The following is a 233,698-nucleotide window of genomic DNA, read 5'->3' as shown; positions in this document are numbered from 1 at the left end:
GTGCCTCAATAAAGAGAGGTTGCAGACAGTGAGGTGTATAGATTTTCCGAATAGATAGTATGCAGGGAGCGTGGTGCATGATGTATGTCACAGTGTGTGTGTGAGTGTATTAGTAGTCGGAGCACTGGGCCCCGGAGGCAATTCCTGTGTGTGCTTGCGATAAAGGGGGAACTAGAGGAAGTGAAGGAGGGGTGAGGGGAGTGAGAGAGAACGAGATTTAGAGAGAGAAATTGTTAGAACAAGAGAAGGATGTGGGTTGGCAGAGGGGTAAGGAATCAGAGACACAGAGAAAAGGAGAAACAGAGAAAGAGAGAGAGAGAAGTTGTGGGGGAAAAACAGAGTGAACAACCAGCAGAGCTTGGAGCTTTTATGATGCTGTCAAGATTGCTGCATTCTGTCCCCATCGGGCTCTCTCTACACCCCCACTCTCTCTCTCTCTCTCTCTCTCTCTCTCTCTCTCTCTCTTTCTTTTCTCTCCCTCTATGCCCCTTCGCCTCACATGAAAAGAGGGGAAGAGTGTCTTGGCAGGGTAATTAAGAATGGCCTCTAAACACAGGAGTATGGCAGGAACACTCCAGATGAAAGTAAATGATTAAAATAATTACAGGCGCAGAACTGACGAGCTGGAGTGTGGGGTGGCCGCCGGACATTTGTCGGTAATTAGATAATTAATCTGAATGCAAATGATGAGTACTAACGAAGCAGTCAGGCTGAACCAGTGACAACTGCATAAAGAGAGGGAGAGACAGACTTTCATCACATGGATACACAATTTACCATCCAAAGAAATAACAAATGTTACAGTGAAAATACAGAAACATCTGCAGCTTATGATCAAATTGGTAAAGACTGTTCTCAGACAAAAAATAAAATAAAAAAATATTATACAGTGGGGTTCTCTTTTAAGAATGCTTCTCTATTGTGTTTTTCTCATTTTCTAATTATATGATCAGCATAACATTTTGAGTAAAAATTCAAATTGAAAAAATAACAGAAATTTCAGGATTTCTTGGTATTTGGTTTGTCCCCATTTTGTTTTAATGACAGCATGCACTTGAGCTGGCATGGACTCAACAAGTTTGTGCAAAACCTGATGATCCATGTTATCCCAGCATGATTTGAGAATGTTCCAAAGAGCATCTTGTGTTCTTCAGTGGAAGCAAGGAAATCTGACCTTTACTTATTTGATAAATTGAACCCCACTGTATGTCTCACTATAGAAACATCTAGCTAATTTTCAACAGCTTTAAGTGTGTTAATGGCTTAGAACACCACAGTATAAGAAAAGGGACACAAAGGAGCAAAAGTAATAAACGTGAATGGAAGTCACACTTGACAAGAAACGAGACTGGAGGTGTGGGTTATAGCTACTTTGACTTATAAAAAGCTCTCAACATTTTGAGTTTGCTATTCACAAGAAGTATCTTCTGATGTTGACCATGCCTTGCAAAAAAGAGATCTCGGAAGACCTACAATCAAGAATTGTTGTTTTGCATAAAGCTTGAAAGGGTTAAAGTTATCTTGAAGAGCTTCGATATTCATCTGTCCACAGTTAAACAAATTGTCTATAAATAGAGATGATTTAGTACTGTGGCTACTCTCCCTAGAAGTGGCCGTCCAGCCAAGATGACTCAAAGGGCACACCAAAGAATGCTCAATGAAGTAAAGAAAGAACCCTAGAGTGACAGCTAAAGACCTGAAGGAATCATTGTTACTGTTTAACATCTCTCCTTATGAGTGTAATATATGGAAAACATTAAACAGGCATGGTATCCAAGGCAGGACACCATGAAGGAAGCCTCTGCTTTCCAACAAAACATTGCTATGCACCTTGACACTCCACAATGCTACTGGGAAAATGTTTTGTGAACTGATGAAACTAATGATGAATAGTTTGGGAAGAACACACAGCACTATGTATGGCGTAAAAAGGGCACCACATACCATCATGAAAGCATCATCCCAGCAGTGAAGTATGGTGGAGGGAGCATAATGATTTGGGGCTGCATTGCTGCTTTGCGGCCTGGACCGCTTGCCATCATCGAGGGAAAAATTCATTCCCAGGTTTACAGGATAATGTCAGGGTGGCTGTGCTCCAGCTGAAGCTCAGTAGAAATTGAGTGATGCAGCAGGACAATGACACTAAACATCAAAATAAATCCACTACATAATGGTTTATAAAAAAAGAAAATCCACCTTTTGGAGTGGCCCAGTCAGAGCCCAGACCCAATAGAGATGCTGTGGAATGACCTCAAGAGAGACGTTCCACCAGATATCCTAAGAATATGGCTGAGCTGAAGCTGTTCTATAAGGAAGAATGGTCCAGAATTCCTTCTGAACTTTGTGCAGGTCTTATCCGCAGTTATCGGAAATGCTTGGCTGAGTTTATGGACCCTTTTCACACGTCCGCGTTCTCGAAGCGGAAGTCGTCATAGTTGGTTAAACATGAATGGGGGACCACAGCAAATTACATTTTTGCTTACCTGTTTGTTCCAACAGCAAAAGAAAAAAAATCTTACACTTTTACAGCTTTACAAAAGAAGATAGAAATATACAGCGCTGGATAACAGCAGTAAGAAGAGAGAAACAGGCTAAATTGTCTCTCACTCCCTCAGCAGCTGTGTGAACAGATTTTTAAAAACTTGTTCCAGGGTAATATAACAAAAAGTACAATGTTAAAAATTTATAAAATTGGAAATACAAAAGTTTGCTACATTTATGTTGTTAAAGAAGGCGGAAATGCATCATAACAGGTCTGTGGAAAGGGTCCATTGCTGCCAAAGGAGTATCGACCAGTTATTAAATCCAAGGGTTCACCTACTTTTTCCACAGCACTTTGAATGTTTAAAGGTGCACTCAGCGATTCCTGAGAAACACTGCTGATATTCGAACTCAACTGCCAAAACAAACACACCCCTCCCTTCAGTGCTCCTTTGCAAGCTCTGCTTCCCAAATTCATGCAGCGCATTGCTAAGGGAAGGACAGTAATAATTGAGTTTGCTGACCAAAAGAACCACCCCCTGTTGCTGACTGGCTGGAGTAGTATTGTGTGGATTGGTCTGATCCACTTTGTTTTGTCCCATTTACAGAGCCAGGGCTGTGTACAAATACTAGATTTATTTCAGCCCACCCACAGAATGGACAGCTAGCAGACTATGAGGAGATATTTGCAGAATTTGACAAAAAGTGTATTGGATTAGAATTATTGAGTGCACCTTTAATGGAATGTGTTCCATAAAGACATGAAATTTTATATTTGTTTGTGTGTTGTTAGCCTAAGCACATTGTGTCTGTCTATACCGGTGAGTTTGATGAAGTTGAGATCACATTTTATGACCAATTAATGCAGGAAACCAGCGAATTCCAAAGGGTTCACATACTTTTCTTGCCACTGTAGTAGCTATCTACTCTAACAAATGAATGAAAATTAATATATAGGTTCCCACACTTTTGCCAATTAATTTCCAGGACGGAATATGGATTTTCTTACAATATATATTTTTAATAGAGATTGCACTGTGAAAGAGCAATTTCCATGCGAATGGAATCCTGTAATGTTTTCGAAATATATCCAATAGTATTACAAACTGTCACTTTTTTTTTTTAGACTAGAGCCACATTCACGACCAGCTTGCGGTGTCCATAAACAGATTTGGATCACATGACAGTGGAGCGACCTATTGCCGCTTTTCTGATGACGTCTAAACAGTGCGCCGCTATTGACCTCCATTCAGCTTTTGCTGTGTAATATCTGATTGAGCTGCATTGCTACACCATTTACTAAACAGAGTGTATTTAAACGTTTATTTTAAACTGTAATCACAGCATGGAATACTTGATCGGGATTCAAGGACCAGACTTTGTTCTGGTTGCAGCAGATAATGTAGCAGCCAGCAGTATAATCAAGATGAAACACGGTGAGTTTGTCAGATGTGTATCAGCATATTAGCAGCGGGCTAACCGGTCTGACAGATATGTAAGTCGATACAAAAGTTTCAGATTATAAGTATTAACCACATTTACTCTTTATATATTTATCTCATATTTTAACCTAAATGTCTTCCCATTTTAAAATAGTTAGGAACTGTGAAGAAGTTTTAGCCGTGTTATCTGAGCTACTCTGTGCTAACACGGTTTGTGCCTTGAATTGATTTACATAGTATTTTATCTTAAGCCTTGTGCGACCTTCGGGACATTTTTGTCTTTTTAATTTTTTCCCGATCATTTTGCCTGTGTTAATGCCAACGGCATAATTTTTTTTTTTCCAAAGGTGTGTGTATTTTTTGAGGAATTTTGATATTTCAACCTCAGTTCATAAAATACATCAGTAATACACTGTGTACACAAAATAGCAATATTTGATCCCAGTGCCATTAAAGCATAAAATCATGAATTCTATGATATGCTTTCATTCCGGAGCCCTGGCTTCAAAATTTTAATATTTTTAAACAGATGGCGCCATTTTTATATATATGTACCCTATGGAGCAAATACATGCTTTTTTCCTATTTTCTGTTTGCTGTATTATAGAGCACTGCAGACCAATTGAATAAATGATGCAGCTAAAATTGTGTGGGTGTGTTGGTATGGATGTCAGAGTGTGTACTGAGAAGTGTGTGTGTGTGTGTGTGTGTGTGTGTGTGTGTGTGTGTGTAAAAAAAAAACAACAGTGGCATTATGTAAACAAACTGGCATTTAAAGGGTTAAAATCCTGAAAATGTATATTTGGTAGTCATGATCAGGACTGATGTTGGTTAAAAAATCTAATCAGTGAAAGTGGAAAATAATATGAAAATATAATATTTTTATGGCAGTTTTTTGACACTGACATTTTTGTCCTCAAAGGACCTCTGAGTAACTTTTTTTTTTTTTTATTGATGCACAAGGGTTAACGAGGGGTTCCTAGCCTGCTTAAGTTTATTTATTTTTCTATATTTTAACCTTAATTAGGAGTAAAATGTTAGTTGTTTTCTGTTTTTGTTCTCGAGTGTCAGTTATAAGTGGATGAGTTAGTGATTCTGTTTTGAAAGTGAAAGTATGAGCATGTCAAACCTCTCTGACATTACATTTACATAGAAAAATACAAAAATGAAGGATTTACCATAAGGAAACATTGTGTATCCATACGGTGATGTTATCACATTTAAACGTATCCTTACATCAATAATACTTAAGTCCAGCCCAAGTTGCCAAGTCTCTACCACTCATTTTCCATGTCAATATGTTGATGTTTTGAAGTAGACAACTTGCTGAATAATGTATAGAAAATTGCAAACGAATTGCAGCAGAGTGTATTCACATAATCATGCAAATAATCCTACTAAGTCATCTCTGGGAAAACTAATATCTTTAAACAAGACCACTAATACCTTGCAAATGAAATTGCTGTAGAGTATTTGCAGAAACTGACCATCTAGTAAACAAATGAGGATGTTAAGGTGACCTATATGTGTTTGACAGATTATGACAAGATGTTCAAGCTCAGTGAAAAGATCTTGCTGCTGTGTGTGGGTGAAGCTGGTGACACGGTACAGTTTGCAGAATACATTCAGAAAAATGTCCAGCTTTACAAAATGAGAAATGGTAAGCATTACTTTTTCCTCATTCCTGCTCAAGTATAACTGTTTTTAATTTATTAATTGTAGTGGAAAGTATGCTGTAATCTTTTTTTCCATTTCTTTTTTCTCTACATCATTTACATTATTTACCTGTGAAATTCAGTTTATTTCAGTGAGCCCATTCACATTCATGCCAATACGCTGATAACTCCCAAAATGAGCTTATTTTAAAAATAGGGCTGCAACTAACGATTATTTTCATAATCGATTAATCTAACGTTTATTAGAACGAATATTCGACTATTCGGCGATTATTGCAACGATTAATCATTAGCTCTTAACCGATTATTCAGCTTGTGCCTGACTTAAAAGGTTGTATTAAACGTGCTTACTAACAATAAAGATGACAAAAGCATCTTATAAAAATACCTTTAAATGACATTCACTGAATTAAAGGGGAAAAAAATACTTTTAAGTTTAATTCAGTAAAGAAATTCACTGCAAAACAATCCTCTTATCAAGTGTTTTTGTCTAAAAATCCTTAAAACAAGATACATTTACTTGAGAAGCAACATATAAGATATTTAGACTAGAGAATGTATCTTAAATATAAGTGTATTTTGTATATAAGTGTATTTTTTTCACTTCTGCAAGTGCAGTAAAGACAAAATATACTTATATTCAAGATCTATTCTCTAAAAGCAAGTCTAAATATCTTATATGCTGCTTCTCAGGTGAATGCATCTTTTTTTTTAAAGGAATTTTAGATATTTATATTGGGGGGAAAAAAAGCCAAAACAAATCAAAAATGTATTTTGTTGCAGTGTATAATGGGGTGAAGACTACCTCTCTCACTTTTTTGTTCACTTCAGTCCATCTTTAACTCATAAAAAACAAACTCTCTGTATTGCCAATTTTCTTCACGATAAGAAATGCACAGGGACACATTATGATTCAATAAATTGTGAGCCGTAATGTTATAATCTAGCTGATAACCTCAGCCAGGTGCAGTTTCAATCTTTCCCCCTTAGATCGGGACACTTCACGCAACTCATAAAAGAGGCGGTGACCGCACAGAGAAATGCCAGTTTCGGAGTTTGTAGTTATTTACATGATCTGCTTCTGTATTATTTGAACTTTAATAAAGCTATAACGCATTAAATATAACTGCATTAAAGATGTAATGCCGGGGTGTTTCCTTTAAAGAGCTCCTGCTCCACTTATTCCACAATGAGAGTGCTTCTGTATTTACTTATTTTGTATTTTTGCATTATAATTCCCTCATACTTTGCGATTTACATCACCTGAAGCTGTGAAAGTTTAGAGTACATCTTTTTTTTTTTTTTTTTTCCCAATTTGGAATGGCCAATTCCCAATGTGCTTTTAACGTAGTGATTCGCCACAGTCCGGGTGGCGGACTCCGCGTCTGAGATCGTCAACCCGCGCATCTTATCACGTGGCTTGTTGAGCGCGTTGCCGGAGACATAGTGCGTGTGGAGGCTTCGCACCACCCACCGTGGCATCCACGCTCAACTCACCACATGCCGCACCAAGAACGAACCGCATTATAGCGATCACGAGGAGGTTACCCCATGTGACTTTACCCTCCCTAGCAACCTGGCTGGAGTCACTCAGCACACCCTGGGATTCGAACTAGCAAACTCAGGGGTGGTAGCCAGCGTCTTTTACCACTGAGCTACCCAGGCACCCTTAGAGTGCATCTTTGATTGTGAGCTGTGTTTTCTTCCTCTCCTCAGTCAGGCGCGAACTGCAGTGCTGCTCTCGCGCATCATCATTAGAGTTTCATATGAGCTCATATTACATTAAATGAGATCAAACAACTATACGACAGTGAAAATTAACATCGACTAATCGTTTCAGCCCTATTTAAAAACCTGACAAAGCAAGAAAACCATGTTTACATGAGATTTGTAATAATCAAGTTATTCTCTGCTTTTGATGTCAAACCATGAAGAGGCATGCGCACAACACTTGCGTACATTGGATAAGCCAGTTAAAACGGTGGTAAATGTTTTTACATGCAGTGCGAAATCGGGGTAATGGGCAGAATTCTACCCATGTCGATCGGTTTATGCCGTTTGTGACACCGATAAAGTCATTTCATGCATCGATATGTCCACACACGTTGTCGGCTTACTAAGCATAATCATCTCAGTGTTGCAAATGTCTTGTGCATTTGAAAAGTTCTCATTACACTGAAGAAATGTATAGTTTTCATGTACTTTTTAAATTTTTTATTCTATAATACTATTGCATAGATTTTCTAAATCAAGGCTTCTATGGATAAGCACTCGCTCCGGCAGTTATGTCTGTTGTTTTATGGATTTATTCTGATTTAACCTTAAACTTTCCCTTTTATCAGGATATGAGCTCAGCCCAGCAGCTGCTGCAAACTTCACAAGGAAAAACCTTGCAGACTATCTGAGGAGTCGAGTGAGTACAGAACCTCTTATTTAACTTTTGCTAGCTTCATTTTTTACATTTTCATACTCTATCTATCTACAGATGAATCAATGCCACAAAGAAAATCCAATATTAGTTTTTCAATTAGATTTTTTTGCTAGTTGATCCTTACTCCATAAATGTTTGATATGACTGTAAAATATGTAGTATTGTCGTGGAAAATAGCAAATTACAGCCTGAATGACTGGGCTGTCTTAAAGGGATAGTTAACCCAAAAAATTAAAATTCTCTCATCATTTACTCATCCTTCCCAGATGTGTATGACTTTCTTCTGCTGAACACAAATGAAGATTTTTAGAAAACATTTTCAGCTCTGTAGGTCATACAATGCAAGTGAATAGGTGCCAACATTTTGAAGCTCGAAAAAGCACATAAAGGCAGCATGAAAGTAATTCATAAGACTTCAGTGGTTTAATATATGTCTTCAGAAGCGATATAAGTGTGGGTGTGAAACAGATAAATATTTAAGTCTGTTTTTGATGGGTGTGCTGAGTGACTCCAGCCAGGTCTCCTAAGCAACCAAATTGGCCCGTTTGCTAGGGAGGGTAGAGTCATGGGGTAACCTCCTCGTGGTCGCGATTAGTGGTTCTCGCTCTCAATGGGATGCGTGGTAAGTTATGTGTGGATCGCAGAGGGTAGCATGAGCCTACACATGCTGTGGGTCTCCGCGGTGTCATGCACAGCGAGCCACGTGATAAGATGTGCGGATTGACGGTCTCGGTAGCGGAGGCAACTGAGACTTGTCCTCCGCCACCCGAATTGAGGTGAGTAACCGCGCCACCACGAGGACCTACTAAGTAGTGGGAATTGGGCATTCCAAATTGGGAGAAATGGGGGAAAATAAAAAAAGTCTGTTTTTACTATAAATTCTCCTTCGTGCCCGGTAGGTGGCGAAGAATGCAAATTGCCAAAAACAAACAAAGAAAAATGTGAAAGTGGAGATTGATGGTAAAAAAGGACTTAATATTGATCTTTTTCTCATCCACACCTATCATATCTCTTAAGAAGACATGAATTTAACCACTGGAGTAAATATAGATTACTTTTATACTGACTTTATCTCCTTTTTGGAGCTTCAAAATTCTGGCCACCATTCACTTGTACATCTTTGTATCGTCTTACAGAGCTGAGATGTTCTTCTAAAAATCTTCGTTTGTGTTCTGCAGAAGAAAGAAAGTCATACACATCTGGGATGGGATGAGGGTGAGTAAATGATTAGAGAATTTTCATTATTGGGTGAACTATCCCTTTAAGGAAGCCCTGTTTAATTAGGTAGGTTTATAGTCTTGTCTGCCACACACTGATCAAATGTTTTCCTTAGCATGTTTTACAGTATGTTGACTGACAGATCCACAAATAAAGAGGCTAAATTACTTACCATTTATAGCACATTAACTATAATACTTCTCACCCAGAGACCTGCAGATTATGAACAATAACAAAAACTTCACTCACAGCTGGTGAATTGAAATCCAACAGTAATTGTTTTGAAACAATTTATTTTTGAAGGCAATTGATTCGTCACCTAAACAGTGCTTTAAGTGGATGAATTTAGAGATGGTACTTCTTGGAGAGGGTTTTAACATTCTGGCAATTAAAATAGCTACTGTTGGTAGCTTTCAGCTTGCTGAAACTCTTTCAGAGAAGTTGCATCTCTAAATTCATCACCTTAAAAACATGCTGCCAAAATTTTTTCAAACCTAGATAAACTCATAAGTCTACCTCACTAACCCATTAGTTAACAATTCTGATCCATCCCTGCTATGTAGACAGCAAAGGGTTGTGTGCCGCACAGTGTATGTGAACAAGTTCCCTCCCTGTAACTGGTGTGAATTGTGTTTGGAGACATATGCCAATATGTTTTGAATGACTAGTGGTGATATCAGAGTCTCAGAGGTCGTCGACACCTGCGCCTACTCTGTAATGTGAGCCTGCCTGTTTCAGACAACCTTTCTCCAAGGTGTGTGTGTGTGTGTGTGTGTGTGTGTGTGTGTGTGTGTGTGTGTGTGTGTGTGTGTGTGTGTGTTAAACTCAGGGCAACATAGAGTGCACCCATCTGTGTAAAAATGGGCTTGTCGCCATCTAAGCTTTTTTTGTCTAGTAGTGTGTGTTAATTTGTTAGGAAGAGTGTAACTGCCTCCTGTCACAATAGCAGAGTGGAGAAAATGATTACAAAAAACAATTAGTACAATCCAAAGGGGGGTGAGGGTGGAAGGGGATGTCTCTTGGGGATGAGGAAGTGCTTCAAGTTCATAAGTCAGCACGCTTTAGTTTGCCTCAGCCTACTTTTCCTTTCTTAACTTAAAAACTGCTTGCCCACAGAGCAAGAATAAATTAGTCCATTTCAATATTTTTTTTCTCTAATTTGCCTTAAAGCGGTGAATGTTTTGCTAGTAGATATCCTTTTATTCACATATTGATTCTTGGATACTGCTGTGATCCCTGATGTGGATAAATATTCAACAGAAGTGTTTTCTTTTTCTCAAATTCTTAAAATCTTATTTAAATGGAGAATGATAGGTAATCGTGCAACCTAATGCCACTTTTTTTATTATTAAGTGAGGATTTTAAGTATAGACCCATTTCACTCTTGTGCTTAAACCCTTTGGGATGTTTAAATGAGAGAGATGTCATGCATGCTTTAAGCACCAGGTTTCTAAAAAAACAACTGGGCCTCTGGGCCCCCCTGGAGTGTGAATTTTCCTCAGACGGATCTTTACTGAGAAAGAGAATGGTAGGGGCAAAAAAAGAAGGAAGAGGTAGGCTACATGAAACATTCTGATTAACCTGAGCCAGCTTCATTGTCCATGGTTGAATCCACATATGGGAGTTACTGTTCTAAACAGGCCCTTTACAGCCAACCCCAAATTTATGGTGGTCGTTTTATGTGTTTTGCTTTTGTTTTGAAATTACCACTGCGTCTGAGTTTCCTTGAAGCTATCCACAAAACAGTCTAGCAACAGTTTGCCTTTATTGGCACATGAGAAACATTATTGGCAGCTCATTCTCTCCCAGCACACTGGCACAAATAATTACTGATGCCATATTGCAAGGCATTCCCCTGTTCCGCTACAGATGAACAATTAATACGGCAGATTGGGCAGAGATTCCGAAGAGAAGAACATGTCCTGTGGCAGTGGGCAAGGGATGGGGAACACAGGAACAGAGGATAAAAGACAAAGGCAGGATGAATGATACAGTACTGTTATCAGTCTCGGTGCCCATCAGACAAAGCTTTTATTTGGTGCCCCTCTGATTTTTCTTTTTCAACGCTGGGACTAAGTTAAGAGGAAAGGCTGTTGTGTTTGAACTGTAGCTCATGAGGCAGGTGGAGAATGCATGAAACAGGTGTTGAGTTTATACAGATAAGGGTAGATGACACTCCGGGGAATTTCATACAAACTCAAATCTTGTCTTTCAACAAGCCCCCTGTTCCTGTAAACCCTCCCTACTGGGAGTGAAGCATATTGCACAGGTGAGCTTGTCTAGGGGGTGTTTACTCACCCAAACGTGCCCCCAAAGACCTGCGGAGAAAAGGGGACATCCCGGATCAGATTAAATCCTCTCAGGTGTGTTTGAAGTGGAGCTGCTTTAGTCTCAGCCATAGTGCAGGTAGAAACTGGACCTAGTGTAAAGGATTCATTTTTACTCTGCTTAAAAACCCTGGCATTAAATTCAAAATCAAAATTGAACCTATTTATTTTCCAATTACTTGTTCTTGATCTTATTGTAAATGATTCAATCTAGGGTTGCATGATTATGACAAATCTAAATGGTTGATTATTTTCCTTGGTACTGTAATTGCAATTGTTTTCAAATAATAGAATTTACATTGACATATTCATTAAATAGGATATTCATACAAAGAAAGCTGAGAACTGTGTTCCTGGATTACTTGAATTGCTGTTTAAACACTCACTGAGCACTTTATTAGGAACACTATGGTCCTAATAAAGTGCCCAATGTAATCTGCTGTTGTAGCCCATCTGCCTCAAGGCTCGACATGTTGTGCATTCTGCTCACTACAATTGTACAGAGTGGTTATCCGAGTTACCGTAGCCTTTCTGTCAGCTCGAACCAGTCTGGCCATTCTCTGTTGACCTCTCTTATCAACAAGGCATTTCCATCCACAGAACTGCCACTCACTGGAAGGTTTTTTTTTTTTTGCCACCATTCTGAGTAAACTCTAGAGACATGTGAAAATCCCAGTAAATCAGCAGTTACAGAAATACTCAAACCAGCCCGTCTGGCACAACAATCATGCCTCGGTCGAAATCACTAAGATAAAACGTTTCCCCCATTCTGATGGTTGATGTGAACATTAGCTGAAGCTCCTGACCCGTATTTGCATGATTTTATGCTGTGCTCTGCTGCCAAATGATTGGCTGATTAGATAATCGTATGAATAATTAGGTGTACAGGTGTTCCTAATAAAGTGCTCAGTGAATATATATATATATTAGTAAATCAAAACAGTGTCTTCACATTGGCCCTCTTGCATGATAAACAGAACTGTTATTCAAATGTGGAATAAATTATACACAAAACGGTCAACTGACTTAACCGGTTACAATGCGGAATTGGTGAAAAGAAAAATGCATAAATGGGACATTTTGTCTAACAAAGGAGTCACTAACAAGCAGTGTTGAGTAAGTTACTCAAAATAAGTAATCCCCTACAAATTACTAATTAATTTTCTAAAATGTAATCATATTGCTTTACTAATTATTTAATCTATAAAGTAATCACATGACTAATTATTTTACTTTTAAGTTATTTCTTAAATCACTTTTCCAAGAAAAGTTTTTATTTTTCCGCTCAAATTCAAAATGTCTGTATTTCCTCCTCATTCATTGTCACACACCCTTCAGATTTTACAGAAACGCTAACTAACATACATATGAATTAATCAAATTAGTAATTACTTTCATTGAAAGTCAGTAACTGTAAGCTGATTAAAAGAATTTATACTGTAATGTTACACTACTTTTTTGACTAAAGTAATTAGAATACAGTAACTAATTACTTTGTAATTGGATACACCAAACACTGCTAACGAGTAGACCTAAATGGAATGCTGTAATTGACACGTTCACAATTAGTTAATTCTTACCGCTCTATTAATATCTCAGCACTAATTCAATCTTCATAATCTTTCATCAAAATGTAATAACTTTCTCTGCCTCTGAAACGACTTTTTTTTTCGGATGACATCACAAAGCACAAATCCTGTCAGATTGAGGCCACTTTTCACAATGCTATCAATTTCCAATAAATAAAATCATTTTGCGCCCTACATTAGATTTTTTTGGTCAAATATCTTTTCACTCAGAAATACATCAAGTCGTTTGTGAACGATTTCATGTCAACTTTAATTTTTCCGCCACTAGAGTCACCAAACCCAGTGGCAAAAACAGTGACTGTTTTCAAACACCATTCTCCAATTTGCTATTGGTCAAACAAACAGATAGTGCCACCTCAGTCTCACACCATTGGTTGAACCAGAAGTTGATTCATTGGACTGCTCAAATAGAGCAATATTTTGATAGTGCCAAAACTGCCTGGTCATTTCTGCACAAACTGGGGTAAAGTATTTTAGCTTCAAAAATTTGATATACCTCACCTTTAAAGATACCCGATAACACAAAAGCTTAGCTGATTGCAGTGGAGGTGGATTGAAATCTCAGATTCTGAGAGCTATGCCGACTGAGTACGTGCGGGAGAGGGAATGTAGTTTTAGCTGAACAGAGTTTTTTATGTAGAGATAGAGAGAGCGAGATAGACGGAGGAAAAGGACTAAAAGAAGTTTTAATGAGAGCTGGCACTGCTCCAGGGCATCAGGGTGAGGACGGGAGACGGAGGGGAGGAGAGAGGAGGTGGGTAGGTGCTCGCGGCAGCAGGGGTGCCGTCTTCCTGCAGATGTCACACTGCTGGTGACACCAGCGACCCCCTTCAGACCGCTCCACACTCCCCTCCCTCCCCCTTGCTCCCATTCGCTCCCCTTTCTCGCCTGTTTCACACCCCTCCCTTTGCTCTCCTCTCTCTCTTTCTCTCTCTTCTTACTTGCTCTCTCCATCTTACCCTTCTACTGCAGCATCCGGTGATAACTTGATACAGTTGTTGGTGTTTTCAGATTGAGTCTATGATTTAATTTTGAATCGCTGTAATCACATTTGCAACAATTAGAGTAAATGTTTGTTGAGTTTGGGTGTGCAATATGTTTATTTTCCATTCAATACCATTGTCCTTTTTTTAAAATTTTATTTTTTTTATTACACCGCTCTCTGGAATACTTGATTCTGATTGGTCAATTGCGAAATTATGTGGCCAAATACATTTATATAATGGCCGCTAAATTGTGTCATTGACCATTGTCTCAGGCAACCGATTTCGTACATAGCTGTGCCGGTTTCTCATATCACTCCGTGGTCTCTTTCTACTCGCATAATAAAATAATTTCAGCTCAAATCAGTATGTCATGTCCATTTATTTATTTTAAATAGCTGTGGAATAAGCAGGATTATGTACTGTCAGTCGATCATTATTGCAAAATAAGTCCCTTTAGGGTGATACAAGATGCATTCCCTTCATTTCGGGGTTTATTTTGTGAAAATGACAGTCTGACTGTATATTATCCCTCACGTATTGGATTTATTGAATGAATTTGTTAAGTTGTTGATAAAGTGGTAAAATTCAAAGTTCTTTCTCTTTTTCAGACTCCATACCATGTGAACCTGCTTCTGGCAGGATATGATGAGACTGATGGTCCAGGACTGTACTACATGGACTACCTGTCAGCACTTGCCAAAGCCCCCTTCGCTGCACATGGATACGGTGCCTTCCTCACTCTCTCCATCCTGGACCGATACTACAGACCAGGTGAATCTACACTTTCACTAGAGAGGGTCAAATTATTGTAGATTTCTTTTGTTTTGAACCCTGAACCTTCTTCTGTTTTCTCTCTTTTTTTTTCTTTTTTTTTTTTATATATACTACAGATCTGACTCGTGAGGAGGCTATGGATCTGCTGAAAAAGTGTTTAGAGGAGGTAAGATGCAGTCTATATGTACTGGTCTATTCATCCACATTGTTGAGTTCATAACTCCTCTCATTCTAGTTAGCAGGTCTTAAATTCATCTGTACAACTAACACATCATTCACACCTAAAGCCAAAATGTTTTAAGTTGTGCACACAACCTTTTGAATGTGGCCCGTATCAGATACTGGTCTAAACAGTTGACAAAATGAATTATATCATCAAAAGCCAGCTTTACACTGCAAAGGAAGCACAGAAGCTGCATCTGAAGTGGCATGTATTCCAAGAAAATTTGTCTTTACACAGACTGTTTAATGCTGCTCAGAGGTGTCATGAATGTATTTATACAGCAATTACAATTGCATTAATAATGTTATGAGATTAATGTTTTAAATATAAAATGATGACTATAGAAAAATCAAGTGAGTGAAAATATACATTTTCACTTTTAAATAAGAAATTATACTATGCTCCATCATGACGACAACTAAGTTTAAGGCTGTTGTGATGCTTCATTTTATTTAGACAGAACCAAAGCAGCATCAGAACTACCTTTGATACTAAGGGATGAGGTGGGTCAGAGTAGGCATAATTTAGTCTGTCTTTTATGTGGTATTGCAAATTTACACCGAATTTTAAGCAAAAACTGCTACGAAGAGCATTTTGTTTTTCATGGAAATGTAACAAAAAAAAATGTCCTTTCCCCTGAAAGATGTTAATGAAATAAGTGTTGTGAGATATCTCAACGGTCTCTGTGACAGCACTAGACTCTGTAAACAGCAAACAAAAATGTGTCCGCGGTCTCTGACGTTTTCTGCCTGCCAATCATTTTGCGCGTTTTCATAATATTGTAGTTGCAGTGAATTAATGAGGCTTAAAGGGTTAGTTCACCCAAAAATGAAAATCTTCTCATGATTTACTTACCTTTAAGCCATCCCAAATGTGTATGACTTTCCTTCTTCAGCAGAACTGAAGTGAAGATTTTTATAAGCACATTTCAGCTCTTTTTATCCATACAGTGCAAGTAAACACACACAACTCGATCAATTAATGTCTTCTGAAGCAAATTGATAGGTTGGTGTAAGAATTTTTTTATAATTAAAATGTTTTTAACTTTAAATTGTTGCTTTGGCCAGTGCTGGATTGCTGTTTGAAATGACCTAACTCTCGCATTACGTTCATTCCTTTGTTGTATACATCTCATATCTCGCATGAAAGCGCCATTGTGTTTAAGCCACTGATGCGTCAACTGCTGGAAGCGATTTTTTTTTATTTATTTATTTTTTTATATAAAGTTAATAAAGTTTTAATTATCTATGTATTTTTTACACAAACCTATCGATTTGCTTCAGAAGACGATAATTGATTGACTGGAGTTGTGTGGATTACATTTATGCTGCCTAAATATGCCTTTTGGACTGTCAAATAGCCAGCAGTCAAATGGCACCTGTTTACTTGTGTTGTATGGACAAAAAGAGCTGAAATGTGCTTATAAAAAATTTCACTTCAGTTCTGCTAGAAAAGGAAAGTCATAAACATCTGGGATGGCTTAAAAGTAAGTAAATCATGAGAGGATTTACTTTTTTGGGTGAACTAACCCTTTAATGCCATTTTTCTGCCATTTTTCTCATAACAGTTGTCAGTTGAGGGCGCTATTTTGCTGCTGTTGTTTTTGACAACCACTTCTGCTCGGTGTCTGATAATAAAGCTCATTTGGTATCTTTTGAGTGTGAGATTTTGGAAAGAGGGGGTGTGGCTAATCCAATGGCTCAGCTTGTGGAAATTCCAGAACGGCTCAAATCACTTCCAGCATCTTTAACCCGGCTGTGTAAAGACACCTCAATATAATATCATGTTTTGTTGTTATGTGAACATTCAAATAATTTTGAACTTTTAGGCCACATCCACACTAATCTGTTTTCAATTGTTTTCACTGTTTTCAGTTTCCTAACACCATCGTTTACCAAATTGTGCAGTAATGGAGAGTTTTTTTAAATGCTCCATTTTCGGTGGATGAAAACACTGTTCTAGTGTGGGTGAAAGTCGTAAACATAGTAAAATTAACATTTAAAAAAAAAAAAATTTAAACAAAAATGTATTATTGTGTATGAGGCCTTAGTTTTAAATCTATGGATCATTAGTATTACAATTTTAACTTCACTCATCAATATTCAAAGCAAGTGTTGAGAGCTAATTAATCAATATATTATTTTTTATATATATTTTGCACCTTTTTGACTAATAATATAGTGCATTTCCTTACGTTACCAAGGGTAAATCAAGTACGCAATTATGACAAATATTGAGTTGGATTGAATTCTGACTGGACTGATACATACGCAATATTTATTTTTATTTTTTTTTATTTTCTCCCCTTTTCTCCCCAATTTGGCATGCCCAATTCCCAATGTGCTCTAAGTCCTCGTGGCGACGTAGTGACTCGCCTCAATCCTGGTGACTCGCCTCAACCCATTTGCCTCCGCATCTGAGATGGTCAATCCACGCATCTTATCATGTGGCTTGTTGAGCGCGTTACTGTGGAGGCTTCACGTTATTCGCCACGGCATCCACGCAAAACTGACCACGTGCCCCACTGAGTGCGAGAACCATATTATAGTGACCATGAGGAGTTTATCCCAGCGTGACTCTACCCACCCTAGCAACCGGGCCAATTGGTTGCTTAGAAAGCCTGACTGGAGTCACTCAGCACGCCCTGGATTCGAACTTGCGACTCCAAGTGTGGTAGTCAGCATCTTCACTTGCTGAGATACGCAGGCCCCCACATATGCAACATATGAAAGTGGTCCAGATTGTAATTGAAAAGACTACTATCATCTGCGGTGTGAAATGAAATTGATTAAAGGAAGTTTTAGTTGGGTAAATGATGTCTATCTTTGAGCTGTTTTTTTTTTCTTTTTTTTTTCTTTTTTTTTCTGTATATGGTCTTGTGTATAACCTTTAGTAACTGTTTCTATATATTTTTCTCCGACAGCTCAACAAACGTTTCATCCTGAACCTGCCTTCATTCACTGTCCGTTTGATCGACAAGGATGGCATCCATGACATGGAGAAGCTTCTCGTGGGCCCCAAATGAGCAACTACTGTTATTCCCCTCTAGCCACACTCTTTTGTACTGCAAATGTAACCCTCTGTGCTCTAATAAAACATCGATCCCCTGTTCGTTATATGCTCTTCTTATTGTGTTTCTTCTTTCATTTTTAAAGGGATAGTTCAGCCAAAAGTGAAAATTGTCATGATGTTCCAAATAGAATGTTATTCTCAGTCACTTTCTTTACATGGAAAAAAGATGCAATGAAAGTGAATGGTGACTGAGGCTAAGATTCTGCCTAACTTCTCTTTTTGTGTTCCACAGAAGAAAGTCATTGAATTTTCATTTATGTCTGAACTATCCTTTTAATGAGTTCAACATTAAGTAATTTCTTTAGATTCAATTCGATTTTGTAGATTTAACCACTGTTTGCACTTTGCCATACAAAAACAATCTCTCAAGTTTGTTGGATCTGTTTGTGGAGTACAGATGTACTCCACAAACAGAGATGTGCACTTATGCTATCTTTGGATGTGTACTTGTTTCCACACTCCTTTGTACACACGTGTTTTACACTTGATTTGTGTGCATTTGCATGTACTCTCTCTCCCCTCCACATACAGGTGATTAATAAACATTAAACAATCCCTCTATCCTGAACACACCGGAATCTAAAGGGGCGAGCAGCATATGTTCGCCTGCAGGCAGAGAGAAATGCAGAGCAGCCCTGCTGAGTGTCAGAGAGATGAAGAGAGGGAGGGGGATCATGGAGAGGGGGAGCGGGGAATTGACACTCAGGATGGTATGTGTGTTTGTGTGTGAGTGAGAGCCGGCAGGGGGGCAGGTATGGAGATGTAGGCCCCTAAGCAGACGAAGAAAGGTAGAGTGACAGATGGGGTGAGAGGAGACTGAAATGGTAAAAGAGAGACTTGCAACTGTTTAGATGCATTCGGCAACTGTAGTGATTGTCAAGCCCCTGGGGGTTAGTGGTGTGGTCTGTTTTATCTCAGAGGTAATTCTGCTGGTTTTGCCACTGTGTCACATTGAGGTTTCGGTTTGGTTAATGTCACCCTGCCTTTAGCAAATGGGGCTGGAAATTTCAAACATCCCCCTGGGTGTTCAATTTGTATCACACTAATTTTGTAATCATGCTAGATTTGTACCACACCAGCAAGTCCGTTTATACACGGTAAAAACAACCTAGGTATTTAGGAAAATATTCTCAAGTCATGTTGAGATAACTGATCAAGTTTTGCACAAACCTGTCTATGCTAGCTTTAGTGTAAACACATTTTTCAGTTACACTTTTCACTCAAATTGTTATGATGATAACGCATTGATTTTGCATATGTTTAAACCTCTCATCCACACTGGAACAGCGTTTTCGGAAAATAAAATGTTTTGAAAATGCTCTCCGTTACCACATACTTTGAAAACGATGACGTTAGGAAACTGAAAACGGATTAGTGTGGATGTGCCTTAGACTTTTGGACACCGCTGTAAGTTTAAAATTCACATTCTAGGGCAGTTGCATACATTTGTTTGTTTTGCTTTAATAATATATTACATTTACATTGCAATACAGCAATAAGAATAACAGTAACATTGATAATAAACATACAACATGAAGTACAAAATGAAATTTTCAAATTAATTTGTCAAAACCTAATTTACTTTACCACCCCCATTCTTAATTGTCTGTCCCATCTTTCTTTTCATTTGATTGGTTTCTGGGCTGCAGTCTCCAGAGAACACACAGAGACCCCATGTAGGCCTCGTACAAGTCAGTCATCTCGTAACCAAAGATCCAGAGGGAGTTTGTTGTCCACATGTGGCACGTATCAAGAATTGTGGCATTTTCTGCAGCTCTCAAGAGACCCCAGATTTCATCAGACAAATAAAACTAGTCCATACAAGCTTGTGTCTCGAAATCTTGTGGAGGACTGATAAATGAGCCCAGAAAAGCACACATTCATACACATAAATACGCTCATACACTCCTAAAAGTGAGGGAGGACTGTCTCTCTCCGAATTGTTCATTTACGGTGCTTCAGTTCTTTGTCGTGGTGGCCCTTCCCTCCTCCCTCTCCTTTATCCAGCAGTTTTAGGGCCTCTAGCAAGTAACTCTGGAAGGCTGACAGGGCAGCGCAGATGGCGGGAGTGCCGAAACCATGGGTGAGGAGACTGAAGTGGGTCAGGCTGCTCTGCACCCCAGGCTCCAAGCAGGGGGTGGGGCGACTACCACCCAACGGCGACCTGTCCTGTGACATCAGGTCCACAAACTCCTTGCAAATCTCCCTGTAGACATGGAAAGAGAAGTGAGAGTGTGTACGTCACTGCAATACCCCAAAATCACCATTAAACTGGTGGTTATATATAACAAAGCAATTATTATTGCATGTTGAAAGATGGTCTGCTAATGATTTGCAAGCGCATAAGTGGTAATTAGAGAACTGAAAACAGATTCTGTGCCATTAAGTAGTCCTGAGTTATTTTACTATAGCCTATATCATCTGCAATTTCTTCTTTTTGTTGATTCAAGTAAGTGGGATATCAAAACACCAACTTCCTGATCTTATTGTGCACAATTCTTCAGTAGATGTATTGTACAAGAAACATTTTTTTGTCTTTGTAATCTTCATCAAAATGTAATAACTTGACCCACCTCTGAAAAGATTTTCGTTTTCGGACTTTCCTTGGCATTATGAATATGAATAGTAATATGAATAATTATAATAATAATATAAATACCTGTATATCTAAATAATATATATATATATTAGTTGAATACTGTTGCACTCGGAAATATGTCATATTATGGTAGTAAAATAGGTTGGAGATGTCGTTTCATATTGAGTTTAAATACTGTTTCGTGACATTAAAAGATGTCAGTATTTAAGAGGGCTTGCTTAAGGGTTTTTCTATTTAAATAATCTAAACATTCAAATATGTCTCTAGGATATCATTTAAATTACTTAATGCAAATAAAAAAGGTTTTTCTTCCTCTTAAGCTTTCTAACAGCAGCACACAACATTTTGCTTTATAGAGAAATCCTATTCCTTCCATCCCTAAAAAAAAAAAAAAAACCCTGAGTAAGTAAAACTAACTGTGATATAACCCCAACCACTATCACTAGTACTCACTTTGTGGCCAGCAGCATACTGTGTCGTGTGGGCAACTGATCTGGGTCTGTCTGTCTGCACAGATATTCTGCTGTGGCCCGGGCAGGAAACTCTGTCTCGCACACATATCCAAAGTCCCGTGCGAGGTGAACTGCCTCACCTGAGAAAAGATCGTGAAGATAGATAAATTAAACTTCAACATGCTAACTGAAACCTTGAGGTGATAATGGGCTCTAACATTTGAAAATGACTCCTTGCATTGTGTTACAATTTATATTTATAAGTTAACACTCCCTGGGAGGTTATGATTTCGCATTTACATTAACATCTACATCTGCTTACCAAAGTGACTGATAATGTAGTGCATATGCTGTGTTTGACAAAATTACTGCAGCAGGTATGAGGCAGTATGTCAGCAGTAGAGATAATCTGATAATGAATGTGTCTGTATTTTATTAAATGTTTCGTTACCTTCCACCAGAGCTGTGAGGAGTGTGACATTGGCTGCCTTCCGGCGACCGGCGGGCAGATTGAGACCGATCTTCTCCAGACGTTCTCGCAGACAGCGGCCTCCATTTTTTGATTTGGCTCTGAGGGAAGAGAAGTAAAAAGATTAACACCTCACAGATGTATCCTAAACATCTGCTATGCCTTTAGGCAGCACACCTATATCCTTACACCATCAAAATAGAGACCTTAATAGGCCTAATATTTAGATCTGGGAAGTTTTACCACACATTTCTGCAATATTTGAAAACATTACTGTTTCAAAGACTATCCTTACTTGTTTAAAGTAGCTCTGGTAATCATTTGACTGAGCAAATTTTATTTTATTATTCTTCTTTTCTTTATTTTTTTTTAAGAAAACCATAAATGCAACAAAACAAAACAACAGTCCTACCTAGTGCTAATCTACGTACGTTTACATTGTAAAAGACCTGTGTGGTTTTACCTCACTTTTGTGCAATATTTGCAAAATGCTACTTTAAAAGGATAGTTTATCCTGTCATCTTTAATTCATCATTTTCCTCAGTTCCTATTCACTTTCATTGTATGGAAAAAGACTGAGGCTAACATTCTGCCAAACATCTCCTGTTGTGTTCCACAGAATAAAGAAAGTCAAATGGGTTTGGAACAACATGAGAAAGAGATAATGAAAGATTTTTAATTTTTGGGTGAACTATCCCTTGTTTCTGTGAATTACACATGTTTGTAATATAAATGTATACATGTATATGTATGTTATAAATGTTTATAATACATGTGTTATAAATGACTATATTATACATTTGGGACTCATTGCTGATAATGAGACTGAAAATTGTATTAGTTGTGTCTGATGCCCTTAGATAATATTATTTCATAATTTGCATATGAGTGACCCTGCGCATTATTCCCAGAGCTCTCTCTCTCTCTCTCTGTCTTTCTGCCTGACTTATCCTCCTTCCTCCCTTCCATTTACCTGCGCAGGACTCCTCCAAGCAGCGAGGCATTGAGGCATTCAGGTGGGGCCAGGCGTCTCTGCACCTCTCCGACTGTGACCTTGTACTTGGAGGTGGAGCTAAGGAGGGACAGGCGACCAGGAACAGAGCAGAAAACTTCCGCAGGGTTGGACACACCACCCAAGCCAAGTCCATCTTTAGTGAAGGACAAGGCAGAGACCACTGAGCCATTTAACTTAGAAGGGACAGGAACTGTAGAAAGAGATAAAAAGTAATATAGGTACAATGTTGGGTAAGTTACTTAGAAAAGTAATCCACTACAAATTACTTACTACTACTCTAAAATAATAATCTGATTACTTTACTGATTACTTCATTGAAAACATAATCACATTACTAATTACTTTACTTTTAAGTTACTTTCCAAAACACTGTCACAAACATTGTTTTGTTTTTCCGCTCAAAAAATTCAAAATAATGTATATTTTGTCATTGTCGCACACCCTTCAGCTGTCACAGAAACGCAAACAGATGTAAAAATAAATTCCTATTTTAATTGTATGACACATAAATTTTAGGCTATATTTTTTAGAAATATTTGTAACCCACGTAATGTACTTAAAAGTACTTTCATTGAGAGTCAGTAACTGTAATTTGATTACAGTAAATTAAAATGTAATGGATTACACTACTTTTTGTGCCCTAAAAGTAAAAAGATTTCAGTAACTAAATACTTTGTAATCCAATTACACCAAACACTGCTTAGGTATGTGTGCCAGAATTATCTTATTTAAAACAAAAGTGATGGGATTTATAAAAATGTGATAATTTGTGCTTTTGGGTTCAGCCTTCTGTTATAGAAACCTTTTTAGTCGCAAGACTCTGTAGGATAGTTGTGCGCTCTCCCACAGGTTGACATCTGTTGTCTCAGTGACAGTGTTTAATTTCTGTTTCTCACTCTTATTTTCAAACGTGTGTTGCATTACCATTGGGGAAAAGCTTTATTTCATCTGTTGGGCACACAAACATTTTGATGTTTTGTTACACTTGTGATTTAAGTTTTCTGCCTCCTTTTAAATGAAGCCAAAGATTCTAATGTAGAAAATAGCTAATTTTCTTAAGGAAAATCAAAACAGAAAATGATGCTTTTAGCTATTTTAGCTATTTAACTGTTTTTAAGCGGATTGTAGCCATAACCATTACCTTTAATAAAGATTTTTTCAGCCGTTCAATGTTTTTTACTCTCCAAAATATATTAAGACATAAACCTTCATTGAAACTCTAATAATGATTAGTAGTCACAGAATAACAGAGTTCCATTGGCTTTTAATTTGAGCTCAAACATCTTTGTTACATCCATCCCAAAAAAACTTAATTTGTTTTTATGAGATTAGCCCGTGTGTAGCCGCTTAATCGCCTCTTTTCGTATCTGTGTGGGCTGGATTTCCAAGCGCACTTCAATAGCAATAGTGAAAATGCAGTTTACGCGTGTATTAGGAAAATCAGCTGCATGGGTGTACATGCATGAATTTTACTGTGTGCACAGAGCATATCTCCTCCCCCTTTCTGTGGATTGGCACATGACGCATGGTGTTACTGTTTATATCATCTATATCTCTTATTGTAGAGGTAAAATGCTCTGTAGTGTTGGCTTTCTACTCTCCGTGGGCAGTGTGGGCGTCTTCGCTACGCCCTGCTGTGCAGCACTGATTTGCGGACACAAACGGGCTCCAAGCGCACTGCTGCGGAGCTGGATGCGTCTCATATAAGCTCCGAGAGCAGATCCGCTTATTCATGTGGGCTTTGGTTTGTTCTCGACAGAGAAATCTCCATATACCCATGAGCATCCAATTGATCCATTCTGTTGCTTGCTAAATACGCGTTATTCTTATGGGGCTACTGCTCTAAAATCAATGCAAAGGTAATTGATGAAAGCATGCTGTACTGCACTGAGTCAGAACAAAGTGTTTTTAAATAGCAATTCTTATTAACTATCCACTGACTGTATTAAAAAATATATATTTTTCTTTTAAAGTGGAAAGAAATAGTGATGCTTTGAATTCTTCATAACTTTATTATCTGCCCTCTTCCTCCACCTCCCTTTCATCTGTCTCTAATCCCTCTCTTTCTCTCATATGACCATGAACAGTTCATTAACAGCAACTGCCTTAAGGGTGAAGGCAGAGGCAGAGAGTGCTACAGGATTTCTTGACTTCAAATGAAATTGCAGAGCTGAATTATTTTGTATGTTTGTGTGTGTTTGACTGAATCCTTTAATGTATCATGGCTGAGCACCACTACATAAAATCCTTTTTTAGCTGCAGAGGTCACCCTCTCTTTATGAACCACAAACTCTCACCTTTCTTAATAACAGAATGGTCCAGGATTCCCAAAGCTGACGCTTCTTCCATACCCTGTTAAAACAAAATAGCTTGCCATTGGTTCTTAGCGTTTTATGATTTTCAGTCATTCTTCAGCGGCAGAGTAACTAGCAATTTGTTAAATTATCACTTTTACATGAGGGCATTTGAGACTGAGATATGAGGTGAATATGGGTAAGACTCGGTAAAGTATAAAATATTTCCATCAAAGTACTGACTATGAACATGTAACATGTGTATGCCCATTATTAGACTCATAAATCATATAGCACTTATAGGCTACTGAATCCTGTTGTGCAGAAAATATCATTTTTAAAGCAAATTTATGTGAGTTTTAGAGGACAAAATATTATATATATTTTCATGATTTTAAAGACAAAATAATGATTAAAATATGATAGCCGACAATGTGTTCCTTTGTTTAACCTAAAAAAAAAAAAAAAAAAAGCACTGCTAGTTTTGCAAACATAATTATAATTATCTGAATAGAATGGATGATAGCCTACATATGTGTACAGCTGGTCTACTAGATTTTCTTTTAAATCACATTATACTGTAACATAAAATAACTGTTTGAGTAAAACAATAGGCTGTATAATAGCCTACCCTTCGATTTGTTGCCAATATTTGTCGCATCTGAAGTCGCAGAACTGACCGAGTAATAATAGGTTATACGCTTATTTGCATCTTATTTATGGCGAGTTAAACTATGACACTTGTTCCCGTCTAAACTCAGTTCTCGGAAATGCTGCTGCATATCATCAAAGGGAGTCGAGTTGTTTGTTGAATAATTGGCCGTGGAAACCGATTGGACGCGCTATTAGTTTCCTGACAGATAGAGTGTATTAACTCATTCTGCACCTGCCTACTACAGTGAAAGAACAACCATAATTCATAAAGCAACAGCTTAAAATCAATTGAATTAAATCTGAATCTGATGCTGAATCTTTTAGGCTTCACGTTGTTGTCTGTAATTTTCTTTCTTGATTTCACAGGATCTGTGATTAAGTCTTTCTAATAACGGGGTTTTTGTTCTATTGGTGCCTTGTTTCATTTATCTTTTATTTTATTTATTTTATTTTTTTACCAGCTTTTTGAAGACTAAACACAAAATTCGCGAAATATTTTATCCGCCATCGTGCGCAAAAATATGTTATTTTAAACTGAAAAATGTATTTTATAGCATATAGGGGAAAACCATTTAGTAACCGTTTTAAAGAACGCATATTAAATAAAATTATAAAATACATTATTAGCCTATTTTTTAGCTTTAAATATTTATTAACCGTTTCATGTAGGCCTAATTGACATTTTATGAAAACTTATCATTTATTATTTTCCATTTATTTTTTTATTTTATTTTATTTTTTTGAACACGCAGATAGTCTTTTAAGAAAAAGTTACATGAATAATCTATTTAAATAAAAATAAATAGCCTAAATACATAAAATAGGTATATTATAAAAAAAAAGCTAAATCTAATCTGTGCAGCTTTAAAATAATAGGCTAAAGATCTTAAAATTTGTTGAATTACTAATATGCCACTTAAACAAATTTATACATAATAATATTATAACAACTTCCGACATTCTTTGACTTTTTTTTTTTTTTTTTATCACAACAACACAAGTAATTCCAGGATTTACTAGTTTGTGTTTTGATAGAACGATATTTTTGTCTAGCTCGTGACATAGTTGACATTATCGTCTGTTAAACAGGAGACATTTCCAGATGAAAGTGGTTAAACTCACTTGAATGTCGTCCAGACCGTGATGACCCACTGTGTGCATTCCCAGAGGGCCTTCTCCCAGCCCAGCTGCTCCTTCACCCAGTCCATGATGATGGAGCAGCCGCGGTACGCCCGGATACTCCCGCCGCGGGTCTAAACCCAGCGCCCGGTGTGACTGAGACAGAAGCCCCGCGTCCTCCGAGCGCGAGCGCTGAGAGTGCCACGCTGCCTGCTGGTGCTGATGGAGAGAGTTGATGGACGGATAGGGATCCGTTAAGTGCGGATATCCAGTGTCTTGACTCTGGGAGTAAGAGAGAGAGGATTGGGGGTATGGAGGTGGAAAGTAGGGTGGCTGGAAGTCAGAGGCCGGAGCGTGGCAGAGAGGGGGAGCCGAGGAATAGGCAGCCTGGTTTAGCGAGGAAAGCTGAGAGAGACGGCCGCTCGGAGAGGAGCTCGACAGCCCGTCGGCACGGTCCTGTAGGGAGAAAAGACATTTAGTTATCACGGAAATGTCGATATAATGTCCACCATAACACTGTCAACCTGTAGCTCACCAATTAGTCTATACAACCGTAGCTGTAAATTACTCAATGAAAGTAAGCCTACTGCCCCATTGAGTTATACAAATTACATTTATGTCTTTAGTGGAGCTACTTTCAAATACCGTTAGCCACTGTTATTACCACCTGCTATTTTTTGACCTACATGAAGGCTAATATGTGTGACATATTTTGTAATGTCAAGTGTTACCGGAAAGATTAGCCCACTACAATTGTTTTGTATATTAATTTAATTTAATATACGGCCTATAATTTAGTTTAATTGTTGTTAAATAAACAAGCCTATATGAGTATTCATTACAACAATTATAAAAAAGAAAAAAATATAATTAATTTCTTAATAGATTGACTCTTTCGTGTCATGCTTTTATGCTTAGTTACACAAATACAAAATGAAATATTGTTTTATAGGATTATGATAGATGGAAATAAGACACTTAGGCCTATAACAATGTTTCTGTTTGTACTTCTAATTTATCAGCTATAGGCTATTTTAAGTACAACAGCATCATTTAAACAACTGAAACCCTATAACAAAATAATGTGAGACTTCTTTATTTTCTCATGTTTATATCCAGTGTAGCATTTTATTATGTTGTCACATATAGGCCAATATTCTATTATTTATTTATTTGCAGCTATAGGTCAAAAAATCAATTTGGCACAAACTATTAGCTTTTCAGCTTCTGACTGAGAGAAGCATCATCACGTGTGGTAATAATAAATAAATAAAGTGTCTGTCATGCTTTTTTTTTTTTTTTTTTTTTTTTTTCAGTAACAGAGTTTAATGATTCTCTTTGTTAAAAACGCAACATATAACGCACAAGTCATTGCAAAACAAAGACTAGTCTGTTATCTCAGTTTAAACCAATGGCAGCATGTGACATATTTCTAATGACACACTCCAGCACAGTTTAGTTCTTCCATATTATGCACACACTTAACACTGACCCCGATTACACTTACCAGTAAACGCTTGATGCATCGCATATATGAGCTTTCAACCTCAGCTAATATCACATGACAATGATCTTAATGAAGAGTCAAACACATCAGACCGGAGTAACTTTGCATCATTGTTAAACTCACCATGGTCGAGTAGGTGTGGACTAACATCTGGAAATATGAGTCCGAACTCCAATATACTTATAGCCTCTTTAAAATCTATCAGAACATAAAAGTTTTCTCATAGATGTAGTATAACGTGAACGTGATCCGCTCTGTAGATGCTCTATATCAGAGTGTCCCCGTTAATCACACTCCAGCGCTCTTATAGCTCCACACTATGGGGGAGGGGTTGAGAAGACCACCTTAAAGGGACATTAATTAATCCCTTTAAATTAATTCATCCACTTCATTTATTTAAAAACAAAAAACAAACAAACAAACAAACAAACAAAAAAAACTCTTTATGTGCAGTATTATTCTTTTCTGGTTTGTTGAAACATTTTAATGGTTCAGTAACTTTATTGTTAATTTTGGAAGATTTCAAATAATTTATTGATATTTCCAGTTGTAGCCTATGATTTTGTGATATTTTGGAATAATAACGTTACTTTGTCTGTTGTTTTACCATTTCTGATAATGAATGAAAACACAGATGCAACTGTTTCTACATACATATGTATATTTTATAGTATATATTGGAGTAGCTTTATTATAAACTCCAAAACACAAAAACTTCCTTAGCTTAACTACTAAAATATAACCAGAAAAAATATTTTCATTAGGTATTAATAAAACAAGATCCACTGCATGCAAAACCAAAGCAAAAGGTAACAATTTACAACAAGATTTTATTTGTTTACATTAGTAAAGGCATTAATTATCATGCACTAACAATACTTTTTTACAGCATTTATTAATTTTGATAAATTGTTAATTTATGAAAACACTGTTGTTCATTGTTAGTTCATAATGCATTGCCTAATGTTTACATACACAACTTATATAAAATAATAATAATAATAATAATGCATTAGTAGCTTATATGTTGAAATGAACATGAACCAAGATTAATAAATGCTGAAAAAGTATTGTTCATTGTTAGTTCATATTAACTAATGTTAAGGAAAACAAGTAAAGTTATGAAACTTTCAACTGAAAATACAAGCCTACCTGTAAGCAATAAGGTTCTGTCTTTGTCCGTGATTTCCACAACATGTTTTTGGATAAAGTAATTCTTGAACTCAAGACAGGAGAGAGCAGACTATTCGCGCTGCGAGCGGAGAGAGGTGCGGGAGAGACACTGGAGTTTTATTGACAAAAAGAGATACAAGAGTTGAGTGAGAGAGAGAGAAAGACGTAGGCTGATGGGCGGAGGATCAACTGATGCAGTCTGGGAGACAAAAAAGTGGGGGCAAAAACCAAATGCGATCCTGATTTTGGGTGGCAAAGCGCGTTGAGAAGAGTATACGCGCAGACAACGGCTGTGTCTAAAAACCTAGTGAACTGTATATAGCCTACAACGATTTTGGGCATCATGGGGGCGTGCAGCACTTTTGATAATGATGACCAAATCGATGCCCAAAGAATGCTGCAGGCGCCTATACACTCAAAATAGTAGGCTACCATGATAGTAGGCCTGCCATGTTTTTTGGACATGGTGCCATGGTAGTACCATAATATTCTTTGAAAAATACTTGGAGCACAATTAAAATGCATTGGTACATGAATGTGGCAATCATTCAGTACCATGGTATAGGCTATGTCAAAGTATTGAAATAAAGTGCATTCAGAAAGTATTCAGACCCCTTAATTATTTTCCACATTTTGTTATGTTGCAGCCTTATGCTAAAATGTTTTAAATTATTGATTTTTTTCACATCAATCTACACTGCATACCCCATAATGACAAAGCAAAAATCTGATTTTTGATAGCTTTGCAAATTAATTAAAAAGAAAAAACCTGAAATATCACATTGATGTAAGTATTCAGATGTTTCTACACTTTGATTGGAGTCCACCTGTGGCAAATTCAACTGATTGGACATGATTTGGAAAGGCACATACCTGTCTATATAAGGTCACGCAGCTGAAAATGCATATCAGAACAAAAACCAAGCCATGAGGTGAAAGGAACTGCCTGCAGAGCTCAGAGACAGGATTGTGTCAAGGCACAGTTCTGGGGAAGGCTAAAAAAAATGTTTGGCTGCATTGAAGATCCCAAGAGTGCAGTGGCATCCATAATTCTTAAATGGAAGAAGTCTGGAAAAACCAGGACTCTTCCTAGAGCTGGCCGCCTCGCCAAACTGAGCAATCGGGGGAGAAGGGCCTTGGTAAGAGAGGTGACCAAGAACCTGATGGTCACTCTGGTTGAGCTCCAGAGATCATGTGTGGAGATGGGAGAATCTTGCAGAAGGACAACCATCACTGCAACGTTCCACTGATCTGGGCTTTTTGGCAGAGTGGCCAGACGGAAGCCTCTCCTCAGTGCAAAACACATAAAAAAGTACCTAAAGGACTCTCAGACTGTGAGAAACAAGATTCTCTGGTCTGATGAAACAAACTGTTTGGCCTCAATTCCAAGCGTCATGTCTGGAGGAAACCAGGCACCGCTCATCACGTGTGCTGCGCAATACCATCCCAACGGTGAAGCATGGTGGTGGTAGCATCATGCTGTGGGGGTGTTTTTCAGCAGCAGGGACTGGGCAGGGTTGAAGCAAAGCTGAACGCAGCAAAATACAGAGATATCCTTAATGAAAATCTGGTCCAGAGTGCTTAGGACCTCAGACTGGGCCAAAGGTTCACTTTCCAACAGGACAATGACCCTAAGCACACAGCCAAGACAACAATAGTGGCTTAGGGACAACTCTGTGAATGTCCTTGAGTGGCCCAGCCAGAGCCTGGACATGAACCCAATCGAACATCTCTGGAGAGACCTGAAAATGGCTGTCCACCGATGGTCCCCATCAAACCTGACAGAGCTTGAGAAGATCTGCAGAGAAGAATGGTCGAAAATCCCCAAATCCAGGTGTGCAAAGCTTTTTGCATCATACCCATAAAAATTTGAGGCTGTAATCGCTGCCAAAGGTGCTTCAACTAAGTTCTGAGTTAAGGGTCTGAATTCTTATGTCAATGTGATATTTCAGTTTTTTCTTTTTCATAAATTTGCTTTGTCATTATGGTGTATGGAGTGTAGAGTGATGTGATAAAACTAAAATAAAGCATTTCAACATAAGGCTGCAACATAACAAAATGTGAAAAAAAATGAAGGGGTCTGAATACTTTCTGAATGCACTATATACTGTATACATAGCCTATAGGTAGTCCAGAGCTCACTAGGTTTAACAAATATGAACTGAGCACATCTTTTGAGCTATACACTATTTTCTCGGTTTCTTTGTCTATGGCATTCAGTACCTCCAGTTTTCAGAAGGACCCAAATGGCAGGTGACCACAAGTCTGCTAAAAGGCTAAAAGTGTGTGACAGATAATGGGAAGTTAACATGACATTTCAAGCGGTGACAGCAGTGCATACCTATTTTAAACAACATTTTAAATTAAAATAATGTAATTATTAGTTTTTTATGATATACTTATGAGACTATACAGAATATTTGTACTTTGAAAATGCATGTCACACCATGCATGTATAGGTGGTGGGAGAAACAAAAGAAAAAAAGCATTAAATGATTGTGTCTATGGAATGTTAAAGGAATAGTTCACCCAAAAATGTAAATTCTCTCATTTACTCACCCTCATGCCATCCCAGATGTGTATGACTTTCCTCCTTCTGCAGAACACAAAGATTTTTAGAAGAATATCTCAGCTCTGTTGGTCCTTACAATTCAAATGAATGGTGACCAGACCTTTGAAGCTAAAAAAAAAAAAAAAATCACAAAGGCAGTATAAAAGCAATCCATAAGACTCTAGTTGTTAAATCAATATTTAAGTCCTTTTTTACTATAAATCTCCACTTTCACTTTTTGAAATATAACTTAAATATTATTTCTGAAGACATATATTACACCACTGAAGTCCTGTGGATTATTTTTATGCTGCCTTTATGGAGCTTCAGAGTATTGGTCACCATTCACTTGCATTGTATGGACCTACAGAGCTGAGATATTCTTCTAAATATGTTCGTTTGTGTTCTGCTGAAGAAAGACAATCACACACATCTGGGATGGCATGAGGGTGAGTAAATGATGAGAGAATTTTCATTTTTGGGTGAACTATCCATTTAACAGTATGTAAAAAGAAATGTATTGTGTTGGAGGAAGGACACAAACTCACAAAGTATAAAAAATGGTTTTAACAGCACCTAAAATATACTTTCTCTTATACATACATATAAAGTTTAAACTAAAATCTTAATGCTAAAAAAAAAAAAAAAAAAAAAAAAAAAGTTCATAGACATAGTATTTGTCATCTACCCTTTGTCTGCTTTTGAATAATTAAATTGATGTAAGGACGCCACCTAGTGTACATACAAAAACACGACATTGAGAGGTGGATGCAGATAAAAATAGAGTAATTAATAAAATAGTAATAAATCACTTCAACAGCAAAAATATTTGTATTCCATAGTCCGATTTACACTTTGTCCACCTAAGGCATTTGTTAAAATTTTTTTTGCATGTTTAATATCACAAAAAGGCAACATAGTAAGGGCTTTGTCAGTCTTTTTAACAAAGGGAATCATACAAATGTTAGTCCACCAAAATTCTGCTTAGCTGTGGCATAAACTGAAGAGATCCACAACCTGCACTCTTCAAAAATCCACTAATGTCCTGACGACACAGTGCTTTGCAATAGCACACAGGACCTCTTCTAGAGCATCTTGTGAATGTTGGTCTGAGAGTTTTCCACTGGATGCTAGCAAAGTGAAGATGTTCTGCAGCCATCCTTCATCCCTGATAAGGGTGGCTGTCCAGGGCTGAGCCCTAACACAGCCACCCAGAGCCTGCAGACTGAGCATCCAGAGCCCTCCGGTCTCCTCCCAGTGTTCCCCCCAGAGAGCGCTGATCTGTGCTGGGTTAGAAGCCTGTTCTGCCTGCATAGCACTCAGGAGAAAAGACAGAGCCGAGGACAAGAAACGGCACTGACCAGGTTCTACAGAGTCTGCAAAGATTTAGGAAACCCATCATTAAGACAGCAACAATAAAATAAATAAATAAATAAATCAGAATTCATAAGATTATTGGTTGTTATGGGTTTTTCAATGGCCCATTTAACTGAAGAAAATGAAATGTATAGTTGTTAGTCTACACATGCTATAAAATGCAGCATCCTGCTGACCTAGTAGTCCTATGCGAAAAGCATACGCTACATAACATGCCAGGTTTCATGCCAGGCCAGTGGGTGTACCTGCAGAAGCTGGTTTGAGTCTGAAAATCATGAGACCCAAAGTGCAACAGTTGGCTGCTAACACCAATAGGCATGGCTTATAAAGTAGAACAGGTAGTGCCTCGCTCAGCATGGTCTCCAGAGCAACATAACAAGGACTGCTCCTGAGAGGGGAGGAGAAACAGTGCATCAAGTTGGTTGTTTAGGAAATAACATATGCTGTGTTAAACTGTGCAATTCACAAGGTTTGGCTTGTGTGTACCTGACTCGTTCTGGCTCAGTGATGGCAAAGTTGAGTAAAGCAGAGCATACAGTTTCCAGACTGGGGTCTCCCGTCACTGTTTTCCCACTCTGACCTCTTAAAGACCCCCAACCCTTGCTCAAAAAATCCACTAGCAGGGATGGAGTATCCAGAGAGAGAAGAACCTTCCTCGGCCCATCTTCAGCGGAGAGGTGACAAAGAGCAGGGAGAAGATATCTAAGAGGAAGAAAGAACGTATAAGTGAAACTTTACCACATTCAGAAGGTTGCTGGTTTGATCTCCATATCACCATTGTGGCTTTGAGCAAGGCACCTAACTTAAGGTTACTTGCACATTTTATGGCAACATCGAATAAAATGTAATGAAAAACAAAACAAAACTCTGGTCCTGATTGTGTGACAATAAATAAAGATTCAAGATTTTAAAGTCTTACCAAAGAGCAGCTTTTCTGGGCCATGTCCCATCATGTGAACTGTTGGTGATGGACATCTTTGACATCCAATCAGCAAGCCCCTTGCCTTTTCTCCATCCCTTGAAGTGACTTTTGGCATAGCCAATGAGAAAAGGCAGGAGGTCAATAACATCCTCTTTGAGACATGAGGATTCTTCAGCAAGCCAAGCACAGAGGGAGCGGAAAGTGGCAAACACAAATGGGTCATCATGGCGGGTCTGGTCCACCTAAAAGGGACAAATTCCTATTTATGATTCCATGAAAGGAAAAGATGAGTCCCATTCAATTAAAGCAATTAAACATGGAATAATTGTAATATTTATATTTAAGGACCCCATGAAATGACTTGAGTTGAGTTGTGTTTAGTTTAGACCACAGCCGTGAATCATGTTTTTGTACTTGCTATTGCTAGTCGGTGGCAGGTGGTTATTAGAGGGCAGGAACATTCTGTAAATCAGAATATCTGTTAAAAGTTAATTTTGTCAACGTTTAGGAGTACACTCTCATATAGATGCCCTAAAGCTAACAGATATTGGCTAAAAGCCACAAAACTCACATTTTGCCATTGCAGTCTCTAGGCACGATCATGATTTCAAGCTAGATAGTGCTAGCAATTTAAATCAAGCTTGAAATCATGATCACCAAGGAGACTGCAGATGTCAAGATGTACAGTGAAAAAGGAGTTATATTTTGGTCTGTTCTCACCCAAAACTGACTGGATCGCCTCAGAAGACATAGATTAAACCACTGGAGTCGTGTGGATTACTTTTATGCTGCCTTTGTGTGCTTTTTGGAGCTTTAAAATGTTGGTCACCCTTCACTTGCATTGTAGGGAACTACAGAGCTGAAATATTCTTTTAAAAATCTTTGTGTTCAGCAGAAGAATGAAAGTCACACACCTGGGATGGCTTGAGGGTGAGAAAATGATGAGAGAATTTTTGGGCGAACCATCCCTTTCAACAGTTTATGAGCTTACCCTGATAAAGGAAAGGCATTTAAATGACCTTTCACATTGTCTGCTTATTAAACATAATTGGTGTAAGATTGTGCATGTCTAAATGCTGAATGCTGGTACTGAGGACAATCTCACTTGTTTCAGGTAATAGATTACTGCTGAGAAGGCTTCCTCCAGAACCCCTAGGACCTGCCTGCTCTGCTGAAGACTCAGCCCGGTGATGGTTGTCTGTAACTGGGCAGAATTCGGGACCACCTCCTGGCTGCATGCTTGCTCCATAGCAGCCTCCATGATGCGATAGCAGGCAGTAAGTGTGTGCTGCTGCTGGGGGGAAAGCTCAGTTCCAAGTGGCTCTTCTAGACCCATCCTTACCTCCACACATGCCCGGTTCATCAGCAAGCAACAGAAATTTGGAGGTCCCACAGAATCCCAGCCATTTAGATCCAACAGGCAAGCAGATAATACCAAAACTGGGCTGAGCTGCTCTTTGCTAAGTTTACTCTGAACCAAGGGACGCAGGGAAGCCCATAGATTAGCTACAATCTCCTTATGCTCTTGGCTTTCTGATTCACCCCCTGGTGGAGGAAGGAACTGTGGTATCTGAGAACACATCGCTAATCTATCTTGATTTGAAGCTCTGGAGAAGTTCTGAGAGACAGAACCCAAGAGTGACAAAAGATCAGAAGAGTATCTGGTCCAAGCCCGCTCTCTTATGTTGGAAGACAAGAGGTGACCCAGCAGTGGAAGACCTTTTTCACAGCTAAGCGTCTGTTTCTTGAGTACGGCTCTAGATATAGCCGGAACCGCACTGTGGGTAAGCAGCTGCTCTGGGCCTTGCGGTAAACCAAACACAGCGCTGAGAACTTAGTAGCAGTCATGTGCTAAAAGCCTCATCCAGCCTAGATGTACAGGTTTGACCCAGCCCCTCTGCTTTGGTTGCTGCAGAGGAATCTGTGCATGCTTCTTTGTCCAATGAAGAGCTCTGGTTTGTCTCTCTGATATTGGCAAACCACATCATGATTGGTGTGAATGGTTTGAGATGCAGAGTCCTTCCCCAGTGTTTGTGTCTCGCTGTCTGTCAAGTTGGGTCCATTCTCCAGCATGCTCAGGATCAGAGGGATTGTGCTGAGGAGTTGTGGATGAGCAGCCATGTGTGGGTCTGTGCTAAGGGCTGCAAGCAGAGCCATGGCCAAAGAGATTAATTCCTCCGGGTGCAACACAGAGGTGTCGCTACCCTGGAATGCTGTTACCAGGAACAGTGTGGGCAGATTAAAGCCCACTGCTTCAAAAATCCAGTGTAAAGTCACGTTATCCAGCTGGTCTGCTGGACACAACCTTGTGATCTACAAAAGATATAAATGAGCAGATTATTGCACTGGAGCTTACAAATCAGAGCCTGGTTGCAAAAACAAAAACAAAAAGTTTCTCACTCTTAAACTGAGAAGATCCTTCGTTATAATCAGAGGGGAATTATAACTAAGGGTTTTCTTAAATTATGGGCTTTGTTGCAACCGGTTGCGGGGCGGCCTGTCAAACCTGTCGGTCCAGTGGCTCAGAGCTTTCCTTGCCCTGCCAGCATTTTTTACTTTTTTTTACAGCCAAGACAAATATGATAAATGTTTTTTTTTGGGACACACTTTTTTATAAACTAAATACTAAACTAAATCTAAATACTAAACCTTTATCTAACTAAATATCAGCTATAAATTGCCAGGAAATAATGGCACATGGTGCAAATCTTTACTTACTGTATTTATTCATAATTTTTGACCCAGTCTAGCTATTGTTTCCAAGACTATCACAAGTCAACATATATATATATATACTTAGATATACAGTGCATCCGGAAAGTATTCACAGCGCTTCAATTTTTCCACATTTTGTTATGTTACAGCCTTATTCCAAAATGGATTAAATTCATTATTTTCTCCAAATTCTACAAACAATACCCCATAATGACAACGTGAAAGAAGTTTGTTTGAAATCTTTGCAAATTTATAAAAAATAAATAAATAAATAAAATAAAATCACATGTACATAAGTATTCACATCCTTTGCCATGACACTCAAAATTGAGCTCAGGTGCATCCTGTTTCCACTGATCATCCTTGAGATGTTTCTACAACTTGATTGGAGCACACCTGTGGTAAATACAGCCTTTGCTCAATACTTTGTTGAAGCACCTTTGGCACCAATTACAGCCTCAAGTCTTTTTGAGTATGATGCTACAAGCTTGGCACACCTATTTTTGGGCAGTTTCTCCCATTCTTCTTTGCAGGACCTCTCAAGCTCCATCAGGTTGGATGGGGAGCGTCGGTGCACAGCCATTTTCAGATTTCTCCAGAGATGTTCAATCGGGTTCAAGTCTGGGCTCTGGCTGGGCCACTCAAAGACATTCATTGAGTTGTCCCGTAGCCACTCCTTTGTTATCTTGGCTGTGTGCTTAGGGTCGTTGTCCTGTTGGAAGATGAACCTTTGCCCCAGTCTGAGGTCCAGAGCACTCTGGAGCAGGTTTTCATCAAGGATGTCTCTGTACATTGCTGCATTCATCTTTCCCTCAATCCTGACTAGTCTCCCAGTTCCTGCCACTGAAAAACATCCCCACAGCATGATGTTGCCACCACCATGCTTCACTGTAGGGATGGTATTGGCCAGGTGATGAGCGGTGCCTGGTTTCCTCCAGACATGACGCTTGCCATTCAGGACAAAGAGCTCAATCTTTGTTTCTCATGGTCTGAGAGTCCTCCAGGCAGGCTGTCATGTGCCTTTTACTGAGGAGTGGCTTCCGTCTGGCCACTCTATCATACAGGCCTGATTGGTGGAGTGCTGCAGAGATGGTTGTTCTTCTGGAAGTTTCTCCTCTCACCACAGAGAAATGCTGGAGCTCTGTCAGAGTGACCATCGGGTTCTTGGTCACCTCCCTGACTAAGGCCCTTCTCCCCCGATCGCTCAGTTTGGCTGGGCGGCCAGCTCTAGGAAGAGTCCTGGTGGTTCCAAACTTCTTCCATTTACGGATGGAGGCCACTGTGCTCATTGGGACCTTCAATGCTGCAGAAATTTTCTGTACCCTTCACCAGATCTGTACCTCGATACAATCCTCTCTCGGAGGTCTACAGACAACTCCTTGGACTTCATGGCTTGGTTTGTGCTCTGACATGCACTGTTAACTGTGGGACCTTATATAGACAGGTGTGTGCCTTTCCAAATCATGTCCAATCAGCTGAATTTATCACAGGTGGACTCCAATCAAGTTGCAGAAACATCAAGGATGATCAGTGGAAAGAGGATGCACCTGAGCTCAATTTTGAGTGTCATGGCGAAGGCTGTGAATACTTATGTACATGTGATTTTTTTTTTCATTTTTTATTTTTAATAAATTTGCAAAGATTTCAAACAAACTTCTTTCACGTTGTCATTATGGGGTATTGTTTGTAGAATTTTGAGGAAAATAATGAATTTAATCCATTTTGGAATAAGGCTGTAACATAACAATATGTGGAAAAAGTGAAGCGCTGTGAATACTTTCCAGATGCACTGTACCTATAATCAACAACTTTAAATCAATATATTATATTTTAATTTGATTACATCATTTGCAATGCTTCATGGGATTGTAGTTCATGCTCTCCCGAAAGACGGCAAGTACACGATTTTGAACTTTTGTCTTTTTGTCCAGTTTTCAAATACTTCTCTGCTTCAAATCAAAGTTTGTAATGGTGTGATTCACCTCTGAGCTGGTTGGTTTGGTTCATGGCTTAGAACTATTTTATGAAGGATTTTATGAAATCCCTATTGAAAAAATGAATGGGAAAAATATTTCCGGAATCAAGATGGCTGAAAAAATGGATGGGCACTGCTGCACTCTATTGTTGAGCCATGATAAAGATTTAAAGGGGTCATGTCATGAGGAATCAAATTTTTCTTAATATTTTGACATTTATAGTAGAATTACACATTTTGTCATTCTACTATTAAAACATACTGTAAATTTCAGAACTCAAAACTTAATCCCCAATGCAATAAAAGCACTTATAGAAACCAAGCTGCAAAAACGTCAACTCTTCTCCTTACGTGACTTCCCTATTTCACTAGGGGGCTCATTCATTCATGACCACCTCTACAGCAACAACATCAACACCTACTTTACAGCATAAAGTAGGTGTTGATGTTAACAGAGAGAGAGAGAGCAGGACAGACAGGCCTAGTGTGGCCTACTAACTATTCCAGAATAACAAAGGAGACCCATCTGTACTATTATTTTTGCATATAAACATGCACTAGACAGACGTCTTTGACCGTTGTCATGACTCGTGTCGCTTTTAAGACGCTGTGTCAAGTTACAACTCTGAAAAGGAGACGCCATTCTGTTTCATTTAGCTGAGCTATTCTTGCTGTTTGAGCACGTCCTGGATGTCTTCTTGCGCCCATCTACGCTATTTTTAAATGGTGATGTATGAATACATGCACTAGTGACCTTTATGATACGTTTCCGGCGATGTGCACTTCAGTGTAGGATGATACTGTATGTGTGTGCTTCTAGTTCACCGTGCTTTGGACTTTGTGTGTGTGTGCGTTTCTTTCGGCTCATATCATCGTGGATTGCTTGTGAACCAGTCATAATACGATTCAGGCTTTGCAAAGGAACTGTTATAGAAGGATGGGGCAGTTAAACTGGACTTGATCGCAAAACCGTAGGTAAACAGTTTCATTCATGAATATTTCAAATGTCATTACTGTTTGATAGTTAATGGCTCTGCTGTGCTTGAGTGAACAGTTTAATATATTCGGATGCAATGTGTTGGATGTGCGTTGTGTGTAAACCCTGAAATTTAGTTTTATAATGTTGAGGCTTATGTCACAATTGTAACCGGTGTGATTAAATGGGTTAATGACAGTGCAGATTACCTGTAGGGTTCCAGCAATGTCTCCAACTGCTGCATTGGCTAGTGCACTATCAAACAGAGACGATGTGACAGAACCTTGGAGATAGCAGCAGGGCTTCTGTTAGCCGGTAATCAGTACCTCCGCTCCCTATACGCATATTACGCAGTCTGCGTAAGGCACCAACTCCCTAGGGTGGCACCAGAAACTCCACCTGCTACTCGCACATTATATGTTATTCAAGGACCCGGTAGCAGTCACGGAACACAGACGATCGCCTCACGCTCGCACCGCACCTCGCAGTGCAAGGCTGGTGTTCAAATGGCAGCTATCTTGCCGCTGCAATGATGTTACAATGTTAGGAGCTCTATCTGTGCTTTGCGTTTATGTTCTACTGCTATGCTACATAAAAGACTTGGCGCAGGTCTCAGCATCATGTCTCCCACCATCTGTTTTCCCGACGGTAATGCATGTGACATTGGCGGGTTTTGCGTGAATTGACTCGCTTCTCATGAACTACGGTTTATTCACAGGGTCATATTACGCATTAAAACAAATTATTGCGTTAAACAAATTTTGCTTAACTTAGACAGCACTAATACATATACATATATATATATATATATACACACACACACACATATATAATTGTGCCACCATATTAATTTAATTACAAAACTTTACTAAAATTTAATTAAAACAAAAAATTGAAAATTGATGACTTGGACCAAATAATAAAGAAAAGCAGCCAATAGGTGCCCAACATAGATGGAAACTCCTTCAATACTGTTTAAAAAGCATCCCAGGGTGATACCTCAAGAAGTTAGTTGAGAAAATGTCAAGAGTACATGTCTGCAAATTCTAGGCAAAGGGTGACTTTGAAGATGCTAAAACAGGACCAAGTTTTGATTTATTTTGGATTTAATAATAATTTGGATTGAACATAATTCCCATAGTTCCATTTATGTGATTCCATAGTTTTGATGACTTTACTATTATACTAAAATGTGAAAAAAAAAAAAAAAGAAATTATAATAAAGAATAAGTGTTTCAAAACTTTTGACCGGTAGCGTATATATATATAGTTGAAGTCAGAAGTTTACATACACCTTAGCCAAATACATTTAAACTCAGTTTTTCACAATTCCTGACATTTAATCGTAGAAAACATTCCCTGTCTTAGGTCAGTTAGGATCACTACTTTATTTTAAGAATGTGAAATATCAGAATAATAGTACAGAGAATTATTTATTTCAGCTTTTATTTAATTCATCACATTCCCAGTGAGTCAGAAGTTTACATCCACTTTGTTAGTATTTGGTAGCATTGTCTTTAAATTGTTTAACATGGGTCAAACGTATTGGGTAGCCTTCCAGAAGCTTCTCACAATAATTTGCTGGAATTTTGGCCCATTCCTCCAGACAGAACTGGTGTAACTGAGCCAGGTTTGTAGGCCTCCTTGCTCGCACATGCTTTTTCAGTTCTGCCAATAAATTTTCTATCGGATTGAGGTCAGGGCATTGTGATGGCCACTCCAATACCTTGACTTTGTTATCCTTAAGCCATTTTGCCACAACTTTGGAGGTATTCTTGGGGACACTGGCCACTTGGATGACCCATTTGCGACCGAGCTTTAACTTCCTGGCTGATGTCTTGAGATGTTGCTTCAATAAATCCACATAATTTTCCTTCCTCATGATGTCATCTATTTTGTGAAGTGCACAGTCCCTCCTGCAGCAAAGCACCCCCACAACATGATGCTGTCACCCCATGCTTCACGGTTGGGATGGTGTTCTTCAGCTTGCAAGCCTCACCCTTTATCCTCCAAACATAACGATGGTCATTATGGCCAAACAGTTCAATTTTAGTTCAAAAAGTAAGATCTTTGTCCCCATGTGCACTTGCAAACTGTAGTCTAGCTTTTTTATGGCGGTTTTGGAGCAGTGGCTGCTTCCTTGCTGAGCAGCTTTTTAGGTTATGTCGATATAGGACTCGTTTTACTGTGGATATAGATACTTGTCTACCTGATTCCTCCAGCATCTTCACAAGGTCCTATGCTGTTGTTCTGGGATTGATTTGCATTTTTCACACCAAACTACGTTCATCCCTAGGAGACAGAATGCGTCTCCTTCCTGAGCGGTATGATGGCTGCGTGGTCCCATGGTGTTTATACTTGCATACTATTGTTTGTACAGATGAACGTGGCAACTTTGGGTGTTTGGAAATTGCTCCCAAGGGTGAACCAGACATGTGGAGTTCCACAATTTTTTTTTTCTGAGGTCTTGGCTGATTTCTTTTGATTTTCTCATGATGTCAAGCAAAGATGCACTGAGTTTGAAGGTAGGCCTTAAAATACATCCACAGGTATACCTCTAATTGACTCCAATTAGCCAATTATCCTATCAGAAGCTAATTGGCCAATTGCCTAAAGGCTTGACATCATTTTCTAGAATTTTCCAAGCCGTTTAAAGACACAGTTAACTTAGTGTATGTAAACTTCTGACCCACTGGAATTGTGATATAGTCAATTAAAAGTGAAACAATCTGTCTGAAAACAATTGTTGGAAAAATTACTCATGTCATGCAAAAAGTAGATGTCCTAAACAACTCGCCGAAATGATAGTTTGCTAATATGAAATCTGTGGAGTGGTTAAAAAATGAGTTTTAATGACTTCAACCTATGTGTATGTTAACTTCTGACTTCAACTGTGTGTTTGTGTATACATACACACAAACAATTTTGCTCTTATGGAAATAAATTGGTACTTTTATTCACCAAAGTGGCATTCAACTGATCACAATGTATAGTCAGGACATTAATAACGTGAAAAATTACTATTACATTTTGAATGTGCAGCAATGACAGCTTTGCAGATCCTTGGCATTCTAGCTGTCAGTATGCCCAGATACTCAGGTGGCATTTCACCCCACGCTTCCTGTAGCACTTGCCATAGATGTGGCTGTCTTGTCGGGCACTTTTCATGCATCTAACATTCTAGCTGATCCCACAAAAGCTCAATGGGGTTAAGATCCATAACACTCTTTTCCAATTATCTGATGCCCAATGTCTGTGTTTCTTTGCCCACTCTAACCTTTTCTATCTGTTTTTCTGTTTCAAAAGTGTCTTTTTCTTTGCAATTCTTCCCAAAAGACCTGCACCCCTGAGTCTTCTCTTTACTGTTGTACATGAAACTGATGTTGAGCAGGTAGAATTCAATGAAGCTGTCAGCTGAGGACATGTGAGGCATCTATTTCTCAAACTAGAGACTCTGATGCACTTATTCTCTTGTTTAGTTGTACTTCTGGGCCTTCCACATCTCTTTCTGTCCTTGTTAGAGCCAGTTGTCTTTGAAGTCTTTGAAGACTGTAGTGTACACCTTTGTATGAAATCTTCAGTTTTTTGGCAATTTTAAGCATTGTATAGCCTTCATTCCTCAAAACAATGATTGACTGATGAGTTTCTAGAGAAAGCTGTTTCTTTTTTGCCATTTTTGACCTTATATTGACCTTAAGACATGCCAGTCTATTGCATAATGTGGCAACTCAAAAACAAACACAAAGACAATGTTAAGCTTCATTTAACGAACCAAATATCTTTCAGCAGTGTTTGATATAATGGCAAGTGATTTTCTGTTTTTTACATCAGTAATGTCCTGACTAAACTTTGTGATCAGTTGAATGCCACTTTGGAGAATTAAAGTACCAATTTCCTTCCGAAACAGCAAAATCTGTACATTATTCCAAACTTTTGGCTGCCAGTGTATATATATATATATATATATATATATATATATATATATATATATATATATATATATATATATATAAAAGAGTATGTCATGACCCTTTTAATTATTCACACTTAATCTAGCATATAACATACAGTTTTGGTGGTATAATATAGATGAGGAGGATAAGCTATTAAAGATTACCAGAAGTAGCGCTGCCAAAGTATGGCTGTCATTCTTGACATGAGTGAGAGCATGCAGACAGTGCTCCAGAACCTCACTCTGAGAGGCAGACAGGCCACAGGATCCAGGTGCAGAACTGGACCCATCTGCTCCATACTGGTTGGAAGCTTCTGGGTAGAGACCTCCTCTAGGCTGAGATGACACCCAGTCTCTGCCATCTTTAGTGCCAACCTATAAACAGGCATACTTGGGAATCAGAAGCTATGCTATTATTATTATTATTATTATTATTATTATCTACTTCAGGCTCTATTCCAAATACATCCTCATGGTGCCTAAAGTTTAGTTCAGTGTCAGACAGACACTTATGGGCAGCAAAACACATATGACAACACGAGAGAACCATCGGCTTAAATCACATGTCTACTTCATATTCAAGCAACGTATTTACAAGTTCACATGTTAAATGACTGTTGCTTTCATTCTAACGTGATTTTATTGTAGTAAGAAGAACTAATCTGTTAGTCAGGAATTGGACGTTTAGGGTGCAAACAAGCGACTCAAAGTTAAATACATCATTAAAATCATTTTCAAGAGATATGAATGACCTACATTGTAGGCTAGTGCAAAACAAATCTAAAGTCTTAAATGTATACAATATGTAGTGAACAAACCTGGAGCCAGGATGGATTTACGCAAACACACGTTGAAGCTATGTGGAGACTGCACGGCAAATCTCGCGAGACATTATTAATCCTAAATAGAATGCATAATTTCAAAATAGCAGTATTCAATCAAAGAATAAAAGAAAGAATTTGTAACACACAAAACACACAAAACTCTTTCTGTTGTCTATACTGTTTGAAACTTTTAGAAATTTCAAGTCTCACTATGTGTGTATTTCAGTGAATGTTAGCCTACACATTAAACAGAAAATAATATATTTCTATGACGATTCTGCTTTGTGACTTGGTTTTAAAAGTACCTTTATCTACCACAAACAGGAAGTGACGAAACAAGTGATTGATAAACGGTCCACTGTTTGAAACTGAAAGCGAGCGAGTGGAGAAATTCTCGTGTTCTTTTAGCAGTTTTTGCTGTTATCTGCTAGAATTAAACTACGCAAGGCAAGGAACAAAAACAATAAGCGCAGTGAGTATCTACACAGACCGCAGAGTAAATACAGTACACGGATTTTGAAGAAAACAATGGGTGGTGTTGACAGTTCGTTCATTTCCTCAGCTGTCCAGTTTACAGTACTGAATAAGAGCGCATACTTAAAATGTTATTTCTTCTCTTTATTGCTCATTAAATCACAATAAAATGGTAATTTATTTCAGACGAGTTTGAAAATCAGAAAAGCACACCCAGCTTTCTTTATTTTGACTAAAATAAATAAATAATGTGTGTGTGTATATATATATATATATATATATATATATATATATACACACACAGTTGAAGTCAGAAGTTTACATAAACTTAGGTTGAAGTCATTAAAACTCAATTTTTTAACCACGCCACAGATTTAATATTAGCAGACTATAGTTTTGGCAAGTCGTTTAGGACATCTGCTTTGTGCATGACACAAGTTATTTTGCCACCAATTGTTTACTGACAGATTGTTTTACTTTTAATTGACTATATCACAATTCCAGTGGGTCAGAAGTTTACAAACACAAAGTTAACTGTACCTTTAAGCAGCTTGGAAAATTCCATAAAATGATGTCAAGCCTTTAGACAATTAGCCAATTAGCTTCTGATAGGAGGTGTACTTAATTGGAGGTGTACCTCTGGATGTATTTTAAGGCCTACCTTCAAACTCAGTGCCTCTTTGCTTGACATCATGGGAAAATAAAAAAAAAAAATCAGCCAAGACCTCAGAAAAAAAATTGTGGACCTCCACAAGTCTGGTTCATCCATGGGAGCAATTTCCAAATGCCTGAAGGTACCACGTTCATCTGTACAAACAAGAGTACGCAAGTATAAACACCATGGGACCACGCAGCCATCATACCGCTCAGGAAGGAGATGCATTCTGTCTCCTTGAGATGAACGTAGTTTGGTGCGAAAAGTGCAAATCAGTCCCAGAACAACAGCAAAGAACCTTGTGAAGATGCTGGAGGAGACTGGTAGACAAGTATCTATATCCACAGTAAAACGAGTCCTATATCAACATAACCTGAAAGGCTGCTCAGCAAGGAAGAAGCCACTGCTCCAAAACCACCATAAAAAAGCCAGACTACAGTTTACAAGTGCACATGGGGACAAAGATCTTACCTTTTGGAGAAATGTCCTCCTGGTCTGATGAAACTAAAATTGAATTGTTTGGCCATAATGACCATCTTTATGTTTGGTGGAAAAAGGGTGAGGCTTGCAAGCCGAAGAACACCATCCCAACCGTGAAGCATGGGGGTGGCAGCATCATGTTGTGGGGGTGCTTTGCTGCAGGAGGGACAGGTGCACTTCACAAAATAGATGGAATCATGAGGAAGGAAAATAAAGCATATAATGAAGCAACATCTCAAGACATCAACCAGGAAGTTAAAACTCAGTCACATATTGGTCTTCCAAATGGACAATGACCCCAAGCATACCTCCAAAGTTTTGGCAAAATGGCTTAAGGACAACAAAGTCAAGGTATTGGAGTGGCCATCGCCAAGCACTGACCTCAGTCTGATAGAAAATATGTGGCAGAACTGAAAAAACATGTGTGAGCAAGGAGGCTTACAAACCTGGCTCAGTTACACCAGTTCTGTCTGGAGAAATGGGCCCAAATTCCAGCAACTTATTGTGAGAAGCTTGTGGAAGGCTACCCGAAATGTTGACCCAAGTTAAACAATTTAAAGGCAATGCTACCAAATACTAACAAAGTGTATGTAAACTTCTGATCCACTGGCAATGTGATGAAAGAAATAAAAACTGAAATAAATGATATTTCACGTTCTTAAAATAGTGATCCTAACTGACCTAAGACAGGGAATGTTTTCTACGATTAAATGTCAGGAATTGTGAAAAACTGAATTTAAATGTATTTGGCTAAGGTGTATGTAAACTTCTGACTTCAACTGTATATACACACAGATGAGCCAAAACATAATGACCTCCTGCCTAATATGATGTTGGTCCTAACGCTTGCCACCAAAACAGCGCTGACATGCCAAGGCATGGACTATACAAGACCCCTGAAGGTTTCCTGTGGTATCTGGCACCAAGATATTCGCAGCAGATCCTTCAAGTCCTGTAAGTTGCGAGGTGGAGCCTCCGTCGATCGGAATTCCCACAGATGCTCAATCAAATTGATGTCTGGGAAATTTGGATTTCAGGGCAACACCTTGAACTCTTCATCATGTTCCTTAAACCATTCCCTAACAATGTGTGCAGTGTGGCAGGGCGCATTATCCTGCTGAAAGACCATTGCCATGAAGGTGTGTACCTGGTCTGCAACGATGTTTAGGTAGGTGGCACGTGTCAAACTGACGTCCACATGATTGGCCGGACCCAAGGTTTCCCAGTAGAACGTTGCCCAGATCATCACACTCCCTCCACCGGCTTGTCTTCTTCCCACAGTGCATCCTGGTGCCATCACTTCCCCAGGTAAATGGCACATATATACATGGTCATCCACGTGATGTAAAAGAAAACAGGACTCATCGGACCAGGCAACCATCTTCCACTGCTCCAAAGTCCAGTTCCAATGTTCGTGTGCCCATTGTAGGTGCTTTCGACGGTGGACAGGGGTCATCATGGGCACACTGATCGGTCTGCAGCTATGCAGCCCCATATGCAGCAGGGTGCAATGCACTGTGTGTTGTGACGCATTCCTCCCCATACCCATCCTTAAAATTTTCTGTTACTTGTGCCACAGTAGACTTTCTGTCGGTTCGGACCAGACGGGATAGACTTTGTTGCCCTCGTGCATCGATGAGCCTTGGGTCAAGTCGCTCAGGTCTTTATTTCTGCCCATTTCTCCTACATTCAACACATTGACTATGAGAACTGATTCATTTGTTTTTTATTATTTATATTATCTATTGATAGCTATGGTTGTGAAGGGTGATGTTTCCTACACTCTTATAAGTTTGTTTCATCTTGTTATCCCTGAAAATCAGTAAAACTATACATTAACATTTTAGATTAACAGAAACGCAGGTGCAATTTTGTTCTAAGTAAAGTTGTTTCAGTAATTTTCTCTGTTTTTAGATGTCTGCTTCAATCCCTCTGAAGGGAATGGGTCAGAGTATGCCTGTCATGCCCCTTCAACAGCAGCCGCAGGCACACATGATCCCTGGCCTTGGCCCTGCGCAGCCGGGAATGCCTCCACAAGGTGCCCTGCGGGAAATCTCTCCAGTTTACCTGTGCCGCATCGGTCAGGAGACTGTCCAGGACATTGTCACACGCACAATGGAGATCTTCCAGATCACACGAGCCACTCAAGTGGGTTTGTGTTCTGTGTTTTTTAATATACAGCATGTGGCATCTATACTTAGCCAGATTGAGATCTCTACTGCAAAACATGACTTGTAGACAGTTATTCTAGTCAACTGGATGTGTTTCTCATTTGCTTAAGGTGTTTTGACTAATCCAAGTGGCTTCTTTAAGGGATGACCTAGATATATGATGACCTGGATAACATGCCATTTGAGAGGCATGTTTTCATAAAGACTGAGGCCATCTTTTCCTGCAAAAATCTGGGTTACAGTGAGGAAATTACAATGGAAGTGAATGGGGCCAATCCTTAAACATTAAACATACTCACTGTTTCAAAAATATAGACACAAGACATAAACAATGTGTTAACATGATTTTAGTGTGATAAAATCGCTTACTAAGCTTTTCTGTGTAAAGTTATAGCCAATTTTACCACTTTGTTGCTATGACGATGTAATGTCAAAAACCCCTAAAATGACGATTTAAACAACTTTACAGCTCAAATAATTTTAACAGAAGAGTTTTAACAGAAGAGTTAATGTAAGTGGTTTTATAAAATTATAAGCTTCACATTTCTGCCTTTTAAACCCTCCAAAAATTGGCCCTATTCACTTCCATTGTAAGTGCTTCACTGTAACTTTAAGATAAAAACCAAGAAGGCAGATCACTTTTTTATTCCCACTGCAATTAGGACACTGAATTTCAAGAGGAAAAAACACTCAGTCTAAATTTGTATTACTTTAACAGTTCACTCAAAAATCATCATTTACTCTCCCTCATGTTGTTCCAAACCCATATGACTTTCTTATGTGGAACACAAAAGTAGATATTTGGCAGTGCTGTAGTTGGGTCGTTAGGGTTTGTAAGAACATATAAGTGAGTATGATGACAAAAGTTTCGTTTTTACATGAACTGTGCATTTAAATGTCAAAATTCATGTTTTTATTTTTTTTTAATTATTTTTTTTAATGTATTTCCTTATTTATGGAGTCTTAAAAAAAGGTTTGACTTAACTGAGAATCTTCACAGACTAGTTAATTTGAGGAATTGGCATACTTGAGTTGGGTGTTTTTTTTTTTTTCTTTTTTTCTGAACAATGTGGTTTGGTCTCCTCAAGCTGCCCAACGGTGTGACACAGAGCCATGCAGCATATCAGGACCGCTTTGGGAAACTGCAGGAGCATCTTCGGCAGCTGACACTGCTTTTCCGTAAGCTGCGTCTACTGTATGAGCGCTGTGTAGAGATGACAACCGACCTCCAAGAGTCTCCAGCTGAAGTAAGTCTGCCTGATCTGTCTTTATAAGACTAAATGTATTCATGTAAAATACAGCTTCTTCTATTTTTTTGTACAACTCTTGTGGTAGACACAAGATGGCAAACCCAGCCCATGGTTTAAATGTAAATTTAGGTGTCCTTCTGTGAATGCTATGCTATGGTGGCCTGCTTTTTGCAAAAATTATTTGTTATTGACATAATGGATTAACTGTTTATTTAGAGTCACTAAGTTAGGAATGATATCTATAGTCATAGTGTGTCACTACTAGCATATAGTAAGGATTTGAGTGGCCTCATAAGTCATGACTGAATATACATATCATAAAAACGTTATTTAAAATATTTGGTGCCTGTGTATAGTTACAGGTACTGTTAGATGTGTTTTTATACAATCAAGGAATTATTTTGGGAATTATCAATATATAAGCCAAATGGTAGTTTAACTGCTCTTTGGAACACAAAATAAAGAGTCAAATTGGCAAGAGGAAGATTCTGTTATGAAGCTTGTAGAATGACTTGACTTAAGACAGTACTTACCATCTGCAGCCAGCAGAAAGAGTCTTGCTATTAGCTTTACTATTATTGTACAATTATTAATTAGCTGCTAGACTCAACATAAAACCTTAAAGGGATAGTTAACCCAAAAATGAATATTATCATTTACATATATGTGTATGACTTTCTTTTTTCTGCTGAACATAAACAAAGATTTTTAGAAGAATATCTCAGCGCTGTAATTCCATACAATGCAAATGAATCATGACCAAACTTTTGAAGCTCCAAAAAGCACATAAAGGCAGCATAAAAGTAATCCATAAGACTCCAGTAGTTTAATCCATGTCTTCTGAAGCGATCTAATCGATTTTGGGTGTGAACAGAAAAAAATAAATAATTTTTCACTGTACATCTTGCTGTTGCAGTCTCTTGACACAAACATGATTTCAAGCTTGATTGCACTTCATAGAGCTTGATGCATGCACAGAGCGCTTGATGGTGCTGTAATCGATCTTGAAAATCATTATCACCAAGGAGACTGCAGATGCCACAATTTAATGTGAATTTAAAAAAAAAGATTTTGTCTGTTATCATCCAAAACTGATTGGATCGCTTCAGAAGACATGGATTAAACCAATGGAGTCATTTGGATGACGTTTATGATGCCTTTATGTGCTTTTTGGAGCTTCAAAGTTTTGCTCACCATTCACTTGCATTGTGTGGACCTACAGACCTGGGATATTCTTCTAAAAATCTTTGTGTTCTGCAGAAAAAAAAGAAAGACATCTGGGATGTCATGAGGGTGAGTAAATGATCAGATCATTTTCCTTTTTGGGTGAACTATCCCTTTAAACTTATTTAATTAATCTCATGATTTAACATTTTAACATTGGCAGCCCTTATTTGACACCATCTGATCAATGCTCTGTTTCCTTTGATGCATTTTTATTTTGTGGATATGACTGCCACTCATTAACACCCACATACTGGACTTTTGCATATCATTAAAACAATGTGTGTGTTTCCATCCTTGTGCTTTGTTCCAGCTGGTTCCTTATGTGGGAGATGAGATTGCTCCTGTGAGGGTGGAGCCATGCAGCCCAGTGGTTATTCAGGAAAGACAGGAAGTTCTTGAGGTTTGTTTTATACAGTAAATACTTTCAGTGAACATAATATTGGTGTTATTCCAATGCTATTATGCATAGTATATTTGTGATATACCTACCATGCTCTTTCATTTTTTTGGTAGAACATACTGTATGCTCAAAGTTCATATTGTGTGTTTTTTAACAGAAAGTGAGGCAGAAGAATCAAGAGATGAAGGTGATAATGGACCAGATGAGGAACCTCCTGTGGGACATCAATGCCATGCTCACCATGCGAAAATGACAGCAATACACTTCCCAGAAAACAGATGACCAACTTCTTCAACCATTCTCACTTTGTCTTCCTACACAAGTTCTGGTGCTCTCACACAGGCAGCAGAGAATAGTAGATTGTCTTCTGTTCACTGCTAATGTCACATAATAATTCTTCTTGACAAATGAGATTCGACTCAGCAGCTCTTTGCGGTCTTGCCTCATTTACAGTGTTAAATCCCAAAACACTGATTAATAACTGGCTTATCATAGCACTGAAAGAGGATCAGTTTGAGCAGACTGGCAGTAATGTGAATACCATTCTAATGGGGCGAGGTAGTTTAGTCAATTGTTGGCATGATAAATGAGCAGCACAGACCTAGTTACTGTAAAAACAGTAATAGTGCTTATACTATGGTCCTTTGTGTTTTGATCTGCGTGATATTACACACTCTTGGTCCTTGACAGAAACATACTCGGGTTGATGTGTGTTTAAGGGTTAGGGAGTGTGATTGTAGTTTCTTTGAGTTCTGTATTACACTTCTGATTCTTCCTTCAGGGTCAGAGGATGTAGGATTGTAGTTTTTATTTTATTTTGTAAACTAAAGTTTAATGCCTGTTTTTATAAAAAAAGAAAAAAAAAAGAAAGAAAAACAACTTTTTTGTCCTCTGTCAATTTTTAAAGGAAACATAAAACTGATTCCATATGGGTAGTTAACATAAAATGACTCTGTATGTATGTATCAGTATGATGCAGTTGCTAGGGTTGTCAATGAATCAGAATATTTAATAATGAACAATATCACTTATTTTTGAAGTTAATTATAATTAATCTCAAATTTTTAATGTAATTTGCCTCTAATCATTTCATTTAGAAATGATAGACCACCATCTATAAATATACACTTTCCCTTTGACATTCATATATATATATATATATTTCTAATACAGAAATACTCAAACCAGCTCATCTGGCACCAACAGTCATCCATACGATTATCTAATCAGCCAATACTTTGGCAGCAGTGCAGTGCATAAAATCATGCAGATACGGGTCAGGAGCTTCAGTTAATGTTCACATCAACCATCAGAATGGGGAAAAAATTTGATCTCAGTGATTTGGACCATGGCATGATTGTTGGTGCCAGATGGGCTGGTTTGAGTATTTCTGTAACTGCTGATCTCCTGGGATTTTCATGCACAACAGTCTCTAGAATTTACTCTGAATGGTGCCAAAAACAAAAAACATCCAGTGAGTGGCAGTTCTGTGGACAGAAATGCCTTGTTGATGAGAGAGGTCAACAGAGAATGGCCAGACTGGTTCGAACTGACAAAGTCTACGGTAAATCGGATAACTGCTCTGTACAACTGTGGTGAGAAGAATATAATCTCAGAATGCTATTCTGAGATGTGGGTTGGTGCTGTTTTGGTGGCACGAGGGGGACCTACACAATATTTTGCAGGTGGTTTTAATGTGGCTGATCGGAGTGTATGTGTGTGTATTATATATACAGTATCTCACAGAAGTGAGTACACCCCTCACATTTTAGTAAATATTTTATTATATCTTTTCATGTGACAACACTGAAGAAATGACACTTTGCTACAATGTAAAGTAGTGAGTGTACAGCTTGTATAACAGTGTAAATTTGCTGTCCCCTCAAAATAACTCAACACACAGCCATTAATGTCTAAATCGCTGGCAAAAAAAGTGAGTACACCCCTAAATGAAAATGTCCAAATTGGGCACAATTAGCCATTTTCCCTCCCCGGTGTCATGTGATTCGTTAGTGTTACAAGGTCTCAGGTGTGAATGGGGAGCAGGAGTGTTAAATTTGGTGTTACCGCTTTCACTCTCTCCTACTGGTCACTGGAAGTTCAACATGGCACCTCATGGCAAAGAACTCTCTGAGGATCTGAAAAAAAGAATTGTTGCTCTACATAAAGATGGCCTAGGCTATAAGAAGATTGCCAAGACCCTGAAACTGAGCTGCAGCACGGTGGCCAAGACCATACAGCGGTTTAACAGGACAGGTTCCACTCAGAACAGGCCTCGCCATGGTTGACCAAAGAAGTTGAGTGCACGTGCTCAGCGTCATATCCAGAGGTTGTCTTTGGGAAATAGACGTATGAGTGCTGCCAGCATTGCTGCAGAGGTTGAAGGGGTGGGGGGTCAGCCTGTCAGTGCTCAGACCGTACGCCGCACACTGCATCAAATTGGTCTGCATGGCTATCGTCCCAGAAGGAAGCCTCTTCTAAAGATGATGCACAAGAAAGCCCGCAAACAGTTTGCTGAAGACAAGCAGACTAAGGACGTGGATTACTGGAACCATGTCCTATGGTCTGATGAGACCAAGATAAACTTATTTGGTTCAGATGGTGTCAAGCGTGAGTGGCGGCAACCAGGTGAGGAGCACAAAGACAAGTGTGTCTTGCCTACAGTCAAGCATGGTGGTGGGAGTGTCATGGTCTGGGGCTGCATGAGTGCTGCCGGCACTGGGGAGCTACAGTTCATTAAGGGAACCATGAATGTCAACATGTACTGTGACATACCGAAGCAGAGCATGATCCCCTCCCTTCGGAGACTGGGCCGCAGGGCAATATTCCAACATGTTAACGACCCCAAACACACCTCCAAGACGACAACTGCCTTGCTAAAGAAGCTGAGGGTAAAGGTGATGGACTGGCCAAGCATGTCTCCAGACCTAAACCCTATTGAGCATCTGTGGGGCATCCTCAAACAGAAGGTGGAGGAGCGCAAGGTCTCTAACATCCACCAGCTCCGTGATGTCGTCATGGAGGAGTGGAAGAGGACTCCAGTGGCAACCTGTGAAGCTCTGGTGAACTCCATGCCCAACAGGGTTAAGGCAGTGCTGGAAAATAATGGTGGCCACACAAAATATTGACACTTTGGGCCCAATTTGGACATTTTCACTTAGGGGTGTACTCACTTTTTTTGCCAGCGATTTAGACATTAATGGCTGTGTGTTGAGTTATTTTGAGGGGACAGCAAATTTACACTGTTATACAAGCTGTACACTCACTACTTTACATTGTAGCAAAGTGTCATTTCTTCAGTGTTGTCACATGAAAAGATATAATAAAATATTTACTAAAATGTGAGGGGTGTACTCACTTCTGTGAGATACTGTATATATATATATATATTAGTATGCATATTTATAATTCCTTTTTTTCTATATTTTTTTTCATGTTTTTTTTGGTATTGTTAACCTCAAAATAAAAGTTTCTTTACAAATTCAGCCAAACAGTTTGCATTACAGAATTACTTTATTGGTCATGTAGTTTCCACATCATATAGGCAGTCAGTTGCTTGGTGACAACTCTTGCTTGTTGAAAATCCACAGAACTGTTAGCTACCTACTAGTCACCCACAGCTCTACAAACTTTTCTCCAGTAAAACTGCAGCTGGAATGATTGACAGATCTGCTTTGTTTTCACTCTTGAGTGAATAAGTCCATGAAGCTGTCAGTCATATTTTGAGAACTGGCCTTTAGAGATAAATACCCCTCTCCTGTCCACTGATCGGCCACCACAAGCCATAAGCGGTGGTCATCAGACTATTTCTGTGTTAGTGAATGATTTTCCACCAATGTCAGTCTCAGTCTGTTCGGACTGTTGAGCTGTCAGCTTGGCTCAGACACGCTCCAGGTCTTTGTACTTCTTGCGCAGGACAGACACATGGTCCTTGAAGAGTACAGGGTCCAGACGAAATTGAGAGTGCACTAGAGGCATGTAACCAAACCAGTTTGCAAAGGTGTTGACACACTCCTGCCTCTGGGTAAAGTGCTCAGGGTTCGCCCATGGGGCCATCTTAGTGCCCTAGTAGAAGACAGAAAAAAAGAAGTTGAAAAATACATCCATGACACTAGCTGAGTGTGAATAGTGCATTTTTACAATGACATCGGGAACTAAGAACTTCAGTATTCACGTGGTGCTGCATCTATGCCAACAGGTGTCAGCGCAACAAAAACACATTTTGCCTCGAACAGCCCTGTGTCTTTCTGCGTGGACATTGTGTTTTGTCTTCGATATACGCAATGTGAGTCGTGCAAAACAACATAGTGCTGATCTCAGCGGAGTTCGATCTTTGGGAGAAATGTCAACAAGACTACATCTGGTTAGAAACCTCATTAAGTTTTTACATTGAATCCTGTTTGAATAAAAAGATTAAAGTCTCTAGTTTCATCTGATGTGCAGTTTTGAAAATCTTAGCGATTTATCGTGAAACAGCACGCTGTTAAACACAATGACTACTTACGAGGACTTTAGGACTTGTTTTCCCTTAGAAATCCTATATTTACTGTGCATTATCACACTGAGAATCAATGGTTCATACAAAAGCTGAAAAGTGTTGCTTTCAGAGGCTTTATATGGAGTTACGATGAAAATAAGGTGCATTTTGAACTGTTCTAAGACCAGTGCAGACAGACAGCACACTGGAGATTAAGTCATTCACTAAATAGGGAGCATCCTATAGCTTTCCTATGCAGAAGTGCATTCACTCCTAAAATCAAACCAAAAGTTCAGTTTCAGGCTGCAGATGATTTTTAGACTACCCAACATGGTTGGCAGATATGGGACAATGATAATCAGTACATAGATTCAGAATTTATAATGTGGAATTTTTAACATGTTTGGAAAGTGATTGGACGATGCTGGCCGTTACTTGTATCAGAATAAATGATGCTAATTTCTAATTGGTAAAATGCTTCAACTCTGGCCATCATCAGTTTGTTTGAATGTGCAAAGAGTGAACATTAAGATTTTTTTGCCAAATCAAGTCAAATAATTTTTACTTGTATAGTTTTTTATTTGTGCTTTCCCAATACACATTGTTCCAAAGCCGCTTTACAGAAAATCAGCAGTAATGTGTGTAATGTCTCAAAAACATGAAACATGACTTTCTATAGCTTGGTATTATTTAAAATTTCACAACTTAGTCCCGCTGTCCGCATATGTGGACATACATTTTTAGGAAAACCTTTTGCTCTAAATGTTTATTAGGTGACAAATGCACACAGCATTCACGCTTGGGTCTCAGGAGGATAAATGTCCAAAGTGTATGCAGCGCAGTTCACTCAAAATTAGCTTTGTGAATAAACTTCGAGTTCATTTTATTTAGACTTTGGCGTATATATTTGGCCATTATAAATTATTATACAAAGTGAATGACTTGCAAATACACCAGGATGCAGTTTGTAGACACAGGAATTTTTCTCCTGCTGTCACCAAACAGAGCATGCACAACTAAGGCAAAGTGATGATCCAAGAATAGTTGACACAGACCCAACATGCCAACTGGTGGCAGAAATTATCGATAAATTGAGTAGTTGGTGCAACCCCAAAAAGTTTCATCCACATATGGTCAATGTGAATTGAAGAACAAAATTAACTTGGGCTCTGGTCTCACCTGCAGAGCGGGCATCTCTTTGTACTGCTTCCTCTGTGCCACTTTAATGGGTGGCAGGTGCGTCACAGAGGAGACCAGGAAATTCATCAGGATATCCTCACAGTTAGAGTTGCGATCCACCAGTGCTCGCAGAGAGGAGGGCAGATAGTTAGAGAACAGGTGATGGTAGTACCTGTGAGACACAAAGACTTTAGCACATAATCAAGAGCACAGTCTCCACATATGATTTTTGATGGCTTAATCAAGCAGGAGAGAAAAGATGTCCAAACATGGTGTCTTGTAACGGTATGTCAGCCGATGCCAATTACCTGTGATAGAACGCTGCTCCGGTGAGGACGATGGAGTACTCGTTGGTCCATTTAGAGGTGTAGCCCCAGGCCCTTTTCATGGGGTCCCAAAAATGGCTTCTGGGAGGGTAGCCAACAATCCGCTCTGGGAAGCTCCGCCACACATGGAAAGCAAAATTGATCTGGAAGTGTGAGATTAGAAAGGAAAAACACAAATTACTACATGACTTGGCCATACTTGACCACTTTTATCAGTATTGATTTCTCTCTGGAAAACTCTGCCACATATGGAAAGCAAAATTGTTCTGCTAGTGTCTGCAAATTGATCTGTAGGGTGCTCTGGGTGCTTACGTACTTACTGAGTGGTAAGACAAAATTGTTCACCCCAAAGTCTCTATGATATTCTGGACCCTAGATATGGCTCGGGTCCATCCTTCAATGTAAGTGTAAAGGATTATTTCACCTGTTTTATCATCCACCAGTCTGATCGCATAGAAAAGTGATATCACACCTTTCCTCAAAAAGCAGCACGATTTGAGGTATAGTTTATGTCTGAAGCACAAAGCTTAATACATGGTGTAAAGGGGTTTGTTCAAATCCTTAAACCTAAATATAAGCCACAGTAATGGTGAGGCTTACCTTAGCAAGCACCACTAATTAATAGGACAAACGCTCTAGATTTATTTTAGTAGCACCTACAAGCAAAAGGTGATTGGATTTACACTCTACCTCACTGGTCAACAGAACTGTGTCTTCATCCAGGCTCAAAACTGCCTCTGTCTCAATGGCAGCATGAGGCAGGAATCGACTGCTCGTCTGTGAACAGAGAAGGTGGCAGAGAAAAGAACTGAGCAAGACGTGAGAGGGAGAGAAAGAGCGTGAGATCTTGCCACTGCTCACAGACACAGCTTGGCTGCACTCTAATTTTAAATACTCACTTTCCTTCTGCCATCTGTGACGATAAGGGGCACTGGCATAGGTGGCCATTTACTCCGGTTAGGGGGTGACTTCTCACTGTTCCAAAGAATAATGATCTGACAAGAAACCCAAACAAGAAAACACAATATCACAGCAGGCACTCCACACTGACTGATGTGACTTTTTGTTGGCTTTTGTCATGGTCTAACTACATTAATACTTGATCTGGAACTGCATTAATATAATTGTACGTTTTTTTTTTTTAATGTAATATTTTTGGTACATTTTTTATTAATTAATAAATCCTTTTAAATTATTATTAACAACAATAATAATAAAATTAAACAGAAAATTATTAATGAATTATACATTTTTACAAATGATTAAATATAAAAAAAACTTGTTAAATATCTAAAAATATTAATGAAGTTCCATATCAATTAAGTATTCATGTAATAATAATAACAAAAATAATAATACAATTAAACAGAACATTATTAATGAATTTGTTTTTACAAATGATTAAAAATGAAAAAAAATATTATTTATTATAATAATATTATCATTAATAAAACTATTAATGAATTTACATATCAATTAAGTATTAATGTAATAATTATTGTAATAATAATAAAATTAAACGGAACATTATTAATGAATTAAAAATGTTTACAAATGACTAAATATTAAAAATCTTATTAAATATCTAAATAAATATTAATGAAGTTCCATATAAATTAAGTATTAATGTTATAATTATTAATGTAGTAGTAATAATAATAATTATTATAATAATTAAATTAAACAGAACATTATTAATGAATTAAATGCTTAAAAATATAAAATATTATAAACGTATTAAATATCTCAAAAGTTCCATGTCAGTAAGTACTAATGTAATAAGAATTCATGTAGCAATAATCATAATAATGATAAGTTTAATATTTAATACAATTCTTCTATAGTGGTGCAAAATGCCATTTTAAGTTGATAAAAAGACACATTACTCTATATGCATGGACAATTAAGGTTAGGTTGAAAAAGGGTGTGTAGAAGCCAATAATGTAATAACTACCGTTAATGTAATAACTGCCAATAATGTAATACATTTTTTATTATTTTTTTATTAACCCAGCCAATAATGTAATAGCCAGCCAATAATGTAAGAACTTATTACATTATGGGCAAAAAGTTATTACGTTATTGGTTCAGAAATGTTATTACATTATTGGTAAGTTATTACATTATTGACTTTTATTACATTAAGAATGGAAAATGTATATGTTATTGCCAGTTATTACATTATTGGCTGCTACAGGGTGCAAACTTTTTTTTTTATTTTTTTTTTTATAATTATTTACCTGTGAGCAGTATTTTGATTTGGAGACAACCTGTAGAAGCTTCATGACTGGCTGAGACTGGGAAATCAGAGGTGAGGTGGCATGAATTACAGCAGTGAACTCCTGACCTGGCCTGATCCCTAAATCAACAGAGAAAAGAGTCAGAGACATCCTTGCCATGAAGGTACAATGCATTCTACACTGTTCTATACTTATACATAGTATACTAATATATATTTTATAGTACACAATGGCTTGTTTGGAATAACGATACCATACTACTCATTCTATTGTATTGCAGCCCATCTCATGTTATTGCCTGCTTAGGATGAAGTCGCTTTGGATATAAGTGTCTGCTAAATGATTAATGCAAATGTAAATAATTAAATGTAATGTAAATGTACTATTCTTGTAGTGTGTAGTATTTATAGTGGGAAAGTTGCAATTTTTCTGTATGCGTGGCATACCCAGATGACCTATTATATTTTCCAAAAATATACTTGACCTTCTATAATGAACTGGAAACATATCAAGCATGTGTTTTAACAGCTCTTTCTTGACTTTGTATTTGATCGGACTGCCAAAAGTTGATAAATTCTTGGATAAAAATGCAAAATATAATTTATTTATTTCCGAGATCATAACTGGACACCACTCTCGGAATTAAAAATGCAATATTATAAGGTAAGGTGACAACAATGTAGCAATGCAGCTGTTTGAAACATTTATTGTTTCATATTATACCTCAAAAAATTAGTATACAGGCAATATTCACATACACTACACATATACACATATACATATACTAGTACACTAGTATTTTATTCCACGCATAGCCAACACATTAAATACAACATACTAAAAATTATTTTCAACACTATACATCGCATCCCTGATACACAATTACTTTTAAAGTGTATAGGCTTACCAAGGTTTAAATAATAGAACGGGTAGTGAGCCAGATGTGTAGAGTACTCGGGCAGAACCAGCAGCCCTCCAGGTAAGGCATTCCACATGAATTTATTTCTAGAGATGTGGGAGTACACTCTGTCCTTTATGATCTGTCAGACAAATAGGCAGCAGAGTTAAATATAATGATCACATCAAATCTCTGTTAATGAACTGTTAAGCAGACACATTTGTTCCCATGATACAAACTGATCCGTTTCACAGCTCATTTTAATATCAGCAGATAGTTCTAATATTGGCCAGCAGGGGGCGGACCTACGCTATCATTTTCTACAAAATCGACATTTCATTTACCAATTAACCTAAGGCCAGGGGACACAGTGTGCACTAATGATGTATGGCTTCCTGTGCTTGTTTAATTTACCGGACGAACTTTCCTCTCTGTCAGACACGCTACCGTATACACATCTAAGCTGACACAGCTCTCACCTCTAGTGTGGTGAGTACGATCTTATCCACGGAGGAGAAGTATGCCTCCCAGAGCATCTGTGTGCGTTGTCGTAGAGCCAGCACCCTGTCAATGCCCACAGCTCGCACTGTAGACGGTACCTGAGGAAACAAAGTCACATAATTCACCGGCAAGGCTAATGGGTGTACCTGTAATAATGCTTTGAATTTCTACCTTTTGGGCAGAACAACGACAAACAGAGACAAAAAGACCACACAAGTGCTGTTCACAAGACATGCCACTGCAGGTTAACATACTATTTGTCAACTAAAACTATTTAAACAGTATTTTATGATTATTATAAAAGCAGTTTTAAGATGCTCTGGAATACTTGATTCTAATCGGTCATTCGCTGCACACTGATGTCAAATATGTTTGTACATTGACCGCTAAACTGTATAATTGACCACTGTCAAGAAACCGATTTCCTTCATAGCTGTGCTTGATTCTTTTTTTTTTGTATAAGGCTACATCCACATTGATCAGTTTTAGTTTTAAAATGTTTTCAACTTCCTAAACATCAATGTTTTCCAAAGTATGCATTAATGGGGAGCGTTTTTGAAAGGCACTGTGAATAAACTTAGCAAAGTCAATACATTTTCAAATGAAAATGTGTGGCCGTGGCCTCACTCTGGGTCTCTTTCTTCTCACATAATTAAATACTTTCAACTTAAATTAGTATTTCCATTTTTTTCAATTTATTTAATTAGTAAGTAGCCATGTAGTAAGTTTAATAATGTACAACTGAACTGATCAAATATGCAAATTTCCCTGTCTTGGTTTTACTTTGCACTGAAGGAATAGTTCACCCCAAAATGAAAATTCTCTCATTTTTTACTCACCCTCATGCCATCCCAGATGTGTATGATTTTCTTTCTTCTCCTGAACATAAATGAAGATTTTTAGAAGAATATCTCAGCTCTGTAGGTCATTTCAATGCAAGAGAATGGTGACCAGACCTTTCAAGCTTCAAATATCACATAACGTCAGCATAAAAGTAATACATAAGACTCCAGTGGTGTAATCTATGTCTGTCGAAGTGATGCAATCACTTTGGGTGGGAAACAGATTAATATTTAAATCATTTTTTTACTATAAATGTCCACTTTTACTTTCATGTAAAAGTGAAAGTGAAGATTTATAGTAAAAAAGGACTTAAATATTGATCTGTTTTTCACCCACACCTATCACATTGCTTCAGAAGACATAGATTTAACCACTGGAGTCATTTGGGTTACTTTTATGTGGACTTTATGTGATATTCTGGAGCTTAAAAAGGTCTCATCACCATTCACTTGCATTGAAAGGACCTACAGAGCTGAGATATTCTTCTAAAAATCGTCATTTGCGTTCAGGAGAAGAAAGAAAGTAATACACATCTGGAATAGCATGAAGGTGAGTAAATAATGAGAGAATTTTAATTTTTGGGTGAACTGTCCCTTTAATAATGTACCGTCTGACCGTACATTATCCCTATCATATTAATTGAGAGACCTAAAAATTTGTGTTTTAACTATTTAAAGGAATAGTTCATCCATAAATGAAAATGTATTCACTTGTTCTTAAGCCCATATGACTTTCATTCTTCCGTGGTACACAGATGGAGATGTTAGAAAGAATGATTCAGTTTCATTGTATGGAAAAAAAAATATGCAATGAAAATGAATGGTAACTGAGGCTAACATTCTTCCTAACATCTCCTTTTCTGTTCCATTGAAGAAAGAATGTCATACGAGTTTGGATGATGATGACGACAGCATTGTCATTTCTGAGTGAACTATCCCTTTAACTACTTAGGTAAAATGAAAAAATGACTATTTGAAAGGACTATTTAAGAAAAGGTGATTCAATATTTAAATGGTGAAAGTCACAGCATCTAAAAGGTATACACTTTCCTTTATACATTCATCTACATTTTAATCCATAATCTTGATATTGACAAAACAAAACACATAAATATAATTTGTTTAGTACCCATATATGTTTTAATTATCGGCTTCTTCCATTCCCAGAAAGAAAACCCATTTCCACTACTTTTAGCATAAAGTCCCCAACGGGAAGGCGTGTTACCTGTAGCAACAGTCTCTCATCGCCCTCGATGACTGCCTGGTTCCATTGGATGACATCAGAGAACGGTAACTCCCAGCCATTACTGAGTAACACTGGAATACAAGCAGCCTGCGAGACAGAGAAAGTGTCATATACTATCATTTGCATCAGTACAATCCATTGATCTAATGAAAAAAGCACAAGCAAAATAGAACAAGCTAACCCCAAATGCACTTAAATATAGATACAGTGCATGTTATTTTTCCCTTCAGGGAAGGTTATGAGATAGAATATAGTGTGTGATAAAAAGTAACTGCTTGGATGTGCACAAAGTCTCAGGGGGGTCTGTGCATGACTCACTCCTACCATCCAGCGATTTTATCAGAGATCCAGCCAGACAGAAGTGCACCCCCCCCCCCCCAAGCTTTAGGGGTGGTAGAAGAGGAGAATTTGGTAGGAGAGGAGCAGGGGTCCATGATTTATTGAAGTGGAGTTTGGCACTCACCTTCCCTCTTGTTTACTACTCCGTTTTGATGTTGCTCTATTTTCGCTCCCAGATTCCTTGTTTGCCTTTTTCTTCTTCATTTTGCCATTCAGCCCATATTCTGGTCTGATTTTTAATTAAATCACAAGAGAGTGCGATCCTGAGATCAAACATAGCCCCTCCAGCAGATTTGCAGCCCAGCTTTCATCCTTAACAGGCTTTAGAGGACACATGGGCGGACGGCAACAAATTGCTTCAGGTGACTGATTGCTACCTTAGCCTGCTGAGCCCACAGAGACCCAGGAGCTCGAGATGATAGCTTTAAGGTCATCTGACTAGCATGGATCCCTCTTGGCAAGGATCCATTCCATGGTTGCTTGTTCAGCCCTTTTTTTTTTTGCAAGGAGTGTGTCTAGGAGACAGTACTAGAGAGATAGAGGGTGTGAGATAAGAGAGAAAGCAGTAATGTCTAGATGAAAGGGGTTGGAGGATGATCTAGAATGTTGGTTCTCAACTCAATCTAGGTCTAATCTGATTGAGTCACAGACAGCAGGGATAAAACAATGCTGAATGCAAATACTAAAATGCAACCAACCAAATAATTGTGCATATTTAGAAAAATAAATAGGCTTATCAACTTTTAAAGGGAGAAAATACTTCAGATATGTTACGTATGTGACTGCATGGGCACCTGCAGGATTTGAGGGTATGCACAGAAACCTGACTAGCAATCTTTATTTGTAGGGGGTCCGGTGGGCATGCTCTCCTAGGAGATTATTATTTTTTATTTATTTTTTTGCAAAAACAACACAGAAGTGTTCAATTCTGGTGACTTTGAGAGAAATATTTATACATTTTCTTGAGGTGAATGCACAGCCAAGTCTGAGTCTGCTCCAGGGCATGTCACAGCCAAGTCTGAGTCTGCTCCAGGGCATGTTGCAGCCAAGTCTGAGTCTATTCCACGCCATGTCACAGCCAAGTCCGAGTCTGCTCCATGCCAGGTAAAAGCCAAGTCTGAGTCTGCTCCACGCCATGTCACAGCCAAGTTTGAGTCTGCTCCATGCCTTGTCACAGTCACGCCTAAGTCTGCTCCGTGCCTTGTCACAGCCACACCTGAATCTGCTCCGTGCCTTGTCACAGCCACGCCTGAATCTGCTCCACGCCATGTCACAGCTACGCCTGAATCTTCTCCATGCCTTGTCACAGCCACGCCTGAGTCTGCTCCGTGCCTTGTCACAGCCATGCCATAGTCTGCTCCGTGCCTTGTCACAGCCACGCCTGAGTCTGCTCCACGCCATGTCACAGTCAAGTCTGAGTCTGCTCCATGCCAGGTCACAGTTACACATGAGACTGCTCCATGCCATGTCACAGCCACTCCAGAGTCTGCTCCATGCCATTTCACAGCCACCACTGAGTCTGCTCCATGCCATGTCACAGCCACGCCTGAGTCTGCTCCACGCCATGTCATAGCCAAGCCTCCCACAGCTCCTTGCTCCAAGCCTCCCGCGGCTTCTTGCTCCAAGCCTCCCGTGGCTCCTTGCTCCAAGCTTCCCGTGGCTTCTTGCTCCAAGCCTCCCATGGCTCCTTGCTCCAAGCTTCCCGTGGCTCCTTGCTCCAAGCCTCCCGTGGCTCCTTGCTCCAAGCCACCCATGGCTCCTTGCTCCAAGCCTCCCATGGCTCCTTGTCCAAGCCTCCAAGGCTAACGAGCCAACGCCCAGGCAAAAACACGTTCGGTGTGAACAGCCCTTTATTCTCATGACACAGCACTAGCTTAAGTTTTTTACTTTATCCAGCGCTGTTTGTTCTGTGTTCATAAATATGCTGATACTGTTTTGCTGTGTGAGAAACAGCTCCAAATGATTCAGTGAGAGAGCGGTCTGAACAAATTGTCCTGAATCACAAACTGATTCAGACTGTTTTACAAGCCCGTTTGGCCAATAACCGACTAAAAAGACTGATTTATTCATGAATCGAGCATTGCTGGATCTTTTAAACAGTTAACAAAATATAGGACACACTTCATGATTACTGAAATATTCTCCGGGAAAATCAGTCAGAGCACTCATGGTACGCACAGTGCGTACGGCTGTAGTGTAAAAGGTGTGACTGTAAAAGGGCCTCCACATGACTCACATTGAGGCATCAATGCACTTATCAACACCGGTGTTATGCACAACTTTGACCTTCAAATGACAAGCCTTGCAGATGGTGTCACTGAGGAGTGATTTTATAAGTTTGCCAGGCCAGAAAATGGGAGGTATTCACAATAAACATTAAAAACATGCATTTGGAGAAGTGAAAAAGTCCTTGTAATTGCTTTGATACATTAATTGTAATAAGAGGACTTGTTTATGTTAGAATGTTCTTGGTGAATTTAAACTGAGATCTCATCTCTGAATGCTCAGAAATAACAGGAAAATATTTAAAGAGGAAAAGAAATGATGAAACATTAAATATCTCTTCTACAGTTTTTAAAGTTCAACAGTTTTACATATTTCGGTCACACTTTATTTTACAGTGTTCATGTTACTGTGTAATTACATAGATAATTATTGATTACTACTAATCAGCTACATGTATTTGATGTGTAATTATTTTTCAGAGCTGCTTTTACTTACATGTTGTTATTGTTACTACTATAGAAATTAATAATAGTAAAATAAAATAAAGTGTTACCCCTATTTCTTGTTTCTTTGTCTGGTAAAAGACATCATATGTGATGTAAAAATGTGTGTCAAAATAAAGTTGGAACTGTCATTGCAAAGACAGACTTTGCATATATGCAAATTGCCCGCCTGGTTATCATTGGCTGCCGTATCGAAAGGTCAGTGGCAATGGGATCAATGGGGGGCAAAGCTAATGCTTCACTCCATAGATTTCAATGTGTTTGGCAATGCCGATACAAGTCATGTGGAAGCCCCTAAATTTAATCCAATCTTTATTTTGACACAAAATAAACTTTGTAATGGTTAATACTAATATTATATTTGGACCAATGTTAATTGCCAATTAACATGCAACTTTATGGCCCATAAAAATACTCGCAGAGACTTCAACTTCTACTGACTCCAAAGAAGGAGGCGGCGGGCGAGTTACGACATGCGACGTGAGCATATCCCACCCTGGCAGTTTATGTACGGCACAGTTGCTGTGTTGTCCGTCCGGACCAACACGTGCTTGCCCTGAATCTATGGCTGACCAAGGACTGAAAGTTTGATGGCACCGTGCGGTGACAGTCATGCACTTGGTGCCGTGGTGCCATGCCCACCTTGGGACTGGAGTCTGTAGCCAGTGCTGGAGCAGTCTCATATGCATCAATCCGAGGGGGAGTACCACCACCGAGGATGCCATATGCCCCAGAAGCTATGAAATTGTTTCACCGGGACTGCTACCTTCTGCCTGAAGGTTCTCAGGCAGGCCAGCACCGACTGTGCATGCTCGTTCATAAGGCGTGCCATCAGGGTGACCGAGTCCAACTCCATACCTAGAAAAGAGATGCTCTGCACCGAGGAAAGCTTGCTCTTTTCCCAGTTGACCTGAAGCCCCAGTCGGTTGAGGTGCCCAAGCACAAGGTCCCTGTGTGCACACAATCGATCTCGCGAGTGAACTAGGATCAGCCAGTCGTTGAGATAATTGAGAATGCAAATGCCCTTCTCCCTTAGCGGGGCCAGGGCCACCTCTGCGACTTTGGTAAAGACACGAGGAGACAGGGACAGACCAAAAGGGAGGACCTTGTACTGGTATGCTTGTCCCTCGAAGGCAAACCGAAGAAAGGGTCTGTGTCGAGGAAGGATCAATACGTGAAAGTACGTGTCCTTCAGGTCGATGGCCACGAACCAATCCTGATGTCATACAGACGTCAGGATGTGCTTCTGCGTCAACATCTTGAACGGAAGCCTGTGTAAGGCTCTGTTCAAGGCACGCAGATCCAGGATTGGGTGCAACCCCCCCTGGGACCGATAAAATAAGGGCTGTAAAAGCCCTTGTGCGACTTGGCTAAGGGGACGGGTTCTATCGCTCCCTTCGCCAGAAGGGTGGTGACCTCTGCCTAAAGGACCGAGGCATCCTCGTACTGCAGTGGAGAGGACACCACTGAACCTGGGCGGCCATCTGGCGAACTGGATCACGTAGCCAAGCCGGATCGTCCTGATGAGCCATCGCGACAGGCTGGAAAGCACTAAGGACTGCTTCGAAGCTCATCCGGGGTTCTTGGCGGCCAGCTGCCGGGCAGCCAAGAACGGGTTCCGATGGTGGGGGAGCTGGGGCCGGCACCACAGGAGGACGTCCCTGGCGAGAGGCAGACGGGGCACGGGACTTTGGAGGCCTATAGCCGAGTCGTGCCGCATCAGGATATGTTTTATGGCCTCCATCTGCTTCTTCACCATCGTGAACTGATGAGCGAAATCCTCGACAGTGTCGCCAAAGAGCCCCCCTTGGGAGATAGGTGCATAGAGAAATCGGACCTTCTCGGCATCATGCATCTCCGCAAGGTTGAGCCACATGTGCCGCTCTTGGACCACAAAGGTGGACATCGTCTGGCCCAGGGCACGCACCGTGACTTTCGTTGCCCGTAGAGCAAAGTTGGTCACAGTACGCAGTTCCTGCATAAGCCCTGGGTCGGTCCTACCCTCGTGCAGATCTCTGGTGCCTTGGCCTGGTGGACCTGCAGGATGGCCATGGTGTGCAGGGCGGAGGCGGCCTGACCCGCGGCGTTGTAAGCCTGCACCTTAAATGCACCGCAACGGCGTGCTCTACCTGGGGAAGCTTGACATATCCCTTAGCCGCTTCGCCATCGAAGATAGTTAGGGTGGATGAGCCGGCGAAGCGTGTATGGGCAGAGAAAGGTGCCTTCCACGACTTCGTGAGCTCCTTGTGCCCTTCTGGGAAGAAAGGCACTGGGGTGGAGCGCGGCCGTGAGTCACGCTCTGAGCCCAGAAATCAATCATCCATCCGCGAACACTCAGGGCAGGGTGGAGGGTTCCACTCAAGCCCAATGTTCGCAACTGCCCGGGCAAGCACGGCTGCCAACTCAGCGTCCACCTCATGCTGAGCTCTACTGCCCGGGAGCGGGAGCTCAGAAGATTCATCCGCTTCCGTAAGCAGAAACCCACCCTCTGATGCTGCAACTGATAACTCATCCTCATCGTGAGCTCCGAACGAGATATTAAATCCACACTGAGGTGGACCACCTACCTTGCTTGTGAACTCTACCGGGCAGAACAAGCATACTGGGAGCTGGGAGGTCCACAGGGACTGAGCCAGCAGGAACACTCCCATATCCACATCCAGATTGCCCGCGGCGCTCGCCGACGCAGCCGACTGACTCTCCAGGACGGACCGGGTTGGCTCTGCTTCAAGAAGAAGGAAGAGAGCCATGACCGCAACTTTCTCATGGGCATGTTCTCGCAGTGAGAACATGACCCCTCCTCGAAAGCTGCCTCGGCGTGCTGGTGAACCAAGCACTCGAGACAGATCTCATGGCCATCCGGTGGGGAGAGATAGCGGCCACACCCAGTAGCACAAATGCGAAAGGACATCTTTAAAAAGACACCAATCATTTGTACGAGCTCTTTTAGAGAAAATATACTCTTTTGGAATATACCCTTTTAACACCTGTGGACTCAGCCGCCGAAGCACAACACTCAATCGTGTGAGATGACTGCTGATATGCGCCGTAAATTCCAGCAGCAGAAGGTAAGGTGACGGGATGAACACACATGCGCTTGGCTCCGAAGAACAAGTCTGAATGAGTGGTGCACGCCATCTCATTTTATACCCATATGTCCGGGGCGGAGAGTGGCATGCAAATTCTACTCGCCAATTTTCATTGGTCTATTCTGAATAGAGCAAAGGTGATTGGGGCTCTCAAGAGCGAACCCCTAGTGTCACTACATCGACGCAATGTCGAGTGAGTGACAGACAGGGAACTGAAATGATCAGCAAAATAGGCGAGATATTGTTCCGTTTGGCCTGAATATAGTATGCATCTAGATGTTTTCAATTTTGAGCATGGTATCAATAATGTAACCAGACTGAATGTGTTCCAAGTACTTCTGAAAAAAGTTTTAAGATCAAACATCAAAATATATTGTGGCAGTGGGGGCATGGTCAAGCATCTCTCCGGAGAGAGAGAAAGCGGTAAGGGCGCTTACACCTGAGCTAAATTATGTCTAACACCTGTCTCTAATTTCAGTGAGCACGGGGAGAGCGGCATAAATAGAGACACACCGCAAATAGAAGAGAGGGAGAGCCTGGGCACCACAGACCCGAACAAGAAGCAAAGAGTTTTTATTACAAATGATGAGAGTTTATTTTGTGAAGCGGTGTGTGATTGTAGATTAACTTAGTGCATAACTCAAACACTGTGAGACTGTAATTTTGCTGCAGACAGAGAAAATAAATCCTTACCTGAACCAGGAAAGCTGCTTCTCGCCTCCTCCTTACATATATTTACTGTTAATGTATTTGAATTGGCCTGCAAAATTTGCATATTAACATTTTCAATTACACTACAATCGAACAAACAGACAGTCTTGCCTAAATACCTGCCATTGGTTGAGCCAATTTAGCTTTGTCGGACTTCTGAAACACACAGAGCAATTTTTATAGCACCACAGAGACACAGTATTTACAGTTTTCAAGGAAATCAACCTACGAATGGCTTATTGTTGTCTCTGCATATTAAGCTGGAATAGGAGAAATTATTTAACATTGAAAAAGTTACACTCTTCAGCTTTAATCTCAAAGAAATGTCAGTTTTCTCCTTGCAGAAACGGATGTTCTGATTTGATCAAAGTTGGTGCTTGGCCTTAAAAGTTTGAGAACCACTGTTCTGGAACTTTTCCTCAATGCTCGTAATTGCCAGCTCTTTCTGTGGCTTTGGCTGCCTCAAAGAGAAAAGATCTACGAAACTCAAAGAGAGGACTTATATGGAAAAGCATGAAGGGAGAACAGAAAGAGCGAGTGTCGAAGAATCAGTGTTAGGGCTGAGCTGGCTGCCAAACCCACTGTTTTGAGGATTTATCCATTCAGCACAACTCAGCAGAGTCCTGGGCACCCTGTGCGAGCTTCCGGCCCTATCATTCACACTGCTGGGACGTCCAAGAATATATGCGCCTGGGAAGTTTTTCCACTCCACGGCTAATGTGCTGTTTATCTGGGAGACTCCAAGACCTGACTGTTTTCATAATCCACCTCGTGCAGCTGACCATTTCTTGCTTCGCTAAAAAGTTCTGTCAGCTTGTGGAAGCATTCTTGACTGTTTTCAGTTGTTGTTTAGAAAGAGGTCACTTTTTAATGTCTTACCTGCAAAGACTCTAAGAAACGGAATGACCCCAAGCGCCGGCCACGAGGAACAAGGCAGAAGGTGGAGTTGTGGAGCAGCTCTTGATAGTCAAATCTACAAAGGAAAACAAACAAAATGGGAGTTAAAACTGGGAAAAAGATGGAACGGTTAGTGCACAAAATCCGCCAGGGAGAAGACCTTGGTGAAAAAAAAATGCTTAAACCACCCTAAGCTGTTTTTCTGATCTTAGCTGGTTTAAGCTGGTCTAGTTAGTCTTCCAGCCTGGCCAAGCTGACAAGTGCCCCAAACCCCTTTAAAACCAGAAAACCAGAGCAGCTTTAAAGACTACACCAGCAAACCAGTTTAGGCTGGTTCAAGCTATTATGTTGAGCAAGGGAGTGGGTACAGGGATCTGGAAATGATCATGCTTTGGCATATAGAGTTGCGGTGTTCATGCGTATTGCACACAACTCATTTTACGTGAGTTCGAATTTGGCTTGCAACAATCATTTTCTGTCTATTTCTCTCTGTTCCATAAATAAACGTGGCAAAAATTGCAAATTTACAGTTTAAAAAGCCAAAAAAATAAATAAAATAAGTGGACCTTTTACCACACTGCAAATAAATAAATAAATGGAACCGTCCAAGATCCATTTAAAGAAAGCCTCAATGCTCTTGGAGACCTACACTGGCACTGTTCAAAATGCAGCCATGCTAGGAGAAGTGTTTTGATCCAAACAAGCCATCGTCTTTGCCTCAAGTTGTCCATGGCAACCATTTATGGTTTCTAAGAATACATTGAATCCAGAAGCTTTGTGTGATTGCCACCCCTGGATGATAAGTGAGAGTGAAGGTGGGAAAAATGTGGTTGACCCACAGTGTGTTAATGAGTATGCAAATTGGGTATTGTACAACAGGTCTGATCCCAGATAGATGTTCTGTCAGCTCAGGACACAGCAAGCCATGAGATGCCATTTGCCCTGCATTGAGAATTCAGCAAAACCCAGAAAAACATTTCGTTGATGCTGCCTAACATATTCAGTGTTAATTAGCTGCTGTAAGTCACAGTGAAAGTGAAAAAAGAATTAGATAACGTTAACTATCTCTCAAAGACATTTCGAAGTCACCAAAGTAACTTAAGACTTGCAGTAGTGTTCAAAAGTCCACTTATGAAAAAGCTTCAATTTTCCTTTTTTTGTATCACAAATTATATTATGAGCATAACAATTTGAGTTTGTGAAAAACTTGATCCATGTTATCCCAACTTGATTTGAGAATGAGCATCTTGTGTGCTGCAATGGAAGCAAAGAAATCAGACCTTTTGTACAAAGTTACATTTTTCTTATTTATTGTACCTCACAATGTTTATTTGTTTTACATTTTTTTAATCTTAAAACATTCTTTTCCAGGTTTAAATTTGATTTTGAATCCCAGACGTTCAATATGGACCTTTGAATTCCACAGTATTTCTGAGAACATTTCACCCAATGATTGTTGAGACTGCAAATGCAGGTGTAACTCTCCTAACAATTAGTTTAAACTATTGTGGTTAGTAGTACTTGAGAAGCTGTTTATATCAAGCTCTATCTTTGTATATTCTCAATTTCAACAACTCGCACACATACACACTGCTGTGCCAATAAACTTCTCATAGACACAAACATTTGTTGCCTCTAATTCAGGTGCTTGAGCTGTGTGTTTGTGTGTGCCACTTGGCTGCTTGCTGGATATAATCTGAGTCTTGTTTTCACTGTAAAACCCCTCATTTTGCTTGGCCCCATGTCATCCCTGTGTGGGTAGAACCGTTACAACCCTGAAAGAGCCCAATGTTCCCCCATCAGCCCAGCAGAGCAAGTCCGCTGCGCCTGGCTTGCATAAAACCTTCGACAGAAATGCAAACACGCTTGTATAAAAGCGCCTCTATCTCCATTTAGCAGGAGATGTGTATTTTTACAGGAGAGCCAGTAGAGTAAACACCGCTACCATCCATCTTTGCTTTCTTGGCACCTCCATTAAAGCACTCTGAGAATTAATCCACCGTTTTTCCTTGGCATACATTTGAGTATCAGTTTTCCCAACATGCAAGATCTCTGAGCATCCATCTACACAGTATTTTCACAAATGAATAAATATTACATACAGTAGGGTGCCTATATACTATAGCAGTCCTGAATACAGTTAGACTTTCGTCTGCAGTTTCTTCTGGACTTATTTTGTAATAATGACCAACTGACTGACTGTAGATTATCCAGTTTATTACCACAGCTACAAGAGATGTGAAACTAACACAGCTATGTAGGAAATCAGTTGCTTAACAACGGTCTGTTGCAAAGTTTATTGTTCATCGGGGTCCAACTTCTGAAGAGCATGCGAGTCGACACATCGTGTCACCACAAAAAACGTGGTTGCTTCAGCCACACATTGTTTTTATAACACTATCAGTTAGGTTTAGGGTAGGGAGGTAGGTTTTGTTGATTTAAAAATCGAAAGAGCATTCAATTTAAAAACCACATCTGTATGGGAGAAATTGTAACTCGCTTTCAGCACCACACAGTGGACATTTCACCACGTAATATTATTTTGCAAAAATGTTGCCACAGTCTTGCAATTTTCATGAGACCAGGCTGAGCATAAAGGCCCCGATCTGCTTCATACGAAATCAAAGAACAACATTTCAAACAAAATCTGCCCAAAAAGGTGTTTTTGAGTTTGTTTTCGATGGTTCATAACAGCTCGCCATGGGGAACTTTTAGGAAAACTTCTTACCGTCTGCTAAACACCTTACTGCCATTGGTCCACATCATCGGAAGCTCCACCTACCTTGAGGCCGACAGCTAATTCTATTTACCTTGTTCAGTCAGTCAAAATCAGTCAACATGAACACACCGGCATGCAGCGTTATTACCGAGGTGGTGCAAATTTACCTACATCTGTACGATTGTTTGTGTGGAGACATTTTCCAAGACAATGTCGTGATTTTTTTTCATTTAATTAGTCTACAAAAGGAATCAAATCTACTCAAATACTCTCAAGTGTCCTTTCACTCATGTGCCATCTGCAGGAAAAGTCATTCACACATCTGCCTCTCTTATCATTCATTTGTCTGTATTTTGCCCATTAACACTCTTCTATACACCCATCTTTGCAGTAGTATCAGTGTAATCATAAATTACAATAACAGAGTGTAATCGGCACATATCATGGCCATGTATATTGTGTTAGCTCAATAGCTCCATGAATTCAGAATGTAATCAAGACAAATATTTATTTATTTATTTATTTATTTTTTTTACAGCATATATAGCTATTACTTTAAATCATCATTGAGTGGTTAAAACAGCGTATTTTATTGACCTCATGTGAATTCTACATGTGAGGCATAAAGTAATTGAAAACACATTTTAATGTCACATTAGTTAAGGTTTCACATGTTGGCTTGAGCATCCTCATATTTAAATGTACCTCTAAACACCTCCCACAGTGGTGTGGTGGGTGTCTGAATGTTTGCAGACATAATACAGTTGCTCAGTTGTTTCAAACTTTCTTGTACCTCTGAACGAAGAACGAAGAACTTCTCTGGAATTATATCGGGACCTTAAACCAGCCTGGAAATTTGCTCTGATCTATGCTAGTCTTTTCAGCAGGGAAGACTCCATGGCTGCAATAGCAGTCCAATACAGGGTGTGCAATGTGTGGTTGTTTACCCAGCAATCATAAGAGCTCTTTGTGCACTTAGCCCCTGTAGAAAGGCTGTATTGTTAGGAGCTCTAATCTGCTCTTTTGTTTACTACCTGTTGAAAGAAGTATGCAGTATTCAACAGAACTTATTATTGCGTGGAATACAGTATCAATGCAATGCAAATGCAGTGCGTTTGATTGATCTTTCATTTTCGAAATGCTGAAAAACAGATGGAAAAAAGGCACAATGGCACAATGGCCAAAGACATCCCTGTAACGCATTATTACATAGAAAAACAATGGAAAAAGAGTGAAGACGGACACAAAAACGCATTCGGTGTGAACGACCCTTCATAATGCAAAATAACCATTTTCATTTCCAGAATAATAAGTGGACACCACTTGCTGAATTAAACATGCAACGTGATGAAATAATGTGAGAACGATGTAGCATATTACTGTTTAAAATGTTTAACGTGGAATAAGTATAGCCAGTGGGCAGTATAGCCTACAGACTATCCTGTACAGTTTTCAGTAAGTAATAAACTAGGTTTCCATTTGTGTGTGAATATCTTTGATTCTGTGAGAGAGAAAAAGAGGGAGGACTAGTTTAGATGCACAGTGTGTTTACAATCACGTGTATGGATGTGTTTGTATGCAGTAGCTTTGGCTCACTGCCGTCCCCCACTGTGTGTGTTCTTCCTCTGTCTGCTCCAGTGTATTTTAATGAAGTCATTTACTCACAAATAGTGGAACAAATAAATCATTTATACAGTGTTTTGTCTTCAAGCGCTTATAAACTGCATTGCTGGGATATCTATTTGTTTGTATGTGAATGTTTGTTTATCTTAATAATGTGATCATGTGAAAACAAGACATCAAATGTAGCCTTGGCAGACCATATATACTATATATAAAGAATAAAGATTTTTACTGAATAGCAATGTTCCCTCTTTGTTCTTGCAGAGCAAATCCTATTTCTATTGGGCAGATGCTTTGGCCACCTGAGCAAAATATTATATATACTGTATACTGTATATATACACACACTACCGGTCAAATGTTTGAAACACTTGACTGAAATGTTTCTCATGATCTTAAAAATCTTTTGATCTGAAGGCGTATGCTTAAATGTTTGAAAAAAGTTTGGCCAAACTTTTGGCCACCAGTGTGTGTATATATATATATATATATATATATATATATATATATATATATATATATATATATATATATACATACACACACACACACTGGTGGCCAAAAGTTTGGAATAATGTACAGATTTAGCTGTTTCGGAAGGAAATTGGTACTTTAATTCACCAAAGTGGCATTCAACTGATCACAAAGTATAGTCAGGACATTACTGATGTAAAAAACAGCACCATCACTATTTGAAAAAAGTCATTTTTGATCAAATCTAGACAGGCCCCATTTCCAGCAGCCATCACTCCAACACCTTATTCTTGAGTAATCGTGCTAAATTGCTAATTTGGTACTAGAAAATCACTTGCCATTATTATATCAAACACAGTTGAAAGCTATTTGGTTCGTTAAATGAAGCTTAACATTGTCTTTGTGTTTGTTTTTGAGTCAGTATGCAATAGACTGCATGTCTTAGGTCAAAAATAGCAAAAAAGAAACAGCTTTCTCTAGAAACTCATCAGTCAATCCCAAATCAATGATTGACTGATGAGTTTCTAGAGAAAGCTGTTTAATCATTGTAAAATTGCCAAAAAAAATGGAAGATTTCATACTAAGGTGTACACTACAGTCTTCAAAGACAAAGGACAACTGGCTCTAACAAGGACAGAAAGAGATGTGGAAGGCCAGATGTACAACTAAACAAGAGGATAAGTACATCAGAGTCTCTAGTTTGAGAAATAGACGCCTCGCATGTCCTCAGCTGACAGCTTCATTGAATTCTACCCGCTCAACACCAGTTTCATGTACAACAGTAAAGAGAAGACTCAGGGGTGCAGGCCTTATGGGAAGAACTGCAAAGAAAAAGCCACTTTTGAAACAGAAAAACAAAAAGAAAAGGTTAGAGTGGGCAAAGAAACACAGACATTGGACAACAGATAACTGGAAAAGAGTGTTATGGATCTTAATCACCATTGAGCTTTTGTGGGATCAGCTAGACTGTAAGGTGCGTGAGAAGTGTCCAACAAGACAGCCACATCTATGGCAAGTGCTACAGGAAGCGTGGGGTGAAATGTCACCTGAGTATCTGGACAAACTGACAGCTAGAATGCCAAGGATCTGCAAAGCTGTCATTGCTGCATGTGGAGGATTTATAGTTATATTTCAGTGATTATTATCATCATTATAATTACTATGCTTACATTTATAATTGTTTTTAGATCTTAATTTGTATTAGTAATTTTCTGCCTGTTGTTATAGATGTATACTTGTGTGACAGTAAAGGGAAAGGTGGTTATATATGATTTTTTCTTTTTTTTATTGCTTTTTCGTTTCATTTGAAGTGCAATTTGAATTTAGAAATGTCTTTGGTTTAAGTTTTTCGTTTTTTAAATAAATTACATTTTCAATGCAAAATCACTAAAGCAAGAATATTCACCGGTCCCTCAGCCGGGGGGTTGACGATGTAATTGACGATGTAATTGGATACTGTGATATTTTTGTTTTTTTAATAGAAACATCATGAACATATTTCTTGCATATCGCCCAGCCCTAGGAGGGAAAAAAAACAAATTTATTCACACACAATCAAAGTCATTACCCTTCCGAAGCAGCTAAACTGGGTCCTGGGATGAAAGTTAATAAAATACCAACATTAAACCCGCAACAACCCACAATAAGTGATATATTTGCCCGGACAACGAAATACCTGACTCATAGCCCATGATGGAGAGAATGCACAGATGAAGTAGGCTCGTTGCCAAAGAGATGTTGCCCTTCACAACTGTTGAAAAGCCATCTTTCAAAAAGTTGAACAACACACATTTTAATTGCACTTTTTTTTTATTGCACTTTTTAAATTAAATTTTCTTCAGTTTCATTAGAATTTTTAGTTCAAATATATAAAAAATAAAGTTAAAAGTTTGAAATCAAGCTGCCTTGCGATATTGTGTAGGCAATTGCTTAACCACTTAGTGTTCAACCAGCGGTAATAGCGGTTAGTCGGTTTGAACGTGAACACCGCACCGGTGTGAAAATTATGATAATGTGGCAAGTCTGCTTGACGGTGTCTGTCCGCATTCACTTTCATTATGGAAAAGAGCTGCCAGGACATTTAGCAAAAAAAATTCTTTGTGTTCCAAGGAAGAAAGAAAGAAAGTCATACGGGTTTGGATCGACATAAGGATGAGTAAATTATAATTTTTTAAATAAGTTTTGGGTGAATTATGCCTTTAATGGATTGTGTGCACTTATTTAAATTTTTAACCAGTATGAACTGAATAATTTATGTTAATGAATCCAGATCCTGCAAAATGAGGTTGTTTGTTAAAGACACAGATAGCAAAGCAATATCCACAATGTCAAAGGGTCTTTGAGTCTGACCATGTGTGTGATTGTGTTTGGGTGCCCCTGCTAAGTCAATTCAGGCACATGCCACACTCAGTTAAATACAGATGCCTGTAGGTGAGTGTCTGCTGTAATCTGTGTTCATTTATAGCACACACTGTGTGTGCGTGTGTTTGTGTATGCGCACAGACATATGCCTACTACAGCGTGACCTGCAGACGCTTCGTAGACACACTTCCGATATCTCCCATCTCCTGGGGGAAAATTGCGTAAAATATTTGAGATGGAATATGGAGAAAATCCTTGTAGAGGAACTAATCGAGCAGATTCTTGCCAGAGACATCCTGGGTGAACTGTCCATAAACCTCTCACTTTTTCTCCTTCATTTGCTCTATTTTTCCTGTATCCTGTGTCAGGGTGAAAGATGTTAAAAATCATGGCTGAAATTACTTTGGTTCATTCATCACCCTGGAAATGGAAAGTAAAGTCAAGCTGCAGAAATCAAAAGAGTAGCATAGTAGTATGTTATTGGAACATAACCTCACTGTCTCTGTCATTGAGAGCAGTGAGGGGGCAGCTGTTGTGCTCTCTGTGCTGAACATTCCCCGGCTGCTCAGCCATCATCAGCGTCTGTGGACCGGAGACCTCTGAGTGAGTGTCTGTGTGTGTGTGTGTGTGTGTGTGTGTATATATATATATATATATATATATATATATATATATATATATATATATATATATATAAGAACCAGTGTGTGAATGAGTGTGGATGAAAGAGAGGCTGTTTGAACTGGAAGTGGTGAGTGTGAAAGATAGTATTCATACTGGTGAACGTTATGGCGCAGATTATTTGAACCTAGACTTCTTTAATGTGCATTTATGCACTGTATACTTAGTTAAAGGTGCGCTTAGTATTTTTTCCTCATTAAAAAGGTTTTGCATGTAAATAAATGTACAGGACTTTTGAAAAATATTTAAAAATGTTGTACACTCACACAAGACTTCAGTTATATCTGTAGCCTAATAAAATCTGTTTTTATTCTACATAGGGTGGGTCACCTCATGGTGAGCGACATTTTGAGATGACATGACCAGCAAAATACTACTCACTGTTATCTATCTACAGTATCTATCTCTACAGTTTCTATCTATCTATCTATCTATCTATCTATCTATCTATCTATCTATCTATCCGGAAGTATAAACAGCTATATAGAGAACACACTCTACATCTTGCCTTGGGCTGTCTCTGTGCTGCAGATATTGATGCTTATAAACAACTGATGCAGTGACTAGACAGACTGAAACCGTCTCACACACATCTTCTTTGACAGACAGCCACGAGTGGACAGCTCATCTTCATCACTCAATCTCACTTCCTCTCTCTCCCTCTCTCCCTCTTCCACACACCCTCTGTCCATCTTTTGCTGTTTGCGGGATTAGATGTTTAATCCAGCTTGTGTTGGCCGTGCGTATGTATCAGCATACAATGCAGCTCAGGCACAAAACCTTTCAATTAAAATCTTCCATGAGAGAGAGAGAGAGAGAGAGAGGGGGTGGGGGCAGCGTTGGGTGAGGCGGAAGGATATTTTAGATCTCCATTCAAAAGATTAAAAACTATAATTTCAAATAATCTAGAAGTACTGAATCCAAGAACACATGTAGGAAGTTTTAAATATCAACAAGCCTTTATTCTGACAAGAGCTGTTATTTTCACATCCTGGTCTAAAATGAAGCTTAGTGAATTTTTAAAGCAGACAATTTTCTCCATGATTTTCTTTCAGGCGATATTATAAGTCCTTCCATTAAAGCGTGATTACACAGGAGACCAAAATAAAAACACATACCCACAATGGAAATGTATAAGGACACTGGGTATGTCTCGTAAAGTTATTTCTGGTCCTTTGGCCCTACAATCTATTATTATCAGCTCCAATGTATTGTGAACCATTGTGACCAAATGTTACTCAGTTTACATCTCCTTACTCACTTTAAGTGAAGCAAGAAAGTTAGCAGCACAGTTTGTCTCTGCCTGATACAGCATAAGGGACAGTGAGTGATCTGCCTTCTTCCTGTGTCCCTTTCACTCAACAAACTTTTATCAAGTATTACTATAGATAAATTGACTGTTCACAAACACTCAGCGAAAATACTTTAGACACCCTGGAAAAGAGCTGTTTTAGATTAAAGCTTCATTCAACTTAACCTGAAAATGACCAAAATTGCTGCAGGGAGGGAGCTGAAACACCCCGTTTCTAAAAGATTAGGGTTAGGGTCATTTCTGATGGATCAGGACTTGACACAATTTATGGACCCTGCATATAATCACCTCACAGATTAAATCACACATTAAAATGCATCCGGATGTGCCCAGTTCATGATATACATCCAAAGATAAACATGTGCAATTTTTATTGGTTTATTAAACAATTATTAGTCAAGCAAGTTTTGAATCTGTGATTTCTCCAACATGGTCACACAGGAAATCAACCTGCTGCTTCCAAATGTTCATTAACCCTTAAATCGACCCGCATCTCCCAAATTACTGACAAGCGCCATTCCCATCAGACATTTTTTCTCGTTGTGCAAGCAATCTCTGCAACATGGGTTCTGGTCCTTTTGGAAACAGGAAGTAATCATGTTCACATAAACAATAGTCAGCATGATTTGGAGGTTGCATTTTTGCTCTAAAATTACATTTTACTCCATTGATGATTAGATTTATGGTTGGGGTTTGAGTAAGGGAGTAGGGATAAAATATACATTCCTGTTGACTGTATTATGTAATTTACAACTAAAAATACAACTCGCTTTTGGCCCAATTCGGTGGGCATTTCACCTCAACAACACTTCCATCTTCTGCCACTGAGGGCAATGTTTCAAATTACGGCTGCACAATTAATCGAAATAAAATTGAATTCGCGATATAACCTTGTGCAATTATTAAACTGCAAAGGGCTGCGATTTAAGACTTTCGTCTGTGTTCCGCAACTGCTATCAGGTCCTTGAATAACATAAAAATTGCGAGGAAGGGCAGCCGGTGGGCAGCCGGAGCGGCGGTATTGTTGACAGGGTTCCAAAAAATAATGATGATGGACAAGTACAATGTGAATATGAAGAAGACAGGGTTTGTTTTCTCTGTTTCACTGTTTTACTTATAATTTGTTTGTTTGTTTCTGGCTGAAGTGAAAAAGGTCAAATTTTGTTTCTTTTTAAGAGGACTCAAGTGTGACCCCTCTAAGAGAGGGCTTAGTCTAAGAACATGGACAAAATATCACAAAATTTTGGTTGAAATAAAACAGTAATTTATTTTTTGTTGACAATATCGCAGTTTAAATCACAAACGCAATATATTTCAAAATAATCGCAATATGACTTTTTGTCAAAAAAGACTGATTTGAGCAGAACTTTTGACCTAACTATAGTAAAATTCACAGTGTGGTCAGTCTGACTTCTCAAGCTAAAAACAGTAAACATACCTACAGATCAATAAATCCCAGAGATTTCTCTGGGGCTCAGCTGTCTAGAATAGTCCCTCAGTGGCATAAAATATGAAATTATCCTCTTACAGAAAAGTAGTAGAAGGAAAAAGGGATGGAAGGATGGGAAGGAAGGGATATTGGGATGAGAGGAAAAGAAAACGTGAGAAACAAAAACATCAGTAGGCCAGTGAAAAAATCATTAAAAGAAAATGAATTATTATTGCAGTAACTAGATCCCTAGTCTGTAACATAGAGAAACATACACACAATAATTCACTCTTTCTGTTGTCGTTCCTCAATTTTAAAGGAATATTCTGGGTTCAATAAAAGTTAGGCTCAATCGACAGCATATATGTTATAATGTTGATTAGACCAAAAGAAAAAAAAAAAAGGAAAAAAAAAGAAATAATCAAGGTTACAGCGAGGCACTTACAATGAAATTGAATGGGGACAATTTCTGGAGGTTTTGAAGGCAGAAATGGGAAGCTTGTAATTTTATAAAAACATATTTTGTTAAAACTTATGTATTGTGCTGAGTGACTCCAGCCAGGAGTCAACCAAATTGGCCTGGTTGCTAGGGAGGGTAGAGTCACATGGGGTAACCACCTCGTGGTCACGATTAGTGGTACTTGCTCTCAATGGGGTGTGTGGTAAGTTGTGTGTGGATCGCGGAGAGTAGCATGAGCCTCCACATGCGGCGTCTCTGCGGTGTCATGCACAACGAGCCATGTGATAAGATGCACGGATTGACTGTTTCAGAAGCGGAGGCAACTGAGACTTGTCCTCCACCACCTGGATTGAGGTGAGTAACTGTGCCACCACGAGGACCTACTAAGTAGTGGGAATTGGGTATTACAAATTGGGAGAAAAGGGGAGAAAAAATAAATAAAAATAATAATAATAATAAAAAAAACGTATGTATTATTTGAGCTGTAAAGTTGTTTAAATCGTCATTTTTACTGTCATTTGAGGGTTTTAGGGTTTATGGCGTTAAGTCGTCATGGCAACAAAGCTGTAAAATTGGATATAATTTTTTTTTAACAGAAAAGTTTATAAAGCGATTTTATCACACTAAAATCATGTTATCACGGATATTGCTTAAATCTTGTGGCTATACTTTTGAAACAGTGAGTATTTTAATATTTACGGATTGGCCCCATTCACTTCCATTGTAAGTGCCTCACTGGAACCTAGATTTTTGCTTTTCTTAAGAAATAAAATAACAAGTTGAAAAATGAGGTTATCAACATTATTCCATAAATGCTGTTGACTAAGCGTAGCTTGAATTGAACCCGGAATATTCCTTTAATATTCCCGTGTACACTTTGTTTCTGCTGCGGCAAACCCTGAACAATTTGGTTTGTGTGTGAGTGTGTCCACGTAGATGTTTTATTCTGATTGTACATCTTTTTACTACACAACAGCATGACGAGCCTCTTACGTTCTGTCTGTCAGTCTCTCTCTCTCTCTCTCTCTCTCTCACACACACACACACAAACAAACACTGGATGGAGTCCCAGAGCCCTGTGTGAACACACACCTTTCACCCCTCAACCTTTATGAGTCATGCAGCAATGCAGTGACACTGAGAGCAGTCATATTAGCTCCTGCTGCTAAGACCTTCATCTGTTATCAGCCTGCAGCACACATTTACACCACCACTATCTGCTCCTGTTCACTGCGTGTTTTATCATGGAAAACTGGATTTTCTCTTGCTATTTTGAAATAAAAGAGTTCGATATACTATGAGATATTCTCTTACATTCATAATGCAAAGCTCCCTTACCAGTCCACCTCAGAACAGATCATTTACAGAAAACAAACATCTATTAACATCTATTATCAATGTTGTTAGCCAATCATAAAAAAGGTAATTTACATATAGAAGTCTTAAAGGTACAGTAGCAAAAACACCCTGTTTATTTCTAAGGGTAAAAAAAAAAGTTGTGTAAAATAGTTAAGCTGCACTATGTAACATTGTGCTCTCTAGTGACATCTGTGGTTTAAACTTAAAATTGCAAGCAATTTGCGGAAGCACACTTTACGTCAGTCGTGTTTCGGCACTGCTCTTCTGGCAGATGAATCTCATGATTTGAGCTTACCTGGACATCGTGTGTGATCATGACTAGGAGATATTCAGAGCTGGAATCATAATGTGCTATTTTTATGTTGATATTATGTTATATAATTAAACATTTAAAACTGAAATATTACGTGCTTTGATGAAGATAAAAAACACTCCTATATACATATTTTGAATTAATTAACTTTACACTTATACATCCATCCAGACTGCAGTGCTGCTTTTCTGAATGGTGTTAGTGTGACTGACTGAATTGAACGTAGTTTCTTTCTTCTTCTTCTTTCTTCTTTTTAACTGTGGCTAGCAAACTAAAATAGTGCATTACCACCATCTACTGTTAACTTGGGAACATAGTTTCTCCAGCTGGAACACGAGACAGCCGGTTCTTCTTTCCTATGTTTACGGACATAATGTTATAATGCAAGGATGTACGTCATAAGCCAGCAATTTCATGCCAAATCTGACCCGACAGCCCAAAATACAAATAACACACATTTATAATATGGACTCTTTAAACTTTATTACAATTGTGTAAGTTTGCAATTATTTTGACACCAATCTCATGCTATTACCGCTCTCCTCCCTGATGTGTGAATATCTGGGGTGGTTTTATACTGGTTTGTTTCCTACTGTTCGAATAAGAAATTTGCAATGTCTGTTAGTGATAAGATGTCCTCCACAAGGTTCCCTGTTAGGGCCAATATAGTTCTCACTGTATATGTTATCGCTTGGTTGTTTGATTCGACAAAATAACATTAATTTTCATTGCAATGCAGATGACTTTTAATTGTATTTGTCTTTAAATCCCAATGATCTAATTAGTTTGAATGTTCTTCAAGCAGTTATAAAAATGTTGTATGAAATTTTCTTTAATTAAATACTGATAAATCAGAGGTTGTTATATTCGGTCACGGTTTAAAAAAAGTCAGATTGAGTCAGCACTTAGGCAGGTGGTCCCAGATATTCAGCAGGTTTAGAGAAATTTGGGTGTCTGTTTTGAACAAATTAAAATGTTGAATACCACATCAGGCAGTCAGTTTAGTCTTGTTTTTATCAGTTAAGGAACATTTCCAAGGTTAGACATGTCTTATGTTTAAGAGATACAGAGAAGCTTATACATGCTTTTATTTCGACTCACATAGATTATTATTAGATTATTCAATTCTCAACTAGATTATTCAATTTTGAATCAACACACTTTAGCAAGGCTAACATCAGTGGAAAATGCAGCAGCTACACTTTTGACACAAACTAGGCATTCAAACATTTTACTCCAGTTTTAGCTTCTTTGCATTGGTTACCAATTAGTTTAGGGTTAATAGGGTTAATTTTAAGATTTTATTAATTACATATAAAGCATTACATGGTTTGGCAGAATATTTAGCAGAACTACTAAAACCTTACGAAACAGTTAGACCTCTTAGAGATCTTCTTGTGTAAACTGTTGGCTGTTCCAAGATCCAGATACAAAACTAAAGGTAAATGAGCTTTTATAGTGAAGGCACCACGATTGTGGAACAGGCTGCCCTGGGAGATTAGATCTGCTGAATCTGTGTCTGTTTTTAAGTCTCATCTTAAAAACACATTTGTATAGACTTGCTTTTACAACTATGTGAATGTGTTGTGTTTTATTGATTGTGTTTTGATGTTATGGTTTGTGAAGCACTTTGTGCTAAATTGCTATAAAAATAAATTAGTTATTATTATTATTATTATGAGTGCATTAGTTTGCATATGTGTGTTTATGAAGTTGTGAGTTTGAGTCCTACACAAAAAACTGCATGGCTCAATCTAGCACTGTTCCACTATTAGTCCTGGATATTGACCAGAGGCTTCCCACAAAGTGGGAAAAAGGGGGCTCAGAGCAAAAATGCCACCAAAAATGCCCCCACAATTAAAAAAAATGCCATTTGTCATTAATTCTTGTTTATTTTATTTGTAATACCCAATACAGTTCTTAATATTCTATTACAATCATCGTTATACATATTATGGCATAAAATGAGTTGATGTATTGAAAATTTGTATTAATGGATTGAATAAATTGAAGTCAACGGATGAGACACACTTTGTTTTAAAAGGTAAAAAATGCCCCTGAAAATCAAATCCAGGGGCAAATAGGCCTCTTAATATAAACATTTTTGACACCGATACAGGCTCTTTTTTATGTGTGCATACAACTCTTTCCTTCCTCTTACTCTCTTGTAAAGCTTCTATTCTTCTGTCTTCTTTCGTTTATCCAAAGCCTATATGTTTTCTCTCTCTCTCTCAATTGAGGTAGGATTTGAATGAAGATCCTAAGCTCTGTGAAAACTTAGACATAGAGGCAGAAAATAAACAGAGAGAGGGAGAAAGGAGTGAAGGGATGTTTCACAACATCTCAGTTCTTACTGGTAAAAAACACTGTTGAATTATTTATTGTGAATTTACACATCAATGTCTGTATCTCTCCCTCTTCTTCCATATTGCTCTTTTCTCACATCAAAATTGATGTTGATTCTCAAATCTGTTTTCTGAGGGGCTGAGCGTGGGCCTGAGGATTGGTTTATATGGCTGTGGGAGTGTGTAAGAGAGCCTGCTGAATGTACTGTGTATATATATATATATATATATATAGAGATATATATAGAGAGAGAGAGAGAGAGAGAGAGAGACCATATTTGTATTGTAAATTGTAATGTAGTGGGGTGTGAAAATTCTTCTATTTAGAATTTTTCTAATTTCATAAAAAGACATCATGCACTCGAGCTTAGACAGCATGCATTCGAGCTGGTATGGACTCCAAAGGTTTGTGCAAAACCTGATGTTCCATGTTATCCCAGCATGATTTTAAAATGTTCCAAAGAGCATCAATCTGTGCTTCAATCTGACATTTTGTACAGAGGAGTTAACATAGTCATATTGCAAATTTGCTTATTAGATTAGTGACCTATAAATAGTGCAGAATATTAAATACTTCCTCTTTTTACATTTTTAAAAAAACTACATACTTTGTTTATTTTCAGGTTTAAATTAGATTTTGAATCCCAGATTTTCAATCTGGACTTTTGAACACCTCTGCAGTTTCTGTATTTTTGTGCTTCCTTCAGCATCAAAAGAACGGCAAATATCAAAGCTAGACAAACTGTTCTTTCATCCCTCTGCTTTGGGCCGACCAAGCTGTGCACTCCATTAAAAAACCACTCACCACTAACAACCTGCATTCATTGTAAAACAAACACTTATTCTCTCATTACTTTACATTGGCTTACGACTCACTCCATTCCCCAATAATACGTCAGTTCATCCATCTTGAAATATTCATTTAACTGTTTTTGAGCTTAAACAAACAGACACAGGTGTGTTTTGAACATTAGCAGCTGAGCTAACATGAGAGCTCCACTCCCATTCACAGGTGTAGGTAGAACAGAGATAGAACAGAATCAGCTGTTCTTTCTTGTCTTGCCCTCCCTCTTGATCTTCCCTTTTTTCATCTCAGTCTGCTTCTGTATTCTCTTTTATTCTGTTGATCTTTGACTTGTCTCTTTTGGCATGTGTCTGTGTTTTAAAATCCAGCATGATTTATCATTCATGCGCTTTACTTTTGGCCATTTTGCTGCCTTAATTAATGTTTATTTTCTGTAATCCCTAACTAAAACGTCACCAAAGTGCAAATAATGAGATCAGAAAGAATTCAAACGAGAGAAGGAGGGAAAAGCAGAAATGATGTGTGGTTGAAGAATATATGCCTTTCATATGTCTCGGATGTCAAGTGGAAGAGGAGGATGAAGAGAGAGAGAGAGAGAGAGAGAGAGAGAGATTAAATATCCTGTTTTCAGAAGATGAACACGTAGGATAATATATCACCTAAAGCGTCTGACAGGTAATTCACAATACTGCTTGTGTTTTATAGGCCTGACACAGCTACAACCTGTGTCCCTTAATCATCGCATGCATGTATACAATATATGAATGTGCCTTTGCACTTGCACTTTGCGCCACTGCTGTCTGTGGTATTTCAACACTGGTGGGGGTAATTCACTAAGAATTAATTGTGCACAGAAAAGTGCAGTCTTTTGCATGCGTTGTCTGCACTGATTTAGGGCAAGATTCACTAAGGGATTTGTACAAATCAGGCAATGGTGCAAATGCACCCACAAATTCTGAGCTGAACACAATTTGCACAGAGCGATTCTGATCTTGCGGGCTGGTTCTGAGCGAGAATATTGAGGATGCAGCAGCAGACCACCGCAATCTGGCTCACTCTGCCACAACTGTACAGCATCGCTCCACAACTGTGATTCAGACACCTAAATCATCTCTTTAACATGCTGAAAGTTGGTTTGACTACACCGCACATCTGGATATATGCCAGGTTTTAATGCTATTCTCCATCATTAAATCATTACTTGATGAATTACTACGACCATGATCAATGAAAATACACACCAACAGCTCTTTTGAATAAAAGTCAATTTACCGCCTGCTCTCCTCAGGTGGTAATAGTGCGACGTTAATTGCACTGGGCAAATTGCACAGAGTTTAGTGAATCTACAAAGAGCATAATTTACATTGAAAGGAGGCATGTTTGCATGGAAAGGAATGACCATTACTTAATTTAAATACTCAAGACGCAGCGCTATTTCAGCACTGATTGCGCCTGCTTAAATAAAATTGCGTGTGTTTAGTGAATAAGACAGAGCTGTTTGTGCTAAAATATAACATGCAAAAGTTGCAAAACAGTTTAGTGAATTCCCCTCGATGTCTTATTCATGAAACAGCCACAATACAGTTTAAAATAAATGCTCTGGAATAGTGCTGCACCATATTAAAAGGAATAGTTTACCCAAAAATGAAAATTCTGTCATTATGTTTGATGTTATTAACATAGCCGACATATTTGATTTACAGAGTTGATCTGAGAGTAAATAATGACTTTAATTTTGTCATAAGAGTTGTATCAATTACTTTTACTGTGGTTTTATGGTGTTATTTTTTTATTTATTTTTGTTTACCTTTTTCGTGCTTGACAGACCAGAGTCACTATTCACTCTAAATATACACTCACTTAGCTCTTTATTTATTAAGGAACAATATGGTCCCAATAAAGTGCCTGATGTGGTCTTCTTCTGTGGTAGCCCATCCGGTTCGACGTGTTCTGCATTCTGAGATGCTATTCTGCTCACTACAATAGAACAGTGTGGCTATCTGAGTTACCGCAGCCTTTCTGTCAGCTCAAACCATTCTGGCCATTCTCCGTTGACCTCTCTCATGAACAAGGGGTTTCCGTCTGCAGAACTGCCGCAAACTGGATGTTTTTTGCTTTTGCCACTATTCTGAGTAAACTCTAGAGACTGTTGTGTGTGAAAATCCCAGGAGATCAGTAGTTAAAGAAATAATCAAACTAGCCTGCCTGGCAACCTGAAGCTCCTGACCCATATCTGCATGATATTATGCATTGCACTGCTGCCACACGATTGGCTGATTAAATAATCGCATGAACAAGAAGGTGTACAGGTGTTTCTAATAAAGTGCTCAGTGAGTGTATAGCAAATACAAATTCACCTTTTGTGCTCCACAGAATAAAGAAAGTCTTTGGTGAAACATTAGGGTATGTAAATAATAACAGAATCTTAATTTTTGGGTGAACTATACCTTTAAATTGAGTAACTGTCATTCTTTTCAGTGGAAACATGCCTCATTTCCATGCAAAAGACGCATATTATTGAATGCTCCATATTTAGAAAAGTCAGCGCTATTTGCCTGGCACAAATAATGTTGCTCTATTAACACCTGAGGAAAGGGAGTTTTATTTAAAGGAGATGCTTGTGTATGTTTTGTAGTGATGATGGCAGCAGTAATTCATCAAATGATGATCAAAAGATGGAAGAGCCTTATAACCAGGAATATATCAAAACACACAGTGTAGTCGAGGCATTTCAAAGAGCATATTCAGGTTTTTGGATAATAGTGGTGGAGAGATACTGTACAGTTCCAGGAAAGTATGGCAGATCGCTGTTAGTCTGCAAGATGCGGTGTGGAAACCACACCGTTTATTTGTGTGTTTGCGCCATTATCTTTTTTCTATTTGCATAAGGTGCAATTTGCCAATTTACCCATTAACTATTTGCATAATTCCTTCAGGTAATTGCATGCTAAAACAACACAGAGAGCATGTGCAAATAATCAAAAACAATTGATCGCAGGTTTGAAGCAAATAAACAGTTATTGCCAGGGAACATTTTTGATGGCACTCTTGCAATAAGTTAACTGGCGACTACCTTGTGATTAAGCCTCTGAAATATGTATGCTATCCTCATAAGAATCACAATCATTTCTCTCAGCGGATTATTGAGTTCCCGCTTGAGTAATCACGCTGATGCCCACAGCTCCAGAAAATTACTGTAATAGTACAGCCTGGCAGGATATGATCCTTTTACTGGTCACGTGACACCTTTGTGCTCCTGTAGACTTTGGATCATGGTTGTGGACATATCCCTAAAATGCTAATGGCAATTTGTTTCTTGGCCATTTTTGCCACAGCTGTTTGGTGTGCTGCTGTGCATAGAGACAATGTGTATATCAAGTGTGTGACACCTGTGTAAACATATTGAATAGATACATAATTCTATTAGAGGTCAAGACAAGGAGAAGTGTGTGTGTGCTTGGATGTCGTTTATTGCTTTGAAGAAAGAATGCATGATAGCAGTGTGATCTTGCACTGGATGTCCATCATGACCGTCATCCATCAACCTATATTGGTTCTACATACACACACACATGCTCTCTCCAGTAAGAATGTAAAGAATTCTCTTTCATTATATATGAGGCAGACGGTGAGTCTGACCCTCTGGCTGGACTCAACTGGAGAGAAGCAGGACGAAATTTTTTATCCAGCTGCTCAAATATTCAGAACCAACATCTGAAACATTCTGAACCTGCTCACCTCCTGTCCTGCAAACAGTTACGGGTCTGGGGTAAAGGGCTCTGATGATGCACTCTGAGCTTATAATGGAGACCAAAGTAGATATATTTACTTGAGAAACAACACTGCGTTAGATATTTAGACTTGTTTTCTAAGAATACATATTTAATATACACTACCGGTCAAAAGTTTTGAAACACTTACTCATTCTTTATTATAATTTTTTTTTTCACATTTTAGAATAATAGTAAAATCATCAAAACTATGGAATAACATAAATGGAACTATGGGAATTATGTTGTGACTAAACAAAATCCAAAATAAATCAAAACTGTGTTATATTTTAGCATCTTCAAAGTAGTCACCCTTTGCCTAGAATTTTCAGAAATGTACTCTTGACATTTTCTCAACCAACTTCTTGAGGTGTCACCCTGGGATGCTTTTTAAACAGCATTGAAGGTGTTCCCATCTATATGCTGGGCACTTATTGACTGCTTTTCTTTATTATTTGGTCCAAGTCATCAATTAAAAAAAAAAAAAAAATTTATTACATTTTAGATTTATAATGAAATAAATTAATATGGTGGCACAATTATATTTTTGTCTACAAAACTAATTTCAAACATTTAAGCATACGCCTTCAGATCAAAAGATTTTTAAGACTATTGGAAACATGAAAAAAAATTAAATATATATATATAACTATATATAACTATATATATATATATATATATATATATATATATATATATATATATATATATATATATATATATATATATATATATATATATATATATATATATATAAATATATATAATATATATATATATATATATATATATATATATATATACCACCTACTCAATTTCCTGCAAAAAACATGCCACTTTAAAATATGTATTGTTTGTATTGAGCCAAGTGGTCAATCTGTGACATGTTGAACCTCTATTGGTAACACATCTTCATGTGTTGGTCCTTATAATGCAAGTGACTGGTGACCAGACCTTTGAAGCTCCAAAAAGCACATAAAGGCAGCATAAAAGTAATCCATAAGACTCCTCTGGGGTCTAAGGGTGTTTTTGGGCCCTAGAGAAGTTTTGACATGCCTTGACATTTGTGCTTTTTTCAGTTGCTTTAAAACATATTAATGGCTAAAGTCTGATAACACTGTATTCAGCACAATCTGGGCTACAATAATATGTGAGCAGCACGTATGTGTACAAAATACATGTTTGTATTTTGGAGAAAATAACGTTTATGCATGGTTTTTGAAAAAACAAACATTTTAAGTGACAGAAAAAAGGCCATATAACACATACTAAACATTTGTTCACAAGACTTTTGAGAACTGGATCTTGTAGCCTAGAGTTTTTGCTACAAAATGATGTGAAAACCATCCTGATCACTCATTCATACAAAACAACATAGTCATTTAACTTTTGTTAGACACTTTAAGTGTAAGAAAGGCCATATGTGAGGAGGCGTGAATGATCATGAATACTGATATGATTCACACCTGAGGAGACAAAGACCCCTCCCCTGGGAACAGGATAAAATGTAACATCTGATATAGGGCATATACACAATATATACATTTTTTTTTTCAGGATTCTTTGATGAATAGAAAGTTTAAAATAACAGCATTTATCTGAAATAGAAAGCTTTTTAACATTATAAATGTCTTTACTGTCACTTTTGATCAATATAATGCATGCTTGCTGAATAAAAGTATTAATTTCTTTCCAAAAAAAAAAAATAAATAAATAAAAATTAATTCTTACTGACCCCAAACGTTTGAACGGTAGTGTATAATGTTACAAAAGCTTTCTATTTCAGATAAATGCTGTTATTTTGAACTTTCTATTCATCAAAGAATCCTGATTTTATATATATATATATATATATTGTGTATATGCCCTATATCAGATATTACAGCAAATCAGCATATTAGAATGATTTCTGAAGGGTCATGTGACACTGAAGACTGGAGTAATGATGCTGAAAATTCAGCTTTACATCACAGGAATAAATTGCATTTTAATATATATATATATAAAACTTGCCTCGGGGGCGTTTACCATTTGCATTGATCGTCTCAGCACTTTACCGTATGAATAGTGCCCTCTGCATGTCGGTGTGATCACATTAGGGATAATTAGCTGAGCCAGGAGAACCTGTACATCACTTTGTTTCATACAGATTACATTGCAGGAGAATATTTGTTTTAAATTTGAATTGTATTATTTAAAAGTAGACATTTTAAGCTTTCTTTAGACATATGTTTCATGTTTGTCTGATAAGTATTCGCGGAGTTTCAGTTCATTTTTGTGATGTGTTTCAGAAAAATGCTCTCGGAGACAGACGGCTGAAAGTGCACCCTGTATTTTCTTTATTTTACAAAAGGAAAATAAAGAAATTTATTTTGACCCAGGAAAACCCCTGAATAACTTACAGATTTTTGTTATTTTAATATTTCTTTGTGAATGAAAAGATATGTGGCAAATTGCAGTTTAGCTTTCTGCTTTGCCCTCTGTTTTTGTTTTGAAGATGCTGATTCCATGAATACAGTTTTCTTTACAACATTTATTGTTCATTTTACTGTACTTAATTGTGTTATTATTATGCCAAATATTATGCATAGTCCATCGCCTTACAGCACAAAATAAACACAGAAATGAGTTGGCTAGGTTTTTTTCCAATTTGTCCGGTAAACTTTATAATTCCCGGACACGTTGGCCGGCACCAAAATTTCTTAGCACTTAGTACTTTGTTGGTGGTGGGAAAGTACATATTTTGACATTATCTAGTTAGACTGTATAGCAGAATTAGGGCATACTGCCACATCATAACATTGCAAGTGAACTTTTACCATTTAGCTAAAATTAATTTCTTTATGTTCACACAGGCAGAAAAAATCAGATTTTTTGGCTAATCTGACTCAAATCCGTTTAGGTTTTTGTAGTCTGAACAGGACAAAAAAACAAAAAATCTGATTTTTACAAGCCTGATCCAAACCACATTCGTAGGTGGTTTGGAATCCGATTAAAATCAGATTTTTCTTAATGCGTCTCAGTCTGAACGGTCAGATCAGATTTCATGTGTTTTTTTTCCATCATTCGTTGTGCGTAACAGCTTTTTTCGTCAGATGTTGTGATGAGAAGACATGTACTGCACTGCAAACGGCATAAACGATTCCTTCACAGGAAATTTTGAAGGAAAAACAATAATGATGGCCATGCTGTAGGATTGTTCAAAGAGAATTTTCAATAAAAATGACTTTTGATTGGAACGCACCCATATGTCATACTGTATATATTGTATGTTCCAGGGCAGCAAAGCAGTGCAAACCTCTTTTAAAATAATACAGACATTGGCTTTACTCATCCAAAGAGATGCGCTAAGGTGTGGTAACACACAGCGTGATGAGGTTGAATGTCTCACGTGAATACAGGACGCTTGTGCATTTTGAGCGCTTTAATACAGGACGGGGGTCCTCTTCAAAAGTCTCACTGTCCAACTCTTTAGTGCTTCAATATGGGACACAAAGTCTTCAATATAAGGGCTGTTTTGCTACCCACTAAAATAATAGGCGCGTCACGTTTGGGAAAATGTACAGGATGTCTGGCAAAAATGGGACAGTTGTAAAACCTAGCAGCAATAAACATTGAATATGCCACCTCTCCCAGAGTATACAATATGCCATTTTCTGTGAAGAATGTGTTAATATTTGGATGCCCTCATGAAAAACATCCACTGATAAATACTCACGCATGGTGAACATTCGCAAGTTTGCATCGCTACTACGACAACTAATGTAGACTTGCTAGCAAAAGCGATTGCAGTCTGAACAGCAAAAAATCCGATCTGTCCACATATAGCCTGCAGTTTGAACAGTCAGTCTCAAGAATCGGATTTGAGAAAAAACAGATTTTTCCTGCAGTGTGAACCAAGCCATTAAATTCATTATTAGGTCCATTTAAAAGCTACTGTGGCAGCCTCAGCCTCACATTTTTCTACAGCTTGAAAGAGAACTGCCATTCTCTTCTGTGGCCCAAGGCATTGTGGGTAGTATCAGGGCCGGGCAGTTTGAATTTAAACAACAACATTGGGTAATATCAGACCTAAAAGCATGTGCGGATGTATACTCCAACAATCCTCTGGAAATAGAATGCCATTCGTACACATTTGGCATAATATTTTTAAAGTACTATAATTTGGAACACACTAATCTCAGTCTTGCATAGTATATAGTATGGATAGTATGTGAATTGGAATAGAGCCTCATACTCTCATTCTGTTTGTTCAGTATGATCATGAGGGAGCAGAACTAGATACATTCCATTCACAAGTGAACATAATTTATAATGCCACAACCCTGCCAAAATATGAGTAAGTGTTTGTGAGTGTGTATTTGTAATAGCTGACAGATGGAAGAAAATCCTCGCTATTTGCAATTAACAGAGACCTTCTCATTATCATTATAATTATCACTATGGTTACAGAACAAATTCATCTAATACCACCACATCTGTCCAACTCTGATACATTCTTGCCACGGTATGACTCTCTCTCTCTCTCTCTCTCTCTCTCTCTCTCTCTCTCTCTCTCTCACACACACACACACACACACACACACACACACACACACTGGCATTGGTACTCATATCATTATGAGGACTCTCCATAGACATAATGATTTTTATACTGTACAAACTATATATTCTTTCCCCTAACCCTACACCTACACCTACCCCTAAACCTAACCCTCACAGAAACCTTTTAGCATTTTTACATAAAAAAATAAATAAATAAATAAATAAATAAATATTGAATTACAGGAACAATAGGGGTGTCCTCATAAACCACATTTATAGCATAATATCATCATAATTACTAGTTTGTAACCTAAAAAAATGTCCTCATTAACCATAAAAACCAACTCACACACACACTGAAGGTGTATTGGCTTTAATTCATCTCTGTCGTTTGCAGTCTGAGACACTGATCGACTGCTCTCCTCCGCCGCTTGCCCTCACTTTGTCTTTCAATCAAGTGTGAGAAAGATGTTCCATTTTAACAATAGAGTTGTGTTCCTTCTCTAATACACCCACTCTTCCCTAGCACGCTTCCTATAAACAAACATGCACAACCCGTAGTTGTTGAGGTAACAATTAGAGGTAGCGTTAATTAGATGTGGGGCTCAGTGAAATTAAGGCCACGTCCACACTAATACGTTTTCGTTTGAAAACGCATTAATTTCGCTATGTTTTGTCCTTCCATCTACACTGAGATGGTGTTTTTGTCCAGTGAAAACTGAGCTTTTCAAAAACGCTCTACCAAGTGGATAAATTTGAAAATGCCGTCTTTGCTTTGCAGTGTGGACAGGGAAAACAGAGATATTTGAAACTGATGATGTATTTGTTGACTTGTGACGCAGGCATGTGATCTATTCAACCCAAAACTATCAAGATGGCGGCTCATGTTGTAGCGGCGTTGTTGTGCCTGCTATCCACTTTGAAAGCATTGTTAAAAATAAATGTTACTTAGTACAACCGTCACATTGAATTTCTTCAAAGGTGATGGGAAGTTTACACAGAATTGTTGTCTGGTGGCAGAACACAGGGACAACTGCGTTTCAGACCGTACATGGAAATGATTCAGGGCCACACTTCTTATGTTTTTGTTCCCCGTATGTGCATTAAGGCGATTTAAACATTTTCAGATGTTTCAGTGTGGACGAGCAATTTGTAGAAAATGTTTGAAACGGAAACGGTTTGGATGGAAAGGGTTTTGAAAACAAAACGCTGTTTCAAATTTATCTGGATTAATGTGTACGTAGCCCAGCTCCATCCCACACAGTTTTGGATGGTGTCCTCCCCCTTAAAGGGATAGTTCACCGCAAAAAAGAAAAAAAAAGATAAAGAAAAAAAGAAGAAATTTCTGTCATGTTCCATATAAGAAAGAGAGTCAGTGGGTTTGGAATGGCATGAGGGTGAGTAAATGATGAAAGACCTTAATTTTTAGGTGAACTATCACTTTAACATGCTGTCTGCTTATCGGAATGCTCTCTTCTGGCACAGTCGCTATAACGTCCATACAACTATCAATTGCCAACCTGCTGCAAGCATACCGTCTCTTTTTTTCCCTACATTTCCTTCCAGAGACAGCCTTGCAATGCTTTCTTTCCATATGGACACTCCTACACATACACAAGGAGACATATGTCAACATGGCATCACAGCTCTGCTCATCTCCACATCAAATGCGTTGAGTCATTGAGGTCAGAAGATGCTGACGACACACAACACATACAACAACAAACAAACCACAAAAATCCTCTTTTGTGAGCAAACATTAACCTCAATTAACAAATGCTACGATACTTGCCTGGGGAAGCTTACATTTTGTGCAGGTATTCAATAGGAAAGACACTGCACAACTTCTTTACGTTCATCATTCTATACCAGCTCCTTGCTTTATTTTAAACTTTTAAGCTTATTCAGCATATATAAGCTGCATGCATAGTTAAGCACATCTTTTAGTTATTATAGGACTTCTGTGCCCCTGGAAATAAGATAGTTTGGTCCAAAATTACAATTTTAAAAATGCTTCATAGCAGATGTGTGTGTGTGTGTGTGTGTGTGTGTGTGTGTGTGTGAGAGAGAGAGAGAGAGAGAGAGAGAGAGAGAAAGCAGGCGGGGAGTTAGTAAAAGCTCACTGGAGCACATGAGTGTTAGCTAGCTGTTTGTTGACATGTAATTGAAGTTGCAGATGAGTGACTTGCTATCTCAGTTTACATACACACACACACACACACACACACTAATCCACACAAACTGAGAAGTGAAGAAAATGAGCTACAACTAGAGTGAGGCAGAATGAAATGTGCAGAGGGAAAGAGAGAGGTGGCGAGAGAGTGAAAGAGGGGTATACATTTGCATCAATTTATCACTCTTGATTATGATTATGCCATAATATTCACACAGACACTAGTATCTATTTAACATCTGCGCGGCATACGGGTGCAGTTCATTTTACAGTTCATAAAAAGCATATGCCACATAGCGATACATCACAGCATACTGTCATACACTTTGACAACTGTGTTTGCAATATGAAGGAAATGAAGTATGAAGTATAATGCCTGCCTTTCTGATCCAACCTCAGGTCAGTTCAAGGGGAGCCAAAAATGTCCTTAACGAATATTTAGACGTGAAATGGTTTGTATGTAAATGTTAGATGGACTAAAAATCTCAAGACTCACCAGTCCAGCAGCTCTGCCTAATGGGAAATGGACAAAAATCCTGGCTCTTTACTTAATATTTTGATGTACTGGAGGCATTAAATATTTTTAAACATTGGCAATGTTCAGGAATGGCACACTACCACAATACATAGTAAGTATACGGTGCACAAATGACCTGTTTCCCATGATGTTATGTGCTCGATTTGACCTTACATTTCCAGTTTGATGAATGAACTGGAAATTTTATCAGCTGCAATTTTTAACATCTTTTTCTTGTCTCATTATTTGATCGAACTGACAAATGTTAATTATATACACACACACACACACACACACACACACACACACACACACACACACACACACACACACACACACACAAAATATAGGATTTAAAATGACATTATCTATTATATATTAACCATTTTTATTTTCAAGATGATAACTGGATGCCACTGGATGACAAATGTAATGAGGTCATGTGACAACAATGCAGCATCCTGCTTTTTAAAACAGTTATTGTTTGATTTTGTATACACAACTGCAATTAAAATTCAGACATAACCGTATTTATTTCTGAGATCATAATTTGATGTCACTTGTTGAATTAAAGGAATGTTCCAGGTTCAATACAACTCATCCCTCATTTATTAACAACAATGGAAGTGAATGGGGCCAGTCACTAAATGCTAAAATACACAACATTTTAAAAGTATAGCTACAAGATATAAACATTATACTGTTAACATGATTTTGGTGTGACAAAATCTCATACTAAATTTATCTATCCAATACCGGTTTTACCGGGTTTCTATGTCATGGCAACGAAGTTGTAATGTTAGATTTAACATTACATAGATAAGGTTAATAAGCGCTTTTCTCACACTTAATTCATGTTAACACATGTAACAACTTTTTGCTATATTTTTGAAAAGCTGTATATTTTAGCTTTTATGGACTCACTACCATTGTAAGTGCCCTACTGTAATCACATTTTTTTTTTTTTTTTTTTTTTTTTTGTGGAAATCAACATTATGATACAAATGCTGTTTTATTAAGCTTAACTTGTATTGATCCTGGAACATTCCTTTAATCATGCAACTTAATGAAATCATGCGACAACATTGTAGCATACTATTGTTTAAAACACACGGGATGAGTTTGGAATGGCAAACTACCATACTATTCTTACTATTTCTGCCATATCTTCATATTGCAGAAACAGTAACTATAGTATGGTAGTATGTGATTCCTAACTCAGCCTTGTTGTTGCATAATGCATACTGTTTCACATACTATTTTTGCAGCATGCACTAAGCAGTAGGCTAGTATTCCATTTTGAAAATATGTTGGCTTTTATTCTTGACCAGCTTGTGTATCTTTTTCGCTCTCCATACTTCCTGTTTGGCTATCATGATTTGGCTTGGTAGCTTTGGAAGCTCAGTAGCATCAGTGTTTGCGGAAATCAACGCACCCATCTTCACAGGACTGATGGCCTATGAATAAACTTGATTGTTGATTGATGGGCTATGCCTGATCCCAGAGTCAATTAGAAAGAGTTTGCCAGGACGTTGGCGAACTGTCCAAAAGCAGAGTAGGAGAAGGTCAGTGTTGGGTCTATTTGCATGTAGCATTTTAAAATGTCACCCATCATTCAAGCAGTAAACACAGCTCTTGTTTTTGCCTCCGCCGCCTGTTGCAAGAGCCTAGTTGTGTTCTATTCTAATGGAAAATTCAGGGTTGATATATTCAGCCGTCAGATGGCCCACTCCCCTGGACAGCATTGAGCTATTCATGCATGTACATCTCAAAATAATCCGCACAGCCTTTCGGTCTAGAATGTGTCCCTATGTTTCCATCAAAGGGAGTCCGGAGTGTTAGATGTGCCTTTAGATACATTGCGTGTGAGCATGGCTTGAATTAAAAACATTGCTTTATTCATTTTACATTTAAGAGCATACTATATTTAAGAGCTGTCCTCCTGACAGTTGTTTAGTTCAGTTTTTCAGTCAACAGACAGTTTGTCACAGACTAACGTTGCGTGCTGACGCCACCTTGGCTTCCGATGCATCTTTTAAAAGCAATTACAGTCAAATGGACAGCACTGGAAAGGAGCGCACTAAAGTGCCTCAGTGTCATACTAGATCAATGCATTACTGTACTGTATGAACACAGTAGTGCTCTGTTCCAAACCCCAGTGAGATTCATACAGAGACAGCATTAAAGGGTTAGTTCACTAAAAAAAATTTGGTCATCATTTACTCCATTTGTGTTTCACAGAAGACAGAAAGTCATTTGAGTTTGGAACAAAATAAGGGTGAGAAAATGACAATTTCATTTTCCAGTTCCATGATGTTTAAGATGCTGCCTTAGGAAGCAGCTGCCTATGTAGGCAGCGAGGCAGCTCTACTGGGCTGGAACAGAGCTTATAAGACTAAGTGAATAGAACTTCAGTTTCCTTTTGTACTGATGGATCTGGGTAAAAGTGAACAGGATGGCAGGCAAACAGAACGGCAGGTGGGCGGGCGAGCATGCCCATAAATGAAACACAACTGACAGGGTGCCAGGCATTCACAGCTTGGCACTGTCAATCACCACAACTAGTGCAGAAACTGACTTCCTCAGTGTTTTCTGTGCGCGCGATGCGTCATTACACACATCGTTCACGCTCTTCTGTCCAACCCTTGATGCCTGATTTCAGTGCTGTGTGCCAGACTACCTTGTTAAGTGGAATGTCCAATTAATTGAGAGCAGACTGACACATCAGTTTATGCATTAGCTGAAAGTGGGTTGAAACACACAGATAAACTGAGAGTTCCACACTTCACTTTGACAGCCTTCAAATTATTCAAGAAGGTGGCCAGGAGAGCAAAAAGCAGTAATGCACTTTGCTGAAAATGACCTATCAGCAGAGCTTGTTTATGAGTCTGAGAGCTTGTTTGGAATAGCGTGAAGTTGATTTGAAGTGTAAAAGGAAATGGCTAAGGGAACCTTTTCACAGGTCACTAGGCGCTGTGGGCCACTCAAATGAGAAAAAGAATATGGCACTGTACGTAAAAAACTCAACAAAACAAAACTTTGGAACACATGCTTGTTAAGGTGTACTTGTGTGTGCTAATAGTTAATAAACAATAAAAACACATGCAGTTATTCACCTTGCTAGTGGCACCTAATTATAAGGAGCTAGAGCAAAAGATTTAGGGTGATTTAGCATGCAGTAACCACATCCATCCTGATACTGTGTCCTAATGAGATGCAATGCCAGCGACAAGCTATTTCGCAAAACAGCTGCGTGACATGACATAATGAGCAGATAATTTATATGTAAATATAAAACTTGAGTTTTGTGGCTTTTCATTTATGTTTATTAGCTTTAAAGCCATCTTTAATCTTGTCTATATGTTAAAATAGGACAAAATTTACCTTTAGAATAAAGAGGAGACCAGGGCCACATACCTTGAACATATAGATACAATATCTAGATACAACATCTAGTATGCCTCTTTTTAAATCTCTACACCTGCATTAAACACTTTTTTATAGGCTTTTCAGCAAAAATGTAAAAAGTTAAATAATTATGAAGCAAACAAGAAAAGATAAAGATAACACAAATACCTTTGGCCAAACAACACATTTAAGGTATTCCCAGTGTGGTTTGATTATGCTTGCTTGTTTATGCAAGAAATATAACAGAAATATGAAAACTTACTTCATAGGGCTGAATTCACAAAAATTATTCTCATTTAAGAGGGTTTTGAACTAGTTGTTTGAAACCAACCGACAAAATATCTGCTAGAGAAAACAAACAAACAAGTGCACAATTTGAATTGTGACCCTAAATCTTATTATTACTAAAATATACACTCACTGAGCACTTTATTAGGTACACTATGGTCCTAATAACGTGCCCGACATGGTCTTCTGCTGTTGTAGCTCATCCACCTCAAGGTTCGACGTTTTGTGAATTCTGAGATGCTATTCTGCTCACTACAATTGTACAGAGTGGTTATCTGAGTTACTGCAGCCTTTCTGTCAGCTCGAATCAATCTGGCCATTCTTTGTTGACCTCTCTCAACAACAATGTGTTTCTGTCCGCAGAACTGCCATTCACTGGAAAAAAAATTTTTTTTTTGTGTTCCATTCCGAGTAAACTCTAGAGACCATTTAATGTGAAAATCACAGGAGACCAGCATTTACAGAAATACTGAAACCAGCCCGTCTGGCACCAACAATCATACCACGGTTGAAATCACTGAGATCCCATTCTGATGGTTTATGTGAACATTAACTTTAGCTTCTGACCTGTATCTGCATGATTTTATGCACTGTGATGCTGCCACACAATTGGCTGATTAGATAATAGCATAAATAAGTAGGTGTACAGGTGTTGCTAATAAAGTGCTCTGTGAGTCTATACTTTGTGGCAACATCCCCAAGTGACAACTAGCCCCAGTCTCCCCTATACACATTTAAAATGTACAGTCTTTCTTTTCTAGGAAAACACACCTAAAATATTGATCCAATCAAATGCTCTCTAGAATGAAAATGTCCATCCCCCTGATACTCCTGCAATCGACCAGCACGTAGCAAATCATAGTTCATGGCAGTGATGTAAGAAACCTATTGGCATATCAAAAGGGACGAACCTTTTGATATGTCCTGCCCAAACTTCCTGTTATAAAAGGAAATATGCCAATACAGGAAAGAACACTGCGCGCGTCAAGTGGGATTTTGGACCAATGAGATTTTACTGTGGGTGGTGCGACCCAACATGTCACCAAATAGAAACGAAACAATTGCAAAAAATGTCTTGTTGCTCGTCGTGGTTAGGACAAAACTCAGATTTACATGGAAGAGAGCTTTTTATCGCTTGTCACTTTATCGCATTAGGCCTGATTAGGACATGCCATGAGCATTATGTCCATGCAACGGTAACTGTAGTGTTGCGTAACAAACACAGTATTAGAATGGCAAAGCAAGAGCATTTGTACTTCAGCTGGTGCCCAAATTCTCCCTTGGGGAGTGGCTTTTATGTATGCGTGTGCATGGGGTTATCTGATCTATAGATTCATTGGCATCCTCAGGGCCACGGTGGTGGAGATAAATTACTATAGATTGCTTGTACCGATGGCAGAGAGAGAGTGCCAGGCCTGCATTACACAGTGTGTGTGTGTTTGTTCCAGGAACAGCTCTGGCCTTTGTGACCCTGGCCTTGCGAGCAGTGATATGGACAACGTGGGCAGATGCTACAGAAGAGATGAGCTTAATGCAGTTACTGGAGTGGAGACAACTCACTCACTGCACCTGATCACATTACTGCAGAGAGAGAGAGAACTAGCAAGAGAGAGAAAGGTTTTTGCACAGGGTGGGACGTAATCAGAGATATTGCAACAATGGGAGAGAAGAAATGCACAAGTGTGACACAGTTTGAGGCAATCAGAGATATTTTGAAAGAGTGAAGAGAAAGACAGAGAACCAAACAGTCCTGCAGGCCAGGGTTTATTTCATTTCATTTCGTGAAGCTAATTTTAAGACTTTTTAAGATGTTTTTAAGACCACTTAGGTCTAAATGTAAATGTTGCAAACTCTCTGAAATATGTCATTTAAAAACATTATTTTGTTTTTTGAGTGTTTCAACATTACCACAAAAAAAGCAAAAAAAAAAAAACATTTTTTTTTTTAAATTGTCCTTTTAATAAAACAAAAAAGGAAAAATAATGGTTACATTAAGGCACTCACGATGGATGTGAATGAGAACAGTCCATAAACATTAAAATACACACTATCTCAGAAGTATAGCCAGAAGATGTAAACATTATACGTGTCAACATAATTTGAGTAGATAAAGTAAGGGATTTATTGGTGTTACGGTGTTTACCCGATTACAGGGTTACGTTGCCTTGACAAGGACAGTTGTAATATTGGATAAAACTTTACACAGGTAAGGTTAGTAAGCCAATTTAATGCACTAAAATGATGTTAACATGGACAATGTTTACATCTTGTGACTATGTATTTTGATGTTTATGGACTGGCCCCATTCGCTTCCATTGTAAGTGACTTACTGTAACCACCATTTTTGCTTCTCCTTTTATTTTTTTTAATAAATGAGGGTAAAAAAAGTACTTTTTGTGGTAATCAACATTATGTTAATTGAGCATTCCTTTAAAGCTACTGGGATAGTTAATCCAAAAATGAAAATTGTTGTTCAAAACCTGCATGACTTTCATCTGTAGAACACAAAAAGTAGATGTTAGGCAAAATGTTTGCCATAGTCACCATTCACTTTCATTGCATATTTTTCCATACAAACAATGTGAATAGTGACTGAGGTTAAAGGGATAATTCACCCAAAAATGCAAATTCTCTCAACATTTACCCAACCTCATGCGATCCCAGATATGTATGACTTTCTTTCTTCTGCTGAACACAAATGAAGACTTTTAGAAGAATATCTCAGCTCTGTAGGTTCATACAATGCAAGAGAATGGTGACCAGAACTTTCCAAAAATCATATTAAGGCCACAAAAAGTAATCCATATGACTCCAGTGGTTTAATCCATATCTTCAGAAATGATATAAGTGTGGGTGAGAAACCAATCAATATTTACCTTTTTTACCAAAAATCTCCACTTTCACTTTCAAAATGTGAAAGAATGTGAAAGTGGAGATTCATAATAAAAAAGGACTTAAATATTGATCTGTTTCTCACCCACACTTATCATATCCCTTCAGAAGTGAGTCGTATGGATTACTTTTATGTGGCCCTTATGTGATTTTTGGAGCTTAAAAGTTCTGGCAACTATTAACTTGCATTGTATGGACATACAGAGCTAAGACATTCTTCTAAAAATCTAAAAATCTTCATTTGCGTTCTGCAGAAGAAAGTAAGTCATACATATCTGGGATGGCATGAGGGTGAGTATATGTTGAGAGAATTTGCATTTTTGGGTGAACTATCCCTTTAACATCCTAATATCTTTGAATGTCTTCCATGGAAAAAGTCATATGGGTTTGGAACAACATGGAGGTGAGTGAATGATGACAGAATTTTCATTTTTAGGTGAACTAATCCTTTAAATACAAAGAGAAATCAATCACAAGTGCTATATTCCCTCATACAACATTTATAGTAATACAATTAATTTATACATTTTTAAGGCCTGAATTTTTAAAAAGAATAAATTGAGATTTCTGAAGACTTGCAAAAACACTGTCCTGAATAGGAAGAGAGTATTAAGGGGTGTGGAAAACTGAGATCACAGGCCAAGAGTCATCGATACCCAGAAAACGAAAATATGAGATGGTGAAAGAGAGCTTGGATGGAAGAGAGAGAGAGGCTCTGGTTTCTGCATTCCCAATTGTAGGCGTGTGCCAGGCACTGCCGCCAATGTAGCCGGAGAAGGGATGGGGTGGTGGGGGGTTGGTATGATGGGACAGAGACAGCTGAGGTAGGGGGGTGGACAGCCAGATCACTGGGCTATGCGGGGACACTGAGAAAAGACAGGGCGTGTAGTGGTGGTCCCAAAATATCAAAACATCTAGATATACAGGATGTTTGTCAGGAGCTGATCTGTACAGGATGCCACTGTAACAATTCAAGTATGGGAAAGGAGGAAGCTGGGACCGGCTTGACAAACACGTAGACATTTAATAAACACTTTTCAGTGTATAACAAACAAAAACACGCACTGCTTTTCAGCCAGCTACGTATGAACATAAACACACACACACACACACACACACACACACACACACACACACACACACACACACACACACACACACACACACACACACACACACACAGACAGGCTTCGTGCATCTCTCTCTCTCATCTGCCGCTGTCTCCTCTCCTTAAATACTCCCGCCACCCCTCACTGGAACGTGAGACCGGTGTGGCACACAGGTGGACCTCATTCACCACTTATCTTCCCGGCCTCGCTCTGCCCAGACGGCGCTCGTTCCCGCCCTGCTCGCCACAGCCGCTTGATTAGTTACAGGGCAAGGAGGGGATGGTGGGCAGTGAACAATGAGGGTTTAGTTATGAGAAGAGAAAACAAGGGGAAGACAAAAGGGATTGCCGCGGATCAACGTTTATGGAAATTAGGCAAACAATAGCATGCAGTGGGAGAGGGAATTATGTTTAGCGTTCATGCTTGCATGATACTGATTCAACAAAAAGCTTGCTATAGATTAAGGTAGGGTAAAATTGTATTGTTTTTAAATGTTTACCAACATACCCTATGTATACACTCATTGCATATCCAACCGCTTATTAATTTAAAATCAATAAGGGTAAAAAGGTGTTTCTACAAACAGGTCTATACAGAATCTGCATTTTCAAATTTCTGCTGAAAAATCCCACAGATTTCCTCAGAATTTGAATGCCCATCATTCACAATGTTTTACAAACTAAGAAAAGAGGGAAAGCAGCTCTATTAAAAATACTAAACCATTACACTTGAAATCAACTTATACATTTATGTTTAAGATGAGAACGTAATATTGTGTTAAGTCCAAGTGATATTCAACACAGTCATCAAAAAGTGATATGATCACACTGCATTTACGTTTAAAATAAAGTGTTATTTTAATGTATTTCTACACAAAATGAAACAAGTAGGAGACTTGTTAGTTTAATGTTCTGTTATGTTGGGATTAAGAGGAGTTTTTGCCATGATAATTTTTTTAAGGCTACCATTATGGAGAAGAGTGGAGCTAATGGTTAGGTCGAGATTGGGCACATTACTACTGAAACATCAGTGTGTGTTGCTCTTTTAATGAAGAAAGTATTGAGGGATCATCAGTTTATTGACTGATTGAGAATCTGTAAACTCTCTGCAGCACCATACTTGTTGCACAGTACAAACCGATTTATGTAATAAGCTGCAAGGTTCAACAGAGTTATTTGAACAGATCAAATTTAAGTTGGGTTAACTCAATTCATTAAGGTTTTTGCTACACAAAATATTTGAGTAGAACCTATATTTTAATTTCATATCAAAGAAACTCATTTTCATTGTGTGGAACCAATGCCCACAATTGAATTAAGTTAAATCAATTTTTTTTTTTTTTTTTTGTGCACATCCACTGCCCCTTATGTGTTTGTGAAATATTTTGGCTAATTTGCTAATGCTTTTTGCTACCAATATTTAAAGGAATAATTAACCCCAAAAATGATCATTCTGTCATCATTAACTCACTCAGACTTTGGAGATGTTAACCTGACATTCTTTCATTGCATCTTTTTTTCCATACAATGAAAGTGAAAAATGACTGACACTAACATTTTGCCTAACATCTAATTTTGCGTTCACGGAACAGAGAAAGTCAAACAGGTTTGGAATGACATGAGGGTGAGTAAATGATGATAGAACTTTCATTTTTGGGTAAACTATCCCTTTGACTCAAACATCTAATGAAATATATATATATATATATATATATATATATATATATATATATATATATATATATATATATATATAAAATAATATTATATAATATAATATACAGTTGAAGTCAGAAGTTTACATACACCTTAGCCAAATACATTTAAACTCAGTTTTTCACAAGTCCTGACATTTAATCGTAGAAAACATTCCCTGTCTTAGGTCAGTTAGGATCACTACTTTATTTTAAGAATGTGAATGTCAGAATAATAGTACAGAGAATTATTTATTTAAGCTTTTATCTCTTTCATCACATTTCCAGTGGATCAGAAGTTTACATACACTTTGTTAGTATTTGGTAGCATTGTCTTTAAATTGTTTAACTTGGGTCAAATGTTTGGTTAGCCTTCCAGAAGCTTCTCACAATAAGTTGCTGGAATTTTGGCCCATTCCTCCAGACAGAACTGGTGTAACTGAGTCAGTTTTGTAGGCCTCCTTGCTCGCACACACTTTTTCAGTTTTACCCACAAATATTCTATCAGATTGAGGTCAAGGCTTTGTGATAGCCACTTCAATCCCTTGATTTTGTTGTCCCTAAGCCATTTTGCCACAACTTTGGAGGTATGCTTGGGGTCATTGTCCATTTGGAAGACCCATTTGCGACCGAGCTTTAACTTCCTGGCTGATGTCTTGAGATGTTGCTTCAATATATCCATATAATTTTCCTTCCTCATGATGCCATCTATTTTGTGAAGTGCACAGTCCCTCCTGCAGCAAAGCACCCCCACAACATGATGCTGCCACCTCCATGCTTCACGGTTGGGATGGTGTTCTTCCCTTTTATCTCCAAACATAACGATGGTCATTATGGCCAAAAAGTTAAATTTTAGTTTCATCAAGTACATTTCTCCAAAAAAGTAAGATCTTTGTTCTCATGTGCACTTGCAAACTGTAGTCTGGCTTTTTTATGGCGGTTTTGGAGCAGTGGCTTCTTCCTTGCTGAGCAGCCTTTCAGGTTATGTCGATATAGGTCTCCACCATCTGCAGGGGGAGGAGCAAGCTGGCGTCTGCCAGAAGGCGGAGGAGCGGTTGAGGACCGGGCAACAGCGCGTCCGGGAGCCAGCGAGCAAGGTCTTCCCTCTCTCTCCTCTCTCTTTGTGTGTCTCCGCTCACCCTATCCCTCTTCCTACGCCTCCCCTCGTCTCTCCCCCAAAAGTGTGGATCACAGGCTGACAGAACAGCCGGAAGGGCAGAATCTCCCCTCCAGAGATGGGGGGGAGTTGGTCAGACCAGTGGCGGCCTGGCCTGAATCGGGCGGGGGAGGAGGGTGACGAGGAGGAGGGTGTGGCCGGGCCGTGAAGATGCACAAGGTGCAGATGTGCCTGTGTTTGTTTATGTTTGTTTTATGTTGAATTTCTTATTAAACTTTATGTTTACTGTTCAGCTGGTTCCCACCTCCTTGCCCATCCTTGTACTGTTACAGACTCGTTTTACTGTGGATATAGATACATGTCTACCTGTTTCCTCCAGCATGTTCACAAGGTCCTTTGCTGTTGTTCTGGGATTGATTTGCACTTTTCGCACCAAACTACGTTCATCTCTAGGAGACAAAGTGCGTCTCCTTCCTGAGTGGTATGAAGGCTGCGTGGTCCCATGGTGTTTATACTTGCGTACTATTGTTTGAACAGATGAACGTGGTAACTTCAGTCATTTGGAAATTGCTCCCAAGGATGAACCAGACTTGTGGAGGTCCACAATTTTTTTTCTGAGCCTTGGCTGATTTCTTTTGATTTTCCCATGATGTCAAGCAAAGAGGCACTGAGTTTGAAGGTAGGCCTTAAAATACATCCACAGGTACACCTCCAATTGACTCCAATTAGCCTATCAGAAGCTAATTGGCTAATAGCCTAAAGGATTGACATCATTTTCAAGAATTTTCTAAGCTGCTTAAAAGGACAGTTAACTTAGTGAATGTAAACTTCTGACCCACTGAAATAGTGATATGGTCAATTAAAAGCATTACTGCATGTGCAATGTTGGCGTGTAAACAGCGTTTGACAGATGCGGGCGACTTTGTCTTATGGACAACACGCTTCTAAACACAGAGATTTACCCTTAGTGTACAGTAATAATTTATCTAAATTCTTTCGACACTGACAATGCTGGACCGTCACTGAACTAAAGCATGATCTTGCGTCAGTGTATTATTAAACATTATATATAATTTGGGACTGTGTGACATTGTTCACATTTTTCACCGTAATAATTACTAGAAAATGTTTCCAAACTTCTCTTCTAATTGACAGATTTGTCCAAATCTGTGAAGCATCCTTAAAGTGATAATATAGCATTTAATTAATATTATATAATAATTTCCCTGCCCTCATTTTATTCCAACCCCGTGAAACGTTCTGTATTCTGTGGAACCCAAAAGATGTTAGACAGAATGTTAGAGACTGACAGTCTCAATCACCATTCCCTTTCAAAATATGGAGGGGGAAAAAAAAAAACATGCAGTGAAAGTACATGATGATTAAGGTTAGCATTCTGTCCAACATCTCCTTATAGGAATAATTATTCCAAAATTTAAAATTCTCACATCATTTACCCTCATGCCACCCCAGATGTGTTTCTTCTTCTTCTGTTGAACACAAAGATTTTTAGAAGAATATCTCAGCTCTGTTAGTTTATACTAGAATGCAAGTGAATGGGTACCAAAACTTTGAAGCTCAGAAAGCACATAAAGGCAGCATTAAAGGAATTCAAATGACACTGGTTCAGTCTGTCTTCAGAATGTACATGATAAGTGGGGGTGAGAAACAGATCTATATTTAAATCCTTTTTTTTACTAATAAATCTCCACTTTCACATTCTTCTTCTTGTGTTTTTGGTGTCTTTGTGCATATTGCCACCTACTGGGCGAGGAGGAGAATTAATAGTAAAAAGATTTTTTAAAAACTTTATATATTATAAAGTTATATATATTTATCTGTTTCTCACCCAAACCTATCATATTGCTTCTGAAAATCACTGGAGTCCTATGAATTACTTTTATGCTGCCTTTATGTGCTTTTTGGAGCTTCAAAGTTTTGGTCACCATTCACTTGCATTGTATGGACCAACAGCGCTGAGATATTCTTTTAAAAATCTTCATTTGTGTTCTGCAGAAGAAAGAAAGTCATACACATCTGGGATGGCATGAGGGTGAGAAAATGAGAGCATTTAAATTTTTTGGTGAACTATCCCTTTAATGTGATGCATGGAAGAATGAACTCATATGGGGTTGGAACAATATGGTGGTGAATGATGACAATTTCCATTATTAACAATAATATTAATAGTATTATTATTACTATTATTATTATTATTATTATTATTAATCATTCTGTAATGCATGTTAAATGTGTATCATGTACTGGAGTATAGGAGAGTAAACATCCATTACGTTATATGTGAAAATAACTAGTTACTTACTACTTGAGTATTCTTTTTATTGGATACATTCTTACTCTTACTCGAGTAATCTTAACAGTATTACTTTTACTTCTACTTGAGTAATTTAAAAAAAAAAGTAATTTTACTTTTACTTGAGTACATTTTTTGGCAACTCTACCCACCTCTGAAGGTGAGTAAATAATTACAGAATTTTCATTTTTGTTTTCTACAGATTTCCCTTCACAATAAGCACAGAAAATGTGAAATCACCATAGAAATTATGTGTGGGCGAACTAATGGGCAGTTATATACATTTCCATACTCTAACCATGGTGATTCATACAGGTAGAATGATGTCATTTATATGCAGTACCTCTAATTTACCTTAGAATGAAGCAATATGGTACATTCCCTTGGTTTCTTCATGAATACAGACATTCAAATCAGGTATATTTGGGTATAGGCCACTGTTTCCATGGATACACTGCGCACTTCTCGTCTAGACCTCGCAGAGATACTTAATCATTAAGCTGTTGTGATTGTGCAGCTATCTAATTGTGGCAGGTGAGCAGAGAGGCAGTGGGGGACATGTGCGAAGAGAGAACGCTGCCAATGAGGCCTTTGTCAAATAAAAGTTCAACAAAATCTCAAATTATTAATTCATAAAGATGAATACATTCCTGGCTGACAGGCTTATCTAGGGCACGTCACAATGCCTGTGTTTAACACTATAAGCCTGTCTGTGCAATGACAGTTAACACAGCCAGAAGCTACTGTGCTCAGATATAGTAAGCAGAGACAAGAGGGAGTTGGTTGGGTCTAACTTGAGCAGTATCACTCTGGTCTGGGCTCAGGTGTACTTCTGTAATGACCAGCTGTGTCCATATCCTTCATATGCTCTTTGCACTTACAGGTTGACCTAGGCTTAGTGAGAGAAGTCACAGTAAATATAACATTGCACTAAAATTCAACCCACTAAAGTTTGATTACTTCCTGAAATATTTAATTATAATTAAAGTGCTGCTATAGATGCAACCTGATAAGGTCATTGCACTTTTTTGTCCAGCTCATTTTGACTTTGTCCATGGAATACGGCTGTCTTATTAATCTTATTTCGCAAATATTCATCTAAATAGTCGAAATAGCAAGGCTAGAAGCCCATACTGTTGAAACTGGGCCACACACTCACTATCATATGTTCCACAATTAATGCAACATTATTGGTTTATATTTCAGCTCTGATTCTAAATCAGCGCCATATAGTCTGGGTGATGAAATCTAGAATCATTATATTGCTAATGCCTATATAATACAATCTAACAAAGCTGAAGGTGCTATTTTAAAACAGCACACCCAAGAGTTATTGTAGATGGGAAAAATAAAAAAGGATCAGAATTCTTACATTATTTGACCACTTTTTTGGGAGATGGGGGCCATCTAGAGTGGCTCCAAAAAGTACTGTATTTATTTTTGGACACTTAAATTACACTTAAAAAATGCCATTGCATTAGATACAGAATATCAAACCAAGTGGAATCTGCAAAAAAATTATGCTTGGACTTTTCTCAGAATGAACTTTTCTGACTAAACTAACTCAGAACTAGAATTACTTTTAAACAACTGGTGTCAAGGTGACTTTAGTGGATGTATGAAATCAGTTCCCCTCATGTTCACTTAGGTGTCCTAACAGGGTAAACAGATGTAATTCATCACATTAAATATGAACAACCAAATGGGGCAGCATACTCTTTGTCTTCATTTTGAACTGCTTATCTATTTTTATTTTTCAAATCTAATAACCTTCTTTTCAAATAGTCAAATGTTTCGCTTGTCATTAATTTTTTAAGTAACCTAATGTTGTTTATCCAAATAGAATTCCTGCATCTTAAAAAAATCAACAGAAGCTGCATTCCATTTGGGAGCTACATAATCCCGACTCTAAAAGGTAGTCTATTTATATTCAGTGTGATTGTAGAAACAGTGTGTTACAGAAATCAGTGCATTTCATGTCTTAAATAACAGGAAGCATAGACACTGTGTTAGGGTTACGTCAGACACTTGGAGTTCTCGGCTCATGCCCCCTCAAAAGCTTTCAGCTCCAATGGAGGCAGACAATAGCAGACGTGATACGGATGGATTCTCTAAAATCCTCCTCTGCAGTGCGCAGAGAGCAGGATAAAGCACAGATTAGAGCCCTAAATTATGAACTACTATTCTGATATACACACCACTTGACATGGAGGGTGTTTTCCCTTGAGGGTCAGAACTTCCCACCTATCCGAGCGGAAAAAGATTGGTAAACTGATTTGTGGAAGAAAAGCACTTCAATCAGCTGTTTAAAGGTTGCTGAAAATTTGGTTCTTGCAACAGAGGTATACAGCATATGCTATTTGAAGCCTTGAAGCTCATACATCGAATAGGGTTATTCTCATGAAATCTGTCAAGAACATGTCCAAGTCCAATTTAACTCCAAAATCAAAGTTAATAAATAAGAAATTTAATTTTGCTTAAAGAAAAAGAAGTCTATTTTAGGGCCATTAAAAGGGATAATTCACACAACAATGAAAATTCTCTGATCATTTACTCACCCTCATGCCATTCCAGATGTGTATGACTTTCTTTCTTTTGCAGAACACAAAGATTTTTAGAAGAATATATCAACTCTGTAGGTCCATACAATTCAAGTGAAGTGTGACTAGACCTTTGAAGCTCCAAAAAGCAAATAAAGGCCACATAAAAGTAATCCATACGACTCAAGTGGTTTAATCCGTGTCTTCAGAAGCAGTATGATAAGTGTGGGTGAGAAACAGATCAATATTTAAGTCAAACAGAGCTGAGAAATTCCTCTAAAAATCTTCATTTATGTTCAGTGGAAGAAGGAAAGTCATACACATCTTGGATGGCATGAGTGTGATTAAATGAGAGAATTTTCATTTTTGGGTGAACTTTCCCTTTAAGATTGTTTTTATATTGTGACATTATTTTCATGACAGTTATGCACATTTAATCCCCCAATTCTTATTATGGCAATGCGAAAAAAAAGAAGAAAAAAAAGACGATAATTGAAAACAATGGGAATAGTACAAGTGAACATCTGGGTGTTTTATGGTAATTAGAATTCGGGGTAAAATGTGCTCAAGTGTCCTAGAATAATGTCACAATACAAAGAGTCATTATAAGAGTCATTATGCAAAAAATATTTTGTATTGATTTGGGGTGAAATATGATCAATACATTTTCGTGACAGATGTCATGAGAATCACGCAAAATTGTTTTACCATTTATAAAAAGAACTTCATGTATATGACTGGTTTAAATCTCATAAGGTGGTAATGAGTCTTTTAAGAAGCAGCATTCTGCTGTGGTCTAATTAATCTGTTGAAGAGTCTGTTGAATTGCAAAAAAGGGTACAGTTATGCAGCTTTTAAAAAATACATTTTAACAGGTTTAAAAATTAAGTATAAATAGAAGACAAACTGTCTCATACCTCGATACACTTTAGCTGTCTGCACACCAGGAACACAAACTGTCAGTTTGACAGCTTATTGTTGATATGTGCTTGTCTATAGCTGCCTAATGGGTGAAGAATTTGATTCCTGTTTGACAGCCTTCAATGTCCTAGTTTAACACAACAGTCTGCTGTAGATTTTGTGGCATACCAAAATGCTTGAGCAATGCTTGAGAAAAAAATCATTATAAAACTACTGTTAAACTACTAATAATTTTATTACTTTCTGTTAAACATACAATAAAAGTAAAAACAAGTGTAACAAAGTATAAACTTTTTTGGTGATTTAAGAGATTAACTTTTATTATATTATATAATTGATATTTTATATTATATTAGTGTAAATTACATGATATTATTATAAATCTAATATTAGATTCACCGCAAAAATAAATAAATAAAATATTCTGTCATCATTTACCCACCCTCATTTTGTTTTAAACCCGTGTGACTTTCTTTCTTCCATGGAACATAAAAGGACATGTTAGGCATAATGCCAGCCTCAGTCACCATTCGCTTTCATTGTATGGAAAAACTATGCAATTAATGTGAATGGTGACTGAGGCTAAAAACTCCATTTGGGTTTGAAACAACATGAGGGTGAGTAAATTATTACAGAACTTTCATTTTTGGGTGAATTATCCCTTTAATAGTCAGTGGCAATTGAGTAGCCTGGTGAAAGAGTTTCTTTCAGGTTCTAGGATTAGCCTAAATGGAATCCTAAGAAATAGAGGACGTGCCCTTTAACCTAAAACCCTATTCATGTCTTTATCCTGTTTATGAATTGAGATTATTAAGTGCACTGATAAGTGTATGCATGTTTATGTGTCCGAGGTGTCTGTGTACGCTTGATTGGTTGAAAATGTGTGTCCATGCATGAAGAGCAAATTTGCATGCTTCAATCTGTGCACTGATAAGTGAATGTATGTGTATGTGTGTGTGTAAAGGACTTGGCCTGGATATATGGGAAGGGAAAAGAGGGACAAGGGATTTGTGAGAGGTGAGGCAAGGGGGTAGGGGGCAGAATTCCTTTGGAGTGAGAATAATAGAGCTTGGAGAAAAGATTGAGCACAAAAGACAAGCGAGGAAGATGGAAAGCTCTCTCTCTCTCTCTAATTGTTCTAAATAAACCTAGTTTATGCTGGCTTGTGCACGAGCTACACAAACCACACTCTCTCTAGGGGTACAATTTCACATCCCCCTAATTACAGTGGGGTGTAGCGTTTCTTATTGGGCCGTGCCAACAATTGTACACAACATGCACACACCCACACACACACACAAGGTCACAGAACAAGAGAGAGGCCATCATTAAGGTCCTTATTAAGTTCAATAAGCACAGTTTTTAATCTTTTGCATTTGCTTCGAAGGTGATTATTCACTAAAAATAGTATATGTAGGCCTAGAGCGAATGTTTTCCTATCATTGTGTTTTATTTGTAATGGAAGACCATAAAAAAGCAGTTCAGAGTTATTTAAGCACTGAGTTCTTAATTCTTCTTCTATTCTACTTGATATCCAAGAATTATGACATCTTCCATTCAAATGTCTTGCACATGGTAAAAATGCAGTTATGGAGACCTTGTTAGCTGTCAAGAAAGGAAACACATTTTACTATTACACCCTTAGACTATAAAGTCTAATCTCTCTCTCTCTCTCTCTCTCTCTCTCTCTCTCTCTCTCTCACACACACACACACACACACATTTACTTATCAGCCACAACATTAAAACCACCTGCCTAATATTGTGTAGGTCCCCCTCGTGCAGCCAAAACAGTGCCAACCCGCATCTCAGAATAGCATTCTGAGATTATATTCTTCTCACCACAATTAAGCAGTTATCCGAGTTACCGTAGACTTTGTCAGTTCGAACCAGTCTGGCCATTCTCTGTTGACCTCTCTCATCAACAAGGTGTTTCTGTCCACAGAACTGCTGCTAACTGGATGTTTTTTGTTTTTGGCACCATTCGGAGTAAATTCTAGAGACTGTTGTGTGTGAAAATCCCAGGAGATCAGCAGTGACAGAAATACTCAAACCAGCCCATGTGGCACCATTATGCCACAGTCAAAATCACTGAGATCACATTTTTTCCCCATTTTGATGGTTGATGTGAACATTAACTGAAGCTCCTGACCTGTATCTGCATGATTTTATGCACTGCATTGCTGCCACCCGATTGGCTGATTAGATAATCGCATGGAAGATTTTTGGTGCCAGACGGGTTGGTTTGAGTATTTCTGTAACTGCTGATCTACTGGGATTTTCACACACAATGGTCTCTAGAATTTACTCCGAATGGGGCCAAAAACAAAAAACATCCAGTGAGCAGCAGTTTTGGTGGCACAAGGGGGACCTACACAATATTAGGCAGGTGGTTTTAATGTTGTGGCTGATCGGTGTATATATATATATATAATTTATTCATGGACTGTTTTTCCAAATGAGGATGTCCAAAAATGTTTTGTCAGATTTTGTTCACTTCTGAGAACAAATTTGTCACCAAACTATAGCTAAGTATTCACACACACACACACACACACACACACACACACACACACACACACACACACACACACACACACACACAAGCAATTTAATGCCTTCCCAGAAGTCTACAGTGGTATTGAAGAGAGTATAATCAGCACTGCTGTATAATCCTCTGTCTCAGTGTGTGTGTGTCCCAAAACTGTCCTTAACAGCTTGCCCTATTTTTCTTCCCACATGCTCTCTCACTCATTCTCATTTACATTCTCAGTAGAATGCAGCCCCCCAACCCCTTTTATTTTTTAAAAGAACCCTTTAAAATGAATAAATGTAGGCCATTTTGGTTGCAGCAAGTTTTTTTCAACTCATACATGAAGCTCTCTCTCTTTACCCTGGGAAAGAGTTCAGTAGTATGTTCAGTGTGTCTTCAGGTTAATCTGTAGAAGCAGCAGATGCTGGTGATCATTAACCCGAGAGAACCTCCTAAGAGCTATTTCCGAGTTTGGCACCTCATCTTTCCTAATGGGACCACAGCAGAGAGAGAGACCCAGTTCCTGTGGTGCTGCTCATCTTCACATTTTCCCTCCAGTCTGTGACATTCAGGGTCCAACCCCCTTGAAGACTCCACAGCAGTCACTATCATCCCTGCCAATGGAATCTAAGTCTCAATAAAACCCTCTTTTTCTGCCTAGACCTCCATGCCGCAAGCCACCATTTTCATTCCAGTAGAAGAAAATTTTTTATTTCATAAATGTTTTTCTTCCTAAAATGAACAACGGACCACCTAACACCCCTCTTGCTAACAAGTACGGCAAGTTTCATCCTGCGTGGGAGAGCCCCCCAAACCCATCGTGTGGAAAAAATGTACTCATTCATCCAGTACTGAGTGGAACTCTGTCCCCACCACAAACCAAAACCAAACAAGCCCAAATCATCGTTCAATGGTTTGAGACTGTTTTTTCGATTTCTGCTTGGCCATGCCCGCTCCTTTAAGACCCACGGTGGATTTGATACACATACTCTGTGGTAGTTCTGCAGCCCTGTATTAGTTCTCCTCCCTTCCTTTCCCATATTTCTTCCATATCTCTCCACCCAGATCTGTTTTATTCCATTGAGTCATGCATGCGTTACAATACAATTTGAAAATCTACAAAAATTGTTTAAACCATGTTTCTGACCCGGAGAACAACTGTGCTGAAAAGCTTGAGTCTGGAGTGTACTGTTCACAGTGTTTATGACTATGCAGGCATTTAAATTAAGTTACATTACAGAACAATTAGTCTTTTCTGAAGCTAAATAAAGTATTTTGTGCTTTAACTCACATGATCCCATTAAAATAAACACAATGGGCCTCATTCATGAAACGCAAAAACAAAGTAAATTGTAGCATTTACTTGAATGCCAAGTTTACACAGAAATTTCTTCTACTTGTGTTTCATGAATGGGACCGAATAAAGCACAACAGTGCCCGTCAACTTTTCAGCTGTCTTGTTTCTGGAAGTATTTTCCCATTCATTTTTTCATAGGGATTTCATAAAATCCTTCATAAAATAGTTTTAAGCCATGAACCAAACCAGCCAGCACCAAGGTGAATCACAACATGACAAACTTTGATTTGAAGCAAAAAAGTATTTGAAAATTGGACAAAAAGACAAAAGGTACAAGACTTGTGTTTATCTTTAATAAGGGAATTAACTACAATCCCATTATGCATGGCATAATTGAATTAAAAACAATGGAAAAATATAAAACTATTGACTTAAAGTTGTTGATTATTAGGGATGTAATAAAATGTTGATATATCGATTATTGATTAACATGTTATTTTATCAATACATTTTCGAGGCATCGATATATAACATCAGCCGACAGTTAAATTAGAAGCCTATTTTGTGTGCTTTCAATTCAATGTCATTTGCATTCCACTCAATGTAGTCTGACGTAATAGCTTTTGAAACCAAAAGGGGATGATATAACATTTACTGAAGCCGGTCACGGCATGGACAAGGCACAGACATCACACACACATTACGGCTAGGTCCGAAACCATAGGTAGTTGTCTTGTTGCCTCGCTGCCCTATCAGTCAACGACTCAACAGACGTGTTTGCATACGAAGGTACCTCCAGAAACTGGTTTTGGACAGGCTACAGAGGCAGCATAATGTCACACCATTGCTAGGGTACCAGCAACTGATTATCACCATTTGGTGTCCACAAAATGTAACACGCCTGCTTCATTCAGTCCAACCAAACCATAATGGTCAAATAACCAAACAAAATCAAGAGAGTTTTGGCGATAACCAAATGTATATTGAATAACTACAATAATACTTTCTCGCTAGAAATGGAATCAAAAGTTGGAAAAAATGAATAAAAACATACATTTATACACAAATTGGCTATTAACTGCATCTTCGGCCGCCATTTTTTTCTTCTTCAGCTCAACCACTGTGGATCCGCTCACACAGGATTTTGGGATTTCAAAGGCAGTGAAGGATACTTCTAAGCTACCTTCAAAAATCAATCAGATGAAGGTATCTCAGTAGACAGGATGTGACAAGAACATTGGATTCGGACGTGCCTCGATCCCTTCCTGCCTCCATATACAGCATCATTTTCCTGGTTTCGGACGCAGCCTATGAACTGATGGCAGTCCAAAGTTAAGGTTTTTGTACTTCTTCAAGAATTAACAAAGTGATGTTGATGAGTTTGCGGATTAGTGCATGAAACTGGTGTAACTGTGCAAACTAAACGATTAGAAGTGGTGACATTTCTTATGCAATTTCCTTGTATGTACAATTGAAAAGGTTTTCCATTCAAGCTGTCAAACCACAAAAAGACATACTTGTAACTAAAAATACATTATGTAGGCTTTATGAAAGATACTTATACACAATATATGATCCAGTAATGACTACAGTAAATTATCTATGTCCATTGATAATGATTTGGGTCAAATTTAATGGAAAACTATACGAATTGAGCTGTGTGGCGCTGCAGAAATTTTAACAGCCTCCAGAAATGGCGAGCCCGCGGTGAATGTGTACGTATGTTCAAAGAAAATAATTGTTTCGAATTGAAGAACGTGCCATGTCGTCCACCAGACAAGTCCGGTGCGCGACCCACTTTAATTAACCCTGCCGCTTACACTTTACCAAAGTTGTTTAGAGAAATAAAATCTTCAGATTATCGATTGATAATAATTTCCTTCTGTAAAAAAATGCATGGGATTTTTACTTTCGGAACCAGACTGTTACGATCTGTAAGCAATGTGAAGAACTAACAGTCACATTTGAAAGTCAGCAAGTCAAATTTTGCTTAATGACGTACAATAAACCGCAAATGTCATCCACAACAGCACAGCTGATAAATTTCCCCTGTTATTCACTCTTGACACTTCATCATGTATTACATAAGTAACCTACACCCTGCAGTAACAGATAGCACCTTCTTATATTTACCACACAGCAACCCGAGTTCATAGCCCAGGGTGTCACTGACAAACACTATTCAGTCTGCTCCATTCACTGAAACTGATCTCATAATGGTCCTGATTCCTCTTCAAAACCTCATGCTACTAGGTACAGAAACTTCCCAGTGGCTCATGTACAACACTTACCTCTCATACTCCTGGTTGTCATGATCGCAACGTGCATCCTTGTGTTTCTCCCAGTCCTTGCCGTGGCGACAAGTTGTTAAGGAGATGATATCCTTGCCATTGTGGATATGATGTAAAGCGTTGCGAGTGTCTGAGCCAATGCCCGTCAAGTAACGTTTACCTTTAAACATCAACAGGTATTTCCGGCATGGAGGGACAGTGTTACGAATTAACCAACCCCTCTCGCCACCTTTTTGTGGATGTTCTTTAGAAAACAAAGGGATGGAAATGTCAAAGCCTGGTCGGAAATGTTCCGTGTTAAGGCTCGCTTTGGCCAGAATGGCTTGACCTACGTTGAACCCAAGGTCCTCAGTGTAGTTGGGCCAGGTTCCGGAATAAAGGTTAAAGATAACGTGATTACGTCCATCGTTCCAGAGGGGATAACCTTGAATGCGTTCATCCACGTTGGGAATAAACTGTGTGGACAGCTGGTCCCTGTCCAACGTGTCAATGCCCAAAACAAAGAGACAAGCCTCGCGCGGGTCTGACGTGTAATAGCGCGATTCCGCAACAGAGGTGAGAATCTTACGATAACTCTCCGACACGCGGTCTCCCTTCTCCGGTGGATAGATGTACACCCGAAAGCCCTCTCGACCTTGACACCGGGCAAAGTCAAAGCAGGTGTCCATCCTGCAGCGACTGTCTTTGTAGATTCCGGTCCATGCCTGCCGCCGCTGCCTGGGTGACTCGCCGGGTCCCCCACCATTCTGAAGCTCAGCCTGGTCAGCGAAGCCTGGGAGCAGGGCCCGATCCAACCAGTCAGGCCAGGCCCGCACCACCTCCCCCCTCCTGAGGGTGATGAGACCCAGTAGTCGTTCCTGCAAGCCGCCCCAGTAATAGAGCAGTAGCCAGGAGCACGTGCACAGGCCCAGAAGCACGTACTTCTTGCGTGCCTGCATGAGGCCGTCTCTCTCACCAGCTGTGCTCCAGGGCCGTGCCGGGAGCCTCAGCAGGGGGGAGACGGAGTGGACAGCAAGGGCCGAATCTCCAGCATAGCCCTGATGTTCACTTGTCCATCAGCAAAAAAGAAAAGTCCAAACAAACTCTTTCTCTCTGTCTAGCTCCTTCTTTTTCTGCTCACAGCATGTTCTGCCCATGCGACAGAAGTGCGTGCATGCTTCGCTGTTGTCCACTGGAAGTGATGCAGTGCAATTTCTCCTCTCGTCATACTCCTGCTCTCTGCATGGCTCAGTGAATCCCTCTGCACTCCCCTACCAAAGACATCAACAACACACTTCAGTACACAGCCTTCTGTTCATTTATTTCAGCATTGCCATGTACACACTCTCATTCCATCCTTACACGACACCCACTACATACAAACTCATTCAACATTAGTGAGATGTAGCAAGCAATGCATCACGGATGGCAGTACATAACAGTGTGAAAGGCAATATTTCAACCTTGACAAAAATAATGCATCTTTTATAATGCAGTGCACTGTGGTTAACAATATACAACTCCATTCAATAAACTTTATGCAGTGCTACGGTGGGCCCAAAAATCATTTGTATACACTTTATCACCGGGTTCAATACAAATGAAGTTCAATCAACAGCATTTGTGGCATAATGTTGATTACCCAAAAAATAATTTTGACTCGTCCTTCCTTTTCTATAAAAAAAGCTAAATTGAGGTTACAGTGAGGCACTTACAATGGGGCCAATTTTTGGAGGGTTTAAAAGCAAAAATGTGAATCTTATAATTTATTAAAACACTTAAATGAATACCTCTGTTACAACTCTTTGTATTATTTGAACTATAAAGTTAATAACATTTTTGTAGGGTTTATAGCATTACGTTGTCATGGCAACAAAGTTGTAAAATTGCATATAACTTTACTCAGAAAAGGTTAGTAAGCGATTTTATCACATTAAAATTATGTCAACACGCATGCTGTTTATGCTTTGTGGCTATACTTTTGAAATGTATGAAAGCCCCATTTATTTCCATTGTAAGTGCATTACTGTATCCAGTTTTTTGCTTCTTCTTCTTCTTTTTTTTTTTAAGAAAAGAAGGGAGAAGCTGAAATTAATTCTGTAATAATAAACATCATGCCACAAATGCTATTGATTGAGTTTAATTTGTATTGAACCCAGATTATTCCTAAACCAGACTTAAACATGTATGAATGTCACTGCATTCTATAACAAAATCTCAAACCAAGTGGCATTTGTTGTGAAAGATAGTACAATTATGCTTTTCAAGCAAAGCATTTCACACAAAGTAGTTTTAAATGATAAGTGTACTATTCAAAATTTAGGCAAAAAGTATTTGGATACTTTCTGGTAGTCAAATTTAGTGAAACATATCCATAAACATTACTTTGGGACTAGGGACCATTTTATAAAATATTATATTATATAAACATCCTCCTAAATCTTTAATTGTATTTTATTGGTGTGATTTAAAGTTGATTAATTACAAAAATGGCTAAAAATGTTAGTTCTGAGAAAAGGCCTACCATTATCTTTTTCAATATGCCACTTGGTTTGATGTCTTCTATCTAATGCAGTGAAATTCATACATTTTTAAGTGGCTTGAGTGTCCAAATATTTTCTACGGCCACTCTGTACAGCCTTGTATATTAAGGGCCAATTCACAGTTTTAAAAGGGGCAGTTAAAAAATCAAAAGGCTGAAGGTAAACACATAGGGCGAATTCCAATCGAAAGTGATCATCCCTATGCCCTACTCACTATGAAAGACAGAGCTCTTGATGTGGGCACTACGAAGGGAGCATGGCATCACAGTTTAAATGTAGCCTTCACTAAAAGTCTTGTGAAAGGGTCATTTGTGAAATAATTAACTTTCTTACTTTTGTTTGGAACAACCTTTCAAGTGGCGTCCCCTTCCCGAAGTGCCCTTCAAGGGCGCATAAATGCCATTTGGAAACGCCCATAGACCAGTGAGTGCATTTTTGCACAATATCAAAGCCCTCCTCAAATGTGCTATCAAGTGTCTCATCGCATGCCCAACCCTGGTGGTGGTCACAAAAGACTTTGTGTGCACCAGTATGAGGCCATGCTTGATTTGAAATTGGTGCATTTAGTCGGTTCTGCGGTTTTCACACACACACTGATGCAGTGTTTGGAGTGAACATGCTAAACATGAGCTGGGAGGAGATAGCATCTGCCGTCTTCAAGCTCAAGTTAAACCAGGGAGATAAAGTGAAGATGAAGGGGTTGTAAAAATAAGGTAGCTTTTAGAAATGTAAATCGAGAGTGGGAGAAGGGAAAATAAACTGACATTTTGAATCTGATGGCAGTTACTTAAATTTTGAATCTGAGGCTCTTTTTGTTTGATTTTGATTTTTTGTCAGCAAGCATGCAATGGTTTCTGAAGGGGAGGTGTTTGTCAAGACCCCCCTCCCCAATCAAGTTGTGTATATGTGTGTGTGGCGTTTTACAGAGAAGGTCAGTGCCTCAACTGCCAGGCAATATACAAAGACAGCTTTCAGGTCTCACCTGCCTTACTTCTGCTTTCCTTTTTTCTCTTCTCTTTTTCCGTGCTTCTTCTCTACCTCTGCCTTTCTGCTAAATTCCTCTAGAGTATCTCTCTGTTAAACACCATCTGACCAAGCTCAAACTAAACTAAAGCTATACTGAATATAAATGGCCTGATTATGCATATGTGTGTATATTTACACTTTATGATTTTGCTTTAATATACAGGTGCATCTCAATAAATTAGAATGTTGTGGAAAAGTTCATTTATTTCAGTAATTCAACTCAAATTGTGAAACTCGTGTATTAAATAAATTCAGTGCACACAGACTGAAGTAGTTTAAGTCTTTGGTTCTTTTAATTGTGATGATTTTGGCTCACATTTAACAAAAACCCACCAATTCACTATCTCAAAAAATTAGAATATTTTGACATGCCAATCAGCTAATCAACTCAAAACACCTGCAAAGGTTTCCTGAGCCTTCAAAATGGTCTCTCAGTTTGGTTCACTAGGCTACACAATCATGGGGAAGACTGCTGATCTGACAGTTGTCCAGAAGACAATCATTGACACCCTTCACAAGGAGGGTAAACCACAAACATTCATTGCCAAAGAAGCTGGCTGTTCACAGAGTGCTGTATCCAAGCATGTTAACAGAAAGTTGAGTGGAAGGAAAAAGTGTGGAAGAAAAAGATGCACAACCAACCAAGAGAACCGCAGCCTTATGATTGTCAAGCAAAATCGATTCAAGAATTTGGGTGAACTTCACAAGGAATGGACTGAGGCTGGGGTCAAGGCATCAAGAGCCACCACACACAGACATGTCAAGGAATTTGGCTACAGTATTCCTCTTGTTAAGCCACTCCTGAACCACAGACAACGTCAGAGGTGTCTTACCTGGGCTAAGGAGAAGAAGAACTGGACTGTTGCCCAGTGTTCCAAAGTCCTCTTTTCAGATGAGAGCAAGTTTTGTATTTCATTTGGAAACCAAGGTCCTAGAGTCTGGAGGAAGGGTGGAGAAGCTCATAGCCCAAGTTGCTTGAAGTCCAGTGTTAAGTTTCCACAGTCTGTGATGATTTGGGGTGCAATGTCATCTGCTGGTGTTGGTCCATTGTGTTTTTTGAAAAGCAAAGTCACTGCACCCGTTTACCAAGAAATTTTGGAGCACTTCATGCTTCCTTCTGCTGACCAGCTTTTTAAAGATGCTGATTTCATTTTCCAGCAGGATTTGGCACCTGCCCACACTGCCAAAAGCACCAAAAGTTGGTTAAATGACCATGGTGTTGGTGTGCTTGACTGGCCAGCAAACTCACCAGACCTGAACCCCATAGAGAATCTATGGGGTATTGTCAAGAGGAAAATGAGAAACAAGAGACCAAAAAATGCAGATGAGCTGAAGGCCACTGTCAAAGAAACCTGGGCTTCCATACCACCACAGCAGTGCCACAAACTGATCACCTCCATGCCATGCTGAATTGAGGCAGTAATTAAAGCAAAAGGAGCCCCTACCAAGTATTGAGTACATATACAGTAAATGAACATACTTTCCAGAAGGCCAACAATTCACTAAAAATGTTTTTTTTATTGGTCTTATGATGTATTCTAATTTTTTGAGATAGTGAATTGGTGGGTTTTTGTTAAATGTGAGCCAAAATCATCACAATTAAAAGAACCAAAGACTTAAACTACTTCAGTCTGTGTGCATTGAATTTATTTAATACACGAGTTTCACAATTTGAGTTGAATTACTGAAATAAATGAACTTTTCCACGACATTCTAATTTATTGAGATGCACCTGTACAATGGCCCCAAAATGTATTTGGACACTTAGGCTACACGTAAAAATGTATGATTATCATTGCATTATTTAACAAAATATCAAACCTAGTGGCATTTATTGTCAAGAAAAAGAGCACAAACACTTCTCAAGCAAAACATTTGATTAAAAAGGTTAGTTAGGGGCCGTTCACACAGAAGGCATCCTTGCATTTAAAAAATCTAAACGCATTGCCACGAAAATGTGTCTGGAGATGTGTTGTTAACAGATGAAGTTATTTTTAACTTGACATGGTGTCTAAAATAAATGGCTCTCCTGCACAAGACGCTGCCCAAAGATGTTCGTCTAGCGATTGTTTACATAGAAAAACAATCTACAATTACAATTTGGACAATTTCTGGTTGTCAAACTTTGGAACATGTTCATAGTTAAAGAGCACCTATTGTGGTTTTTCAAATATTACCTTTCATGTAGTGTGTTATATAGTTGTATGTGAATGTAAAAAAGTCTGCAAATTTTCAAAAATCAAAGTGCACGACAAATGAAGTTATTGACTCCATAAAGAAAGAACCAATTCTGAACACCTGAAACGAGTCGTTAGTAATTCCAGACTTACTTCCTGTACTAACCTACGTAATTTGGTAACAAAAACCCCGCCACTGGTCTTCATTGGCTGCTCGCAAACAGCTTTGACCCGCCCTCAAACACTACACTAAGCGGTAGACCAATCACAACAGACTGGGACATCTGACCAATCAAAGCAGAGTAGACTCTCTGAAAGGAGGAGTTTAGAATGAATCCTTTAGAACGGATCATTGAACGAGTCGTTTTTGACACTGGGAAAAAAGGTAATGCTGCATTTTAAATTATGAGCAAATTAAAGTATTTTTTGACCTTGGATGTAAATGCATGTAAATCTATTGTATGAGACCTTTAAAACAAAATTTGGCACGTTTAAAAACCATAATAGGTGCTCTTTAATGTGATGAACTACACTAGTGGTTACTCTGCTAGGACACCTATGTGAACTTGAGGGAAATTACTTCATACATGATATATCCACTAAAAATCATCAGTTGACAATTGTAAAAAAGTTTTAGAAGAGTGAAGTTAGTTCAGAGAAAATGTCTAGTATAATTTGTTTTCAGATGACACTCGGTTTGATATTTTGTATCTAATGCAATGCAGACATAGTATCTGTTATTATGTGTCCAAATACTTTTTGAGGCCACTGTAAGTATAACAACTACTGACTATATAACTGTCAACAGGGTTGGGAGAGTTACTTTTGAAATGTATTCCACTACAGATTACAGAATACATGCTGTAAAATGAATTTTGTAACGTATTCCGTTAGATTACTCAAGGTCAGTAACATATTCTAAATACTTTGGATTACTTCTTCAGCACTGGTAGATATTTAAACTTGTTTTGACTATAAAGTCAAAACAAGTACAGTAAGACAAAATACACGTTAAAAATACACTCTCTGAAAAACATAAATATCTTATGCAGTGCTGTTTCTAAAACAAGATCAATCAAATTGATCTTGTTTTAAGGATTTTTTTTTTGGGATATTTTTTACAAGAAAACAATAAAAAAATTATTATCAAGAATATGATTTTTGCCCTAATATCAAAGGTCTTACTAGAAAAAAAGAAATTATGATCCAATGTGAATTTTCTTGATAAAAAAATACGATTGTGCCTGGTAATATGCGCATGTAAAATGGCCAAAAATTAGCATTTTAGCTTAGCGTAAAGCTGACAATTTACACAAGGTTTATTTCTATTTCTTCTACCCCAAACTTACTTCAAACTTACTTCTCTGTCTGCTCGTATGAATGTGACACTTCATAAGAAAGTGTTTCACTGCTGTTCAAATGCACTTTGGATTGCATCATTTATATGTATAAATGTTTTCCATCTGAAAGGACTAAATATTAAATTAAACAAATGACAATAAATTTCAAAGTAATCTCTTCAGTAATCAAAATACTTTTTGAATGTAACTGTATTCTAATTACCAATTATATAAATTGTAACTGTAGTGGAATACAGTTACTTATATTTTGTATTTTAAATACGTAATCCCATTACATGTATTCCGTTACTCCCCAACACTGACTGTCAATGCCCAAAACAAAGAGAATTACAGAAATACAGTGTGTATTACTAATATACACTTATTTGTGTATGTGTGAGAAAGAAAGAGACCTTTGCGCTGTTGTTTTTCACGGTGAATCTCCCTTCACTAAACACTGCGAGCCAAGCACATATTTGTCGGGAAACAGATGCAGAGGATTCCATTACAAGCTGCTCATTATTAATGCATGATTCCCTTAGTTAGGACATTGATTTCTCTTCTTTCCTTTCGTTTGGCTTTTTTGCCTCACAGGTAAAGTTGATCTCAATTTTCCCTTGAAATCAACTGCAGTAAAGATTTCCACTACTGTGATGTTAGGAACACTCATGCTATGCACAGCTGTGAAAGCCAAAACCAACCTAATGAATATAGGACAATGCAAATTCAGGACATGTTTGGATGTGGGTAACCCAGCAGCTGAACAGGGAGGTCATACAGCTGACAGGAGGTTGGAACGAGACAGAGGGAGTGATCGCTAGTTTCAGGCCCAGAGGGACTGTTTGTTTCTGTTTTACTTTCGTTAATTTCTGCTTCTACCTTCCATCTCATTTACTTTTTGCTTTTTCTTATTTACTATTACATTTGCATTCTATTTTACCTCATACTACAGGTCTATCTTGGTGAAGATCTGTACTGCCCTACAAAGCCACAATGCAGTAACTATGCCAGCACTTCAACTGATAAAAATGGCTTCAAAATTTTTTCGCAGCCTGATCTCATGAAAATTACGTGACTGTGTTGACATTGCAAAATGACCTTATGTGGTTCATTACACGTATTAAATGCCCAGTGTGTGGCACTAAAAGCGAGTTAAATGTTCTCCTAAACAGAGGCTTTATGGTTAATGCTCTATCAAGTTTTAAATCAACAAAACCTCCTTACCCTAAACCTTAAACCTAAACCTAACCAATGGTGTCATAAAAAGCAAATGTCACCTGAAAAACTGATGAGGTTTTTAAGGTTAACTGTCCATCAAGTATTAAATCAACAAAACCTACCTTTCTACCCTAAACCTTCAACCTAAATCTAACCACAAGTGTCATAACAGCAAATGTTAGATGCCATTTTGTGGTGCTTCTATGACACTTTTGGAACTCAAGTGCTCTTTAGGACTCATATCTAGGTCCTTTGTGTTGAAATTGCAACGCTTTATCAGTTGAGCTACCGAGTCGAACTCGAGTCGCACTTAAGTCGCAAAATAACGACTTCGGCTTGACTCAGACTCGTAAACAATTGACTTGAGATATGACTTGGACTCGAAATCATAGATTTGTGAAAAACACAAGTCATTTTGTGACTATTTTACCAAATACAGAGTTGGCCAACTCTCCCTCTCTCTCTCTCTCTCTCCATTTATGCGCTACCATTTTCTGTTAAGCGATATCAAATGGCGAACGCATCAAAATTGGAATGAAACAGTGCTATTCACTACCCAGATCAATGGACATAGCAGCACGAGCACAAAGCAGGTGCGTTCGCACGTCTTGCGGAACAGTGAGACGCACGATGCAAGTCACTGAACATTTGAATTCGGCACAGAAATCTCTGGTGCAAACCTCTTGGTGAGCAAACTAATGTAGTTTTAAAGCACATTAAAGGGCCCGACAAAACAGCACTGACACTGAGAAAACGCTGTGACATGCACAAACGTAAATTAGCGGACTTTTCACACACCACCTTTATCGTGAATTTACAATAGTAACAATAACTGTATTGACTGTAGTATTTTAGGCAGAAATATAATCATAATAAATATTATATTACTACTATAGCTCTATTAAATTTATAATAGGTAACATTGGGGGATTAAGGGAATAATTCATTTTTGTTACAACTATGGCAGTTTATAAATGTTTATATGTTGTATTTATAGTTTTAAATGTGTTTAGGATACTGTTTTTCTTTACAAAAACGGCAAAGTATGTTTTATAGAAATCATGTTCCATTTTACCATGGTAGTGACGATCCATGCTTGGTTTTACATGAAGTTACCATTTAAAAAAAAAAAAAAAAAAAAAACACTGTTTAAATTATGGTACATTTTCATAAGGGCATTTTATTCTTGAAAACCCTAAAGAATTATGGTTAAAGCTAGTTTTCCTTCTGTGAAAAATCTGTTCTCTTTTAATGCTAAAAATAGCATTTTAAAATAGGACCATTGCTACTCTCCGTTCCGGGATGGCTACAAATTCCTTCCCCGCCCACCATTTGGCAAATCGGACCACTCTTCCATTCTGCTTCTGCAAAGCACTACAAAGGGTGGTGCGAACTGCCAGACACATCATCGGAGGTGAGCTTCCCTCCCTCCAGGAAATATATACAAGGCGGTGTGTGAAAAAAGCTCGGAGGATCATCAGAGACTCCAGCCACCCGAGCCATGGGCTGTTCTCACTGCTACCATCAGGTAGGCGGTATCGCAGCATCAGGACCTGCACCAGCCGACTCCATGATAGCTTCTTCCCCCAAGCAATCAGACTTTTGAACTCTTGATCTCCCACGATCAAAATACATCAGCACTGCACTTTATTACCCTTACTCTTATATCTCACACCGGACTGTCATAAATTATATTATTATTATATTATGTCTCTCTTAACAACTGACTATCAACCGACAGCCTGAATGTCAATACAGTACAATACTGTACATTCTATATATATATACTTTTTTATATATTTTTATTTTCTATTTTTATTGAATAATGTGTATCTATATAGTGTGCATTGTATACTGTACAGTGTATGTCATTATTTGTATACTGTTGAGTGTAATTATGTGTATAACAGATGTTTAAATTGTGTTGTGTTAATTTGATGTTATTGTAAATTGGTATATGTCTCATCACTGTCACGACTGCTATGTTGATCGGAACTGCACCCAAGAATTTCACACACCATTGCACTTGTGTATATGGCTGTGTGACAATAAAGTGATTTGATTTGATTTGATTTTGATTTGATGCAAAAAAAATAAATAAAATGAATAGTTTATTGATTGTTTACTGTATAAAAATAAAATCCATGATTAAAGTAAAACCTTATCTACTTTATTAGACAATTTTTTATAATTTTTTCACCCAATTTGGAATGCGCTTTTAAGTCCTCGTGATCGCGTAGTGATTCGCCTCAATCCGGGTTGCGGAGGACGAATCCCAGCTGCCTCCACATCTGAGACCACCAACCCGCGCATCTTATCACATGGCTTGTTGAGCGTGTTGCCACGGAGACATAGCGCGTGTGGAGGCTTCACGCCATCCACCGCGGCATCCACGCTCAACTCACCACGCGCCCCACCGAGAACAAACCACATTATAGCGACCACGAGGAGGTTACCCCATGTGACTCTACCCTCCCTAGTAACCGGGCCAATTTGGTTGCTTAGGAGACCTGGCTGGAGTCACTCAGCACGCCCTGGAATTCGAACTGCTGAAATCACTGGAATTGAGTTAAGAACTGTCCAACACATTATTAAAACCTGGAAGGATAGTGGTGAACCGTCAGCTTTGCGGAAGAAAATCTTGAATGATTGTGATCGGAGATCACTAAAATGCTTGGTGAAGGCACATCGTAAAAAATCAACAGTAGAACACACGGCTATGTTTAATAGTGAAAGTAAGAGCATTTCCACACTGCACAATGCGACGAGAACTTACAGGATTGAGACTAAACAGCTGTGTGGCCACAAGAAAGCCACTTGTTAGTGAGGATAATCGGAGAAAACGAGTTTAATTTGCTAGGGAGCATAAAGATTGGACTGTGGAGCAATAGAAAAAGGTCATGTGGTCTGATGAGTCCAGATTTACCCTATTCCAAAGTGATGGGTGCTTAAGGGTAAGAAGGGAAGCGCATGAAGCGATCCACCTGTCATGCATAGTGCCCACTATACAAGCCTCTGGATGCAGTGTTATGATCTGGGGTTCCCTATCTGTCACTCACTCGACGTTGTGTCGATGTAGTGACACTAGGGGTCACTCTTGGGAGCCCCAAACACCTGATTTTTTTAAAAAGGCCAATGAGAATTGGCGAGTGAAATTTGCATGCCACTTCCCCGGACATACGGGTATAAAAGGAGCTGGTATGCAACCACTCATTCAGATTTTCTCTTCAGAGCCGAGCGGTTGTATTCAGTGCACTGAATTCAATTCCCTCCAAAGACGCACCTCAAAACTGCTGGATTTACGGTGCATTTCAGCTGCTTCTCCTCCTCTGCACCCATGGAGTGTAGAGAACGCCCCTGGGTGCTTCGGCAGAGCGAAAATAAGAGAGTATATTCTAAAAGAGTATATTTTCATTCACAAAAAGAGCAGCACACACACGGAACGTCTTTTTAAAGATGCCTTTCCGTTTGTGTGTTATTCCTGGTTGTGGTCGTTATCTCTCCGCTTCTGACGGCCACAATTGCTGTCTCGTCTCAGCGTGAGTTCAACTTCTCGTTCAGAGCTCGGGAAGATGATGAGTTATCGAGCGCAGCATCGGAGAGCGGGCTCGTCCAATCTGATGCAGAGGCTTCGGCTGGGCTTTCTCCTTCGGGAACGGTCGCCCAGTCTTAGGCCGACGTGGAAATGACGGACATGCTTTCCCGAGAGGCCGCGAGCATCGGGCTAGAGTGGAACCCTCCACTCTCCCCTGAACCCTCGTGGCTCGACGATTGGTTCCTGGGCTCAGGGTGCCGCCCACGGCCACGCCCCACCCCCGTTCCTTTCTACCCGGAAGTGCATGAGGAGCTGACAAGATCGTGGGAGGCACCTTTTACTGCCCAGTCCCAGTCTTTCAGCTCCCCCGCTCTCACTACCCTCGATGGTGGAGCGGCCAGGGGGTATTCGGTGATCCCCCAGGTGGATAAGGCACGGGCGCCCGAAGCTCCCGTCCGGGGCCTGTAGGTTTACGTCATCCCTGATGACTGTGGCCTGCGGTGCCGCTGGACAAGCCGCCTCCGCCCTGCACGCCATGGCTCTCCTGCAAGTACACCAAGCCAAGGCGCTAAAAGAACTGCATGAGGGTAGTTCTGACCCGGGATTGATGCAGGAACTGCGCTCCACGACCGACCTCACTCTCCGGGCGATGAAGGTCACAGCGCTGTCTCTCGGGCAGGCGATGTCCACCCTTGTGGTCCAGGAGCGCCACCTTTGGCTCAACTTGGTCGAGATGGGAGAGGCGGACAAGGCGCGGTTCCTTGACGCCCCCATTTCCCAGGTTGGCCTGTTTGGCGACGCCATTGAGGACTTTGCCCAGCAGTTCTCGGCGGTGAAGAAGCAGACGGAGGCCTTACAACATATCCTGCCCCGGCGTGGCTTAAGACCCCGCACCCTGTCTGCTCCTGCAGCAACAACACCGGCTCCACCGTAGCCCGCCCCTGTGGCCCGGCTCTGGCGTGGAGCCCTCCGCAGGAAGCAGACGGCACCCGTCTCGCGGCCGGACGCTAAGAATCCATGGAAGGCCTGAAGCAGGGGCGACCCAGGGGCGAGGAGACCCACTTCTCTGGGGCTGGTCAACAGACCACTCCATCCCCCGGTGGAGGGCCAAGAGGAGAATCTTTTGTCGCCGCATGCCCAGGAGGCTTTGAAGCAAAGCAATGCGATATTTACACATTTTGATCATGTGCCATTCATAAAGGTTCTCCCGGTATCGCCACCCCACACTAGGTCTGTGCCCCATCTTGGCCACCCCAGTAAAAATGTCCTGGATACGCCACTGTGCCCGTCACACACCACCAGTTCATGTAACACAGTTCAGATAGTTGTGGCGTTTTGTATAGGGACCCCTAGTGTCACTACATCGACACAACATCGAGTGAGTGACAGATAGGGAAAGTCCTGGTTACTTTCGTAACCTCCGTTCCCTGATGAAGGGAATGAGAAGTTGTGTCCCTCTTGCCACAACACTGAACTACCCGCTGAAATGACCGGGACCTGGTCTCGGCTCCACAGCACAAAACCTGAATGAGTGGTTGCATACCAGCTCCTTTTATACCCGTATGTCCGGGGGAGTGGCATGTAAATTCCACTCGCCAATTCTAATTGGCCTTTTTTCAAAAAAAGCAGAGGTGTTTGCGGCTTCCAAGAGTGACCACCAGTGTCACTACGTCGACACAACGTCTCATTCCCTCCATCAGGGAACGGAGGTTACAAAAGTAACCAGGACATTGCTTCAAGAGACCTTTTTCACACTCCGGGTTTTGGAACGTGGAAGTAAACGTTTACAGGATCAACTTCGACAGCGGTGAATGGGAGTGAATGGGAGATCACAGCAAATATTATTTTCACTTACACATTTGCTCCAAGACCAAAAGAAAAAATCCACTCTTACGTTTTAATGACATTCCAGAAGAGGAAAAAAAATAGAGAGTGGTGGATTAAGACAGTAAAATGGGAGAAGATACCAAATTTACTGTCACTCTCTCAGCAGCTGTAATAGAAACCCCCTCGCAGCTGTGGTAATTCGTTTTTATAAACTAATTCCAGGGTAATATAACACAAAGCATAATGTACTAAATTTACACTCAATATTTAAAAAATGTATAATATAAAAAAATTGCGAGATTTACACTGTTGGTCATCACAGTCTTTGAGAAAGGTCTATTGGTCAGGTCTAGGCTCAGCAACGTTATGCTGCAATAAAATGATTTCAGCTGACTACCTGAATTTACTGAATGACTAGGTTATCCCATCAATGGATTTTTTCTTCCCTGACGGCACGGGCATATTCCAGTACAACAATGCCAAGATTCATCGGGGTCAAATTGTGAAAGAGTTGTTCAGGGAGCATGAGGAATCATTTTCACACATGAACTGGCCACCACAGAGTCCTGACCTTAACTCCATTGAAAGTCTTTGGGATGTGCTAGAGATGACTTTATCGAGTGGTTCGATTCTCCCGTCATCAATACAAAATCTTGCAAAAATGAATGCAACTCTGGATGGAAATAAATGTTGTGACGTTGCATTAGGTTGTCGAAACAATGCCACGCGAATACGTGCCGTAATCAAAGCTAAAAGCGGTTAAACTAAATATTAGAGTATGCAACTTTTTTTTGGTCAGGCAGTGTAGACTTGATACTATAAGTCTATAGGTCTAATTTTTTCCTTTTCTGCACCAATAATCAAAACAAGGTAGGCCTCTTGAAACAAGCTGGAGGCAGTGAAATGAGACTGGGATGTGATGGAATATTGCTCAATCTCCCTGACAGGAAACAGCTGAATAAGTGAACAGAACCTTCCAAACTTTGAGCAATCTGTCTTCCAGACACTTCATAAGCTTTCAGAACAAGTGTTTTCCACTTTGTAATGTCCCTGTGTAAAGGAAAAACTTCTAGTGCCTTTTCAACTGATGGCAAACGATTATGTGAATATTGAGAAGGACAGCGAGCAGGTGGACGCAGCTAAGAGGCAGCAGTTGTAAGCATGGTGAGTTAGTTTCCTGTGTCATCCCTGCTGCCCAGGCGGCTACAGCCTGAGTTGTTTTCTCACATGACAAGTGTGTGACAGCTGGACATAGAGCTTATCTCCCCTGGCCTATCTCCCTCTCTGGAGAATGAATCTGAACTATGCTAAAAAGCCTGCTTGGAGAGCACTTTATCCCTCCACAACGTTATATTTACTTATTACATATATTTACATATACAATTTTTATTTTAATGGTGAAGTGTGTAACTAGCATCACCAAACTGTATTGCAAAAATAATGTTCAAACTCAAGCCTTTTGTTAAATCCAAAAGTAAAATTTCTCTCATCATTTATTCACCCTCATGCCATCCCAGATGTGTATGACTTTTTTCTTGACTGTGTATGACTTTCATCCATAAGACTCCAGTGGTTAAATCCATATCTTCTGATAAGTGTGGGTGAGAAAAAGATCAATATTTTTTTATAGTAAAATGTATGATTTTTGGTCAAAAAAGGCCTTAAATATTGATATTTTTCTCACCAACACCTGTCATATTGCTTCTGAAGATATGGATTAAACCACTGGAGTCTTATGGATTACTTTTATGTGATTTTTGGAGCTTCAAAGGTCTGGTCACCATTCACTTGCATTGTAAGAACCAACAGAGCTGAGATATTCTTCTAAAAATCTTTGTTTGTGTTCTGCAGAAGAAAGAAAGTCTTACACATCTCGGATGGCATGAGGGTGAACTATCCCTTTAAGCCACTTTAGCTATATTGTGTTGGTCAGGATGCTCAAACTAATAGAGCAATGTTTTGATAGCGCCGCAGAGCCAGTTTTTAAACTTTTCGGTGAAATCAACCTAAGAATGGCTTGCTTATACTGTAGTTGTCTCTGCATATTAAGCTGGGATATGAGAAAGTATTTGAACATAAACTATATAGCAGACTCTTTTAACAAAAGCAACTTACAGAATAGACAACTTGGAGGGAACGTCTCCCTGAAGCAACCTGGTGTTAAGTCTTTTGCTCATTAACACTCCACTTAACAAGTTTCTGTTGCGCTGAGTTGATCTAATAATTTGTATAGCAAGTCCACATCTTTAACCACATGTTTTACAACCTATCTCATCTGGGATTTGAGTACGCCAGCACCACTTCAATGTGACGACTAATAATATGCAGCCAAAACCAAGACTGCTGCGTTACCTAAAATCAGAAAACTGTCTTTTCACTGTATGTCTCTAGAATTGCTCTGTGATTTCCTTCTTAGTTTAGCAACAGCTGCCCTGAGCTGGAACATGTAAAGAAAAATGTTAGCAGCAGCTGATCTTGGAGAAAAACAAATGGTGTGGTGAAGTGGGTGAGACGAAGTTAAAATTAAACATGAAACTCTGTCATTACAGGTCAAGGGAGAGCTACAGTGGACTTGAAGCCAACGGCCCAGCCTAAGCTCTGCTGCATGTTTGTGGTGCAGAGACTGACCCATGCTGAGGTTGTGGTTAAAGCCTGCTGGGACATCAGTCTGGCCTAAACTCAAGATGGGCTTTGAGAAAACACAAACCAAAATGACTTATGTCAGTGCAATTTCAGTGTAGAGGATGTTTCTGAAAAATCCGAAATCAAATCACCTTTCCAACATACATGGTGCTTTGGAGTAATCTCTCACGAAAAGCTGTTTGTCACAGCTTTTCGTGAGAGGAAGGATCAGAAGATGAAGATGAAAAAACAAGGGCAAAGAAGTTGTTTTCTTTTAATAACCGTCTTGTGGTTTCTGGTGCAAAACGGTGCAATATGGCTACTAAGATGGTCTTGAACACCCCCTCATGTTTTAATTAATGGACAACAATAATTACTAGCAGGCTTGATTAATTATGTTTAAACAATATGCTCCTTGCACACATGCCACAATGGCTAATTATTCTAGCAAACATGATGGGCAGGGACAAATGGAGGATATAAGTTGTAGTACTCTACAGTGCATATTCAAACCAGCTGGAAACCTCAACAGCTTTCAATGCTGTACACCTATTAAAAAAAACATAAGCTTTCTGTGCCACAATGCCTGGCTATTCATACACATGCCCTTCCTCTCTTTACCTTTCTCTGTCCCTAATGAAGTCATATACATTATGTTATATGACACCATGGGATAAGTTATGAGGCTGTCAAAAGGGCTAAGATTCCAGCCATTTTTCTGCCCCCTCCCGGTTTCCCAGTTCTTTCAACTTCACCGCAGGGGTGGACGCTTCATTCATTTCACATGCCGCTTTCATATGGGCACACACACACAGATGCCAAGGCCTTTCAGTGAGTCAGATTATTTTTTTACAGGACTCTCAAATTCACCTCTATTTTTCAGTACAAAAAAGGTGCACTTGGAAAAAAAGTGCAGTAGCTGGTCTGACTTATATTTGATATGCATGTTGGAATTTTGGTATCTAATTAAAAAGACAATCACTGTGCTCGGTATTAAAATGCTGTGGTGGTCCTAATACACCTGTGGTATTCTAATGCAATCACGATAACACTTTACAATAAGGTTCCATTCGTTAACATTAGTTAATGCATTAGGTAACATGAACTAACAATAAACAATTTTTTTTTTTTTTTACATCATTTATTAATCTTTGTTAATGCTTGTTAATAAAATTATAACTGTTCATTGTCAGGGTTGGGTGTAACGGAATACATGTAACGGGATTACGTATTTAAAATACAAAATATAAGTAACTGTATTCCACTACTGTTACAATTTAAATTATTGGTAATTAGAATACAGTTACATTCAAAAAGTATTTTGATTACTGAAGAGATTACTTTACATTTTATTGTCATTTGTTTCATTGAATATTTAGTCCTTTCAGATAGAAAACATTTATACATATAAATGATGCGATCCAAAGTGCATTTTAACAGTGGTGAAACACTTTCTTATGTGTTACATTCATACGAGCAGACAGAGAAGTACGTTTGAAGTAAGTTTGGGGCAGAAGAAATAGAAATAAGCTTTACGCTAAGCTAAAATGCTATTTCTAGCCATTTTACATGCACATGTTACCAGGCACAATCATATTTTTTTATCAAGAAAATTCACATTAGATCATCATTTTTTTTTTTTTCTAGTAAGACCTTTGATATTAGGGCCAAAATCATATTCTTGATAATAATTTTTGTATTGTTTTCCTGTAAAAAAATCCTTAAAACAAGATCAATTTGATAAATCTTGTTTTAGAAACAATACTGCATAAGATATTTAGGTTTTTCAGAGAATGTATTTTTAACGTGTATTTTGTCTTACTGTACTGACAGAGTTTTTATAGTCAAAACAAGTGAAAAAATCTACCAGTGCTGAAGAAGTAATCCAAAGTATTTAGAATACATTACTGACCTTGAGTAATTTCATTTCAAAAGTAACCCTCCCAACCCTGTTCATTGTTAGTTTACATATACAGCTTTTGATTTTAAAATTGTATTACTATGTTTAAATTAGAATAAAAACAATTTTAATAAATGCTGTAAAAGTATTGTTGAATGTTAGTTCATGTTAACTAATGTTGTTGACTAATGGAACCGTATTGTAAAGTGTTATCGCAGACTATACATAGGGCTGTTACCAGTGATCCACTTGTACAGAAAGTAAATCATAATAACATTTTAAATATTACAGTAAAAAAAAAAAATAATAATAATAATGATATGGGCTATTGCAAGTTTAAAATATTTATGTAAATTCTGATATTTTTTTTAAAGTTTAAACCATTTTAAAGCAGTTTAATTGCCATTAACATTTACCATTTTCACATTTGCAAATGTAAATGTCTTTCACTTCGATGTTTATTATTTTTCTCTCGCTTGTTTTATCATTCCATCATGCGTAAAGGTCGGATTAAGTGCGTTACCTGTTAATATCACGCTGGTCCCTCAGTATGGCCGCATCCTCATCATCATCTCCTACCGATATTGAAGGCTTACTTCCTCTCTCTCTCTCTCTCTCTCTCTCTCTCTCTCTCTCTGTGTGTGTGTGTGTGTGTGTGTGTGTGTGTGTGTGTGTGTGTGTGTGTGTGTGTGTGAAATGGCCCTGCTTGTTTCCAGTAGCAAAATATAACGTGATGCAATAACACTCATGTCACACAGTCCATCCCTCAACCGCTCTGTAGACACCTCCGCTGTCTTCAAAACCCCGTCTATCTCTCCTCCTCCTCGCCTCTGAAGCGTGTGTCTTCTCGCTTTACCAGCTCTACAACCTGATTGAGTTACACATCGACTCGCGCAAGCATACGCACCGTGTGCGCGCGTAATCTCACACCTCCTCCCGCGTGCGCCTGTCCCTCCCTCCCTCTCTACCCACTCAATAATGATACATGTCGATTTGGGCAAATACTAATATTCCATTCGGACTCGGATTACCCTGAGGGTAATTTGTATAAATCTACGTTCAGTTATCGGTCTCCGGTGATGGTTCATCATAAAAGGCGTTCCTCAGTTGTAATAATGTAGGTTCTTACCTTAATCGCGCGTCAGATCATTAGGATGAATGAAGAGACGAGGCACTCGTTTGTATATACAGTCATAGAGGAAACTGAATCGCCAGCAACCACGTTAATATTTTAGTGAGCTGGTGGATGGGAGCTGTCGGTGCCTGGATAAAAGGCGCTGTGTTCATGTGTATGAAATATGACAAGGAAACAATGGTCGAGGTGCCCTTGGGGTGGGCTGCGCTCGGTCGTATAGTTGAAGTACTGATGTGAACTTGATGATAAAAATAAATCATATGGAAGAAGAAATTGTAATGCATAATTAATAGAAGCATTAAAGCGACACAGAGCCACAATACAACATCGTTATATTTTGTGTGACAGTATACCTCACCCTGATGTTCAGCAGACGCTCAATGGTGCACTCCCCATATCCCCGTTCAGTTGCACCCAAACATGGCACAATGCAATGCCGGCACCGTTTAGAGACATATCCCTTTGTTTGTACATCTGGACAATATTAAAAATGTACATTTGGCGCCTACAGATGATATCCGTCATCGCACCAGCATATGGGGTTACATTGTTCATTTTCTCGCATCCACAACATTCCAGTCGAGCCCGCCCCCCGGCGTTTGTGATTGGCTCAGAGACTAGGGGTGCCTTTGCACGAGCTAAATTTAAAGTAAACAGACTCACATCTGGCCAGCGGTGCGCGTCACTGTCGCCGGAGGTCGACCGCCACAGCGTCACGCTAAAACCGAAAGCACTGCGGCGAACCAGAACCGACCTTGGCCGCTGGAAGGTTGACAACTGACAAGCTATAAACTATCCACCCAAATTCAAAATTAAAGTGATCATAACACCGTCGTGGATCGTGATAACGCACTCGTGCACACCGCACTAATGCTATCGAGCAAGTGTAAATATACTATTTGCTATTATATATAAAATAATAATAATATGTCAGTTTTTCTCTTTCTCTTTCTCTCTCTCTCTCTCTCTCTCTCTCTCTCTCTCTCTCTCTATCTCTCTCTCTCTCTCTCACACACACACACACACGCACGCACATGTATGTGTGTGAATATAACATATATTATAGATAGTGTACAACGGGGCTAAAGGCACACCTTGAGGAAAATTAGATTTTTTCAGGCCACAGAATGTATCAAGAAAAAAAAAACATTTATGTTTATTGAACAATTGTGGAGCAACATATTTTTTTGTGAAAATAAATTATAATGGAAGGTTGTTTTGATTAAAATTCTTTTTTGAAAAAAAGAAAAAAAAAAGTGGCTAGGGAGCCTTTTACCCCACATTTGGAGTGAAGTGATATCACATAAAAATATAGGGACAATAATTGTAGTGCAAAATTAGTTAACTTTTGAGACAGCAAGATGCTTTTTAAAGTAACAAATTAAGATAATACTCATTCAGAATAACAACTTCAGAAAAAGTTTAAACATTTCCTGTTAATTTCAATCTTATTTGGCATTTCATAACCTCTCAAGTGTTCTATAAACAAATTAATCTTCATTGTGATTGAATCAGTCAATGTGAGCCCACTTTAAACATTTTTCATAACAAATCTATTCGCCCCACTTCAGAAAAACAATGTGTTTTATAGCGGCCATTAGCCTCTGCAACAGAGGGCTTTTTACCCCAAGTACCCCAAAATGTTTTATTTAATCACCTTCGACAAAACTGAAAATGTCAAATAAATATTTTAATAAATGTGATGAAATCAAGGATTTTCATTAGCTACATACATTTGCAACATTTAGAAAATGAATAACTATTAGATCAATTTACCTCAAAATCAAACTTAAAGGTGCACTCAATATTTTTTTCCTCATTTAAAAAGTTTTACTACTAAAGAAATGAATATTAATTTAGAGACGTATGTATACTGTAAATTCATGAGCTCTTACATGCTCATATCATTAACCTTATAAAAGCTGTTTTATTCTACATGGAGAGGGTCCGCACATGGGGGCGGCCATGTTAGAATCACATGACCAGCCGAATACTACTTGCTTATGGTGCTTTCACGTCATATCAGAATTACCATAATTACGAGATTCCGACTTGTAAAAAGCGGTCATGTCTTCGTAGCACTCGTAATTACAAGTTGTAAACTCTGAATTCTATGAAAGCTCTGACTTGACAGTTGTGACGTCATGCGAAAAGAATAAATATGGCAGTGGCCTCAAGGTAGTGAACATATTTCTGTATAATACGCTATTTTATTATGCTATTGATGCATTTCTTTTTGTTCTTAAACATTTTGCAAAACATATAGAGGTGAATTAATGAAGTGATAAACATTTTACTGTTATCAACAACAAAGCCGTTTTGGTGTTATAAGTGTTGCAATAGAAACAAATAACTTACGAGGTCTGAGGACACGAACGGCAATTATATTCATTCCGACATGATGTGAACGCACCATTAATCTCAGTAACCGCCCTGTTATCTGACACTTTCATTAATGAATTAAATTAATCATGGCTTACTGTGAATAGTACATTTCTACAATGGCACTGGAAACTGAAAACTACCATGTTTGAATGACGCTGCATCCACACCACTAGGTGTCAGTGTAAGTTCAAGACGACATACTCAAAAAATTACTGAGTGCACTTTTAAGACATTGCACACAATGATCTCATGGATCAGGAATATTTTGCAGTGTATAGTGACAAACAGCTGTTAAGGATAGTACTGTGGTAGTTTTTGTTGCCGTTTTGGGAAATAAAATCAAATGTGCCTTTTACCCCAGGGGGTTTTAGCCCCGTTGTACCCTATACATGTTTCGAAGCTTGTTTCAAATCTGTAACAAGGTTTTGGGAAAACTTGTAGGGTTTTGTCTAATTGCCAATATCTTAACTTTCAGTCAACTCTCCTCTTGAGGTCAAACAGAGAACTCTTCATTCACAGTATATGTACAGCCTCTGGTCCAGTAATGAAATTCAAAACATGAATCAGGCATGTGATCGGTTAAGCAGGAAGATGTATCAAGCAAAGACTATGGCACAGCGAACAACCCCAAAATACCCCCACCCCTCCCCACAAAAACCAGACACTCACACTTAATTTCTTTTCCAGTTTCCAGAAATGTACCAGAATAATAAAAGATTGCAGACAAAATGTTAAGTTTATTCCATATTTTGTTAAATTAATTCTTCACTAACACATAGATTTTGATCAACACAAAACCACCCAAACAGAGTGCAGAAGTTATGAAATCCATGACCAACATCTGGTAAGGGTCCGAAGGGATCATTTTGACAAGCTTTGCGATTTTTATTTTAATATAATCCGGTTGATTGTCTCATAATGCCATGCTGCTCAGCGTGTTCCACACACATCCGGTCAAAGTCTGCAGGTTTCAAAGCAGTTTGAATGGTTTTCATCAAGAAAGTGCTACTTTCACAACTGTTCTTAAAGGAATAGTTCACCCAAAAATGAAAATTCTCAGATCATGTACTCACCCTTATGCCATCCCAGAAGTATTTGACTTTCTTCTGCAGAACACAAACGAAGATTTTCAGAAGATTATCTCAGCTCTGTAAGTCTGTACAATGCAAGTGAATGATGTACAAAACTTTGAAGCGCCAAAAAGCACATAAAGGTAGTTTAAAAGTTATGCAGAAAACTACAGTGGTTTCATCCATGTCTTCTGAAGCGATCTAACCTATTTTGGGTGAAAACAGACCAAAACATAACTCCTTTTTCACTGTACATCTTAGCTGTGTCTGAAATCGCCCCCTATCCACTATATCGTGCACTATTTTTGGTGTCGGCCATTTTGTAGTGGTGTCCGAATTCTAAGTGAAAATCTCATCCCCTCATATGTTCACTCATTCTTACCCACAATGCACTTTGTGTTCAGTCGATGTACTCTCACAATGCTATCTCATAATCCACCACGGGGAGGACTGGCGTGCTGGGAGAGAGAGCGTGATGGGGAGATAGACCGAAAATAAAACCTAAAACTAAAATTTTGAGTATAAAAAAGTATTCATACCCTTTGTAATTACTAAGTTAACCATGCTCAGGTGCAAGATATTGTCTTATAAACACATCCAATTTGTTGCTCTAGTCTACACTATGGAAAAATAGTGGATCAGCTGCTTTCAATTACTTCATGAGGCATAAATACCTTCCCTCTCTATAAGATCAAACAGTATGGTTGGATTTTCCTTTGAATAAACAAAAATGAAGACAAAAGAGCATTCAAAACAAGTGAGGGATATAATTGTGGAGAAGCACAAATCTGGGGAATGATACAAGGCCATTTCAAAGGTACCAAACATACCTTGGAGCTCAGTGAGGTCAATCATATAGAAGTGGATGAAATATGGAACTACAGCCACTCTGCCTAGAGTAATTTTGCAAGGAGGAATGGGGTAATATTGCTCCATCGTGTTGTGTAAAACTGGTAGAGACTTATCCAAAAAGACTGATGGCTGTAATAACTGCAAAAGGTGGTTCAACCAAGTATTAAAGTAGGTGGATGAATACTTATAAATTCTTGATATTTCAGTTATTGTTTTATTATTATTTTTATTATTTAATGCTTAATTTAAAAAAATTTTTTTGGGCTGTACTGTTGCAGAGTTCAGTGATTCACAAATAATAAAAAACAACCAGTTCAATTGTTCAATCTCAGATTGTACAAATCATTTGTGTTAATGGTTGGGGCTGACTATTTTTTCAATGCACTGTATATTAAACATGACAAACAGATTGAAGATTTATTGAATATATACAATTTTACAAGAATAACAAGCATTATTATTGTTGTTATTAGGGTTAGGGTTAGGGTTCACATATACGTATGAAGGAGTTATCTCTGCGACAGCTCCAGCCCTCTCTCCAACACTCTGTGAATACATCAGCGTCTGAATTCACTCACTCATTTTGTCAACTCGAACTTGAAATCATGATTGTGCCTAGAGGCTGGTGGCAAGATGCACAATGAAAAAGGAGTTCTATTTTGGTCTGTTCTCACCCAAAACCGTTTAGATCGCTTCAGAAAACATGGGTTAAACCAGGGGTTTTCAAAGTCTTAAACAGTAAGCCCAGACCCCCTGACAAAATGTACAAGACCGCGTCCCAGTAAGCTGGTGCAACCGTACATCATGGATGCGCTCTCGCATGATATGCATTCATTCAAGGCATTTAATTGTATTATAATGATGTAATACTACATTCTATAAATCTGGACTACGGTCCATTAAGCTATTAATTTTTATTTATCGTAACCATACATTTTCTTGTGTTTATGTAGCTTTTGATTTTACTTGCTGAATTTATCATCAATCTCTGCGCCTACCCTGACAAGCTCTGGCGCCCTTCATACCGTGGGATTAAACCATGGGAGTCGTCTGAATTGCTTTTATTCTGCCTTTATGTGCTTTTTGGAGCTTCAAAGTTTTGGACCCCATTCACTTGCATTTTATGGACCTACAGAGCTGAGATAACGTAACGCTGCTTTTCCCCGTTTATGTGAAAACGATGTTACATGTTCTTAGGAACGCCAACTCTTCTACATTCTGTTGTTATTATTATTTCTGGATTGTGCATTTTAGAGTTTTTACAGAGTCTGTGGGGTCTCTCGTGTCCATTTTTATTGATTACGTCCATAAAGTTCATTTCCAGATTTAAACATTTTTTTTTTAATGTCAGGATACTATCTGCAGGGGTTTATGCTTATACATACTCCGGTTTGATATACTGGCAATACGTACTTTATATATGAAGTTAAATGTCACGTTTTTATTATAAATATCACATCCGTAATGCTAAACAATGTCTATTTTTATCCCGTCAATTACTGTGGCAACGGTTCCAACTCGTTTTATATCCAACCATATATAAGCTTTTATTTCTTTGGCGTTAGTATTAAGTAGCATCCAGCTTGTGCATGACGCAGCAGTAGTGGCGCCAAACCATCAACAGAAAGGTAGAATGACACTCGTTTGTGTGAAAAGTGCTTATCGATATCGCACAGCACAGAGCACTGTCGATAACATATTTACCCCGATGAGATATAATTAATTAATTTAAACATGATTCACAAGGGTCACATTTTATGTCGGAAAAAACGGAATTCCGGATTAATGTTTATTTTAAATTTGTTAGAAAGCTCGGGAAACTACGTACAGGGTTTTGTCTTTCCTACCAAACTACTGCCCTCTTGTGGTCAAACTGAGAACATTCCATTCAAAGTATGTGTACTGCAGGGAACAAATGCCTCTGGTCCAGTTATGAAATACACAACATCAATCTAAAATCAGCATACTTTATTAAATATTTTTACATTGAGTTTTTAAAGTATCAAACCAATAAACCAAGTATTACACTAATTACCAAATAAGGAAAAAATAAAAAATAAATGGGTGAATTGAAAGCATTTTGCAATTTGCTAACTATTGTTTTATACTGGTTTACCAAATTATTTATTGCATTTGATCGTTACTTTTTATGATCCTCCAATCTAAATCAAAGAGGGGTAATATGGAGGCAGCTGTAACTGTTATTCATCTAGGCATAAAATGTCCCGACCACTACACCAACAACTGCCATTGTTTCATTTGGTGAAAACTGATTAATCATTGGTCCTTTAGAGTGAGAAGGTACACTTTCTCTGTCATTGATTCCAATCCCCATGTTTTGTGTTTCTCCTCAAAGCCATCTACACACTGGAGCAGTTCAATGTCACAGGCCCCTCCTGGAATGACAGACTCATTGTAATAATTATTGGGGGACAAAAACTACTGTGAAACAACATATCTCAGGAACTACTAGCTCCAGTAACTTGCAGTATAACTTTTAATAACATAGCAACATCATGTTGTTTTACAGTAAGAAATAATAATTGAAATGGTTACGTTGATGTGTTTCAGAGGAGTAACCAAAACTCACCAAATAAATAGTTTACATCCTTTTCAGATACAAAAAAATGGTGGACCAGTATGTGGCAACGGAAATCATCAAACGTTGCATAGATAACGCAAATGCTTTACAATGAAAATAATTACTCATTCAATTTGCCTTTCTTTCCAAATGATACCTTTATACAGCTCAGGATCATATTCCAATGTGTTCACAAGATATCTGCAGTCGCTGTCCATTAAGGAAACAAGGAGTAGCATATCTTAAAAATGAAGAAGGCATGTATTTAAATACAGATTAAGAGCAGGGGTGAATGATTTATGTGTATTATATAATACAATACCTTTCAAATGAAAGTACACACTGTACTGAATTTATTACTTTGTCCTGTCACATGGGTTTATAGCCACCAGTGCTCCTCTATCCCAAATTCCTCCAAACTTTGTGTTTTGGACAGAGACCAAAAAGAGACAGAGAGAGAGGGGGGTTTGGGGAATTTAAATGTGCTTCAAGTGACATGTTTAATCATCTAAAATTAGAAGGTGAAGCACGCACCTGGAGCTTGTATAAATCACACTGATAGATGGAGGTCTTTCCATCCGCACTCTGAGAACAAGGAAAATGCATTAGTTCAGAAGGCGTTATATGTAACGCACACAGAACCATCACACTGTCTACTTCCATTGAAGAAAGATGAAGTACACTGAGAGGAATCCGTCTGAAAATAATCTGAGGTACACATTAAGCCACACTGCCAAATGCCATTCTATCAATACAAGTAGTAACTCATTGTATGATAGTAAAAGTATAAGGATGGGCAAGGAGGAGGCGGGAACTGGCTGAACAGTAAACGTAAAGTTTAATCAGAAATTCAACACAAACATAAACATAAGGACACACATGCAACGTGGCCGCGTGTGTCTCTCTCTCTCTCTCTCCCGAACTGGTGTCTCCGGCTCCCCTTTATCTCGCCCTCGCGCTGATCAGCTGATTCAGTGCCAGCCTTGCACCCTCACGGCCCGGCCACACCCTCCTCCTCGTCACAATTATTTATAGGAACTGTAATCCCCTTTAGCTTCTTTCATCACTGGTTTGTGTCCACTGTGGGTGCCAAAGGCAGACATCCAAATACCTTGAACACCTTCACTCCAGGAATAGCTGGTTCTGGTTCTTCATTGTATGCAAGAAGTTGGTCTTCAAAGAATTGTTTAATTAATTTTTCTGAAATTTCAACACCAACAACCATGTGACCCATGTCAGCCAACCCAAGAAAACATGATGGAAAACTTGAGTAGTACTAGAATGATTTTCAATATTATTTATTAAATGGACTTTAGATCTTATACCATTTCATGCCTTCAGCTTTTCCGCATAGTGGGAAGAAGAATGGAACACTCTTTTGTCCACATACGATTTTGTCTAAGTTGTTTTCCAGCAACCTACCAAAAGGTACAAGAGAAAGAAATCAAGTAAACTGGGTTAAATGAAAAAGAGAGATTCAAAGTAAAACAATAAGAAACAAGAAATGAGTTAGAGCAAATTGCATTCTTCTACACATTTATGAATAATTCATAAGTGGCACAGGATGATCTCTAAATAATAAAGCGATAGGGCAGACACACATCTCAGCAGATTGTGAATGTGTGACTATGCATGATTAACTATAGTGCTGGTGACCAAATGTCTGAAACTGTTATTACTTGTGCACATGAGGTTTGTGGAAACCAATTTTTCCTTCTTGCCACCTATCCTCCCACTCTGACAAGGCCATCACTCTGTTTTCCTGGGAAGACATGTTCTCTCCTCGCCTCAGCTGTGCTGATTTTTGTTTCTTCAGACTCTCAATCAAAAACTCGATTCTGGAATTAATGAGAACAATGGAACATGTATACAGTATCATGAACAATTTGTTCTAAAACTTTCCCAGCATACGAACCAAAGCAGGTAGCAAATCGAGTACCAAGCCAAAGCCAATAACTGATAAGAATGTAGAACAAGTATCAGATGTGACATCTAAACCAGGACCATTACTTAAATTCTTGGGGTCTGAGAGAAATGTTTTTTTTATAAGTTGGCCCCCTTCTCCCAGACCCACTGGGTAGGCTATACGATAGAGGACCTTAATGGCCTTCCTTGTCAAAAGGCCTGGAACAACGTTCCCGTTAGTCACTTCCCAACAGTGACCTTGATTATAAAGTAAGGGAAGTGCTGAATTTTGTTAGTGAGACTAAACAGAGTGGAAGTTTAGTGTTTTAGTGTCATTTTTGTTCACCAGAAATGAAAATACTCGCATTATTCACTCACGCTCATGCCATCACAGATGTATATGACATTCTTTCTCAAAATTCTGAAGCTCCAAAAAGCATATAAAAGCAGCATCAAATGGAATCCATATGACTTCAGTAGTTAAATCTATATCTTCAGAAGGGATATGATAAGTGTTGGTTAGAAACAGATCAATATTTAAAGGGTCATGAAAAAAACCTTTTTTTTTTTTTTGTTGTTAACAGGTATATATGTCTTGCACACAAGAACAGTCAACATTTTGTTTTTCAAGAGGAGAGGGTTAATTTAGGGGTTTTCAGGCTATTTTCATCATCCGGGTTTGAAATGAACATCAAGTCAACGTCACAGGTCGTGACGTACGTGGTTTAGGCTTTCCATTGAATTTCAGCAAATCTGTGTCACGAGTGTTCTCAATATTATTCATGAGAAGCCGTGGCCTTACACCTTGATATACAAATAACCAAAGATAATGCTAGGTGTTCAGCCAACTTTAACCCAATTATTGCAAAAAAAAAAAAGAAAAAAAAAGAAAAAAAAAGGTTTAATTGCTGGTTACAGAGAGATCTATCTTTGAAAGGTAGAGTTTTGCTCACCATCATCTTATGCCGCTCAATCACTTCATGTATAAGCCAACATGTAAATTGGTCAATGAAAGTCTAACCAGTTTATTATGGAAAAACAAATCTCATTATATACAAAAATCAGCAACTCCTATAACCATGGTGGATTACATTTTATCGACTTCTTTTAATAATACGCTTAAAATAAACTTCCATTTGGAATCTCTTTCCTCAACATGTCTTCTCACAGCTTGGAGGAATAAATTTTGTTTTGATGTACAACTACGATATTTTAAAACTCCCTATCAAACTATCTAACTTTCACCAACAAGTACTCTTAGTGTGGACTCTTATTTATAAACATAATTTTCCCCCATAGGCGTTACATCTGGAACAATAGAAACATTTTATTTAAGAATAAGTCTCTGTTTTATAATCACTGGTTCAGTAATGGAGTGTTTCTAGTGAGTCAGCTATTTAACAATGAAGGACTTTTATTTAGGTTCACAGAAATTCTTTCAGAGTATAATATACCAGTAACTCCTAAAGAATTTGCTACAGTTATAGGAGCTATTCCATCTGGTATTTGTATGCTTTTTAAAAATATTAGCCACCCCTTAATGTCAATAGCTTCCTTTCCTGAATCTTCCAATACCCCTATTGGTAACATCTGATTTACTGAAACCAAAGGGAGAAACCATAAAGTAAGAGCTGTATTTCTTAAGAACATTATATCTGCCCCACCTGTAATTTCATATTGGAATAACCTATTTGATCATTTAAATTGGAAAAAAAGCAATTCATTTCCCTCACTAATGAAGTAAAAGAAATATCCTTTAAGTTGATCCATAAGTTTTAACCCTGTCAAATTATTATTATTTTTTTACATTTAGAACTGACATTGACACAAAATGTTCCTTTTGCCAGAACAACACTGAAACTCTTTTCCATTTATTTTGGTCATGTCACTACACTTAACAACCTTGGAAAGCCATTCGTTTGTTTATTACAAATAATATCTTGCAAGGATTTTCAACTCAATATTTTTAATTAATATTTTATGTCTGATCCCATAAAAGAAAGTGCCTGCTTTATTATAAATTTTATTAGCTTCTTATGTGCATTTTACATTCATAAGTGCAAATTTTCAAATGGTAAACCAATTTTTCTGTATTTTTAAAAGAGAAAAGAGAATTTGAATATCACTATTAAAAAAAAAAAGCTCTTAGAGCAATTACAATTTGCACTGCCTTTAGATTCTTTAGATGTATAGATTATTATTTTCTTTAATACCCTCTTTTCTTTTTTTCTCTCTGTTTTTTCCTTTCCTGTCTGATATGTTGTTTTATTATTTTTTTCCATTTAATGTTATTCCTTCAATTGATAATTGTTGTATCAACCATTTGTATAATGTCTTCTTATTGTAATATACTGAAGGAACTTTAATAATAATAAGATCTTTTTGTTTAATATAGTAAAAAAAAAAAAAAGAGAGCCGTGGCCCTTACCGTTTGACAGGCGAGTCGTTGCCATGCACGTGACCAGTGCTCCATACTCTCAAGCACCATCAGTCGAGAGTTGATAGTGTTGTGACCACTGATCTATATATGGATCAGTGGTTGTGACGCATCTTTTCAAAAAGTGGTGAGAGCTCAACTGTGCTGAAACAGGGGGGCTGCTGTGACCCTTTATGTCTTTACCATAAATTCTCCTTTCTGCCCATTGGGTGGCAGTATGCACGAAGAATGCGAATCGCCAAAAACAAAAGAAGAAGAATGTGAAAGTGGAGACTGATAGTAAAAAAGAACTTGAATATTGATCTGTTTCTCATACACACTTATCATATCACTTCTGAAGACATGGATTTAACCACTGGAGTCTTCTTGATTTTGTAAAAAGCTGCCTTTATGTCCTTTTGGAGCTTCAAAATGTTGGTACCCATTCACTTGCATTGTGAGGACCTACAAAGCAGAAATATTCTTCCAAAAATCTTTGTGTTCTGCAGAAGAAAGGAAGTCATACACATTATAATTATAATTTATAATTATAATTATAATTTTATTTATTTATCACACATTATATGTTTGCACATATACAGTGAAATTCTGCAGGGACATCTGGGATGGCATGAGGGTGAGTACATGATGAGAGAATTTTCACTTTTGGGTGAACTACTCATTTAAAGGGATATTTCAACTTAATATGAAAAAACTGTCATTATTTACTCACCCTCATGTTAAACCCATATGACTTTCTTTCATGGAAAACAAAAGATGTTAGGCAGAATGTTAGGGACTGACAGCCTCAGTCACCATTTACTTTCATTAAAAATTGCATCAAAAGTAAATGGTGACTGAGGCAGTCCGTCCGCAACATTCTGCCTAACATCTCCTTTTTACAATTTGGATCAACATGAGGGTGAGTAAATGATGGCAGAATTTTCATTTCAGGGTAAACTATCCATGCAGAAATGTCAGTGGTGAGTCTTCTGACAGAGACTGGGGGATTATTCCATTACAATGGGGCAAATTTTATTCGTGGACATACAATGGCATAGCCACGGGTGTGCCAGAATGTGCAAATGCCACCCAAAACATTAGCATGCACACCCAAAATAAATTAAGAATTTGTATTTATTTACTGATGCTTAATCGTATGGGTGCTTTGATGTGAAGGTTAAAATTTGATACATCATTTATTGAATTTAATAATTATAAGCAAATTTAATTCGCTTATAATGTCTATAATAATTCCAAATGTGTTACAAAAGCTGTCTTAGATTACATGTGCGCCTTTAATCTGAGTTTGGATAATTATGTTCTTTATGTGTTATAGGCCTTCTGATACTGATGCAGTCACCGAAAGTGATTGCGCCGCTTAGTCACAGTGCTCGTTTAAACAAGAGGGAGCAGTGCTTGGCTGAGGTAATGACAGAAAAACAGAGAAACTGCTTCTGGAGTTAATTCACACTAAATAACAACAAATCTAAAGGAGGCATTTATTATAATGGGTTTGTGTGGCATTTGTTACAAGTTCAATGCAATTAAAAGTTGTTAGAACACTGATAATGCTCTGTTATAGTTTTACTACAATAATATCGTAGTAACCACGACAGCGGGAACCATTTAGTGAAAACCATGGTTTGGATACAATTAACCATGGGTTTTACTACAGTAATACTGTAGTATCCACATAGTAACCATATTGTAGTAACCATGGTTAATTTTATGGTAACTATGGTTTAACTAAATACTGTCAGTGTTTTGGTCTTGTCATGTTTTACTTTGTTCACAAGATGTCGCCATTGTGTTCTCCCTGTGTTTCCCATGCTTGTTTGTCGTTATTCATTTTACCTGTGCCTCGTTTTCAGAGATGTATTTAAGTTGCTGTTTTTTGTTTGTTCATGGCTTAGTTTTTGGATTTGAGTTTCCCTGACTGTTCTCTGTTGCTCCTGAGACACTGTGGATTTCTGACTGTTATTGTTTGGAAATACTTTTTGCTTTCTGGATTTATGTTTTTTGAAACCCTGTGGATTTTTTTTACTGCCATAAATTTTAATTGGATTCACTTTTTGGCATTGCTCCTGAGTTCTCCTTTGGATCATTTAAAGACTTGTTTTTGTTTTATCCCTGACTTCCGTGTGTTCTTTGCAACTGGGTCCACATTTTCTGTTTTCCCCGAGCTCCGTTCCCTTTACCAGGGGCGGACTGGGAAGAGAAATCGGCCTGGGATTTTAAATAGAAACTGGCCCAAAAGTTGTTGAGCAGGGGGTGTCACTGTCCTTTTCTGCATATCGCTGCCCCTTTCGGCATATTGCCGTGCCGTTTTGTGGCCCATTCTGCATAACGCGGTGGCCCATTCGGCCCCATTTCGCAGCTGGCCCTTGGGGAAAAGTCCCGGTTCTCACGATAGCCAGTCTGCCCCTGCCCTTGCGCCACCCTGAGTCTCTGACAAAATCCCATGGTTAAACTATGGTTAATTTAGTAAAACCATGGTTCATTTTGTAAGGGTAAACAAAACAGAAGTCTAATAATTTTCCGTTTAGGCCCATAAATGTAATAATAATACAAATTTAGAGAAAAAAATTAATGCAGTTGTTGTCAGTGGTACATGTCACTTTATTGTGCTTCAGTTCTGCCATGTGTCTGGCAAGTTCTATGGTTTTACAAACTGATTATCCTAGATGCAGATAAACAGATGGACCTTAAAGGAATGTTCCGGGTTCAATATGAGTTAAGCTCAATCGACATAATTTGTGGCATAATATTGATTGCCACAAAAATTTGTTTCGGGGGTCCTGGGTAGCTCATTGAGTAAAGACGCTGACTACCACCCCTAGAGTCGTGAGTTCGAATCCAGGGCATACTGAGTGACTCCAGCCAGGTCTCCTAAGCAGCCAAATTGGCCCGGTTGCTAGGGAGGGTAAAGTCACATGGGGTAACCGCCTCGTAGTCTCTATAATGTGGTTCTCACTCTTGTGGGGCGCGTGGTGAGTTGTGCGTGGATGCCTCGGAGAATAGCATGAGCCTCCACACACGTCATGTCTCCGCGGTTAATTTGTTCAACAAGCCACATGATAAGATGCGTGGACTGATGGTCTCGGACACGAAGGCAACTGAGATTCGTCCTCCGCCACCCAGATTGAGGCGAGTCACTACACCACCACGAAGGACTTAGAGCGCATTGGTAATTGGGCATGACAAATTGGGGAGAAAAGGGGAGGAAAAAAAATTGTTTCAACTCATCCCTCCTTTTAAAAAAAGTAAATATCTGGGTTTCAGTGAGGCACTTACAATGAAAGTGAATTGGGCCAATTTTTGGAGGGTTTAAACAGAAATGTGAAGCTTATAATTTTATTAAAGCACTTGCAGTAATTCTTCTGTTAAAACTCATGTATTATTTGTCATTTTTTTATAGTTGTTTTAGGGTTTGTTGACATTACATCATCATTGTAACACAGTTGTAAAATTTGTTATAACTTTTCGCAGAAAAGGTTAGTAAGGGATTTAATCACACTAAAATCATTTTTACACACATATCCTTTTGTCTTGTGGCTATAATTTTGAAACAGTGAGTATTTTAATGTTCAAATATTGGCCCCATTCAGTACCATTGTAAGTGCCTCACTGGAACCCAGATTTTTGCTTTTTTTAAAGAAAAGATGGGACGAGTCAAAAATTGTTTTTAACTTGTATTGAACTCGGAATATTCCTTTAATTTAGCAGTCTACAAATAACACTAACATTCAAATAACCATTTTATTTAACAAAGGACAAAGATATAAGCCAATCACAGAAGAGAGAACTAATCACCTTTTTGTTGATGGGTTAAAGTACATGAAAACCACTCAACCAAGACTAACTTTACCCTGCTTCTGATTTTCAATGACAAAGCACGTGAACTATGTGCATAATCATTGTGACATTGCATGTATATCATGCCATCTGTCATCTCCCTCTCTCTCTCTGCGAATAATGCAAATACAAGCTCACAACATTACATGATCTTAATAAAAATCATCGTCTGACTAATAAAAAATTAGAGTCACTGGCCTTTAAAACATCAATATTACACAAATCAGGTTGTGGAAACAAAAACTGATTACAAATAACTCTCTTTGGCTTTGGCCAATTTACTGCATTTCAAACAAACAAACAAACCTGTTTAAAATAAGCCAAGCACGAATTTGAACAATTGACATCTAATACGAATGTTTGATAAGATTTCAGATTTGTTACCTCACTTTACCAACTCAGTGTCCACCCGGCGACTTTTTCTTTTTCTTTTTTTCTTTTTTTCTTTCACTACTTAACTTCTCACAGCGCTTGTGAAGTTGCATAACAGGAAGAATACGAAGTGAATGGTGGGCGTGGTATGCAGTACGTCACAAGTAGTGCTGTCGCGTCCTAGCAGGATTGTTGCTGTTTCTAGGAGACGGTGGACGCTCAAAGTGAACAGTAGTTTCCGGAATTTACTGAATAAAGTGCATTGTGGATGAGTAATGGCAAAGTCACCGACTGAAACGGTAGGAATTCACGTTCATGTGTATTCAAAGGACTAGCAAAAAACATTGCACTAACATTGCACCAACAGAGCGAAACTGTGTTGAATAGGCAGTCGTTGGTACACTACTGTAGTTGTTTTTTCTCTTAAAACGGATTGGATAATTATATGGATTTTAATAGCCTAATGGGTGATTTTCACGAAACCTGTCAAGAAAATGGCCTGTTCATATTTTACTCCATAATCAAAATAAACAAATAAGAAATTAGATTTTGCATATAGAATTTGAAGCCTTTTCTAGGACCATTAACCATTAAAGGTGCACTCAGTATTTTTTTCTTCATTAAAAAAGTTTATCTCCTAAAGACATGAATTGTAGTTTTGCTACAAAATAAAGTCTCTAGTCATATCAGTAACCTTATAAAAGCTGTTTTATTCTACATGGAGAGGGTCCGCACATGGGGGCAGCCATGTTAGAATCACATGACCAGCCGAATACTACTCGCTTAATCTCAGTAACCCTCCTGTTATTTGACACTTTCACTCATTGATTAAAGTAATCATGGCTGATGGTGAATACTAAATTTCTATATGGCATCTGAAACTGAAAACTATTGATTTTAAATGATGCTGCATTGCCACTAGGTGTCAGTGAAAGTCCAAGATGATACAAAGACAAAAGTTACTGAGTGCACCTTTAAATAGGCCTATTTATATGTCATAGTAGTGCTCTCTTAGTACTGCCTTTTATTTTTACTGATTTTAATTTAAAAATCATTGTACAACACCATCTTTTAATAATACAGTCATAGGGGACTGGGTAGCTCAGCAAGTAAAGATGCAGACTACCACACCTGGAGTCGCAAGTTCGAATCCAGGGCGTGCTGAGTGACTCCAGTCAGGATTTCTAAGCAACCAATTAGCCCGAGTGCTAGGGTGGGTAGAGTCACGTTGAGTTAACCTCCTCGTGGTCGCTATAATGTGGTTCTAGCTCTTGGTGGGGCACATGGTGAGTTGTGCATGGATGCTGCAGAGAACAGCATGAGCCTCCACACACGCCAGGTCTCCACAGTAATGCGCTCAACAAGCCACGTGATAAGATGAGTGGACTGACTGTCTCAGACATGGAGGCAACTGAGATTCATCCTCTGCCACCCAGATTGAGGCAAGTCACTACACCACCACAAGGACTTGGAGCGCATTGGGAATTGGGCATGCCATATTGGGGAGAAAGAAAAAAACAAATATATATATATATTTTTTTAATAATAATGATACAGTCATAGACAGTAATTAATACAGTAAAAAAATCACTGTGTTATGGTAATGACAGTTTTCATCGAAAACAATGGGAATAGTAAAAGTAAAACAATAACTGTACACATTCCGTAAATGTTAAAATACTCTCTGTTTCAAAATTATAGTCAAAAGACGTAAACAATATGTGCGTTAACATGGTTTTTTTGGGATAAAATCACTTACTAACTTTTTCTGTGTAAAGTTATAGCCAATTTTACCACTTTGTTGCCATAACCATGTCAACAAACCCTAAAACACTGTCAAAATTATGATTTAAACAACTTTACAGCTCAAATAATACATGGGTTTTAACAGAGGAATTAATGTAAGTGCTTTTATAAAATTATAAGCTTTACATTTCTGCCTTTAAACCCTCAAAAATTTTCCCAATTTATTTCCATTGTAAGTGCCTCACTGTAACCTCCATTTTTGCCTTTTATAAAGAAAAGGACGGACAAGTCAAAAGTTATTTTTTATGGTAATCAACATTATGCCACAAATGCTGTTGATTGAGCTTAACTTGTATTGAACCCGGAATATTCCTTTAATATATGACCAGGAGTTCATTATAGGTTTTGTGAGAATCACCCTACGATGCTCATTTGTATTAATTTCATAACAGAAAATACCTATGCCTTCATCTGGATGCTGGGACTGGAATGATGAAACACAAAGCCTAGAGTTCATAAGGTAAATAAATACCTGTTAGTGACAGCAGGTAAACTGGTAGGCTATTTTATTACCTTGTTGTTAATGATCTCTTGCTATATGGTTTGGTTTTTACTTGTCTGTTTTTTTTTTTTCTTTCTTGTTTGCAGTTACGCAACATCTGTAGAGGTGAACGAGAAGACAAAGAAGAAAAATACTCCCACATACCAAGAGCATTTAAGAAAGCATCTGGAGAAGTGGCAAAAGTAGTCTGTCTTTACATTTTTCTTTACATCAGGATATAATTATAGCTTAATTTCATTCTCTTGGCATGGTGGTCATTAGACAAGATTTATTATCCAAAGCAATTGATTTACTCAGTTTCATTTGTCAAAGGAATGCTGTGGGACCTGCTCAGTTGGATGCCTTCAAGACTTCAATTAAATGCTCACAAAAGGAATGTGTAACAATTCAGGATGTTATATGTAGGTCCTAAATGACTCTTACTTTGCTACATAATGATAACAATATGAGTCTTTTTCTAATAACTTGGATAGTTGAGTATGCATTTAATGTGTTGCAGTGGCAGCAGTCTCTTTGCTACAGGAGAATGAGGCTTTGCCTATTCCTCTGCGTTTTCTGTCTCTACTAAAGTAAGTTTTTACTTTTATTCTCAACCATTCAGTGTAATATTAGTTCAATTTTTATTTAGCCATTTGAGCATGGCCCGCACAGGTATGTACTTAGCGATTTAAAACTTTTCTCTTTTTTAAATGTGCATAATCCTGGTCAAAGCCGATATCTCTCTTCAAATTACATTAGCCTCTCAATTACCCTTAAATTAAAAGTCAACTTTAGGTTGGTATTAATACACCTCTGATTCTCTCTCTCTCGCTCTCTGTCTCTGTCTCTGTCTCTCTCTCTCTGTCTCTCTCTCTCTCTCTCCCTCCCTCCCTCTCTTTCTTCTTTTTTTTTTATCAATATATTTACAGGAGCCAAGAGCTGGAAAAGTTTCTAGCCAGCCTCCTGCTCTACTTTTCTTGTTACTTTGAAAGGAAAGCTCTGGAGGAAAGACCAAAGTCCTTAATGGCGTGAGTTTTTATTTAGAGCTTAACTGTAGTTCAGCCATATATAAAAGTAAAAGTGGTTCACAAATTACCAGCAGTCTGGTACAAAACCAAACACAAAAACACAGCCACTTGTTAATCCACCTTCAGCTGATGTGACATTCGCATTAAAGGGATAGTTCACCCCAAAATGAAAATTCTTTCATCATTTACTCACCCTCATGCCATCCCAGATGTGTATGACTTTCTTTCTTCTGCTGAACACAAATGAAGATTTTCAGAAGAATATCTAAACTCTGTGGGTCCATACAATGAAAGTGAATGGTGACCAGGCCTTTGAAGCTCCAAATATCACAGAAAGGCAGCATAAAAGTAATCCATAAGACTCCAGTGGTTAAATCTATGTCTTCAGAAGCTATATGATAGCTGTGGGTAAGAAACAGATCAATATTTATGTCCAATATTTAAGCCCTTTTTTACTATAAATCTCCACTTTTACTTTGCAGAAGAAAGAAAGCCATACACATCTGGGATGGCATGAGGGTGAATAAATGATGAGAGAATTTTCATTTTTGGGTGAACTATCCCTTTAACAGCATCCCATCCTTGCTCTTACTGCTGTTCCAGAGAGGAGAGTGTCACTGAAAGGCAGATTAACGCAGAAACATGTGCTAAGGTGGAGCTGGCACAGAAACAACTTGCCTTTTGTTACTTCGGGCTGCTACAGGGGAAGGGTCTATCTCAGTGGCACCATATGGCATGTAACAGGTTAGAACAGCTATCACACCTATGAGAGGGCCTTTAATTTCAGTATATCTCTGATTAAATGTAAATAATTAATGGATGAGTATATGTGTGAGGAGACAATAACCCTGATTTATGTGAACAGGAGCAGGGGGTTGTCCACTTACAGTGAAATACAACTATATGAGGTTTGTGCAAAACATTTGACTTATAACCATATGTGATTTATGAAAATGTAAAACTTAAATATTGTACCAGAACATCTAGAAGTTTTTGAAACATTCAGGATCTTAAAGAAATATTCCAGGTTCAATACAAGTTAAACTCAATTGACAGCATTTGTGGCATAATACAGATTACCACAAAAATTATTTTTGACTTGCCCATCCTTTTTTTTTTTTTTTTTTTTAAAGAAGCAAAAATCTGGGTTACAATAATGACTGTAAAAATTACTATTTAAACAACTTAGCTCATATAATACATGAGTTTTAACAGAAAAAAATAATGTAAGTGCTTTTATAAAATTATAAGCTTCACATTTCTGACTTTAAACACACCAAAAATTGGCCCCCATTCACTTCCATTGTAAGTGCCTCACTGTAACCCTGATTTTTGCCTTAAAAAAAAAAGAGGGATGTGTCTAAATTAGTTTGTGGTTAACAACATTATGCCACAATTCTGTCGATTGAGCTTAATTTATATTGAACCTGTAATATTCCTTTAATATATTAAAAGGACAGACCAGGCTATTTGTAACACTGGAAAGTTGTCACAAGGTCTATGTCTCAGTAATGATAAGGTTTTGAATAAATATCCAGTTAACAATGCTTGTTTTCTCTCCCTGTGGTTTTGTGGGTTGGATTTAGTTCAAAACTGCCTTCAATTAAAATAATTTGTGCTTTTAAAATTTTGCTGAGAGACCTATTAAAGACTTATTGTGACAACTTACCCCTATATAGTGTGACATGCCTGTCTATAAAGGGCAAAGTGTGTTAAATGAACTGCATCTTTTTTCCTGGGCAATAACAATTGGTATATTGATCTTGATATGTCTTTACACAGTCATTGATTTTCAGAAATAAACCAACCCTTGAGTGTAACAATTAGCCCTGGTCTCCCCAATAATGCAAATAATGTAGCTATAGGTAATATTACCTTCCCGTATTTGGAAGAACTTTAGAAGGCACCACCTGCAGCTTCAAGAGTTTTTCTTTGTCTTTCCCATCATGAGATCAGCATGTGTTTTCTGTACCTCAGTGTCTCTACAGCTTTTGCACCTATGCAGTGTGGGTGACCTTTGAGAGGCGGGACCTGAAGGGGATTCAGGTTGAGATTGGCCGCTTGTTCCGCTCGGAGACTTTTAACCTCGCCCGGAGGACTCAGGAGGAGGAATCTGAGGAGGAACAGGAAGATCAGGACCACAGAAAAACAGCGCTGAATGACAGGTCAGCAAATACAGTAGTCCATTCAGTGCAAAAATTTAACTGGGTGCAGTTATAGTGCTATCGTGTTGGCTTATTAAGCTTAAACCATTGTCACGAAATAGATTTTTTGCATACACATTATTCTATATTTAAAAACTGAAAAACTTTTCCATTCTATCCTATTCCATTTATGTTTCCTGTTCAATCTTATTTCATCATATTCATTATATTCTACTGTTTTTCTGTTTTAGTCACAGGGTTAAAACAATATATTTTCATGAACCCCACACATTAATGGGATAGTTCACCCAAAAATACCATCCCAGATGTGTATGACTTTCTTTCTCCTGCTGAACACAAACAAATATCTCAGCTCTGTAGGTCTGTACAATGCAAGTATATGGTGGCCAGAACTTTGAAGGTCCAAAAAGCACATCAAGGCAGCATAAAAGTAATCCATAAGACTCCAGTGGTTAAATCCATATCTTCAGAAGCGATATGATAGGTGTGGGTTAGAAACAAATCAATATTTAAATCCTTTTTTACTATAAATTCTCCTCCCTGCCCAGTAGGTGGTGATATGCATGAAGAATGCGAATCGCCAAAAACTCCAAAGAAAAATGTGGAAGTGAAAGTGGAGATTGATAGTAAAAAAAGGACTTAAATATTGATCTGTTTCACACCCACACTTATCGCTTCGGAAGATAAGGATTTAACCACTTGAGTCTTATGGATTACTTTTATGCTGCCTTTATATGCTTTTTGGGCTTCAAAGTTCTGGTCACCATTCCAAGTTATACACATCTGGGATGGCATGAGAGTGAGTAAATGATGAGAGAATTTTCATTTTTGGGTGAACTATCCATTTAAACTATCCATTTAATGCATAGAATATTTTTTTAAATTGTTGTAGAAAATAATAGCAGAACCCAGATTAAGAAATGTTTTGGAACTGATTTATAGAGTTTCCTATTAAAAATGCACTCTATTTATATGTAAAATGTATGGTTCCATGTCACCTCTTTGTGAGGTGTTGCAAATTTACATGTGAAAGTGACTGTGTGTGTAATGATTTACGCTTTTATAGGCCGGTCTTCTCTTTCCTACTCTCACTGTCTGTCTCCTGACCTTTGACCCAGGAAGTCTAAACGGCGCCCAGGCCTGAACAGTATCATAACACATCGTTCCCCTCTAATTGTGTCTCTGCTGCCCACCCCACGAGAAAATGCCCCTCACCTGTTCGGGAGCTTCAGACATCTTCAACAGCGTTCAGCTGAACATAGTGATTCAAAAGCTTTGATGGAGGAACTGAATCATCATCTAGCAACCCTTTGGTAACACATAAGTGTGCTATGGATTAATTATTTACACGTACTATAAATCATACCAAGTCCCTATTTTGCTTTCAGAATCAATTTACCTCTTCATATTTGCTTACTCTCTTTCAGCTCCTTCTTTAATTCAACTTTCCCTCTCTCTCCTCTACAAGAAAACTGTATGCCACCCTAAATTTCATACTGTTGCACTCTATCACCAACTTCATAAGGTGCCACCTGAGATGCTTTTTAAAAAATATTGAAGGTGTTCCCATGTGGGCATTTCTTGGCTGATCTTGGCTTTCACTATCAGGTCCAACTCATCCATTAGAAACATTTTTTTTTTATTATTAAAACTTTAGTTTTATAAAGAAATTCATATATAGGCTCTATTTATATTTTTCTGCAAAACTAATTGCTAACATTTTAGCATAACCCTTTAGATTAACAGGTTTTTAAGATCATAAAAAAACATAAATGTGCGTCCAAACATTTGGTTTCTCAGTTATGTGTCTGGACTATCATTCCTAAATCAACTTTCCTTTGCCCTTAGTTTTGGAATTCTTGGAAAGCCTTTGAGCCAATTCAGCTCTAAGACACTGAATCCTCAGGGTGGTCAAAGTGAAGCAGAGAGGGAAGATGATGAACAAGAGGGCAAAAACAGTGCCATAGTGAACGATGACCCTCACGTGCACATGAGGAGTAGCAAAACAGACCAACGATCGATGACCACAACTACAAACAAACGTAGCCATTTAAGCCGTGTTGACTTAGTCTCCAGAGCTACCACTGAGGGAGTGTACTCAGACACAGAATGAATGCATCAATGTTGTTTCATCAATCATCATTGCATTAAAACTACCTTTTGTTTGTTTGTGCTTTATGTCTGATTTGCTTTCAATTATTTTTTTCCTGCCCTGGTTATTTTCTGCTGTGCTATATGAATCACAGCATTTAATAATGAGCTATGAAAATACTTTCCACTAGGTGGCACTTTTCAATATTGCTATTTAGGGGCCAAGCACCAAAGGTGCTGTGGAACCTATTGTTTTTGTTAGTAGTATTATTATTATTAGGGGCCAAGCACAGAGGGTGCTGGGCACCTATTGTATCCGTTAGTATTATTATTATTATTATTCCTCCCCAATGGCAGTCTATGGCAGCCTATAGAACAGTACAGGTGCATCTCAATAAATTAGAATGTCGTGGAAAAGTTCATTTATTTCAGTAATTCAGCTCAAATTGTGAAACTCGTGTATTAAATAAATTCAATGCACACAGACTGAAGTAGTTTAAGTCTTTGGTTCTTTTAATTGTGATGATTTTGGCTCACATTTAACAAAAACCCACCAATTCACTATCTCAAAAAATTAGAATATGGTGACATGCCAATCAGCTAATCAACTCAAAACACCTGCTAAGATTTCCTGAGCCTTCAAAATGGTCTCTCAGTTTGATTCACTAGGCTACACAATCATGGGGAAGACTGCTGATCTGACAGTTGTCCAGAAGACAATCATTGACACCCTTCACAAGGAGGGTAAGCCACAAACATTCATTGCCAAAGAAGCTGGCTGTTCACAGAGTGCTGTATCCAAGCATGTTAACAGAAAGTTGAGTGGAAGGAAAAAGTGTGGAAGAAAAAGATGCACAACCAACCGAGAGAACCGCAGCCTTATGATTGTCCAGCAAAATCAGTTCAAGAATTTGGGTGAACTTCACAAGGAATGGACTGAGGCTGGGGTCAAGGCATCAAGAGCCACCACACACAGACGTGTCAAGGAATTTGGCTACAGTTGTCGTATTCCTCTTGTTAAGCCACTCCTGAACCACAGACAATGTCAGAGGCATCTTATCTGGGCTAAGGAGAAGAAGAACTGGACTGTTGCCCAGTGGTCCAAAGTCCTCTTTTCAGACGAGAGCAAGTTTTGTATTTCATTTGGAAACCAAGGTCCTAGAGTCTGGAGGAAGGGTGGAGAAGCTCATAGCCCAAGTTGCTTGAAGTCCAGTGTTAAGTTTCCACAGTCTGTGATGATTTGGGGTGCAATGTCATCTGCTGGTGTTGGTCCATTGTGTTTTTTGAAAATCAAAGTCACTGCACCCGTTTACCAAGAAATGTTGGAGCACTTCATGCTTCCTTCTGCTGACCAGCTTTTTAAAGATGCTGATTTCATTTTCCAGCAGGATTTGGCACCTGCCCACACTGCCAAAAGCACCAAAAGTTGGTTAAATGACCATGGTGTTGGTGTGCTTGACTGGCCAGCAAACTCACCAGACCTGAACCCCATAGAGAATCTATGGGGTATTGTCAAGAGGAAAATGAGAAACAAGAGACCAAAAAATGCAGATGAGCTGAAGGCCACTGTCAAAGAAACCTGGGCTTCCATACCACCTCAGCAGTGCCACAAACTGATCACCTCCATGCCACGCCGAATTGAGGCAGTAATTAAAGCAAAAGGAGCCCCTACCAAGTATTGAGTACAAATACAGTAAATGAACATACTTTCCAGAAGGCCAACAATTGACTAAAAATGTTTTTTTATTGGTCTTATGATGTATTCCAATTTTTTGAGATAGTGAATTGGTGGGTTTTTGTTAAATGTGAGCCAAAATCATCACAATTAAAAGAACCAGACTTAAACTACTTCAGTCTGTGTGCACTGAATTTATTTAATACACGAGTTTCACAATTTGAGTTGAATTACTGAAATAAATGAACTTTTCCATGACATTCTAATTTATTGAGATGCACCTGTATGTAGGAAAATTATGCAATTTGGCACACTGATGGGGTGGTCATGAATATTCCCCATACCAAATTTGGGGTCTCTAGGACATACTCTATAGTGCCACCACAATGTCAAAGTTTCACTTTTCTTTTGTGCATATATTTTTAACTGTTTGTCCTAGAGATACAATTATTTTTTGTCTGATTACTCTCCTCTTGATGATCCCAAAAGACTGATACAGTGGCCGCCATCTTGGATTATGTCATTCATCTTTTTTTCACTTCTGCTCCTTCAAACTTTGCCTGATTTGCACACAAAATAAATCTCCAGACCGAGCCGCATAGAATGAATTATACAGAAGTTTGATATTTGATGTTGTTGAAAAGTTATGCAAAATCATGGTTAATGAGGTGGCCCTGAAAACGGATTTAAGGCTGTATCTTGGGAACACTTTGTCCTATCGAAACAAAACTTGGTATGCTTCATCAGCACCATTATTTGATGGCAGAATTTCATGACAGTGCCACCTATGGGTCAAAAGATGGGGATAATTCCTATTTTTTCCCTTAACTTATGAACCGTATGTCTTATAGTCATGAGGTTGGTGGCTGTGGATTCCTTGGATCATGCGAATTTCAACTATACCAGTTTTTCCCATATCGGCCGTACTGCCTCTCCACCATATTGACATTTATTAAAAAATTATATATCTTTTAAATACATTGTCAGATTTCAAAGGAAATTGGTATGCATCATCAACATCATGTCCTAATGATACTTAAACAGTGTGGAGATAGCACCACCTATAGTTTAAAAGATAACCCACACTTGTGTGCTCAGGGTAGCTTCTTTTAGCCACTTTAATTTCCTTAGTGTGTTTTTGGCTTGATTATACAACCGTGTATAAAATCTTGTATAATCAGGCCAAAAACACACTGACTAAGGAAATTAAAGTGGCTAAAAGAAGCTACTCTGAGAAGCTGAAAAAAAGTTTTCAGCTAACGACCCTGCATCAGTGTGGAGAGGCCTGAAAGACATTACTAACTTCAAAACACCATCCCCAACACTGAAGGGAATCAACAGCTGGCTGATGACCTGGATGTGTTTTACTGTAGATTTGAAAAGCCCAGTCTCACACCCCCCCACCCCGCTACTCCACCTGTACTTAAGATCTGTGAAGAGGATGTGTGCAGGGTGTTCAGGAAACAAAAGACAAGGAAAGCCCAAACGGTGTTTCACCCACTTGTCTAAAATCCTGTGCTGACCAGCTGGCCCCCATCTTCACACAGATCTTCAACAGATCACTGGAGCAGTGTGACGTTCCCTGCTTCTTCAAATTCTCCACTATCATCCCTGTCCCAAAGAAACCCAAGATCAAAGGACTTAATGACTACACACCCATCGCTCTGACATCTGTGGTCATTAAGTCATTTGAGAGACTGGTGTTGGCCCACCTGAAGGACATCACTGGATCCTTTCTGGATCCCCTTCAATTTGCTTATAGAGAAAACAGATCTGTGGATGATGCAGTCAACATGGGATTGCATCATATCCTGCAACATATGGACAGACCAGGGACATATGCAAGGATCCTTTTTGTGGACTTCAGTTCGGCTTTCAACACTATCATCCCAGCTCTCCTATGGAATAAATTAACCTAGCTCTCTGTTCCCACGTGTATTTGTGAGTGGATCACCAGCTTTCTGACGGACAGCCAGAAGCTAGTGAGACTGGGAAATTCATTTCCAGCACATGTACGATCAGCACTGGTGCCCCCCAGGGATGTGTGCTCTCCCCACTACTCTTCTCCCTGTATACCAACGACTGCACCGCCAAGGGTCCCTCTGTCAAGCTCCTGAACTTTGCAGATGACTCTACTGTCATCGGCCTCATCCAAGATGATGATGAGTCTGCATACAGAAGGGAGGTTGAACGGCTGGTTCACTGGTGCAGTTATAACAACCTGGAGCTCAACATGCTCAAAACAGTGGAGATGATTGTGGACTTTAGGAGGAACACCCCAACATTGACCCTGCTCACCATTCTAAACAGCACTGTGGCAGCAGTGGAGTCATTCAGGTTCCTGGGCACTACCATCTCATAGGACCTGAAGTGGGAGATCCACATTGACTCCACTGTGAAAAAAGCCCAGCAGTGGTTGTACTTCCTTTGCCAGTTGAGGAAGTTCAACCTGCCACAGGCGCTGCTAATCCAGTTCTACTCTGAAGTCATTGAGTCTGTCCTTTGTACTTCAATAACTGTCTGGATTGGTTCAGCTACGAAATCGGACATCAGAAGACTACAAAGGACAGTTCGGACTGCTGAGGATTATTGGTTACTGTTCCACAATCAAATTCTGAATTTAATCTCTGTTGAAAAGTTACATGAATACAAAATCGATCATATTGACTGTTGTGCTTGGTTGTGCAAAAATTCTTAGCATAGTATGTTCATTTTGGTGGTTGTTAACCCAGTGGCTGAGTGGACCAGTGGTAAGATCCATGAAATGTCAGATGAAAGGTGCATGGTTTGATCCTCACCTTAGCAAGTCATGTGTTAGAAATGTGTATAGTTCCAGAGGTTTTTGTATTTTGCAAGCTTGTTAGACCCTTTGTTGGCTGACAATGTGGTGGTGCAGTGGGTAGCATACTGAACTGTGGAGCGGATAGTTGTTGGTTCAAATCTGCATGGGGGCAATGTGGTCTGTGTTTGCTGTGTGAGATCTTAGTGTTGTATGTTGGTGCTTGGCCCTGTAATCGCTGCTTGCAGCTATATTTAATTCTAGCTTAATGCCTATAGTTCAGAGTAAAGAAATCCCAATTAGGGATGGGCATTATTATATTAAGCATCCTAATATCCAGAGTATGCAAACCTCCTTAGATAAATACCATGCATTTATTTCCCATTTAACAATCAGCTATTATTATATGGGTTATTATATATGGTTTATTAATTTTTATAGTAGTAACAATAGTATTGGACAGCTTTTCTATGTATCATGTGATGTGTGTGTGTTCATTTAGAGCAGAGCAAGGCACATGAGAGACCCCAGGGTTCTGGCAGAAGGGGCTTTATCATCACCTTATTTGGATGGGTGGGTAATCTAGGATGGCACCGTTAATAATCTGTCTCTGTAAACTGAGAAGTGGGTGACTGTGTGTTTGACTGTTTACAGGCCATGGCCACTCTGTTAAAGTAAAGAAATCAAAAGCTGGATAATTTATCCTCCATGGTACTATTTATTGTACCACCACCACTTCACCCTCTCTCACAATTGTCCATTAGGGGGAGACATTGCATAAAGGGTAGAGCAAAATGGGTAACTTTACAGCGAGACACAGTTGACAGTATATAGACTCTAGAGTATGCAAATGTTAGGTTTACACTAAAATACGTTTTTGTTGTTGTTCAACTAATTACTTAAGAATCTGGAATAAGACAAGTTATTCCCGGACTTTCGGTTTCATCGTACCATGATGGAATGGCCTTCCCAACTCCATCCGTGAAGCTGACTCACTTTCTGTCTTCAAAAAACGTTTAAAAACACATCTTTTCCATGAGTACTTAACCAGTCACACACACACACACACACACAAAAAAATAAATAAATAAATAATAAAAAAATAAAATAAAAAAAAACCTTGTTGCACATTAAGTTTAATACTACTATTCTGATGCTAGTAAAACTTTGTAATGCAGCGTCTTTCGTACCACTGTCTCCTTAAGATGATTCGCTTATCATGTATTCACACATATATTTTATATATATTTATATGGCACAGATATTGTATATGCCATAAATACATCAACATATATAATCCATAAATAAATGATGAATGTGTGTGTGTATATATATATATATATATATATATATATATATATATATATATATATATATATATATATATATATATATATGCATGCACACACCTATTTATACTGTATATCTAAAGGAATTCTGACTAATATATATGTATATGTATATGTATACACACAGTATATATTCGCTCTCTCTCTCTGGTCATGCGCCCATATGATCGCGCTATCTGCCAATCATTGCTCAAGCTCTCCCTCTGTTTGACCCGGACTTTCCTCTCAGTCCTGCGGGTGGCTCGACAGTAGAGCTTCACTTCAGACGAGACCTCACGTTAAATTCACTTTTACGACACAAAACAGCATTAAACGCGGACGGTTAGATTGAACGTTCATGACTTGGCAAAACAGTTCAACAAAGATCTATTTTAGGGTAAAAAAGTGCGCTGAGGAATAAGCAGAGAAAGCAACACGTATCCGGTGGGATTTGAGTCCTGAGAGAGTGAGTGAGATTGGAGCAAGAGAGAGAAAGAGAGAGCGCGCGAGGGAAGCGGGAGAAGAGTTTCTCTAAAAGTGGAAACCGACGGAGGGGCGATATTTCCCCTTTTCTCAACTGAAGACGCACATCTTTCTAAGGAATTATGAGGAACCTTTGGATGATATTAACCCTCGGCTTGACAGTCTTTCTTTCGGGGGAAAGGGTGAGTTTCGACCGAGAACAGTAAGCGATTTACTGCGAGGTAGTTGAGCGTGAACTCAAGCAGTGTTCGGGGCTGTTCAGACCGAGAGCGTTCGTGCGCTGAGTTCTTTGTAGCGCAACGAATACAACAGAACGCAGGTGTCTCGTTTTAAAAGTTGACGTTTTATTTAACTTATACGCAGCGCTCCTGCGCGAGACGAGGCGCAGCGGTAAAAGGCGAATGTTTATATAGGAAAAACAAAGAAGACGGACGCTAAAACGGTGTGAACGGCCCCTTAGTATGTAACCAGTCAAACACATTGTCGCTGGGCTGATTCATACTTTACAATGTTAATAAGTTTCAAATTAGAGATACTGTATAAATGATGTATCTAATGAGAATGCAGCATTTATGTATCAAATGAGAGGTAATGTAATTATATTTTTTCATGAGCTACCAGTGATAAAAAACACCAACTTTAGATGGTGGACGCACTTCGACATGAACAGTTTAAGTGATTATGCAGAAACAGCTTTTCTTTTTTTTAATTAATCATTTAAATGTAAATGGTACACACTAGCCTATGATAAGCTACTGCAATGTAGACTGAAATGTGGGCTGTATTGTGAGGAATCTTTGCAGTGGAAACTACTAGCAGCCGATGTAATCTGCTTTCTTGTCAAGAAAAGATTGCGATTTCAGCATAACTTTTGACGAGCTATACTGCAAGACTGGACCACTAACCATTCCCATTACAGACCAATAGCTCCCATTTTGTGTGTAACGCCAGTCAAAGGCAAAATGTGGCCAACTACTACATAACTCCTGCTTAAAGAGACCAAGTGCCTTGTGGTGCAGTTTAATTCGCAGGAGTTGTAAATCAGACATTAATCTTGTTTCACTCATGGTCACACGTGGCTCTGTTTGCTGGCATGTGTACACATGCAGTCAGCAGTGTTTCTCGTGTCTGGTTGTTTTGCATGAGGTTTCTCATTTCTGCTTGCTCTTAAAAAGACACAGTTACTCCTGTGAATCAAAGAAGAAAAAAAGTTTGTCTCAAGCCAAGGATGACAAATGTGTGTTCTGGAGCATCACAAGTATAATTCATTAATGATTTAGGGGATTGACTTGCATTTCTGGCTGATTCATTATACAGTTAATTGGCAGTGCATATGGAGAATGCAGATCCTGAATAAGCCAATCCCCTAGTATTTTTTGGATGAAATGCCAGAGGGTTGGCACCCGCACTTTGTAATTCCATGGTTGACTGGCATGCTGGTTTGTACTGTCTCCTCCCATCGATCAGGACCTCATTCAGTTTGCCCTGCAGCCATGACAGCAGCATCAATATCAGTGAGACCCAGCATAGCACATAGATTTTCTATACTGGCATCATGAACACAGCAATTAAAGTTATCTGGCTTGAAACCACCAGGATGATCCATGTGTTTGCCAGTGATGTGCCCGAGAGACCACATTGTCCCCCCTCAGATAATCAAAACCAACAAGAAATAGTTTGAGAAGACTAAATAAGTCTGTGCCTCATGAACTGATAGAAGGATGATGTCCTTGGAATATTTAGTCTCTTTTTATGCTTGTTTGACCTCTGCTTTCTCTGAAATTGTATGCTACAAACCTGTCATGGTTTGGTGTGTTGTCTGCGGCCAGATGTTGGAATGTGAAATTTGCATGGTGTTTTGGTGGGAAGTTTGAACGTTCGCTTCAAAATGGAGATTATATGCAAGGTCACTGCACCCTTGTAGTCTGAGACAGTTCCCAAGGGGAAAGTTTTCACACAACCGAGCAAAGTCGAAAGAAATTAGTGTCATAGAAATAAAACTAGGCCACATATGAGCAGGAGTCACTAATTATCTTAAAAGGAATATTCAGGGTTTAATAGAAGTTAAGCTCAATCAACAGCATTTGTGGCATAATGTTGATTACCACAAAAGATTATTTTGACTTGTCCCTCCATTTCTTAAAAAAAAATAAAAAAAAAAAAAAAGAAAGAAAAAATCTGGGTTACAGTGAGAAACTTACAATGGAAGTGAATGGGGCCAAAGTGTAAAATACTCGCTGTTTCAAAAGTATAGCCACAAAACTTGAGATAAAATCACTTGCTAACCTTTTCTGTGTAAAGTTATATCCAATTCCTAAATCTGAATCCTAAAATCCTGCAAAAACAACTATTTAAACAATTTTACAGCTCAAATAATACATACATTTTAACAGAAGTATTTACGTAAGTGCTTTTATTAAATTATAGGCTTCACATTTCTGCCTTTAAACCCTCTAAAAATTGGCCCCGTTTACTTCCATTCTAAGTGCCTCACTGTAACCTCGATTTTTGCTGCTTTTAAAGCAAAAGGAGGGATAAGACGTAATTGATTTTTGTAGTCATCAACATTGTCACAAATGCTGTAGATTGAGCCTAACTTGTATTGAACCCAGAATATTCCTTTAATGAAATAATTGACCTTTCAAATTTAGTACGAATAAAACTAAAATAAACTGCAATGTTAGTAGGTCATTGCACCATTTTTTAACCCCAGCATATTTTAGATTTTACTACATTTATTTGTCACCATTTTTTTACTTTATCAAGTGTGGTGTGACTGTGTAATGCGTCCATGATGAAATGATTGACAGAGAGTGAGACAGTAGCACACTGACCGTGTTCTCACCCCTCATTTTTGCCAGTTTACCACCTAAGGTTGTTTTTCTGTTCCTTATTAGCAAGGTGAATGGTCATATATCCAGATTAATCCTGGGTACTGATTAGGGGAGTAACAGTTCTCGGTAAAAAACCCTAACCGTACTGTTCACCACCCACGGTTTGGTAAGCATCGGCACCACGTTTCACCTCAAGTTTAAAGGATTAGTTCACCCAAAAATGAAAATTTGCTGGTAATTTACTCACCCTCATGCCATCCAAGATGTATATGACTTTCTTCATCAGAACAGGACTTAAGATTTTTAGGAAAGTATCCCAGGTTTTTAGCTTCATCCAATGCAAGTGAACGGCGATTTAAAGTTAAAAACTTTTTAATTAGCGATTTGTTTTTCACACAAACGTATCGATTCACTTCAGAAGACATTACTTGATCGACTGGAGTCGTGTAGATTACTTTGATGCTGCCTAAATATGCTTTTTGGACCGTCAAAAATTGGTGTCCATTCTCTTGCACTGGATGAAGCTAAAAACCTGGTATACTTGAACTAAAATTCTTAAATCCTGTTCTGATGAAGAAAGAAAGCCATATACATCTTGGATGGCCTGAGGGTGAGTAAATTATCAGCAAATTTTCGTTTTTGGGTGAACTTTTCCTTTTATAATGCATCTGGAGCACAAGGTTTGGCAAAGAAAACTAAGCGTCCAATGGACACACACAGATACAACCTCCGCTAATGCACCTGAATGGATCTGTAAATGGATACGCTCTGCCTGTGTTTCACATTGGTCAACTTGATGACATCACAGTTCTGCACTTGTTGTGTGTAGCTGAAAATGGCAAGTGTCAAATGGAGAAAACAAGCCGCTGATAGAGAAGCCCCCTGTGTTGTTTAAATCTCCTTTCTGGAACATTTTCTTCTTGCAGTCAATTACAACAGAAATGGTCAAAAAATGTTTACAAGACAGGCACTGTTTGCAGACATGCAGACATCGCTTGACGTGAGTGTTGTATACTGGTAATTAGGGGTGCACTGATCAATCGGCCAATCATGCACCGTGTCTTCACTCATTTGCTTGATAATTAGTGATTTGTGTTTCAACAAGACGCCAAAGACTGTAAACAAATCATAGCTATTAATGATTTCTCACTGGAGCAGTTTTAAAGCTTGTAATGGATATAATTTTCTTATTTTTGAATGTACCTCTGCTGTGTGTGATGCTCTCATGGTTTTTACAAGTTGCCAGTATGTCACAATGACCTTTTGATATTGACAACAGAACTATTAATAACTGTTTTCAATACAAATAAATGTTAGCAATTCACAATTAATTTAATTTTGGTAACACTTAATGAAAAGATTTAATTTCTTTAACATTAGTTAAAGCGTTAGGTATCATGAACAAACAATGAACAAAATATTTTTACAGCATTTATTAATCATTGATGTGGGATTTTCGCGTATGAATAAAACACTCGAGCCCCGTTACGACAGCCCTTCTTGTATCCATTTTAATAGTGACGTTATTCCTTCTATAGTGATGCACAGCTTCTGAATGTTGAATATGTGTTGAAGTGGGTTTGAAATGTACTTTGTTGATGCATTGAGCATAATAGTGCAGGTATTAAGTTAACATGTTGATTTAGTAATTAGAGAAAAATTTCTTTTAGTTAAGGCCCCTAAAAAAAATTAACCATGGTTTTACTATAGTAATATTGAAGTAACCATGACTGTAATAATAATGACTGCTGTCACCATGGTTTTCTTAGCAGAAATCATGGTTTTGATACAATTAACCATGGTTTTACAACAGTAATACCGTAGTTTCCATAGTAACCATGACAGTAACGATGTTGATTGTGTGGTTACAATGATTTTACTACAAATACCATGATTAAACTATGGTTACTATAGTAAACCATGATTTTTGTTAAAGGCAAACCTTTTGAAGTGTCTACCACATGTATTATTACTTTGGATTTGGCAGTAATATTTGTATTTATTTTTGTTTAGTTTTTTTGAACATTGCAAATACTGAACCGCACCGAAATTGTGACCCAATAACCATGATACATACCGAACCATGAGAAATGTGAACCTTTACACCCCTAGTACTGATGCATGGAGTCTGCAGCAAAGGGCTGTCCTGCTTAGTGCCCTTTAGAATTGTTTACGGTAAATATGAATATATATGAATGGTTTAGGGTGAAATATTTGCTTATGAAATAATTATAGTGTAACATCTTATGCCATTCAACAGATGCATGCTGCAGGTTTCAGTTGATGATTGTCAGCGATGACTTTATCCGTTAATGAAAGCACATCCACAAATCAGCAGGGAGGCTGTCAGCACCTTTAAACGGTGAAGAAATGAAGGGCTTTCTGGATTGCTGTTATCATCTTTTTAACACCTCGCTGAATAAGTACACTAGGATTCTGACAGTTAGAAAATAGTAAACGTTGTAAAGCAGTGCAACTGTAAATAAATATGTTTCTCCTTGTTACGTTATAAACAAAGCCCTTTTTTTCTTCTCCAGTGTGCATATATAATGGACACGTGGGCATCCCACCTCTGTTCCCTGGGGGGCTCTTTTGGGTTGACTTTTTCTGTTTCACATTGCATAATCCTTAATGGCCTCAGCAGGCATTGGGCTGCTAGGCTGGTAAAGGAATCCCAGTGCACTCTTGTTTTGTCATCAGCCATGCAACCCCAACCCAGCCAACTCTCCCTGCAGCTAAGCTCATCATTATTATTACCCTGTCTTCGGTTACTCCAAAGAACAGTGGCATTATTCTTTATCTTCTTTCCCACCAAATAGAAAGAATGAAGAGGCAGAGTAGGGGAAGGGGGTTAAAGAAGATATGCCTCGCTATGCTCTGATGGCACATGCCTTGTGCTTGTTTATGTCGGCACCACAAACATCTGCAAGACGTATGTGCGTTCACTTTAAAGCAGCACTGTTTGGTTTTTTTTTTTTCCAGTTTCTCTTCCCTGAGAGTTGAAGGCAGTTCTTTCACAGGGATAAAGTTATGCATACCAGTGGGAATCGACAAACAACACAAGCAGAGTCGAGTTCAGAGGGAAGCAACAGTGGCAGACCAGCACAGCACACTGTGCTGAAGTCGTGGTGCCAAAGTAGTGCTTCGGCCCTGATACTGTAGACAGTAAGGAGCCACAAGGGTGCAATGCCGTGACCCAAAGCCCCCAAAAGCCATGTGAACATGCGGGCTTGCGGGGGGCGGGGGCTCAGCACACTCCACTATTTAAAGTGCACCTCTTTCATTCCCTGTTTCACTTTTCTTGCTCTTTATTAGCTTAGCAAATGGAAAGTTCTTTGGAGGTTTGTGGTTTAAGAACAGCGGTTGAATTGGAGGGGGGCAGAAAAAGGATTGAAAGTTGAACTGCTCTGCTCTTTGCATTTACGACATCTGAGCCTGGAAGATGTTTTAGCCAAGGGGAATGTGTGTGATCCCTTGTTTCATAAGTCTCGCCCGCTCTTTGTCGTTAGGAAGTGTCTTTTTTTTAATGGGAGAAGCATTAGTAAAGGGAAGGGAACAGGCTCCTAACTGTGCAAGCTGATGAGTGTAGAAGCCATCTTGTGTAGCGTAAATGTAAAAACCAGTGTGAGCTATAGATGCCATCTGTGTGCGGCAGGGTGCTTATTCTCATAGTTTGATATTGTGCAAGGTTTTAATTGCTCAGAATTGTTGAAAAATAAACAACAACTTGCAACACATTGGCTATCCCAATCATAAAGTTCATCCCAATCAATTGTGATCGATACAAATTTTTATGTTGGCATAATGTGTAAATTCTGCTCTTTTGCTACTTTTTTATGTTAGTGGTTTACAGGGTGAGCTTATGCCTATTGCTGCAGTATGAAAAACGGAGCATGCCCTATTTCTTAGCTGTTTGGTTACGGAACTTGCTGTCTATAAAGTATGGCTATGTAGGCATGTTATCAGCAGGTTTCATCATGCTTTGTTGAACCTGTGATTTTGAGATACTTGTAAACAAACCCAATTTACATTGATTGCATCTGCTAATGCTTTTTCATGTGAGCACTCTTGTTATTTACAGTATAAATTACCTAATTAATATGTACAATAAAAATCCTTTTTCAATCTAGATGTACAATTAACCATAGCGTAAGTGTCTTAGATTGATTTTAACAGCATGTATTCAAGCTTTTCTTTAATTTCCTCATGCACCACATACCAGAGACAAAATGACAAGTGGTTGTTATTGGAGATGTTCAGAAAGTGTATCTCAAAAGCGGCACTTAAAGTATTTTACATTAATTTTGATTGCTTCAGTGCATGTGGCCTTGCTATGTGTAACTTAAAACACAGAAGGGAGATTTTAGAGGTGATTTTGAAGAGACTCAATTAAGAACTTGACTTCGCCGTAACCCCCCACCCCCACCCCCACCCCAGTTGTTCTGAAACATCGATTGCACACGCAGTTTCTTTTAACTGTGTTCACCTAATCAAACCTTGAATGGGTACGTTGCAGAGAGACAAGCATCCCAAGTGGATATTTTGTTGATCTTTAATCATTGTGGTTAAGAAAGCATACTGATCCTATGGGAGTTTTGATGTGCTCAGACACATTAATTCGACAGCTCAACGCACTGCCATTAATTTGGCCTAATGCTCTCCGTTAACACCCATTTGTGTGCTGTAAACTGCACTCTGATCTCCTTTCTTGTCCAGTTGTCTTCCATCACTCTCTTTAAATGAGAACATGGTGAATTCAAAAAAGCCTATCCAAATGAGTGCGTTGTTATTGTTCGCACAAAATTGACACGCTTAATCTTGTACCACCGGCCACCAGTCTAATTTCCAATAATTTCCACTTTTAAAAAATATGGCCTATAGCCCACCTACTGAATCAGATCACATGTACACATGTAAACATAAGAGCTGTGTATGAGCGAAATTTAGGCTAACGTTCAACATCCATCAAATTCAGGATATCTTGCATGGTTTGGACTCGGCATCCTTTGTTTTTGCATATGTAGGACAGTAAACACAGCTTTCTGGCACTGTGAACTTCCTTTTGTTGTACACTGCATCTGTTCCTGCTTTGTATCTCCTACTTAGCTATTCGTCAAAGTCCTGCAACAAATTTTCAGTTTTTTTTTCCTGCTTTTTATGCTGCACTGACAATATAAATCAGATGCATTCATACTAGGATCACAAACATTTTTATATAGCCAGAGCCCCATTCATGGAAAAACTCAGTACGTTTACATGCACTGTTTATTATTGAGCTTCAGCCGGTTTTTGCGTAGTCGAAGTCAAAATATTCATTACACAATGTATTATTAAATATTTGAAGGGAGGACACTGGGTTTTTCGGAGCTTGCATGCCCACAACGTCAAGGCCAACTGTGGTCCGATTAACGTATACAGTACGTGCTAGACAAAGCCAAGCTACAGTTGCATTATCTAGGAATGCCAATAAGACTGCGCAAAAATCGGACTAGTTAGGGCTGGCACGATTTTGAAATTTGGCTGACGATTAATTAACAAACAAATAATTGCGATTATGACTATTAATTGTCTCTTTTAGACCTTTCACGATTAATGGTCATGTAAATTTAAGGTGAATATATGCTTCATACACCTTAAGAAGTCATTTTTACATATTTAACTTCAACTATATAAAACAAATAATAAAATAGGGATATATGATTTCCTTTTAAGGCTTTAAAAACTTATAAATGACATGAAAAATAATGTTTTAAATATCAAAATATTTCTAAATACTTAAGATATGTTTCTCTTTTTGGTCAACTTTAGTTTTGGTACATTTTACACAGTGTTTCCCACAGGAATTTGTGAGACTGTGGTGGGTGGACCTTAGACCCTCTACTGGGGTCTGGACGCATGGTCCCCCGGAAGAAAGTTTTGTACATTTTAAAGTTAAATGCATCAATTTGGTGCACCTTGAGAGAAAAATTAAGAGGCTAGATCTATGAAGAACTTTGTGCTCTTGTACAATTTTGTGCTCTAGTAGTAATTTAATCATAAACTCATTGGTTGTATAGATATGAATGGTGATAACACAGCAAAAAACTCACACCCACAAAGCATGGTAAATGAGACGGAGTTAAAACAGTAGCGTTACTTTAACTTGATTAGTTAACATTACAAATAGCCTAACGTTACATGATAAACCATCTTGCTCCTCAGAGGCTGAAAATAGTTACGCTGTCAGAGCCGCTGGTAATAACGTTAGATAATAAGCCAACGTTAGCTAGCTAGATATAACGATACATACATTATACATTGTTTTTCACAACAAGCAGCCGGATATGTTGGTCAACATAAGTGAGGAGACTGACAGCTAACGTCGTTAGCTAACGTTAACATTACCTAACTTAGCTAACGTTAGATTATCGTTAATTATCAATGATAACTTCTGCAGTAACGTTATCTGTTCGCTGTCGTACATTGATCATTTTAAAATTGTGTTTGGACTAGTGGATAACTGCAGTGGATACTGTAACGTTAGTTAACATTACTTACCTCAGTGTTTCCCAACTATCACGGCACACCACAATCCCACATAACCATCGTCAGTAGTTTTCCTTTTCAAGAACTTGTCCATGTTTTCTGCCCATCTTAGTACCATGTTTATTTGTGATGTTTGAAATTTGGCTATGCAAAAAACACAAGTCACATAGGTATGCTGTATGAGGTCACAGGTGGCAAGAGTGCTAATTGGGTAACGAAAAAACAACAAATTTGCTTCTTTTCTAATTTGTAGATTTGTTCTTGCAAATGAGTTCTTGCAATGCCACAGCAAATTACAGGGATAAGGGGTGAAAATGATGACAATCACTGGTCCACCAACAATTTTTCTGGGGATATTTTTTTTTAAAGTATAAGCTAAAAGCTTCAATTCCAGCGATTTTTAGTGATTCAAGTATATCAAATTAACTTCACAATTGTGCAGAATCAGCTGCAAAAATAAAGGGTATTTTGGTGAGGCTTGCTTCTGTTTCACAAATTTGTTCAATTTTATTAACTGATTAGTTCAGTGACCCCTTCTGGAGATGTCACTCGGTGACGACAAATGAGCGTCTTATGTGCTATGAGCGAGTCATTGAATAATTTTGAGTCGTTCATGACCGAAATCTTCCAAGACACTTTATAGTGTTTAAGCATTAAAAGAACAAAGCAGATCTATAGTCTTCCTTCAGTCTGAGCATTATTTTTCATCCAAAAAGACAACAATAATAGTCTAATAATATTAATGATTATCAAAAACGTCCTTTAAACTTGCATGACTACAAATATACTGACTTCAGTAGAATGTTTAAGAATTATAAACACAAAGCAGATCTATGGTATCATTTTCCTATAGTATTTAAACTGCTGAGCATGACTTTTATCAGAAAAGACCACAATAATAGCCAAATAATAATAATTGAGTTTCAGTAATTGTAATTCTTTCATCATTGTAAAGCGCATTTTACGTGAGCTGAGTTGAGGTGTCAGCGTTCCGTTCAACGGCAGCGTAAAGCGCCGCATTGCCCTCCACATTGTTTGCCACGTAAGAAAGTGGGAGATGTGCACAATAGACATTGAAAACATGTATTTGGAAGAGAGAAAAAAACTGGCAGTTGCTTTTATAGCATAAAGTAATAAAAGGACTTTTATGTTTAGGTCTTAGCATTTTCTTGGTGAATTTAAATGAGTTCAATAACTCGGGTCTCTGATATTCTGAAACGATAAGGTAATATTTAATTAAAATAAATTATGATACATTCAATATCTCTTCACAAATTTGACTGACTGGGAGTGAGAGATGCTTTGCTGAAGCAATGGCGCAAAACAGAATGTTAGAGATCTTTATGTTATTATGAGAAGTGTAAAAATATTTTTGTTTCATTATGAAACTGTGGCGGAACAAATTAGACTGTGGTGGGCTAGGTAATTAACGGGAAACACTGTTTTACATTTACACTGTTGTTTTTGGAACTCATATAAATATATATTTTTTATTCTATTTATATAATATATTATATTATGCAGTAGTAAAATATTTCTGTCCTAATTTCTTTACTTTCATACATTATTTTAATGCTCTTTAATTCTCCTCCTTTCGGCTGCTCCCGTTAGGGGTCGCCACAGCAGACCATTCGTGATCCGCATATTTGACTTGGCACAGGTTTTACACCGGACGCCCTTGCTGATGCAATCCCCAGTATTTTAATGCTCTTTAATTAATTATCTTAATTCTCTTAATTTTCTTATTTCTCATGAAGCAAAACCTTTTGAGATTTCGTTTCATCATTTTATCACTCCACAGAGATATAGCAAGCATGTGTATCCTCCTCCATGTCACTGTGTCATTAACACACAGTATGACTGATATGACCAGGAACATTTGCCATTGCACGATCATTAAATTAAAGTGAAACCATTCATTATCAAAGTTTATATTTGTTTGTGTATATTTTCTCGGGAGTTTGGCACGGGCCTCTGCTGACGGCGTGCGTATCAGAGCGCTTGAAGTGCTTCACACGAGTTCAACTGAATGACACACGTTCATTGCATTTATATATTTGCTTAAAATTCCCTTTTTTGGCCATTAAAATGTGATTGGAATTTGAATTGCACAATAATCGGATGGTTATTTAATAATCGCGACAGGCCTTGGGCCGTATGATTTTAATTGTATTAAAGCATTTAGGTGACATTTTAAAAAGACAAATCATTGTTTTAGTGCTACAGAAATCGAATTTTAAAAGTGCATGTAAACATAATGACTGAGAAAACAAGAGCAATTCTTGTATTGCAAGGAATAATTAACTAACTGTTGAATCTGTGTTATGTGATGGTTCCTTTTTGGTTTGGTTTGGATAGCCACTTGACAAGTGCTAATTCAGCAAAGTGCTTTCCGTGCAATCAGTTATGCCAGGGGTTTTTAATTTTGTTTTTAATTACAATGGAGCGGTTTTTTAGACCACCAAATTCGAATTGTTCAGTTTCAGGGGTCAAACCCAAAAGACGACTATACGATGAGCAGTATTCAAGTTTAGGATTTACATAGACAGCATCAGTTGATGCACCACGACCTTTATGTGGGCGCCATTGTGTACGTTGTGTCACAAGGGAGGCCCACTGTTTTTGAATTTGAAAACCCCTGAATTACGCCTTTTTAAGTAACTCAGTGTTTCCATACAACAATCAAATCAAGTCTTATCTGTAAACATTAGAGCTGAATCCCCAGTCAGGCTGGCTCTTGGTGCTGTTTTGAAGGCAGGTTAGCCATATGGTATCAGTAAAACACAGGGTGGAGTTGAAGGGGTTCGATGGTTCTGGGACTGGAAAAACAGGGCTCACAGCCTTTCTAAACCACACGCATTCCTTTAGAATTACAACACAGTAAAATGAGCGAAGCTGAACAGTGTGTGTGAGGTTTGGCAGAGATTTAAAACTTGTTTTTTTGTGGTGCAGTTTGAATGCAATGAAAGCCAAAGCAGACCATTATAAAGTCTTGGGCATGGAGCAGGTCCCTTTCTGTTCTGATAAACTCTGCTGTGTCAAAGGTCCATTGGGAAGAGCAGCCTTCTCTTTGTCCTCTTCCTCCTATTGCTTCTCTGTGCTCTTCATCATGAAAGATTTAAAGCATGGACAAGCTCTGCTACAGCACTTATTTCTGTTTGACAGAGATGAATTATTTACATAGAATGAAATATAAATTGGAATTTGGCGTTTGAGAATCCTGTGAAGGCCTTTATGTGTCTGTTGTTAGGAAGACTAGAAATATATTGGACGTCAACAATTAATTTTCTTTCTAGCATATGGTCCGACCAAACCGAAGACATTTTGAATTAAATGAATTTCAGAATTTCTTAATACTTGGTGGGTCCTCCTTTTGAATTATTGTTAGTATTATCTCAGCATGATTTGACAATGTTCTAAAGAGCATCTTATGTGCTTCAATGGAAGGAAATATGATCATAGTTAACATGATCGATGTCACAAATAGTGTTATCAAGATACCAAAATTTTAGTCTGTACCGATACCAGTACAATTTCACAATTCTCAATACCAATTTCAATACCACAGAATAAAATAGGTAATATGCTATTGAACACAATCCCTAATCTATCGAAATGTTAAATTGTAATTAATAGATTAAAACAATAGCATGTTCCCTTCAAGTGTTTCTCAGTTAAGTAAACATTGCTTCAAGATTTTATGAAATCAGTTTTATTTATTTTTTCAAAATTATGAAATTTTCCCCTAATTTGGAATTTGGAGTTTTCCAATTTGTATTTCTGAATTCTGTTTCAAAGTTTAATTCAATTTCATCATTAAAATTGTCTAATCAAATTAAAATAGAACAATTACTTTTCAACAAAACAATTTTTTTTTAAATCTTTTAGTAAAGATCCTCACAAAATCTAAAACAACTGGTTTTAATTGGTCATATTTTTGTCAAAGTGCTGCACAACAGAGCCTCGCATAAATGAAAACATTGATGAAAAAATCTATTCAGTAAAACAGCACTCTTGCTTGTGCGATATAGATTCAGTAATAGTGATAATAATAAAATACATTTAACTAAACACTAGTAGCAATTTCTTAAATTTTACGCATCAAGATTTTATTTTCACTTGAAAGCTTTCCCGGTTCTGTGTTATTGCCGGAGTTTCACACTTCTGGATATGATGTTGGTTATATGACCCAGTGTGATCACTGAAGCACAAAATGCTGCGATTAAATATATAGTCTGCAGGCGCTGCACGCATCACATTAAATGAGGGTTTTCTTCTGTCATCTGCTTCAATAAGCACAGCGAACAATGCTGATAAAAAGTGCTGTTTTGAGCAAATGAGCATCTTCACACATTCACTTTGCAGCACACAATACATGCAGACGGTATATTTATTTTATTAAATCACATCCATTTGCAGTTTAATAATCACACTAGGACATATCACAGTTTCAATTTAAATAAATGTCCATTTCAGTGTAAAGGATCACAGAACACGCACTCAAATGAGCATGTGAGCATTTAAAAGCAGCCAGATGTCAGTCAGATAGCGTGCAGGACCAGATTGAGTCGTGCTCGGTACAAACGGTACTGTAGAAACACTGCTGTCGTTACATCTTTTTTGGGATTGACTTAGTACCTAAGTTCCCGTAATTTTAACATCACTAGTCACAAATATACTGACCTTTGATTAGTGACCTAAACATAATGCAGAATCTTGCAGAATCTTGTTTTGTCATGACATTTTTTCCTGTTTTTCCAGATTTAGAAGAATGAAAAAACAGATTTTCAATGTGGTTTGTTTTTAATTAACTGAAGAGCCGCTGGTCTGCCTGTATTACAGTTGTCTTTAAATTTTCATATACATTTCTTGAACATATGGTTTCAGCACAGCAATATTATAAAAAGCATCGTCAATAAATCTGGATTGAAAAATTTTAATGTAGGTTTGTTTGTTGATCCTTTAGTATGTGGCCTGATTTGCCAGGTGTACACTTGCGATCCAACTAATCTCTTGCGTGTGCCACTATAACCCTGATGCCTTGACAAACCGCTAATCCCTAATGCAACTTTGCTTCTATGTGAAAGAGCAGCTCACGGTTCTATCTACTGCTCGACAGTCCCTTTACGCTTTCAAAAACACAGCCCGAAATTTATGATCATACCAAAATCCTCTGCTTTGTGGTCAGACCAATGCTTCTCTTTGTTGCTTGTGTATAGGTTACGTGAAACCCCAGTAGATGCTGTTCCTGGAACAGAGGTTTTTTGTGAAGATGAGATGTGGCTGTTCATCTCTCCATCTAAATCATTTGCAATTGGAAAACCAACATTTCATTACTTTTTGCCATCTTAAGTATCCTTTTTTCATTTTGTGATTTTAAGTCTTTGCAACTGGCTGTGCCCATCCCCCTCTTCCTAAATGCCATGGCCTCCTGACTCCCTTGAGAACAAATCCTCTTAAGGGAAAGGTTGGATGGGAATTCAATTGCGACAGAGTGAGGATTGGAGCAGATCAGCCACTCAAGCGTCGAAATCCCCCCCCCCCCCCCCACGTTTTTATCTCTGCAGATAAGGGCCCATTTGCTGTGCTAAGTAATGAACAATTCTGGCAGGTCATCATTTCTGATGCCTATGTAAACGGAAGGCCAAAAAATAAATATTGTCAGCACAAACTTTTGGGAAAAAGTCACTCGGTTTTCCTGTGCTAATAGTGAAACATTTGACTAGCTAGACCTTAAAAGGATAGTTTACTAAACCTCAGGTTGTTACAAACCCGTATGACTTTCTTTCTTTTGTGGAACACCAAAGGGAGTTATTTATAGCACAATGCCCAAGTGTTTTTTTTTTTTTTTCTCCATACAATAAAAATAAATGCTGACTAATGCTATCAAGCAAAGATTTGTATAACTAAATATTAGTGCTGTCAGTTTATTAAAATTTTTAATTGCTAATAATGGCATAATTTGAAAGTGCTGAAATGTGACTCTAAATATACTTCTTTTCCTGTCAAGATGCATTAATTTCCTTCTTAGGTAAGCAAACAAAATAATATGTAACAATATAATGCTTTATTAACATTTTCCAAACAAAGCCTTCCACAGTATAAAGATAGAAATGCACTAAAATAGCACCAATTCAAGTAACATTAAACATTTCCCAGAGTCTAATTGGGAGTTTGTAAGGACTTGTAATGTCAAACTTATGGTGCTTATTTGTCATTTTTGGAGCTTAACAGCTCCTGGTTACTATCCACTTTTATTTGTGGAAAAGAGCTGCTTGGACATTCTGTTAAACTTCTCCTTTTGTGTTCCACTGAAGAAAGTCATGCTGATTAGGAACAACAATGAGGGTGAGTAAATGATAACAGAATTTTCATTTTTGGGTGAACTGTCCCTTAAGGGTTTAGCTAGTCATAGTTTTCACTATTAGCACAAGAATCAAAAGTGGCTTGGAACTTTTTCCTGAAAGTTGAAAGTTTAGGTGAACTTACTCTTAAAAACTCCCTTTGGCTAAAAGTGATGATTGGAACACTGCAGGAGTCCAGGAGAGTGTTAGAAAACAGAGGTAATACTCTTCTCCTTAATGTTCTTAAGGGGACGTTGTGGCATTGTCATGTTCTGGCCTTTATTCTCTTTCTGTTTGAGGCCATTTCATGCTCAGGGTTCTCTAACCACTGAGAGGTTAATGAGCTGAAACTAAAGAACTCTTCCAGAGCTTCCTGTCTGTGAAGGAGGAGGGGGGTGGTGGGGAGGAAGGCATGAGACTGGATAAAACATCCCACCAACGTTCTAAACTATTCTGCTCCACTTCAGCAGTGGCTGGAATCTGGATTAAATTAAACTTTGAATTGGCAGCTAATTTATACATCATTGTCCACGGGGCAGCTTGAAGTTTTTAGGGGTGGGTGGGGATTGTGAGCACAAAGCCCAGGCCTGATGCTGATAGAAGCCAAGCCTTTATCAGTGCACACTAAGTGAAACATGGACCGTTTGAATTGAATGTAAAGAGGCGCCCATCACTGGCTCAGTCACATGTCGGGGGTTTGTTATCTTCGATCGCACGGTGCCAAATTTGACCCTCAGTCACAGAGCATTATGATTTATTTTTAAAAGGAGCTTTGTGTTTGCAAAAACTGTTTTATCATTACAGCTTTTTGACAAAGTGAGGACTCATGCCAATGGCTTTAACATTACGTCAGAGATGGGCCGAATACAATAAGCCAGGGCTAGTCAGCCAAGCCAAATCCGGCCTGCCAGTCATCTTTGTCTGGCCCTCCGACTGAATTTTGATCAAATTGTCTCACCATCTGAAATACCAGAGTGCTCTCTGTGCAAAACTCAGCATTCATAGGCGCAAGCTCTAATGAGTTTAACAACGCTCATTGGCGCGTGCAACAGCATTCAGCCTTCATCAGTTGTCCATACCGGAGTGTGTGTTTAAGCTTTTCTGGCGATAGTTTAGTTACACTGCTTTGCTAAAGATGAATCGCACCATTTAGGTGAGCATTTGATAGCGTCTTTTTCAATCAAATGTATTTATATAAAATTGTTTGGTTGTGTGGAGTGCGGTCAAATCTACAGATGTAAAAAATGATCACTGCAGTTGTGACAAAAATGTTGTCAGCACATAAGCACATTAGGCAACAAAAGCAATCAATTATGAAAACTGAACTTTCAAATAAATTGCGTTGAAAAATTTGCTTTTACTCACTATTCTTGAAGTGTCGTGATCGTGTCTCATCTGGTCAGGTTCTGTAGGGCTTGGAAAAAAAATGATAATGTGAAACTGAACCGGCAAATATCCTGATAATATTTGGCTCTATACAGCTGTGAGTCAGCCCTCTCAATCACGAACAGCATCAACAGTTTGTTCTTCTTTTGCCAATGATTATCTGCTCAATATTCTGGCTCCTGCACTAGCTATTGTGTGCAAATTCACAATATGTGCAGGAATTATTTTTTCCTCACTGAATAGGATGATAGTTTTAGAGAAAATGGAAGAATAGACATTTTATCTCTCTTTTTTTTTCTTTCAAAAAGAAAATTTAATTTAAATGTATTCTAAAGTAAACATGACAGTTTATATGACCATTGTTTTCATATGTGGGTTGATATTTTGAGAGGGCTTTAGCAGATCTAAATATTTCTCCTCAGTTTTAATAATTTGTAAACAATAGCCCTAAAATGTTAAAATGATTATTATGGATTTGTTTTTGTTTTTCAAAGTAAAGTTGATTGCAAATTATTTGTTAGTTAAGCGTATAAGTCATGTTTGTTCTTCAGCCAGATCTTATGAAGGAATTTATGGCCAGACCTTAAAAAATTATAATTCAATATACAGTATACCCTGTGACTATTTTAATAGTATTAAGGGTGTTTTTTAAGTATCATGTTACTTGTGATGAAAGTGTTAGCTAAGATAAATATTTAGCTAAGATAAATATAAGAAAAACCCGCCAGGATTTCATCTGAATAATCTGGCCCCCGCAAGAAAGTAGTCGAAGAGCCCTGCAATAAGCCTTTTATCTTATGGGGCTTTTCCACTGCAAGGTACAGCGCGACTCGACTCTGCTCGCTTTTTGGGGGTTTTCCACTGTGGATAGTACCTGGTACTTGGTACTTTTTTTAGTAGCACCCTGGTCGAGATTCCAAGCGAGCCGAGCTGATACTAAATGTGACGTCAAAACCCTGCAGATCACTGATTGGTCAGAGAGAATCGTCACTACCAGCGTCACTGGATTTGCGACATGGGACATCAACCCACTAGTTTGAAAGTTAGCAACAGCGACAGCAATATAATTTGTTCAAGCGACTTTTGAATTGTAAAAAGAAATGGCTGTGCGCAAAACCACGCCATGGTCAATAAACGAGGTGCAGACGTTCCTCTCGTTAGCGACGAACGAAACGACGCGAAACGAAAAAGTCTTTCAGGAAGTGTCTCAGCTGTTGGCCGCACACGGCTACCACCGGACCTACCAAAAGTGTAGGGAAAAGTTAAAAAAACTTAAAAGTGACTACAGAACCATCAAGGACCACAACAGCCAGAGTGGTTCAAACAGAAGAAAGTGGTTTGACCAAATGGACACAATCTATGGCAATAAACCGACGAGCAATGGGAGGGAGAGTGCCCTGGACTTGGCCACGGCGTTGTTGGAGTCCACGATGGAGGATGATACGTTTTGTTATGTTAACTCTATATTCTGCTTGAAAGCTTCACTTTATTTAGTTGACCAGCTACTGGAAAGCTTGCTTCTAAAACAACCAGGCCAATTTAACTGTTACACTTGTGTAAAATCACCATGCAACAACTGCTTTATGCAGCACAATGAGCTAGTAGCTAACAGCTGGCGGTCGTGTTATTGTGTACGTTATATACTGTATGGTTCAGTTAAAGGAATAGTTCACAGAAAAAGGACACTTCTGTCATCATTTACTCACCCTTGTGTCATTCCAAACCCCAGTTGCTTTCTATATTCCGTTGTCGACTTAAATTTCTCAAACAAAGCTATTGTATATGGCTTTAGAAGACATGGAATATAATGCACAAGCGCTATAGACCACTTTTATGACATCTGTTTATGAGTCTATCTAGTGGTCTTGTACCCTGTGTTATGGATCTCTTCAGTTTGAACAAACATCTGATTGCTTGACCCTGCTTGTCCACATGCTGGCTGGGCTGATCACAAATGCTGTCAAGATGCTATCCTCCTGGGTTCCTACCAAGACACCACCTGTGTTTCTAGAGACCTGGGGGATTTGCCAGACACGATCTGGCCTGAAAGGCCACATTCATCTCTCTCATGATGCTGTGCCAACACTAAACAGCCTGAGCAAAAGTCTGCTGGGGAACATGTGTTTTTATATTCTTTGTTACATATTCATGTGGCCACATGTGCTTCCCTTCTGCTGCTTCAGGTATCAAAGTGTGAAGTGTTTGGTATGTGGTTCATTTTTGGACTCCAAGTACCAGCTTCTCTGAAGTTCATGTGGCTTTAAAATTGCTTACTAATTACTGACTTGCCATTAAGGCTGGGTGATGTATTAAGTATTGATGATATATTCATAGATCACAATGATTTTTTGGTGATCTAAAATTAAGCATTATTTTTTTATATAGCAATTATTTTAATGCACTTTTTATATGGACATTTATTTGGGAGCCGTTTCGCAATTCCTCCCTTTGTTTCACAACTCACGAGTATGAGAGCGTTAAGACTGATGTTTTAATAACGTGTCTGATTATGACTTCGGTAGCAAAAACAGCATTAGAGTTGGTAAATTCAGTGCATTTCTGTGAATCAGTTCTGTCCATTTCAATGAATCAATTCAAAACTATTTGTTTGCGCCATCACTCAGAAATATTCACCAAGGTCCCTGCATGACATTTTTGTTTTATATATTAAACTGTTTTAGAAAGAACATATTTAGGTAATTTCATATGCAAAAAAATAAATAAAAAAATATTAGAAATAATTCTTTCTTGTGTTCATTTAAAGGGATAGTTCACCCAAAAATGAATATTCTCTCATCATTTACTCACCTTCATGTCATCTCAGATGTCTATGTCTGTCTTCTGCAGAACACAAACGAACATTTTTATCTCAGTTCTGTAGGTCCATACAATGCAAGTGAATGGTGATCAAAACTTTTGTGCTCCAAAAAATGCAGCATAAAAGTAATCCATAAAACTCCTGTTTTTTAATCCATGTCTTCTGAAGCGATCCAAGAACAGACCAAAATATAACTCTTTTTCACTATAAATTTTGACATCAGCAGTCTCTTTGGCGATCATGATTTTCAAGCTTGATTACACTTCCAAGAGCCATCTAGTGCTCTGTGCATGCATCAAGCACTAGGAAGTTTAATCGAGCTTGAAATCATGATCATGTCTAGAGACTGCAATGGCAAGATGTACGTTGAAAAAGGAATTACCAGGGTTCCCACACATCCTGGAAAACCTGCAAAACCTGGAATTTTGCAATGTAGTTTTCCAGTCAAGGGCACTATTTTGTTGCTGTTGTTTTTGACAACCGCATCTGCTCTGTGTTGGTCTCAAAGCTTTGAAACTTTGAAGTGCGGGGTTTTGGAAAGAGGGGGCGTGGCTAATCCAACGGCTCAGTTTGTGAAAATTTCAAAACGGCTAAAATCGCTTACAGCACCTTTAAGACATAAATGAATGTCTGAATGCACAATTAATCAAATTTAAATCTGCAAAATTAAACCGCAAAAGGCTGCGATTTAATAAATAAATAAATTAATAAATATATTATCTGCATGTGCTACTCGCTTCAAAATGAATGTATGAATCCGGCCACTCATACACTGATAACACCTCATCGTAATCATCACGCAAGCTCTGTGTGTGTAGTAGATGACTCCACACTGAAGCACACGGCATATACAGATTACATTTTTATTTACTCACAGATTTTTAGGGGTTTAATAATTACATTGGGCCATGTAGCAAACTGGTTATCGGGAGGTGAGAAACTACCGTTAAAAACACACAGAAAATGCAAAATAAAAGCTTGATTTTAATGGAAAATTAGGAAAAAACAAAAATATATTACTACTTTATTGTAATGTTTATGTAAATAAATAATAATAATAATGTAATTTAAAGCAATATCTCACATCTGTTTGATGTTCTGTTGTGTGGCATTTAATATATCTCCAGTGTTGTTTCAGATAGTGCTGTGAGGAATTTGTATAAAAGCACTTCATTTGATAAAATATAATGCATTATGTTGAAAAATATATTTAAAATAGTTTTATATTTTTATTTGATTAAAGTTTTGATAAATTTGTGTGACTAGACTTTGATAATACATTTTGATAATAACATTTAATTAAACTGTCAAATACAGAATTCAGACAAAATAACCTTCCAATAACCACAATATACATCATGAGTCATGACCTTTTGTGTATTTATGCCCTGTGTGTTATATTACACATGTTTGACACATAAAATGTCCTGGAAATGTCCTAGAAAATTGTGCCTTGAAAAGAGTGAGAACCCTGGTTACAATTTGGTCTGTTCTCACCCAAAATCGATTAGATCACTGACACATCTGGGATGGCATGATGGTGAGTAAATGATGAAAGAATTTAGATTTTTGGGTAAACTATTCTTGTAGTGAAAAACTGTGAAAAAAATGCCTTGATTATTTTTACCTTGATTGTTACTATATTTTACACTAAACATTTTGAATCTAATTGGCAACAGATATTGAATATATTGAAAATCGTCAAATCGCTGCATCGACCAGCCATACTTGACATTTAATTTTCCCATCTACAGAGTTGCTTTCGTTTCAGTTTTAATATCAGTAGGCTAAACCGTGTCCTTAATGGACCTAGTGCTATTATCTTGCCTAGAATTTCCTGCTTCTCTTGTTCTGTGTATTCCTATTAATATCTGGCATGTTCATGTCATGTTCACCTCAGGTTTTTCTTCAGGAATGAATGTTTTTCAAACATTGACAGAGTGGAGCAGAGCAGTGAGGTGCTCAGAGCAAAACCACAGGCCAACATGCTGGTCAGTCCAGCTCTTTTCATTGAGACTAATGCCGTTTAGCTGCAGTTGTCCCTAAGGAGCTTTCAAAATGGAAACTCTACACAGCTGAAGCATCTGTTTCCTACAATATCCACCTTGATCCTTGCACAGCAAGTTTTCATTGGGCTCCTGTGAGAGTACCTGCCAGAACACTGTACTGAGCTTTTATTTCCTGTCTTGGCAGATTTTTGTCAATGTAAACCTGAGATGGTACAAGATCTTAAAAAGCAGTTGAGGTGTGAGCGCAGATGGAAAGATGCCTTTTGTCATGTCGAGGTTAAATGTCTGTTCTATAAACTCACTTTGGAGCACTACAGAATTTACATTGCATTGAAACTTGTGCTTTTAGTAAACATTTTACCGATGTAGTTCACAAAAAGCACACACAATTATGTAGCTTAAAGGGTTAGTTAAAACAAAAATAGAAATTCTGTCATTTACTCACCCTCATGTTGTTCCAAACCCTTTTTATTTTCTTTCTTCTGTGGAACACAAAAGGAGATGTTAGGTAAAATGTTGTGGTGAATGTTATGATAATGTGACGCTGAATAAATTATGAATTAATAATAATAATAATAATAATAATAATAGAAATTTCATTTTGAATTTTCATTTTGGGCTGAACTATCCTTTTGAGGAAATCTGTTCGGAAGTTAAAATCACTCTCTTGAACTTTAAAATCCAAAATTGATCATTTCTGCTCATGCTAGTTACAGCAGTGATTATTTTACCATGTGACCTGTTCAACACACCTATTATGTGTTCTATATATTTGCTGTGGGGTCTTTACCTCAAATATTAGTCAATTGTGATACAGTATTTTTTTCTTCAAATTTGTTACTCATATTCATTTCTTGTTGGCAGAGTGCATTGTTGCTTGGGCTTTAAGACAACACAGTTTTCATAATCATCACTAAACATCATAGTTTTATTATTTTTTTTTGTATTTTTTTTTTTTTTTGTTATTCAGTAAAATACACTAATATGCTTTTTTTATAGTACGAAAATAAATATGAAAGGGTTAATCAGTTAAGCAGTTTGGGAGTAAATGTGAGTAATTAGTATTTCTGAAAATGCCAAAGGAATGTAATGAATTTAAAGGTATCACTTTTCCCCTCTGACTTGAGGAAACCACAGTGTCTCCTGGGTGCCTTGATTGTTTGTGTTTGTGTGTGTTATCTCTAACATAATGTCTTTCAGGCTCCTAATGAGGTTGCTGATTTATACCTTGCTCAAGGTGTATTTCTTGTACCTGAATCAATGATGTGATTTTCTTTTAGGTAAACATGCAATGTTCCTTCTGTAGGATCAGCTAGTAGTTATCACATACATCCTGTTAAACACTAGAGATTTTGGTGAATTTCAGTACTGGAGTATTTGACAGAACAATCTGCCATGGATTTGGTAAGGAGGGCATCTTTGGCTGTTGTATTTTTTTTCTGTTTCCTAACATTATCATTCTTAACGTCAAGGATGCACTAATAGAGTGTTTTTGAAAGTCTCCATTTTTGGTGGAGGAAAAAATTGTTATTGTGTGATACGTTCAACGTGGTCTTCAACAGCTTATCACATTAAAAAAACATGTCTTGAGACCCAGCGTTCTGTTCCATTCAGTTGCATTTAGCTGTTTTTGACAGGAAGAATTTATATGCAAAGGGGTGAAATAAATTTATTTCAAAGTATCGAGATATTTTACCCCACGATACTGTATCAGTGTTCTCACAGCAAGAATCAATGTGTTTAATTTCATTTCAGGTTAATATTTTTTGGGGAAAAAAACATACTGTGGCATTATGTCATCACAATACTTAGAAAATAAAGAATCACAATATTATCGAATCATTACCAAGATGTCATTATAACATTGTATCGCCAGGTCCCTGCTAATTCCCATAGATGATGCAAAGTGTATACCACTGATGAAGTATAAAATAGGGCAGCATTTATAAATATATCCAAGCTTTTTCCTAGAGGCATAAGTTTAAGTTTTTTTTTTTTTTTTTTCCCTTCAGTCACTGATACTTGATTTGTATTCATCCCTCACGGTGTTGAGGAATGCAGATGTATAAGAGGTTTTATGAAATCAAATGTGAAATCAAATCCCTGTTAGGTTTACACACTTGTCCTATTTCTTCTTTAACTGGAGGGGACAGACCTGACGCTCTGCCACAAATCTTTATTCAAAACTTCACTGGGAGGGTGAAGCCCATTTCCCAGCGTATAACATTTCACGACTCACAAAAAAATCTTGGGTTTCCTGCAAGTATCAAAAGCTGTTTAATCGGGATGGGCATGAGTACTCAAGCACTCGGGTACTCGGACGTGATAGCAATGATCGATCATGAAAACGATGACCGATGGTGATCATGCATGATGTGACTTTTCACTTAATTCAAAATTCAGTGCCAATTGCCTGACAACTAAATAAACATGCCAAAGAGGGAGCTTATTTTTAATTTTGAGATTGATTATGTTCTGGTTTTTAGGGGTACATTGATTGTCAGAGATGTCTCATAGCAACCAAACTTGTGCTCAAAAGTTTGCATACCCTTGGAGAATTGGTAATATATGTACCATTTTTAAAGAAAACATGAGTGAGCAGGCAAAACACATTTCTTTTATTTCTTATGGGATTCATATTCAACTGTAGGTTATAACAGAATGGCACAATCATAAAACAATACATGGCAACAAAGAAAAAAAATGAAATGACCCCTGTTCAAAAGTCTGCATGCCCTTAGTTCTTAATACTGTGTATTGCCCCTTTAGCATCAATGACAGCATGCACTCTTTTGTAATAGTTGTCTATGAGTCCTCAAATTCTTGCAGGTGGTATAGCTGCCCATTCGTCTTGGCAAAATGCCTCCAGGTCATGCAAAGTCTTTGGTCGTTTTGCGTGAACAGCACGTTTGAGATCTCCCCAGAGTGGCTCGATGATATTAAGGTCAGAAGACTGTGATGTCCACTCCAGAACCTTCACCTTTTTCTGCTATAACCACTGGAGGGTCAACTTGGCCTTGTGCTTAGGGTCATTGTCGTGCTGGAAAGTCCAAGAGCGTCCCATGCGCAGCTTTCATCCAGAAGAATGCAAATTGTCTGCCAGTATTTTCTGATAACATGCTGCATTCGTCTTGCCATCAGTTTTCACAAGATTCCCTGTGCCTTTAGAGCTCACACACCCCCAAAACATCAGTGAGCCATCACCATGCTTCACAGTGGGAATGGTATTCTTTTCACTATAGGCCTTGTTGACCCCTCTCCAAACATAGCGCTTATGGTTGTGACCATAAAGCTCTATTTTGGTCTTGTCACTCCAAAATACAGTGTGCCAGAAGCTGTGAGGCGTGCCAAGGTGTTGTCGGGCATATTGTAACTGGGCTTTTTTGTGGCATTGGCGCAGTAAAGGCTTCTTTCTTGCAACTCGACTATGCAGCTCATTTTTGTTCAAGTATTGTCATATTGTGCTCCTTGAAACAACCACACCGTTTTTTTCCAGAGCAGCCTTTATTTCTCCTGAGGTTACCTGTGGATTTTTCTTTGTATCCCAAACAATTCTTCTGGCAGTTGTGGCTGAAATCTTTCTTGGTCTACCTGACCTTGGCTTGGTATCAAGAGATCCCCGAATTTTCCACTTTTTAATAAGGGATTGAACAGTACTGACTGGCATTTTCAATGCTTTAGATATCTTTTTATATCCTTTTCCATCTTTATAAATTTCCATTACCTCGTTACGCAGGTCTTTTGACATTTCATTTCTGCTCCCCATGGCTCAGAATCTAGCCAGCTCAGTGCATCCACGTGAGAGCTAACAAACTCATTGACTATTTATACCCAGACACTAATTGCAATTTAAAAAGCCACAGGTGTGGGAAATGAACCTTTAATTGCCATTTAAACCTGTGTGTGTCACCTTGTGTGTCTGTAACATGGCCAAACATTCAAGGGTATGTAAACTTTTGATCAGGGCCATTTGGGTGATTTCTGTTATCATTATGATTTAAAAAGGAGCCAAACAACTACGTGATAATAAATGGCTTCATATGATCACTACCCTTAAATAAAAGTTTTTTTGCATGGTCAGTCATATTTTCAAAATCAATGCCAAAATTTCACAATTTCTGCCAGGGTATGCAAACTTTTGAGTACAACTGTATATGATGCTGCAATGCTATCATTACGATAATCAAAAAAGAGTGTAATTAACCGTGTTTTGAACACCTGTCTCTACAAAACGTTTGCTAAACATGATTTATTACCATTTAATGTAAGAACTTTGTCTCGTTAATGGATATTATTTAATAAAAGTGAATGTTTGTCACTGAATGTAAACCTCCATGCCATGGGTGCCGAAATGTTTGCGTGAAGTAACACACCTGCATCTCGACGAAATGGGAGTTGAAGATTTCCACACGAGTTTCCAAGTTAGAAGTCCGACATAGTGTCATTCCATTGCACTTTCCCCAGTTGAAAGGTGGAAATTCAGACTCTCCAAGTTGAATGGAACACTTCATGAAGCATCACAGCAACAACAATACGGAGCATTGCGGCTTTCCACACAGGAGCGAACACTTGGGGACGCACACACGCACAAGGCATGTGGCAGTGGACTCAACGCGCTGAAGCAATGCATATACAGCAGGCGAGTGTTTCAAACAGCAAGACAGAGTGCAGCTAAATGGAACAGAATGCAGCGACTGAACTTCAACTTAAGCATATTACAAATGCGCTGGTTATGGCGTCTCCTTTTAAACAAACCACGATTTAAAATAGACTGTTCAGACAGTCACTAAAAAAACTGGTGCGCACTTCCTAAGATTACTACGGTAAGCTGAAGGAAGAACAGACAGATGTGCGTTGTGCACATTCTTTCATTGAGATGGGCAGCGAATCTTCTCATGACAAAATATGATGCTTTTGTACATTTTGTAACAGATTATTTTATAACAGCCTATAATAATGAGTAGATGATGCACTGGAACAACAAGACACAATGCAGCAGCCAAAGACGTTCGTCAGACATATTATTATATATACAGTTATGCAAGGGCGTAGATTTGGCTTGAATATTCGGGGGGTTGCAGCGTGAAGCATCTACATGTTTCCATTGATCATGGTATAAATATTGGGGGTGGGAGGGTTGTTGTACTTGCTTGTTTTATTGGGGGGGGGGATATCCCCCCTGGAAACTACACCCCTGCAATTATGTATATGTCATTGCCCCTTGAGTACTCGACGTGTAATAGTAGACAAAATGACCAAAATGCCCATCCCTACTGTTTAACTGGGTCAAGGAATCACAGAGCAGAGCAGGCGTCATCCACAGCGGAGCCACATGTAGTTTGGGAAATGAGAGCAAAATCGTGCTTGCAATTGAAGGTTAGATTAAAACTTTTAAAATGGCATTAAATAATTAAATATTGGGAGGGTCCCATGACAACAACTGAAGTGGGCTTGTGAAACATTTTAATTTCTAAAACGTGAACTACAGAGTTTCAGTAAACTGAAGACATCATTAAACAATGGTTACTTTAATATTTGCTGGGAACAAAACAAGGTGTTTTGACCTTGCAGTGTGCATTGGCAATCTATTTTTATTGTGAATGTAATTATTGTTATTTATCTCTGTGTGGATAGATACAAATCTTTCTCTGGGCAGATTGTCAATTTGTTTCTGTTTGGCCTGGAAACCATGAAATTGATGTTCTTCCTCTCAGGGGTGCAAGACAGGAAGTCATAGCTGCAGTATGATTTGTCTGGAGGAAAAAACACCTTTTTCTTTTCTTTCATTGGTCTGTCCGTCCATCCAAGATAATTTGAGTTTTTAACAACGTTTTCAGGTGAATGCCAGGTTAAAATATTTTATAAATGTATATTTTCTTTACAGTGATATTTGATTTATACTAAAATAAAACTAGATTTGCATTTAAAACACCAGCTGCAAGGCAGCAAAAGAATAGTGTTAAAGATTTATGTAAGCTTAGGTTTTTAGGCCTTGGTTCTGCCTAAATGAAATTACTGGCTATTTGGCTAATAGGGGTGGGTAAAAATATTGATTTTTCCGAACATCCCGATCTTCATTTGAACGATCTTGTTATTGATTCTTAAATACCAAGATTGATCTTTTACTCCATGCGCAACCCTCCACTACAATGAGAGGAAATCACTTAAATTTGCATCCAAATTTAGTGCAGTGTGGCTAAAATTTACATTTACATTTCACTCATCAGTAATTGTGTAATATAGTGGTGATGTATTCAGCAGCAGGATTCTTTTACTGCGTATTGAGAGTAAAAGTTGTTCTGTGTAATGCATGTCAAAAACGACATCCACGTCAGACTTGCCATGATCTCATAATTTTCACACCGGTGCGGTGTTCATGTTCAAACCAACTAAAACTGGTATTACTGCTGGTTGGATGCTATGTGGTACTATGGGGTAATTTTCATTATGCAATAGACTACACAATATCGCAAGGCAGCTTGATTTCAAACTTTGAACTTTATTTTTTATTTATTTAAACTAAAAATTCAAATGAAACTGAAAAAAATTAAGTGCAATTAAAATGTGTGTTGTTCGACTTTTTGAAAGATGGCTTTTCAACAGTTGTGAAGGGCAGCATCTCTGACAATGAACCTACTTCATCCATACATTCTCTCCATCATGGGCTACCGGTCGGGTATTTTGTTGTCCGGGCAAATACATCACTTATTGTGGGTTGTTGTGGGATTAATTTTGGTGTTTTATTACCTTTCATCCCAGGACCCAGTTAGCTGCTTCGAAAGAGAAATGACTTTGAATGTGTGTGAATAAATTTATTTTGTTCCCTCCTAGGGCTGGGCGATATGCAAGAAATATGTTCACGATATTTTTATATATGTGTGTATATATACAGTTGCAATCGAAATTATTCAACCCCCCCAAGACAGTAAGGATTTACAAAGGTAAGCTTTTCTGATGACCCAGAATTTTAAACTTTACATCTATATTAGTTGAGTGACACATTCAAAGTCATAGTGTGAATATATAACCTAATATTTCTAAATAGCAGGATTTTTTAAAAATACAGCCATGTCATAATTATTCAGCCCCTATTGCATGTAGCTGTTTCTTAAATGTGTAAGGCTACACAAGTAATTGTTTTAAAACAAAATTAAGTCATCAATCTGCAATGGCACTTATTTAAGTTTTAAAATTTAAGTTTAGCGTTGTAAGCAAAAATGTATTTTATGCAAAAAAATAAAACAATTAAAAATAAGCTGTCTCAAAGCTAACAGAGGAAATTATTTCATTACAGAAGAAAGGTCATGGCTAAAAGTACATTTCCAAGGCAATTCAATTTCCAATAGACAAAGTTGGCAGCACCATTCATACATTTTTTAAATATGGTACAACAGCAACCTTCTTGGGGTGTGGAAGAAAGCAAAACTTCAATGGAAATGTTGACTTGAATATTCAAGAAGTAATTAGGAAAGACCTGTGGAGTCCTGGAAGAAGGTTTTATAGAGGTATGACACTAAACTGAAAATGAGTTTTAGACCCATGGGTCAGCAGTATGTCTGGAGTAAGATGACAAGGTGATGACAAGAACGACACCATCCCCACAGTCAAGCATGGAGGTGGGTCAGTCCTGTTATGGGGGTGTTTTGCGGCTGCAGGAAACGGCTATCCTGACTATGTGACTGACACCATGGATTCTTTCAGGTATCAGGCCATTTTGGCATGAAAAATGTGATGCCTTCAGTGTGTAAATTGAAGCTCGGTGATCACTGGACTTTCCAGCAAGACAATAACACCAAGGATACATCCAAGTTGTCCAAAATCTGGTTCAGGGATAGGTCATGGAATGTCCTTAAATGGCCCTTTCAGTCCATCATTAAAATCCCATTGCAAACCTTTGTTGGGATTTCAAGGAAGCAGTGGAAGCACAGAAACCAAAGAATGTCAATGAGCTGGAAGCTTTTGCTCTTGAGAAATGTGTAAAAATTCTAATAGAGAGGTGTCCGAAGCCTGAGAACACTTACATGAAACATTTATTTCCTGCTAGTAAGGATAAAGGATGCTCCACAAATGATTGACTTTGGGGTTGAATATTTTTGACATGACATTTGTGGAGAGAATTAGTTATTTTTTTATTTTAAAATTTGGGTAAACTGAACTCTTTGTTCTCAAAATCACTCAAATGTGTATTAAAAACTTACTTTAACTGTTTACTGAGGTTTTAGTTGATGTGAATTAAAACACATCACCAGAGTGTATTGCTGGTCAGGGGGGGTTGAATAATTTTGATTGCAACTGTATATCACAATATCCAATTACATCGTCAACCAAAAATTTCAGAAGACTGAAACAAAGAAAGAGTGAGAACCCTTTACATACGCGTGTTCCACGAGACTGCACTTCTCTGACCAAACAGCGCGTCAGACATGCGCATATACGGCTTTTTTGTCATCTGTTCTTAAAAATAGAATAAAGTGTGTTTCTTCAAGAGCAAGTCTGTGTGTCTAACAGCATTTCTTGTGTCATTCTGAATCCGTGACACAGTTACCCACTATGCACATTATACTCGCTACCTGCAATTAAACGTCTTCTGTCAGTGCGCATACTTTGCTGCCTGTGTAATTTGATACGTTGGTAAACAACATCTGGCTTTCAATACGTTATTTAGGTTCATTTATCATGTGTCGTAAACTCTTCATTAGGCAACTATTCTTTATTTAAGGCTATTCTATTCGTTAGGCTGTTGTATTGATATTGGAATTTCCACTCATATTGTTTCCCCCTTTTAGCCGGTATAAAATTTCACGCCGGTGTTGTCCCTTGTACCGAGTAAAACCGGTAACACCGTACACCGTGGCAACCCATCTGTCATTGAATAATGTCTCTTTTAATATGCTTTCTGTTCTCTACAGTCAGTTGTTGATCAAAAACAACAAAATATACATTTAATTCTAATCATGCACGGCATACGTAGATGAGTTAAAGCCATTTGAGTCCTCTCTCGTTAGCATGCGCTCATCTACAGACACTCTTTACAGAACTGCCGTTTTTGTTAAAGAGACGTTACCGGTTTTAACACGTGTTCAACAAATCAAGATAAATACTTATACAAATTATACAATTAAAAATGTAACAAGAAATAATGTATGAAATATAATATCTTATCTATTGATTGAATACATGGATTTGTTAATTTTTAAAAAGCCAAAATGTAATATAATGTAATATAAATGTAATATAAAATATAATTTGTAACATTTATATTTTCGTAATTTACCTCGTTAGAAGGTCCCCTGTATAATTAACAGCATTAGCTGGGAAAGAATTTCATTTGTATGTAAGCAAAAGGGACATTTATAACTGAAATATTCCCATATGAATCGATATTGAATCGGAATTTAATCAAATCGAGAGCTTGTGAATCAAACCAAATTGGGAAATCTGTAACAACACCCAGCTCTAATGGCTAAGTAGATGCAAGAAACATTTGATCAAGTCAATGGAGAGTAGACAGCACACTGAAGGCTTAAATTATATAAAATAAAAAAAAAGGAGTTAAATTATTTGGGATTAATTATAGAAATTTGTGATGAAGATGAATTTTGGAGGAATACAGCAGTGTAAATGGGCATTGTTCTTTCATACCTTGAGTATGAACTTTTTAAATCACCATAGCATATTTCCGATTTTATTTTTTTCCGATCATTCCTCTAATAATGAGAATATACTTTGTTGACCTTTTGAAATTATTCATGATAAAGCTTTTCGATGATCATTTATCTACTAAAGATAAGCATCCTAAACGTTCTAGGCTATCTTTCCTTTAATGCAAAGCAGTGGCAACTTACAGAATGCTTTACCTTGTCTTTGTCAAAGACAGGCTGTCAAATATTGTCAGATTGTCCTTACATATTTGCGCTATATTTAGGTAGCATATAATATAGGTATTTATGGCCCTGGTCAGTTTCAGGGGCCGGCAGCTATCTGCCCTGGCTGTTGCTGGTCGTCCAGTCCTTTTATGAGGTGTAAGGCTAGGTTACAGTGTAGAAGGTGGCCAAGGAGCCATATACAGTATATGCTCTTTACACATTCCTGAGTACTGACCTGCCTAAAATAAGTGCTATTTACATGGCTTTTTTTGACCTGTTTGCTAGACTTTAAATGCACATCTGAATCCAAAAGAAAATGCAGCAATGCTTAAAATGTTATTTTTTTATAGTGAAGTCCGATAAGAACCTCACATTTAGTATGAACGACTGGCAGAGTGCTTGCTCTGTTGTTGCAAAGTTGTTGCCCCTGCAGCTACAGGAAGGAGACCCTTCGTATCCTTACAATGGGGCACAAGCCCAGGAATGTGGCGCCGACCCGGGTATGTCAGACATCCGTATGTTTTGGAATCTGAGACTGAGAGGGTATTAATCTGTGCTGGGCCAGTGCACTTGCTTCTCTGCCCAACATGCTTTCACTAGCTCTTTTGGCTGAAAGCGTAAAGCAAACCAGAGTTGTGGACGAACGGCTGCCAGTATAGACCAAAGACATTAAGCCTGCTGAGATCTTCAGCTCTCTTGTTTACATTTACCTCTTTGGATCCCAAATTTGTTGATGAATTGTCTCTTTTTTAGCTCTCCCAGCTGTAGCTGTCTCTATATTCTATTCAGGTTCTTTTTTTTGGAATGAAGACAGGCCTAAAAATATTGTTCAAGGACTATAAACTTCACCATTGAGTCTTTGGGTGAATAAGAAATAGTCTGGAAGGAATCAGTGGAGAGGTTCTTTGCAGGCTTTCTTTGTGATTAATATAGTCACCTCTGGAGCACAGAAATGTGGAGGCTTACATGTTGGAGGTCCATGTGGTTGATTCCTCATTGTGTTTTGCTAGACCGAGGATTAGACCTCAATAAGCACTTCCCTTAAAGTTGTAGACATTTATGTAGGCCGCCATCCCTTGAAAGTCGGCTTCAAAGCATTTCTCGACCCTCCCCACAGAGAAAGAGGAAGGGCCTCATGTGTCTCACAGGAGCGATGAGGAGATTGTGGTTTGTAGATAAGTCTCCTCACAGCCCATGAATGATGTCACCTCACAAACCTTCCTCCTGGATGTGTTCCAGGCCTGATCGGGTTTGGGCTTGACTTTGATTGGTGTCCACTTTCTGGAGAAGCTTCCCGCTGCTCCCCTCTCCTAATTTTCCTGAAAGATTGTTAATTAGTTAATGATTATGAACCTTACTAGGGCAATAAAACCTCAGGCCTAGAAGAACAGAGAGATCATACCCCTTCTACTCCGGTCTACTTTCAATTTTTTCTGCCTCAGTGCAGAGTTACCTCAGCAAAATACTGCTCTTAAAAGTTCTTTTGACTGCCCTGTTAAACCATGTGTTACTTCCAGTTTACATCTGTCTTTTTGTAGATGCAACTTCAGCAATCTCCAGTGTGTGGTTAATGTGTTGCTAGTGACTTGGAAGATACAATAGGAGACTATTGTGTCTTGCTCTATCAATTTGAGTCACTTTGACCTAGAAATACATTGAGTTTTTTGCACTAAAGTAAAAAGTATATTTAAAATGTGTTTCTGAGTCAAAGAGCATGTTTACATGCACCGATTATGCTTTAGAAGCCAACAGGGTAAGGTCATTAACAGTTTAAGGATAAACTGATCGACACAGGTAGATTTTTGCCCATTTTCTGTCCAGGGCAGTAAAGGCACTCGTCACTGTTTTGAGAGCATTGGGGGCATATACACTCACTGAGCACTTTATTAGGAACACATGTACACCTACTTATTTATGCAATTATGTAATCAGCCAATCGTATGGCAGCAGTGCATACAATCATGCATATATGGGTCAGAGCTTCAGTTAATGTTCACATCAACTATCAAAATGGGGAAAAAATGTGATCTCAGTGATTTTGACCATGGCTTGATTGTTGGTGCCAGACGAGCTGGTTTGAATATTTCTGTAACTGCTGATCTCCTGGGATTTTCACACACAACAGTCACTACAGTTTACACAGAATTGTGGCAAAAAAAAAAACAAAAAAACAAAAAATCCTGTGAATGGCAGTTCTGTGGATTGAAATGCCTTGTTGATGAGAGAGGTCAACGGAGAATGGCCAGACTGGTTGGAGCTGACAGAAAGGCTACGGTTTCTCTGTACAATTGTAGTGTGCAGAATAGCATCTCAGAATGCACAACACATCAAACCTTGCGGCAGATGGGCTACAACAGCAGAAGACCACATCTGGCACTTTATTAGGACCATAGTGTTCCTAATAAAGTGCTCAGTGAGTGTATATTCAGTAACAGCTAAACTGAGTGTAACTGATAGAATGGAATAGAAAAGAACACAGGGGTCTCGAGATGCATTTAAAAGTTGTTTTTTACTAATTGTAATTTCACACACAGTTTTAAAAACATCTATCTTAAGACACTCATTACATTTACATGCACAATTATAATCGAGCTACAGCGGGTTTTTGCTTAGTTAAGCTACTGTCTCCCTAAGTATACATGACACAATGCGAAATCGAATATTTGAAAGAAGGACATCAAATATGTCAGATTAAATACACATCCCGCATCACCTCTGTTTTTCAGAGCATGCATGAGCACAACAGCGAGGCCAACTGTGATCCGAATACCATGTGTACATGCTGGGCGAAGCCGAGCTACAATTGCATTATCTGTAAGTCCGACTTCGCAAAAATCTAACTGGTACAATTTCAATCAGACTAAAGAGCTTATATGACATTAAGTCCGACTGAAATCAAACTTTTAAAGTGCATATAAACGTACTGACTGTTTTAAACACATGATTCAAGACTCTCAAGAAAAGCAAGATGCATTTGTTATGCAACGGCCAGAGATATCCATCTGATGCAATTCTACCAACAGTTTAAAAAAAATAGTGCGGACTGCACTCGCTCTATCGCCCCCGTCCCACTCAGTGTACACAAGTATTCTGTTTATTAATCTGTTGCGTAATCAAGCGGTTAAAATGACCGAAATGCACATCACCACTCTCCATTACATACTTTTACTCTTTGCTCTTGTACCCTCTTTGGGCTGTGACTTGCAAGCTATTGCCACCTGGTCTTTTTTTAAACGTGATTAATCTGCCCACATAAACACATTGATGACTGATGGAGATCCTGGGCCTGGGGGTTGGAGATGATGTCAGTATTGATTGTGGGATAGATCTGTTCCTCTCTGTTTTTATAAGTAAACTCACAGGCTTCAGCATGTATTTGGGGTAAAAGTAACAGGAAGTAGCGTTGTCTCGCTCCATAATATTGGGTTTATTACCCTGACATTGGGTGTCTATGGAAGCCAGTAGTCTAGAAAGGTATATCCACCTAAGTAGGCTGTAAGGCACTATAGTATATAAATGCACACACACAACCACTCATACTGCTTTTAAGAGATATGCATCAGTTTTTAAGAATCGCAAACGCTGCCAACATGCAGTGGGGGCTGACCAGGCTGCATAAAGCATACCAGTCAGCCATCTTTGTCCTGTGCTCCATTTCCCCTGCCTGCTTTAACAAAAACATGGCTTAAAGGATACGTCTGACAGAGTGAGTCTTTCTTGCCTTTCAAAGGTTGCTAAGCATGGATATGCAGTTTGACAGGCTTTTAGCAATGTAACCTGAAGGTAGCAGATTGTCCTTAGCAGCGGTAATCTTTTGCTTCCCTCCCTTCCTCTTTTTTCGCTCACCGTCACTGTCCCATCTTACTTGTCCCTCCCTGGCTTCTCCATTTTTCGCCTTCACAGCGAGGCTCACTATGGAAACGGAGCAGCCTCCTGCTGGTTGCCTGTTCATTAGAGACATACAAAAGTAAATGCTGTGACTGTTTTAAAATGGAGGCCACAAACTGCTGGCCTCCTCGTTACTGCCCACTCCCCGTCTGACTAGGCCACTCACCAGTGCTCATTAACGCCTTCATTGCTCTATCACCCACTCCGTTACTGTCCTCACTGATCAAGACCTGAATGGATTTTCACCCAGTAACACACGGTAAATGATGCCATTACCCCGACTGGAAGAAGTCATCCATTGCAAATCTGTGTTGAGTTTCCTCAGGGATATGGAAATTTGGCAATTCCAGCATTATGGATGACATTTTTAGTAAAATGTGAAATGTAACTTCATATACAGGGCTCCAGACTGCGAGCAAAAATAACTGATTATGACAATAATTTAAAATCTAGCCGACACTGGCGACAGTCGGGTTGTGTGCGTTCATATGCGTTTTTTTTCAGATATCATCTTGAGTTATTGAATATATTTTTAGAACGTCCAAATCCAGTGTGTCTCGTGCTGCTTTTCACTTTTTCTGTTTCTGACAAGCTCGCTGCACCGCACGCAACAACAAACCCAGCGCGAGAGAGTTGTGAACAAATTACTCTTTTGAACCGGATCTTTTTCACGAATCACCCGAGGGTTTGAACTCAGGAGCTCAGGTTAGCAGTCTGAATCAGATTCACTTTGTCAGCGAATCAGCCGTCAGTGTGTTCTCAACTGGGAGTGCAGACATTCAAAATTAGATTTCCATGTGTATTTCGGGCTTCTTTATAATTAATAGTCCCGTATATACTTTTTTTTCTTATTATTGATTGAGATTGGAGTAGCACAATAAACTGCATCTGGGATTTCATTCAAGTTGTACTCTTATAGTCTCTATGTCTGGGCCATCTGGTAACAGTAAAGATAGACTAAGGCAATATTGTAATACAATTACATTTTTTTATTTATATATATATATCTCAAGCTTTTGACACTTAGGACCATTGAGGGACTCATACACAACTATTACACAAGCTGCAACCATTCATTGATGCTCAAGAAGACAACACACTACTATATGCATACTATATGTAAATAGCTGTAATGTAGATTCTGAAGAGCTGTACTAAATAATAAAAATCTTATCTCTTATATTTGTATAAATTATGAAAGGGGTGTGAACATTTGAGACAAAAGGGAATGCAACTTATCTTCTCAACTATATATACTGTTTATTAAACCTTCGATGAATGGGTTATCAGCTGACTTCCTTTTCTTTGGCTTTCTATCTTGTTTCTGAACAGCAATCTAAATTGAGAAACTCTGTGATTTGGCTTCTAAAAACAGCCATTTGGCTCCTTAATGTTTCAGTTTAGGAGCCAGTGGCTCCTGTCATTTTTTTTTAGTCTGGAGACCTGATATATAATGTACTCATTACCAGTATATCAAGCAGTTTTAATGTATAATCATAGACCCCTGCAGATAGAGTCCAGAATTTCAGTCTGGACATGTGTTTTAAAAAATATATATGTATTTAGTTTAGATCAGGAAATGAGCTTGCGTTATGGATGTGACAAAAATGGACAAGAATTTTTGAGAGACCACATACTTTGTAAAAACTCAGTGAATTGAAATGCACAATCCAGAAATAATAATAGCCACATAATTTAGAAGGTTTGGCACTCCTAAGAACATTCATTGTCATTTAAATGTCACATAATGGGGAAAAACCAGCATTACGAATGTGACATCTCTTCGTAATGGATGTGACAGTTGTGAAAGCAGCACTTACATCATGAGAGGAAAGCATTCAAAACGCTTTGAAATCTGACTTTGACCTCTGAGATATATTACGTTATAATACCCATCAAGGATGCATGATGAATTGAAATAAGTTTGAAATCTGTATTTTTCCATTATATTCTCCAAATTCATTTCATGTAAATAATAATAAACTTTATTCCTCATTAAACCTGATCTGGTGAAATAAATAAAAAGCCTGTAAAATTTGGTAAATATACATAAATATACAGCATTGTAACGCAGACAAATCTCCATCATTTCAAACCAAGAGCCTCTTGTGTATTTTGAGCTTGTTTATAGTTAAAAGTCACACATTCTTTACAAAATCGTAATTTATTTTTTTCTGGTTATTATTGGGATTTCTGGTTGACTAAAAAACTTCATGTTTTTATTTATTTTGAATTCATATAGCCTCTATGTCTGTACGGAAACACTCAAATTTTTTACCTTAGTTATTGGTATCAGTACAGTTGAAGTCAGAAGTTTACATACACCTTAGCCAAATACATTTGAATTTTTTATTTATTTTTTAACATTTTTCGAAGAAAATGTGAGGGCTGTGAACTTGCAAAAGTCACTACTGTGATGTTAGGGTGTTGTGGCGGGTTGGTAGGGGATTGCTTGGTGGTTAAAAGCCCAAGTCTCTAAGACATTCTGGACCCTCCTTCGAGGTAAGTTTTTTTTTTTTGTATCGTCCGCCAGATGAAAATAAGTAAATCTAGAAAAGTAATAGGCCTCGCTCAACTTTCCTCAATAGCCCGTTCGATTTGAGGTATCGTTCACGACCATAGCCCAAAGTCAATAAGTGATTAATAAGTAATTAGTGATAATTGCCTTTTCATTTTCCATGCTAATTGAATAATATAAATACACAACTCAAACACAAAAGTACTCTGAGTCAGTAAAGAATACCATCCATCCGGTGGCATTTATGATTTTTCAAAGCTAGACATGTAGAAGATTGCTTTTGTGCCAGCAGTTCAAAAGCACTCATGTAAAGTGCATTCCTTGAATAGGTTTGAAAACATTTTGAAGACTCTGTGGGCTGGTTATTGTCCCTTGCCATGCATAAAGACACATTAGACACCTTTTTCAGAGAACTTTGACTAGAATCCTATTGACAAAAAGAATTGACTCAAGATATTGAGCCCAGCTGATGCGCCTGTGTGTGGCCCAGATAATTGTGTCCTTTGTACTTTGCATTTCAATCAGTGTGCAAAGGATTCCACCAAATCAACATCAATGTGTTGTATTGGCAGGGCAAATGAATTGCCCATTGAGAAAATAGCAATGCTGGGTTAGAGAGGTTAAGATAAAGTTGCTTTGAACAAATTCCTCCTTTGATCAGGATTTTGCCTTAGATGCTTTTCTTTGAGATGTTTTTCTCTGTCTCCTGTCCTTCCACCCACAGAAAAAAAAAAAAAAATTGTTCATGGGCAATATGGCAATATTAGCTAAGAACAGGGATAGCTCTTAGAACAAATATACTAATATCTGTGCTGCAGACTGTCTGAACTCAACTCCTGAGCCCTCAAGCATGGTTTATCGGTGACCATATTATGGGCCTTTTTCTAAAGCCGCATCAGTATGGAGAGACTGTCACAAGCATGGTAGGATTGGCCCTGAATGCTGGTTGCCATAGGACCAGTTAACTACTTCACAAAGACCAAAAGATTTCACAAAGGAACATGATTAGCACCCCCACAAATACCTCTACTGATAGGTACCACATACAGAGGGGTTCAAAATTCTTAGTCAACTAGTCAAATGCTTCTTTTCTGATTTTTAATTATTTTTTTTAAATACAAATTATATTATCAGCATTACAAGTTTGAATGTATCTAAGTGATCGTCTTAGTATTTAATACTTAGTATATTTGCATGTTTCCAGTTTTACTATACTGTTTTGTACCCTACTGTAATTGTAATTGTATAGCATGTCTGTAGACAGCAAATATTAGCCAGTTCTTTTGAATCTATAGCGCAAAACACACAGTGGGACCTGTGCAGTCCAATTCCCGAAACAAAAGGCTATTTTGAGCCGGTTGTTTTGAATCTATAGTGGAAAACATTCAGAGTGACCAGTGTAATACATTTCCTGAACAAATGAATGTTATGAGCCGGTTCTTTTGAATCTATTGAGCAAAACACTCAGCTTATCCAATGTAGTCAGATTCTCGAATGAATGACTCTTAGGGGCCATTTTTTAAAATATAATTATATCTACAATGCAACCAGTGTAGTCCGATTCCCTAACGAATGGCTCTTATGAGCCAATTATTTTGAACCTATAGTGCAAAACACACAGCTTGACCAGTGTAATGAATCTTATGAGCCAGTTCTTTTGAATCTATAGCATGAAACACACAACGTGACCAATGTAGTCCGATTCTCGAATGAATGATGCATATCAGCCTTTTTTTTTCTTTTTCTTTTTTTTTTTTTTATCTACAGTGCAACCAGTGTAGTACGATTCCCTAATGAATGACACTTATGAGTAGTGGTTGACCGATATATCGCTGAGGCCGATAAATCGGCAGATATTCAGAATTTTTTAATTATCAGCATCGGCAGATACATTTTCCCTTTTGGCTGATTTGTTTCTTGAGGGCACCGAAAATCGTCTGCTTGCATTTGAAGCGAGACCGTAAACAACCGGTCATGGTTCGTTTTGTTACGTGCCATCGTGTTACTGCAATAATAGACCAGTGTGCAACACAGTCTCATTTAAACGTCCACATATCAGAGCCGCGACAGACGCGTTTTAGCTCATAATGTTAAAGTGCTCGCCTGTTTCATTCTCCCTCTCTCTCCTCAACAGCTCCCTGCAACTTTTAACTGTCTTGTCTAATGATAAAAATTAGGGATGTGCGAGACTAGTAATTCCAGTGTCGACTAGCAGCCTCAGAACCGTTTAGTCGACCTAAACGGTTCTGAGGCTGCTAGTCGACACTGGAATTACTAGTCGGTTAAGATTTCCCCCCATTAAACTGATAATAATTTTTACACATTTACGTTTGGCTTTATATTTTTACAGAGGCTGCACTTTAATTACTGTCATATTAATGTTACATATTTTAAATAGAATTAATAATACAAATATTATTTACAAAAAGAGGATTTCTGGAGCAGATACAGAGTTAAATTTCACCTCAGGCTGCGCGTGCTTCTTCCCTCTCTCACTCGCGGTGCACGCAGGAAATGTCCTCTCGCTAGACAAGCAAACTCAGCAAAGTAGTTATGAAATCACTTTGGTGGTGCGGGAATCGGCTTTCCAAATGTTTGAAAGTCCCTATGGATGTTTTCACATTTGAGTCTTCTTTAAATCTTCAAGCGCAGGATAGCCGTCTCAGGTGAGTCAAGTCCCGTCTTTCACCGGACCCTGTCGACGGGTTAATTTTGCTCATCCAAAAAATTATGCTTTTGAGTAAGTAGCCTAGAAAATAACTGTTTTAGGCTAGGTATGTCATTTTTTAATCTGCTGATTAAGAAGGCTATTTTCAACAAGGTGCCGACTGCTGAATGGGTTAAACTATCTTTTATTCTGTGTGTAAGTCATGTTTAGAATACATTAGGTTTATTGCAGGCTACATCACAGGCCTATTTTTTTTTTTCTATCCTATAGCTACTGTTTTTTTTTTTTTTGTTTTTTTTTTTGCATCGTAACTGTTATTGGTTAATGTTCTTTACCGAACAGCTGTCATATTAGATCAATGGTTAATGCACGACTGCACGTCATGAAATATGCGCAACTTTTCAGCGCATTTGTTTCTCTCTCATAGATTTGGCTTAGTCTACCTGTTAATTATTTTCAACAATGTCCTGACTGTTTTAATATGTTAAATAACTTTTACTTGGTGATTTCCATTTAGAACAGGCTTTTAATGGTTGTTCCATTGATCTGCACTATTCATTCAATTGTTTTCAATAAATATGTCTATTAAATATTCACAAACGTTGATTCAGTGAATGCATGTCATGTTCTATATTTAATGTACAATTATCATAATTCAAGGGGAGGACATCCCAGATAAATGCCCCATTTCAGTGGAATTTAGCATCGGATTTGCAATAGATTAAGTATTTTAAATGGTTCTCATAAACACACTTTTTTTTTTTTTTTACTGTTTTCTGATGGTTGGTTTCTCTTTAGACTAGTCGACTAGTCGGTTTCAAAACTTCCGTTTAAACGACAGTCAAATTAGTCGTAGCGCACATCCCTAATAAAAGTGCAAATATCAATAAAACTAATATCATATACCAGGGGTCAGCAACCGTAATATCTTCCTTCTGAAGCGTGTTTTCTATCAGCCAGAATCAAAACTTCAGGATCAGGATCAAAAGTTCCTCTGATTCACAAATCATGACAGTCACTCTGTGACAATCCAAGCAGGCAATCCAGGCTGTTTAAACTGTCAGGAGATTGCTGCTCACGCTGGATCCGCACGAGCACGTGAGTGCAACATTAAAGTAAAAGCGTTTCACATGTGTTGTAAGTTAATGTCATATTCACTATGCACTGTATGTGCAATTGGTTTGATTCGATATTTTTTGAGAAAATGTGATTGCTAACATGGACATGCCATCCATGGTTACCGGACTACTGTGTGTACCGTTATTTCCTCCTTCCTAATATTTAAAAAAAATTTTCATGTGCAAATAAATGACTAAAATTTGATGACTAAACAGGAATCAGAAGAAACTGCTATCTAATAATACAATATTGTTTTTTTTGTTTTTTTTAGATTAATTTTTACAAAGTTAAAATTTAGTGTGAAATTGAGTAAATAAAGTTCATGTTATTTACTACATTAAATTGTGTGATATATTGGCATAGTATAGGCCTATCAGGCCACCCTGCTCTCTGGATATCAGCCATTAAAAAAAACATATCGATCACTACATATGAGCCAGTTCTATCAGGAAAGACTTGGAACGATTGGGATAAATACAAAGGTAGAGATATTTATATAATTTGGCATAAACCCCGTCCTACGGTTCAGAGCTCAGACACTTGCTCGGATCGTCAGATCCTTCCGGAAGGTGAAGACGGCAGGGGAGAGGAGCTTATCCCTATGGCAGGATGGGACCTAAACTAGTGTTGATGGGGTGGAGGGGGGTGAAAACAACGAAGCATTATGAGCGATGAAGGCAGCTGAGTGAGCTTATAAAGCAGAGGTTGTACTGTGATTGGATGAGATGCCTGGTTGAATGAATGCATAAAGGCCACGAGTCTTCCTACTAGAATTACCACTTACACTTCCATTTCTTTTGAATCTATAGCGTGAAACACAGCGTGACAATGTAGTCCGATTCCCGAACAAGTGACTCTTATGAGCCAGTTGTTTTGAACCTATAGTGCGAAACACACAGTGTGACCAGTGTAATGCGTTTCCTGAACGAATGAATCTTAAACTTATAAGCTTTTTTTAAAAAAATTTTTTTATCTACAGTAGGGCTGCAACTAATGATTATTTTGATAATCGACTAATCTAACGATTATTAGAATGAATATTTGACTATTCAGTAATTATTGCAATGATTAATCATTAGCTCTTAACCGATTATTCAGCTTGTGCCTCGACTTAAAAGGTTGTATTAAACGTTCTTACTAACAATAAAGAGGGCAAAATCATCTTTTAAAATACCTCTAAATGACATTCACTGAATTAAAGGAAAAAAACTTTTTATTGTTTAATTCAGTAAAAAAATTCACTAAATTTTTTTTTTTTTTATTGTTATCAAGTGTTTTTGTCTTGTTTTCCATTTAAAATGGTCTAAAAATCCTTAAAACAAATGCATTTACTTGAGAAGCAACATATCAGATATTTAGACTTGCTTTAAGAAACAAATATAAGTGTATTTTGTATATGTGTATTTTTTCACTTGGTTATACTTCTGCGAATGCAGGAAAGACAAAATACACTTATATTCAAGATCTATTCTCTAAAAGCAAGTCTAAATATCTTATATGCTGCTTCTCAGGTGAATGCATCTTTTTTTTTTTTAAAGGATTTTAAGATATTTTAAAATATTTGTATTTTTTTAATATTATATTCAACATTCTCAGATCAATTCTTTTTCTTCTGCAGTATAGCTGCTAAAGTAAATGTACATTGTTTTTAATGAGTTTTAGATATTTATATTGGAAAACATGCCAAAACAAAAACAAATCAAAAACGTATTTTGTTGCAGTGTATAATGGGGCAAAGACTACCTTCTCTCACCTTTTTGTTCACTTTAATTGCTGCGTATTGCCAATTTTCTTCACGATAAGAAATGCACAGTGACATATATGATTCAATAAGTCGTGAGCCATCATGTTATAATCTAGCTGCAGCAAGCACGCACACTCAAGGGACGAGCAACCCCACGACAGTGTGTGCATCAGCCAAATGCAGTTTCAATCTCTCCCCCTTAGATTGGGACACTTTGTGCAACTCAGAAGAGGTGCTGACTGCACAGAGAAATGCCAGTTTCGGAGTTTGTAGTTACAGTTGAAGTCAGAAGTTTACATACACTTAGGTTGAAGTCATTAAAACTCATTTTTTAACCATTCCACAGATTTAATATTAGCAAACTATAGCTTTTTCAAGTCATTTAGGACATCTACTTTGTGCATGACATGAGTAATTTTTCCAACAATTGTTTGCAGACAGATTGTTTCACTTTTAATTGACTACATCACATCTGGGATGTCATGAGGGTGAGTAAATGATGAGAGAATTTTCATTTTTGGGTGAACTATCCCTTTAAGCTTCTCATTCCAAATCTGGAGAAATACTGTCATCTCCTCCGTGTTGATGCATTAGTTTTGTAGGTTGTTAATTTAATAGCTTAAATATTTGGAAATATGTGAATGACAAAAAAAATAAAATAAACAAAAAATTCAGTAACAAAGCATGCAGTGTACAGATCATGCAATTTTGTAATTATTGAAACATGCCATTTTTCAAATTGAATTAATTGCTTAAATTATAAAAGAATGAGACTTATAGAATAGAATAATTTTTTTTTGCCCCTGTAAAGGTAAAAAATGCCCCTGGAATTCAAATTTGTCCCTAAAATGGAAGTTTATTTCTGACCCAGGTTCCATCTGACCAATACAGGAATTGAGAAAAGTAGCCCCCTGTGAGATTTAGGTGAATTTGTTGTAACACAGCGTGACAGTGTAGTGCGATTCCTGAATGAATGACTCTTACGAGCCGGTTCTTTTGAATCAACAGCATTAATCACACAACGTGACCAGTGAAGTCTGATTCTTGAAATGAATGACTCTTATGATCCCTTTTTTTTAAATCTACAGGCAGTGGTCCAATTCCCTAACTAATGACTTTTATGAGCCTGTTGTTTTGAATCTGTAGGCTGAAACACTGCGTGACAGTGTAGTCCGATTTCTGAATGAATGACTCTTATGAGCCAGTTGTTTTGAACCTATAGTGCGAAACACACAGCGTGACCAGTGTAATGCATTTCCTGAATGAATAAATCTTATGAGCTGGTCCTTTTAAATCTACAGCATGAAACACACAACATGACCAGTGTAGTCCGATTCTCGAATTAATGACTCTTTTTAGTGAATCAAAAGCACTTTGGTCAGAGAAGTTACTGAATTAATCTCACTGACCTGGAAGTTGTGACTTTAGTCATGTCCAAATGAACAAAGAACTGTTACTGTGTTATGTAATGTTCTACTTAAGGATACGGAGACATTTTTTTGTTTGTTTAGAATTTTTATTTAATATATAGTTAAAGTAGGACCAATTATTGGGCGCATTTATGCCTCTAAAAAATCTTTGAAAAGTCAGATAAAAGTATTTTGCAAGAATTGTATTAAATGTGTTATATTTGCTCTGTTGAAATCTGAAATGATCTGCTGAGGGCAGTAAATGTATTTCCAAATATTTCTTCCTCAAAAGTTAGAATTGTTAATGCAACCATTAAGGAATTAAAATCATCAATCTGAACTGGAATCCTTAAATTCCATATGATTCCCATCCCTGGCATATTTTTCAGTATAGTGTGATTTTATTGATTGGTCATTGGTTGTAGAGGTTGCAAACAGTCTTAGGTCAACCATCCAGTCAGCTTCATGTATTCCAACAGGGCATTCTGATTTTAAAAAAAAAACCATTGTATACTTCTAGATGGTTTCTTGGGGAATAGGGGCAGGGTTGGGGTGTGGAGGTGATGCGGATGCGGATGAGCTCCTGATTGTAGAGTAAATGTGTTGTTGGAAAGTGAACTTTCTGCTGTGTTATGAAATAGTGTGGAGTGTCATAATGTGGCTCTACAGAAATAGCTGAGCTTGCAGTTCATTCTGAATGCTCAGTTATGGAGAAAATTTTACTTATAGCTGCTGGGCCTGTGTCAGTGCAGAGACTTTGATGACAAGGTTAGAATGTGTATAATACATGTTAAGGCAGAAAATATTGACTTTCAAATTTCAGCAGTGAGCAGGGCAGACAGGGAATACTCATTCACACTGTGCCAAGATGGGCAGTTTGCTACTTTTAGAAACATTACTGAGAAAAATAAACATCGATTTCATAGGTCCTCTGTGTGTCAAGGGCTTTGAGCAATAGGGATGGCAATGACAGAAGAAACACTGTTCTTTCTGTCTTAATCTCCATTTTTATGACTCTGTGTTAACTGTTGCCTCTGCAGATAGCGGTCTCAGCGGCCAAATCCCCCTCCACGACCGATGACTTATACCTGGAGGAGGCCGGCTCAGGAGGTTACCCCGAAGACGATGATGACTTCAGCTCTGGATCAGGATCAGGTATGCTGGTTCCCAATATGGGATGCTGGTGTGCTGATTTGTCCCCAAACAGGCTGCCTTATTAGCTTATTACAGTACCAGTAACACTACCTTGGTCAAGCAGCTTCACCAGAAAGACCATGCTGGTCAACCAGCTGTACCATCGGACCAGCAGCAATCCAAACCAATCCAACCAACAGACTGCCATAAAAAATAAAAAAAATTCATAATTATTATTTTTGTCTTGTTTTCGAGGAAGCAAACTTAAACAAGATATATTTAAGAAGCAAAACTGTGATATAAGACTTGTTCAGATATAATATCTGAAGAAAAAATAAAAAACTATTTGTCAATGGGTAAGACAATTTGAATCAAGGCAAGTTCTCTGAAAACAGTTTGTATTATCTTTTGCAATTTTGCTTCTCTAGTAAATGTATCTAATGTTTAGATAATTTTACTGAAAAAGTCTGGACCAGCATGGAAATTCATGCTGTTGTAAGCTGTTTTTTTCAGCAGGGTAGATTCAACCATCATTGATTCTAGGTTCACAATCTAATGAATCAATCTAATATGATTTTCATTGTCTTTCAGGAGCTGGAGATGAGATAGAGGAAGCTGCCACAGTAAACACATTGTTCATCGTGCCTAAAGCAGAGCCCACACAGGACTCAACCAAAGACTTCACACCGAAAGTGGAGACATCGTCCGCCCGCGATGTCCCCAAAGACACAAAGAAACGAGTTAAGACAGAGGTGAGTGCTAGCTTAGTGTCCTGCAAGGTCCATCATAAGTTGAACTTTGGGTCACAAGTGGATCTCTCAGTGTAAATGATTTGAATGTGCAGTTATCCAGCCAGCAGAAAGCGCAGTATTATGAAAGTCATCTTTCACTTACTGTAACACTTTAATCTCCCCACTCAGCACCCAGTTCTTGCTACAGAGGACTCGCGCAGAAACCCAGTCACAAGCACCACCAGCCTCCCTCGATCCCCGTTGGATCCCCTCAATGTCCAGTCTGAAAATCTCTTCCAGAGGACAGAGGTTTTGGCAGGTAGGTTAATCATCATAAGTATGTTAGTATGGTCATTGGTCAATTAATTGGGTACGGCAGCACTGCAAGATATTTCTGAGTAACTTTAGGCGACACATCAAACTAATAATGACAGATGTTTTGAATAGATTTTCATAATAATTTTGGTGCAGCATCTGAAAGTGTCTCTGAGGAAATCTTGCTCATAATTCATGGTCCCGCAGTGTACACTTTCTTAAACTTGAGCTGCAGCCCTTACTGGGAGCTTTCACAGTTCACTGCACATATATTTATTTATTTTTACCAGAATGCCCACTTAATCCTCTGTCTCAGCAAAGATGCAAAAAACAAAGATGTTACTGTACAACCCAGTCATAATAACAGATAAATTTATTGATGTTTCTTAAGGGTCACATTTTTAAATTAAAGGAATATTCCTGGTTCAATATAAGTTAAGCTCAATCGACAGCATTTGTGGCATTACCACAAAAATATTTTCGACTCGTCCCTCTTTTTCTTAAAAAAAATAAATAAAATAAAATATATCAAGGTTACAGTGAGTTGGCATGAATCACACTGAAGGCCTAGACTTCAAATGCATGGCCCGCCACTGGTGTGTAGTACACGTGTGTGTGTGTGTGTGTGTGTGTGTGTGTGTGGTGAAATACAATAATTATACTGTAATCAGTGCAGAACATTTAATTTGCTAGCACACGCGTATATTTTTCTTTATAATGGCAGTAATTTATATAAATAATCCTCTAGTCCTAGGCTTGCCAAGGACATGTGAGTCTTGAAATGATGTTGACCAATGGTTGGTAGCAATGACAATCTATAAATTAGTTACTACCGTGATCTATTTGGCCAGAATATCCTGCAGTTATAAAAACATTACAATGTTTGACCTTATCAGACTAGCAATCGTTATGTCTAATGCTATCGAACGTTGCCTACATTTTGTAACGTAATTTATTTCAAAGCATCAATGTATCCAGTGAGTCAAAACAACAGTACAAGATATGGCACTTACCTGCTCAGGTGACATGTTTTCAGATATCCGTCTTTTCCTTTCTTTCATTATTTATTTGTCCATTTACTCTGATAATATGTCCTGTATCAATGTGTACACTGTTGCCTCGAACCACATTCATCCGCGCAGAGGAGCAGAGCCGAAGCACAACTTGCGTCATTACCAAAACAATGTTCTTCTTTATTTTTTAACTGCTAGAGGGCCAAAACTTACATAGTGTAGCTTCAGATATATAAATCAAATAATAAAATAGGGATATATGATTTCCTTTTAAGGCTTTAAAAACTTATAAATGACATAAAATAATGTTTAAATATCAAAATATTTCAAAATACTTAAAATATGTTACTCTTTTTGGTCAACTTTAGTTTTGGTCAATTTTACATTTACACTGTTGTTTTTGGATCTGATATATATTTAAAAAAAATTTTTTTTATAAAATATTTTATTATATTTATATTATATAAAATTATGCAATAGTAAAAAAAAATGTCCCAATTTCTTCACTTTCACATGTTATTTTAATGCTCTTTGATTAAACCCCACAAGCCCCTATTTCTCATGAAGCAAAACCTTTGAGATTTCGTTTTATTAGTTTATCACTCCACAAAAATAAAGCGGTCGTCGTCTCCTATGTCACTGTGTGTCATTAACAATGTGTGTATGAACACCACTATGACCAGGAACATTAATTTAAAGTGAAGTCGGAGCGCTTTGCGTTCACTATCAAAGTTATATTTGTTTGTTTATGTTTGTTTTATGGGAGTTTGGCGTGAACCTCTGCATACTGCGCGCGCATCAGAGCACTTGAGAAGCGATTCATGCCTTCTGCCAGACATGAGCTGATCTGGTTGACATCCACGGTGTGGCTCAGTGACACTAGGAGTTCAACTGAATGACACCCAAATGCGCCGTTGATTTCATTTATATATTTGCTTAAAATTCCATTATTTGTGCATTAAAATGTGATTGGAATTTAAAGTGCACAATAATCGCGTTTATCTCAAATAACCACAGTTAGATCAAATAAACGTGATCAAACGATTATTTAATAATCGCAACAGGCCTAGTCTTGTGGCTTTACTTTTGAAACGGTGAGTATTTTAACGTTTACGGATTGGCCTCATTCACTTCCATTGTAAGTGCTACACTGGAACCCAGATTTTTTGCTTTTTTGTTTTAAGAAAAGGTTCGAGTCGAAATTAATTCTTGTGGTAATCAATATTATGCCACAAATGCTTTCGATTGAGCTTAACTTGCATTGAACTCGGAATATTTCTTTAAGTACACTCGGCTTGTTGGCTGTCTGTTTAATATCCTGTCGAATGTAGACAGAACCACAATGAGAAGATACAACATCTTCCTGTTTTGGGTTGACACACTTCCTCTCTCTAAATCTCTTGACCCTAAAGCAATATTAAGGGGGTCCTTATTTAATTATCCAATTACTGTATATAAGGCCAAGCTGAGTAGGATAGGGATCTGCTTTCCATGAGCCATAGAATCCCAGACGACACTTTAGTCACGTAGCCCGCCAGGGGTGATATTTCAATATATATCATGAGAAGTAACTGACTCGTCTACTTATCTTAACAGATTCATTACACCTGCTTAAATACTCTATTCCAGCTGTCATTGCAGGCGGAGTTATCGGCTTCCTCTTCGCAATCTTCCTCATCCTCCTTTTGGTGTACCGCATGAGAAAGAAGGATGAAGGCAGCTACGACCTCGGCGAAAGGAAGCCCTCCGGAGCGGCTTATCAAAAAGCTCCCACTAAGGAGTTTTACGCATAGACTCACTCATAGAAAACAAGCTTCACCAAGCAGAGTGATGGCCTACCATCAATGACTACGACAAACTTGTTCTGAATTAAAATCATACAACATGACTGAAGAAAAAAAAATTACATAAAGGAAAGCTTTTGCGTAGAGTTGTAATTAAGACCTTTTCTTTCTTTTAATGAGAAAAAGCAAGTGTTGCTTATTTTATGGCAAATCTCTCTCTGTATTTAAACATTTATTTTCAGTGTATTTGAAAAGGCTGAAAAGACAACAACCACAATCTGTAAAGGTGAGGATATATCCCAATCTGTCTTCTGTCAAAGGAGCTGTTTTAGTCGCTGACTACTTTTTAACTGTAGCAGTATGTATTTGTAAAGAACATTTTTAAAGTGGAATAATTGAATATAATTGTTCTGGATCATTTCTCATCGTATTTCTTTGATTTTATTTTTTTTGTCCTAGCATGTCTGATGTTGATAAGTGTATTTCATTAATTTATCTTTTCTCTGATTTTTTAAAAATCTCTTTTGGATTAACTCTGAGTCAATGTAAGTGTTTTCCTACAGGTTGCAATTTTTATTTGTTTTTATTTCACAACAACTCGGTTAGAATGACTATGTTTTATTTTATGTTCGCTTTTTTGGTGCTTGGTCTCAGATCTGAAAAAAATTGTTAAAAGACCCACGCGTTTTGCAAAATTGTTTTCAATAATTCGCTGAACATTGAGGTTTCATCTGCGCTTGAGCCCTGCATTGTTTTTAGGTTAAGAAAAATGACCAGTGCTATTTGAATACTCCCATACATCAGTTCTCTTTGTCCACGTTATGGCGACTAAATCTGCCCTCAGATGTTTGAAGAGAGCTAGATTTATCGAATTGATGAGCCCATAGCCTTCCCTCCATTACTCTGTTCTTATAATGAGAGGACAAGGTAGCTCAGACTGACTCTTCTCGGGGCACTGACATGGCCTGCCCATTCCTAGATGTACATTTGATCAGAGCCAGTTCTGATGTTTCGGTGATGAAAGCCTCAAGACAGATTCTGCAGTGATCTGTTTTTATTAGCTCATCAAGAAAGTAGATCCGATGTTTTACTATTAAAGGGAGCGTCTGTCCTACTGGGACTAAACATGCTAGCAAGTTCAGTCAACATATATTGAAATGGACTCACTACTGTGGAATCGTTGTTGAGATGTTATGAATTTTTTTGTTTTTTTTTGTTTTGTTTTGTGGTTTCCAGTGGTACTAGTTCGGAATTGGTTGGTAATCATATATAATGTGTCAGCTACATATAAAACACTTGACATAGCTAAAATGAGGTTGATCCATAATAGTGCTCATCAAAAACCATTAGTTAGGCAAGTAATGTCCTCTATAGATCAGTACGACTAAACAAGCACTGCCTCACTCTCTTTTAATTCATATAAAGGTTGTGAAGTTGCCTTGAGAAGCATTGTGAATCCACTCTTGCTTGATTTCTGAATCTGCCCTTTCTTACACCCTTGTTCCTCTGTAAAACTGTACCCAACTGTGACCACCCCTAAGTGACTGTACTGACCCATACACATCTAAGCTGGAGCTGAACAAAGCAAGGTATTGAGAAAACACCGGCAAACCCAAAGACTCATTTGATTTTTACATTGCTGTGTATTCCTTTGGCCACACTTGAGTTTTTATTTTGTTTCATTTATAGCTGTTAGTTTTGTTTCTGTTTTGACTAGAAATCTGACCACTGAGTCTAATTAATATTCATGTATGGGAAAAATCTATATAGAATTATATATAAATGTATATTCACAAATGTTTTAAACCTTCAAAGTGCCTACCATTTGGAAACGTTCAAATGTCTGTCTTGGTTTGAGATGATGTGTGCACCAGAATGGCTAGAGTGATCGTTTCATGTAAGCACAGCAGACTGAAATGGTAACTTTTTTTTAGTTGTACAAAAAGCAGACAGTATTGTACCTATAAGTTAAAACAACACTACTGAATAAACATTGTGGCCTAATTTTGCTTTTCACACTTTTTAAAAAAAATTTTTATCCGTCTATCTCACTAGCTAGCTATTTATCCATGTCTGTTAATCCATCTCTGTCTCTGTCTGTCTAATTATTGCAGGTAGTTGGAAGCAAACTATTGGAATATGTAATGCCATGTATGAAAAATTCTTCCCCTGTGTCTAGAATCTCATGCAGGGACTTTAAAATGGGAACCAAAGGGATTAAATGCTGAGAGTGTTTACACATGGGCTCAGCACTGCAGATTACTTGTGTATTTATTAATCTTTATTGGTTCTCCTCTGGGATTACTGTGCCAAAGCTTGATCCCAGTGGCTCTCTTATTCAGATCAGTGTCATGGATGGTGGAATACAAATGATTGACCTTGTGGAAAGATAAATCTGAACATTACTGTCCAAGATCATGCCTGTGTTTGTATTCACAACAACCAAACTGCCATGTCTTTTATTTTACTGGGAGGGCATTGTAAAAATATAGTCGTAGTTAGGCTATAATCTGTTATAGTACACCGTAAAAAATGAATGCCATATTGTATTCAGGTTGATTCAGTCATATTAAATATTTGATTTGATTTGAATAAAACAGTTAATTTAAATGTTACTTCATGAAGTAAATTTTTATTTATTGATATTTTAATATTAATATTTTAAATGAAAAATATTTTTTACAGTTTGAGTCATCCATTAATTTAAAATTGGGAAGCATTATTAGCTTTGTACACTCACTGAGCACTTTTAGAAACACCTTTACACCTACTTATTCATGTGATGATCAGCCAATCGTGTGGCAGCAGTGTAATGCATAAAATCATTCAGATACGGGTCAGGAGCTTCAATTAATGTTCACATTAATCATCAGAATGGAAAAAAAAATGTGATCTCATTGATTTAGACTGTGGCATGATTGTTGGTGCCAGATGGGCTGGTTTGAGTATTTCTGTAACTGCTGATCTCCTGGGATTTTCATGCAAAACAGTCTCTAAAGTTTACTCGGAATGGAGCCAAAAGCATCCAGCGAGCGGCAGTTCTACGGATGGAAATGCCTTTCCAGACTGTCCAGACTGGTTGGAGAAAGTCTAGACTGGTTGGAGCTGACAGAAAGGCTACGGTAACTTAGATAACCACTCTGTACAATTGAAGTGAGCAGGATAGCATCTCAGAAAGCACAACACATCAAACCTTGAGGCGGATGGGCTACAACAGCAGAAGACCACATCAGGAACTTTATTAGGATGGTAGTGTTCCTAATAAAGTGCCAGGTGAGTGTATATTTCTATTGGAATGAGGTTGTTTGCAACTAGGCCATGATTTTATCCCCTGTTGGTAAACACTAGCATGCCCCTAAATTCCCCCTCTTTTTTCTGCTTTCAATTGTTATTTTCTTATATAGTCAAGAGATCAAGCCTAGCCTTAGCCTTGGCAGATGCACATGGCTTACTCTATAGGCTATGATCTGTAGCATCTGCCTGCAAGCCAGTCTCATTAAAACATTTCAGCTTGTATGCAATCCAGTCAGCCTCCTTTCTCACCCATTCATCCTGTTCAGTTGCTCCGTTTGTGTTGTTCTGATTATCAGTCAGAGTGCTCCCTCAATTTATGGCTTCCTGATCAGCGTTCTGTGTTTGTGTTTGAGCTGAAGTTTGGGTTTGTGTGTGTAATTTATATGGGCTTTTTCAGTATGGGAGGGGATAGAGGAGGGGGCAGGAGAAAGGGGGAATGCATAGGGAGCACAAAAGGCCACCGGGGCTTCTCTTTCAGAAATGGGGCTGATTCAGTAAAGAGGCCAACCATGGATGCCAAACCATGCAGAAATTTCAAGGAAATGCCTTTCAAAGTAAGCATACTGTCAGGCTTTATAAGAGATTATTACCAAAGGGCAACACAAGTACTAGCTTAAATCCATGTGTCAAAAGCGGGTGCACCACAAAATTCAGAGTTCCTTGGTTAAGGATTTATAAAAATGTGTATTTATATTATTTATACATAAATATATATTATTTAATATAATATAAATTTATATTAATTATATCAACACAATATTTTATATTATTTTTATTAAATATTCTATATACAAATAATAATTGAACTGGTCATTCATAACTGGTCACATGACCTTGTGGATTTGTTCACAACATTTTTAACAGTTGTTTCAACACTCCCCCCCCCCCCCCCATATTTCCACTTACTGGAATATTGGATGATAAAAAAAAAAAGAAAGAAAGAAAAAAAAAAGATTATGGTAAAAAGAAAAATGCTTGTCTTGTAAAAGTTAAATATAGTGTAAATTTGGGGTACACATTCTGTGCACTTCACTTCAAATAAGTACTATTGATTTTTGAAAATTGAACAGGGTAGTACCATTGTATTCTGTGGTATCAAGTACCTTGGAGTACCATGTACATACCATGGTACATGAATATGGTAATCATTCAGTACCATCAAAGCATCATATTATTGCCATTAGCCACCATCACTGTAACATGGTAGCATCACAGTATATTTTGTAAGAGTTATACATCAAACCTCATACTTAGAGTTAATTTGGTCTCTGTCTCTCTGCCCCAAGAGGACCCTCCTCATCCACCAAGAGGCCAAATGTGCTGTTTGCACAGTCAGTATTAGACTCTTGAATGCACTGAAAGCCATCGCACTAGGGATAATTCCATACAGTGTTCATTTGTAGAAAGATCCACTCTCCCGGATTAAAGTTTTGACAGGTGGAGAGAAAAACACACTCCCCCGCAAAATGGCTTGATGCCAGAGTAATTGGTCCCTGTGGGTGGAAGGTGTACTTGTGCTCTCTTTCTTGGCTTGTAGGGCAGGGTGTCACGTTGGAAATGCGAACATTTTCATTGCAATTTAATTAAGCAGCTGAAATTTCTCTCTATAAGAGGTCATTCATTATCATGTTAAACTGAATCTTGTCTCAGTGGAGAACTGATGTCAGAACCTTTTAAAGGTAACTTGATAGAAGTAACATGTGAAAAGGCAGTATTTTACATAGACAGTTCTGTCAAAAAGAGTACTTTCAACTATTTATGAATTCCATTCTGAAAGAGTCTAGAGGGCTCTTTAATTTGGGTGTTACAGACTGCCTGAAATCACTTGACCAGCGCAGTTTTAAGGCCTGTGTTGATGTATTTCCTCTGGCTGTTTGATTCCAGAAATTTTCCAGATTCCGTTTCCAGAGTTGATTTCAGACAAATTTTCTCAATTCTTAAGAAAAAACGGGAGGCAAAATTAAGTCTTACAATAAATGGTAAAGGTAGACTGATATACTGTTTTCACCGATTAATCTGTACCGATAGTTGCTTCTGGAACTATCGGTTATGGGCAAAAATCTATGCCGATAGTTGCAGATCTTTTTTTTAAAAATTCCTCCGTGTTCCTCTGTGGCGTTGTTTAAACGGCTTGGTTACTGCGAGTCATCTTTCCTACTTCTCGTATCACTCTGCGATCTCTACAAGTAAGCTATTAGTAGCCTTCTTTTTGGACTCTTGTAGCCTCAATGTAGTAAAGACAAAGATTTTTTTTTATTTTTTTTTTTTTTTTACATTCTATAAATTGATTTAAAAAAAAATATCGGCTGATTTATTTATTATCTGCCATTTTCACCACTGAAGTTATCGGTACCTGCAAAATCCACTATCGGTTGACCTCTAATAAATAGTGCAATTTAAAGTCTACTTCACACTATTTATGACTGATAATATGGGCCCTATTTTAAGAGCTCTAATTGCAGTGCTATGTGGTACGTCATATGCGCAAAGTTTTGATATTTTCATGCAAGCATGCGTTAAGTCTAGACGCAAGTGGGTTTGGCGAAATTACACACACAAAGTGCTAATGGGCTGGGTCAAGTGCAATTTAAGAAAATTGTGCTTAAAATTAGCTCTCTTACGCACAAAAATTAGATAAGACGTTGTGCGTGGTAGTTGCGCCTAGTGCGGTCACAAAAATAGAGCCCTATGACTAGAGATTATGAATCGGTTACCCTGAATCGAGTCGACTTTCGATTCCCAATGCCAAGGAATCCAAGAATCAATTATTTTTGGAATCGACTCCTAGCCCTATTGAAACAAGAAGTTTTAGTGTAAATTATTTAAAGTGCCAGTAGGCTTTAGTTACATCAAAACCATGAACCATAATTTACTGCTTGCCAGTCGTTTGCAGGTGGTATTACGGGAAAGACATTCTCATACTAGAGAGCATTTAATCTGTGATTGAATCTGTGTAAAGCAGAATGAGTTATCAATATCTTTGGTCCATTTTACTTAGACTGAAATTTTGGTAAAACTTTCTATGAAACCCATATTTATAATGCATCTTAAAGTCATTATAATGCAATCATAATGTCTCATAATACATCTTATAATATGTTATAGCTTCTCACAAATAATTGTAACTACAGTTATAATACATTATAATACTTAACTTATTCATAGTTATACCTAAAATAGTATAATGCATTATAACACAATAAAAATAACATTTTCCAAAAGTTGTAATGTAATATACAGTATAAATTAGGTATTGCTATAACATAAACTTGTAATAAACAACATATTACAAGTCAAGCTCATATAATGGAATTTATAGAAAAATGCAAAGAATACAAATGAACACATTCATGATTAAATTTTTATTAATTAAGAAAAACACCTGTAAAGCAAGGTTAAACAATATGTAATGTCTTGTAATATCTTATAACCACATACAAATATTTACTGGATGTTAATAAGAAGACATTGGTTTAAAGCATACCTAATATATATATATATATATATATATATATATATATATATATATATATATATATATATATATATATATACATATATATATATATAATAAAATAAAAACTGACATAATACATTATAACTTTTACAGATAAAATGTTATGTTGGTCATGCTATAATGCATTATATTCTAAGGTATAACTATGAATAGGTAAGTATTATAATGTATTATAACTGTGTTTACAATTATTTATGAAGTCACAACATCTTATGAGACTTTAACGCATGCATTATAATGCCTTTATAATGTCCTTACAATGCATTATAAATATGGGCTTTATAGAAAGTGTTACCAAAATTTATAATTGTATATATCTCTGCTTAGGTTAATTTCAGTCAATTTTTAGGAATACATTGGCATATGGATATCTTCAAAGCTAATAGACAGACTAAAAGCCACAAACCTCATATTTTCATTTCATTAGGCTCTTTAAAAAGGAAGCGCTTTTAACCATTTATGAATTCCACTCAACCCTGGAAGGCTTTTTAATTTAGGTGTTAAAACCAGCCCTAGGCAGAGGTCAGGCATGTCAGTCGAAACATCAAACAACAAGTACCTGCCCCATTTTAATGGCACTTCTGTGAGAGGAAGGATTGGATTTAGGCCTTTCTAATCTGTGATGTAGGTGCAGTTCATTCACAATGTGAGGAGATTATTACCAAACCCTGCATAATCCTCAACTCTCAAGTGAGGGGTTTAAAATTTCAAAGTAAAATTACTTAGTGAAAAAGATGAATAATATTCCTCTCCCTGACAACAAACTCAATTTATAGGAATGACAAGCTTCTCAGTTTTCCACTTAATCATTCCCGCTCTTGATTAAACACAGACTGATAATGAATGCCAATATGCCACCTTCACTCCTCTTGATAGGATTTGGAAAATCATTTCTTATGAAATCGGGCTCTATGGCATTTTGAACCACGTCTATGCAGCAACATGATAGTGTAGTTTAATTTAAATACGCAAAGCTCACTGTCGCCCCATTGGAAATTAAAATTTGTTGTGATTAAGACCCTCTGATGGGTCCGTTTCTAATAATTATGTTTTAATTAAAAGCAAACCTCTAGATAATTTTTTTAACTTGTTTATTAAGGTACTCTAGAGATGGTGAAAGTTGAGGATTGAGCAGATGGATTTGGAATAGTCTTAATCTTTAAACTCAAGCTTTTTTTATGTCAGATATGATACCAGGGCTGTTACAAATGAGCCTTGCACAGTATTACAGTAAATGAGCCAGAACGTTGGGGTCTAGACTACATAATGTTTAGCTGTTTTGTTAACCTTTATGGCAGCACAGCCATGCTGTTAGCTAGTAAAGGTAGTCATTTAGCATAGCCTTTCTGGTAAACCTGGTTGTTTTCCTAAGATAGTCTGCTGGTGAAACTAGTTAAGAAAACTGGTGGGAACACCAGCATCCCATGCTGGGGACCAACGTGCAAGACACAACTGGTCTTTTTTAAAGTGATTAGGGTTGGAACTAAACTCTGCTTTATGGAATTATTTATTCAACTGTTAAACAACACCAAATGTCAGACATTAACAAAGTTGTTTAGATCAGAATAAGCAATGAACAATAAAAATAAATCAATAAAAATGACTAAATCAAGAGCTTTTTTTTTTTTTTTTTTTTTTAATTCACTAACCCTAGTTTCAATTAACAGGAAAAAGCATCACAAAAACATGTCATTCAAACTGTGAGAGGAGCTCTGGACAATCAAACACATGCACAGCTTGATGTTTCATATTCTGCCTGTCACCACAAATCAATAGATGCCAACAAAAACTAGCCCGGCTCTTTCATCCATTTTATTTAATCAGATTTGCTGACAAATTAAGCAATCAGCCGGAGATTCGCTCCTCTGTGCCTTCAATTCGCTTTTACTAGCCTTTTCAAGAGTGTATACAGTAATGTGTCATGTTCCTTTGTTTCAAGACTTCTGGCAGCCTTATTCTCTTAGGTGCCTTTAAGTTAATGATGACAATGTTCTTTCAGTATTATTGTAAATTATGCCCTTACAGTGTTTAAACTCAAACAACATGATCACAAGAAAAGATGTCTTGTTTCAGAGAGTTCCAGTGTCCTAGGACAGGTCATATTATGCTGAATCATTGACAAGCGTCTCCTATCAGAGATTTTTGCATCGGCTCCAGCTTGTTTAGCTAACCTTGTGGTGCCACCGGAAGCACGTTGAGTGACAAGTGTGATTCAGTAGTTGCATTTTTCCCTCTCACATTACATTTTTACTCCACTAATAGTTAGGTTTAGGTTTGGGTTGAGGGGAACAGTGTATTTACTGTATTGAAGCATGTGTAACTTGCTTTACAACGTGCGTTTGGCGCCCATCTGTGGACATTACACCCGGAAAATGGAGGTCACACGTGCTTCCACATGCCCATATGCCCAGCAACACTGACCGCTTTGGCCACTGGGGACAGTGTTTCGAATTTCGGTAAGCACAGACCGATTTTAGCAAAAGAAAAGTCAAACTACTGTTTCCGATTTCACTGTTAGATCAGTCAGACTCAAAGGACACCAGTGAAAATTCACCTATTCTGTTGTATTGATAAATAACAGAAAGATTACACATTGTCTTATGTGTCACAGTGTCAGAGCAGAACGTGTTCAGTATGTAGCACTGAGTGGGAAAAGAAGAACAACCAAGTGTTTACAGTCACCATGCCCAGCAGAACAGTTAAGCTCATTCAAACTGGTGCCTTAGATTTGCCCATTCAGACGTGCCCCCTCAAATTTCTGAGCAAAGTAGATTTTGAGTGCAACTTCCAAGAATATATATATATATATATATATATTTTCATAATAAAGTTGCATGATTATTGTACTTAAAAAATGCTTGACTAAAACACCCCTTCACATTTGGACAATCCAATTGAGTCGCAAGGATAATTTGCTTTAAACTCTTCTCTCATTATACCCACCCTCATGTCATTCAAAACGCTGCCAGATGCAATTTTGAAATAAATAAAAAATAAATAAATAAATAAATAAACAATTACATATTATGTTTGATTTGTACCCGGATCCCCTTGCATGCTAAATGTAAATGTAAAAAACAACTAGACTAACACACAACTTAGACAATTTTTTTTTCATACTACTTAGTTGTTTAAAAGATTTTTCTTTTTCTTTTGGTCATGTCTTATCTCACATAAGACACCAAGTAAGCTGGGATTGCCACTGATGCCCCTTCAAAACAATAGGTGTAAGACACCCCTGAGGCCCAGTATAAAATTATAGAAAAAGCTGTCTTAAGCTTTTATTTTATTTATTTATTTATTTATTTGCCAGAGGGCACTGAAACTAGCTGAATGCAAGACCAGGCAAAACACCCTGTGAGCATAATTCTCAAAGGGCTTTAGGAACTTTAGATTTTCTCTCAGCAGCCTCTCTTCATGCATTCCTACTCTTCAAAAGCATTCCTGATACCATCCTTTACCCATTCATGCTGCTACAGTCTAATCAAACCTGGTTTGAGTGTATGGCCCTTCTTGCAAAGACAAAAACTGAGAAAGAGTGGTTGAATGGATTGTGTTGCCATGTTGGCTACAGTAGACCACTCAAGTGACTCTAAATGAATTAAAGGACAAAGAAAAATTGTATCCCCCCAGAGGTCTGCTTTTTAGGGCAAGTTGTTTTTTCCTTTTTCTTTCCCCTTCTCTGTGAATGCATATCTATTTCTTTACCTATAGGTTTTTCTACAAAACGGGTACCATTTGTGTCAATCACATATAAAGATACAGTGCATTCTGAAAGTATTCAGACCCCTTCATTTGTCCCCCCCACATTTTATGTTGCAGCCTTATGCTAAAATGCTTTAAAAAAAAAAACAAGTCACATCAATTTACACTCCATACCCCATAATGACAAAGCAAAAAACAGATTTTTGATAACTTTGCAAATTTATTAAAAAAAAATACATAAAATAAAATGAAATATCACGTCGACATAAGTATTCAGACCCTTTGCTATGACACTTGAAATTTAGCTCAGGTGCATCCCATTTCTCTGGATCATCTTTGAGATGTTTCTACACTTTGATTGGAGTCCACCGGTGGCAAATTCAATTGATTTGGAAAGGCACACACCTGTCTATATAAGGTCTCACTCAGCTGAAAATGCATATCAGTGCAAAAACCAAGCCATGAGGTCAAAGGAACTGCCTGCAGAGCTCAGAGACAGGATTGTGTCATGGCACAGATCTGGGGAAGGCTACAAAAAATTCCAGCTGCATTTAAGGTTCCCAAGAGTGCAAAGGCCTCCATAATTCTTAAATGGAAGAAGTTTGGAACAACCAGGACTCTTCCTGGAGCTGGCTGCCCGGCCAAACTGAGCAATTGGGGGAGAAGGGCTTTGGTAAGAGAGGTGACCAAGAACCCAATGATCACTCTGGTTGAGCTCCAGAGATCATGTGTGGAGATGGGAGAAACTTGCAGAAGGACAACCATCACTGCAACACTCCACTGATCTGGCCTTTATGGCAGAGTGGCCAGACGGAATCCTCTACTCAGTGCAAGACACATAAAAAAAGCACCTAAAGGACTCTCAGACTGTGAGAAACAAGATTCTCTGGTCTGATGAAATGAAGATTGAACTGTTTAGCCTCAATTCCAAGAGTCATGTCGGGAGGACACCAGGCACCGTTCATCACCTGCGCAATACCATTCCAACGGTGAAGCATGGTGGTGGTATCAGCATGCTGTGGGGGTGTTTTTCAGTGGCAGGGACTGGGGGACTGGTCAGGGTTGAAGCAAAGCTGAACGCAGCAAAATGCAGAGATATCCTTAATGAAAACCTAGTCCAGAGCACTCAGGACCTCAGACTGTGCTGACGGTTCACCTTCCAAAAGGACAATGACCCTAAGCACACAGACAAAACAACGTGAGAGTGGCTTAAGGACAGCTCTGTGAATGTCCTTGAGTGGCCCAGCCAGAGCCCAGACTTGAATCCAATCGAATATCTCTGGAGAGACATGAAAATGGCTGTCCACTGATGGTCCCCATACAACCTGACAGAGCTTGAGAGGATCTTCAGAGAAGAATGGTTGAAAATCCCTAAATCCAGGTGTGCAAAGCTTGTCACATCATACCCCAAAAGACTTGAGGCTTTGAGTTAAGTACTGAGTTAAGGGTCTGAATACTTGTCAATGTGATATTTCACATTGTTGAAAGTTTTTAAAAATCTGGTTTTTGCTTTGTCATTATGGGGTATCAAAATAATTTAAAGTTTGTTAGAATAAAGCTGCAACATAAAGTGTAAAAAAAAAAAGGGGTCTGAATACTTTCTGAATGCAATGTATGTGTAAGATTACTAACAATGAAAAGCTGATGCCAACTTTTACTGTTAATACAGACATTTTTTCCAACAATAATCCAGTAAATGTATTTTATTTTTATATGTTTTTTATTTTATTTTATTTTAATGCAATTTTGTATTGTTATTACTATTATTATTATTTTGTCATGAGAATACCTTTTTTTTTGGCCTGTCCCCAACCCTGTGCTTATAACTTCTTTGTTTCCAAATGCATTTTTTAAGGAAAATAATTTGGAAATAAAAGCTAGCATTTTGACTTTATTCTTTCTCTATATATTTTTAGTTGATAATAATATTATTATTAATAATAATAAGGCAGTTGTGTACCTACAGGTTGTGCATCAACCCTGTTATTTCCCACTTTTTAAAGTAATGCTATTTCATTAATAATAAAAGAAAAAAAAACTCTTTAAAGTTATAGTACACAAATCATCACTTACTCACCCTAATGCCATCCCAGGTGTGTATGACTTTCTTTCTTCTGATGAACGCAAACAAAGATTTTTTTGAAGAATATCTCAGCTCTGTAGGTCCATACAATGCAAGTAAATGGTGACCAGAACTTTAAAGTTCATAAAAAGGCAGCATAACAGTAATGCATACAACTCCAGTGGTTAAAGCCATGTCTTCTGAAGTGATATGATAAGTATGGATGAGAAACAGATCAATATTTATGTTCTTTTTAATATAAATTCTCCTTCCTGCCAAGTAGTTGGCGTTATGCAAAAAGACTGCGAATCACCAAAAACAAAAGAAGAAGAATGTGAAAATGAAAGTTTAAGAGGACATTTATAGTAAAAAAAAAAAGGACATAAATATTGATCTGTTTCTCATCCACATTTATTATATAACTTCTAAATATATGGATTTAACCACTGGAGTGATATGGATTACTTTTATGCTGCCTTTATGTGCTTTTTTGACCTTCAAAGTTCTGGTCACCATTCACTTGCATTGTATGGACCTACAGAACTGAGATGTTTTTCAAAAAATCTTTGTTTGTGTTCAGCAGAAGAAAGAAAGTCTGGGATGGCATGAGGGTGAGTAAATGATGAGAGAATAATTTTTTTTTGGGTGAACTACATTATATCCCTTTAATAATTACATCATCCTTTCAACAAGCAAATTTTTCAAGGACAAGTTAAAGTCTCCTTTTTTAGCACCTTATTTTATGCTTTCTTATGTTTTGACAATTTTAAAATATTAACTCTATTACCATGTTTTTGTGTAGTGAACAACTGAAAATTAAAAAGTTAAAATTTGTAGACATGTCAGCATTAAATTCTCTAACAACAACCTTATAGTTTCAAGACCTTCAGCACAAGGCTTGAAATGTCAAATTAAACTGTAAAACATCCTAATATATATTTAAATAAATTAACTGAACTTGAGATGGCACAATGTAAACATTACAGTCTGACAGACTGTTCAAAGGCATCCGTTTCATTGAAACCCTCCCACCTGCTGTTTTAGCTGGGATGGGGTTGGTGAAAAGGGTGGAGGAGATGGCTGGGGGGTTTTGAATGCCTTTTTAAGTGTACTTTGTTTGTGTAGCGTTTGTGTCCTCTTCAGAAGACCAGTATTTCTGCCACTGCATTGAATTGTGCCTTGATTTAACTAAGCATGATGGTCCCATCTGGTTACCAGCGAGCCTTTGATGCCTGTGGCACAAATTGCAGGTGAGTATAGGGAAATGAAGAATTCGCCGTGCACACATGCAAACACCACGCACACTCACTCACTATCAACAATATAATCTGACTTCTGTGGCCGCCATTGCCCCTGGTGACAGCGTTCTGTTATCTCAACAAAGTGAGGCTGTGGGCAATTTTCAGAGACCACGCACCCTATCATCGTCCCCTCTTTCTTTGATTCCTTTTAACTCTCTCGATTGCCATGCAGACTGTGTATTTCTACTATGGAGTTCTTAAAAATGCATTTAATCACTGCTACCTCTCAAAATCAGGATCTAATCATCAATTAATGAAACCATGACTTTAAAATTATTTCTTAAACTCATAAATTATATAAAGTATAGTTTTATTTAATTCATCAGTTTTTAATTTCCCAAACTAATGTATCTACCACATTCTTCCACTTTTTGGTCCTTTGATTATTATCATGTAATTCTGGTTTGTAGAAATAACACACATGTTAAAAGATACAAGAATATAAGGGTCATTCTGCAAAATCTGTGCCTTGTCCATTTCAGATGATTTTTAAAGTAATTTTAATTATTATAATTATAATATAAATTGCACTGTACCATTTCAAGCTTAATTAAGTTTTTTAAAGGTATAGTTCACCCAAAAATTAAAATTCTCTCATCATTTACTCACTCATCCCAGATGTGTTTGACTTTATTTCTTCTGCTGAACACAGATTTTTAGAAGAATATCTCAGCTCTGTCGGTCCTTTCAATGCAAGTGAATAGTGGCCAGAAATACGAAGGTTCAAAAAGCAGATAAAAGCAGCAAAAAAGTAATCCATAAGACTCCAGTGGTTAAATCCATATCTTCAAAAGTGATATAATAAGTGTGGGTGAGAAACAGATCAATATTTAAGTTTTTTACTATAAATCTCCATGTTCACTTTCACATCTGAAAGTTACACGTGGCTCCTCTTTAGATTCACTTTTACATCTTAAAGTGAAA

The 233,698-nt window shown here is 38.1% G+C and overlaps 7 protein-coding genes and 1 pseudogene across 14 annotated transcripts; 4 read left to right on the top strand and 4 right to left on the bottom strand.

Moving 5' to 3' along the window:
* The first annotated feature begins 3,702 nt into the window (after positions 1-3,702).
* On the top strand, positions 3,703-18,263 carry LOC127425525 (proteasome subunit beta type-2-like). The gene is made up of 6 exons (XM_051671613.1): positions 3,703-3,917; positions 5,461-5,583; positions 7,942-8,012; positions 14,759-14,921; positions 15,041-15,090; positions 18,071-18,263. The coding sequence occupies exons 1-6, from the start codon at positions 3,827-3,829 to the stop codon at positions 18,170-18,172; spliced, it is 600 nt and encodes a 199-aa protein (XP_051527573.1). The 5' UTR covers positions 3,703-3,826; the 3' UTR covers positions 18,173-18,263.
* A 1,397-nt stretch (positions 18,264-19,660) lies between these two features.
* On the bottom strand, positions 19,661-30,063 carry LOC127425515 (transcription factor AP-2-epsilon-like). 2 transcript variants are annotated; one of them, XM_051671596.1, is made up of 7 exons: positions 29,481-30,063; positions 26,825-27,277; positions 25,052-25,106; positions 22,713-22,944; positions 21,722-21,840; positions 21,272-21,410; positions 19,661-20,425 (listed from the first exon to the last, which is right to left on the bottom strand). In XM_051671596.1, exons 1-7 carry the CDS (start codon positions 29,523-29,525, stop codon positions 20,164-20,166), a joined length of 1,305 nt encoding a protein of 434 aa, XP_051527556.1. In that variant the 5' UTR covers positions 29,526-30,063; the 3' UTR covers positions 19,661-20,163. The 2 variants fall into 2 exon arrangements, with proteins under 2 accessions (XP_051527556.1, XP_051527557.1); XM_051671597.1 differs by lacking the exon at positions 29,481-30,063 and adding an exon at positions 28,452-28,593.
* Positions 30,064-32,215: 2,152 nt separating this feature from the next.
* Positions 32,216-47,461, bottom strand: LOC127424970 (neurochondrin-like; annotated as a pseudogene).
* Positions 45,126-52,326, top strand: LOC127425526 (mediator of RNA polymerase II transcription subunit 30-like). Of its 3 annotated transcripts, none has more exons than XM_051671615.1 (6): positions 45,127-45,265; positions 47,985-48,062; positions 48,317-48,550; positions 49,662-49,820; positions 51,361-51,450; positions 51,608-52,326. In XM_051671615.1, exons 3-6 carry the CDS (start codon positions 48,317-48,319, stop codon positions 51,701-51,703), a joined length of 579 nt encoding a protein of 192 aa, XP_051527575.1. In that variant the 5' UTR covers positions 45,127-45,265; positions 47,985-48,062; the 3' UTR covers positions 51,704-52,326. The 3 variants fall into 3 exon arrangements, with proteins under 3 accessions (XP_051527578.1, XP_051527575.1, XP_051527574.1); XM_051671614.1 differs by having other exon boundaries at positions 47,982-48,062; XM_051671618.1 differs by lacking the exon at positions 47,985-48,062 and having other exon boundaries at positions 45,126-45,265.
* Positions 52,327-54,944: 2,618 nt separating this feature from the next.
* ext1c (exostoses (multiple) 1c) lies at positions 54,945-140,258 on the bottom strand. 4 transcript variants are annotated; one of them, XM_051671593.1, is made up of 12 exons: positions 139,869-140,258; positions 120,214-121,463; positions 70,907-71,000; positions 63,139-63,246; positions 61,050-61,169; positions 60,580-60,712; positions 59,673-59,791; positions 58,332-58,427; positions 58,123-58,209; positions 57,415-57,575; positions 57,107-57,278; positions 54,945-55,515 (listed from the first exon to the last, which is right to left on the bottom strand). In XM_051671593.1, the coding sequence occupies exons 2-12, from the start codon at positions 121,149-121,151 to the stop codon at positions 55,330-55,332; spliced, it is 2,214 nt and encodes a 737-aa protein (XP_051527553.1). In that variant the 5' UTR covers positions 121,152-121,463; positions 139,869-140,258; the 3' UTR covers positions 54,945-55,329. The 4 variants fall into 4 exon arrangements, with proteins under 4 accessions (XP_051527553.1, XP_051527552.1, XP_051527554.1 ...); XM_051671592.1 differs by having other exon boundaries at positions 139,874-140,258; XM_051671594.1 differs by lacking the exon at positions 139,869-140,258 and adding an exon at positions 139,510-139,653.
* A 5,528-nt stretch (positions 140,259-145,786) lies between these two features.
* On the bottom strand, positions 145,787-155,111 carry LOC127424969 (probable thiopurine S-methyltransferase). The gene is made up of 9 exons (XM_051670548.1): positions 154,967-155,111; positions 148,083-148,241; positions 147,725-147,821; positions 147,471-147,643; positions 147,085-147,100; positions 146,938-146,988; positions 146,726-146,769; positions 146,561-146,613; positions 145,787-146,218 (listed from the first exon to the last, which is right to left on the bottom strand). The coding sequence occupies exons 2-9, from the start codon at positions 148,175-148,177 to the stop codon at positions 146,100-146,102; spliced, it is 648 nt and encodes a 215-aa protein (XP_051526508.1). The 5' UTR covers positions 148,178-148,241; positions 154,967-155,111; the 3' UTR covers positions 145,787-146,099.
* An 11-nt stretch (positions 155,112-155,122) lies between these two features.
* Positions 155,123-162,581, top strand: LOC127425516 (protein phosphatase 1 regulatory subunit 36). 2 transcript variants are annotated; one of them, XM_051671598.1, is made up of 11 exons: positions 155,129-155,253; positions 157,153-157,220; positions 157,349-157,444; positions 157,575-157,663; positions 157,762-157,831; positions 158,171-158,269; positions 158,873-159,013; positions 159,135-159,177; positions 160,247-160,434; positions 161,553-161,747; positions 162,283-162,581. In XM_051671598.1, exons 1-11 carry the CDS (start codon positions 155,230-155,232, stop codon positions 162,545-162,547), a joined length of 1,278 nt encoding a protein of 425 aa, XP_051527558.1. In that variant the 5' UTR covers positions 155,129-155,229; the 3' UTR covers positions 162,548-162,581. The 2 variants fall into 2 exon arrangements, with proteins under 2 accessions (XP_051527559.1, XP_051527558.1); XM_051671599.1 differs by lacking the exon at positions 162,283-162,581 and having other exon boundaries at positions 155,123-155,253; positions 161,501-161,630.
* A 5,986-nt stretch (positions 162,582-168,567) lies between these two features.
* LOC127425522 (syndecan-2-like) lies at positions 168,568-221,510 on the top strand. Its single transcript, XM_051671609.1, has 5 exons — positions 168,568-168,972; positions 214,959-215,073; positions 215,644-215,804; positions 215,973-216,102; positions 218,741-221,510. Exons 1-5 carry the CDS (start codon positions 168,913-168,915, stop codon positions 218,902-218,904), a joined length of 630 nt encoding a protein of 209 aa, XP_051527569.1. The 5' UTR covers positions 168,568-168,912; the 3' UTR covers positions 218,905-221,510.
* Positions 221,511-233,698: the final 12,188 nt, after the last annotated feature.

The sequence above is a fragment of the Myxocyprinus asiaticus genome, chromosome 34, assembly GCF_019703515.2.
Source record: "Myxocyprinus asiaticus isolate MX2 ecotype Aquarium Trade chromosome 34, UBuf_Myxa_2, whole genome shotgun sequence".
NCBI lineage: Eukaryota > Metazoa > Chordata > Actinopteri > Cypriniformes > Catostomidae > Myxocyprinus > Myxocyprinus asiaticus.
This window is presented reverse-complemented; position numbering and strand designations above follow the sequence as displayed.

What these genes read in the sequence shown, in the direction of transcription:
- LOC127425515 (XM_051671596.1), bottom strand. Translation starts at nt 29,525, where the DNA reads ATGTTGTGGAAATCACGGACAAAGACAGAACCTTATTGCTTACAG. An exon ending in ACGGTCTGGACGACATTCAA is followed by an intron (nt 25,107 to 26,824) that starts GTGAGTTTAACC and finishes TTGTTTTAACAG; the next exon opens with GGTATGGAAGAAGCGTCAGC. An exon ending in AGTATGCTGCTGGCCACAAA is followed by an intron (nt 20,426 to 21,271) that starts GTGAGTACTAGT and finishes CCATGTCTACAG; the next exon opens with GGAGATTTGCAAGGAGTTTG.
- LOC127425525 (XM_051671613.1), top strand. Translation starts at nt 3,827, where the DNA reads ATGGAATACTTGATCGGGATTCAAGGACCAGACTTTGTTCTGGTTGCA. An exon ending in GCTTTACAAAATGAGAAATG is followed by an intron (nt 5,584 to 7,941) that starts GTAAGCATTACT and finishes CCCTTTTATCAG; the next exon opens with GATATGAGCTCAGCCCAGCA. An exon ending in TGAAAAAGTGTTTAGAGGAG is followed by an intron (nt 15,091 to 18,070) that starts GTAAGATGCAGT and finishes TTTCTCCGACAG; the next exon opens with CTCAACAAACGTTTCATCCT.
- LOC127424969 (XM_051670548.1), bottom strand. Translation starts at nt 148,177, where the DNA reads ATGTCTTCCCAGGAAAACAGAGTGATGGCCTTGTCAGAGTGGGAGGAT. An exon ending in CACAAACCTCATGTGCACAA is followed by an intron (nt 147,822 to 148,082) that starts GTAATAACAGTT and finishes ACCTTTTGGTAG; the next exon opens with GTTGCTGGAAAACAACTTAG. An exon ending in TGTGTACTTTCATTTGAAAG is followed by an intron (nt 146,614 to 146,725) that starts GTATTGTATTAT and finishes CTTAATGGACAG; the next exon opens with CGACTGCAGATATCTTGTGA.
- LOC127425516 (XM_051671598.1), top strand. Translation starts at nt 155,230, where the DNA reads ATGGCAAAGTCACCGACTGAAACG. An exon ending in CACCATATGGCATGTAACAG is followed by an intron (nt 159,014 to 159,134) that starts GTTAGAACAGCT and finishes TTATGTGAACAG; the next exon opens with GAGCAGGGGGTTGTCCACTT. An exon ending in CATCATCTAGCAACCCTTTG is followed by an intron (nt 161,748 to 162,282) that starts GTAACACATAAG and finishes CTTTGCCCTTAG; the next exon opens with TTTTGGAATTCTTGGAAAGC.
- LOC127425522 (XM_051671609.1), top strand. Translation starts at nt 168,913, where the DNA reads ATGAGGAACCTTTGGATGATATTAACCCTCGGCTTGACAGTCTTTCTT. An exon ending in AGAAACGAGTTAAGACAGAG is followed by an intron (nt 215,805 to 215,972) that starts GTGAGTGCTAGC and finishes CTCCCCACTCAG; the next exon opens with CACCCAGTTCTTGCTACAGA. An exon ending in GAGGACAGAGGTTTTGGCAG is followed by an intron (nt 216,103 to 218,740) that starts GTAGGTTAATCA and finishes ACTCTATTCCAG; the next exon opens with CTGTCATTGCAGGCGGAGTT.
- LOC127425526 (XM_051671618.1), top strand. Translation starts at nt 48,317, where the DNA reads ATGTCTGCTTCAATCCCTCTGAAGGGAATGGGTCAGAGTATGCCTGTC. An exon ending in AGATCACACGAGCCACTCAA is followed by an intron (nt 48,551 to 49,661) that starts GTGGGTTTGTGT and finishes GGTCTCCTCAAG; the next exon opens with CTGCCCAACGGTGTGACACA. An exon ending in TCCAAGAGTCTCCAGCTGAA is followed by an intron (nt 49,821 to 51,360) that starts GTAAGTCTGCCT and finishes GCTTTGTTCCAG; the next exon opens with CTGGTTCCTTATGTGGGAGA.
- ext1c (XM_051671593.1), bottom strand. Translation starts at nt 121,151, where the DNA reads ATGCAGGCACGCAAGAAGTACGTGCTTCTGGGCCTGTGCACGTGCTCC. An exon ending in CAGTTCTGTTGACCAGTGAG is followed by an intron (nt 57,576 to 58,122) that starts GTAGAGTGTAAA and finishes TCACACTTCCAG; the next exon opens with ATCAATTTTGCTTTCCATGT. An exon ending in AAGAGATGCCCGCTCTGCAG is followed by an intron (nt 55,516 to 57,106) that starts GTGAGACCAGAG and finishes GTCTTCTACTAG; the next exon opens with GGCACTAAGATGGCCCCATG.